The sequence below is a fragment of the Oryctolagus cuniculus genome, chromosome 2 (genome assembly GCF_051225735.1).
Source record: "Oryctolagus cuniculus isolate XC-2025 breed Fujian yellow rabbit chromosome 2, ASM5122573v1, whole genome shotgun sequence".
NCBI classification, from domain to species: Eukaryota; Metazoa; Chordata; class Mammalia; order Lagomorpha; family Leporidae; genus Oryctolagus; species Oryctolagus cuniculus.
In genome coordinates, this window is record NC_142868.1 from 46,939,754 (window position 1) to 47,223,363 (window position 283,610).

Below are 283,610 nucleotides of genomic sequence, written 5' to 3' on the forward strand. Positions count from 1 at the left end.
TGATACCATTTGCTTTGTTTATAGTTTGAGCTTCTTGAAATGACATTTGGCTTTGAACGTTCTTACACATACCTTTTTGTATGTATTTGCAGGGATTTCCATTGGGTATATTTCTGGGGTTAAGTTGCTGGATCACAACAGGGTATGTGTTAATAGATACTTACCAAGAGTTTTCTAAGATTTGTGGTATTAATTTATACCTCTACCAGAAGTGCATGAAAATTCTAGTTCTTCTCTGTCAATGCCTGCACTTGTTATGAAGTAACACCTTGACAGTAGGGACTCCATTTTGGAGCTCCTGAGACTCCATCTTGAGAAAACACCCCCACCCCACCCCCCACCACCACCGTGAGACTCTGGTCTGAAACTATGATCAAAAAGAACTCAGACAACGGCAGTCCCCTACCTCACATTTGGCAGAGCATAGAAACCCCCTGGCATGATCGCTCAAGCTTAAAAACAGATAAGCTGTACCTGGATTAATGTGACGATTGTAATTTGTCTATTGTCCAGATTGTAATGGCTAACAGTTTTGCATAGACCTTAGGTCAGCTTGACCTTTCAACCATGTGTTCCCCCTCCCCTCTTTGTGGTTTTTGCCTTTATAAACCCTGTTGCTTTGGGCTTTGGGGTCGAGAGTTCTTTGGGGCATGAGCCCACTCTCGGTTGCCAGCAATAAGGGACAATCACATTTTATCAACGTGTGGGGGCCCTCTGTTTGCACTCCCTCACGTACAACATTTTGGAGGCCCCAGCGAGATATGGAGACCACCTCCTGGAAGACCTCGCTCTGATCTTTCCAGCTTGGTGTTCTGGCCATAGGGGAGGTGCCCCCTGATGATGTTCCAGGGCCCCGCGTCCCGATTCACCGATCTGGGAGGCTCGGCTCGACCTCTTCACTGACCAGTTGGCCTTAGGTCCTCTGGTAAGTCGACTCCTGTTTTCTGGTGGCGCCTTCTGGGTACTGCATGTCTGATGAGACACCAGTACAGTCTCTGTTCTGTTTGAGTGCGATGGCATTAGGACGAGAGGCTTGGTCTGGTTAAAGAAAGACCTTTCCTGGATATGCTGGTTTCTGTTCCTGTTTTGTGGCCACTTTCCATAATCCCAGGAGGTAAGTTCTTTCCCTTATCCTGCCTGTCTCCTTTATTCCTTTGTCTCCAGAGTCTCTGCCCCTTCCATTGAAGGTGGGCTCTGCTCAGTCTAAGGGGACACCTTTTCAGTGGATGTTCAGAAATTTCTCTCTTTTGAATCTAGAAAGATCACTGCCTCAAAAATTGCCTGGTAACTTGCTAAAGTTTTGTGACTTGGTTTTTACAGATCTGGATGAAAAATAACAATGAGTAAGCAGCCTGAACGTGGATTTTGCAATCTCTGGGATTGTATTCTGGGACTTTTTCACTTTTATTGATTTTTATTTATATAATTATAATTCATAAACTTTATTTTATTACACATGTGCTGGGATTTTCATGACGCATTTTTGTTATGGATATCGAATTTCAGCAAATGCTTTTTCTGCTTAAATAAGGTGAACAAATGATTTTTTCCACTTTCTGCTACAGTATGAATTAAAGTGACTGATTTTGCAGTGTTGAAACAAACTTGTATTCTTGAGATAAACTATATTTGATCATACTGTATTACTTTTTATATTTTACTTTTTTATTTTTATTAATTTGCTTAGGACTTTTGCATCTATATTAATATTTTTATAATTTTTTTATAATAAGCTTGTCAATTTTTCTATCAGAAGCATGATGGCCCCATGAAACAAATTATGAAATGTTAATTCTTCCTCTATTCTTTGAAAAAAAAACTCAACATAATCTTGTGAATATTTATTTTTATTTATTGTAAATGTTTATTTTCATCTACTTGAAAGTGACAGTTATAAGAGGGAGAGAGAGATAGGGGTATCTTCCAGCCACTGGTTCACCCCCCCCCAATACGCCACCCCCTCCCCCACAATCAGAGCTGGGCCAGGCTGAAACTGGGAACCTGGAACTTCATTTGGGTTTCCCACATGAGTGCAGAGACCCAAGCACTTGAGCCAACGCAAGGTGCCTCCCAAGGTGCACAGAGCAGGAAGCTGGGTCAGAAGCAAAGGATCTAGGACTTGAACTAGCATCTAGAACAGCATCCAAGCATCTCCCCCGTCTATTCCTGCAACCCCCCCGCCCCCGGCCTGCCGCAACAGCAACCACAAACTTGCAGTAGACAAGAAAATGTGGCTCCTGATGCTCTAGTGTTTTCATCCACAAGCTGGAGACCTTCCCAGTCCAAAAGCCTTTACAACCTTCAGTCTCTGTCATTAGTTACATTTTTGCTGCAATGCTATGAACTTGATTCCTTGGAAATTTATTCTCCAAAGCAGATTTTCGGAGGCATTTTTGGGGGTTTTGGAGATGACTAGATAGGACATCTGAACCTTATCCAGCAGGGAAAACAAGTGTGCCTATTTGTGCTCCTCCTGGTGGAAAATGTTCTAAGATTCCTCTTTATTCCATTATACTGTCTGCTCCCTTACAGGGAATGTATTTGGACATATCCGGTTAGTAAAATAATGTTATCTGGCTTATACAGCCATCCCTGTATGTCACATATTTGTCTTTTTGGAACCAATGTGTGTCTGAGTCCAGGCTCTGTCCTCAGCTCACCAGGTGACCCTGGGCAAGTTATTTGAACCTGTTTCCCCATCCATTTAATGGGAAGGACCGTCTGGAAGATCAGATGTGGTGTAAGACTTCAGGCACACGGGGGACTGAAGAAATGACAGCTGCTGACATGTCGAGCGGCCCTCTGGCGTTCACACAAACCCTCACGGCCTGGCCAACCTGGCTTATTGTAATTTGGAACTCAGCTTGGGGACACCACCTCCTCTGCAGGAAGTGCTGCATGGGAGAGGCGCAGGAAAACGGTACAGGATCCTGCCTGCACCAGCCAGAGGACCTGGTGGAGGGGCTGGCAAATTGACAGTTCCCAGCAAAGGGTTTATGGCACGGGCAGAGGGTCAAGGGCAAGGACACACTGTGGCATGTGCAGCACCTGAGGATCATGACGCTGGAGACTGGGCAGCAATCAGGGAGTCACAGGCACCCAGCTGGGGGTGAGCAGGGGTCAGGCAGGCTGCAGTGCCTGGGGACGGTGGGCGGTCGTTCTGTAACATTCAGGGCTCCACCCTACAGGGGTGGGAGGTTGCTGTTATGAGACATGGGGTCTCAGGGGGAAGACAAACACTGTAGGACATGGGGTCGATGTGCACTGAGCTGCAAGGCAGCTGCTGGCCCTGTGGAGCTATTTTTTTTTTTGACAGGCAGAGTGGACAGTGAGAGAGAGAGACAGAGAGAAAGGTCTTCCTTTTACTGTTGGTTCACCCTCCAGTGGCCGCCGTGGCTGGCGCACCATGCTGATCTGAAGCCAGGAGCCAGGTGCTTCTCCTGGTCTCCCATGGGGTGCAGGGCCCAAGCACTTGGGCCATCCTCCACTGCACTCCCGGGCCACAGCAGAGAGCTAGACTGGAAGAGGGGCAACTGGGACAGAATCCGGCGCCCTGACCGGGACTAGAACCCAGTGTGCCGGCGCCACAAGGCGGAGGATTAGCCTAGTGAGCCGCAGCACCGGCGGAGCTATTGAGTTTAAGCAGAACACAGAAGTCCCTGCCTCGGGCTGGCCAGCGCATTTCCGGCATTGAAGGGATGCATGTGTATGTGAGCCAGTGGTGCTGAGGAAGCGTGGGCTGCCCATGGCTAGCGGCTCCTCTACCAGACAAACCACTGTGCCTGCCCAGAAGTCCCCTATACGGCGCTGGCCTGGGTGCTGCAGTGCCTTGGGGACCACAGCAAGGCTCAACAGCACAGGGCAGCTGTCCCCTCCAAAGAGGCACCTTCTTAGCACAATTATGCTGCCTACCCAAGAACACCAGCGGCAGCAGCACAGTTGAGTGAGCTTTATTGAGGAACGGCTTCCCATCTCCACTGACATGCTTCCAAACGAACCGATTTTGAGTTGATCTGTCAAAGAGAAACCACCACCCGGCAGCTGCATTCTGTCCCCAGCCAGGACACACTCACTGTCCTCAGAGAGACAAAGAAGTGACCCATTTATACCCAGAATTAATCGCACATGAATTCATCACATTGGATTGAGTTCAGTTAAAGAAACCTACTCTTGGCGGCAAGCCCATTCAGGACAACGCCGCTGCTTACAGGAGGTGCGTGATGGAAGGGCGGGTGCTGCTGGTGCTGGCACCAGCCCTACATCTTTGAGACCACCTGTGGGCTCCTAACGTCCGTGTCCAGCCACTCAGTGAGGATCTGGTTCACCTCGGAGGGCCTGGGAGGGAAATACAAGGCAATTCACACGCGTCGGGACCCCACTCAACACTGCGAAGCCAGACGTGCAGGAAGTGAAGGGAGGTGGAGCAGGGAGTCCCCCACCCCAGGGACCCCCATCTCCTTACTTTTCCATCTGGGTCCAGTGTCCACAATCTTTAATGTGCCCCCTTTTCAGGTGTGGGATCTGAAAGAAAATCCCACCCAGAAAGCTAATTGGCAGAATGCAAATAGTTCTGGTTTCAGATTAGTGCAATCAAGCAGGGGATGCCACCTGCAGGGGGGTGGGGGAGTGTCGCCTTCTCTGCACCCCATCCGCCACCCCTCCCCCCAGGAGCCCTGCACTACTTAGGGAGGGAGGGAGCCATCGAATGAGTGCCTCCGCTGGGACTGCTGCCTGCAGAGGTGGCAGTGACGAACCCCACAAAGCCCTTGCCAGGGCAGCTGTGTCTGGCGCTGCCGTCTCCCCTCTGGGAGCCCGTGCTCTCTCCCAGGGTGCACCAGGGACTCCCGGGCAGGGCCATCCCCTCACCCACTCCTCCATGTGCTTGGACATCTGAGGAACGAGCACGGGGTCCTTCTCCGCCGTGACCATCAGGGCCGGAATCAGGATCTGGGGAGGCAGAGCAGGCGACAAGTGTGGCCAGCACTCCTCAGTGCTCCTACTGCCAGCTCCCCACGAGAGGGCCTCCTCATTCCATGCTGTGCGGCTTCCCCCATTACAAACCCCCCCCCTCCCCTGCAAAGACCCCTGCTGTGCCACTGCGGGGTGGGCTGTTTCTGCCCAGCTTCGCCAAGCACGAAGGAGTGGTGACTGCAGATGCTTAAAATGACAGATTCAGCAACGCACTGAGTCAAGCGTATGGAGGAGTCTGCCCAACAACACGTGGCCGCGAGCTTGGGAACTGAGGTTTGTGGAAATGAAATGAAGTGCTGGCACCAGAGGGGAGGAAAAATGCCCTTGGGTGAAGGTCAAGGTTCCCTTTGAATGAAATGGACACCTGAAGAAAGCGCAGGCAAGATTCCGGAGAGCAAGGGCGCGGCCGCCGCTGCTGTCCCCGTGACAGTCAAGGCAGCCAAGATGACTTCGCTTTTGCCTGCTGACAAGCGAAGGGAATGCAACAAGGTAGAGACAGCCCCCAGGTCTTCTTCCTCGCACTCTACCATGACTATCCATTCTAGGCAGCTCCGACCCGGCCCTGGGGAAGGCGCTGGGCGGTCACTTTTTGCCCTCCCTGCCCTCCTCAAGCCCTGCTAAAATGAAGCCTGAGGCTGTCCTGGGGTTTTGGGATGCCACAATTTTCCACGCCCAAACGTAAATGGGCAGTGTGGGCACTGGAGGAGACTGGGGGGCTGCGGCAGGGTGTGGGGGGAGGAAGATTCACTGATGGTCGCAGAGGAAGCATGGCTGGCGTTCACCTTCCCGCTGCCTCTTCACCATTTCCCGCCACACTCTGAGCAATTTTGTCTACCAGCCTGCAGTCTGGTACTTTCTGTCGGTCACAGATTGGAGTGACGATGATGGCCGTTAACTGAACAACTCCTAAGTGCCAGGGCCTGCCCTTAGCAGTGTACGTGCGTTTTCCTTTTCCACCCTCCACCACCTCCGTATGCGTCAGACATGAGTCGTAGTGTCCACACTGAGGGAGAGGTAAAGGACAGCCAGAGAGGCTGGGTGCCTTTCCCAGCATCACACAGCGATCAGAGGTGGCTGCCTTGACTCTCGACCACTAGGTCGGAGGCTCTGTGGCCTTATGAATTACCTGCAGGAGGCCAGGGTCCTATCTGACTCACCGTGGTGGCCCCAAGGCACTGCAGGCTGCCTGGCGCTCACAGGGAAGCAATGAGACAGAGTTGCTACCCAAGCTCATGGAGGCCCGGCTACCTGCAGGATCCTGTTTGGGGCAAATACATTTCCCTGAGGTTTTAAACACTTGAAATGTGTGTATGCAGAGAGTAGAAGCTCATTTTCTGCTTGACAATGAAGACACAGCCTCGGAGTCTGACCTGTGTGTTCAGGGTGACACAGCAAAACCCCGTGGCTCCAAGAACACCGAGAGCTCCGGTATGGTCAGGGGCTCCATTATGCATGTCACCTCTGGCAGCTACCGTGGGCCACCTGCCGCCCTGACCTGGGCATTCTGACCAGTGCCGCAGGGGCTGCTGCACAGACTCCTGCTCCACCCCCAAGGAAAATCCCGAACGTTCCAGGGGAAGCAGCAGCGAGAGAGGTCCTAAGAGGATATCCTTGAGTGGAGTCACTTCCGAAACCCCAGAGGGAAAGGAGGAAGGCAGCAGTTGGGACCCAGGGCCCCGCCAGCTGGGAGGCTCCTGGGACTGGGGTGAGGGAGGCAGACAACACCACACACGGCACTCACCTTCCGCCCGGCGCCCTTGCAGCCCCACTGCCAGTTCCTCTCTATGTTTCGGTACCAGTTCAGGGGGCCCCTGGGGAGCAGATCAGAGGACACACAGGGAAGCTCTGAGTACATGACTGTGCGACAGGCCTCAAGAGGACCCTGCCCTGCACATAGCTGCCACGGGGGCCGAGTAAGGCCTTCGGCAGGGGCAGGCACTGAGCGCCCAGCACACCCACCAAGCCAACTCAGCAAGGCCTCCCGCAGAGACAGGGAACTTGGCTGAGGGCTGCCAGACTCCAAAGTGCTCTGGGGACACCCAGGAGCAGGTCCTGCCGCAGGATGTGACATGTCCTCCAGGGGATGGTGCACCACAGGCTGGTGAATTGTGGAGCAGGAGCTCCCCCTCCAGGCACCATCACTGCCCCCCAGGACTCCACTGAGGAAGGGGCACCAGGACACAGCGCAAAGTCCCCTCCTGACAGCACATCCACAGGCAGTAAAAAAAACATGATGCCTGCACTTTTCAAGTTTATATGGGTTTTGTGTTTTTCTGAACCCAGAGATGATTTTACAAAAACCTCTGTCCCGTGGGGTGTCCCCAGGCACCAGGGAGAGCAAGCTAAGCCATCCCAAACCGGAGCGGGCTGAGCACCGGCAGGTAGTGAGCCTCCTGTCATTGGGGGCGTTCAAACAGAGGCCAGCTGGGTACTCACGGAGACTGCGGAGGAGGGAAACTGGGAACCTGCCCCAGCCCTGGGAGCTGAAAAGGACCCCTCCACTGGTCATTTCCCCCCGCGCTGGAGGCACTGCTCTCTCCTTACCTGAAACCAGACTTCTTGAACTGCTGCACGTAGAACTGGATTTCCTCCTCGGTGACGATCCTGCTCAGGCTCGGATTTGCTGGGGTCTTCACAAAGAGTCCTCCTGCAAAAGCCGCTTGCTTCCTCTCCCACCCCCGGCCCGAGGTCTGCGTTCTAAGCTGGGTTTCCTCACTGAGGTCCCGCCCGGGTGCTGCTCACAGCTCACCAGGTCTCAGAGCCAAGACGCCCGCTCGCCTGCATCATGGCCTCCCTTCCTGGTCCACTCTGAGCTCACTTCTTCCTGCTCAGCTCCAGGCTCGTGACCTCACTGTCACTCTGCAGCCTGCATGCATCCTGCACTGTGGTGTCTCAGCTCCCCTGGCTGCTGTCCCCGCTGGGGGACAAACCCACGTGCCCCTCCTGCAAACGCGTGCTCCCAGTTCCAGGAAGACGCCACCTCCGCAGGCGTCAGTTGTGTGTAGACCCAGCCAGCCCTACACTAAACCTTGTCTAAACTGCTTAACTAATCACATCCCTTCTGAGATAATCTCCACTGAGATTTTTGGAATTTTCATCAGTGGTCGCAAAGGTCAGGAAGAAAATCCAGGCCAGGGAGCAGGTGCCCTGTTGCCTTTCTCAGGCCACAGACCCTGCCACTGTGCCCTTGTTGTGGATTCCTATCCTGTCTGCAGGTGCACACTGTGTGTCCATACTCCTGGGTCTGTGATGACAACACAGGGGACCCTGGGGGTATCAATACTGCCACCTAAACAGGGCTGGCTCACCATTTTCACACTCACAAAGCCACAAAGCCTTGGAAGTACAAGAGCCAGCACCCTAGACTCCTGTGTAATATATCCATCAGGTGTGCGATCAGGTGTCTCTGTGTGCTGAAGCCACCCAGAGCATGCCCGACAGGCCGGCTCTCCTGCTGCCTGGCCTCCGTGCCCCTCTGAGAGCACGCCACCTGCTTCCCTCACTTCATTTCTGCTGCTCCATTTCCCCTTGCGATCATGCACTCCCCAAGGACAGAAATTGCTTTCTGCACCTGCAGCCCTTTGGAACTCGGCCCCTGCCTCACACCAGGTGTGTGCTGGGAATGTTTGAGCAGTGAATGAATGAAAGAATGAATGACCAAGGGAATAAATGAATTGAGGGATGAAGAAGAGAGGAAAGGGAGGAGACATTCTTGGAGCAAATGGCTCTCTAAGTCAGAGGAGTTTAACCCCAGCACGGCTCTACTAGACAAGTTACTTAACCCTCCGGGGCCCATTCTCCTTATTGGTAAAACAGAGACAATACTGGTAAGTTTAGGAATGTTATGAGGATTACAAATCATATGACTGAAGGCTTGGTTGCACTGGGTTGATGTATACAGTAGGTACTCAAACAAGTGGGAGCGGTCATCATTATTAATGAAGACACAAATGAATCATAGCAAGGCCATGGGGACGAGAGTAAGGGATGGGGGGAAGAATACTGCATCTAGGTGCTGGAGGCATGAACTCCAATCAGATCTTAACTCTAACTCCTCACTGATACCCACCCAAGGGATGAGAACAGGAAGGTCATCACAGTAAGAAACTAGAAATCACTGGACCACAGCGCCTGGGTGGAGGAAGCGCCCGTGCACCCCTTCCTCCATCCAGGATCTGGCCCGTCCTGTCTCCTGGATCCCTGGTGAGTGTGCAGAGGTCAGTTTTCTATCCTGGGTTTGGGTTCTTACCCGTGGTGGGCAGGACTGTTCCAGATAAATGCTGAGACTCCTCCCAGCTCTATTTAAGATTTTGAATGCACAGCTCCCGAGAGCAAAGGAAGTTGAGGCCATGTGATCAGGCCCGGGGTCAGGGTGAGCACTATTTACTCTGTGGGGGTCTTTGCTGGGGAAGGCATAGCTCAGGGCGGGAAAGCTCGGGGCTTCTGCCCACAGCAGTCAGAGGGAAAACAGTCATTTCGTGTTCAGTTGGCTCCTTACGTGGCCCACCTGTCTCCCTTCTGCCCCAGGAATGTCTCTTACCCATCTCACGGACTTTATGCACGGTGAGAAAACCCTGTAGGAGAAAAGAACCAGGAAGGATGTCATGAGCAAAGTGAAAGCAATGCCCTGGGACAGGTGCCCTGAGAAACCTGTGCCACCTACACTCCAACAAACACAGGTGACTCCAGGAGTGGGGACCTCCTCGCAAGTCCCGGGGAAGACGGAGCTCCCAGCTGAGACTCTGGGCGGGGGCTGCTCCACAGGACTTGCAGATCTTGGTGATGTAGAGACTTGGGTTTATCCAATAAGACCCGAGACCTCAGGCCTATGGTGGGTGGGAAATGAGAGACGAGATGCTCCCTGGCCCTACACAAATTTGGGGGCGCAGATGTGCTAAATACATCTTCAGTTTAAAAATGAACTACAGAAAAACCCACCCACCATGACTGAGAGATTTCAAAGGAGTGCATTTTCAGCTAGGCACTAAAAGGAAACAACAGCAACAAAAAAGTTGCCCTAAAAATTCATAGCTCTAGGCCTGCCTTCACAAGTTCTTGGATTTGAACTTAAACTCTGTGCATGAGCGGGAAGGCCCTGAGATGTGATGCAAACAATGATAACAACAAGGTGAGCCTGCGCTGGTAATGCCACGAGGATGATACCTGGCAGGAGAAACACTAAACACACTCGAAGGGTCATTTCCTCAATCCAAAACGAAGCAGACGCTTCAGATTAAAGATGAGCTCACAACCCCAAATCACAAAGCTCATCCCTAGACAGGCACACAAGCTTCTATAAGAAGACAAAGCAAATGTAGCAAACTGGAACTCTCCAAAAACATTCATAAAAGAACTTGCAAAAAGAGAATGAAACATGAGTATGCTTAAGATTATTAAAGACATAAAAGAAGGCTCTGAAAATTAACACAACAGGATTCTATCAAAAGAAATCAGAATCTACCTGTTGAATACTTTATTTAGTGGAGAATGAAGCCCTGGACTGCAACACCAATTAAAAACCTGTTATCTTGGGGCTGGTGCTGTGGCGTAGTGGGGGTTGCAGTGCCAGCAACTCCCATGGGCGCCGTTTTGAGTCCCAGCTGCTCCACTTATGATCCAGCTCTCTGCTACGGCCTGGAAAAGCAGTAGAAGATGGCCCAAGTGCTTGGGCCCCTGCACCCATGTGGGAGACCTGGAGGAACTCCTGGCTCCTGGCTTCGGATTGGCGCAGCTCTGGACATTGCAGCCATCTGGAGTGAATTGGAGGATGAATCTGTCTTTCTCTCTCACTCTGCCCCTGCCTCTCTGTAACTCTTTCAAATAAATAAATAAAATCTTTAAAAAAATTATTATCTCAAAAGCAAACAAGAAGGGAAGGGAGGAGGGAGGGAGGGGAAAATCATTATATTCTTAGAACTGCATCTACAGACTATATTGTATCTGGTTTTTAAAAAACTGAAAAATTAAATAATAAAAAAAGAAATCAAGATAATTTGGAGAAAATCCAAATACAACTTTCATAAATAAAAAAATCTTTGCATTAAAATTAAGAAGATGTCAGATAAGTTAAACTGCAGATTAGATACCACAGTGTCTAAGACAATTAATACACAGGAGGATACACCTGAGGCAGATTTCTAAAAAAAAAAAAAAAAAAAGCAATGATAGCAACTTGTAAGAGAAAATAACTGTCAACCTGGAATTCTATAATCAGATAGGGCAGTGCTCAAGATAAACAGCAAAATAAAGATATTTTCACACCAAAAAATCCCGAGTTTACCACAAACTCATTGAGAGAACTATTACAGGGGGTATTTTAGGAAGAAAGAAACTGGAGTCAAGACAAATAAGTGAGACGTAAGATGTGATCAGCAAAGAAACTGGAAAACATGGGAAAGTTGTCCAAGCCGGCACTGACCGAGCATAAAACAAGAGCAACTATGACCAAGACAGGGGCAGGAGGGCCAGCTCAGAGTTAAAGCTTTCTAAACGCCCTTGATTGTTCAAAAAAGAGTTTGAGATATCCACTAAATTTGGACTTGAATAAGTCAATTATGCATCTAACATGGTAAAAACAGTATTTTTTTTTATTTTTTGACAGGCAGAGTGGACAGTGAGAGAGAGAGAAAGGTCTTCCTTTGCCGTTGGTTCACCCTCCAATGGCCGCCGCGGCCGGCGCACCGCGCTGATCCGAAGCCAGGAGCCAGGTGCTTATCCTGGTCTCCCATGGGGTGCAGGGCCCAAGTACTTGGGCCATCCTCCACTGCACAACCGGGCCACAGCAGAGAGCTGGCTTGGAAGAGGGGCAACCGGGACAGAATCCGGTGCCCGGATCGGGACTAGAACCTGGTGTGCCAGCGCCGCAGGCCGAGGATTAGCCTATTGAGCCACAGCGCCAGCCTATAAAAACAGTATTATTCTGATAGTCTTCGGTCTTGTATGACAGGGCGGATGTGCCTCTCCTCTACTAACCAGGGACCAGTGCAGCGGCGACTCAACCCCCTGACTGCACAAGTCACAGGGGAGATGGCCCAGTTGCTCATTCCCAGACCCTGGCACACGCGGAGTAACCCTCCTCCTGCAGAGCGGCCCCTCTGACCTCCCACCGCCCCAAGCCCCCACCCCTCACCTCGTCACTTGCTCTGAAGAAGCTTTTCAAAGTCCGACTCAGGTTCTGTTCCAGTTCAGCCTCAGCCACTCCCTGAAACAAGCGAGACAGCAGAGTGAGGAGCCCCTCAGGAGTCCTGGAAGCCCCCTGCTCCCCCAGCTGCTTGAAAGCAAGAAGTCTCTGCCCTCTGTCCTTTCCAGCTCAATGGTCATCAGAGTAGCATGCATTTGAACTTTCATATTGAAATACAATTTTAAAACAGATTAAGAAAAAACCACAGGATGCTAACAGTGGACGATGGATTTGTGAATGCTGCATTCTTCAGTGCATTTCAACACCTTGCAATGAGAATGTATTATCTGTAGTAATGCATTGAAAGGAATGGGGCAGCGGGTGGTACAGGAATAGGTCGGGGGCTGCAGGCCGTAAGAGGAGAAGAGCTCCAAGGGTAAAAGCTAAAAGCGGTTACCCAAAAGCTGTTCCATCTATGCATCTCAATTTTGCTGCAGTGACTTCAAAAACAACTCCTTTGACTTGGGCCATCAAACTGCCAACAGATTGTCTTCCAAGGACAGGGCGGCAAGATTTCCATGGGTAAAGAGCTGGGACACATATCCTGTGCTGACAAACTACCAGGTCCTTCTGCCTCAAAGGGGTGTTATTACATTTAGTTGCTTAATCTATTGTAAATTGTGCAGGCCCTCAACACCCTGGCGCCTGGCTGCTGGGCTGCAGGGAAGAGAATAGAGAGACGGGGAAGACATCTGGTTGCATGCCTGCTACTTCCTCTCCTGCCTCATTTTTTGCTGCTTTTCTTCTTCCTCATACTTTTGAATTTAACATTCACAGGATTTGTAGCTAACTGTGAAACAGCCGGCTCGGAATGCGGTAAGGGGGTGACTGTTACAAATGAGTTTACATGTCAGAAATGTTTTGACCTTCATCTTCTGTGAAGAGCTAACGTTCACTTATTCATCCAGCAAATACTCATGTACCTTATATGGTGTCCCAGTGTCTGCAGGGGAGAGGAGTATAACTCCTAAGCATTTAAAGACTTCTGGGGGACACAGGCGAGTACCAAGCACCTGGAGAATCAGCCAGCATAATGGACTGTAATGGAAGTAACAGCCTACTCTGGGGGAGCAGAGGCAGACACTGGAGTGGGAGCCAGACCGATGAGTGGCTTAGCCTGGGTAGATAGAGGGAATGGCCTTCCAGTGCATATCCCTGGGCCTGGCTCCCAGCGTCCTGACTCAGTAGGGGACCAAGAATGCGGATTTCAAAGCAGCTGTGGGAAGTTGGTGTGCTTAGCTGGCGCTGAGCCTCCCTTTCAGAGGCACCATAAGAGCGGCCTCAGGAAAAGGGCTCGTCCAGCCAGGCGGTGTCCAGGTGGGGCAGACACACAAGTTCTCAGCAGCGTAGAGAGCCCTGGGCGGCGAGGGCCACTCAGGGCTGTGCGGGGTGGATCACGGAGGGTGCTGTCTTGTTTCTTTATTGCAAGGATTCTCAAACTTCGTGGTCCCAGGCTCACTACAACACAGTGTGATGTCTCTGAGGTCTGAATCAAGAATTCCTAAGTTAATGTTCCCTGTCACACTGAGGAGTGTGACAAGATGTACAGGTGACCATGTGTGTCAGACCGTGGGAAACACGTCTCAGGAGTAAGGGCAAAGCTGCAGACACCAATCTAGAAGCCTCGGAAACCAAAGGAGGTGAGAACCAGAAGTCTCCTTACAGCTCTGAGTTTTTGTGATCTCAAGTTTACAGAGGGCTGGAAAGGACAGAGGAGCAGTGAGTACGAGGGAAACCCTGGATTCCCTGCTGAGGAATCCTAAGGCTGTGCCCACTTCAGGTCCTTCACGATGTTTCTAAGCTGGCACTTAGCAATTCACCCTGGAACAACTTTAGGGAACGGCTTAAGACAAAAGTCCAATTCCAAAGGCTTTGTTCTAAGAGCTCATTGCAGAACCCAGAGCTGTCTTGCCCTCAGCTGCCCCAGAGGACAGCTTTGGGTAACAGGAGAGCAGATTTGCTCATGGACTTTGCAGGTTACTGCTCAGCTCATCTTTTGGGGGTGGACTGGCTTGTTTGATGAACACGAGCCCCCAGTGGAAGGCAGAGACATAAGAGCCCCAAACAGTGTTGTCGCGCACTGGTCTCACCCACCAGTCTTCCTCTCCTCTCTCCTTCCCATGTATCCTCTCTCTTCCCATCCATCCAGCCTTTGGTGGGCATCTACCATTACCTTGCTATGGTGATGGTAATAAAAATAGGAATACGGTACGCTCTGTGTTGGTTCGTCAGCAGCTCACAGGTGGGTGAGGGGACCAGATCCAAAAGTAGACAGTCCTGATGCAGTCTGACCACTTATAGGACGGGGATCATGATAATGATGATGGTGACTATTTAATGTCCCTATGTCAGGCAGTGTATGAAACAGGCACTGCCTCATTGAATTCCTTCAAAACCCGAGAGAGCGGAGACTCCAGGGAAGCGAGGTGCCCAGGTGAAAAGGATGGGCACTGGGCTGTTTGTGGGCTCCTGGAGGCAGCCTTCACCTCTGTGCTTAGGGACACATGGTTGGGGGGGGATACCTACGGCTGGGCAGATAGCAAATCTGGCACTACAGGGCCTGTAGGCAATGCTCAGCTTCTGTGGATTAGAGCGGCAGCCTGGGAGGCCTGGCACAGAAGCCTGGAGCAAGTGCTGCTGTCCCCTCCCCCTGCTGGCCCTCACCTTGGTCCCTGTCCCCCGCACATCTGAGCACCTTCAGTGAGGCACAGATCGGGTTACCTTTCAGTCTGATTCCCCAGTGACCCTCTGACACCCTTTGGCTCTGTGAAGGCCAATGTGAGGGCAAAGCCCAGTCCAGGCCTCTTCAGCTTCCTCCAGACACTGAGCCGCCCCCTGGGCCGGCCAGGGGGCAGAAACTCCTCCTGTGCATGGACTGGTCTGGATAACAATGACCAGGGCCACACGCGGGCTGACTGGGGCCATGCAGCTCTCTTAAAGGCTTCCCACCATGCCTGTCCCTCACTTTCGCACTCACTGTGGGGCCGAAAGCCAGGCTGGTTCCCCAGGGACACTGAATCTGACAAACAGGAGGCGGAGTATTTACCAAGCCCACGTGGCTTCCCTCAGACAAGCACAGCCACAGATCCAGGCCTGCCAGGTGGGCGATCCAGGTCCCTTCCTTCCACGCTGCCGGCACGCGCACCCAGATCCCTGGTGGGGAGCCACGTACGGGGCCACACAAGCCGACCTCTGGCAACGTGCGGGGACCACACTCTGTGCTTGTGGGGCTGCCTGGCACCCGGGGCTTCAGCGCCCTCTCCTCCAGGATTCTGAGTTCTGCCCCCCCCACCCCAGCCCGGGCAGGTGCGCTGGTACTTGGAAACCCGTCATATTCTTGAAAGCACACCCGGAGGCCTGTGCAGGCCTTTTGGCCCTGGCTGCTATGATCACAAAGCTCACTTCTCAGTGATCAGAGGTACCAGGTCCCTGGTGAGAAGCCAAGAGCTTTCACCAAGAAGAGAGGTGGGTTTCACAAACTCCACAGCCAGAGAACCAAGAGGAAGCAGCTCCAGGTAAGCACTCAGGGCCCCACTCCCCAGTTCAGAGAAGCAGGAAAATCTGGCACATCGTCCCCCCTTTTCCTCCTCACCACCCAAAGCAGCACACAGAAACATACTGTCAGCAGGAAACCTGGTTCACCTGTGCCTGTTCATGAAATCATTCCAACCAGTGCCACAGAAAATGACAGTGGACAGAAATCAATAAGCAGGGAGGACACAGGAAGGAGAGAATGGCGATGCTGACATCACGGCTCTCAGGGCCCCACACTCACTGGCTCTTGGAAGTAGAGTTGGTAATCAAACACGGGGTTGGCTTTGATTCTCTCCATGGCAGGCACGTTGGGATCTGCAGGTATGAAGGGAGTGTTCAAACTGGCCACTGCCCTGTGGAAAGAAGAGGCACCAAGACAGAACAACTGAGGAAAGACAGTCTATAAAAACCAGAAAGGTCCTTGTCTATCAAAGCTGCGACAAGAAAATGCTTCCTGTTGCCGCGCCGTGGCTGAGAGACCAAGGCCTAGACGTGAAGTGATTGGTCACACACTTTTGGGCAGAACTGAAGGCCACGTTTGCTGACAGACATCCCTGCCCCTCGGCCCCACCCTTCAGAGTCAGCCACAATTTTCCTGCACCTGCCACTGGCCATTAAGGCCTTGTATCACCTATTACCGCTGCGTGGGCGGGTACTGCCTCCTCACACAGCAGCTCACTAGGCAATCCTTGGCAGCAGGTGAAGAGCGGAGGGGTTACCCTCCTGGATTACCTGCTTGCTTCGGAGAAGGTTCCTGGGGTTCAATATCTGAGGAGCGATTCCCAAAGGAACTCGAGGCCAGTCTTTCCCGAATTCTTGCTGCAGGTGGCCGACCTACCTCACTCTCTCTGGGTGGAAGAGGGCCATGCTCCACACCAGCATGCCGCCCCAGTCATGGCCGATGAACACGGCTTGCGGGATGCCCTGGGGAGGAAGGAAGGAGTGGAAGGTACATGGGTTTCGGGCACTGGGGGCTGAGAGCCCCCATTTGGATCATGCAGCCCTGGGCCCAGGGACTCCTCCATCACCCATGCAGTGCCTTCTCCAAACTCTCTTCAAGCCTCCCTTCCCACGTGTTCCCAGCCCCATATGCCCTTGACGTCAGTGACTGGGCCTTCTTAGTTTTCTTACACGACCGAGGCAGGTGGCCACGAGTCCCTTCCTCCTTCCCTCACCTCAACCTTTACTTCACCTCTTTCTCTCCCTTTTATCTTAAAGGAAATACGACTCCCCTCCCCCATGTCCCATGTTCATCTTTCATTGAGTGATTATGATTCTACCACCCACTCTTTTGGGAACTCCCCTCCCTTGCCTAACAGAAAGCTCAAAGTATCTTTCCTGCCCTTCACTAACAATGGCAATGAGAGCTCCCCTTTAAGTAGCACCTGCTGCAACCCCCAGGATGGTGCTAGGTCTCTACATGCATTACCCAGGTTCCTTTCAATAACACTCAATACCCATTTGGCCAATGAGAAGATGGGCCCGTGGTGGTCAGGTGATCTCCCAGAGGCCACAGCAAGGCTAAGAGATGGAGCCACAGTTCAGAGCCAGGTCTCCTGCTGCACCAGCGGGCTCTCTCCTCTCCCTCTGCAGCCCCTGTGAGCCACATGAGGGCCCTGAAGTCCCTCCAAGCCTTGCCACTACCTGGAAAAGCACTTCCCTGATTCAGCTCTGTGCGGCACTGTCCCCTTTGCACTGTCAAGCCTCTCGTGTGGCCAACCAGCATGGGGAGCCTTTCTTCTGCCAAAGGCCACTTGGCTATTTACGCCATCATTCGTGGGCCATACAAAACTACTGACTTAAAAATGAGCCTGCTGTCACTAGGCTAATCCTCCGCCTTGCGGCGCCGGCACACCGGGTTCTAGTCCCGGTTGGGGCGCCAGATTCTGTCCCAGTTGCCCCTCTTCCAGGCCAGCTCTCTGCTGTGGCCAGGGAGTGCAGTGGAGGATGGCCCAGGTGCTTGGGCCCTGCACCCCATGGGAGACCAGGATAAGTACCTGGCTCCTGGCTCCTGCCATCGGATCAGCGCGGTGCGCCGGCCACGGCGGCCATTGGAGGGTGAACCAACGGCAAAGGAAGACCTTTCTCTCTGTCTCTCTCTCTCACTGTCTACTCTGCCTGTCAAAAAAAAAAAAAAAAAAAAAAAAAAAAAAAAAAAAAAAGAGCCTGCTGTAGGTGTAGGTGTATGGAATTTGGAGTCCTGCCTGCAGTTGCCTTGGTGGGCCAGACCAAATGGCTTCCTGGGCCCTACCCGACGGTCCTCACCCCTGGCTGACTCTACACCAGCCGCCACCTAACAGCCCTTCTTCAGTCACTGCGTGTGGTGGGTGTCCTCCCCGCCACCCCTGAATGCACTGAAACCCCCCTGTTGGTCACCAGCAACAGCTGCGGGTGTGCTTTCCTCCTCCTCTGTTCTCTGTCCTGTAGCAACACGCGCTTCCTTTGAAAGGTCCTCCCCCCGGCTCCTGTGGCACCACACTGAATCTACTACCGCCCTTGCCTCTTTCATGGAGTGTTTTGGGGTTCCCTGCTGAGGAGCTCATGTCTGGGTCCTTCTTCCTAGGACGAGCTCAAGCCCTGCTCACTGGCCAGGCGGAGGTGGCACTGCTGTCCCGACAGCACACAGAGGAGTCTCAGGGCAAGTGCACTGCTCTGTGAGAGCGCACGCCAGATCCACGCTGCTGGTCTGCTTTCATTGGTTCTCGCTGGCTTTCTTTTTAAAGATAGATTTATTTATTGATTTTATTTTACTTAAAGGGCAGAATTACAGAGGGAGAGAGAGAGAAAGAATTTTCCAGTCTCTGGTTCACTCCCTGATTGACTGCAACAACCTGAGTGGGGCCAGGCTGAAGCCAGGAGCCTAGAACTCCATCCAGGTCTCCTACATGGGTGGCAGAGGCCCAAGTACTTGAACCACCTTCCTGCTGTTTTCCCAGGTGTATTAGAAGGGAGATGAATTGGAAGTGGAGCAGCCAGGACATGAACTGGTGCCCATATGGGATGCCTGCGTCACTGGCAGTGGCTTAACCCACCACCATGCCGGCCCCCTCATTAACTTTGACAATCCCAACCATGTCAAATGAAGGCATTAGATTTAAAATTTTTGTTTAAAAATACAGTTGAAAATCTGTTTGAGAGGTAGAGAGCAGGGATGAGACAGCAGGAGAGAGGACAGAGAGCTCTCATCTACTGGTTCACTTAAGAGGTTGTGAGCTATTAGCCCATTGGATATGCTCCAGTCCTCTCCCCCTGGTACCCAGGGCTCTCCTTGCAGAGGTATCTACTCTTGTTTGCTGGAAAGCAAAGGCTCACCTCCCCTTACCCTCCACACGCCCTCGCCTGCCCTCAGTGCCTTTGCTCTCATAGTTGACAACCTCAAAGGTTTACACCTCTATCTAATGACCCAGGCCAAGATGGACTTCTCCAAAGAAAACAGTTCTAAATAATTACTTACCAAGTTATCCAGGAAGGTCACCATATCCTGAGAAAGAAAACACACACATAAAATCAGATGCTATGTCCACCCACCTCCGACGCATCGAGATCCGTCAGTGCACTTGGCTTTGCCATGGGCTGAGTTGTTGCCCCCTGAGGCTCTAACCACCGCAGGGGGTGACTACACTTTTGCACGGACTCTTTAAAGAGGTAATTAAGGTAAAGTGAGGTTAGCAGGGTGGGCCCTAATCCAGTATGACCACATCCTCCTTAGAAGACTAGTAGACACACACAGGGGAAAAGCATGTGGGGACACGCGGTGTCCAAGGAGAGAGGTCCCAGGAGACACCAACTCTGCCCGCACCTTCATCTTGGGGTTGCAGCTTCCAGAACTAGGAGAAAGTAAATTTCCACTGTTGAAACCACTCAGATTGGTTCACTTTGTTATGGCAGCCCCCAACAAGCTAAGGCAGGCTTCCGTCATTTCGGCAACCTTCTTCCCTCTCCGGCAGCCTCTCAGTAACCAGGCAGATTCCTAACCCGTCAGTGTGAGTTAGCGGCCACACCCACCGTAGAACAGAATCCTAGGCTGTTCCCTGGAGGAGGAAGGAGAAGCCAACTGCCCTGGAGGGAGGGCTTGGGCTGCTCGCCTTGCTCCCTGGTTCCTGAGGTAGAAGGTGCTGGCCACACATGCCAGTAGTCATGGAGTCTGAGATGCTGGGAAGGAAGGGTCAGGCAGAGTTCGGGTCCAGGCGGCCAACGTACAAGAAGGAGGCAGAAGCATCCTGCTGGGCCAGGGCAGAGGGGAGGACAGGAGGACTTCCCTGCAGGGGGTCTCCCCACAGCCAGCTGTGTCTCCCTGCTTGAGTCCTCTCAGACTCCTCTCTCACCTGCTGACGGCCCCCTCCCCATGTGCCTGAGCTAAGGGAAGGGGCCTCTGCTTATTCCTGCAGAGCTGTACGTATGGAGTCCTTGAGAAGCAGCCTTGCATCTGCCTGAGCACTCCCCACCTGCTGGCAGCTCTCCCACAAAGCTGCAGGAAGGCAGTGATACCTTCAGGCTACAGATGAGCCAACCAGGGCGCGGGTGGAACCAGCGAGGCAGCCAGGACCACACCTCTTGCAGGGGGAGAGCCGGGACTCCATCCAGACCTAGCTGATGTCAATCATTCAAAGCCATGCTTTTTTTTTTTTTTTTTTTTTAACCATGTAGCTCAACAATCTAATTTTAAATAATTCTCAGCCCCTGGACCCTCCCCATCTTTGCACCAGTCGAGAACTAATCCTACTTGGCTTTTATTTCTCCAGATGAATTCCTTCCACGAGGGACTGCTGAGATTACTGGTGGTAAGAAGCTGAGGAGTTAACATGTGCATTTCCACGTCTGCCTCCTCCAGGGGTGCTTCCTACACGAAGGCAATTGCCCCGCTGTGGGCCAGACCTATTTTTGGTTCTTCTAAATTAAGCCAGAAGGTAGAAATTCCAGGACCTGAGAGACAGGAACAAGTCAAGGGTTTTCCCACAGTCTCTGAATTCTCTGCCCCCAAAGCATGAAACACTCACACGTTCCCCCGGACTGGTTTCAGTCCTCCGGCAGGGAAAATTAGCAATGGGGACACTGCGTCTGTGGGCAGGAGGAAGACACGGGACTTCGTCTCCAGTCACAGAACCACTTCCCCGGGAAAGGTGCTCTCATTCCTTTTGCTCTTCCACCCCCATTTCTGCCCCGAAGTCTCAAGGGCCACGGTAAGAGCCCCTCTCGGGTTTAGGCCACGGTAAGAGCCCCTCTCGGGTTTAGGCCACGGTAAGAGCCCCTCTCGGGTTTAGGCCACGGTAAGAGCCCCTCTCAGGTTTAGGATTAAGGAGTAAACCTCTCACTGTTCCTCAATTAAAAAGGAAAGCTTGAATAACAGGTTCTGTCTCTTAAAATATACACTATCTTTTTTTAAAAGATTGACCGACACTGATACTAGCATAATTATTATTAGTTACTTTCTTCTTTCCCTCAAAGAAAAGGGAACAATTACTGGATGGTGATCTTTTATTTTTTAAGATTTATTTTATTTATTTGAAAGGCAGAGTTACAGAGAGGTAGAGACAGAGAGAGAGGTCTTCCATCTGCTGGTTCACTCCCCAGATGGCCACAATGGCCAGAGCTGCGCCAATCCGAAGCCAGGAGCCAGGAACCTCCTCCAGGTCTCCCACGCAGGTGCAGGGGCCCAAGGACTTGGGCCATCTTCAATTGCTATCCCAGGCCATTGCAGAGAGCTGGATCGGAAGAGCAGCAGCCGGGACTAGAGCCGGTGCCCATATGGGATGCCAGCGCTTCAGGCCACGGCTTAAACCTGCTGCACCACAGTGCCAGCCCCTGGATGGTGATCTTTTTAATCCACCCAAAATTCACATTTTAAAGACTTACCCCTCAATAGGAATGTATCTGAAAAGAGCCTTTATGAAAATAATTAAGGTGGGACCGGCACTGTGGTATGGTGGGTTGAGCATCCGCCTGCAGTGCCAGCATCCCACACGGGTGCCGGTTTGAGTCCCGACTGCTCCACTTCCGATCCAGCTCCTGGCTGATGGCCTGAGAAAGCAGTGGAAGACGGTCCAAGTGCTTGGGCCCATGCACCCACGTGGGGGACCCAGAAGAAGCTCCTGGCTCCTGACTTCTGGTCGGCCTAGCTCCAGCTGTTGCAGCCTTTTGGGGAGTGAACCAGTGGATGGAAGACCTCTCTGTCTGTCCCTCTCTGCCTCTCAAGTACATAAATAAATCTTTAAAAAAAGAGAATAGAATAAAATAATTCAGGTTAAATGAGGTCATAGGGCCAAGGACCTGATCTAATAGGCTTAGTGTCTTCATAAAGGGACACCAGAGAGCTCACTCTCTCTGCCCAGTGAGGACACACGGCAAAGGAAATAAAAAGTCTCCCAACAAAGAAAAGCCCAGGACCAGGTGCCTTCACTGCTGACGTCTGTCACTTTTTTTGGCCTACTTTTTTCATAATATCCATTTTCTATATACTTTTTAAAGACCCCTTATAATCCCAAAGGTAACTGAAAGCAGTATGCTGGAGAGACCTCTGTACTCCCATGTCTACTGCAGCACTGTGCACAGTGGCCAAGACAGAACAAACCTAGGTGTCCACTGACAGATGAATGGTTAGAGAAAAGGTGCTATATATACATAATGGAATACTACTCAGCCACAAAAAGGAATAAAATTCTGTCATTTACAGCAACACAGATGGAACCAGAGGATGTTATATTAACTGAATTAATTTTTATGAAAACATTGTGCATTTTTTCAAAATTTTCAAAAAATTATGGATTTCAAAAATTTTTGCACCAAAGTAATTTATCTCTTAATTCTATTTTCACAACCTTTTTGAAGTACTCTAATGAGGAAGCTAAAAAGGTGACTTCAAGGAAATAGTGGGAAAGTTGTTCCAAAGCTGGGACAGGTGTGAGGGAGGGAGAACGGAGAGGCTGGCGTATGGGACCAGGGGTGCAGTGGGACAGGAGGAATAACTTCTCGTGTTCTACAGCACAGTAGGAGAACTGTGCTTGACAGTCAAGTGGATATTTCAAAAAGCTAAAAGAGAGGGCTTTGAATGTTTGCAACACAAAGAAATGACAAATGCCTGAGGCAATAGATATGAAAATTATATATATTTGTATTAAAATGTCAGTGTACCCCCAAATTGCTATGTTAATTCAATACACACACATGTTCAAAGTTCATGCGGGTTGAAGTACGCATCAATACTTATTGCCTCTTTTCAGCCACAATTTTCCATTGAATAGACAGACCATATTTTGGTTATTCATCCATCAACTAATGGGTTGCTTTCACTTTTTGACTATTTTGAATAGTACAGGTATGTTTGTATGTAGACATGCTTATCAATTCCCTTGGACAAACACCTAGCTGTAGATGTACTAGTGATGTTTAAAAGGTGGAGGATACAATCATACTTTCTCTTGTTTGATTTGGAAAACGGCTGCCTAAAAGGCAGCCATTCACTCAAGCAATCCAGCGCACCTGACTTGAGAACGGGTTTTAACAAAAACATGCAGGGGTCCAGGTTAACGTGCAAGGTCCCCACTGAGATCTCAGCAGGGTTTGGGGAGTGAATGAGCAGCAAATAGAAAAGGCAACACGTGGAAACTGAGCAGAGTAACAGCTCTCACCCGAGATCTGCTTCTGAGATGCCGGAGCCCGAGTGCAGGGCTAGGGGCTCGCACACAGGCAGAGCTTCCCCGGAGGCTGTCACTCTGACACAGAGACTTTCTGTAACTCTAGTGCCAGCCGTGGCATTGCCATTTTCCTGGCCCACCAGAGGCTCTCTCTGCCCCCGGGTCTCTCCAAATTTCACACCCGCTCTGGAGCTGAATGGAGCGGTGGGTCCCAGTCCCCGCCTTCCCGTGCAAGTCCAAATGAAGGTCCCTTCTCCTAGACGATGCTTATACCCATCTCAGAACAGGGACTCCTCTTAGGGTCCCCAGGCCACACACTAACCCTGGAGGTCTGGCTAGCAAATTATTTACTGAAATGAGGAGATTTTTAAAATTTCCTGGATAGACAGGTGACAGAGTGGGGTGCTGCAGGGTTCAAAAATGTGCCACGAGGTGTGGCTCCCAGAAGTTACTGGGAGCTACTGTGACCCTGATTCCTCTTCCATCAAACGTGGGACAGGACTTGACACACACCGGATGCTGCATACCTGCCGACTATCACTTACCAACATCATCTCAACCATACCCCAGTGCCGGGCAAGACTGCTTTCCCAGGGTTTCAGTGCACACCTGGGCTTTTGGCTTATATTAGAAATCTAAGACACTAAGGATGTTATACATATTACTCAAAGATCCTTCTTACCTTGCATAACACCTCCATGGAATATTCTTCTATTTCTAGAATTAAAAAACAAAAAAACACATTTGATTCCCATGATTTAAATCCATCAACAAACTAAAAGAGCCCCTTTGCCACATAAACTGTAAACCCTTAGAATGATGCAGTGGCACATGTCTATTTTTGCTTTTGTTACCTGTGTTTTTGTCATACCCATAAAATCACTGCCTGGATCAACATAAAGTGTTTTTAATGTCTTATTCCAGAAGTTTTATAGTTTCAGATCTTACGTGTTTAATCCATTTTGGATCGATTTTGTGCATGATGTAAGAGTCTAGTCTCACTCATGTCCGTGTTTTCTCACGATTTGTTGAAGACACTGTCCTTTCCCAATTGTGTATAAGATCGGTTTACCCTACACGCACAGATTGCTCTGAGCTCTCTGTTCTGTCCCAGGTCTATGTGTGTGGCTTAACGTTTGGATCATATTGTTTTAGTGACTGTAGATTTGCAATACAATTTGAATTCAGGAAGTACGATGCCAAAACCCTCCAGCTATGCACTTCTTTCTCAAGATGTGCTGGATGTGATGACAGTGGAACCGGCTTGGCAGAACAGTGAGCAGCCAGCTTGGCCCTGGAGGCCACCACTGCCAACCGCATCGCTGACAGAGGACCAGGGATTCTGCCCACACCTGGCTGCTTCACGTGCCTGCCTCGGTGCCCGGGGCTCTTCACTGGGGCTGGGGATCCCTCGGACACTGAGAGAACACAGGAGTCTACACACTGGGAAAATGCCCAGCAGCCCACATGTGATCTCAGGGGGCTCCCCAGCCATTGACAGCCCACATGTGGTCCCAGGAGGTTCCCGGGCATCTCACACCATCCTTGATGAGACCCCCACTGCATCCACGATGCTGGGTTAAGAATCTGGCCTACGAAAGGCCGTAGGATCCAGCAACTCTTCTGGGTGCAGGTGCCCAGAAGAACTGAAACCAGGGGCGCTGCAGCTCTGCTCACCACAGCCAAAAGGTAGAGGCAATAGAAGGGCTCATCGAAGGTGAACGGAGAAGCAGACTGTGGCTTACAAGGGCAGTGAAATAGTATTCAGCCTTGAAAAAGGAGATTATAGCAAATGCTGCAGTGTGGATGAACCCTGATGATACTACGCTAAGTGAAAGAAGCCAGTTACCGAAGAACAAACACTGTAAGATCCCACTCCCATGAGGCACCTAGGAAGCCAAAGTCATAGAGAAAGAAATGAGAACAGTGGTTGCATTGCAGGGGAGGGTGAGGGAGAACTGAGGAATTACTGTCCAATGACCGTAGGCTCTCAGTTTTGTAAGATGCAAACGCTCTGGAGAAAACAAAGTTCTGGAGATGGATGGTTCCGCGTCCTGCATCCACAGCAATCAGTGGAGGCTCCCTTGGGGTTCCCTTTGTTCATTCAGAGTGCAGGGAGCAGGGACCACTGTGGCCCCAAAGGTATCCACCCAGACACTGCAGGGGAGCAGGGGGTGCTGTGAGACCCCCTCGCAGGGCTGCCCACTCTGACCTAGGGCAGGGAAAGCACAGAGAGGCTGGGGAGCTCAGCCAGGACAAGGCAGGGCCACCCAGGACCCCTGCAGCATGGCCAACCCACCGGGAGGGGCAGACGACTCTCCATAGCCCTTCATGTCCACAGCCAGGACCCGGTAGCCCGCCTGGGCCAGAGCAGGGATCTGGAAAAGAGGCATTCAGGCGCACTGGGTGTGCTCTCATTGCTCCCTGGTCATCTTCCCCTGCCCCCTGCTCCTGTGGATGGCTCCATCCAAAGTGCCTGTGACACACCTGGTGTCCTCAGCCTGGGACTAGAGCGCCCCCACCTGGACACGCCTGAGGTTGGTGCACTGCATAAAAGCCCACCAAGCAGCACCTATCTAGCAAAATCCTTGCAGATTTCTATCCTCTACAAAGGTTTCCCAGCAGGTGGCGTAGAGCCTCTAGAAGCATCCCCCCTCCCCTACTCTGCAAAGGTCCCCTGGAGTCCAGCACAGCCCCGAGGTCTCAGCCAACTGCTGCCCGATGTCTCTGAGGCTTCGCAGTCACTCTGTGCAGATGACGGCCCCCGTGAGGCCCCAGCTTCCGCCCTCCAGGCTGGGCCACAGCACCCCTCCCCCCACCTCTGCTCGCCCTGACTGGGCCGCACCTCCCAGTTTCCCTTACCTGGTACCTCCAGGAGAACCAGCTCTCAGGAAACCCATGGCAGAGGCACACCGCAGGGCCTGAGCCCTGCTCCACAAAATGCAGGCGGAGCCCCGGCTGCAGGAGAGAGAGGGGAGCGGGCAGCATGAGGCCGACCAGAACCTGGCCCCACTGCTGCAGGCGGGCTGCTTGCGGGGGTTGCTGGATGTGCCCTGACCCAGCCTTCTCAGCTCAACACCCCAGGTAGAGGAAGATGGCAGAGAGCAGACACTGGCCAAGCGGGGCCAAGAAACCAGGCGGTTTTCCCTGTGACGTAAGCCCGGAGAGATCGGGAGGTTGGGAAAAAAACAAAAGCACCTTCGCCTTTCTCTGTAAAATGCCTGGTGCTGTCAGTGTCTGGGCTGTGGCGATGTCTGAACTGGGGGCTGATTTTTATGAGTGTAATATCCACAGCAACGAGCCCAATGTCATGACCATCGCAGTAAAGGCTGTTCACTGCCGAAAGATAACGATGCAGGCTTTGGTGGGCAGGTCACTGCCGGGGCTGCGTGGGTGCGGCTGAGACATGCAGAGCTGCTCAGTGGCTGTGTTCTCCTCTCTCCCTGGCGCAACGGTGGCAATTGCCAGATGCCACCTGCTGCACACAGGTGACTGAGTTCTGGCCAGTTGCTTATGAATGGGAGAAATGTGTGCTCCTCTATCCCCAGGGCAGCGGCATCCAGGTGTGAGGGCTCCATCCTCATACATGGATCAATGTTACAGGAGCGGGCTCGCGACTGCAGTGGAAGGTTTGTAATAAACGCAGGCTTGGCCCTCCCTCGCCCTCTCGCACTCTTTCCTTTGCTTGTCTTCCTGCCTCTGTCATGGGGTAACATAGCAAGAGGGCCCTCGCCAGACACCGGCAACTTGATGGTGCACTTGTTAGCTTCCAGAACCCTGAGGGATCTATTGCTGATTCATCACCCAGTTTGGGACATCCTGTTAAAGTCACATGAAACACACTCAACCCAGGTCTCCCGTGTGAGTGGCAGAAACCCAGCTACTGCCAGCTCTCAGGGTGCGCAATCAGGAAGCTGGCGTTGGCAGCCAAAGGTGAGCAAGGAGTCCCGGCACTGCAGTGTAGGACTCCGGAATCCTAACTGGTGGCTTGACCGCGAGGCCGAATACCTGCCACCCCCAAATCCAGGTATTGTGAAACGCGGCTGGCTGAATCTGCAGACACAGAGCCAGGCAAAACCGAGGGCCGTCTGGACTCACCTTTATAGGTACGTACCCATGGCTCACGTCACTCAGATTGCAGGGGGTTGGCAGAGGGGCTGTAGCATGGAGAAGCTGGAAGCACAAGACGTCCAGTGAGACAGCGCAGGCCCCTCCCCGAGTTCTCAGGGTGGGTGGACAAATCCCAGAAAAGCACTCAGAGGTCACTTTTGCCACCCCCCTCCTGAGTTCTGGGTGACCAAGCAACCCAACTCCCTCCCCACCTCCCTTCCAATCCAGCAGAGTTCCAGCCAGTGGAAGAAGACAGAACAGCATGGCCTCCCAGCCTGACCTGTGGACCACCCTCCCCTACACACACACACACACACACACACACACCCTTCTCGCTGTTCACTTTCCCCCATCTTCCAGCTGCGTGTCTGGTGTGACCTTGCAAATCACAAAAGGAAAACAGCGGTTTCTCTGCCAACTGCAGTCCCCAAGTGACTGCAGGAGCAAAGCCCTTGACTGCCACCAATGGAAGTTTACAGAAGCAGGAAAGAAACGTCACTTGTTCTAAACCCCTGAGACACAGGACTTTAATACAACTCAATGCAGCAGTTCCTCCAGTGGTCACCTAGGCTCATGCTGGATACCACCAGAGATGCGAACTTGCAACACAGCCATTCTGTCATTGGGCACCTCTGCTGAAAGGTTTCTCCCTCACGTTGGCCAAAAGCAAACTCTCTGTGCCTTTGTTTAAGTCAGCTCACACTGCCATGGCAAACCCCCAGCCAGCATGTTTCAATAGCAGATATCTGTTTCCTCCCAGGACTGGAGGCTGGAAGTCCAGGGTGAAAGGGCCAGCAGGGCTGGCTCCCCTTGGCTGGTTGGTGGCCGTCAGCTCCCTGTGCCTTCCCACGGCCTTACCTGTGTGCTCACCATCTCTGCCTGTAAGGGCACCGACCAGACTGGATTAGGGGCCCGCCTTCATGCCCTGCTTTGAGCTTCAGCAGCTCCCTGAAGGCCCCACATCCAAATCCAGGTGCATTCGAAGGTGCCAGGGCTTAAGGCTTCAACACAATCTTGCCCGTAACAGCCTGTGGCCTGCAGGTCTCCATCCTGGCCTCTGGAGTCCCACACACCTTCAGCTAACCCTGGCTTTGTACAAGGTTGAGGTAAACAGGAAAATTCCTGAAGGATGAGCCTTCAAAGGCGACTTCTGTAACCTACGGGATCAGTTCCCCCGAGGCAGCAGTGACACAGCACGAGACCCTGAGCTCCCCTGAGGGAATGCTCTATTGTGCCTGAACCCTGCTCCTGCACATGCTGGGATGCCTACTGCTCCACTTACCAACTTCAGCCCAGATGTGCAACCTAAGAAACAAGTGGCCGTCCTATGTGGCTCCGTTCTCTGGCCTCTAAAATGGAGAAGCAAACTATGAATCCACCTGCCTTTTCAACAGGGAAGAGACCACCTGGGGGTCCTCAAAAGGGGGAATAGAAGGTGAGTCCTCAACTTCTGTGGTGTCTGGAGAGGGACCAGGGTTGGAGACAGGGACTCAGAGTGGTGGTGGTGGTGTTGGGGCATCTTGGAGCCCTTCCCATGGTAATGACCTTGTGTGGTCAGAGGGAGTCAAGGCGCGGGAGCCAGGGCCAGGGTCCCTTGGGGCCCCTCGTCTGATGTGTCCCTGGCTCCCTGGGTAGACCCCAGGATGTGCCACTACTTCCTGGGTTGGGGAGGGAGGGGATTTCCTACCGCGATGATCCTCTTCTGTGTTTGTGCACCTTTTTTAAAAGTCCAATATGACCGAGTTCCATAGTCTCCCCATGAGAAAGAGGCATGCTCTTCCTTGTCTCAAAAAAGGGGGATTTTTCTGTGGCCATATAAAATGCTGCAGCTGCCATGGCAGTGCTCCCCAAAAAATTACACACGGAATAGCCACAGGATCCAGCAGCTCCACTTCTGGGCGTAAACTCAGACACCTGTCCCGCAAAACTCGGGAGGTAAGTCGGGCCCCTCCTGTCTCCTCAGATAGGAACGCAGCAAAGAGAACAAGCACGGACATGCTCCGATCCCCACCCTGGGGTGCCTTCCTCCCTGCTGCACGGGACATCTAGGCTTGGGCAAGATGCTCTAAGGTTGGGAGTTGTTAGGTGCACAAGTTGTTTAAGGAAAAAGGGCGAATCTCTCCTGTTGTGGGCTGACTTGGGGTGGGCCCTACTCCAATCTGACAGGTGTCCTCACATGAAGAGGAGATGAGCATCCAGATGGCCACAGAAGGAGGACGCGAGGACACAGGCAGAGTGTGGTCACCCACGAGCAGGGAGAGAGGCTTCAGGGGATGCCAAGCCTGCCGCCACCTTGACCCCAGACTTCCAGCCTCCCAGAGAAATGGAGAGACGAGACATGTCTGTCACTGCAGGCACCCAGTCTGCGGCACTTTGCTAAGGCGGCCTTAGCAGACTTTTGTGCAGCCCTGGGTGTCTGGGCAGCTCAGGCAAGAGTCTGGCTTCCTCCTGCTTTCCTGCCCCTCACGCTGACAGCAGCCAGGGCACGGCGTCACGGCAAAGCCTTCAGTAAGCTGTCCCTTGTGGACTCAGTGACATCAGCGATCTTAGCCCAAAAGCACAAAGGTGCCTCAGGTCTGCAGGAGCTGGCCAGGCCCCAGGGCCAGGGCTAGGCTGCCCTAGCTTCCTAGGTGGGACACGGGTTTTACTTAAACTTTCCTGAAACTGCCGAGAGGGCCTGAGCCAGGTGGAACTCAACAGTACACGTAAGAGTGCCAGTGGTAGGCCCAGGTGGCCCAGGTAGGATCTACGCTCCTCAGAGTAAAAATTCTCCATATTTAGCCAAAGGGTAAGTCTGGGGTGGCCTTGGCCACCCCGCTCTGGTCTTGGTCTCCCCAGTCCTTGCACCACGGCTAGTCTAGATTCTTGCTCTCCGAATACCGTCTCCAAGTTCAGTGACTGCAGAGAGAGAAGCAATGCACCCTTGAAGGTCTCTATGCTCACTGTCAGACACTAATGGACCCCCATCCGTAGGTGCCCAGGTATCATGCGTGGAGCAAGAACTCCACACCCACCTGCTTCTCCTCTCTCGCTGCATAAACACAGATGACTCTGCTCGGACGGAAAGTTACCTGCACCCCGGTTACTTTCTCCAGTTCTCCCAGGGCTGTGTCGGTGTCACGGGCAAGGATGGTAACCATTCCCAAGTCACGGGCCGGCTTCAGATTACTCCCGAAGTCATCTAAGAAAACAACCTGGACCCAAAACAACCTGAACATCACTCATCATTCACCCAGAGGAAGTCTCTCACATTATGGAAAACACCAGTAAGAAACACGTTAAAATGCAAACAGGGGTTATGTTATGATGAGCACATAAGGAATTTTCCTCTCTCACTACAACTATTTACTCTTGAAATTAAAAACATTTAATTACATAAACAAATATACCCACACATGCCCCTTGGTTTCAGTTAATTCTAAAACCGCAAGGTTTTAGATGGTGGATACGAACTTGTCAAGACCACATGAAAATTCATCTGGGAAAAATCAACCTGAATGAACAGACAAAAATATCTGGAAAAGAACCATCCCAGGGACTGATAATAAAACAAACAGGAAGCTACAGAAGGAGAAAAGAAACAGACACATCCGTGAGACGGAAGAGTGTAGAAACACACAAGTACAAATGAGAATTTAGTGCTAATAAAGGTATCATGTCCAGTGGGAGACGGAGGTCGCTGAATGGTGCTGGCATGCCTGGTTAGCAGGACAAAAGCAGGTCCTTACTTCCTATCTCACCCCAAAATAAATTCTGAATGGAACAAAGGCTGAAATTTAAAAATAAAGATTTTTTTTTAAGGCCTCAAACATCACAGAAAAAGCAAGGGTGCGTTTATTTATAACCTTGAACAGAGCGGCCTAGAATTCTAAGCAGCTCGTGCACCCCCAAAAGCCATAGTGGGGGGCTGGACGGATTCAGAGTGCACTCAAACTGACAGTGCTGCTCTGAAGCCAACCGCAGGTGCACAGAAGGGCAGAGGCCGAGTCACCGTGGGGAAGGGCGGTGGCCCTGGCAGAGCTTGGCCAGGATTCCCATGGCCAGAGCCCAGGCTTGCTTCTCATCAGCCTGGGAGTGGGGCAGGGCTAGCAGCAGAGGGTCAGAAACGGGTGGCAAAGGAATTTGGTCTCGGTCCAATTGCCTTCTGCAGATGACAGAGGGGTACCCAGTGAACACAGGCAGTTCTGGAGAGAATACAAAAGAGAGGCCTTGAGGGGTGAGGGTGCCTAGTGCCGACTACAGTGCAATGGGGGTCATTTTCATCCTTTGTTTGGGGGAATCCTGACGAACTTTGAGGCCTCAACAAAGTGTCCCAAGGTCTCTGCTTCTTCCTATGTAAACTGAGGCTAGTAGCCTAATTGCTTTTGATGCTGCTGCCTGTTTTAATGAAGTCCTGTAAGAGCCATACCAACAGGTCAGATGTGAGTCTGCAGTAGAAGGTCCTGGACTGGTCCTTTCAGGGGAGTCCCGCCTGGGAGAAGTGGACCTGGACTGTGCTGCCAGGCCCCAGATGCACCCCCGCTCACTCCTCTCTGCTCTCTGGCTGCAGGGCTCCGAGACTTCTCCCCTGGAAAGAAGCATCCACGTACCTCACTGGGGCTGACCTTCAGTGTGTCCAGCACAAACTTGTAGATCTGAGGCTCTGGCTTGAGCATTCCGATTTGACACGACTCTATCAGGAAGTCAAAGTGCGGGTTCAGCTCACACATCATCTGGGCCAGGCCGCCTCTCTCGGCACTGTCATCCAGCCAGTTGTTGGTGAGGATGCAGGTGATAAATCCTGAGCCAAAAGTTAAAGGTCAACAGCACAGCTGCAGAACCCTGCCCTCCCATGCTCCGGACACCCCCAGGGACCCCGATAACAGGGCTTGGCAGGCTCCTGCTCATTCACAGCCATTTCCTACCATGGCCTCTGGATGGATGAGCTGGAAAAGGACCATCTGTATCTATGAGCACCTCCTGACACTGAGCTGGGAGTGAACTGTGTACATGAAGGGCTTTCGGAAGCCCAGATGCAGAAACAACTATCCCTTAGTCTCTTATGATGGCAGAAGAATGGTTTGACTATTTACCAGCTCCTTGGATCCTCCCCAACTACAAGCCAGGCAGGGCTGACCGTACATCCTGTATTACAGATGAACAAGCCAAAGTGCAGACAAGTTACAAGCTGCCCGGGGCCACGCACAGAGGTCCAAAGTTCCTTCTGGTCCATGTGACTGCAAACTCTGCTCCGTCCTATTTCAAAACACCTGCCTTGGCGCTCTGCATTGCCATTACGAAACCAGAAATATAGACAGAGGTAGCATTATCCCTGGCTTTTTTAATGTAAGATTTATTTATTTGAAAGGCAGAGTGACACAGGTAGAAGGAGAGAGACCTTCCATTTGCTGGTTCACTCCCCACATGGCTACAACAGCCAAGTCTGGGACAGGCTAAATTCAGGAGCTAGGAACTCCATTCTTGTCTCCCACATGAGTGGTAGGGAACCAAGTATTTGGCCATCATCTGCTGCCTTTCCAAATACATTAGCAGAGAGCTGGATTAGAAACAGCATAGCCAGGACTGAACCAGGCACTCCAATATAAGATGCCATAGTCACAAGCCAAAAATGGCTCGACCCACAGTGCCACAATGCCAGCCCCTATCCCCGGCTTTATTTGCCTCATCAGTGAAGGCGAGAACCAGGTAATCCTGGAAATGTGACACGGAGGAGTTGCTAGTGACTCCTTTTCATGTAAGATGAGGGAGGAATTTACAGACTTGGGATGCGGTATGGTTTGAATGTGAATCCCCCAAAAGCATATGTTGTGAACCTAATTCCCAAGGCAACACTGTTGTGAGACAGGGCCTAATGGAAGATAATGAGGCTGTGTAAGCATCACCCTCATGATAGATTAACGCCAATTTATAAGGCTTGAGGCTGCAGATCTATCTCCTGTTCTCTCATGCATGCACCCTTTCTTGCCTTTTCACCTTCCATGGCATGACACAACACGAAGGCCCCTGGCAGATGCAGTTCTCTCACTCTTAAATTTCCCAGCCTCCAGAACGGTGAGAAATAAATCACTGCTCTTCATAAATTACCCAGCCTCGGGTATTCTGTAACAGTAGCACAAAATTAACTATGAAAACTGGTACTGAGAAGTGAGGCCTGAAAATGTGGAAGCAGGTTTGGAACTGAGTGATGAGTAGAGGGTGGAAGAATTTGGAGAAGCAGTGTAGAAAAAGCCTAGATTTTCATGAAATGAACATTAAGGGCAATTCCTGTGAGTGCTCAGAAGATAATAATAATCTTCTTGGGAAGTGATAGCATGCTGATAGAAATATGGACCATAAAGGTCATTCAAATGAGGTCTCAGATGGAAATGAAGGTACTGGAAACTGGAATAAAGACCATCCATGTTACATAGCTGCAAAGAACTTGGCAGAATTGTGTGCATGTCCTAGGACTTTGTGGAGGCAGAATTCAAGAGCACTGAGCTAGGAGATCTGGAAGGGATTAAACTAAGCAGCAAAGCTTCCGTGGTGCTACAGGGTGATAGGTTGAGAGGTGGGGCCTCATGAGAGATGGTTAGGCAGTGAGGGTTTGGCCTTCATGAATGGATTACTGCTGATTATAGAAGACCTTGAGCCTGTAAATTGGATATCTGGCTCTCTCTCTCTCTCTCTCTCTCTCTCACTCTCTCCCCTGGCTCATACCCTCCTTTGTCCTTCCACCTCCAACCACGGGATGACACAGAATAAAGGCCCTTGCCAGACGTGGGACTGTCAATCTTAGACTTCCCAGCCTGCAGCCCTGCAAGAAATTAACCTCTGTTTTTTATAAACCGTCCACGTTCAGCTATTCTGTTACTGAAGCCCAGAAAAGAACGAGACTGATGGCTTAACCACAACTGCACAATATGCCCACTAAGAAAAGCTGGGCACCGATACTATATCAATGACTGCGGATGAACGTGACCTCAGGCCTCGGACCAGTAGACACAATCTGAGCCCATGTCAGTCAACTCCTCGATGAGCCACTCTGAACCCAGAGGAGGAGAAAGTCCTAACTGCTTGGAAGGCCTTGCTTTCCAAGTGCTGGGACAAGAAGTCAGGGCATTCATGTCATTATTGCTACCACTGGAAAGAGAACATTTTGTTCACCAGGCAGTCCCTGGCATAAGTTCTTATTTGTTAGATAAAATCCTGTTGTTTGTCCATTCTAATAGTGCTATTTCTTGTCATTTGATAAATCCTGCCTTAGAGCCAGGCTTTAAGCTTGCTTTCCATCAAGACCCAGAAGATGTGTGATCTCAAATCATGCTTAGTTGTACCCTGAACTTAACCCTCTCGAGGGTTCTGGTGTGGTCAGGCCAGAGAGTGGCCAGTGCTGCACCCTTACCCCTCTTTCTGAGAGCGACAGCCGCCTGGAGCATGGGGTAGTTGATCTTCCTCGCTGAGATCGCCTGGCCAAAGATCTGATGTATAGAGAAATTCTCAGGCAGGCAGAGTCCAGAGGCCTTGGAACGTTGCCGGCAGTGTCCTTCCAGGAGCGGCTCCCACTGTAAAAGTGAGTTGATGGGGCGTTGCCAGTTGGAACAACGTTCAGAAAAGCTTTAGCAGTGTCTACTGAATCCCAACATATGCATTCCCATGACCACGCAGTCCCATCACTGGACACATATACGAATGCATGTTCCTCCAGAAACCATGGATAAAAAGTGTTCATAGCTGCACCAATCCTAAGAGTCTCAAAGCAAAAACTACTTAACCATCTGGATAGTACACTTATATACTACATACACTATAGTATATACAATGTATAGTATACACACTATAGTCTATAGAATATATAGTATACTATGTAATGTATGTACTATATATACTACAGTATATAGTATACCTATAGTACACACTATAAAAGCAGCATGATCTCTGAATGTCCTTAGACTGTCCGGGCTGCTGTGGCCAAAGAACAGAATCCTGGCAGCCAACAACAGCAGAAATGTACTTCTCATGGTTCTGAAGGGTGGCTCAAGGCGCCAGCAGCCTCACTGTGTGGTGAGGATGCGTTTTCTGTCTCCTAGCTGGGGTCCTCTCGCTGTCCTCGTGATGGACGTGGTGGATGAGGCGAGCTGGGCTCTGAAGCCTCTTTTACGAGGGTGTTAATCTCATTCGCACTCCAGGACTGTTACCTCAGGACCTAATTACTTCCTGAAGGTTCCGCCTCCCAGTACCATCACCGTGGGTTAGGGTTTCAATCTATCAATTTGGGAAGTGGGGGTGGGGGGAGGGGGACACACACACAAGCACATCAAGCCCCCCAAACTGGAAACTACCCAGTGTTTATTATTATAGGCTGAACCGTAGGCCTTCTACAGTCACATGTTAATGTCTTAACTCCCAGGACCTCACAATGTGACTTTATGTGGAGACATATTTTAAAGGGCCATTAGGGTAAAATGAGGCCATTAGGCACTGTCTTAGTCCAATAAGAAGAGTTAAGGACACAGAAAGGGAAGACCATGTGCGGGCACAGTAACAGTAGGCTGTCTCAAAAGAAGAAACAGTAGGCTGTTTCAAAAGAAACCGAACCCGGCGCCGTTAGACATAGCAATTAAGACGCCAACTGGGACACCCAAGTACATCCTTTAGGGTTCTCGAGTCTAACTTCCTGCTAAAGCACACCTTGGAAGGCAGCAGACAATGGCTTAAGCAATTGGGTCCCTTCACCCATGTGGGAAACTCAGATGAGTTCCTGACTCCTGGCTTCGGCCAGGCCCAGTCCTGGCTCTTACAGTATATGATGTATCTCTCTCTCTCTGCCTTTCAAATATATATAAATAAATAAATATTTTTTAAAAAAGTAAAGGAAAGGAATAAACCTGCTGACACTTTAATGTGGGACATCCAACTTCCTGAACTGTGAGAAATTTCTAGAGTGTAAGCCACTCATCTTAGGGAACGATTTTTGGTATGGACTAAGTACCTGTGTCACTCTGAAATTTCCATGTTGAAATCCTAACCCATAAGGTGATGGTATTTGTAGGTGGGCCTCCAGGGGCAGGCAGACCCCTTATGAATGGCATTAGGGGCCCTCGTAAAGAAGACATGAGACAGCTTGCTTTTATTCTCTCTCTCTGCTTTGCACCGTGTGAGGCTACTGCAAGAAGATGCCATCCGGAAATCAGGAAGATGGGCCTCACTGGACATTGAACCTACCTTGATCTTCAACTTGCCAGTCTCTACTGTGAAACAGAAATGTTTGTTGTTTAAATCACCCAGTCTACAATATATTTGTTATAGCAGTACAAGCTAAGACACAGGCCTAGCAAACTAATACACTAACCAATAGCATAATGGATTGTATACACACATCATCAGAGCATGACCATTTGTAATATCCCCAAATGGAACACTACCCAAACACCGATCAACTGCATAATGGATAACAGACTGGTATATAGACACACAATGGAATACCGTGCAGCAATGAGAATAAAACTACCTATAACTGCATGCAATAACATCTATGACTTCTTAAAGTACAGTGTGGAGTACCCAAAGCCAGGCACAGAATAATGCATCTGCACGACTCCACCTCCATAAAGCACAGAGCAGGCAGAGGGATCTCTACAGCTGGAAGTCCAGATGAAGTTACTTGTAGAGGGGACATAGGGCAGGTGCCTACAATGCTGGCAATGTTTCACTTCTCCACCTGGTGCTGGTGACACGAGGATGTCCAGTTTGTGAAAATCCATCAGGATGTACACCAGGTGTATTTTTCTGGCTGGCTAGTACACATCAGTGAAAAGTGAAAACATTCATTCCCAAGGGACTCTTCCTGCTAACAAAGCAATGGAAGGAGCCTTCATCACAGCAAATTTCAGTTTTTCAGACCTCTTCCTCTAGCCATGCAAGCTTCCTGGGAGCCACACACAGGCTAGCAGAAGCCAGAACAGCACTACTGGAAACCCACTCCATCACCCCTTGTTCCTTTAACACATACGGCGCTCTGAAGCTGTTTTACTAATCAAAGCTTTTGTAATGCTTCTTCCCCACAGCATCACCCCGGTTTTCATTCACTGGCTGCCATGATGCGTGTGTGTACACGTGTGTGTTAAAGCGACCGCAATGCTCACCACATTAATACCACATTTGCCTTCACAGAAGAGTTGGGCTTTTGTTTTTGATCATGGTGATTCCTAAGTTCTCAGCTAGAGTGGTAAGTGCCCGCAAATTAAAAAATTTGTTTTTAAATATAGGATGTTGTATGTGTGTGCTTGCAAGTAGATTCTTATCAATCGCCTTCTGAGAAACGTATTAGAACTCAAATAGTGTTAGATGCTGATTACTCTGTTAGAAAAAAATAACTGTGGCTGCGGTAACAGGAATAGGCTGAGCACCTGCTTTGTGCCAGGTACAGCACTAAACACCTTGCAGGCTTCACAACAGATGAAACACACAGTATTATCATGCCCATTTTACAAATGGCAAAGCTAAGGCTTTACGAAGTGAAGTAACTTGCTATGGTCACACTGGAAGTGGGAGCCAAGATTCCAGTCCTGATCTCTGGCTGCAGAGTTCACCCAGCTATAGCATCACTGAATTAAAGGTCCCTGTGTCCTTGCCCTAGAATAGCCACTCTGGCCATAGTAGCTCCTGGCATAGATCTTTAAGGACTGGACATTTCCCTCTGGGGGACCCAAACCACTGGTAACTTCAGCTTCATCCCCATCTGTCTCCAGGTCTCCCAGGTCAGTCTTGTGAGTGACGTGCCACCAAGGGCACGTGGGTGAAGAAGACACAGCCCTGCCCACAGTCAGCCCACAGTCACGCAGGAGATGGACAGGCAGGCAGAGCACGCCTCCCCAGGGGGCTGTGCGGAGTCCCTCACCTGGGAACGCGTGATCTCTCCTCTCAGGAGGCGGGTGCTGAACCCATCCGGGCCTCCTTCCTTGAAAGATTCATTCAGGAAGCCTCTAGAAAACACCAAGAAACAACGATGACGTCATCATGAACTCTCTGATGACTTCATGGGGGCTGCAGGTAGGCGACAGGTACTATTTATAGTCAGAGAGGCGTGCTGTGACAAAGGCATGCTGCCAGGGACTGCCAAACGCAGCTGTCAACTGTGACCATGGAGTCTGCCTGCAAGGAGCCACTCAGACTAGGACATGAGCCAAAAACGACATGGTTAGTGCTCCCAGAAGAGGTGGCTCATGGGAGGCCACCTAGCTGGCTCGCCATTGGAGGTGCTCCCTGCTCTGCCAGTTAAGGGACACGATCCAGACTGGACTGTCCGCATGACTGTTCTCCGCTCTCCTTTGCACAAGGCACTGTCCCAAAGGGCCTTTCATCAGTTCACATTCTTCTAAAAGAATGACAGTTTTCTCCCTGGTTTTCATTCTACACATATAGTTTCTATTTTACCATTTTCCAGTTTTTTAAAAAGCTTCCTGTGAGAAGGGATCAACAATGTCACTCCCCCAATTTCCTATGTAGAAGTTCTAACCCCCAGTATTTCAGGATGGGGACTATGTGTTTGCAGATAGGGGTTATTGAGTTAAGTGATGTCATTCGGGTGCGCTCAAATCCACCAGGATTAGTGTCCTTTAAAAAAAAGAGATTTAGGGGCCGGCGCCGCGGCTCACTAGGCTAATCCTCCGCCTAGTGGCGTCGGCACACCGGGTTCTAGTCCCGGTCGGGGAGCCGGATTCTGTCCTGGTCGCCCCTCTTCCAGACCAGCTCTCTGCTATGGCCTGGGAGTGCAGTGGAGGATGGCCCAAGTGCTTGGGCCCTGCACCCCATGGGAGACCAGGATAAGCACCTGCCTCCTGCTTTTGGATCAGCGTGGTGCGCTGGCCGCGGCGGCTATTGGAGGGTGAACCAACGGCAAAAGGAAGACCTTTCTCTCTGTCTGTCTCTCTCACTGTCCACTTTGCCTGTCAAAAAAAAAAAAAAAAAGAGAGAGAGAGAGAGATTTATTTATTGATCTGAAAGTAAGAGTTACAGAAAGAGAGAGAGAGAGAGATCTTCCACACTGGTTTACCCCCGAGGTGGCCACAATGGCCAACAGTGGGCCAGGCTGAAGCCAGAAACCAGGAGCCTCTTCCAGGTCTTGCACATGGGGAGCAGGGGCCCAAACACTTGGGCCATCTTCTGGTGATTTTTCCCAGGCTGTTAGCATAGAGTTGGATTGGAAGTAGAGCAGCCAGGATACGAACTGGTGCCCATATGGTGCCAGCATCACAGGTGGTAGCTTAATCTCCTATGCCAAAATGCCGGCCCTAACTAGTGTCCTCCTAAGAGGACCTTTGACACAGACCCACACAGAAAGAACTGTGTGAAGACACAGGGAAGAGCACTACACAAGTCAACTCAACAGCCTTTCATTGAGTACCTAAGGTATACAAGGCACTGTGTTCCATGTTGTGATACGGTAACGGGAAAATGTGATTCTACTCTTAAGGAGCTCCCAGGGGATGAGGGAGACAATATGCAAACAAATAGCTACAGTGCCTTGGCTGCCTGACATAGAAAAGCAAAAGGGAATTCACTCTTTCTGCCTGGAGAGTAAGGGCTGAGGGAAGAAGAGGAACTGAGGGAGGAAGGAGATGCCACTGCATCTGTAAAACAAGAGCAAGGGGTAAGGAAAGGAGGGGAGGAGAAGGAGAAGACATTGAGATAACCAAAACATCCTTGGCACTGGGAAACAGGAATTGCATGCCTCACAAAGGCAGTGAGTGTAAAGTGGCTATTACAGGACGAGAAATTGGAGCATCTGGGACAGGTGTTTGGCCTAGCAGTGAAGACGCTGCCTGGGTTTAAGTCTCGGCTCTGTTCCAGTTCCAGCCTCCTGCTAATGCACACCCTGAGAGGCAGCAGGTGCTGAACCTAGGAAGCTGCGTCTCTGCCACCCACTTGGATTGAGTGCCAGGCTCTCAGCTTCAGCAGGCCCCAGGCCTGGTCCCTGGAAGCACTGGGAGAATAAAGCAGTACAAGAAGCTTGTTCTCTGTCTCTCTTTGCCTCTCAAATAAGTAAATAGAATTTTTAAAAACTGGTGAATCTCTGGTGGGCATTTGGCACAGTAGTTGGTTCTCCTGCAGGCCGTGTCAAAGGGTCTGGGTCAAGTCCCGGCTATGCCACTTCCAATCCAGCTTCCTGCTAAGATGCACCCTGGGAGGCAGTAAATGATGGCTCAGGAACCTGGGCTGCTGACACCCACATGGTAGACCCAAGTTGGATTCCAGGCTCCTGGATTTGTCCTGGCCTCACCATGGCTACTATGCTGTGGCAGGCTTCTGGGGAGTGAACCAGGAGATAGAAAGAAGAGCTCTCCCTCTGTCGTGGTGCAGTGAGCTAAGCTAGTTATGCCATCATCAGTGTGCAGGTTCAAATCCTAGCTGCTCTGCTGCCCAGCCGGCTCTCTGCCAAGGTGCCCGGGAAGGCGCTGGAGGATTATCCAGGTAGTTAGGTCCCTTCTGCTCAGGTGGGAGGCCCCAAGGAAGCTCTGAGCTCCTGGCTTTGGCATGGACCAGCCCCAGTGGCTGCAGCTATTCAGGGTATTAAGCAGTGGATGGGAGATCTCTCTCCCCTGCCCCCCAACACTCTACCTTTCAAATAAATTAAAAATCCTTTTTTTTTTTAAAAAAAAGGAAGAACCCACCCTTCCTCTTTAAAATAAAATGAAAATAAGGAAAATTAATAAAATAAAAAGTGATGAATCAAAAGGCACAAGAAAATATCTAAGAACAAAGAGTAAAATGATAAAGCAATGAAAAGAAGATCTGTGAAGGGCAAATTCCTTCAATAAGCAAACAATAAGGATTCTAGAACAGACCAGAGATGCACTCGGTCACAGCGCCAAGGGCAGAAAACCTCTCTGGACTGAAGGAGTTCGTCCTTAGATTAAAAGCACTTGCCAAGGGATGGCCATTCGGTTCCGCTGTTAAGACACCACTTTGGACATCGGCATTCCATACAAGAGTGCCTGGGTTCCTATCCAGCTTCCTGCTAAATGCACATCGTAGGAAGCAGCAGGTGACGGCTCAAGAACTGGGGTCCTTGCCACCTCTATCGGAGACCTGGATGGAGTTCCAGGCTCTGCATGTTGGCCTGGTGCAGCACCAGCTGTTGTGGGCATTTGGGGAGTAGCCCAGCAGATGGAAGTTCGCTCTCTGTGTCTCTCTCTCTCTCCCTAATTTCCAAATAATAAATAATATTTCAAAAAAAAAAGCACTCGCCAAGTATTGGAGAAATGTCTCAATTCCTAGGATACAAAAGTAGAAAAGTCAACCTGGAAGAAAAGCAAATTATAAACCAAAGAAAAACCAAAATTCAGACTGATATTAAGCTTCTGTTCTGTATCTTCAAACATCAGAAGATTCGCCTTCACTGCTGAGATAAAAATGCAACGAGCAAAAGTCTTTCAACTTATTTTATGTGTGTGATGGCAGCAGAAAGATTCTAAGACACATAAAACTAACAGTTTACCATCACATGCCTCTCTAGGAAAAAAAAAAAAAAAAAAAAAAAAAGATGCCCAGTTGACTTAGACCAAAGGTTAAAAAAACCTTACCAACAGGAAAGTTGGTTTTAAGACAGCAAATTGCTGGAAAATGAGGTATCAAAAAATTCCATTCACCATAGCTTAGAAAAAACCCAAAACACCAGGAATAAATTTAATGAAAGATGTTTAAGTGCTCTACTATGAAAACTATAAAACTAAGAGAAATTAAAGATGTCAGCATATGGGAATTTATGTCAAGTTCAAGGATTGGAAGACAATAGTATTTGGGCAAAAGTTCTTAAATTAAATTAAATATTCAATTAATTAGATTAAATATTTAATTTGATCCCTTGGGGCCGACGCTGTGGTGCAGAGGGTCAAAGCCCTGACCTGAAGCGCCAGCATCCCATATGGGTACCAGTTCTAGTCCTGGCTGCTCCTTTTCTGATCCAGCTCTCTGCTATGACCTGGGATAGCAGTAGAAGATGGCCCAAGTCCTTGGGCCCCTGCACCTGCGTGGGGGACTCAGAGGAAGCTCCTGGTTCCTGGCTTCTGATCGTCGCAGCTCCGGCCGTTGTGGCCATCTGGGGAGTGAACCAACAGATGGAAGACCTCTCTCTCTGTCTCTGCCTCTCTCTCTAACTCTGTCTTTCAAATAAATAAAAAATAAATCTAAAAAAAAAAATCTTTAAAAAAAGATTTAATTTAATCCCAATCAAAATCACAGCAGGCTCTCTGTGTATGGAGGTAAATTGATACACTGTCTATACAATTTATTTGGAAACTCAAAGACACAGAATAGTCAAAACACTTGAAACAATTCGAAGCATTTACACTGACATACTTTAAGGTTTGTTTTATCTTTTTTTTTTTTTTTTTTTTTTTTTTTTTTTTTTTTTTGACAGGCAGAGTGGACAGTGAGAGAGAGAGAGAGACAGAGAGAAAGGTCTTCCTTTTGCGGTTGGTTCACCCTCCAATGGCCGCCGCGGCAGGTGCGCTGCAGCCAGCGCATCGCGCTGATCCGAAGCCAGGAGCCAGGTGCTTTTCCTGGTCTCCCATGGGGTGCAGGGCCCAAAGACTTGGGCCACCCTCCACTGCACTCCCAGGCCATAGCAGAGAGCTGGCCTGGAAGAGGGGCAACCGGGACAGAATCTGGAGCCCCGACTGGGACTAGAACCTAGTGTGCCGGCGCTGCAAGGCGGAGGATTAGCCTATTGAGTCACGGCGCCGAACCAAGGTTTATTTTAAAGCCATAATGCTCAGGAAAGAGTGGTACCATGGCAAAGACCTATGAATCAACATAACTGGGAATTCAGAAATAGACATGAATACAGTCACTCGATTTCCTAACAAAGGCACCGCCAAAATTGAAAGCACAGGAAATCACTCAGAATCTCAGCATGGCTGGGGAAGGTTCTTCCAGGTATTTCCCAGAGCTGCAACTGCACTGCATACGTCGTCTCTCGCTCTGATGGGTTTACCTCTTTCAAGCACGCATTTAACACGGTCATCTGCAGCATCACTCAGGGTCTCTGCGCGTCCCAGTAGTTGGTGGGCGCCCATCTCCCAGGGATCAGGCGTCGGAGGTCTCTGCAGCTGCTATGCTACCAAGCGAACTGGCCGCCGCCGTGAGTCGCCAGGATTCATTCCAGCAGAATTAAACTGGCCCCGGACAGCTCAGTAATTACTTTCCCTTTTGGAGCAGCTTTCAATACTGCTATTGAGAGAGCAATTTTGGAGTCTTCTGCAAGGTTTAATTACTTAGTATTTAGAAGACAACGGCTCCACTCACAGACCCAGGTATTTTAGGGCCAGCTAATTATTCTAACCTTTTGCAGAGTTCTCACCCTGCAGCGACCAGACACCAGGCGCGGAGTCCAGAGAGGGACCTGCCCCCGCGGCACCGAGCGGCCCGCGGCGCCGGGGGCCCTTACCTGGGCAGCGCCAGGGCCTCATCGGCCTTGCTGAAGGCGCTGAAGATCGAGGGCAGCGCCAGCACCCCGTCCAGGTCGAACACGGCCGCACGCAGCGCCATGGCGCTCTGCGCCGCAGCCTCGCGCAGAGACGCAAAGCGCAAGGCCCTGCCGGGAACTGGAGCTCCGCGCCGCGGGGCTTCTCGGCTGGAGGCCGGCTCAGGCCCCAGCTCTGATTCCCAGTCCGGGCCCTGCCCCGGGACCCCGCCTCCGCTCCGCCCCCGGCCTGGCGCCCGCCCGGGAGCATTTCCAGGTCTGCGTCCCTCGCCTCCCGCCTCTGGGCGGGCCCAAGGCCCCTGACCTGGAACTCCGCTCTAAAGGAAAATTCTTCGGTTGCGTCAATTTGCAGAGCAAAGGTCTCCTCACCCCTGAATCCCTGGCTTAACACCAATTGAAGAGACTTTACAGCCTCTTGAGTCGAGTCAGGAGGAAAGAGAGAGAGACAGAGGCAGAGACAGAGAACGCGCAAATGCTTTTTCATTCAGTATTCGGTCTTGTGGGCCTGCTCACTAAACAGCTTCGCTGGATTCCTACTTGTTTACTGATCCCTCACTGCGCTGCCTGCTCCCCCCAGCTCTTGGTTGCCAGGCAAAAGCATTTCTAGAATAAGTAGAAGGCTCCAGGCCTGGCGCCAGCGCCATGCTGCTTGGTCGCCAGTCTCTTGCGGAAATGAGGCCCAGAGGAAATGCATCTGGGCTGTTTCCCCTGTGTACATTTTGCTTGTAAGGATGCTGCGGAAAGCAGGCGAGGTTTGCATTCGATCGAGGATTTCCCTACTGTTGGCTCAGTTCTGTTTCAGGACTGGAAGCCCCAGATGTGCCTGCTGAGGCTGCTTGGCGCCCTCACGCCTTCTAGTGTCCCTCCGCGATGTAAAAACCGTGCCTGTTGGCCTGCTAGCCCCGGGGGCACCAGCCAAGTGCGCGGCTCAGGACACAGACAGGGAGATCTGGCCTTTGACTGTGTTATCTGAATCTATGCAGGATCTCCCCTGCCATTTAGCTGCAGAGGGTACCAGACGCCTTACTGAAGTCGAGGTTTACGGGGTCTCTGGATCCAGCAATCCTCACCAGATCAACAAGAGAGATGAGTTCACTCGGGGGTGATTGTCCTCAGAGGGCGAGCCAGCGCGTCCCTGTCCTAGCCTCTTCTAGGATCCTGGGTCAGATGGCCATCAGTGACTCCTGAGAGTCCTTCCTAAGGAGCAGGGAGTAGGCAGCAGTGCCAGATGTTGCAACAAGAGCTAGAAAAAAGACTTTATTTTGCAATTGGCTAACACTGAGTGACCCCTCAGGAAACACTGTCGGTGGAGATTTGGCAGGAAGAAGCCAGATCACCCTGGGTTTGAAGACTAAAAAAGAAGGGAAAGTATAGTGAAGTAGTTGCTCAAGAAGTTGAATTTCCTTTTTTTTTTTTTTTTAAAGCAAGTTGTGGCCTGACTTACACAGCATGAAACGTCTTAGATTTGACTTTCCTTGGAGCTCCGGACTTGCATCCCCAATTTCTTACCCAATGTCTGCTGAATGTCTAATGAGCATTTTGAATTTGTCATGGCCAGAATCGAATCCTGCCAGAACATTCCCCATCTTCCTAAGTGGCATCTCCACAGTTCAGTTGCTTAGTCCAAAGAACTTGGAACTGACTCCTGATCCCTGGTTCCCGGTAGCTAATCACTATGTCCTTGAACCTCGTGGCAGCCAGCTAACTGGAGGAAAGGTTGGTTGCAGCTTCCACTGGGAGTCTTTCTTAAAAGCCCAGCCTGGAGCTCACTCCTCCATTCTTCTCAAAGATTTTGTTGACTCCTAATCTCTCCTATTAAATCCCTTTCTTCTCTTTCTATTGAAAATAGCTATAATGATTTCTGGTGCCTACATGCAAATTCGGATACATACAGTATTGTTTGTGAATACATAAATATGTTTATAGAAGTAGCAAAGTGAAGACAAACCTACAGAACAGGATTTGATAAATCCCCCTTTTGAGAAGAAAACGGAAATTTAGAAATGGGGGCTCCCTTTTCAGGTAGGAATCGTCTTTTGTGAAGAGGAAGCTATGACGCTATCAAGACTCTTTAGTTCCTCCAGGAGCAGTTAACTGACGAATAGCTCTGTCCTGGATTATTCTGTAATTGTAAGTTATAAGACTTCCTGGCTGAATTGCTAAGACACAGATTGAAGGTCTCAATTGCATTTCACTGAGCTCAGCCTATCTCGTGGTCTTCCACTATGTGTAGTGCTCTCTGAGGTACACAGAGATAAGAACTCACTCAGTGGGCTACACACAGAATATCTTTTTAAAATGTAAATCTAATGCCCATGTCTGGTAATTTTAATATTTATGAAATATGTTTTAGTTGATAGCATGAAACATGGCTAAGTTGATATATGTTTTAGATGATATCTAAATATGACTGATATAGTAATGAAGGTACATAAGTTATATCTGTTGTTGTTCACCATATTTGTAAAGAACTTATAGTGTGAGCCGGCACTGTGGTATAGCTGGTAAAGCCACCTCCTGCAGCACCAGCATCCCATAAGGGCACCAATCTGAGTCCCAGTGGTCCACTTCCAATCCAGCCCCCTGCTAATACACCTGGGAAAGCAACAGAGGACGGCCCAAGTACTTGAGTCCCTGCACCCACATGGGAGACCCCAAAGAAACTCCTGGCTCCTGGCTTCTGATTGACCCAGCTCCAGCCATTGCTACCATTTGGGGAGTGAATTAGCTGATAGAAGACCTCTCTCTCCATAAATGGCTTTGAAATCAATAAACAAATCTTTATTTTTTTTGAGAACTTATAGTGGTCTCATTAAGTTTTGTTTTGGACTTCCTGCCACCCTACCTCTTTCCCTCCTCTTGCTATAGGCCTTGGTGTCCCAACTCTATTTTTAAAATGGTTCAATTTCTAGGGGTTGAGAGAGGAGTTGACACTGCTGTTCACTGCTGTAAGTGTTTGAGTCAAGTTCAAATTAAAGTTGTTTCCGGCAGTTTTCTACACTCATCCTCCATCTAAATCTTTGCCATTTTTTAGTACAACAAACAAGTTTCTTTAATTCATTCAGCAAGTGCATATACGGGCACTTCAAAATGGTCATGGGATTTATTTTAGTGCAAGAAATTTTTAAATCCATGCATGCAAGGGATCTTTAAAAAGTTCATGGAAAATTCATATTATGAAAAACTGCATAGATTTCTGGGACATTCTTTCAAAGGCATTCTTCTGCTGATATCATTGGTTCTTGGCTGTGTAGTTTCCAAACCTACCTCTCCCTGGGATTCTGTGAACAACTGATACACTGTAATAAGCCCCTTCCTGCCCAGATAGCCAAAAGGAATTCTGTAGTTGGAAATAAGAACCCTATCAGGCATTCCACTTCATGCGCTTTGGCAGAAAGACCTTGGCAGCCATTTTGACCATAGAATCTGAAAATGCCGTGAGCTCATTTTTCCCAGCCTGCTTCAAACCTCGAGTGAAAGCGTGTGAACTAGGCTCAGTTCACCATCTGCACCAGCCAGACTTGGAGTGGGAGCAGAGGAGAGACTTGGTCCGAGCTTCCAGGAGCAGAGGGCCATCCGTGGATCCATGGTCTCTGGCCGGCAGGCAGGGGTGGTGGCGCGGCTCTGAGACTCCCAGCCTTCAGCTGCAGCTGGGCTGGCCTCACAGGTCTCGTCCTGCAGGATCGCACAGGCAGTGGACTTTGCTTCTGCTTGTTTTCCAAGCCTGTGCCCAAAATAATAAAGCCCCCGTCATCCTCCCACAGTGTCCCTCTGGTGCTCTCTACTGAGCGTGTTTAACATTCTGCACACTCTGAAAGAGAAATGTTTACAGAAATATTTCAGGAAAAGGAAGGCAACAAATTGTTAACTGCCCGCATGGCTAAAATCCAAGTTCAAATTTTGATCTTGTTGCCCAATCATTGGATTGGTTTAATTCACAGCACTGACTGGGGAGAAATGAGACTCTAAGAAGTGGGCTAGTTCCCATGACAAATGTGCTGGCGCCTCCCTTGACAATGAAAGATTTTTCTCCTGTTTGATGAAAGCTCTCCTACCTAAGCTGCAAATTCTATAACAACATTAACTGAAAGAGGTACCATGCCCGCGGAAGCTTCCTTTGTGTGCCTCTCTACTACCCCTCCCTGCCTTCAGAAAAGAACTAAAGGCAGAAGAAGCACGCAGGTCTCAGCAAGCCAGTTAAGAAGGCAGAGAGCGTGGGAAGAGAGAAAGCATAGCCCGATCTGCAGGGTGTCGCCCTGTTAATCTGCTGAGTGTGCGTAGAAGGGGATTCTTTAGGTCCTAGAATTGTCTTTGTTCCTTCTCTGCTATTGTAATAGAATATCCCAGACTGAGAAATTGACTAAAAAAAAAAATTTATTTCTCATACTACTGGAGGGTGAGAAGTTCAAGATCAAGATGGCGACAACTGCTGAGGGCCTCTTTGCTGTGTTACATTGTGGCGGAAGGCATCATATAGCAAGAGGGGGAAAGCACACACACTCGTCTGTCTTCCTGTTCTCATAAAACCATGAACGCAGTCCTGGTGAGATGGGAAGGCAGGCAGTGGGCACAGGAGCTGGAGACCGGCAGCATCCAAGCCTTGTGCACTGCCCAGCTACCATCACCTCCATGCCAATTCAACATGACTAAAGACTGGGCACATCCACTCCACTCCTTGTGCAGCTACACCTCACTCTCCTTCGTTCACCAGAGACCTGGACAGCTCTCCGGAGCCCCACCCCTCCCTTGAACATCCCTTCAGGCCCTGCCCTGAGCACCACACAGAAGCTCAAAACCCCAGATTCCTGCTTTCTCAGCCTTCCTTGATCGGGCTCCTGGGTACATGGTCAATCAATTGCTTCTGTCCTGACCTTTGCATTGGGAGCTAGTGACACGCAGAAGCACCGACAGAGAATTAATTGTGGCAGCAGTGGCAGTGCAGCAGGAATGATTGGTTTCCAAGGACAGCAGTGACAGCAGCACTAGTGCCCGTGATAGGTTTTGCATCCAGTTCTGCAGCAATGGGGCCCGGGCTGCTGGCATGGGACCGATTTGGACAGCTAGATAGAGCAAGGCTCCCCATGTTCTCTCCTGTCCTCCCCGCAGGTCCCTGGCTTTCTACAGGCTGCTGTGAACTATCATTGCCTTTAGCCAAATTGCTTTCTGCTCACATTCGTCTGTAGGTTTTATGGCTTGCAAACTTGAATCCTGATGATATCATCTGTCTTACTCTTTCCCTCCCTCCCTCCCTCCCCCCTTCCTTCCTCCCTCCCCTCATCCCTCCCTCCCCTCATGCCTCCCTCCCCTCATCCCTCCCTTCCTCCCTCCCTCTCTCCCTTCCTTCCTTTTTCTTCCCATCTCTGGAAGAAGCATGCATGCATCCAACGTCACATACATATGCACACGTATAGGAGCACATATGTTAGAGGTATGTACATATGGTGAAGTATTAGCTATTATTGATAGTGGGAATGAGTGCTTTCTTTTTTGCTCTCAGAGATGATACTAGCAGTGACATACACATGAGTAAACCTAACGTGTGTGTGCGCATCACAGCTCCCTGTCCCAGCACTTTGCAATATTTATACCAATTCATTCACTCCTCACAATAAGTCTAGGAAACAAATAATTCACATCCTGCTGTTACAGTGAGGAAACTGAGGCACGAGAAGCTTCTAGAGACCTCTCCAAGACGACACAGCTGTTAAGAAACAGAGCCAGAAAGCAAACCCTGGCAGTTCATGTTTTGGACTGCTACTTTTAACAAAATAAGGGAGATAGGATGACAAGTAGCTTGATGGGGAGGCCAAGCGCAGCGGGTCTCAGGATGGCCCGGTGAGCTCATTTGGGGGCCGAGGGGAAAGTAGGACGGAGTGTGGGGCTGTCCACTAGGTGGCGCTGCTGTCAAGATCACAGGGGCTGAGAGTCATCCTGCATGGGAAGAGGAACAGGAGAAAAGGAGGCAAAGAATCAGTTTATAGGCTTGGAAGGGGACGACTTTGCTTCTCTGGAAGACAGAAGGCAAAGTCACCTGCAAGGGGGCTAAGAAGGGACAACCAAGCAACCAAACAAGGCAGCGGCTCAGGGGAGCCGGTGGTCTTGCAGCTGTGGTGCAGGGAGAAGGGGAGGAGAGAACGGTCAGCAGCCAGCCCGTGGCTCTGTCCTTGCTCCCAGTAACAGCTCTATCAACAGCCAGGTCCTGGATCCACGAGAGCCAACCCTGTGGGGGAGCGCAAGGGGTCCAGATAGTGACCCTGGAGCACAGGGTCCTTCAGAGCAGGGAGCGGGCATCACAGCCTGCATCACCAGACAGCAGGAAGGCAGATCTGCATCTGTCCCCACTGGACATAGGCTGGATAGTCACAGGCTCCTCCCCCCTCCCCGAGATAGAGAGAGAGAGCGAGCTTGTTAAGCTAGCTGCTAGCCTCCCTCCTGAGGTCGGGCTGGGGTTTTACCTGCAGAATCTTCCATGCCAGTCTCTCCGGGACACTCTCTTCCATAGCATCTGCATGACGCCTTCTCAGGAAAACTGACCTCCTTGCAGAACCTGTGCAGCCATCCACCGGAAGCCGATCTGACTCTCACAGTAAGGTCTCCCTCAGCTTAGCAGGGTGTCTCCTGACCCTTCAAGCTTCTGCGTCTATTTGCTCACACAATGAAGTGACCACACTCCATCCTGCACCTGCCAATTCATTTCTGGGGGCACTCTCATCGGCTGCCCGGAACCTCTAAGCCAGGCTTGTTCTCTGGGTCCTTGAATGGCCTGTCTTCTCCAGGGACCACAGGTAAGAAAGTGCCCCTAGGGCTCATGCTGGACATATTGTGCATGCGGGGAGGCTGTGGGTGTGGCCAAAAGGACGCCAGCAGCTTCCTGTGTCCTGAGCTCCTTATTACCGCATGCTTTAATAAGACTACCAGATACCAGTGGTATCTGACTTGGAAGGCAGCGGGGGCTTCATCGCTGGGTTTGCTGGGAGGATGGCTTTTGAGGAGCACACCCCCTCAGCTAGTGTGCGAGCAGGGCTCCTGACCTGTCACCCGGCACCCGGCCTTGAGAGGCAGGCTTCTGCGGCTGGGCAGGTCATTGAGCAGAGCAGATACAGGAGCTGGAAGTTTGCTCTCAGTCTCCTAAGCTCTTCCAAGGAGATTATTCGGACGAAGACACAGTGTCACGTCCTCTAGCAAGGGGCACTTTGCAGGATGCGGGACAGACAGTTGCGGAGGCACTGGGATTCCCGTGCTCGGGGGAGTTGTGGGCTCTGGAGGGCAGAGAGGGCCAGGGTGGTCCTTGTGCAGAGAGTATCGTGGCCTGGTGGGTGAGAACTTGTAAACGAGCTACAGTAGGAAGATGGACAGGGAAGAGAGGCCAAATTGTCCTGAGTTCAAAGGACCCAGGTGAATGAAGGGAGGCTGCAATGAGCATGCGGAAGAGGGGAGGGGTGGTCTAGACACTGGCACACATCAGCAGCGAAACAAGCCCCAGGGGCTCTTGGTGCCCAAGCACTTTGTACCATGCAATACTGCTGGCCTAGGCTTCTCCGTGCACCCATTTACGAAACCCACTTGACATCTGGCATTATCACCCACTGCCATGCCCTCCGCCACACCTGCCAATCCAGCCATGTCGAAGATCAGAGTCCAGAGCTCTTTGTCTTTTAAAACCTTTGTAATGGGACGTGGAAGGTTACTTCAGTTACTACCAATTGCCTGGAACAATTTTACCTTTGGCTTCCAGCGACAAATGAATGCAATTGCCATAGTGGCTAGCTACAAGGGATGCAGATTTGAGACATCTTGCAGGAATATGTGGATTGCAGCTCATGTGCGGATTTTCTCAGGGGTCTGGGACTTCTCTGCTAGATCTCTGGCATGCCTGATACACATGGGGAGAAATGTTTCTTTTATTTAATACATTCGGTTAGAGGCGAAGCAGATCACAGCCTGGGAATTTGCAGCTGGGATACTGGTTGGAAGAAGGAGCTAGGGGATCTGCACATGGAGGAATCTTCTAGAAACTTGGATTCAGCTGAGCCCAGCTTTGGGGTGTGCTGTCTGTCCCTGCTTATCACCCATCCCTCCACAAACCCCAGTTCTGGTGGCTGCCTAGCAGTGACAGTAGCAATACTAGGATTTGTAGGACACAGGCCAGTGAGGGCTGAGTGGCTCACACAAAGCCGCTCTCCTGGCTGGCGGCGTCCCCAGTCCTTTTCCACATTTTAGAAGCTGAAGCCGGAGAGTGAACCTCACTCAGCTTTACCACTTTAGAGTGAACCTCAGCTTTACCACTTAAGAGTGAACCTCAGCTTTACCACTTTAGAGTGAACCTCAGCTTTACCACTTTAAACTTCATGGCCTGGGGCAAATCAGCTTCCCTGATTGGTTCTTTAATTTACACAAAAAGGCATAATAATAGTTCTTCCCCACACCTTCCTAGGGATGAGGTGAGGCCCACAGGGCTGCAAGGCCCTGTACACCTGGAGAACACCCAAATGCAAGTTCTCAAGAGAACCTTACAGGTGTTAGCCTCAAAGGAGACCCTGGACTGCGCTCTCCCTGAGCTTAGCCAGCCCTGATTTCCAACATCTGACAACCAATGAGCAGTCAACCTCACACTCCCCTGAATGCATTTTCTGATGCAGCAAACTCCAGATGGTGCTGAAACGAGGCGATATTTAAGTCACTGACACGCACAGGTAAATTAGGCAGGCCACAGGTCCCCCAAGGGAGAGAGGATGAAAGAGAGAAAAGGTACCAGAAAGTCAGCTCTGTGGTTGTCTGATGGAGTGAGCGAAACAGAGCAGAGAAAAAACCTCACCTGCTTTGCAGTGTCTCCTGGGTTGTTAGTGTGGCAACCCCAGGGTCTCTAACTTCCATGTCTCAGAGGTCTAATAGGGTCCTCTGGCCCCCACCCCGGGAGGGCTGTGAGACAGCCCTTGGAAATGCTTTACTATCTCAACTAGCACCAGTTTATGGTGGGCACTGTGGAATGTAGAAAGATGTCAGAAGGAAGTAAGGATTGCCTCCAATCCCTGCACCCGGGGAAGGCACAGGTGACCTACAGGCACTTAGGGGAAAAAGACTGACAGAAGAGCAATGTGGCGATGACGCCTTTGTCTGGAAATGCTAGCCATGCTCTTTCCTGTGCCATGGGTCTGCCTGAGAGGAGCCCCACAGGCCAGGCCCTGCCCCCGTGAGGGACAGAGGTCCCAGACCTCACCAGCACCACAAAAGCTGCTGGGGCCCAGCCCAGGGTGAGCACCACCCCAACCTCATGCGTAGTTTGCAGGGGGCATGGTAGTTCTCATCCAAGGAGTCCCCCAAAAAGCCCGTGGGAGAGGCTGTCCCCCGGGGCGCCCCTTCCTGAGAGAGCTCTCCCCCACAGCTCAGAGCAGGCATCTTCCAGGAACCAGGGGGTCTGTTCTTCCTGCCTACATTTGTCCTGACCAGGAAGGAAGCAGAGACCTGTGAGAGAGTTAGGAAGAAGCGCATAAACTGGGGACAGGAGTGAGGTGCGTGTGACACGGGGGTGAGTGTGCGCAGCTGCTGGCCGGGGTGGTATCTCCAGAGGGAACAGCAGACAAAAGGAACTCTCTGTTTCTAATGGGTCTTTGAATTAAAATCTCCAGGACACCACTCTGGAAAAGCCGGCTGTTACTGTCTGTCCCAGAAATTGCAACACACGGAGGCTCATATCAGGCGGCTCCCACCCCACGCTCCCCCCAGTTGACACAAAGCATCACTGCTGGAGGCCATTGGGTCACACTGCCCTGCCAGCACCTGGCCTGGCCTCACTGTGGTCGGGAGCTTCCCTGAGAACAATCCTGTTTGCTCCCTGCACCTGTGCTGGGAGGTAGGCAGGGCAAGGAGTGTGCGAGACTTGTCTTAGATACAAGACAAAATCCCAGCAGGGCTGAGTGGCTTGGCTGGGGCTCCAGGTCAGTTTGCAATGTCCAGGCCAGTTCTCTTCTCAGGGTGGGGTGCTGGGGCAGGTCTGGGGAGAAACAGGGCTTCAGCGATGTCTGGAATCACAGACGGGGTGGACTGGGAGAATGAGAATGAACCAGCTCGGAGCAGCTTCCTGACTCCGTAACAGTCATTCTGATTCTCTCATGCACCTGCCAGTTTACTTCTAAAGCACTGCAAAATTGTGCTAAATATGCAAATAAAATTGTGCTAAATATGCAAATAACATAAAAGTTACCATTAGTGGTATTTAGTGCATTTGAAACATTGTCCAATCATCACAACTCTAGCTCCAGAACGTTCTCATCTTTCCAAAAGCAACTCCTAAGCCCATTATCTACACTGAGAGGCAGTGCTATGGGTACCCAAACAGACAACATCCCATCCTTACTGGAAAATAAGAAGGGTTGTTGAAGAGAAAGACAGCTCATTTGAATGTGTAAACTTTTTAAGGTCCTATCCAATATGTCATTTCAGTGGCATGGTTTAAATCGATACCATGAAAAATGATGTTAGCTTCAAACTACTGCTTTTCCCACTCCTTCCCTTATGGAACATGCGAGCCCTTCACTGCCACCCTTGACCTTGGTGTCACCAGGACCCTTTCTGCATCGGCTGTGGTGTGCTGGCCTGTGTCACCCACCCTACAGGCTGAAGAGAGTCGGTCTGGAGGCTAGGGGCAGCCACGTGGACTCCTTGGAGGCCTTGCCGGGCAAGCAGGCTGAGGGCTGACCCAGGGAAAGCCACACCTCCCTCTGAAGCCATGAGCTGCTCGCACCCAGCACTCCGGGCCTTGAGGAAGCTTGGTCTGTGCTGGCTGCTCCTGATCCCAGCAGGTGAGTGGGGGTGACACCGGGACTTCACTCCCCAACGGTGAGCTCACTCGCCCTGGGGAAGGTTCTCCTGCAGGAGAACCCACTGCAGCTGTCAAAGCTGCAGCGGACGTAAGAGGTCACCGGCGAGGCCGCTGGGGTGCAGGGAGAAGGTGGAGGGGCAGTCATGGCTGGGTGTCCCCGAGCTTCTGAGTTCCTCATCTGCAAGATGCAAACCAGACTGTGGGCCTCCCAGGGCTACTGGGAAGATTCAACAAAAGTTTGTGACCGGCACCTGGGCTACCGCGGGCACTCAGGACGCACACGGTGGGTCTTGTTGTAGTCCCACTTTCTATCCCAGAGGGTGTGGATGTGTTTTTCTGGATCTGAAAGCAGGAATTCTCAACTCGCTCGGTGGCTGAGCCCTGAAGTGATGAGCCCGTTTGCAAAGCGTGGTCAAAACTGACATGTGCAAGGCTGGTGCTGCGGCTCACTAGGCTAATCCTCCGCCTAGCGGCGCCGGCACACCGGGTTCTAGTCCCGGTTGGGGCGCCGGATTCTGTCCCGGTTGCCCCTCTTCCAGGCCAGCTCTCTGCTGTGGCCAGGGAGTGCAGTGGAGGATGGCCCAAGTGCTTGGGCCCTGCACCCCATAGGAGACCAGGAAAAGCACCTGGCTCCTGGCTTCGGATCAGCGCGGTGCGCCGGTCGCAGTGCACCAGCCACGGCGGCCATTGGAGGGTGAACCAACAGCAAAGGAAGACCTTTCTCTCTGTCTCTCTCTCTCTCTCACTGTCCACTCTGCCTGTAAAAAAAAAAAAAAAAAAAAAAAAAACAACTGACATGTGCAATCCCACCAGACAATTTTGCAGGGCTTCCCTAGCTGCTAAGAGCTTGTCCATGCTGGCGGTTCAGGAAAAATGCAGGGGCCAGCACTGCCCCTGCTTCCCCTCTGCCATCATTGTTCCCCTCTTTCTTGTCTAATATCTAATTTCTTGAGCTGACTTCTGTGTTGTGTGCCCTGAGCTCTGATAAAAATGATCATGTTGACCCCTTAACAGCGTTCTGAGATAGGAGCTGAAGTAGCATCCCCATTTGCCAGATCTGCAGACTGAGGCTCAATGGAGTTGAGTGGCTCTGATGGAATGGGAGGTGGAGAGGAAGCTGAGTACCCACCTCAGGACTCCTGGAGACGCCCTCTCTCTCTCTCTCTCCCTGTCCCACAGCACTGGCACAGCAAGGCTCCCACACCCATGCTGAGGACCGCCTCTTCAAACATCTCTTTGAGGGCTACAATCGCTGGGCGCGGCCTGTGCCCAACACGTCGGATGTGGTGATTGTGCGCTTCGGGCTGTCCATCGCTCAGCTCATTGACGTGGTGTGCCTGTCCTCACCTCCCTCGGGCTCAGCCCCTGGCAGGATCCCCCCCCCCACCCCCGTGCTGCCATCTCCAGCCCAGTCACAGCATGGTCCCCGGGGTGGCTTGGGGCGGCTGCCCCCAGCTCCCTCCACCATCTCAGCCCTGGAGCTGCCTCCTCGCCGCACAAGCCTGGGTTTCTAGACACGAGTTGAGAGGCCCCACCTGGCCCATGTGACCTGAAAGAGTCCTGGAAAGGCAGCAGTGGGGTGGGGGCTGGGCTCAGGGTGTCAGGGAAGAGGTTCTTCCAGTGCACGGGGACCTAGACCAGCTCCTTCTCCCTCCCCCCATCTTCTGCGCTGGTTCCGCCAGCCTCACTGCTCCTACCCTCTCTCCACTCCTGGCCAGGATGAGAAGAACCAAATGATGACCACTAACGTCTGGCTAAAGCAGGTGAGGGCCCCTCTCCTGGCTGAGGAGGGCGTGGGGCAGGAATCCACTGATCTCAAACCCCGGGGCTCTTACCAACACGGGCCAGGGCGCAGCAAGATTCTGGATCCGCAGGCTACCAAGGAGTAGCAGGAGCCGGCCAGTTGGAGACTGTTTTTGGCAGGTGCGGCGCTCATGGGCTGGCCCAAATCTGGGGTCTGAGATCATCCCTTATAAGGGGCAAAAAACCCTTTTCCTGATAGTAGGCATTTCACTGGCCCTGCCTCTGAGGAAGTGTCGCCCAAGTCCCACATGAGATGTTGGATGCTCGTTTTCCAGCTGATGAGAGCCAGAGGCAGAGTGCAGCCAGGCTGGATGAGGGGGAGCCCGGGAGTGCCCAGCTCGGAACCCCAGGAGCCTTCTGGGAGAACCATGAGTGTTCAGTGGCCATGCTGCCTAGGAAACTACCCCAAAGCTTGCCTGCTAAAACCAGCAGCCAGCCTGCCGAGTCCCATGGTCTTGATAACCGGGAGCTGGTGTGGTTTCTCCTGGTTTGTGTGGTGCCTACTGCATGCTTGGTGGTGCTTGGTCGGTGGCTGGTCTAGGAGAGCATTACTCACCCACCCATCTATCCTTGGCAGGGATGTTTGGAAGGTTCGGGAAGGTTCTGGAAGGCTGGACCCACCTGGGCCCCTCCCCCAGGCCCGCCCAGGGTTTCTCTGCTTGGTCTCTCCATAGTGGGGGGAGGGGGTAGACTCCTCACTTGGTGGCTCAGAGATCCTGGAGGGGAGGGTCCAGAGAGGCAGGGAGAGAAAGCCACTGGTCTGTTACAGCCCAGAAAGTGTCCGTGCTACCCCGTTCTGTGGGTCCCAGGGCCCAGCTGGCCTCGGGGAGGGGCCCTTGATTCCACTTCTTGCTGGGAAGAGAGCCAGAGAGTGTGGCTGGCTCGGAAGCGCCACTGGCGGGCTGGACTCAGGGACTCAGGGACAGAGGGAGACCGGCCTAGATAGATGAAGTGGCTGCTTGCTTGGGCTTCCTGCGCTGGGTGCGGAGGGGAGGAAAGAACGCGGGCCGTGATACCCGGCAAGCCTCTCACACTCTCCTCGTCTGTAAAGTGGGGGTAACGTAGCCGCATTTGCTTGGGAAAATTGATTAACATACCCCATTTTGAAATAATAATCCACCCCAAGTTGGCATACGCATCAATCAACCAAAATGTTGGTTGAACCTGAAAACTTGACTGATGGGCTGGAGAGAGAAGGATAAATTGATTTGGAGGAGAAAACCAGATTCACTGCGTTGGTGAACGCAGAGATGGGACCCCTGGGTGGCTTGCAGGCCGCGGGAAGTTACCCAGAACCACTGCGCTCCCCGGGGAGGCTGCTTCCCACCCGCCTGGCCTCGGCTCTCTCATGGGTCAACTGGGGAACTTGACACCTGCCCTGCAGCCCCTGCGCGCGCGGCTCCCCCACCGAGGGTCTGGGAGCTTGGCCCAGCTTGGGGCGTCCTCTGCCCCTGGGTTGACCCAGCGCCCTCCCGGTCCCAGGAGTGGAGCGACTACAAGCTGCGCTGGAACCCCGCCGACTTTGGCAACATCACCTCCCTCCGCGTCCCCTCGGAGATGATCTGGATCCCGGACCTTGTCCTCTACAACAAGTAGGAAGCCGCGGGGGGGGGGGGGCCGGGGAGGGGCGGGGCACAGGGCGCCTCCTGGTGTCTTCACCTGCTGCCTCTGTCCACTCGATTGCTAAGGCTTTCTCCCCCTCCCCCTTTCTCTTGGTTCCTCCTCCATTTCGATCCTTTCCTTCTCTCACTCATAACGCCAACTTCCTGAGCCCCAGCTGTGTATAGTGCCCACACTGTGCTGGCGGGACAAAGATTTGCCAACACCGAGTGCTCTTGGCAAACTGTGGTACAGCCTCTGCCTAAAGGCAGGAGTTTGGCAGATGGTGGTGGTGTTGCAACAGGTTAGTGGCATCCTTGGTGCGGGTGGAAGGGGACACACCCACCTGGTGTGTGTGTGTGTGTGTGTGTGTGTGTTTTAATGCTTGTTAATGTGTTTTCATCTACCACTTACAAGGCAAAACAATGGCGGACTCGGGGTAGGGGGTGGTGAGGCTTGTTACCGTGTCTTCTATCCTCTAGTTCATTCCCCAGATGCCTGCAACAGCCAGGGCTGGGCCAGGCAGCAGCCAGGAGCCCAGAACTCCATTTTCTGCTTGCCTCCTAGATTCATTAGCAGGAACCTGGGTCGGAAGCAGAGCAGCCAGGAGTTGAACTGGCACATCTCCTATGAGATACGGGCATTCCGAGTCCTGGCCTAAGCCTGCCGAGCACAATGCCTTTCCTGTTTTATTTTTTAATTGTCTCGTATTCAAGGCCAAAAAGACCCGTCATTGAGCATTAAGACTAGAAGCTCATAGGGGCCGGCGTTTTGGTGCAGGGAGTTAAGCTGCAACGCCAGCATCCAACATGAGTGCTGGTTCAAGTCCCGACTGCTCCACTACCAATCCAGGTCCCTGTTAATGGGTCTGAGAAGGCAGCAGAAGATGGCCCAACTGCTTGGTCCCCTGCCACCCACGTGGGAGACCAGGATGGAGTTCCTGGCTACTGGCCTGGCCCAGCTACGATCCTTGTTGCTGCTCTCTGGGGTGTGAACCAGCTGGTGGAGGTCTCTCTCTCTCTCTCTCTCTCTCTCTCTCTCTCCTTCTCTCCCTGCACCTCTGCCTTTCAAATAAACAAATAAGTGTTTTTAAAAAAAGTCCAGAAGTTCATAGGAGGCAGGGACGAATCTAAAGAGAGCCCTGGAGAACAAAAACAAACGAATAAGTATCTTTTTAATAGAAGAAATGAAAAACAATTTGCTTTCATTTGTGTGTTTGATATCAGGTAATGCTTCATTTAGAAGTCAAGACGCTAAGATGAAAAGATTTGGTGTTCTGTTCATCTAAAACTGTTTTCTAAAATGGGGCAGTAATGGGCACCACGTCCTTGGGCTGTGAGTAGATATGAAGAAGAGTGTGGTCAAATAATTTTGGGCCACATTATGTGTCTTAAAGCAGCCCCGCACCCCCTTGGTCCTGCAATGGCAGGGCAGGGTAATACCCTGGCTGTCGTCACATGTTCCCTGCAAACAAACCCATGTAGCCCAGCGTTTCCCAATGCCTTTGATCCTACTTCAGAAATGCTATTTTTAAACAATAAATAAAGAGCAAAAAGGAAAGCAACAATGATTTCTTACACACTGTCCAGCAGCCCTGGGCAGGCCCCAGACCTTTTCACCTAAGCCCCGCGCCGGTCTGGCTCTGCAGGCACGAGTGCCGCAGCAGGAGTCACCCACCCGCTCTGCTCTGTGCCGTAGCCGGCACCCAGGAGCCTTCCTGTCTGCTTGCTGTGTGATCCAGCAGAGGTCCGGAGCGAGGCCCTAATGTCAGGCTGGCCGTGGAGTTTGGGGCTCAGTAAGGCTCTGGCCGGTGTGGCTGATTGTCATCAGATTTACCCTCGGACAGGACAAAAGCCTAAACCAGACTCCTGCAAGCATTCAGCGGGTGCCCACGACCCAAGTTTACAGCTGCAGGCCATAAGGAAAAGGCCATTGCTTTCCCCAAGACGGGTGCATGTTGCCATCTAGTGGTGATTGAGTGTGATGACCAAAATGGCTTGTTTGATGCGTTTCCAGGTTTCTGTATTGCAACCCTAGCACTATTTCTTGGAGAAAAAAAAAATCCTTAATTCTTCTGATATTCTGGGCTTTAGGGATTGGAGGTGGAAGGGTGGTACATTGAAGACCAGGGCGCGGAGCCCACTGTGCCACCTCCTGGGGTGTCCGGGATTCAGCCCTGCCTTCCTTGGCAACACGGTTCTAGGGGTCCTTGTGGGTCTCTGGATGCCTCATTCCACAGTGTGCCCCCTCTCCTCCAGGCCCCACTCACTCCTCATGCCCACTGCACCAGCCCCAGTGCACCCTGTGGGATTTGTCCTTGTCCCCCAAGGGACCCTCTGCTGGTTTGCACTTCACCTGTGTCTCAGCCAGACCCCACCAGCCAAGCCTTGTTCAAATGGCAGCCTTCACAATGACCGTGCTCAGCCCAGCACGAGGGCATGGGAACACTCAGACTCTCCTCCTAACCTCTCTTGCATCTCATATTCCTCTTCCCGTGTGGCCTGGGTGGCAGCTCTAACAACTGACACATGTTAAATGCATGGATTAAAGGAAGTAGCTCCAACCACAGACATTAGGTCTCTTCTGAGCAAGGAACCAAAAGACCCACATGGAAAAAATGTGATCCCCACCTGAGGGGCCAGCTCACCTTGGCTAGGAAGAGGAATGTTCTCATCAGTGATCACTTTAAATGGCCACTGAAGAAACAGGCAGGCTGCACCTACCTGGCCCCGCGATTCCAAATATCATAAGTAACATAAATTCATCATAAGTAATATACATTATATACTGTTACAAATACATGTACCGTCTGTATGCCAACCAAAATCTATAAAATATCACAACATTAGTAGCGGCTTTAAAAAATTCTTGGTACTTTAATTCCACCTTCGGAATTAAAATGACAGGATTTGAAAAGATAACTGGGGTGGCTAGAAAATCCGTGTGCTGGGAAACACATTTGCATACAACCCACAAGTTGGCTGTGCCTGGCTGTGCCACTGGGGTTCCCCTGCCGCCAGTTCTCTGTACCAGCTCGGCGGGGGGCCAGCGGGTGTGCAAGGTCCCCCTCCCCAGCCCCTCTCCTCACTCCCCAGTGCAGATGGCGAGTTTGCAGTGACGCACATGACCAAGGCCCACCTCCTCTTCACGGGCACCGTGCACTGGGTGCCCCCGGCCATCTACAAGAGCTCCTGCAGCATCGACGTCACCTTCTTCCCCTTCGACCAGCAAAACTGCAAGATGAAGTTCGGCTCGTGGACCTACGACAAGGCCAAGATTGACCTGGAGCAGATGGAGCAGAAGGTGGACCTCAAGGACTACTGGGAGAGTGGCGAGTGGGCCATCGTGAACGCCACCAGCACATACCACAGCAAGAAGTACGACTGCTGCGCTGAGATCTACCCCGACGTCACCTTCTACTTCGTCATCCGCCGGCTGCCCCTCTTCTACACCATCAACCTCATCATCCCCTGCCTGCTCATCTCCTGCCTCACCGTGCTGGTCTTCTACCTGCCATCCGACTGCGGAGAGAAGATCACGCTCTGCATCTCCGTGCTGCTCTCGCTCACCGTCTTCCTGCTGCTCATCACCGAGATCATCCCGTCCACCTCGCTGGTCATCCCGCTCATCGGCGAGTACCTGCTCTTCACCATGATCTTCGTCACCCTCTCCATCATCATCACCGTCTTCGTCCTCAATGTGCACCACCGCTCCCCCAGCACCCACAGCATGCCCCGCTGGGTGCGGGGGATCCTTCTGGGCTGTGTGCCCCGCTGGCTGCTGATGAGCCGGCCCCTGCCACCTGCAGAGCCCCACAGACCTCTAGGCCTAAAGCTCAGCCCCTCTTATCACTGGCTGGAGACCAACGTGGACGCTGAGGAGAAGGAGGAGGAGGCAGAGGTGGAGGAGGGCCGGTGGGCGTGTGCTGGCCGTCCAGCCCCGACACCGGGAGCCCTATATGGCTGCGGGGGCTTGCACCCCAGCGCCTCGGGGCCCAAGGCCCAGCCTCTGCCCCAGGAGAGTGAGCTCCTGCTGTCCCCTCGCATGCAGAAGGCCCTGGAAGGCGTGCACTATATTGCTGATCACCTGCGCTCTGAGGATGCCGACTCTTCGGTGCGTTGGGACTGGGTCGGGGGCTCCTGCTGGGTGACTCTGCCAGCTTAGCAGAGCCCCATCTCAGCTTGGGGTGCTTGCTTGGGCCACCCTGGCCTCCTCCCTTGAGGACCTATCTCCCTTAGCCATGGCCCCTAGGAGTGTGGAATGGACGATGAGAGAGAAGGTCTAGGTGGCCATGCTTAGGACATTGATGGGCAGGTGGCAGAATCCCCTGAGGGTCAAGAAGGCCTCTCAGCCTAATGGGAGGACAGTGAGCCGGACAGGCAGTGAACCTGGCTGTGCCATTTCTGCCTGTTAGCTGATGGCGAGGGAGGGGACTGGAGGACGCCGAGAAGGTATTCCTTCCTCCCAGTGCGTCCATCAGTGTGCCCGTGTAGTCCTGCATGGCCTCTCCCATCTTTCCCTTGCTCCTGGGCACTGTGCACTATTCACCCACAAACTCCAAAGGCCCTTGGCTGTGCCAGGTGGGCTCCAGTCTCCAGCCTCTGCCGAATCCAGGGCTGAGCATCAGAATTCATTCTCTCAACCTCGCCCAGGAAGCAAGGCCAGGCGGTTACCACGTGCGGCCTTGTTAGATAAGAACGTTGGTCACTGTTGAACTTGGGAGCCGCTGGGAATCCAGATGCTGTGCCGCTTCTGGCGAGGCTCTGAGCATGAATTCCACAGGGTCCCCCACCCCTCTGCCCAGCCTGCCCTGACCTCGCCTACCTCTCCTGCAGGTGGAGGGGCGAGGCCTGGGGGAGAGGGGGCAGCGAGTCTTCACCATTTTATAACAGTTGGGTGTTGCATTGAAGTCACTGCAGCTCCCCACCCCCACCCCCACCCCAGAGCCCCTGCCCCTGGGTGGTTCTCCAGGGTCTGTGTGCCCCCAGCCTCCTTCAGTTGAGAGCTGATGGAAAGGGGTATATAGCACAGGGACCACAGGGGAGGGGTGCCCGGGCCTCGAGGTAACCCTGCTTCTCCTCTCTGCCCCATCCTTCTGCCTACACGGACCTTAGCGTCCCAAGGTCTCAGCGGAGCAGTGGCCGCTGTCCCCGTTGTCCATCTGTCTAGGGGCTGTGCATGGGCAGGACAGCTCCCCTTCCCAAGGCCTGGCCTCGGTCGCTATGCACCCCTTTCCACCCACAGGTGAAGGAAGACTGGAAGTATGTCGCCATGGTCATCGACAGGATATTCCTCTGGCTGTTTATTATCGTCTGCTTCCTGGGCACCGTTGGACTTTTTCTTCCCCCGTTCCTGGCTGGCATGATCTGACTCCACGTCCTTCGCGTTGGCTGCCAGGTGGCTCTGCCCAGCAGCTCCTGGCTGTCTTTCCCTCTCTTTGGGGTCAACACCATGTGGCTGCAGGTGCTTCTCTGTGGAGCCCTCACCTGGCCTCATCATGGAAGACTTCTTGGAATGCTCGACCTTGACATTTCCGTACTGACACGGAGAGCCTGCTGGGCACCAAGCTCTGTCTTTGGGTGCTGAGAGCCAGCACAGATGAAGGCACTGGCCCTGCAGGCAGTGATGATCTGGCAGTGCCAAGGTGTGCCAGAGTCAGAGACCCTGGAGGATCAATAAAGACGGAAGGCCCAGTGTACAGGTTGGGACCCAAGGGGGACGGAATTTCAGACCTCAGCAGAGGGGTGCGTGTGGCAGGGGGAGGGTGCCCTGGGGGTAGAAGGGCTACCAGCAAGGTTTTGGATTCAGGAATGAGAACCAGCAGGGCTGAGGTGGGGCTTTCCTGTGCAAAGCAGTGGGAGGAGGCTGGCAGGGCAGCTTGGGCTGTCTTTAAGCCAGCCTCAGAAAGAAGTGAGGGTCTGAGACTGTGGGGTTTGGAGCTGTGTTGGCCAAAGGCGGGGCGATGGGGCTCTTCAGAGAGGTGGGGGAGGAGGAAGCAGGCTACGCAGTGGGATCCAGGGCAGGTCCTCTAGGCGGAGGGGGCAGGTGGTGAGGCCAGTCCTCCCGCCTGGAAGCACTCGCAAGCTTCTAGGCTTCCCCTCAGCTTTCTGCCTCCCCCTTCCTTGCTGTAGAATGGCTCAGCACTGGGGAGCCTCAAGAGGTTTGGCAGAGCTGAGAGCCACCGCCTGCAGGGGCCCCACCTGTCCCTGAACACCAGTGGACCATCTCAGATTCGCAGCTTGTTTGGCCTGGCCTCACTCCCTCCTGGGGGGAGGGGCATCAGCCCGCCTCACCTGAGACTTCAGGATCTTTGGGGGCCCCTTCCATGCCGAACTCAAGTGCAGGGCCTTAGTTCCTGCCCGCAGCACCTGGCACAGCACCCGTGCATGGCGTCAGCCCTCCAGATACTTGTTCTGAGTGGCTGAGGGGAGCAAGCTGGATTGCTTGTTTGGCCCCCAGCACCCCTCTGCCCAGCCTGCCCTGACCTCGCCTACCTCTCCTGCAGGCGGAGGGGCGAGGCCTGGGGGAGAGGGGGCAGCGAGTCTTCACCATTTTGTAACAGTTGGGTGTTGCATTGAAGTCACTGTAGCTCCCCACCCCCACCCCCACCCCAGAGCCCCTGCCCCTGGGTGGTTCTCCAGGGTCTGTGTGCCCCCAGTCTCCTTCAGTTGAGAGCTGATAGAAAGGCGGTATCTAGCACAGGGACCACAGGGGAGGGGTGCCCGGGCCTCGAGGTAAATCCCAAAGCTGCAAATCCCAAAGCTGCAGGCCCTGCCCTCCCTCCCCTCCCCGGAGCCCTCAGCTCTCCCGTTCTCGCACCTGGGAATGAGACACTCCGGGGACCTCGGCTGTTGGACCCAGGGATCGGGCCTCTCTGGAGTCCTGCCCTGCCCCCAGCCGGGACCTCAGCACCTGACAGCTGTGGGCCCCAGGCTCCCCAGACAGTGCTCCGAGCAGGGCGAGCTTCTGGTTTCTGTACCCCCCTTCCAAATCCCCACCCCTCTCCCTGACAGACACCCCGGGAAAGCTGCCTGCCCACTCTGCCTCTGGATCCTCCCTGCTCCCTCCTCCAGGCCCTCTCTCTGGTCCAAGCCCCGAGATTTCAGATCTGCTCATAGTATTCACATCTCCTGTCCATCTGGCATGTGAATAAAGGTTTTGAAATCTGATTTTAAAAGCCAGATCCTCTGGTTTGTAACTGTGTGTCTCTGCAGAGCCAGCCACACCTGTTTCATGAGCACCAGCCAGCCCCCTGCGGAGGCCAGGGGGCTTTGGGACCAGCAGGGAGGTGTGACACGGCCACAGAGGGGACTGCTTGGGGTCAGGGGCCTCTCGATGCCCACCCAGAACAAAGGTGCCCAGGCACACCTGCCACACTGCCTGGCATCACCACGTGCCCTGCTTTGGTTGGGCCCCAGCATCGGTCAGCTCTTGGCCCTGCACCTCCTTGAACACGACAGATTTCTTCCAAGGCTGTGGCTCAAGGTCAACATCCTTCCCCAAGGGGTAGATCCAAGACACAAAACAAACCACAAAGCAAATGGTACAATTTTAATTCAGCCACAAGTCAGATAGAAAGAAGATAAAAGAGTGTTCTACACAAACACGTGAGGGGGGGGAGTAAGAAAAGGGGTGGGAGGACGGGAAAAGGAGAGGGGGAAGAGGAAGGGGCAGCAGGAAGAGAGCAGATTGCGGCCCCAAGTCCTATTTTGGTCTCCATCTCTCATTTCTTCCCTGACACTGGGTTTGCTGACAGCACGGCGTCCTGAGCCCAGATTCCCAATTAGCTTGCTCCTGGACTCTGTCTCAGGTCCTCCCCCAGGAGGGCACACGGCTGTCAGTTTGGGCCAAACTCACATTAAATAAATTCCAATATACACTGTACAAAAAAGCCAGGCCCATCCCCGATCTGGCTGTGACTCCACCTCCAAAATGAAGCCCCTCCCGACCCCTCTGAGCACCAGGGGGCCTCAGAGGGCTGGAGAGGAAGGAGAAAGAAGAGCTGGCTTCCAGTGGGCCTGCCGTGTCCATGCAGTACGCCATCTTGGCTGCAGGGGGCACCATGTGACCCCCTATGAGGCTCCAGCCCTTAAGCTAGGGTAAGGAGGGAGTGGCTGGGGACAGCCACGGCCCCTCTGAGACTTCTGTGTCACCCCTACCCTGTGTCCATTCCCAAAGTCCCCTCTGGCCAGCTGCAGCCCGAGCAGCGGTGTGTGGGGTGGGGAAGGGAGGTCGTGCAAATGGCAAGGGAAGGACTCCCCTTGGCCTTCCTCCGAGAAGACCCACGTGACCAAAGGCAAGGCAGGGAGGTACACGACAGGTGGGGGCAGAGGGCGTAGGCAGGTGGCCGCACTCTCAGTCACTTGCAGGCGGATGGGCTAGGTTGGCCAGAACCTTGGCCTGGTCCACGGCATCGAGCAGGTTCTTGGCGTCCACGGCCAAGGTGTGGGAAGCCGTGAGCATCTGGCGCTTGCACTCCTCACTCAGGGAGGTCACGGCGTTCTGCTGGGCCAGCCGCATCTTGTTGATGAGCTCCGCCAGGTCTTTGTTGAGCAGCTTCTGGGTCCCTTCGATCTGCAGGAAGAGCACACGGGACAGGCTGGGGACCCGTAGGGCTGCCCCATATGTCCCCAGAGGTGGTAGCCACACAGGCTTCTGCCTCCAGCCTTGGTCACAGCAGCCCGGAGGTCCCTGCTTGGATACGCTATGCAAAGCCATTTCCTGGGGCCTCAGAGAAGAGGCTGGGCAGGTGGGCCTTAGGAGCCTCCAGTGGGGAGGACAACCAGGGCCTGGTGGAGGTGAAGGGGACAGCCAACAGCTCTGTCTGGGACAGGACACTCACCTCTGTCCGCGAGGATGACGGCAAGGAGGGCAGGAGGTCGTCCACACTCCCGATGAGCTTCCGCAGGGTCAGCCCCACGTTCTGGGGGAGGAAGCGGCAGTGACGTCACTCCTCGCATTGTGGGAAAGCCACGTTTCCCTTGTGGAGAGCACTCCGGGACGGTGCTTGCCCTGTGTGGCTGCCTGGGGCTGAACTCCCTTCGGCCACCTTGGCTACTGGGCTCTATTGGGCCAGTGGCAAGGAGGTGCAGGCACCCCCTTGGGGTGGGATGAGCTGCCCCCGCCCCCACCCTGGCTCTCACCTTCACCACCACCACGTAGCCCTCGGGGGGCAGCTGGCACAGCTCGTTCTTGAGGTCCAGCACGGCCCGAACCAGCTCCATGACATTGAGGTACACCAAGTCATCAGTCCGGTCCAGGTTGGCCGTGGGCTGGATGGACTGAAGAGAAGCAGACAGCCATGCGGGGTGGGCGCACGAGTCAGAGCAATGCTACCATCCAAGGCAGCCACAGCCCGGTAGGAAAGGACTCTGCTCTGGAGTGAGTGCCCAGTCCTGGGACGAAACCTGTACCCACTCCAGGCTACTGCAGGGGCAGTGGGGGTGCTGGAAGCTATGGGTAGGGGGTTCCAGGGAGGAAGGGGCCCACACCTCCAGGACCCAGGGCTGGATTGGGGGTGGGCCAGAACACAGGAGACTGGTTCTTCCCGAATTGGCTGTGTGGCCTTAGGCAAGACACCCTCCCTCTCTGGGCCACATGCATAGTGTGAGGATGCTGGATGGGGCGTCTCTGAAGGTTTCCCAGTGCACAGGCTGTAGTCTCCTGGAAGCTTGACTCCAGTTTGTTGCCAGCTTTGGTAGAACCAACACCTACCTGCGCACCCAGCCGTGGGGGCTTCTGTGGGGGCGCTGTGAACTCCGCTGCAAGGGAAGGGGCAGTTCTCAGTCCCCCTGCCCTCCCCAGCCAGCCCCTCACTTCTGCTACCAGGAGACCCCAGGGAAATGACTCTCAAACTCCAGGAAGACACAGGGAAGACAACCTTGCAGCTTCCCTGGCTTGCCCACAGTCGGGAACAAGCACTTTCTATCACATGGACAGAGACGGTGTAATCATGGGATGAGTGTCAGCTCAGGCCCACGCTTCCTCCCCGGGTGGACGCCGGGTTCTGAGAAACAGTAATGCTCTGTGTGGGAGAAACCTCGCTCTCTGAAGGCTGCAGGCATCTGTGAGACCCCAGGGCCAGTGCGGGCACATCTCCTGGCCCAGAGTGGGGGTGTTCTGAGCACTCCTGAGGTTTCCCTTAGTGGGTGGGGCTCGAGGAAGTGAAAGAGCAGCAGAACCCTGATATTCGTTCCGTGTGATCCGCGTGGACACACGCGCCCTGAGGAGCTGCTAGAAGTGGGAGCCCGCAGGGGAAGGCCCACCCGCACTGCTGCCACCAGAGAGCTTGGCCTCCCGGCAGGCAGCTCCTATATACTCCCTGGGCCTTAGTTTCCACGTCATCTTATTTCTGTAAACAAGACAGCTAACTCAGAAGAGTCTCTGGGGCCAGCATGCCTGGGCTCACACCAGGGCTCTGCTGGTTATCAGGTGTGTGACCTTGGCCAAGCCACTCAACCATCCTGTGCCTCAGTTTCACCCTTTGGACAATGGAGACACAGGCTGAGTAGTGTTATCTGGAATGCTTGGGACCAGAAGTGTTCCAGATTTCAATTTTGGTGGGGAGTGGGTATTGGAATATTTGCATCTACATAATAAGATCTCTCCAGGAGAGGACCCAAGTCTAAACACAAAATTCACTTGTTTCCTATATATTTTATACACAGGGCTTGAATATAATTGCATACAACGTTAATAATTTTGTGCAGGAAACAAAGTTGCACGGTGTGGAATTTTCCATCTGTGCTGGCATGATGGTGCTCAAAAGGTTTCCGATTTTCGACTTCAGATTTTCAGATGAGGGATACTCGACCTGTAATAGCAAGTGGCACCTGTCTCCTGGAGTGGCTGTGAGATCAATTGGGTTAACGTTTAGGTGACTCAGGTCTGTATGTGGCTCTGCCCTCAGCAGAGGCTCCTGGGGAGACCCAGGGGATCAGTGGCCTCTCTTCCTTCCCTGGGCCTAGGGGAGATGAAGGTGAATGGGAGAGGTGGGTGGGGCTACTTCATTCTCTACAACAAGCCTCCAACAGAGCACATGGAAATGCCCAGGAAGGGAGAATGCTCAGCTCCTCCAATCAGATGCAGGAGGAGCTGAGCTGAGGGTGTGGGCAGCGGAGATAGGGATGAGAAAGGACACTGTGCGGGGAGAGAGCCACTGGGCTGGGAGGAGTGGTGAGGGGAGGGGCCCACACCAAGCTGACCCCCTCTGCACACTGCAAGGAAAACAAGGCTGACTTTTCTTAAGGCTGCAGGCACACTGTGTGGCTTCACACCAGCCAGGGAATAAGGACCATGGCCCCACCCAGTGTCAGGCACAAACTTCCCCCACAGGAAGGGCAGAAGCACTTACTGTAACCGGCCTCCTTCTCTGGGGTCTGGAAGGAAGGGAGAAGAGAGAAGATCACGCAGGTGGCTCTGGGAAGAACCCGCTTCCTCCCCTTACCTCCTCTCCACCCCTCCACTGGTTGTAGTCACTGGGAGAGGGGAGCTGGGTGCTCCTGAGAGGCCCAGGCAAGGCTAAGAGTGTGGATCTCAGGAGGGTTCAGGAAAAGAGCCATGTGGAGATCAGAGTAAAAGGACAGATCTGCTCCCAAGATGGGAAGCAGCCCAGGAAGAGACAGGCAGGCCCAGGGGGTTGAGGAGGGAACGAGGGGGCACTGGTGCTGCAGGGAATAGACCTTCCCTGGTGACTTACCAGTGGGGACTTATCGTTCATGTAGACCATGGGGTCCTGCAGAGGAGGAAACCAAAGCAAAGGGCTGAGGATTCTGGAACCGGAAGTACCCAGAATGCATGGAGAGCACTGGCTCTGGTGGGGGGGCGTGGTGCAGCACAGGGCATACATGGACACATGGTGTGTGTCCAATCCCTTAGAATGTAAAGGCAGGACGCAGCCTCTCATCTGTCTCCCTTAGCCCAAGGTGCCCTGGCCTCACCTTTATCCAAAAGGAATTCCCTGAACTGAGGGAGTGACACAGCTGTCATGGGAAGGCTCTAGTCACCGGTCTCTAGAAGTCCTTGCTTCTTAAATGGGTAAACTCTGTTGGCCAGTATTGTTGGGAGGCGTCTGTGTGCAGGAATTCTAGGTCCAGGCAGGGAATTCCCAGGTCTGGGGCTGAAGGTAACTGCCTCCTGCATGTGACCTCAAACCCTCCAGAGCAACTGGAGCCTACCTGGCCATCATAAACTCCCTAAAGAGCCCGGGGTCACCAGCCAGTACAAGGGAGGTCATGAGCGCCACTGTCTGACCAGGAACTTGGACGTGAGCTGATCACGCTCCTCTCCGCCCTAATTTCAGTCTTTGAGAACCTTCACCCCTTATTCCTCGGGGAGCCCGGGAATGAAGCAGTGGCCGCCCGGCTCCTTGCTCAGCGCCGTGCTGCAGTGACCACCCTGATGTCACCGATTGGCTTTCTGTGGGTCGGCCGAGTGGACCCAAATTTGGGGGTTCTATGGCAACACCTCCATTCAATGTGGGGGGTTGTTTGGCAACAGCGCTGGCTCACCAAGGACTTCTCCTCCTGCCTCAGCCACTGGTAGTCTTCCGCCATCTGCTTCTGCTGCTTGTCCAGGATCTGCCGCATCTTGACCTTCTCAGCCTCCCACAGCTGCTGGGCCTCTTCTCGGCTGCTGGGTCGGATGAAGTCCTCCTCCTGAGAGGCCAGCACAGAGAATGGAAGGGATCCCGTGAGCCCGGTCCTCAGGTTCAGAGAGAGATGAGCCTCCTTTGTGCCTCCTGGGAGCCACAGCCCTGGCCTCCCCACCTGCTTCTTGCAGGTGTGCGCTTCGATTCCCCAGCTTTCTGTGCAGTTTCATTGACCATCAGCCGCACACACATGCCCGTGTGGCAAGGGGGCGCCCAGCCCAAGAACACACTGTTCAACATGCACTGTGCTCTGTTACATCATCTGCCAGGGAGACGTCGTTTTCAAGTGACTGCCCCTAATATGAGCCTCTCAGTTGGCATTTGTGATGGCGGCTGTCACGTAACAGCTTTAGAAAGGCAAAGCCAGCCCTCTGGAAGCCCTCTGGCTCCTGTCTCCCCCTAAGCACCGTGGCAGTGGGTCTGGACACTTGAAGCTAGTCCCATGGTGTGAGGTCCCAGGAGACTGTCCCCGGCTGAGCAGAGCACGAGAGAGCACCATCGACCATGATCGTGCCCATCTGCTCAGGTGTGCTCTGTATTAGGACAGCAGCCAGGGTTACTTAACCAAAGGTGGAAGAGACACAGAGCTAAAAGGTAAGACGAGGAACACAATTTTAAAAAGACAGCTCTATCGAAACATGCTAAGTGTGTCCCCTCCCTCGCTTTATTCATCTAACCCCTGTTTTTACTCACCTGTGGGGCTCTGCAAATATTCAGTTTTATCTACAAGCTCTTAAGCAGAAGCACTGCATGTTTTTCTATTTTCCCTCAATCTTCCCTAGGGTTCATTTGTGTCAATTTCTGCCTAGTCCTTCCAAACTATTTTTTTTTTTCTGCTGTACAATGATCACCTTTGTTTCTGGGACTGAGAGAGGAAGAGTGTTATTAGCACCTTTTAAAAGTTAATTAATTAATTTGAAAGGCAGACTGACAGAGACAAGAAGAGCTTCCATCCACTGGTTTACTCCCCAAATGGTCACAGTAGTTAGGGCCGAGCTAAGCTGTATCCAGGAGCCAGGAACTCCATCTGGTCTCCCATGTGGATGGCAGGAACTCAAGTACTCATTCCCTCTGCTGCTTCCTAGGCACATGGCAGGGAGATGGATTGGGAGCAGAGCAGCCAGGACTCCAACCAACACTCTGATAGGGGATGCAGGCATCTGAAGCAGCAGCTGAATGTGCTGTAAACAGAATGCCCACCCCAACTGGCACCTCTTGATTGCATAAAGCCAAGGGTTTGCCTTGGCCAGGGGCAGGTTCTTTCTCTGATGTCCAAGAGAGCAGGGCTTTCAGTTCCTTTTCCCCCAAGTGGCCAGTTTACGTACAAGTTACTTGTGGAAGACGTTAGCAATGACCTCTTGTTACTTCCAGCAAGCCGCAATCTAGAAATTTCCCCACTGAGGCCTATGAAGCATACTTCAGGATTACAGCACAATTTAAAAATGTTTCTATTGGGATGCATTTCCTAGTGCTCACTGGACTTCAGTTACCCATCTCAATTTCTCATAGTACTTTCCCCATTAGTTAGGGCTCTCACTGAAGTAGTCTTTGCTCATTAACATACCCAACTACTATTTATTAAGCAACTATTGTGTAACAGGTGGGGGGCTGGGATGGACAAGACGCATAACATCCCTGTTCTCCTGGGGCTAAGCAAGAAATACTCAGACCAGGGCTTTTCCACTTCTGCACTACTGACACCTGGGGCCAAATAATCCCTTTTTGAACATTTTTTTCTTTTTCTTCTTCTTTTTTTTTTTTTTTTGACAGGCAGAGTGGACAGTGAGAGAGAGAGAGAGAGAGACAGAGGGAAAGGTCTTCCTTTACCGTTGGTTCACCCTCCAATGGCTGCTTTGGCTGGCACGCTGTGGCTGGTGCACTGTGCTGATCTGAAGCCAGGAGCCAGGAGCTTCTCCTGGTCTCCCATGTGGGTGCGGGGACCCAAGCACTTGGGCCATCCTCCACTGCACTCCCTGGCCACAGCAGAGAGCTGGCCTGGAAGAGGAGCGACTGGGACAGAATCCAGCGCCCCAACCGGGACTAGAACCCGGTGTGCTGGCGCCATAGGCAGAGGATTAGCCTAGTGAGCCACTGTGCCGGCCATGAACATTTTTACTTATCTGTTGTTTGAAAGGCAGAGATGGAGGTGGGGGAGGGGGAGAGAAAGAAACAGAGCAGAGATCTTCCATCCTCTGGTTCACTCCCCAGATGACTGCAATATTTGGGACTGAGCCAGGCCAAGCCAGGCTTCCAGAACTCAGGGTGGGTCTCCCCTGTGGGTGACAGGGACCCAAGTTCTTAAGCCACTACCTAATGCTGCCCAGGGTGTGTATCAGCAGGAAGTTAGAATGGGAAGCAGACCAAGAAGAAAATGAAGAACTTAAAAAAAAACCCAAGTCTCTTTAGGGTTGACTGCTGAACTACAGCTCAGGTGTTTTCAGGCACTGGACATTCACGCTGCTGACTACTTCTGCCCTTAGAAGGAATCAGGCCTTATGGTGTTTTAATATGACTCTCATAAGGGAGGGCATCTTCCACGACTTGGCTACGACCCTTCCTGCCAGCCTTATTCCTACCACCACAGTAGCCCTTCCTTCTTCCAGCCAATAGTTCCTCAGGTTTCTCAGCACTCAGTCTTGCTCTCCCTGCTGCCTCTGTCGCTTCTGTCCCCTGCACTCCAGTTTCTTCCTCCGAGCACTCCCCAGCCTCCAAGACCCTGCTGTAAAAAACACCTGGGAGGGGGCATTCCCTCTAAGCTTCTGCTTTGTGGCCCCCACAGCTTTCTGGCTTCACTTACACCTAAGTGTGTCCCTGGCCTGTTCCTTCTGGCCAACTGTAAACTCTATGCAGGCAGCACCGCCTTGTTCCCCTTCAGAACCTTGGACAGCGTCCTGCAGGTGCCCACGCAGCCGGTGGTTGACTGGATTTTAAATCTCAATTGTGAGGTCTTCAAGAGGGAGACTGCTGCCTCCGGTCTCTGGTGTGGCATCCCACAGAGGGCCAGATGAATCGGGCTCTGTGCCCAGTCAGTAGAAATACATCATTTTTGTGGAAAAACCATCTCTGAATGTTTGTTAAATGTTTTTAAATGCCTTGTGGGGAACTTATTTTACCATTTCTACCTAGAAGAGGCTTTATCCATGTTTCTGATCTATACTACAAAGTGGAGTTTGTATTTTTAACCTTTTTTGTTTATTTAAGGACATGCTCACTATGTTCTTTTAGGCTGATTCTCCTTATGGCAGGCAATTACTAATAAACCCCTGACACAAAACTCTCTCTCTCCCTCTCTCTCTCTCTCCTGCACAGTCTGTCTTTATGGAACTGAACAAAATCCTCCCAGGGAAGCAGGGATCAGTTAAAGGCAATGCTACCCCTTAAAGGTGCAAAATAGCTTCTTTGGTAAAGCACACATTTTTAAGTCAAACTCACCAAAACTTAGTTAATTCTGAATATAGAGCCAAGGGCAGGAGGGTGGAGGAACTGAACACTCTCTAAATTATAGTCTATACTTAACATGCTGATTTAGTATTGTTAAGCACATGCAAATATAGAAATTGGTTAAATTCATGTAAAAGAGAAAAATGAAGGTGGTCAGGGAAAAATTAATTTCACAACAGATTTTGGTACCTGTAATTCTAAGTTGCCACGCTCCTTTCAAAATTTTACTAAATTAAGAATAACAGCACAGAAGAGTGAGGGCATTTCAGAGAAAAATGTATATTATCTTCCAATTCTCTTCCTCCAATAACATTTAAGTACTTTTCTATATCATATTATTTGCCTACAGTTTCCAAATCTACTGTAATAAATGGATATCTTCCTCCCAAATATTTAGAGCCATGTATCCTGAGCCTGAAATGCATGCCTGTACACACAGTTCAAATGAAAATCCTAAGAGTTTTGGTCTGCTTCGTAGCTTAGGTTAGTGTATAGATCAAGTGTTCAGGCAACTGACCACAGGTGGGCTTTGTTATTAAAGGAAGTGATTGGGGCATATGCTTATCAGCACAGGTGGCTATGGAGACTTAAAACCTGACCATCAGAGACTACTCCATGAAGCACCTGGGGTCTCACTGTCAGCTGACAATGAAGAGGTGACTGGGGAAGTGGCTAGCCCCTCCTGCACCCCCCTCCCCGTCTCTAGCTAGATAATGAGCTGGAGTCCACCCCAGTCCCTCAGTTCCTTGCCATCCAGTGGAACCTTTTACAAAAGCAGCAGGAGGGGCAGCCACAGACTCCTTTGGCTGAAGCAATTAGCAATCAGGGCATTCAGGCAGGAAGGCAGAGTGGGGCTACAAAGGAACCCCCAGGTTCTTTTATTCCCCAGCACCACCTGGCATGGCTATGCTCTGCCCCTTGGAGCTTGCACACTTCTGTGGGCCACCCTGTCCCTGGGGTCCAGGAGGGACAAGAGCAGTTCCGGGTCCACCTGGTGTCCACAGAAGCAGAGCCTGTCCTGGCCCCCAGCCTCTGATGTGTTTGCGAAGGGAAGGGAGTCCCAGAGTCCCTCCATGGCCTGCCTGGTGCATGGAAGTGGGGAGAGCCCCTCACGAGCCTGAGGACCTGGCATTGTCCGTGCCCCAGGCCGCCTCCCTCTGGCAACCTCCTCGCTCCAGGCTGGGACCCAGCATGCAGAGGCCTCTTACCCGCATGCTGTGGCGCTTGAAGACATTGTGCCGGTGCAGAGGCGGGGTGTGCAGCGAGTTAACAGGAGATGGGTACTCCATAGGGCTGGTGAGCGTGGGAGAGCTGGCACACAGACCCTCGGGGACCTATTCAGGAGAAGCAAAGAAGCACAAGGCACAGGGACAAGGCAAGAAGGCGGACAATTAGCTGCTACAAACATGAGCACAAAGAAATGATACAGGACTTGCTCTCCGGGAGCTAGTACGAACGTGATATGGGCATTTCATTGGCCCTGGAGACACGGCAGAGCAGTGCGCCCTCTCATTCCCCCATGAAGTGCACGCAGGAAGGGCACACATGAAATTGACCTCCTGAGAGCAGGTCCCCTCCCTGAGGACCCTTCAGAACAGTCCTGTCACGGATCAGTGGAGATGGCTAGCCCACAGATGATCTCCCTCTTACTCGTCTATCTCCATCAGTAGACAGGCATAGATATTCACATGCACTTCAAAAGTTTTTGCTCCAAAATCAACTTATCTTTTCATTCCTTTTTCCATGAACTTTTTGAAGTTTGCACATGTAGACATATATGCTCATATCCTACACATGCACACAGTCATCCCCCAGTATCCATGGGGAATTACTTCCAGGGCCCACGGACAAGAAAAGTAATCCCTGATGCTCAAGTCTCTTACATGGCATGGCAGAGCAGTTGTACATAACCTCACTTACTCATAGACTTACTTACAATACCGAATATAATGTACTAATATAACAGTGTAAATAATTATAATAAATATATAATGTAATAATATAATGTAAATAATTATAATAATATAAATAATATAAGTGGTAATGTTTAAATAAATAGTAATATAAACAGTTAGGTTGTATTGCTCAGGGAATGAAAAGAAAAAACCATGTAGAAGTTCAGCACAGACAATTTTTCTCCACACTTTTGATCTTCAGTTGGTTGACTCAACAGATGCAGAACTTATGGATATGGAAAACTGAGTGTGTATATGTAATTTTTTTTTAAATTTTGACATGTCATTCGAGAGGCAGCAAGAGAGAGACACACACATTTCCCAGCCCCTGCATCTCTCCCTAAATGCCCACAACAGCCAGAGCTGGGCCAGCTGAAGCCTTAGCCTGGAACTCCATCTGCGTCTCCCCGGCGGGTGGCAGAGATCTAAGAACTGCAGTCATCATGTGCTGCCTCCCGGGATGCGTACTAGCTGGATGGAGCAGCAGCTATTCCAGCTAGGCACTCTGATATGGGATGCAGGTGTCCCAGTGACGATTTAATTGCTGTGTCCATGGACATCCCTATTTGGTTTTTTAATGAGAAATGTTACCTCTACTTTAAATACCAAAGAAGGGTAAGTCTCTTTTTAAAGAATGCTGCTGCCTCCTTCTGAATCGAGTCTTTTGCTTCACACAAAGGACTGGCATGTTAGTTCTTGGAAGGGCTTGTTTTGGCACTGGGACCCTTCCTTGATAAGAAGTATATGATCATAAGACACTAAGGAACACCAAATACACTGGTATTGCTTCTAATGATTGAGATGCCACATTTTTGAACAGCAACTCTGAGCTGGAAGATGCAGAGAAGAAAAGAGAGGACTGGGCTCTCTCTTCCTGGGATGCAAGAGAGACACAGGACAGCGACAGTTCTGAGGTGGGGACCTGCAGCCTGGGAAAGATTCATGGTTGGTGGTGACGGCTGTGGGAGAAAGCTCACACGGAACCTTGCTCTCTCTTCACGGCCACTCAGGGTCTGGCAGGGCCTCTGCAGGAGCCCCAGGGAGCACCTCCATTCTTGGGAAAGCATCGACTGTCCTCGGCTCCCCGGGGTTCCTTCTCAGCAGGCTGTGCTCAGGGTGGGAAGCCAGGGAAGCTGTGGACACAGCGAAGCAGCTGCAGGCAGGCACACAAAACAGAACACACACAGACGGACAGACTGGGGTTAACACAGGTCTTCTGAGCTGAGGATAACCTGGTACAAACATATGTCTGTTCTTTTGCTCTGAATTCAAATTCTGTACAAGGTGCCAAGGAGAAGACAACCTCCATCACTCAAGTGATCACCGCGCCTCAAAGGCATAAGAATGGAATTTTAGGAAGGACCCCGATGAGGGGTGGACCTGAACCTTCCCAGCCCCCTGGTTACATATTTACCTGGAACTGCAGCTTGGGAGCCAGGAGGTTGGTTTGTGGAGGGGGTCTATACTTGGGCCGGCTGGGCTGGAAGAAGAACAGAGTTGTGTCAGTCGCTTCTCTCTCTCTTTGAGTGAGGGACAACTGAAGCTTATTCAGAGAGATGAGGGGCAAAGTTATTAAAATAATTTGTATGCACTTATTGAATACCAATTACCTGCTGTGCTGGGAATATACAAAAAGGCCAGTTTCTCTGCCCTCCTGGGGGTTCTCACTAATTGGAGGGTCAGTGACCTGTCAGGGGCAGCCTCCCTATCCCTGTGGGCACCTGCCAAGTAATTACAGAGCCCTGGCCATTCAGAGGTGGAGGACACAGCTGGCTTTGCACTGAAGGCTCACAGGGGAGAGGAAAATTGACCTGGACCAAAGGGAAGGGACAGGGCATGCCAGGCCAGGAGGACAGCGAGAAAAGCTCTGGGACCAGACTGGGCACTACTATGGCCTGGACGCTTAGGTTCCCTCCAAATTCATGTGTTGGAGCCCCAACCCTTAATGTCGGGGTACTCAGAGGCAGGGCTGTGGGAGGTGATAGGCTTAGATGAGACTCATGAGGGCGGAGCCCCGGGATGGGATGGGTGCCCTTAAAGGAGGAAGAGGAGAGACAAGAGATTGCACTTTATGCACCAGGTGAGGATACAGTGAGGAAGGGGTCACCTGTAAGTGACAAAGGGGCCCTCACCAGCCTCCAGCTCCTTGAACATGGACATCCAGCCTCCAGCAGTGTGAGCTAATGCTGCCGTTGAAGTCACCCTGCCTGTAGTATTTTCTTAGAGCAGCTCCAGATGGCATGCAGGCCTAGTCCCTTGAAACCCACCCACCTGCTGGTGTGGCAGCAAGGCTCTGGTTCCCAAGCACAGGGCTATGGACCGAAACTGCACCTAAGGGCCCATCAGTCTGATGGACAGCTGGGGTGGGGACTGAGAGAGGACCACAGGGAAGCATCCTGCCTGTGTCGTGGAAACAGGTGAGACAGGGACTCAGCTGTGCTGTGGCTCAGGGACCAAGGAGGCCAGAGCTTGCCTTACCTTTGGTGGGGGTTCCTGGAAGCCTGTGGGCTCCAAGATTTTGGGAGGTCGGTAGCGAGCATTCCTCTCCTGCTCTAGAGCAATGTCCTTCTCCATCTGGTAAATGTCACTGTCACAGAGTTGGGTCAGATAAGAAGAGAGAACCAAGGTCAAGGCCAGCTGCTGCTCAGGGCTCCTCTCTGTACTTCCCCGGAGTGGGAGGGGCCTGGACGAGCACCACTGCCTCCCATTTCCATCTCCACCTCCCCCGCAGAGACGGGGAGAACTCTTGGCTGCAGGCTGGGACAGAACCCCGAGGCCTCCGCCACCCCAAGGCTAGGAGGATCCCAGGAATGGATCCAAGTAGGGAGAAGTGCTTGGAGAGCCAGGCTGAGCTTGCTGCAGCCCATGAGCCCCTGTGGGTTCTCTCCCGGGCCAGCTCTGTGCATGCTTCTCAACCTGGAAATCACAGCTCCTGGGGTACCCTGGAATTCCTGCAAGGGGCTCGTGGCTCCACTGTTCACATGGGTACCAAGCATCACACACTGCTGAGGTGCACTACTGTGCTTGCAAAGCACACGCAAGACACTGTGTAATCAAAGTTCCATCGTGTAGCTTACTACATTTTGTTGATGGGAGAATTCTAAAAGTGTGGCTGGCACTGAGTAGAGGCATTCTCAAAATATGTCTTTAAAAATCTTTCTACGCCCAAGATTGGGGACCCTGAATCAACTCCTTTCCTAAGTCCCAGGCAGGGACTGAGGGAGGTACCCTGGGGTTCTCTGGCCATCCTTGGGGTCCCTCTGGAGAAGATGGGTCCATCCGGGATGGGGGCTGGCTTAGTGCCGCTGCTGGGGGTCTCTCTTGGCCCAGAGATGGGCTCTGCCTCACTGCGATGATCCTTAAGGCCCCAGGATGGATTGAGACCCCATCCTCATGCTTCCAGAGCTTTTGCCCTCTCAAACGGCATCTTTCAAGCATTTTTCTCCTGCGACCCTCGGGCTTCTCACACCTCCCTTAGGCGAGCAACAGATGAATCCAGAATGGATCAGGGGTGTTTATGAGGGTAGACTGGAACAGAAAAGCTTTTAGGCCAGTGTTTTCAGCCTGTGTAGGGGCCTCTGTCCCATGGAAGAACATTTCTCCTGCCTTCCTAGCCTGGCCTGGGAAGTCCCAGCGTCCCTCCCGGGGTTCCCCCACCAGGGAGACTCCGTGGGCTATTGTCTTATGAGATCCCCAAAGCAGCAGTTAGCAAAAGCCAAATTGAGCCTATTACCTATTTCTATATGGCCTCAAACTAAGAAGGTTTTGCACATTTTTTAGTGATTAAAAAAAGAAGAAGAAAAAAGGATCTCATAACACAAGAAAATGACATGAGATTCAAATTTCAGGATCTACAAATGAATTTTTTGGGGGACACAACTATTTCTATTAATCCACATATTATCTATAGCTATTTTAAAGCTACACTGGTAGAACTGAATAAGGAATGAACAGCTCAAAATGCTTATTATCAGGCCCTGTGCAGGAAAAGCTTCCTGACCATCACCCCAAAGGAAGCCAGAAGGGGCGGGCGTTTGGCACAGAGGTTCAGACACCACATGGGGTTCCCACCTGCCATAAAGGAGTGTCTGGGTTCCAGTCCCAGCTCCACTTCTGATGCCAGCTTCCTGTTAATATACACTCTGAGAGGCAGCAACTGATAGTTCAAGTTCTTGGATTCCAGCTACCAGCTAGGAGACCAGACTGATTTCGCACTCCTGGCGGTGGCCTGGCCCAGCCCCAGCTGTTGCATGGACTTGAAGTGGAGAGGAGAGGAGGGCAGGAAGGTGATGCTGGGGCTTCTGCAAAGGGCATGGGCCCTTTGTTCAGAGTCTGCCTCAGTCCTTTGATTCCAAACAAAGGGATATTTTCTGAGCACACTCTACTGGCAAGACACTGACCTTGGAGTTGAGAGATACCTGGATGTGCAAGGCTTCCCCGGGCTCACCTTGTCTCCAAGCTCATACCCGACAGTGAACTTGGTCTCAATCTTCCATCCTCTGTCGGAACTACCAAGGGTCTCTATGCTAAGTGTCTGGCACCGTGCATCTGCTGCAAGGATTGGCTGACTCCTTTGGACGTAGGGTTCAGAGCTGGCCAGAAGAGGGGGCTCTGGGTGGGAATTCCCAGCCCTGTGGGTCACTGTCAACCTCTCACTGCTGTGTAAGAAAAGCCTGGCTCTCCGGGCAGCCAAGCAGGCCCTCCGCCCATCGCCCCTGCTCCCGGCTCACCTGAGGCTGCACACAAGCTCGGTGAAGCGAGGCCGGTCACTGGGGTCGTAGTCCCAGCAGCGGGTCATGAGGGTGTAAAGGATGGGTGGGCAGAGGTCAGGTTTGGGCAGCCGGTCCCCTTTCTCGAGCACCCCGATGACATCCTTGTTCTCCAGCCAGAAGAAGGGCTGCTTCCCAAAGCTCAAGATCTCCCACATGCACACGGCTGAGGGCAGAGGGGAGGGCTCAGGCCCCGTGCTAGGAAGAGGCCGGGCCACCCTCCCAGGCATGACTAGGGCAACCAGCACGAGGCTGGAGGAGCCCCCGGGCTGCCTTGCTGCTCTGTCTAATACCTCTAGGGACTTACCCACCAAGGATGTCTGCTCCAGGTACCTATGACCTGCCCTTGTGGTCCATGAACCAAGGCCCCCTTTCTAGATGCCCTCAGCATGGAGCTATGGGGTGCAGCGGATCAGGAGGTGGCCTTCTCCTAGGAAGAACTGAATCCCTTCCCAGAAAGTGGGAGTGGAAGCCGCGCACCAGCACTTGCTGGCCATGTGAGTGCAGGCCAGCCCCCGACTTGTCTGAGCCTCAGTTTCCCCATCTGGAAAATGGGAGTGATACTAATGCACTTTGCTGGAGTGGCCCTGGGAGAGCTGTGGGATGCCTCGCAGAGCCGCGTGCTCTGTGAGAAGCCGTCCACCTGCACTCAACTCTGTCCTCCCCACACCTGCTCCTCTTCACAGGACAAGCCTCCAAGGGCTGTCTTTGGGGTCCTGCTGAGGGGGCTTCACATTAGTCCATGGCACTAGCCCATGGAGTACACGCTTATCTCAAGAGCCTTTTCCAGGAACATGCTACCTGCCCAGGCCAACCCTTGGCCTCCCCACTCCAGGAACTTCTCAAGTGACCACAGCAAAACAGACCCTGGGAACTGGGGGCGGGGGTGCTCAGATCCCATCCTAGCTCCCTGAACCCTTCTAAGCCTCAGGTCACGGAAGTGAGAACCTGAGCCCTTTCCCCCATCCTCCCACACTGCCACTCACCGAACATCCAGACGTCGCTGGCTGTCGTGAAGCGGCGGAAATTGATGGACTCAGGGGACATCCATTTGATGGGCAGGCGCGTCACAGAGGCTTTGTGCAGGCAGAGAGGTTTGCAGGGGTGGTTTGGGGAAGAAAGATCCAGGATTATCCAGACATGCAGCCTACCCTCCAGAGAGACGACCCGTGGCCCGGGCGTCCTTTTTCTAGGCTCTGGCTTCAGTGGCCCCTCTAGGGGTGAAGCCGCAGCCAGGGCCCCCTCACCTTTGTAATACTCCTCATCCTCAATGTACCGAGAGAGGCCAAAGTCCCCCAGCTTCACACACTCAGGCGAGGCCACCAGGATGTTCCGGACAGCAATGTCCCTGGCAGGAGGATTGGAAGACCAGGGTGAGAGACAGCCATACCGAGGGAGGAGGAGACAGAGCGGAGAGTGCTGGCCAGGTGGCTTCTGTTGGCCACTGCCCCCGCAGAGTCGTCTTGCTGAAGCGCAGCTCCCCAGGGAGTCCCCAACACTCCCAAGGCCCTCTGTCAGCTCTGTCCAACTCACTGTCAGTCTTTGCCTCTGTGGTCCCTTCTCAGGATCCCATTCTGCATGCCCATAGGACCATTTAGGTATCGTGGCCTAGAGACCCTCTGAACCCCTGGTACAGGAGAGCAGACCAGGACATGGGTGGGGGCTGGGGGAAGGAACCTGCCCAGCAGGTGGGCTACTCCCCCCGCGCCCCCCCCCCCCCCCCCGCTTCAAGCAGGAGCACCTGCTTGAAGTTTATCTGCTCAGTTTTCTTTTTTTTTTTTTTTTTTTTTTTTTTTTTTTTTTTTTTTTTTTTTTTTTTTGACAGGCAGAGTGGACAGTGAGAGAGAGAGACAGAGAGAAAGGTCTTCCTTTGCCGCTGGTTCACCCTCCAATGGCCGCCGCTGCAGCCGGCGCACCGCGCTGATCCTGGCAGGAGCCAGGAGCCAGGTGCTTTTCCTGCTTGAAGTTTATCTGCTCAGTTTATCTCCAGTTCTTGGCATAATTCCAACCCCAAACTAGTTCTCCCGGCAGGCTCCTCTCCCCAGTATTTTGCTAATTGAAAAGATGCCTTAAAAGCATAGCAATTTGAAATAATTAAAGTAAGCAGATCAGTCTCCCAGCACATTAGCCCTTGACTATCTAAGTCGCGTTCTCGGTCTTCATGCTGGAAGCTTCTCAGGGAAAGGAAGCTGTGTCTGTTCTGATCAGGACTTTGTCCCAGCGTCTAGGACAGCACCCAGCCCTGTACAGGACTGCATGGCATCTGCTGAATGAGCGCATCAACGAATGCACGGATGAACTCAGGCTTTACCCTCTCACGTGGCTTTGCACAGGACTGGGCACAACGCCAAGAGATAATGTCAACCGTGGGGTAGGCATCCCCCGGGCCACGATCCCAACGTAGGAGCCTCCTTTCAGGGCAGGGCAACAGAGGGAGGTGGAGGAGGGGCCACCTGCATGGGCAAAGGCAGGCCTGGACCCCAGGACCCTCCTCCTTCCTGGGCCACGTGTCCCGCGTGGGGAAGCCAGAGAAGAGGGAGCTCTGAGCAAGGCAGAAGCTGTTTCAGGACCCCCACAGAGGAGGGGTGGGAGGTGCTGAGCTATAATCGGACCCCCGAGGCTCAGAGTTCCTCTAACTATGATCCTACAGGGTGCAGACGGCTGTTTAACATCCCAGATGTAGGCACAGGCTCGCAGGTGCTCAGGCGCTATAAGTGGCTGGGAAAGTCAAGGCCGCAGCGGGGATTCCAGCACCATCTGTGCACACCCTGCCTCGCCCCAGCCTCCGGAGCCAGCAGCAGGATGGGCCTGGCTCCCACGCTGCCCTGCTGCCTCCCTCCCTCGCCCCTACCTGTGCACGCAGTTGATGCTCTCCAGGTAGGCCATCGCCTTGCATATCTGCAGCGAGTACAGGACGAGGGTGAGCACCTTCAGGGAGTTCTTGTTTCGCTCCAGGTAGTGGCCCAGCTGCAGGAGGGGGACAGAGTCATCGGGGGCCCCAGCGAGCGCCCCACATGGCAGCAAGCCCAAAGGCAGTCAGACCTTCCAGGAATCTCCTCTCCAAACAGAAGGCTCTCCACGCCTCCTCCCCAGGCGCCCTGTTCAAGCCCGGCCCAGCGGGGTCGCAGGGCTCCAATCCTGCTCACCTCCCCGTAGGGGTACAGCTCCATGATGATCCAGGTGGGCTCCTCCTCGATGATGCCCATCAGCTTCACGATGTGCGGGTGGTCGAGGTTCTTCATGATCACTGTGGCGGGGGCCAACGGGACGGCTCGGAGCAGCTCACGGGCCCCGGGCCCCCTGCAGTGGGGTCCTGGCACCGCTCCCCCCATCCCGGGGGCCCTCCCCAGGGGGCGCCTACCTGCCTCGCTCATGAACTTCTCCTTGTTGTCCAGGGTGCAGTCTTTCTTGCAGGTCTTCACAGCCACGTTGATTTTCTCCCCTTTCTGCAACAAGAGTGAGTTCAGGGACTCTGGGTCCAGGCTAGCGTGCCTCACAGAGATGTGTCCCCTCTCCAGCCTCAGCACAGGACTCGCGGTGACTTCCCTGCTGGCCAAGGGCAGGCTGGGGACTCGGGCGGGGCACCGCATCCTCCCCTGCTCCCCTCCTCTGTCTCTCCTCCTCACTTTCTTCGCAGTCAGGCTGTGTTAGGATTGGAAGAAGTTGTCCACAAGAAAATCTCTCATGTTCTGGCTGTCCAGATGAGCGCCTGAGCCTGGCTGCCACAGGATCTACCCAAGGGCAGCAGGTGTGCGGCCGGCCACCCTCAAGGCCACCGCCAAGCATGAGGCCAGGCCCTTTCCTGCTCTTTCTTGGTGGGTTTTGCCCTCTTGCTGCCCTTTCCCATGAGTTCTGCTGTCCCCCAGACCTGCTGGAGACCCGACCACAAAGCCCATCACCTGTCAGCAGCCTGGCACCCCGAATCTTCACCTGCCCCTCAAGCCCACATCCTCCCACTGAGCCCCAGTGGCCCTCCCAGGTCCTGCCTCTGGTTCTAGCTCTGGGATTCATGTGGCTCCCCGCATCCTCAGAAGTGACTCTCGCTCCCGTCACTGCCTGGCTATGTTGCAAATCATGCCAGCCCACACAGATGAGGGCCCACCTGCAACTGGCCAAGACTCGAGCTCCTGTCTCACCCCGCAGCAGCACAGGGAGTGTCGGGGAGGAGCAGAACTCACGTGATTGGTGTAGACCCCTTCATAGACCTCTCCGAAGAAGCCTTCACCGAGAATACGGTTCAGAACCACGTCTTCGCGGCTGATGCCATACTGTGGGCCTGCATGGGCGGAGAGATCAGAGTCCCAGAGCACAGAGACCAGCCGGAACCCTCAGCTAAAGCCAGGCATCCCCACGGGCTGCGCTGGGAATGGGGCTCTAGAATGTTCCATCATCTCAGACCCACAGAGGAGCCAGGGCCCCGTTTCGTCTGCAGGCTGGTCCCAGCTCCACATCCTAAGAAGCCCCCACACCTTCACAGAAACCCCAGAGTTCAGTCAGTGCAGGGGGAAGAGGAGCCATCTCTGCTTTCCCACCAGCAGTGCCTCTGGTGCGTCCCCCATCTGAGCCCCGCGTTGGAGAGGACCAAGGGAGGAGAGAAGGGCCCAAGTCCCCTGTGGCGTCCCAGGAGTCCCCATCCTGTTGCCTCCCAGGGCCCTGCCCAGCACCGTGGCAGGACAAGGACCTACCTCCCGACCTTCGCAGAGTGTCATCCGGAATCTCAGCGTAGATGTCAGACTCTGGAAGAACGGGAAGAGGCCGGCCCCGTGGGCACGAAGCCCTCAGCGGGCACTGCCAGGAACCAGGGAGCGGCTCCCAGCTGCGGGCCCATGGAACCAAACGGGGCGGCAGTGGAAGCCAGGGCAGTCCCAGGGCCCTGTCCCAGGCTCCCACGCGGCTCCAGGGCCTGAGGTCTCTCAGCTCAAGTCCCTGCTCACGACTTCCCACTTGGGTCACTTAGGGCATGTCGGATGATCACCCTCAGCCTCTGTTTCCCTTTCTGGGACAGCAGATTGCTGGGGAATAAATGTCTCCTTCGAAGCCACTCATCCTGGCGTATTTTATTTGGGGCCGCCAGAGCTGAGATGAGCGTGATGCCTCGTACTAACTCCTCGAGACCCGTTAGCTACTGCAATTCATGATATTTTTAAGTGGTCACTAAAAAGTGAGAGGGCATGGGCATTTTTCTGTAACACGGAGGGAACCTTGGCAGTCACGAGAGCAGGCAGAAGCCCAGAAGCAAGAGGGAGGCTCGGAGCGGGCAGAGAGCACAGGAGGCAGCCTCACCTATGCTGCAGCTTTCGGAGAGGTGGGAGCGCCGGGCTTCCAGGTTTCTGTAGGAGGTGGAGGGAGGGAGCCAGGTGAGCTCAGAGCCTGGCAATGCTGCCTCACCCCTCCCCCCACCCCAGCAGCCTCAGTGCCCCTGCCCGCCCACCTATCTGGAGAAGCAGCTGCCCCAGCTGGGAGCGTGGCTATGGCCACTAAGGGGCTGCAGGGCAGGGGACACAGCCGCCCCGCTAGCATAATGCCAGTGTTATTTGCTTGGAGGGAAAACGGCCCTCGTGAAATGCTGGGACCACAGCGTTTTCCCTGGGGCCGGGAGCCAGAAACTCCGGAGGTGGGAGTCTCCTGCTCGTCTTTCCTTCCCTGGGCAGACACAGGCTGAACTAAGGGCTGGGCCTGCCCCTCTGTTGTACTCACAGCATGGGGATCTGCGGCAGGCTGTTCCGCTTCTCACCGTCTGTGGGGAGAGGAGGCAGGGGGAGCTGGAGCCGGGCACGCAGGGGCCTGCGTCAGCCGACCTCCCCACCATCGGCTCCCCTAGCATCTGTACAGCGAGGCAGGCCTTGGGCTCGAACTGCAATCTTCCTTGTAGCCATGACAGCCATGACAGCCCAAGGCCCTGACCTCTGCTTCCTGACTCTGGCCCCAAACCAGACACAGAGAGAGAGAGACACACATACACACAGACACACACACACAGACACACATACAGAGACACACACACAGAAACACACACAGAGACACACACACATACAGACACACAGAGACACACAAACACACATACAGAGACACATATACATACAGACACACAAACACAGAGACACATACACACAGAGACACAGACACAAACACATACACACACAAGCTCCAGCCGGGGTCCAGCTAGGGCTTTGATTTCCCAACACTGCAGATGCCTGTCCTCCAGAGGCCAGCCTGGGCCAGACCTGCAGCTCCTGAGCCAGAAGGCTCTATGAGGAGCATGGGCAGACTGGTAGGCCTGCCTGCACTCGTCAACCTTGGCATTCACTCACAGGCTGCTGGCTTCACTTCTCCCACGCTGCCCCTGGGATCCAGCCCCCTGGCCTCCGAGAGGAAACCCACCTTTCTTGGGATGGACAATGAGGGAGCCCTTGTGTTCCCCCTGCAGCCGGCAGTAGCCATCTATGAGGTCAGCCATGTTCTCAGCCTCTGCTGGAGATGAGGTTTTGATGGACAAGCACTGCAGAGAAGAGACCAGTCAAAGATAAGACTCCAGTGTCTGAGCCAGAGTTGCACAAGGACTGGAGAAGAGACTGCGGGACCCCTGTCCCCTGTCCCTGCCAGGATTCCATCCCTGTTTCTGCTGGAACTCTGCTCGCACTCCCTGTGGCCACCAGAGGGCGCTGTTAGGTCTCCCTAGTCTTGGTCTCTGCACAATGCCTTATATCTCACAGATGCTCAATATGTCAAAGCAGAAACAGAAAAAGGAAGGGGGGCAGTGGGGCAGAGGGTAACAAGGTGAAAGGTGGCCCACAGTCTGCGGTCTGACTGTTCTACCCACAAAATGCCCCCATTCTTGAGGTCTCAATTTCCAAGTCACTGTTCAGGTTGTCAAAGTAAGGCCTCTGGTTTGTACCTGAATTCTGCTCACCTGGACCTACCCTAAAAACTCTGCCCACTTTCCTGACATTAGAAACATGGGAATAACATTATTTCCTAGATTTCCCTAAAACCCATCACCATCCTGGGACCCTGTCAGAGCACTGGGTAAAGCAGCCGCAACAAGATCCCCAGGAACCCCTGGTCCCTGCCTGTCCCTGCCAGACTGGCCTGAGAGCTTCCCGACCTGTAGCTCCTCCCCCCGCAGGCTTCCAGTGCCCAGGTGCCCAGAGCCGCTCACCTGGGGGGCACCTTCAATGCCCAACTGCAGAACCGCCTGGCCCTCCTCCAGCGGGAGGCATCTGATGGACTTGATCTGCTTGAACTCAGCCAGGCAGGTGGGCTGTGGGCAAGAGAAGCGCCCTTCAGACCATTCCGCTGTGGGATCAGGCCATGCAGGCTGCTCAGTGTGGTGGGGGTGGGGAGGACGGAGTGTCTCGGGGGCACACAGAGAGAGTCAAAGACTTTCAGGGCTGGAAGGATCATCCGGGCCAGGCTGTGCACATTGCAACAGAGAAAACGAGGTCTGCAGAAAGCCAGGACTTGCCCAGGGCCATGTGCCAGAACTAGACCCGGGTCCCTGGCTCACAGGGGACTCACTGACTCATTTCGCCATTGAAATTGCAACTCTTCTGCCTGAGCCAGGAGCGACATAGAAGCGTGTGTGTCTCCCTGCACCTCCCCGGCCTCTGTGCAGAGGAAGTGAAGAACCATCTGCCGTGGCTCTCCCCATGGCCATCCATGCCCGGGCCCGGCCCTGTGAGGACTGCACTCCGGGTAGTAGGCAGCGGAGAGGGACTTCTCAGTCTGCTACCTTTGTGTCCTGACTTGTCAGCTGGCGGATGCCTTTAGGGCCGATGACCAGGTCCACAGTAATGTTCCACCCTTGCTGGAATGAAAGGAGAGAGGAGAGTGTAGTCCCAGCTCTGTCCACCCCGTATTTCAGAACTTTGCCGAAAAGCTCCCGGATCCAGCCACAGGGCCTTAGGTTGCTGTCTCCTGGGTCCTCCAGCCCCCGTGTACGTAGTTACCCCCACCCACCCAGGCAGCCTCCCACCGTGGGAGGCCAGCGTTTCAGCTCCTCCTGCCACCTGAGCACCCACAGGGCAAGCTGCCCCCCCGGGGGGGGGCAGGGGAGGGTGAAGGAGGCGGGCATTACAATGAGTTCACAGCGGTAGGTCTCCTGGTCGATGCTGGCGAAGCCGGCCAGGGTGTTGAAGAACTTCATGACACACTCCTCCTCCCTGAGCGAGGCGTACTGCTGGAACGTCTGCTGGATCATCTTCCGGAACTGCCGGGGCTGTGGGGCAGACGGGCAGTGCTGGCCTGGTCCGGCTCTCTTCCCCCGGGGTTGGCGCCCACTGCTGGAGGGCAGTCCCTGCCCTCTCCCCCCAACCCCGCTGTGTCCAGGGAGCTTCCGCATACTCCTGGAGCAGGACAGGGAGTGTCCCCGAAGCTCAGGCCCCGCAGTGAAACAGCCTCCAAAGCAAAGCTGGAGCCAGCCAGCCCCGTCCTGATTCCCAGAGGCACAGAGCAGCCATGGGGTACAGCTAGCTGTCCCATGCCCAGATGCCCGAGCACACAGACACCCTGGCTGCATTGGGCACCCCCAGCCTCGTCCCTTTAGCTCTGGTCCTGGGGGCCAGTGCAGAAGGCATCTTTCTGGGCCCCTCGCCTGTGGGGTCCTCACCTTTAAGTTCTCCTGCATCTGCTTGGGGAAAAACAGGTCCAGGCCCACTTCCTTTCTGAAAGAAGGAGAAAAAAGAGCAGCATTTGACCCCTCTCCATGCCACGCGAGGACTTCCAGCCAATCACGGACAGGTGAGAGGGCCGGGACCAGGGCCTGGGGTGAGAGGGGAAGGGGTGAGCAGGAGAAGTAGGCATAGGAGCAGAGATGGAGCAGGGGCAGGGCCCGCCCGGGACTTACTCCAGGAGCTCGAAGTTGGACTTCTTGTCCAGGGCATTGTGCGGCATGTCCTTGAAGAACCGCCTGGAGAGAGAGCAGTCACAGCAAGTGAGTTGACGGCTGCAGGAGGGGGCCTAGAGTCCACCTCCCCTGCCAGGGGCGGGGATGCTGAAGAGGGAGGAAGTGAGAACTGTCCAGTGTTCTCATTTGAAAAGCTGGAGGCAAAGGGCACACTCCAGCTGCTGCTCCGGAGATTCAGCTGTTGGACAGAGCAGTGCTTGAGCGAGGATATAAGAGGAGGGCTCTGGCTCTCAGAACCAATGGCCCAGGGGCCCAGGGCAGCCAGCGCTCACCTGCCAGCCTGGGAACACCCACCTCCACCTTCAGGTCCTGGGTTCCCTTCGTGATTGCTTTTTCACTTGTTTGCTGTCTCTGAAGTATTATAGTGAGTGTGCTTGTGTGTTCATTTAAATTATTAGTAAATGTAGGACATTTAAAAACTTTAGTGCTGGGGCCAGCACTGTGATGTAATGGGTAAAGCTGCCACCTGTGACAATGGCATCCCACATGGGCACCAGTTCAAGTCCTGGCCGCTCCACTTCTGATCCAGCTCCCTGCTAATCCAGCTGGAAAAGTAGCAGAAGATGACCCAAGTGCTTGGGCCCTTGCATCCACATAAGGAGACCTGGAAGAAGCTCCTGGCTCCTGGCTTTGGCTTGGTTCAGCCCTGGCCATTGTGGTCATCTGAGAAGTGAATCAGCAGATGGAAGATCTCTCTCTCCCTCTTTCCCTTTCTCTCTCTGCTCTTCAAATAAATAAATCTTAAAAAAAAAAAAAAAAACAAAAAAAACAAAAAAAACTTTGAGGCTGGCACTGTGGTGTAGCAGGTAAAGTCACTGCCTGCAGTACCAGCATTCTTCTATATGGGCACTGGTTCAAGTCCCGACTGCTCCCCTTCTGATCCAGCTGCCTGCTATAGCCTGGGAAAGCAGTAGAAAATGGCCCAAGTCCTTGGGCCCCTGTATCCACGTGGCAGACCCTGAGGAAGCTCCTGGTTCCTGGCTTCGGATCAATCCAATTCCAGCTGTTGTGGCCATTTGGGGAGTGAACTAGTGGATAGAAGACCTCTCTCTTTCTCTTTGCCTCTCTGTAACTCTGCCTTTCAAATAAATACATAAATCTTAAAAAAAAAAAAACAGTTTAATACTCACAGAATAGAAAAAGAAAATAAAAGTAATTCATAATCCTACCACCTCCTTTAAGTCCCAATTCTCTTAAAAATGTGTGTTTTGATGAAAACTTTTATGCACAGTCAGTGCCACATAACACTTCAGTCAATGATGGACCACAGACGTGAGGCTGGTCCCTTAAAGTGGTGTCACCTATGCCATCATCGCCATCTTAGTTTGTATAAGTACTCCCTGACTTTCCTACAGAGAACTCACCTAACTGTGCATCACGCAGGCATCGGCAGTAAGTGATGTATGGCCGTATCACTCACTTACAGCAATCGTGGTTCCAGCTGAGACCACACAGTTAGTGTCCACACATGTGCCAGCCCCACTCCCCTGCCTGTGTCCAGCAGTTTCATCGACTGTGGCAGACACTGTCCTACTCTTTTTTTTTTTCTGACAGGCAGAGCGGCAGTGAGAGAGACAGAGAGAAAGGTCTTCCTTTTCTGTTGGTTCACCCTCCAATGCCACGGCCGGCGCGCTGCAGCTGGTGCATTGCGCTGATCTGAAGCCAGGAGCCAGGTGCTTCCTCCTGGTCTCCCATGCGGGTGTAGGGCTCAAGCACTTGGGCCATCCTCCACTGCACTCCCGGGCCATAGCAGAGAGCTGACCTGGAAGAGGGGCAACCAGGACAGAATCCGGTGCCCTGACTGGGACTAGAACCCGGTGTGCCAGCGCTGCAAGGTGGAGGATAGCCTATTGAGCCATGGCGCCGGCCACTGTCCTACTCTTGATCTGATACTGATGTAAGTTTATGTTCCTTTAACCCAGGATTTTGTAGGCATCGGGGAACAGTTCTATGAACCAATACTATAAAGCAGAGAGGCATGTCACTGTGTTTAGAAAATAGGAGATTTAGGCCCTTACCTCATACCCTACAGGGAGCAAGGGAGTACTTTAAAACATTCATGGAAGGGGCTGACGTTGTGGCATAGAAGGCTAAGCCTCTGCCTGCAGCATCAGTATCCCATATGGGCATGGGTTTAATTCCTGGCTGCTCTACTTCCAATCCAGCTTTTGGCTAATGTGCCTGGGAAAGCAGCAAAAAATGGCCCAAGTGCTTGGGCCCCTGCACCCATGTAGTAGACCTGGAAGAAGTTACTGGCTCCTGGCTTTCGTCTGGCTCAGCCCCAGTCATCGTGGCCATTTGGGGAGTGAACCAGCAGATAGAAAATCAATCAATCAATCTCTCTCTCTCTCTCTCTGTCTTTCTCATTTTCTCTCTCCTTCTCTCTCTGCCTTTCAAATAATAATAATTTTCAAAAATGTTCACAAAAATGTGTATTATCTTTTAATTCTATTTTTTGTGAACTTTTTGAAGTACCCCTATTTAATAAATAAAACCATTTTAAAACTAGAAAAAAAATCTAGGGAAATATTTTCAAATCATGAGATGAAAAAGAACATCTACAGCATTAAATCATAGAAGAAATTACCAATAAAAATTAAAACATGAAATATTATATTATATTCCCTTAACAGTTTTTTTAAAATGGCATCTTTGAATATATCATCAAGCAAATAAGTAGCTGTCTCATGGCAAATATCATCTCACCAATAGAAAAGTAAATACATTGGAAAAAAACAGAAAAGATCTACATGGTTAAGGGGATTGATCTCTGGTTAACTGAATTCCAAGCAATTTGAGAAGTTCATTTTTTTAATCTTTCCAAATGTTCCCAATATTACACATTGAACAAGGATTACCTGTTTTACCTAAAAAAATTCCAAGGCAGTGATTTTTTTTTTTTTTTTTTTTTTGACAGGAGAGTGAGAGAGAGACAGAGAGAAAGGTCTTCCTTTGCCATTGGTTCACCCTCCAATGGCCACCGCGGCTGGCGCACTGCGGCTGGCGCACTGCGGCCGGCGCACCGCGCTGATCTGATGGCAGGAGCCAGGTGCTTCTCCTGGTCTCCCATGGGGTGCAGGGCCCAAGCACTTGGGCCATCCTCCACTGCACTCCCGGGCCACAGCAGAGAGCTGGCCTGGAAGAGGGGCAACCGGGACAGAATCCAGCGCCCCTACTGGGACTAGAACCCTGTGTGCCGGTGCCGCAAGGCAGAGGATTAGCCTAGTGAGCCGCGGTGCTGGCCAAGGCAGTGAATTTAATGCTATCTGCAGCCTCTAAAAAGAAAGGCACCCACCTCCACTTTCAAACGAAGGGTTCAGGGCAGGCAGTACTCAGGTTATCAGCCTAGGAAAACCCACTTCCACAGGCCGGAGCTCCCTCTGATTTCTTTTTCACGTTTGCTTTCTCTGAAATGTTGTAGTGTGAACGTTTTTGTGTTCATTTGAATAACGAGTAAATGTGGCACATATTCAAATTTTAGAACATACCGAATAGAAGAAGAAAATAATCTGTAATCCTACCATCACAGGTGACACGTCCTAGCATTTTATTAAATCACACGTGTGTTTTGATGAAGACTTTTATGTACAGTGAAGTGCCACGTAACACTTCAGTCCACCTTCCGGGCTCACCATGTGGCAAGGTGGCCTTCTCCATCGCTACACGCCTCCTTCATACAGGCTTCTGTTCTGCTCCTTCCCCGTGCTGGTCTCCTGCAGCTATGGAGACTAAGGCTAACCCCTTTCCTAGACTCCACAGAGCTGAAGGCAATTATTTGATCCTAACCTTCTCCTGTGGTCTCCCTTCCCTACCCCTGGGGCCTCCAATACATGCACACTAGGTCATCTGCAATCACTTTAACAGTTCCGCTTAGGTGAGAAAAGGTGATGTGAAGGCAGAGTGGGAACAGGATGCGGGTAGAGCAGGAAGACAAGCTGTCTTGCTACCTAGGCAGGCTGAGGGTATTTAAAATCACCTCGGTTAGAACAAAGGAACAACGGAAGATTAAGCAATCTTTTACATAAAGTTTTTCTTATAGAATCAAGAATGAGTATATTTCAATGATGATTAAGAAATAATAACTCTTTATGGTGGCTCAATCAGTATTATTGAATTCTATTTTATGATACTGAAATATTTTTCTATCCCATCTTCTTCCAATGAAAGGTACACAGATAGAAAAGTCTTAAAGCAAATTTAGTAAAATAGGGGTGGAAGGGAAGAAGAAATAAGATGAAGATTATGGCAAACCTGCATAGCACTGTAACTGTTTTCATTTAGTAGAGATTTTGGGTTTGCTTGTCCTGGCTGTCAGGGTGGTGGATACTTTATTCAGTGTGTAATTTAGCACACAAAACTATTTATCCCTAAAAAAAGATTTCATTACTTAAATTAAAGAGTTTGATGAGGATTATGGGGCTGGCATTGCAGAGTAGCAGGTAAAGCCACTGCCTACAATGCTGGCATCCCATATGGGTGCCAGTTCATGTCCTGGCTGCTCCACTTCAGATCCAGTTCCCTGCTAATGGCCTGGGAAAAGCAGCAGAAGATGGCCTACATGCTTGGACCCTGTCACCCGCATGGGACACCTGGATGAAACTCCTGGCTTCGACTTGGCTCAGCCCTGGCCATTGCAACCACCAGGGAGTGAACCAGCGGATGGAAGATCTCCCTCTCTTCCTCTGTCTCTCCCTCCCTCTGTAATGCTGACTCGCAGATAAATAAATAAATAAATAAATAAGTCTTTTTTTTTTTAAAGTTTGAAGAGGTACTGATGAAAAGAAAACTAATATCCTCAACATTCATTTTACCAAAAATAAAAAGTGAATCTCATGTGTTTCTTTCTTCTCTCCCATTGCAATGTGGGTAAATACCAATGTCATAACACTAAAGCACATTTCAGTAAAGGCCACTGTTTCAGGGCCTAACTCAATGGGGTCCAAGTATAGAGCCTCCCAACAGTCTAATTCGGTGGTTCTCATCTGGGGCGACTTTCTACGCCTCACTCTAGACTGGGGATATTTTGGTTGTCACTCCTGGTTGGGGGTGGTGGTGTCCCTGGTGTCTAGTGGTAGAGACCAGGGAAGCTGATGGTCATCCTGCCATCCCCAGGAAGGCCCCTCCCCAACAGAGAGCTGGCCGGCCCCAAACGCCACTGGTTCTGAGGTTAGGAAACCCTGGAAACTTGATCCAAAGAGAGAATTCAAGAGACTAAAACCAATGCCTCTTCTCTATCCCAACTTCTTTCTCCTGTGTGTCCAACACAGCAGGCAAGAAACGACAGCTGAGAATGGGTACGTGTGTTCACTGAGGGCCAAGCCACAGGCAGGGATGGCATTCAGTTAAAGGGCAGGAGAAGCCACCCAGGATTCCCCCGTGGAGGGATCAGCCTCTCCCTATTTGTACCTGAAAAGGGCTGGCAATTAAGATCCCTAAGTTCCACATGGCCAACCAGAGCAGTTTTAGACAGTTTTCCGAGTCAGCGTGACCTGTCACGTTCTACAGTCAGGGGAAACCTCGGAATACACCAGTGAATTCCCCTGGACAGGCAGCATGGCCACCTGCAATTCTTGCTAGGGTAGGAGAGCTACAACGTGTGCTCCCAGGCAACTGGACAAATTGGCTTGCTGCACAACATTAACTCTAACGGGATCAATGTAGGTCACTCCCCAAGTCCCCGATAGCGTTCCTCTCATGTACTGATGACCAATTACAGCCATCCTGATGACAAAGGCATCGGATCACTCCAATTTACCTCAATCTGAGTTTCTACTATTTGTATCAGCTGAGCATCATTGGGATGTCAGGAGTACCAGCCACTATCACTAATCGCAAACCCTGCTCTCGCCCAAAAGTGAACTTTGCAATCTCCTAGGCTGTGGCTGTGAGCACCCAGTTACCAGAAACCTGCCCTGAATGCGGCTGCACCTGCTAGGAGTGCCCCCCCTGGTGCCTGGCCAGCTCTCCCAGCCCATGCCAGCAATTTTGCATGGCTAGCACCAAGAGGGCAGCAGAGTCTTTAAGGCCCATGACTGATACCCAGGTAAGGACAGCAGAAAGGAAACATCTTTGCAAAATCCAGTTAGTTGTGTTTTTCTTATAAGCAGAAATTGCAATATTAACTCATGGCCAGCATTTATAAATTAACCATGATCTAAATTACTTTTGGAGCAAAGCAAGCTGGGTATTCGTCCACTAATCTTTACTTGCCAGTGACTACTTTGTTTGTATTCACTCTGATTTTTTTTTAGTTTGGGATACTCTGAGCCTCCACTGGGGAGTAGAAAATGGCCCTGGCTGTCTTAGGTCATGGGTGAAAAGTTATTTGGTTTCTCAAACAAAGCAGGTACTCATCTCTAGCATATAGACCATGAGTTTCAAATTTTAATTTACAGGGGCACAATTAGATAAAATGATAAACTTGGCACTTACAAAGCACCTCTGATAAATCAATAAAAAGTTAATTGGGGTCATTCTAACTATATGACATTCTGGAAAGAGTAAAAATATAGCAACAGTGGAGGTTGTCAGGGTTGGTGTGTGGGGAGATAACAGGTGGAGCACAGAGGATTTTAGGGCAGGAACTGCTCGGCATGATGCCATATGCCATGATGCCATGACAGCACATCATGGTGGATATGTTGTCATGTATCTGTCCACACTCAGGGAATGTGCAACACCAAGAGTGAACCCTGACATAGACTATGGACTCTGAGTGACAATGCTGTGTCAGCGAAGGTCCATTCATGGTAACAAATGGGCCATTCTGATGGGGATGCTGAAAGTGGAGGAAGCGGTGTATGTGCGTGGGAAGGGGTAATACAAGAAATCTCTGTACCTTCTGCTCAATTTTGCTGTCAGCCTGAAGCTACTTCAAAAAAAATACTGTATTAAAAATAAATAAAGGCAAAGAGAAAAAGCCATTAAAATGAATAATTACTGAACACTTCTGGTCTTATCATTGCTCTGAGTAGTTTAAATTCTTAGAACTTCCTCATAGCAACTCTACAAGGTTGCTACTGTTTTCATTCCCACTTCACAGACAGAAGGGCTGAGGTACACAGAGAGAAGGTGACTTGCCCAGAGTAGCACTGCACACAGAAGACCCGGGGCACACACGGGCAGCCCTGCCTCGGACCCACCGGGTTTTATTCTTATCCCCGGTTGGTTCTTGACAGGAATTGACTCCACTGAGGATTTATCTTACCAATATCATATTTCATGCACATCCCATACTCCCTTTTTAAGTTAGAGAAGAGTACATTGTGGTTTCCCTGAAGATAACACATCTGTAGGTAGGTGAGAGCAAGCCACCACGTTCACAGGACAAGAACCCATCGGCTAGGCTTTTTAGAACCTTTGCAGACAACAGCCACAGCCCTGGAAAATTCTGCCTGATGGTTGATTTTCAGAAATGTACCTGAATCCCTTCATAAGGAATAGTCACAACTTGTCTTTAAAACTGTCCACTATAGCGTGTAGCTTTGTATTCAACTTTTAAAATTATTAGGGCTGAAAATCTTCAGTCAGGTTTACTCAATAGGTGTTTTCCCAGCTTCTCTCCCTAATAAGGCATTCTGTGCACTCCAGTGGCCAAAGGGTGGGAGTAGGAACATTTGTCTGACTCTCCCTCACTCGGGAGACATGAAACAATGCATCCTCCCGGTGAAGCGAGGTGGGCGTGGCAATAATGACACAGTAGCCATCACTGGAGTGCACACTCCCGACAAGACTGCACAACAGCACGTCGACGTCCACGGGTCCTCCAGTCCATTAAACCACCACCAATAACGACTGGGGAATGAGTCAAAGAGACGAGAAGATGAGACACAATGCGAGGGCATCCTCTCGATGCTGCTGTTTTGCTACTCAAGGATGATTGCTTGGGAGGAGGTCATTATTGGAGTCTCAAAGTGAAACAAGAGTCCCGGTTTAAGATCCATGAGTAAAACAGGTAAAACTGTCAGAGGTGGAGACTGTGTAGGCCACGGTGCAGGTCATAGGAGCCAAAGTCTTGGAACACATACAAAGCTGCATGTCATCAAATGAACGCCACAGACTGCCCCGGGGCCACCAGCACCAGGCTCCCCAGATTACCACAAACAGCACTGAGGTGGGCTGTCTTCTAACCAGCCTCAGGGGAAGGCCTGGCTGATCCCTTGCACATTGGGGTGGTCACCAAGTGGTAAGGCAATGAGGAACCTTCAGGATTGTCCTTGATCTACTTTGTCACAAAGGCCAACCGTCTCAGATGCTAGAATCAAAGTGAGATCCTTCCCTTTCCAACACACAGCCCCCAGCAGGGGAACCATCAGCACTCTGAGACCCAGAACGGGGCCTAAACTTCCTAGTGAGCCCCAACACTGCAGAAGCAACAGCAGGTCTGTTACCTAAATGTAAGGTCACGAATAGGATCAGAACTCTCCCTGGAACTGCATACCCAGCAAAGCAGCACATGCAGTGGTGCTGAAAACCCTTCCAGCAACTCTTTTGAGACCAACTGCATCCAAATAACTGGGGGCCTGGGGTGGGTCAAACACATACTTAAGGGCTGGGGTACCGATGCAATGAGTACTATAGTACTGGAGCTGACATGCAGCAGTGGGCCACATAGATGGAAATTCAAGCATTTGAATATCCTCCAGAATCCTGCCTGGTGATCAAGAAATGCTTGCTACCTGGTTTGAATTGCAGCTGAGATGGCAAGGGCAGGTGCAGGCCCAGGAGGCTGGGGAGACCAGAGAGGGATCCAGCTCTTCCTTCCCCCGAGCCCTGCAGGCCAGGTGGAGAGCACCTCAGAGCCTCGCCTGCGTAAGCCTCCTCTTCTCCCCTTTCTGGCTCTCACGAACCCACTCTTGCCTCCCGCTCTGCACATGAAGGAAGTCCAGGCAGCCCAGAGCCCAGCCCAGCACCCCCCCCCCCAGCCCAGGGAGGCCTTGAGGTCACAAACCTGAGCTCCAGGCAGCCCAGCTGCAGGGCCATGCCCTCGCTGACCTTGCTGGCATAGCGTTGCATGTAGTCATTCCGGAGCTGGCAGGGAGAAAGGCCAAGGGTCAGACTCACACTTCATCCCCCAAGTCCCAGAGCAGAGGCCTCAGAAGATAAACACAGTCCCGCCTCCTGCTGCCTCCTGCCACGGAGCAGGGATGGGGAACAGACAGGGGCGCTCTCTCTGCGGTGCCTCTGCCTCCCTCTAGAGTCTCATCCCTCCCTGGGCTGCAGGCTTCCGAGGAGTTTCCTTACACACTCTCTCCAGATTCCCCGCCTCTGCCCCTCATTTTGGGGAGAAGGAAATAGATTTGGAGAGGAATCTACTTTATCCAATGTCCCATAGATGAGCAGGCACAAACATCATCCATGGCCCGAGAAAAGTTCAACTTGGTCTCTAGCACACCAGGAGGGAGTTGTGGAAGGGAAGGAGCGAAGATCAGATACAAATCGCACAGCAATGCACATGGATTCCATGCTTGCTCTGTGCCAGGTGCTATGCTAGGCACTTAATGTGCATTATATCGAGTGGTGTTTCAGAGAAGCTGCAAATAGCTTGTGAGAGCCGGTTATGAAATTTTCCGAAGCTTTGCAGCGTGGTGGACATTATACTGGTAGCTGGGAAGAGACTGTGCTTGGAGTATTTACACCATGGAAGTTGCCAAGTGCTGCAAATCAGAGATTTTCTTCTCCTGAGAGCCAATTTGCCAGGCCACTACCCATGATCTCATTTGGTCCTCCTAACAACCCTATAGTGTGGATATTATTGGTATTATTATCATCTGCACTTTAGAGAAGACACGGCTTCATGCAGGTAAACAAAGTCCCCAGGAATAGGTGAGCAAGCAGCAGAGCTGGGCTAAAAGCCAGGTAAATGCGGCTACAGAGCACGTGTGTTAAATACTACAGGCTTTCCTCTGGACCGGCTCTTCCTGCTTCATGAGCCAGGCCTCCTGGGCCGCCGGCAAAGTCCAACAGGACCTGGGAGCTCCGGGGCAGGCAAGCTAGCACTTAAACAGCAGAAAGAGAGGACTATGGACCCAGGGATAATTTTAAGAGCAGTTTCTTGGACTGGGCCCTCCCGGTCTTTGTCTTTCTGTGTGCCTAGGAGAGATGGAGAGCACTTGGCATTGAAGGTGCCCCGGGACCCCAGGGATAGGAAGATTTTGCACTTTTTACCTGTTGGTAAAAATACAGCAGCGTGGTCCTGTCTTCTTTCAGGCTCTCCATGAAGTCCTCTGGCAGGTAGCGGATTTGAAGGTCATACCTGCAACAGGTCAGTCAGACTCTCGGGGTCTAAAGGAGGGAGCAGGACCCCAAGGACAGAAGCATCCCCCACCCCCCAGCATGCAAAGGGCTGCCCTGGAGGCTCCTGGCCACCCATTCAGGTCTTGAGTCTTCCTTCCCATCTCTGTGGCTGGGCAGAGAGCAGGTGTCTGGGGTGCTGGAGCAAGCCCTAACTCTCCATCTCTTCTTCCTCACACAGCTCTTTTCCTGGGGTTCAGAGACCAGCCCTTGACCTGGGCTCTCCCTGCCACCTGCATTTTGTCTGTAGACAGTCCTGGGGATCTGCCCAGGGATGTGGATATGCCCGCCAGCCTGCGAAGCCTTGGGAAATGTATGCATTGGATGTCTCAGGACAAAGCCTAGAAGGCCACTCAAGTTTTCCAGAAGAATCTGAGGTTGGGGAGTGCTCTGAGGGAGGACCTCCCAGCACCTCTGTACCCCATAGGCATCTTCCCTTATTCCTACCTCCACTCGGCTTCCACGTGTAGACACTCATACTTGTCCTGCACCTCACCCACCGTCATCTGTGGGTGCAGCCAGTGGACCTCGTCTGATTTCATGTGCTTCAGTCTCAGCCCATAGCACTCAGCCAGCTGGATGTTGGGCCCGATCCGCCCGCTCAGCAGGATGGAGGTGATGATCTCCTATGAAGACAAAAGGGGCGTGGCTCCGGGAGGTCCTCTCCTGGGCTCCCACAATCCTCATGCACTTCCCAGAAGTGTGATTCCCTAGGGCAAGATTGTATCTTAATGTTTTACTTGTCTCTGATTCTCTAGCACTTAGTGAAGACTTGCTGCCCCCCGTGTTCTACCCAGTGACTGAACAATCTGGCAAAATGAGACAGAGATACAGGAGCTGAGAGGAGAGAGCAGGAGTGAAGGAGAAAATGCAGAGGAAAGAGCACAGACTCTGTGCCTCTGCATTGCATTCCAATCAAGTCAATTTTTACAAAAAATGTATTTATTTTATTTGAAAGGCAGAGTTATACACACACACACACACACACACACACACACAAAGTAAGAGAGAGAGAGAGAGATCCTCCAGCCACCAGTCTACTCCTCAAATGGCCACTATGCCTGGAGCTGGGCCCATCCAAAGCCAGGAGCCAGGAGCTTCTTCTGGGTCTCCTACATGGGTGCAGGGACTCCCTGCACCTGCACCCATCTCCTGCTGCTTTCCCAGGCACATGAGCAGGGACCTGGATAAGAAGTGGAGTAGCACCCATATGGGATGCCAGCACCACAGATGGCAGCTTTACTACTGTGCTACAGTGCAGGCCCTGAAGGCAATTAATAATTTGTAAAAAGTACCTTCTGTTTTCCAACTTAGCCCCCAGTACTGAGCATCTGGGCCAAACACTGCTAAGCACTTTACATACATTTTTCACCAAATGGCCCTCCCACTTGGCTGATAGAAAACTGATATAGTTCATTTAGCCCATGGAATTAAGCTGAAATTCTGAACCCTGGGTCACTGGACCCTGAGAGTTTCCATTAGGGCAAGTTGCTTCATGGGATGGTGTGGTTGAGATAGATGGACAAGGCTCATGTCAAGGGATTGAGTGCCATGGTCCCCACACAGGAAGCATGAGCACAGGAAATGCAGTGCTGGCAAGAAACCAGGTGCCCTCTTGCCCTTCCTCTTGTTATCCAAAGGTTAAGGAGGCCACGTGCCCAATAGCCAAATGCCATAGTGTCCTGGCCTAGAGCCAGAGCTGGAATAACATGAGAACCAATTGGGCAGAGCCTGGAAGCCCATCTATAGCTCTGCCTGGTCATGAAATCACTTGGTACCATTTTAACTCAGGTTTCTCAGGTACTCCCACATGTAATTAATTGTTGCACCGAGTCCACTCCTTAAAGTAGCCTGGGGCCAGCACATGGTTCACTAGGCTAGTCCTCTGCCTGTGGCGCTGGCACCCCGTGTTCTAGTCCCAGTTGGGGCGCCAGTTCTGTCCCGCTTGCTCCTCTTCCAGTCTAGCTCTCTGCTGTGGCCAGGGAAGGCAGTGGAGGATGGCCCAAGTGCTTGGGCCCTGAACCCACATGGGAGACCAGGAGGAAGCACTTGGCTCCTGGCTTCAGATCGGCGCAGCGCGCTGGCTGTAGCAGCCATTTGGGGGGTGAACCAACGGAAGGAAAACCTTTCTCTCTGTCTCTCTCTCACTGTCTATAACTCTCTCTCTGTCTCCCTCTCTCACTGTCTAACTCTGCCTGGCAAAAAAAAAAAAGTAGCCTTGGATGCAAACTCTAAAACTTGTAGGCACTGACCTCTCTCTGTTGCCTTTGTACTGTGTGTGACAACAAGCCTACACCTGTGTAGAGACTGAATGATGCACAGAAGGTCTTTATCTGACCAGGAAGGGGGGCACTGGTTATTTAGACTTTATGATTTTATTTTTTTCCTCCCAGAAACCTTTTATTTAAGAAATATAAACTTCATGCACTCCATAAATACAACCTTATGAACTTAGTGATTCTTCCCACTATACCTGCCCTCCTATCCATACTCCCACCCCTCTCCTATTCCCATTCTTATTTTTTACCAAGATCTATTTTCAATGAACTTTATACACATATGATTAACTCTACACTAAATAAAGAGTTCAACAAATTGTATATAAAAAAAACTGTTCCTCAACAGTCAAGACAAGGGCTGTTCAAAGTCATTGCATCTTGAAGTGTTCACTTCACTTCTATAGATTACCTTTTAGGTGCTCCATTAGTTATCACAGATTAGGGAGAACATATGGTAGCTGTACTTTTGGGACTGGCTTATTTCACTAAGTATGATTTTTTCCAGCTTCATCCATTTTGTTGCAAATGACTGGATTTCATTTTATTTCTACTGCTGTGTAGTATTCCATGGTGTACATATCCCAATAGTTTTCTTATCCAATCTTTAGTTGATAGGCATTTGGGTTGATTCAATATCTTAGCTATTATGAATTGAGTTGCAGTATACATGGGGGGTACAAATAATTCTTTCATGTGCTGATTTTAATTCCCTTGGGTAAATTCCCAGGAGTGGGATGGCTGGGTCATGCGTAGGTCTATATTCAGATTTCTGAGGTATCTCCATACTGTCTACCACAGTGGCTGTACCAGTTTAGATCCCCACCAAGAGTGGATTAGGGTATCTTTTCCACGCATTCTTGCCAGCATTTGTTGTCTGTTGATTTCTGTATGAAAGCCATTCTAACTGCGGTTAAGTGAAACCTCATTATGGTTTTGATTTGCATTTTCCTGACAGCTAGTGATCATGAGCATTTTGTCATGTGTCTATTGGCCATTTGGATTTCCTCTTTTGAAAAATTTCTGTTTAAGTCCTTTGCCCATTTATTAACTGGGTTGTTTGTTTTGTTGTTGTTGAGCTTTTTATATATTCTGGTTATTAATTCTTTATCATTTGCATAATTTGCAAATAATTTCTCCCATTCTGTCGGTTGCTTCTTCACTTTGCCAAGTGTTTCTTTGGCAGTGCAGAAGCTTCTCAATTTGATGTAATCACATCTTCCTGTTGAATTGATCCCTTAATCATTGCATAGGGCCCTTCTTTGTCTCTTTTAACAGTTTTTGTGTGAAAGTCTATTTTGTCTGATATTAGAATGGTTACACCAGCTCTTTTTTGGTTTCCTTTAGCATGGAATATCTTTTTCCATCCTATCACTTTCAGTCTGTGTGTATCTTTGTTGATAAGATGTGTTTCTTGTAGGCATCAAATAGATGGGTTTTGTTTTTTAATTCATTCAGTCAGTCTGTATCTTTTAACTGGAGAGTTGAGGTCATTTACATTCAAGGTTACTATAAATAAGTAACGACTTGGCCCTGTCATTTTTCCAGAGAGAAACGTGCCCCACCCTTTTCCCTCTAGGTTGGCAGGTACACTGCCCCCGCCACAGGGCTCCAAGCCAAGCCCATGCCAGGCTCTTCCCACAGCTTTATCGCCAGTGGCTTGGGCTGTTGCAGTCTGGTCTCACCTCACTCCAAAGCCAGTGCTGAGGCTCTTGGCTCTGGAGTCCTGAGTTGTGTGCATCCACAACCTCCATGGGGGTCCACAGTGTCCCTCTAATTTCTGTGGAGTTTCCTCCACCATTTTCTCCTTAATTCTTCCCTGAGATTGCACTCTCTCCACTTTTTTAAAAACTCTCTTCCCCTAGATTAGAGCAGTAAGTTCCCTCCCTATTCTGCCATCTTGAAAACTCTCCTAGACTTTATGATTTTCTAAACTTGCCTCCCAAGTTTTTTTTTAAGATTTTATTTATTTACTTGAGAGGCAGAGTAATAGAGAGAGGCAGAGACAGAGAGATAGGTCCTCCATCTGTGGTTCACTTCCCAAAAGGCTGCAAAGGCCAGAGCTAAGCTGATCCAAAGCCAAGAACCAGGAGCTTCTTCCAGGTCTTCCACACAGGTGCAGGGTCCCAAGCACTTGGGCCACCTTCTACGGCTTTACCAGGCCATAGCCGAGAGCCGGATTTGAAAAGGAGCAGCTGAGACACAAACTGCCATCCAAATGGGATGCTGGCACCGCGGGCAGAGGCTTAGCTCACTATGCCACAGTGCTGTCCCCTAACCTGAAGTTTTTAATTTAGTCAGTCAAATGCAAAAACTCTTTAATTGGAGCAAAAAGAAAGAGGAATACCATTTTTCTAGAAGAAAATTATTTCTTTCAATCTCCTCTACAAAAACATCAAATTCATATTTAAATGGTACTGTTTGAAGGAGCACCCAATTATCTGTCTGCCACAGTATCCCTGTGTCTGGTCCAGCTGCCTCCTGCTGGTCCTCTTGGGTTCCATGAGGTTTTAAACCTGCAAAACCTTGGTCTGAAAAGTCCCTTTCCCATTAGGAAACAGAAACATCGATCACTCATTGGTGAGGTAGGTGGGGACACTGAGGCACAGGATGTACGTGTTAGCAGTGGTAGCAAATCCTGCCCAGACCTGAGGCCGCAGCACGGGCAGGACGGCTGCAATCAATGACAGCTCCACAGGGAGAGGGAGCGGGGCACGGGCAGAGGGCAGAGTTGAAGGCAGTGAAGCAGACAACTTTGTCACTGTCGCTACCCACTTCTCCACAGATCTTCTCTGGGGCTCTATCCTCCAGGCCATCTGGACATACTGCTCAGAGCTGCCCCATACTTCTGAGCCCCACCTGGAGTCCCCACCTCTGTGTTTCTAAACTCAGAGCCTTCCTCTGCCTAGTTGAAATCCACTCAGTTAATGTCCTGTCTCCTTGGGTGAGGACCCCTGTGCTATTTATTACTGAAAACTGAAAGCATTCACGAAGTAAAGAGTATAATACATCTCCTAGTGCACACCCAGCTTCCACAGTGACCCACGGGCTGCCATTCTTGCTCCATCTATACCACCACCTACTCCCCAGCTGTGATTCAACTAACAGTATTTCTTTACAGTTCTTCTGCTACTGTAAAATCTGATTACATTAAACTGCACAATTTTGGCCGTGCAATTTTGATACTTGAATACACCGGTGTAACCCACATACCAGTTAAGATAAAGTGCTTTCCAGACCCCTCAAGAGTTCCCTTGTATTCCTGCTTGTCTCCATGGCCCACTCCTACTCCCACCTCCAGACAATGCCACACAACTCCACCTCCCCACTTTAATTAGTTTGCAGGTTCTTTAACTACATATAAATGTAGTTCTTCAGAATATGAGATTTAAAACACAGATTTATTTATTTAAAAGGCAAAGTGACACGGAGAGAGGAAGAGGGAGAAGGAGACAGAAAGACAGAAAGAGAGAGGAAGAGAATGAATGAATATGAATGAGACTCTTCCATTTACTGTTCACTCCCCAAATGCCTACAATAGTCAAGGATGAATCAGGACTAAACCAGAAGTTAGAGCCTCCATCTGGGTCCCCAAATGGGTCACAAGAACCCAAGTACTTGGGTCATCATCTCTTGCCTCCCAGGTGCATTAGCAGGAAGCTGGATCAGAAGTGGAAGCAGGGCTTGATCCCAGGCACTCTGACATGGCATGTAGCTATCCCAGGCAGTGGCTCAACCTGCTAGGTGCCACAGTGACCACCCCATACATCATTTTTGTGTGTGTCTGTATGTGTTTCTCCAGCATGTCTGAATTCATCCATGTTGTAGCATATAAAGGCACTGAAAAAATGTTATGGAAAAATAGAATTATAAGTTTTATTTTGATTCTTTTTAAAAAATAATTCATGTGTAGTTTTTTCATAATATGCAATTTCCATGAATTTTTTGAAGATCCCATAAGCTTTGATTTAGAAAGTTTTTGCACCAAAATAAACTTTTAATTTCATTTTCTAGGAATTTTTAAAGTTCTATTCATTTATTTGAAAGGCAAAATGAGAGGGAGAGAGAGAGAGAGAGAGAGATCATCCATCTGCTGATTCACTCCTAAAGGCCTGCAGCAGCCAGGGCTGGGCCAGCCCAAAGCCAAGAGCCAAGAATTCCATCCAAGTCTCCCATGTGGCAAGGGTCCGAGTACTAGAGAATCACCTGCTCCCTCCCAGGTGCATTAGCAAGGAGCTGGATTGAAAGTGGAGGCAAGACTTGATCCTAGGCACTCAGATATGAGATGCAGGTCTTCCAAGCAGAGGCTTAACCCACTGAATCACCACCACTCCCACCCCTTTTTCCCATGAATTTTTGGAAATATCCTCATATATCAGTGATTGGATCCTTTATATTGGTGGGTAATATTCTACTCTATAAATGAATCACAGTATGTTTATTCAGGCCCCTGATGTTGGACAATGTGATAACCCTAACTCTTAGCTATCGTGAATTAAATTTCTATGATGTACAAGTATGTACAACGTACAAGTATTTTGTGCATATATGTTATCATTTCCATTTGATAAGGAATGAGGGGTGGTATTATTGGGTCAAAGGTAGATGATATTTGACTTTATAAGAAACTGCCAAAGTTATTCCATTTTATATTTCCACTGTCATTTGAGACTTCTGTTATACTACATCTTCATTAATGTTTGCTGTTGTCAGTCTATTCAATATTAGCATGGTAGTGGGTGTGTACAGTAAGTAGTATCTCATTGTGCTTTTAATTTGCATCTCCCTATGACTAACGGTATTGAGCACATTTTCATCTGCCTCTGGGCCATTTATACACCTTTCTTTGTAAGATGTTTGCTCAGATCTTGTGCCCATTTTCTTTCAGTTGTATTCTTATTATTGAGTTGCAGGAGATCCTCAGAGGTTCCAGATAAAAGTGCTTTGTACAATATGCTTTCTGACTATCTTCTCCAGGTCGATAGTGTGCTCACTATTCATCTCCTTCCCAGAATCTTGACAGAGTATAATTCATCAAACTTTTCTTTCTTAGCCGGTGTTTTCTGCATCCTGAGAGATCTTTACCTGCTCTCAGGTTTGGGAAGAAAAGCTACGGCTTCTTTTATAGGCTCCATAGTTATAACTCCTACATTTAAATCTGGGATCCATCATGAACTGATTCTTGTGTGTGTGTGAAGTAGGGGTTAAAAATTCATATTTTCCATATAGACTTACAGTTGTTCAGCATTGGCTATTGACTTGCCTTTCCCAAATGAGTTGTTCTTCCGCCTGTCAACAATCCACTGGCCATCTAAATTGAGGCCCATTTCTGAACTCTCACTTCTGTTCTGTTGCTCTTTGTGCATACTGTGCTAGTACCACCCTATCTGCACTGCTATAGCTTCAGAGCTCTTGAGGTCAAATAGGGTAAGCTTTCTGCCATTGCCCCTGCAAGGTTGTTACACTATTTTAAGTCTTTGCATGCCCATATAAATCTCAGAATCAGCTTTGTATGCCCATATAAATTTCAGAATCTATTGTAAAAGTCTGCTGCAATACAACTGGGATTGTGTTAAATTTGTAGCTTGATGGGAAAGCAGCATAGAGACCACCAATCCTTGAACGTGGCATATGTATTTATTTAGATATTATTACAGTTTTTTTCAGTAATGTTTTGTAGTTTTCAGTGTATTTGGTTCAGTACAAAGTAGTTCATTTACTTTTGAAGCTTCTATAAGCTAAGGAATTTTAACTGATTTCATTTGTGGGGTCACCTCTAATTTCCTGGCTCTGTCAGCCCCAGGTTTTGTCCTCTGTAACCTCAAACAGGCAAGGCTGCAGCTTTCTGTCCCAGAGCCCCTCTCATATTGGAAAACAAGCTCAGGCCAAAAGTTCCAAACTTGCAACTCTCATCAGTCACTTGGGCGTGGCCTGTCACGCGAGTGCTCCTTCCACTTTCAGTTTGCCATCAGCCTCTTCAGTGCCTGCACAGAGCTTAGTTTTGTTCAGGTTTTGTCACTGTTATCTGTAGGAAGATGGGTCGAGCCGAGCTATTCTGCTGTGTTTGGAATCCCTGTGCTATGATGTGAACAGATCTGTGCTCTTTGCAAATGAGGGAAGGCTGGGGAGCAGAGAACTCCTTTCAAGTCACAGCCACCCAGAGACATTTCTGAGACTCCTGACAAGAGTCTGTGGTCTGAACCCAATCATTAGACTCAGGGTGAGGGCTTGTCTTGGAGATCTTGAGAATCAAAGGCCTGTACTTTCCCAGACTGGAGGAGACTAAGGAGATATGACAACTACTAAGCAGTGTGTGCTCCTGGATGGAACAGGAAAAACAGATGTCGCTGAGACAGTTTGTGAAATCTGGAAGGTGTCTATGGCTTAGATGGTAGCGTCAGAGCAGTGCTGAAGGCCTGACTTGGGTGGTCCTGGTGTGTTCTGTAGAAGAGTGTCCTTATTTGGGAGAAGTAAACATGGGAACATTTCAGTGATGGAACAATATTGCTGGAATTTGTGCTGAAAGAGCTCAGAAAAAGAACCATGACCATGGTGTGTGTGTGTGTGTCTGCGTGTGTTTGTGCTGAAGAGACAGAGCTAGCAAATGTGGCAAATAATAAACTTGGACAATCTGAACAACAGGGGAGTCTGGGTAAATGCGATTTGTGAGAGTGCTTAGCACTGACCTGTTCAACTCCTTGATTCTTTTGAAATAATTTCAAAATAGAGAAAGCAGACTGTTGAGGGGATTCCCAGCCCCCTGAGAAGTAAAGATGCCACATCCAGTGGACAAGTAAGGCTTGTGGGAGGCCAAACAGGGCTGCGGTTTCCCTTCCTTCCGTAGTCTCTGAGAGGAGCCAGGCTCAGTCTAGCGCTTGGTCCCACGGTTGGTGAAACTCTCCAGGGGATGACTTGGGCACAAGTTTTTGCCAGTGTCCTAAGGAGCAACTAATTCTGTCATACAGGTGGTGGGATAAGCTGAACTCTGGCTTCTTGGAGTGGAAATTCATTAATAGACTCATCAGCCAGCAGATCTTCAAAGGAAGGCAGATGTGAGTTTCAGGTAAGGAAGAATTTGGGAGTTTTCTGAGCATGAAATGCATTCTTTGGGAGGCTGGACAGCTTCTTAGCAGGTGCATTCTGTCCTGAGAGGCAAACCTGCAGCTCCCGGGGAGAGGGAGCTTTGTCAGGCAGTTCAGCAACCCACCCCAGGATCACCGGAGCTTGGTAATGAGGTTGGATCCTGAAGAATGTGGCGGCCCTTTGTCCTTTTCTCTTTGGAGGGCGCCTCCAAACCTCTGGAATTTCCCACGTGATAGGTCTGCCTTTGTTCTTCACAGTGGCCCCTACAGACTTTCAGCTGCAAAGGCCAACTGCGTGACTGATTAGGGAGTTGACATTGGAGCCCCACGACAATCAGCCAGACCTCCAAGGAGTGGTGGGGAGCTGAAGATTAAGCTTGATTATGTGGCCCGTGATTTGATGAATCCATTGATCATAAATCCATTGATCATGCCTGAGCAGCAAACCCGAAACTCAGGGACACTCCCAAAGGACATGGAAACTTCTTGTATGGAATCCTGTGAGCTGTTTCTTCATTGTCTGATGCCCATTTGTGTCTTTATTTTTTTAAGATTCATTTATTTATTTATTTGAAAGGTAGAATTACAGAGAGACAGAAGCAGAGAAGAGAGAGAGAGAGAGCCCATTTGGGATGCTGACACTGCAGGTGGAGGCTTTACCCCCTACACCACATTGCCAGCTCCCATTGTGTCTTTTTTTTTTTTTTTAAGAGAAAAGGAAGATTTATTTTAAATCAGAGACCTCCAGCCAGAGTAGTGTGGAGAGGGGCTCCAAGGGAGGTTGGTGGTAGTGAGGTTTGTAAGCTCAATTTTGGAGAAGAAAAAACTTGGCAATCTGGTTGATGTTTAGTTACAAGACAAGGACAAAACTCATCAAAAGACCTGACTTGCAATCTTTTAACCCTGTCTGGCTTGCTCACGATAAAACAAAAGAGCCATCCAAAGGGTGGGATACCTAATTTTTTTAGGCCAGTAAAGTTCAGAAGGGTGGAGTCACCACTCCCTTGCTATTCTCCTGATAAGACTGGAGATTCTTAAAGGAGTAGGGCAAGCACTTTTGCTCTTGCTAAAGATCCACGCGAGGTTTCAGGTGCATGGCCATCTAGAATTTCACTGTCTCCAGTCTGGAGAAGAGGAATCTAACAAGCAGATTAAATTCCCAGGGTCTAAAACAAAGGACAGAGTCATTACTAGGGGACCTAAGAAAGGTGCTGTCTAAACCATGAGGGAGTGTTCCCATTGAGAGGCAAACAGAAACTGACAGGAGAGGCTTGATAATAATCAGGTGGACCTTAAGGCCTGGCCAGACCTATCTATCTGTTCACATGGGGTTCTGGAAGAGACATCATAAGGGAGGTGTGACCTCCTTAGGGAAGGCATCCTGTTGACTTCCATAACCTGGCTGACCAGGGAGGAGAACTGGCCTGCACAGATGGTAGGTGGCATCCCTGAAAGCAAATGTACAGTGCTGCCTGCAATGCTGCTTGGCCGTCCCCTCAACAGTGCTTACTCTGGCAGCTGGGCTGAGTGAAGGGCTTTTCTCAGCTTAGAGCCAACAGCGCCTGTGGCTCTGACCCAGGAGTCCTTCAACCCCCAGGGCAGCTCCATTTCCAGTGACCCAGCTCTTGGTTGGCAGAGCCGCCAGGACTGTCCAAAAGCTGACTCCTGGGTCCATCTGAAGGCCTGGCTTTCTGCATCATAAACCAATGCCATTTGCGGTGGACTGGCCTGTTGGGTCTCCCTGATGGCAGATCACTGTGTAAAGCAGCAACTAATTGGCCTGCCTACCTATCTGTACATTGCTCCTGCTGCCTACCTTGCTCCTCTTCCCCCTGGTTTCTGGTAAAGCAGACCAGGGAGGCAGTCTTTAATGTCATCTAAGAGGGTGCTCAGTCCCATCCCTAATCTTTGGTGGCCTAAGTGGAAATCTAGCTGTTCTGGTTCTGATGTGTGGTTTTGTTTTTGTTTTTGTTTTTGTTTTTTTCCCTGTGAGGCAGACAGTGCCCATGAGGAAAGCTATATCCTCACTTTAACATCAAACATGTAGTTCAAGTATAGCATTCGCCTGGCTTCTGTGAGTGGTTCTAGCAAATTATCAAACTTGAGTGAGTAGTGGGAACCCTGAAATTTGTAGCCAGTTGGTCAAAAGTGTAGATGACTTGGGATCCCTGAAGCTTATGGCTGAGGCCTGAGAAGAGGGGTGTCCTATATACTTGCCCTCAACCTGTGAGGTCTGAGCTAACACCAGAATTGTCCTGTGTCAGAACTGCATTGCAATATGTGCCCTACAGGTCTAGTCAGGAGAAACACTGTTGTCCACAATGACATACAAGGAACTCTAACTTTGCAGTCACATAAACCCAGGTGTGACCCCAATTCTGACAGGTCCTTCTAGTAGGGTAACAAGCTCCCCAAGCTATTGTCTCCTCCCTGCAGTTCTCCAGCCTACTCCTACCAAGCTGCAGAATGGCTTGTTCATTCAAACCATCAGCAACTATCTGTTACACACTCATTCTGCAACAGGAGCCCTGTGCACAAGAGCTCTCTCCTGTGGAAGTGCTTACGATGATGATTCGGTGGGAGGAAGAGAGTAGCTAAAACCCAGCAGGGCCCAGAGACAGGTAACAGAAGGGAAAGCTGGGTAGCAGGCATTTGGTACCGTGGTTAAGATGCCACTTGGAACGTCAACATCCCATATCAGGGTGCCTGGGTTCAAGTCCCAGTTCTGCTTCCAGTTCCAGCTTCCTGCTAAGACACACCCTGGGAGGCAGCTGTGATGTCTCCAGGGGTTGGCTCCCTGAATCCTTTTGGGAGACCCAGATTGAGGTCCCAATTCTTGGCATCTGCCTGACTCAACCCTAAGCCTTGAGTGCATTTGAGCAGTGAATCAACCAATGAAGATTGATCTGTGGTTGTATGTGTGTGCACGCATGCATGTGTGTTTCTGTTTCTGTCTCTCAAATAAATAGATAAGATTTTAAAGAGAGAGAAAGAGAGAGAGAGAGAGAGAGAGAGAGGAGGGTAAGCCCGGAGGTTTGGATCAGCCTTGCCTTCTCCCTCTTCACCGTCTCTAATATGCACACAGCTTCTTACGCAAATGGTGGGAGCAGCAAATCAGCACTCTACCCACGGCTCATCAACTGTCACTAATGAGTCAATATTTCTTTCTCTATTAATGAATCACTTTTTACAAGTGACAGAATAAGATGCTTATCTCCTCACTAAACTACCACATGTGCCGTGATAACAAAGAAAGCTTTCTCAGTTTTATCAGTCGCTGTTTAGAGAAGCCCCCCTCCAAGTCTGTTTTATTTTTCCTACAGGAAGACCCTTACTCCCTGCCATATACAGGCTTCCAGGTATGGCAAATTAGACACTTAGACTTCCCATGGATCTCAACCTGCAGGTTATTGAAGGCCTCCTGGTGCTTTCTTGCAAACATTTCAAAGGCTTTTCTTCCAATTTGGCTAATGTTGCTTTATTTACTTTATCACATATGTGATGACCCCAAACTGCCTTTGCCTTTCACTATTCTCTAGCCTTTATTTGTAGGTCAGAAGCAAAACAGGAAAAGGACTGGATGGTTTGTCCCCATGACCAGAACAATTTACAGTCAAGTGTTGCATAATGGTATTTTGGTTAACTACGGGCCACATACATCTGTACAACTGTGGTCCCATAAAATTCTATGGCCTAGGAACTTTGTAAGCCATCTTAGAGGCCGGGAGTTTAGAAGCAATGCAGCAGGGGTGTGTGATTTGTCTACCAGTCAAGATGGCCCCATTCTACTGTGGAGAACCTCACTTGCATTCCTGGCTCCAGCTCCTGACTCCAGTTTCCTTCTAATGAAGAGCGTGGATGGCAGCAGTCATGACCCATGTAGTTATAGCCCTGCCACCCGTGGACCCAGGTGGAGTTCTGAGCTCCTGGTTTAAGGCCTGACTCAGACCTGGTCCTTGTAGGCATTTGGAAAGTGAATCAGTGGACGGGAGAAATGTCTCTATCTCTGCTTTTCAGGATGAATGAATGAATGAATGACAGGAACAACATGACAGCCAAGCACCCCACTGTCCTCCATTAGGCCTACCCTGGCCCAAACAGTGGCCTTTGTGCAAGGTCACACCACATTTAGCGACTTGTAAACAGAAGCTTTTCAAGGCCCGGCCCTGTCATGCCAGTCTGCAACAGCTCTCATCGGCTATGCCAGGGCTCCACGTCACACAGTCTGAGGCCTTTGCTGTGTCTGCCTCATCACCCAGCTTTACCAGCTGGTCAATCCTGCTTTCTTCCCTCCTCAAAAGCATATTTTAAGAGTCCTTGCCAACATACTCCCTCCATGAAAACCTGCAACTCAGGGCTGGTGCTGTGGCACAGTGGGTTAAAGCCCTGGCCTGCAGTGCCGGCACCCGTAGGGACGCCAGTTCTAGTCCTGGCTGCTCCTCTTCCAATCCAGCTCTCAGCTATGGCCCAGGAAAGCAGTGGAAGATGGCACAAGTCCTTGGGCCCCTGTACCCACATGGGAGACCTGGAAGAAGCTCCTGGCTCCTGGCTTCGGATCAGCACAGCTCTGGCCGTTGCGGCCATCTGGGGAGTGAACCAGCAGATGAAAGACCTCTCTCTCTCTGTCTCTACCTCTCTCTGTAACTCTGTCTTTTAAATAAACAGAATAAATCTAAAAAAAAAAAAAAAAAAAAACAAACCTCCAACCCAGAAACCCAACCTGATACGCTGGCCAATAAATTGCTTTCCACACTTGATTCAATTCACTCTCCATATTCTTTACTCCTGAAAACCAAGCATTCCTCTTTTAAATATAATGCAATTGAAGATTTTAATAAGTACAATACACATAAGCCTTGATTCAAAATGTCTTGCTTAATTATTAGTTAAAAAGATGTCAGACAGATGAGGCCAAATTCAAAGCAGGTAACTTCGGCTGGAAACCCTCATTGGTTCCTTATGTTCCACTTGCAAGACTGAGACCCAAACTCTTTTAGCTCATGGTGGGAAGGGTCCTTGGGACTTAGCTCCGTGCATCCTCTCCAGTCGCATTGCCCGGTCCTCTCTGCCCGCACTGTGCTCCATGTCCCAGCCTCTAGTCAGGCTCGTGCTGTCCCCGCTGTCCCATCACAGTGTGCTCTCGCATCCTCTGTGCTGAGCAGCTGCTACGCTTCCCTCTCCCTCCTGTCCTCTCTTGCCTTGGGCTCCCAGTTATTCTTATGACCCAGGCAGAACTAGGAGGGCTTCCAGGAAACCCTCCCTGAGTCCCTGTGACAGAGTTTCTGCTTCCTCCTCTGGGTTCCAGAGAACTTTACACATGCGTCTAGTAAGATAATGTTACAGGCTGAATTGCATCCCTGCAAAAAGATAGGCTGCAGTCTCAGCACCCGTGGCTTAGAATGTGCTCTGATTTGATAAAAAGGGGGCTCTGCAGACGAATCAAGTTAAAATGAAGCCGTTAGCATTGGCTCTAATCCTTAATGATTGGTATCTTTATAAATATGGGGACTTTGGGCATAGAAGGAGACATGCACAGAGGGAGAACATCACGTGAAGATGCAAGATTTGAGCACTGCATCTACGAGATTGCTGGCAAATCACTGGATGCTAGAGAGCAGGGAAGGGCTCCCTGTACGTGCTTCTAAGAGTGTGACAATGCACTTCTGTTGTTTTAAGCCACCCTACTTGTGATACTTTCTTACCACAGACCGTGGAACATATTATAGACTTTTATCAAGTAGAACCAAAACAATCACCCATGTCTGACCTTGGAGTAGACAGACATGAATCACTGTTTTAGTCCCAATCAGTAAAGGGTCATGAGAGTTTTAGGAAATGATGCCACCTACCTTGACAGCTATTCCTCAATCAGGTACCCCCATAAAGAGATTATAGTAAAGATTGAAACTGGTTTCTAGTGATTTTTCAAATGATAGACTAACATTTTTTTGAAATGAGACGCTGTCCTGAGATTGTTTTCAAGATAGAAGTAACTGCCTGGATTTCTGTGGACCATAAACATGTAAAGAGCTTAGTACAACAGTGAGCACAAAGCAGGTGTTCAACAAATGGTGGTTACCGTGATGAGCAGACAAAAGGGGGAGGGGGAAACAGGGCTCCAGGGTTAGGTCAGCCTGAGGAGGTGGATTAACTCGCTCAAGAAGTCTCTAATTAAGACAAAAAACGATGGGCAGTAAAAGGGACTCCAAGTGCCCCTGGGCCAGAGGCTCCTCAGACTCTTCCTGACCAGGCGGGAACTGGCACCTTGGGAGACCCATTCCCTGGGAGTAGCTGGTTAGGCCGTGCCCATGGGAAAGAAGGGAGCCACGGTTGCTACAACTCCACCAGCTGCTTAGCACTAGAGAAGGAGCAGTTGAAGAAGCAGTCTCTGCAGAACGGATGTGCGACTCTTTGTGAGCTGAAGCCGGTCCTGGCAGCAAGCGGATGAAATAGAATAAATGATCCTGGTAGGAGGATCCGGCCAGGACTTCAGCTGATCCATCCACACTGGCTGGAAAAAATAATGCAGAGAAAAAAAACAGACTTCCTTCTGCGTGGAGCAAGAGAGGGTTTCATGTTCCCAGGGCCAAATCCCTTCTTCTTCTGCTGTATGCACAGACAGGAGGTAGAGCTCTGGGGAAGTGAGAAGGAGCCCTAAGAGGTAACAAGAGGCCTTCTCTTTAATTGACTTGAATAGAACACAAGAATTGTCCCTGAAAAATAAAAATGCTCTGTTAAAAATAAGACTGCTCTGTCAAACATTCTGATATACCGAGAAACCACAAGGAAGGGCTCTCGAGGCAAGCTGAGATTTAGAGGAATAAAGAACAATTAACAGCCTCAGAAAAGTACCAGTTGGATTTTATCAGAAAAGTCCCTCTAGTAAAATATCTTCAAAAATAACACCTTTACAATTCTTTCCTGCAATATGCAGTGTTTGCCTAGAATAGGAGGGGTGAGTGATGGAGGTCACTCCAATGGGACAGGTAAAGTTTTATTTCACGTGGGCCATAGGATCAGGACATTCCTTTTACCATAATGATTCACAATTCACATCAGTCTCAAGGACCCCATAGGAGGAAGGAAGGTTCTTTCTTGCGCTCAACACCCATGGCCACAGCCAACTGAATGCCTGTCCCGAGCCCCCATCATGGTGAAAATGATGGCAACATGGAGTTCTAGGTAGTCTCTGTTGACTTTAGTACTGGATAATCCACCCATTCATCCATGCATCCATCATTAAATGATTTGTCATTCATTAGTTCAGCAAATTGAGTAAACAAAATCCTTCTCTCTGGAGCGGGAGGTGGTAAGCAGTAAACACACAAATAATATATTGGGTTTTGAGAATTGCAAAGAAGACACAGGAAGCAAGGTAAATGACCAAGGGCTACTGTTTTACATGCGTGACTAGCACAGCTCTCTCTGATATGCAGGCTTTATCACAGACCCCTGGAGGAAGTCAGACAGACTGGATGGCTTCAGGGAGAAGAGCCTTTCACACAACGGGCTAGAAAGCACAAAAGCTCCAAGGTGGGTGTCAGTGGGGCTCTAGGGTGTTTGGTGCCTTTGAAGAACCATGAAGAGGACAGAGGGGCTGGGGTGGAGAGAGCACGGAAGGTCAGGGGTCAGCAATTTTCTGTAAAGGGCCAGGTAGTAAATATTTTAGGCTGTGTGGGACATAGGATGCCTGGTACAACTACTCTACTCTGCCATGTACTTCAAGGGCAGTCATACATAATACATAAGCAAATGAGTATGGCTGTGTTCTAATAAAAGTATTTACAGAACTGAGTGGAGGGCCATATCTGGTCTAGTGGCAATTTCTTGCTGATCCCTGATGCAGGCCAAGGTGCGGACGCTGGGGTTTATTTTGGGTGAGATAGTCAGTGGAGGGTTTACAGCAAGACTGTATAATCTAAGCTATGCCTTAAATACATCCCTTCTGCTGACTTCTGTTTTAAAAAGTCACAATGGGGGCCAGCGCTATGGTATAGCAGGTAAAGTGGCCACCTGCAGTGCCAGCATCCCGTATGGGTGCCGGTTCAAGTCCCAGCTATTCCACTTCTGATCCAGCTCTCTGCTGTGGCCTGGGAAAGCAATAGAAGATGGCCCAAGTCCTTGGGCCCCTGCACCCATATGGGAGACCTGGAAGAAGCTTCTGGCTCCTGGCTTTGGATCGGCAAAGCTCTGGCCATTGTGGCCAATTGGGGAGTGAACCAGCGGATGGAAGACCCCTCTCTCTCTCTCTCTCTCTCTCTCCCCCTGCCTCTCCTCTATGTAACTCTGACTTTAAAATAAATAAATAAATCTTTTTTTAAAAAAAAAGTCACAATGGCTTCCACCTGTGGAATGGATCAAATGGGGATAAAGACAGAGTTAGGAGGCAAACACATTATTGCAGGTAGGAGATGCTGATGACTTGAACCAAGGAGGCAATGGAGACAGTGAGAAGAAAATCATAATCTGACTATTTTTTTATGGCAGAGCTGACATATTTCTCAACAGACTGAATAGAATGTAAGAGAAAGAAAGAACCCAAGGAAAACTCCAGGATACAACATTTTTAAGGATCGGCCTGAGATACAATTAATTGAAAGAACAGAGCTGCAGTTGATGAAGATGGGGGAAGACCAAAGAAGAATCAAATTGTTAGGAGAGGGTTATTAGTTTCATCTTTACATAGAGATTAGAAAGCCAGCTGGGGAGCGGGAAGGTGAATCGAAGAACTGGCATCCTGGAAGAAGACTGGAGCCAGCATGATCAACTTGGGTACTGCAGGTTCAAGTTAGAATTTCAAGCTCACTGGCTGGACGAGATCACTAGAGGAATGGCCAAGGCCCAGCCTATAGTATTACATGACCTGACAGTGTCACAGGAAATCTCACGCAAAAGCACTCAGCCCACAGGCTGTCCAGTAACTAAGAACCCCAGCCAATGGGAAGAAATGGAACCCTTACGTCAGCCTGGTTCAGTGGTCACTTCCAGATACCCAGCTGTGCACTGACCACAGTGGGTGTGCATATGTGTGCAAAATGCTCACCTTTCCTTCCACACCTCTGTGGTCTTAACTGATGGCTATCATGGGTTGAATAGTTGTGCCAAAAAGATATGCCTATGTCCTAACCCCAGAATCTGTTTATGTGGCCTCTTGGGAAAAAAAAGGCTCTTGTAGATATACTTAAGGATCTCAAAATGAGAAAAATGAGACCATTATGGACCATATGGGTAGCTCCTAAATCTAATGCCAAGTGTCCTTATCAAAGACACATAGAGGAGGGACACACAGAGAAGAGAGGGCCACAGGAAGACGGAGTGGTGCGGCCACAAGCCATCCAAGGCTCGGAGCCACCAGAAGCTGGAAGACCAAAGAAGGCTCTGCCCGTGAGGCTTCACAGGGAGCGAGGCCCTGCTGACCCCTGGGTTTGAGACTTCTGCGTGCAGAACTGTGATGGATTCTGTTGTGGTAAGCCACTAGATTTGTACTAATTTTCTATGGCATCAATAGGAAAGAAAACCAATGGCGTTGCAAGTTCTGAGCTCTCAACACAAGGGCTCATTCTTAAAAAGTGACCAGGTAACAAAATAATAAAAGTAAGCATAACTTATCACTGTGAAAGCATTCATCTCAGTGATAAAAGCCACTAACAAGGACATTCAGCAATGTACCCATCAGATTAAAAATAGCTCTGAAGGCACAGACACCTGACTACTGATGTGTCAGTGTCAGGCCTCTAAGGGTACAGAGAAAGAAACAAAGGCCCGGAACTCTATAGGTTTGCCTGGTTCTCGCCGCTGGCGGTATCTGTGTGTGGGTGGGCTAACCTGGCAAGCACACACAGGAAACGGGGAGGGGGCGCAGAAAGGAGGGGCCCTTGTGACTGCGCCTCCGTGGTGCTGGTTTGTGGCTTCCTGGCTGAGCCCTTTCCTGTCCTGTTTTCACAGATGGGGGGCTAGCCTTGTGTGCGTCCATGGAGTCTCTTTAGAGTAACCTTTCTTTCAGAAACGACAACTTCCCGGGCCAGGCAACCTTCCCCTCGGTCACTCTTGCACCCCAGCCTTGGGGCTTTGCTTTGGTAGCACCTGGAGGGGGGCCGCAGGGGCTCCTCTACAAACCAAGAACCTGAGCCAAGGACCACAGGCAGCTGCTGGGCCACCTTGGCCAGCTCTGGTTATCCAATCCAATCCCCACAGACGGCCTGAGCTACACAGCAGACATTTACTCGCATCGTTCTGGGGCTGGGAAGGAGGATCAAGGGGCCACTTCCTGGTGAGGGTCCACTCCCCCGCTCGCAGCCAGCTGCCCCGTCTTGCTGCGACCTCGCTGGGAGAGAGCGAGCTCTGCTCTCCCTTCCTTCTCTTGCAAAGGCACCAATCCCATGTCAGGGGCTCCTCCCTCATGGCTTCAGGTAAACCTAAACACCTCCTATCTCAGTCTCTTCCTGCAGCCGTAAGAAAATTCTTTCAACTGGGTCATTTCTACACTTGACCAAAAGGCTGAGCAATGACTCAACGGGATGATTTCTAAGCAATGGAAGTTCATTGCTCACGGCTCTGGCGCAGAAAAGCCCATGACGAAGGCGCTGGCAGACGCCGAGGCGGTGAGGGCTCACAGCCTGCTCAGAGACGGCTCCGTCTACTTTCCTACCATGGCAGAAGGGAAAGGGGCAGGGGCGTACCCTTCAACCTGTCATCTGGACGCTAATCTCACCCATGTGAGCCGAGGCATTGTGACTTGTACTACCCCAAAGAGCCCACTTTCTAATCCCAGCACACAGGGTACTGGGTGCCATGTGAGCTTTGGGGGAAGGTCAACATTTGGACCACAGTGCCTCCAAACACCACCGTATTAGAGGATAAGGCTTCAGCACATGAATTTAGGGGAGGACTGAACATAACACTCAGTTTATTACACCATGCAGCTGCTGAGGGAATAGATTTCAACTGGAAGCTAACTGGGATGGATATTGGATGGGTACAGGGGAGTACCAGACTTGGCCAAGTGGTCACAATACCTGAAATGTGCCCCTCTGGGAATTCTGGAAGGTTCCTAATTCACTGGGGAGGCTGGAGAGTGTAGGCATGTGTGGAGTAGTCTACACTGGGAACTGGATTCCGCTCTCCTCATATGCCAGGCAAGCAGCACCCAAGAGCAAACCCCGCCCCCCAGCCCTGGCAACCTAGAGACCCTAGTGTAGGGTGGAAGGGATGCGACTGGACAGGACACGAGGGGCACAGGACGGCTTTGGCTCTGTCCCTCCCAGGGGTGTACATGTGGATTCTGAATGGGGTGGTGCTTCAGAACAAAACAAGGACGAGCTGTGAACACAGCTTTCCAGCACGGGAGAAGCCAGTTCACGGAGAGGGCTTTGGATACAGGTGTTTCATCAGCATTTCTAGAACCACATCTCAGGCACCTGCCTGCTGTTCAGTTCAAGGCCAATGTTCAGATGGTCCAATAATGGAGAGAGACGGGCACACGAAGAGTGGGGGTCAGCTGGAGCCAGCCCAAGGGAGAAACCAGCACGAGCCAGCCAGGCTGCATGCAGACACAGGGACAGCACAGCTATCTTAGAAACAGGTGGCTGGGGCTGGCATTGCGGCATAGCAGGTAAAGTCGCCACCTGCAATGCCGGCATCTCATATGGGTGCTGGTTTGTTTTCCAGTTGTTCCGCTTCTGATGCAGCTCCCTGCTAATGGCCTGAGAAAAGCAGCACAAGATGGCCCAAATGTTTGGGCTCCTGCCACCCACATGAGAGACCTGGATAAAGCTCCTGGCTCCTGGTTTTGGCTTGGCTCAGCCCTGGCTCTTGTGACCATCTGGGGAGGGAACCAGTGCATGGGAGATCTCCCTCTCTCTCTCTTTCTCTCTCTGTAACTTTGACTTTCAAATAAATAAATATGTTTTTTAAAAATAAGTAGGTGGCTGTGTAATGTCTCCTCAGAATGTTGATGCTTTCAGATCAGTGGGGGGATTGTTAATAGTTACTCCTGGACAATGTGGTAAAATGGGACTGAGACAAACTTGGACATAAGTTCACCCTGCCTAGAAAAGAGTAGGAGGATAGAAAGGAGAGGGAGGAGACAGAGGGGAAGGGGAAGGGGAAGGGGGAGGGAGGGAGGGAGAGAGAGACAGAGAGAGAGAGAGAGAGAGAGAGGCAGGCAGCAGGAATCAAGGAGAGACGCCCTGTGTGGGCACAACTGGGTGGTACTCTGCCAGTTGTTTTCAAAGTATCATCTTAGCTCCTTTCCCAGACAAGCAAATTAGCACGTTAGAGAAAAATATAATGATATAAGCCTCCACTTGTTACAAAAGATTCAGAGCTCCCAAATAAACACAATTTTCTATGAATCTCAAACCAAAAGGAAATGGAAAAATCAAGAATAGCAAAATACATTTCTCATTCAGCACATTGCTTGATTCTTTTCAACACCCGCCTGGTTTCTGCTAGGACCTAGGCATAAGGGCCCCCAGCTTATTTAATTAGCTTTTGTCAGCCTAAGGAAAATGTCATGAGGCTATTATACGTGCAAACAAAGAAGCTGCGAATAAAGACAAAAGCATGCAATCACCCAGTACACATGGAGTAACTGTGTTTTGGAAACATGCTACCCCATGGACTGTGCCAGGCGATGCCCCATTGCTTCTGTTTGATCAGACACAGCTACATGGGGAATGTCAGAATTTCAGGAGTCTTCTCAAGGAAGTACATGTACTTGGCAAGTCTGAAAGGGTTGGCAGCATTTTGGGTACTGGGAGGATGGGGAAAGATACAGAGCTGGAAGTAGACACATCTACCAGAGGACAAAGCCACAGGAGAAGAAGAGAGTCAAGAATGGTTGGGGAGCAGAGGAAGAAAAGGGCTGTCCCAGGAGAACCCCAGCAAGGAAGCTGGACCTGAACCTCACACTGGGTGCTGTGTCTCAAGCAGCACAGCTGGTTCTTGACATTTGGACTAACCCCATTCGTTGCTCATATTATATGATCCACAGTGTGGGGAGCAGCCCGGACTGGACTGAGTTACTGGAATTAAGACTTATTCTATGCATCTGCTCTCCCACAATATGGCGCTGGGAGAGAAGTAAACAGCTTCCGCACAGCTGCCTCCAGTTCAGCTAATAAACTGTAGGACTTGCTCCTGATTGGAGGAGAGCAGCGTACTCGGCGTGTGGGCAGCCGAGTTGGGATTGGCGGAGGAGGACTATAAAGGAGGAGAGAGACGGCATGCACCGGGGAACATCTAAGGAGAACATCTGAAGGAACACCTGTGCAGCCCCCGAGAGAGCCGGCCGGCGGTGTGCCGCTCCCCTGCGAAAGTGGGGAATGTGGCCAGGGGGAACTGCCCTTCCACGGAGGTGGAAGGGATAGTAGCCAACCCGGGAAGAACCAGCAGCAAACCCGGGGAGGGCCGAGCAGATGAAAGAACAGCGCAGGGTCCTGTGTCGTTCCTCCACGAAGAGGGGGAGCGACATAATGGTGCTGTGACTCGGATAGGAAACCTAGAACGGATAGCAAACCCAGGGAGGGCCGAGCAGACGAAAGAACAGCGCAGGGTCCTGTGTCGTTCCTCCACGAAGAGGGGGAGCGACACACAGGATATTTCTTCCTGTCAGAGTACTCATCTAAGATTGTAAGGGCTCATTCTTCAGTGTGAGTCAATGCCAGTCTCACCTTGGCCAGGAAGCCCTGTGCAAGCAGGGAGTGCACCTGTTTTACATGTGCTAACACCCCCCAGGACATAATCACTATGGTCCCAGGCACATGGAGGCACCCAACTAATATTTGGGGGATGGATGATGAGATTATTCAAGACCATACCCATGATTTCATCCCCATCTATGGCTTGAGCCAACATGTAGAGGCTGACCATTCACAAATGTCCAGGTCCAGCTTGTTCTCTCCTGCAGAACCACATATTCAACAGTCTACTCAATATTTCTACAAGAAAAGGCTCGAGTATCTAAACTGTACCTGACAGACCCAAAGCTGAATTTGTGAGCTCCCCATGCCCCATGCAGTTTCTCCTCTGGTGCTTTTTTGTCTTAGGGAGTGGGAAACAGGCCTGTCCTTCTTGAAACATCCCCTTCCTCATTTCCATATCTGTTCATCACCAAATCCCTTCATTTTCACCCCCAAATTATTCGGAGTATGGTCACTTCTCCAAATAGACCACAGGCTATGTGGATTTGAAAACAGAATCCTCCCCATACCAGAAATTTGCTTAACTCCTCTGCACTTAGTTTTCTTATAATACAAAGTTAGGAAATAATAATATGCATTTCATAGGGTTCTTCTGAAAAGCCAATAAAATAATGCATACTATGTTCTTTCAATAGTTCCAGCTGCTATCACCACCATCATCATCATAATCCCAATCATCACCATTACCATCACCACCACCTCCACCACCACTATCTCCATCACCTTCACCATGATCAGCACAAGCACCAGTATCACCATCACCACCATCACCATCATCATCCCCATGGTTACAGTCCTAATCTAAGCAACTATCATCTCTCATTTGGATCACTGCAACAGTCACCCAACATCTCCCCACACCCATCCTCATCTTCGCCTAGTAGATTTTTCATTATGCAACCCAAGTAATGCTTGAAAAGCACAATCTCGTGTATTTAAATAATGTCAGTGGTTTCCCAGAAGAGATGGGATAAAAACCAAGATGTTCACAGGTTTAAATAGCCAATCCTGGACAACTATTAGCCTCACCCCTGCCTACCTTGTTCTTTCTTCTGATAACACTGTTCATCTTACGTTCTCCTCATTCCGTCCTTTCATTGTCAAAATCTCTCTAAAAGGTTGTTTGCACTGCTGTGCAACTCACTGCACAATAGCTCCTGTCCCTATCTTTCCATTGAAACTGCCCAGCCAAAGGTTCTGTAGGGTACCTGTTGCTGAAAGCAGTGAACCTCTTTCTGGCCTTGATCCTTCTGAGCATCTGACACTGCTAACCAGTGGTGAACTCTGACACTGGTTAACTCCCTCTGACTTTGGCTCCCTGAGTCTATTCTCCTGTTCTCTTTATCTATCTTTGACTCCTTTTTCCATCATTTGCCACTCATTCTCTATCAGTTCTTTAGAAGTTAACTCCCCTGGGTTTCCTCACTGAAACGTTTTCTCCTGGTCTACTCGTTCTCTGTGGATGATCTTACCGATACGCATCATATCCACTGCATGACGATGCCCATATTCTTGTCTCTGGGTCCTTCCTCCCTCCTGAGCTCCCCCACGCCCCCGTGAGGGTGTTTTAGAAACACAACTGTAAAGCTGGCGTCTCAGCAGGCCCCTCCTTCTCTGTTCACTTCTCAGTGAATGGTGCAGCATCCATTCAGCTGCCACAGCAAGAGCTTGAGTCATCCTTGCCTCCTCCTTTTCTCTGCCTCCCTACACCTGGTTAATCATGAAATGCTGTCGACTCTGCCTCATAAATGCACTCAGATCTGCTCCCAATGCCACCCCCTTAGTTCAAGTTCTCATCATTTCCCTCCTGCAAGCTATCCACAGCTTCCTTACCCATCTCCCATCCACCAGTCTTTCCTTTCTCCATTCCTTTTACTAGTGGGCCAACTTTCAAAAGAGGAGTTTCCTTCAGTGCATCAGAAATGGCTGACTTAAAAAATAGCACCTTAGTAGTTCTTTCTTAGTTTATTACCAGGTATAGAAGCCTACTCTAAGGTTCTGAGAACTCTTGTTGCAAAAGAATCTGTTCTGAATTATTTAGCCATGGCTGGTGTTTGGTGCTGCAGTTAAGCTGCTGCTTGGGATACCTATCTCCCAAATCAGAGTGCCTCGGTTCAAGTCCTGGCTCCGATTCCAGCTTCCTGCTGAAGTGCATCCTGGGAGGCAGCAGGTGATAGCTCAAGTAGTCGAGTCCTTGCTACCCATGTGGGAGACCAGAACTGAGTTCCCAGCTCCTGGCTTCCACCTGACCCAGAGTTGGCGGTGGTGGGCATTTTGCAAGTGAAGGAGGGAATGGGAGATCTCTCCATTTCTCTCTGACTCTGTCTCTGTTTGCCTCTCTCTTCCTTTCAAATAAATGATAAAATAAATACCTTTTTTTTACAAAAAGAATTGTTCAATCAAGCTTTTCTCAAACATTGTTGATCATAAAATCATGTCTTACATCCTGCCAAACACTGTGCTCTCTATGTGAAAACAAGACACAAGGAGAAATACCAAAAGAAGAGAATGGCGACTTTATTCCCTGGGGAAGTAGAAACACTTAAAGATTCCTGAGCAGAGTAATGACCTAATGCCCACATAACCAACAGCTTCAGTACTGAGACCTTACTATGCTCTAGGTGTTTCTTGTCTATCATCTCTAATCCTTACAACAAGGCTACCAAGTGGGCATGATCCCAGGTGAGGAGACTGAAGCCCAAATCAGTTTAGCAATAGGTCCAAGGTCATAGAACCAGCAAGTGTGGGGCAACGGTTTGCTGCAAGTACAGGTGGCATGAAAGCCACAGCTCTTTGCAAAAAAAGCAGGTGACATTATGCCTTCAGGAGACACTGGAAGCAGGAAATAGCAGATGATTGGAACACAGGTTCCTGGAAGGCAGTCCCTTCTTTCCTTTGCTCTCTGCCTCTGTCACCACACTCCTCTAGATACGCTTCAAGTCCTAGTAGTCATTCTTAAACTTGGCTCTCATTGTCCTTTCTGTAAGCCTGCTGTACTCTTCCCTCTCAAACATCTAGCAGGTCACCAGCCATCTCCACGATGCTCTCTCCCCTGCTTAAAAACTTTGTGTCATTTCCCACTGCCTGCCCAATTACAAATTTCTCAGCCTGCTATTTTAGGCCCTCTGTTATCTACTGTCAACTTTTCCTTTTGATCTTGGCTTTAGCTACCTTTCTAAGTATAACCTGTGCTTCTCTCAAACCGCACCACTCACCGTTTGGCACCTCCCTGCCCTTGTTCATGCTGTTCTCTCCTCTTCAACAGCTGTTTCCGCTCCCCAGTGTTGCTACTTTAAATCCTGCGGAGGCCTCCTTTCACTGCTCATTCCATAAAACACGTCCTAATCTGTGCTAGCCAACGTTCTGGTTTTTAGCACAAAAGGGTGATGGGGCACCGCCCAAACTTGGAAATCAGGTTAATTTCTGAAATTTTACCTAGTATAATTCACAGTGAATGGCCTTAATTGTTAGCAAACATGACCTACCCGAAGGAAGATGCAAGAAGCGCATAGTTAAGGAGACATGAACACACCCTCCCGGAAGAAGGTACTCTCAGGACACAATTGTGCCTGTGTATCGGAAACCATGAGACGAACAAAGAGGGCCCTAATCAAATCAATTACAGGAAGCAGGGAGTCAGCCAAGCCATAATCCATGATGATAACTGGCCAAGACAGTGAGCTAATCAATTACATTCTGCTCTGGTTTGTAGAAGCACAGATGTGCTGGAGCAGACAGAATGTAGCCATAGCACTGACCAAAGGAGACACTGAATTTGCCGACACTGACTTTCAGGACACAGAAAGGGTTGACAATGACATGGAGACAGCCAGCTTAGCCAGCTGACTCAGATCTGCTTAGTTCTCCCAAAAGTCCTGTTTCCTCTCTGCAAATTACAAATTCTCTAAGCAGTCTTCTGAGAAGCAGTCTGGCTTTCCCTTACATCATCATTAAGGAATATTCTGGGCAGAAGAAAGGTAAATCCTCATTGCATCTACCTCAATGGGCTGTTGGGAGGATTTCATGAGATAATGTGTGTAGAGAGAGGGACTCAAGATCCACATAGTGTTGGTGATGGAGCTCTGCTTTGGAGAATGATTGTATTTACATGTGGCTCAGGTGAACCAACTTTCTGATGTCTAGGTGCCCTGATGAAGGCTGAGTACCCGGAACTGCAAAGCAGAGCCTGTGATCCTGGCTAGGAGTGGGCCAGGCAGTGCGGCCTCAGGAAGGACCTGGCCAGCCACCTGGTCCAGCCATCTCTAGTTCATTATCACCCTCTAAATCCTCACCAGCTCCCACTGCTAAATGCCCAGCAAACGTCTTACATCATTTTTATTCTACTTGTAGTACAATCACCTGTGTGTCTCTGTAATTCCAATTTCAAGTGTTGACACTTTGAGAACAGGGGCTTTAAGTCCCCTGTGTAGAGCCTCAAATGTAATAAATACTTGATGGACTGGATCAAAGGCCATGCAAATGATCTGGGGTTCAAACAAAGGCTTTAACATCTGTTTCCCAGGGCACTCCCAGAAGTGGAGTGCAGACCCTGGAGAGGAGGTTCCCCACGCCACCTCACCCATGACCAGCGATGGAATGGGATGGCCCACTAGGCCGAATGAGGGCTGCTCAGCTGCCCGGGAAGGAGAGGCAGGTATAAACAGAGGTGGTCTCCACACTTACCCGGATCTCGGTCTGTACAGTGCATTTGACCAGTTTGAAGTTCTTCCCAGGATTGAAGCTGTTGCTATAGAAGCACACTTTGAGGATACGCACGTCTTCCTTTTCCACGTCGACTGGGACCACCACCATGGGTTCTGGCGGCCCTTCAGGCCGGCGTAACGTGCCCACCTTTACTCGACTCAGGGGCTCAGACACCCCAGACATCCTTTCAGACGGCAGCTAGGACCGGAACATCGCAGACCTGTGGAGACAGCGGAGGGACAGCTCAGAAATGAGTCCCTAGAGGCCCAATGCCCCCTCCTCTAGGGACAGCACCCACCAAGCTCCAAGACCAATGTGGGTGACATACTCTCCCAATCCCCAAAACGACCCTTAAAGCCATCCAGCTGTCCTGACTGGGGAGGTTGCAGTGCAAGGAAGCAGTTTGCATAAGCACCCAGGTGGAGCATCCAGACTGGGAGCTCCCGGCGTGCATGCTCACTCTTCTGGAAGCCTCCTCTCCATCCCATTTCTCCCCCCACATTGGCTCCCAGGCAAGGGCCCACACTTAGCAAGCGCAGCTGTGAGAGGAGGCGGCACAGCATGGTTCCCAGGCACAGCTGAGCAGAAAATGTGAAGAGTGAGACAGTAGAAAATAGCAGGAGAGAAACAGGGACATGGGGGAGAGCTGAGAAGAAACAGAACTGGAGAATGGGTGGCCCTGATGGGACGGGGTCAGAAAAGGCAGGAAAGGGCCCAGGGTGGGGGGGTTGGGGGGGTGGCTATCAGCTGACAGCTTTGTCTGCTTCCGCCCTCCGCTGCCGGTGGGAACTATCAGGGTTGAAAGGCCAAGTCCACAGGGACTCATCCCATAGACCATCACTCATGACCTGTGGAAGAGTTCAAGAGGACCAGCACTGGGCCCCAAGCAGCCCAGTGTGGAGGGTGACTCTGCAGGGTGGGAGGAGGTGGCCCGAGCCCTCTGATGCGTCCTGGTAGACTTTGAAGAAGTCCAGGAATCTGCAGTTTACTCTGGATCTCAGCAAAGTAGATCCTGGTCTCTGGACCCAACATAAAAGGGTTCACTTTCTGCAGACCTAAAGCAGGGAGCATCCAGGAGAAGCAATGGAAGTTCTAGCTCTAGACTGGTGTCAATCTTGGCTCCACAACAGGATCACCCAGGGGGCTTTTAAGAAATAATCCAAGACCTGTCCCTAAAGCTTGCCATTGGATTGGTCCACGGTGAGCCCTGGACATTAGTATATTGAGTTTTCCAGGATTTTCCCAACATTCATTCAGGGATAGGAACCACTGCTCTCAAATGAAACTGGCTCTTATCCTAAAACCTTAACAACAAAAGCATCCTCTTCTAACAAGAGACTGTGACTTTAGGGGGCATTCCTAGACCAGGCATTGCAGGTGGAGGAATGCTGGAGGTGGCCTTACTAAAATACACATATGGAGTCAAACATTTTCAAAGTAGAATCATAGCCTATGCTTATTTATTCACACTGGGATGAGCACTAGGAAAGAAAGATTTAGATAGCCACTATCTTCAAGGATCCAGTCCTTTGAAAAAATATAAATGTATGTTAAGAATATGAAAAATTATAAGGATGAGGGAAGGAACAGAGCATATCCCTTAATTCAGGGACAGACAGATGGTGGGAAGTCCTGGGTTCAGAGTCCACAAGGGAAGCCAAAACTGGGACAAGACTGATAGAGACAATAACATTCAATCTACTTTAGGGACAAATATATGCATATAGTCTAGACGTATCAATTTCACCTATCAATCAATCCATCCATCCTAGAAGTTTCCATACCATTTTTTAACAAACATCTACTCAACGTGTAGTGTGTGCCAATATTCCCACTACTGTGTTTTGCAGTTGAGATATATCTTAGTTCCCCTAGACCTTTCATCAGGAATCCAAGCCTTTTGAGAAGTAACCTCAGGAGACACCAGTAGGGGAGTGGGAAATGTGTGACAGAAAAGGGAAGACAGTCAAAGAAGAGGTGTTCATTGAGTGACTGCTTGGGTAACTGCAGTTTTTATGCTGGTGGGAGCTCGGGGAGCCAGGACACAGTATAGCCCACTGGTAGAGGGAGGATCCGGGACATTTACACACCACTTCTTGCAGTCATTCCTTCCAGCCCTTGCAGCCTGTTCTGCACAGAAGAAAAGAGAAAGTCCTTAGTGCAAAGGAGGCAGAGCTGGCAGCTGTGTGTTGGAGTAGAACATTGAAATGGCAAGGTCCAAGAGCATGCCAGAGGGGACAATGACAGTTCTGCTATAGGATGTGCAGATGACAGAGAATGTCTTGTTCCAGAGAGCTCCCACTCTAGACAGGAAGACAAAAAGGCAAGTACTCGATACAGCCATATAAGTGCCACACATGCAGCTGGCCCCAGCTTCAGGATCTGTTGCGTCTACTGAGCCAGTGGTCTTGGGGCCACCGTGCACCTCATTTGTATGAGCTAGTCTGCAGGCAGGAACTTCATGAGGAAGATTTGTAGAAGAGGTTTCTGGGGGAGGAAGGAAGTAGAGTGGTGTCAGCGGCGGTCCCCAGAGACAAGGTCTCACCTCAATGGACTGAATATTTGCTTCCCCCTAGATGCATCTGCTGAAATCCAAAGCCCCAGGGTGATGGTGTTAGGAGGCAGGCACTCTGGGAGATGGCTACGTCCTAGGGTGGGCTCTTCATCAGTGAGATCAATGCTCTGTTGTAAGGGACCCAAGAGAGCGCTGTCACCCTCTTTCTGGCACACTAGAATAGTGAGAAGTCAGCAGTCTGCAAACCAGTAGAGGGCCCTCACCAGGACCCCGCAGTGCTGGCTCCCTGGCCTTAGACTTCCAGCCTGCAGACTGTGCAAACTGCATTTTTGTTGTTTATAAGCCATCCAATCTATGGCACTTTGACAAGACAGAAATTCTGGAGGAAGTCCCTAATAATGCAAGCCAAGGGGCCCACCTGACAAAGGCCATTTGGAAACTGGGACATGCTGCTGAGCCACGCTGGTGGCAATGTGGACTTGAAGCTGGAAAGAAGAACATTATGCCCACATCCTGAAACTTTTTCAGAAGCACATGGGAGCTCCAAAAATCTCAGGTTTTGGAGCATTTAAGATAAGAATTTTTGGGTGAGGATGTCATAAACCCCATGTGATACCAAGTATGTGAAGCCAGCATTGAGTACCCCAGTCCTCAAAGAATCCTGAACTCATCCTACTGCTAACAACGGTGTCTTGAAAGATCCTGGAAGGACTTGAAACTGAGGCAGAAGTGTCTTGGTCAAAAGACCCAGAGCCAGAAAGGCAGTGTCCACATCTCTACTAATATGGGGCACCCTCCTCAAGGGCACTCAAAACTCCCATCTGTAGACACAGATCTGCAATGAACTTCCAGAACTCTCTGAAGCAAGGCTGCTGAGAGGGGTAAGGGAGGGCTCAGCCACTTGTCTCCACGGCTTGGGAGAACCCAGCTCTCAACCCCATGCACAATCTCCTCTCACACTCACTGTGCTTGTGCTCTGGTCTCAGCTCATTTTCTGACTAGCTCTAAAAGCGTGTGCAAGCAATTTTTTTTTTTACAGGCAGAGTGGACAGTGAGAGAGAGAGACAGAGAGAAAGGTCTTCCTTCCGTTGGTTCACCCCCCAAATGACTGCTACCGGCGCGCTGCGCCAATCCAAAGTCAGGAACCAGGTGCTTCCTCCTGGTCTCCCATGCAGGTGCAGGGCCCAAGCACTTGGGCCATCCTCCACTGCACTCCCAGGCCACAGCAGAGAGCTGGCCTGGAAGAGGAGCAACTGGGACAGAATCTGGCGCCCCGACCGGGACTAGAACCTAGGGTGCTGGCGCCACAGGTGGAGGATTAGCTTAGTGAGCCATGGCACCGGCCTGTGCAAGCAATTTAACTTCGCCAACTTCATTTTCCTCACCTATAAGTTAGGGATAACCCCACCCACCCTGTTTTCCTTATGGAATAGTTCTAACAATGAAGTGAGCAAACATAAATAGAAAAGTCATTATAAGCAATACGGCAGAACATAAATGAAAGTCTCCACTACTGTGGTTATGATCTGCTGATTTTCCCAAGTCTTGTCTGACTACCTGAATTCCCCATATCTTGCTCCTCTGGACAGTGGTTGTCTAGAGGAGGGAAAAAAGGTCTGATTAGCAGCATTTGCCAATTTCCATGGTGTAAATATATCCACCAGGTTTATTTCAAGCTACCAATACTCATCACTGTGCACTGAGTTAGGTTTGATGAAAACAACCCTCTGGCTCCAAGTCCTGTTTCTGACAAAAGAACTTGCCTCTTTGCCCAAATTTTGCCCGATTATTTTAATTTCTCATCAGTAGCCTCTCTCTCTGGCTTTTGATGATCTCAGAACCCTCTGATCCTCAATATATGAACTGCAAGGCCTGTCCCTTTCTCCATACCTCCTTCCTGGCTCTTGGACCCCTGGCAGCAGGTCCACCCACATCCTGATGTGCCCTGGGCCATCTGCTTGGTGTCACATCCTGAGGCTCCAGCAACAACCCTGGCTCCGAGCCACCTTAACTTCAGCTTACGTCCCTGCCCACAGATCTGCCGAAGTCAGAGTCAAAAACATAACAAACACAAGGAAACAGTACCAAATTAAAACAGGAAAAGTTTTGATTGGCTACAAGAACTTCTTGGCCAAAACCTGCAAAAGGTACTAAACGAGGCTATTCAATCTTGGAGTCCCTGAGAATCTTCAGGAAGAAAATTAATTATGTCCTTCCTGAATGGCAAGACATTCACCTACCTAAAGGAGAGGTCCCTGAGGTAGGATTTCAGTCCCTTCCAGATGCCCTATGTTGTCATGGTACCTGATGCTTGTTCCTGTGTGGGGAAGATGCTAGGTTTCCAGGGACAACCATCGCAGGCAGGAAAACATAATTCTTGCCCTTGAGGGCACCGTAGGGTCATGGTACACTTGCTGAACATGTGTTGTATACTAAGGAGTTTATATGAGCAATCTCTGATTCTCCAGAAACATTTTTATTTATCTGAGATGCAGAGGTACAGAGAGAGGGAGAGATAGAGAGAGAGGCCTTTATCTGCTGGTTCACTCCCCAGATGGCTATGACGGTTGGAGCTGAGCCAATTCGAGGCTAGGAGCCAGGAGCTTCTTCCAGGTCCCCCACGTGGGTGCAGGGGCCCAGACACTTGGGCCATCCTTCACTGCTTTCCCAGGCCATTAGTAGGGAGCTAGATTGGAAGTGGAGCAGCCAGGACTGAAACTGAAATCCATATGGGATGCTGGCGCCACAGGTGGAGGCTGACCCTACCAGGCCACAGTGCCAGCCCCTCTCCAGACACATTTTGTGGGCTATTTAATACTAGCCTCATGGCCCAAGAGAGGACACCGAGGCCCATAGAGGTTACCGTGTCCAGATCACACAAGTGGTAGGCAGCAGAGACCTAGTGCTACTTATGGCCTAATCCAGAATCTGCTGTGAGTAGAGCCCCGCAGTGTAGTATAGCAACCCTGAGCACGCACCCTGCTTGCTGTTGCCCCTGATCTGAAGGGGCTCACTAGGGGGACTATTATTCAGAAAGGAGGTGTGGCATCAGGGAGAAGCCACACACATTGCACTCATTCAAACAGGATTAAAGCGCATTCCTGGTGCTAGGACACCACTGGGACATAACCCACAGCAGCCTCTGGGGTTAGGCGACATGGTGGCCCCAGGTCTCTGCTGCTTATCTGGACAAGGCGACCTCTGCAGGCCTCGTTTCCTCTCTTGGGGCATGGGGCTAATATTACCTATCTTGCAGAGTTCTATGGAAACTCAGAGGTTACTTGTGGATACTACCCAGTACACTCCTAGTTTAAATGCCTGTGATTTGGCAGAAGAATTGAAGACCTATTACCAAACCCACTTCTAAAACACACTACACTGGCCTCATCCGTGCCAGTGGACCAGGACCAGGTGGTCATGGCAGCCCCTCTATCACTCATGCTGGGAGGCTGCCTCTACGCCAAGACCCGCCTCTCTCCACCCACCTGCCCACCTGTACTCCGCTCACCCACATGCCCATTGTCTGGCCTGAGCATGCAGAGGAGTGGGTTCCATGGAAGGCAGCCTCACTGGAGATGGCCAAAGCACCAGCCCTCTGGGATCTGCACAAGTCAGAATGTCACAAGATGCACACTTTATTTCCACTCTGCCTCTGAGTCACTTCCCCCGGCTGTTTCCACATCAACAAAATGGGGAATACATGCCTTTCCGATCATACAGGACTGCTGGGCACAGCCACTTAACTAACGGGCAGTGACCTTGCCATCTCTGGGAGCCGTCCCCATGTTTCTGGCAAGGCAGGGCTCTGCTGGCTCCAGAGAGCACCCCCTCCCTGGCTCAAGCCCTTTCAGCTTCCAGCACCTGCAGGGCCAGCCTCCTGCCTGCCCCAGGGCTGCCCAGTCCACACTTCCTTTGATCCCTTCCCTCCTCTCCAAGCTTCCCTCCCCATTACCTAGTGAGGAAGGAACAAGAAACATTGTGATTGTCACCAGCTGTCATTCACTATAATTCAAAAAGCACTGGTGAAGATTCTACCACGCTTTCGGCTCCCCGCCCCCACCCCCATTATCCACTCACAGTGCTCTCTGGCCAGCACCTGCCAACCTACTGACTTAGGGACCTACTGACTTAGGGTGGGCCCTCAGGGGGGCATGTGAGGGACAACAGGGACACTGTTAGCTGTCCTTCCTTGTTAAGGAATCCTGTTTCTACAGTAGTTTGAAAACTCTGTTCTCTGTGGCTAGATAGATTTTTCTTACTTCCCTGTTTGCTTCCCTGAGCCTTCAAAAATTCATACTCACCTAGATTTGCCAGCTTTTGAATGACTTGGCTGGCTTGTTTCCCCCTGTCCTTCCTTTCTTTCCCCCCTCTCTCACTTCCTCTCTCTCCCTTTTCCTTCATTCTCCTCTTTCTCTCTCTGCCTTCCTATGTCTCAGGAGCCAGGCCAAACTTTGGAAATACAAAAAGTAGAGTCCAGTAGAGACTTGCAATCCAGTGAAGAGGATAAAGATCATACACACACACACACACACACACATTCACACTCACACACGCATGCACACACACATGCACACACACATGAATACCCAAACAGGCATGCACACACACACATGCACACACACTATTCGCAGCATGCTATGGGATCTGACAGAGCTCCAGGCACAGTGACAGAGGATCACAAGAGAGGATTTGCCTACTGGACCTTGAGATCTCAGGAAAAGGTGACCCTGTGAGCTTAGGCAACTGCATGGTGTGATGTAATGGTTGGTTACGACAGTGGCTTGGATCATTGGACAGAGACTAGAAGGTAGCAACATGCTAAGGAATGTGTACTTCATCCTACGGAAAAGCAGGTTTGCATTTAAAAATGTGAACGTAGCAATCGGATGGAGCAGAAGGAGCAGATAGGACAAGGAGCTGCGGCAGGCTCAGCCACGGCAGTGGGAGGAAGGACCCTGGATCTGCAGCATTCGCCAGCTTCTCTGCTATAAACACTTCCAAGATCTCTGAGAGTGGAGGTGGAGAGAGACGGGCGCCCTCAGCACCACTGCCGACCCAGGCCAGGAGGGCCTGTTTCAGGGCCACTGCCCTCAAGCCTGCCTCTGACCATTGAGGTCTCCCGGGTCCCTGCAGTACCACTGCCACCACCAACTCAAGACAGCCACAGCCAAGGCACACGAAAGCACAGAACCGCACAATGGGCTCCTTCCTCTAAGGTGCTCTGCTCTTCCCATCTCCTGAAAGGTGCAGGTCGCAGAGTGGCGCTGTTGTCACCCTTAACCTCCGGCCAAATTTCCCTCCAGTTTCACCACTTTGCACCACGTTCTCAGCTCTTTCCTTCTTGTCCAACCTCCAGGTCCAGGAAGTCGCATTTCCCTCCCTGAGTGCATTACAAAAGCGGTTGTTGAGCAAGGCAATGCAGTGACCTGACAACCTGTTGGTGCTCCAGTTGACAGAGTCCTTCCCCATTGTCTTGAGAGGTTATGAGGAGGCCAGATGATGAGCTGGGGAATTCAGACCTGGTCCAATGGCTTCTTCCCAAGACAGGTGGGCAAGGGTGCACACTAACCTGGAGGAGCAGCTGTTGCTTACATTGTGCCTTGCTCATATCTCTTAATTTGGTATGAAGGAGTCTGTGCCTATCGAATGAGAAGCACCAAAATGAGCACAGGACTGGAAGAGCTGATAACTTGTATGGTAGATCATAAAGGACTCCTGAGGGGGTGGTGTTGCGGCACAGAGGGTTAATGGGGGGGACCAGGATGGAGTCCCATGCTCTTGGCTTCGGCCTGGCCCAGTCCTGGCTGTTGTAGCCATTTGGGGAGTGAATCAGCAGATGGAAGATCTCTCTGTGTGCCCTCCTTCTTCCTTTCCCTCTCCCTACATGGTTCTGCTTTTCAAATAAATAAATAAATAAATCTTTAAAAATGTATATAAAGAAAGGTTCCCTGAAATCTTCCTGGGCTAACAGGCAGCACACACCAAAATTAACAAAATGCAGTTTGTAAAGTGAGAGAGATAGGATGTTCTTATGCAGATCTTTTAGAAAAAAAATAGGATAAAAACTTGATGATGCATTTGTTATGGGCTATGGTGCTCTGGGGGCACACCACACTCCAGGGGCAGGAGGCACCCAGACCCAAGGCGGCCACGCACGGGGCTCCCCTGCAGAGGCTCCGGCTAGTGACCCCCACAGGATACCCAGGGAAGGACACCTCCCTCCATGGAGTCCTTGAACATGGTGTCAGGTGTGGCCCAAAGGAAGCCGGAGGGACACCAGGGCAGCACCGGCCCAAGGCTTCCATCTCCCCTACAGCCCCAGCTCCTGCCTGCCTCCTTGGAAGCAGCTCTCCTGACGCCCTGCCCCTACGTCCTCTGGAGCCCAGCCAGGCTAAACATGGTGCCTGGGCAGATCAGGTTGGAAGAGGGGTAGAAGGGGCTGCACTGGTCCTCCCCTTGGTGTGCAGCTCCAGGAAGACCTGGGTGGGTGGCTACTGTTCTACTCTGTTGCAGGGCACGCAGGGGCTCAGCAACCAGCCCTCAAGGTTCCTGTGCATTGGTTTGGGCCCCTGCACAAGCCTGGAGCAGGCCCACATCAGCCCGGCTTATGCACCAGCACAGGGAGCGGGCTGTAGGGTGCTGAGGATGGTGTTGGGGTCATGTGATCCAGCAGCGTCAGCCCCCCAGAGTTCAGGGACGGAGCCTGGCCCCAGGGAACCATGAGTTCAGGCTTCTGCTTGAAGCGCTGAGCGACAGCCAGCTGTCTGGTGCAGGCATTAGTGCCTGTCCCCTCCAGGTCCATCTGGCAGGCACCAGCGCTCTCACAGCCACGGCCACGGCCACAGCCACCTAGGGAACAGCAAGGGGGTCTGGGGGCGTGGTTTAGAAGCTAGAGGGTGGCACAGGCGGCCCTGCCATGCGATGTCTGGCGGGATCACATCTGAGCTCTGTGTAGAATGCTCCTGTCGCCACTGGTCAGGGGCCAGTACTGTGGAGCCATGGGTGTGGAGCTGGTATCTCATACAAATGCTGGTGTAAGCGCGGGCTGCTATGCTTCTGACCCGGCTCCCAGCTGCGGGCAGTGAAGGGGCTGTTCTGGGTGGCCCCTCAGCTTGAAGACACACCTCACAAGTGACTGCCCTTCCCAGAGCCTCCACGCCCATCTTCTAAAACGTCTTCTAGTCTAGGTTGAGGAAAACACAGCTTAGCAGCAGCAGGGCTTGGAACACAGGATTTATGCTAACTCCCTGGCAGCTGCTATGACATAGCCACCAAAAAGAAGTTCATGTAGTGCTAGGGCAACCAGAAAACCCTTAGACAAAGGACAGTGATTTCTATAGGCTCTGTGCACACCGACCACAACTCAGCACTGCCTAAGGGCCCCAGGTCTCAGAGCCCTGAAAGCCTGGGTCCTCCAAAACAGAGGAGAGAAACGAGTTCCAGGGAAGGAAGATGGATTGCTGGTTTCAGATGATTGTAGGGGGCCATGGAAAGGACAGAGGCACCTCCTTCATCCAAGTCAATGCTTCAAGTAAAAAAAGCGACAGAGCAGAGGAGGCGGGTGGATCCTTACCTGTGCAGACGGCACACTGAGCAGCCCCGGATAGGGTTTAAAGCCTCACTAACTTGCTGGTTCCTCCAAAGACAGGTGTCACTCTCACTTTGAGGCTGAGGAAGTGACTGAGTGACTGTCTTCTTACGTGGCAGAGACCAGGCCAGGCCTCAGTTTTCTCATCTTATCCCAGCAAATGCAGTTGCAGCCCGAGGCCAGCAGGGAGCCTGCCAGAGAGCAGTTCAGACACGCGCTGCCTTCCAGATGTGGCCCTCAGGATTCTGCCCAGAGACTCCTCACACAAGCCCATTCATTGCTACCTACGCAGCACCGGAAGGCTGTCTCAGCATGCACAATATGGCTATCCAGGGTTTCATTAAGAAACAATCAAACATTGGTAATTAAAAGAAAACCCAACTACTTGTTTTTTAAACCAGGAAATGCACACCCAGGTGTGACAGCACAGGTGTTGTCCCCTCATCCATTACCACCTTAAAATCAACAAAAACACCCCCTTGAACAAGCTTCTCCACCTGCCAACTTCCAATCTGCCAGTCTTTGCAAATCCCACTTACGCCAAAACTTGCTTTACGTAAACAGACACCCAAACCATGAAATGCAAGGACGCCCCCATCTGTAGCCTGCAGCCATCAGCCTTCACTGTGAATTGTATAAAACAGCTCAGGTGCCCCATCAAGCAAACAGGATGCCACCTGTGTGTGACAAGACTTGGAAAAAGGAAAATAGGTGGTAATAGTAATTAAAAGTGGCAATGAAACAACTTTAAGGAACCACTACAAACTCATCCAACGAGCCAAGATCCCAAAAGAAAACTAATAAAGCCTCATGTGTATGGGCTTGAAACAAGACGGTACCCCTGCCACTTAATTCAGACTGCTTTCCGAAGGCAAGCTAGTTCAGCAGGAAGCCACTCATACGTGCTGGCCTGGTTGCCCATGGTGGGGAAACGTACATATTAAGGGGAGGGATGTGGCTCATTCACACAGGAATGTTCATAGCTGTGCTATTTATAAGAATGACATTCTGAGAGCCAGAACAAAACGCTCAGGGAAGTGCTCGGGGGAACGCTAGGCGACGTCCCTAATGATAAGCGATGATAAAAATATGAGTAGTAGTACATGAGAAGATGTATATAAAATGTGTTAAGTGACACAGACTGGGATTTACATACTGATTGAAACTACATGAAAACACAGCTACATTTAGAAATACAGTTAACAGATCTTAAGTTCTCTTACCGTTATCTTGGTTAAATATACACGAGAGTATGTAAAGTCCATTGCACAAGGGTAAAAGTTGATCCTCTTCTGCGGATCTGCCTCTGGCTGCCCTCACACAATCTCATCTTCTATACTTCCCATGTGGCCCAAAGAACTCAAGGAGGGAGCAAATAGGCCCTTAAAATTTTTGTTTCTAGGGGCTGGTGCTGTGGCACAGTGGGTTAAAGCCCCATCCTGCAGTGCCAGCATTCCATGTGGGCGACGGTTTGAGTCCCAGCTACTCCACTTTCGATCCAGCTCTCTGCTATGGCCTGAGAAAGCGGAAGATGGCCCAAGTCCTTGGGCCCCAGCACCCACGCACGAGACCTGGAAGAAACTCCTGGCTTTGGATCAGCTAAGCTCTGGCCATTGCAGTCATTTGGGGAGTGAATCAGTGGAATGGAAGACCTCTCTCTCTTTCTCTCTCTCTCTGGCTCCACCTCTCTCTTTCTAACTCTTTCAAATAAATAAAAATTTTTAAAAAATTTAATTTCTGAATCCCATCCCAAATCAAGATGGGGTAAACAGGGCAGAGAGGCAGCTCCCTGAGATCCCACCAGGGAGGCATGGGACAGAAGTGACCTGCAATGCCCAGCTGTCCGTCAGGAGCCCTCAGTGTCTCGAGGGTCTCTGCCCCACCACGACCCCGGTCTCCTCTCTGTCCCTGAGACCCAGAGCACACATCTTGGGCAACCGTCATGCTCCCCAAAGGGCTCACTGCTGAGACAGAGCAGCGGCTAACACCGAGCACTTCTCTAGCCCAGGGCTGGGCCAGCACTTCCCGGGCACACAGGGTAGCTACTGGGGTCCCTTCAGTATTTTTAAATAATATTCTAGGTGACTGTGGGTTTTGTACATTTTAAATTGAAATTGTGAACCTTTAAGGTGTGTAGTGTGATGTTTGATGTACAAACATAGTAAACTGATCTTTACAGTCAAGCTAAGCAACTTCCATCTTTCCACACAATTTCCACTTTCGCGTGTATGTGGTGAGGACATTTAAGAGCTCCTCCCAGCGCATCTCATGTCTACAGCAGAGCGGGATTCACGTAGTCCTCACGTACACAGCTGATCTCTGGAGACTATCCCTTCTACATCCTGAATACGTTCTGTGGAGCAAAGGTGCAGCATGAGGACTATATGCGCAGATCTCACGTGTACAGGTTGGTCCTCTGGCCCACGTCTTCCACTTCCCACCCCTTGCACCACCCCCCAACATCCCAGGTGATTCGAACATCTGCCCAGGGAGGGTGAGGACCCACTGGTTTGGCCTTAGTGCACTGGTGGGAACTAAGTGCCTAAACTGAGCAGTGTCTCAGCTGCAACCAGGCCTCCCAATTTCCAGACTTCAGGCCTTCCAGGACCAGGGTTCTGTTCAATAAACACTTGGTGTAGTGAGATCCCAGTGAGTTAAACTTCAATGCAGGACCTGGGGGCCAGCACTATGGCACAAAGGGTTAAGCCCCTGCCTGGGATGCCTGAGCATGGGTTTGAGTGCCAGCTACTCCGCTGCAGATCCAGCTCCCTGCTAATGCGCCTGGAAAGACAGCAGAAAATGGCCCAAGTATTTGGGTCCCTGCCACCCTCGTAGGAGACTGGGATCCAATTCCAGGCTCCTGACTTCAACCAAGATCATTGTCCTGTCTCTACCTCTCTATCATTCTGCCCTTCAAGCAAATTAAAAAAAAAAAAAAATCTTAAAAAAGCATACAGGTCCTTGCAGGGATTCTGGGAGCCTTATTTCAGGGCACAGTGGAGGCTTCTATTTCAGTTTCTTGTTGCTACCAAAGTCCTCTGTTGGGAAATGGGCAGAAAGAGAAGAAAGAGTTGGTTCCAGTTATTCAGAGCTCAGAGAAACAGGGGGAACTTCGGTCTTTTACAACTCCAGCCAACACAGGGCCAAAGATGGGAAACCTTGAGCGCCAGGGCCAGAAATCCCCCTGCTACCGCCTTCCCCAGCCTCCCTCCCGCCATCACTGAGTCTGGAGCAGCAGCTGTCTTCCCTGGGTAGAAAAAGAAAATAAAACACAAAGGGAAAACCCAACTGAAAATTTCCTGAGCATACAGGGTGGCAAATTCTTCTTGGAAACGGGCAATGGGGAGAAAGGCCTCAGGGACCCACAGTCAGGGCTGAGCAGGGAGAGCCCTGGCCACTGACTGCTGGAGCTGGGGTGGTTGTGAACAAGACCCTGCGAATGGCAGTTTAGGTGACAGCTCAGCAAGGAGGCATCTAAAAAAGCCGCGGTGCTTTCCCCAGGGCACAGTTCTCACCAGGTGCACAGCCTCACTCAGAAGTGGATTCTTGCCTGCCCCACACGTGATTAATGAGGAGAAATCTGGGGCACAGTCAATTAAAGTAAAACAAAACCTCCAATCATTATGTGCATATTCATTGCACAAAGCGCTTCCATGGTTACAACTGAGTTGTACACGTGTACAATTGAGAAAACCGTTCTAGTAGAGAGGAAACGGCGTTGTCCCGTTTAATGTTTAATTTAAAGTGATAAATACTTCTAAAGAATCACTTCAGCTTCCTCTTCACACACATTCGACCCAAGCCTGCAAAGAAGAAGGATCCCGGACTACTTCCGGCCCCTAGGCACTTACTTTCTCTTCACGGCCGTGCTGGGTGCAGACTAGAATCCTAGGATTGTCTCCGTAAAAACCATGACGGTCGCTCCCCCGACACTGGATCAGAGCCTGTGTTTGGCATAACGGCCCCCGGCCCTTTCTTCCTTTAGCTCTTCTTTCACGGAGGTTGAGGTTTCTGAGGCACTCAGGAAGTTGAAGAAAGAACCGAAACCCACTGCTCCGCAGCTTTACCGCAGGCAGGAGCAGGGAGAGAAGCTAAGGGCACTGCCCGACCCCTTCCCAGCAGGACGCCGGCCGGCTGCGGGAGTGGGGGCAGGGGAAAGCAGAAGTGGGCAGCAGGTTGTGAGGGTCATGTCCACATCCAGGATTTCAGGAACTCCAAAAGGAACCTGGTAGCTTTGGGATCTGCAAGGAGGGAAGGCCTACACTTCCGGGAATGGAGAGGCCTACTTCCGGGGAAGAAAGTCCTTGTCAAGGTCCCTGCGGGTGCCTAAAGGTCAACCTTTAACCCCCATGCCCTGAATCTATAAAAGGAGCTCTCCCAATCTCTAATGTGCGACTTCCCCGGCCCCCCGCTCTGTTGGGGCCGTGGAACCTTGCCCGGGAGCGGAACCCCAATAAAAGCCTGTGAATTAATTGATTTGTCTGCCTGGGAGATCTGTTACGCGCCAGACACCTTACAGAACCAAGTTCTACTTCTCCCTTGTTGACTGAGAATTTTCTGGCCACCTCATTGACGCAGGCACACACACACACACACACACACAGTCACCAAAGCTTAAGAGAGCACATTCTTTGGAATGGTATCCAACTCAAAGCCCAGAAGGATCTCAGGTGATTGGAGCAGGAAACCACACCTGTCTGGGCCTCCAGTTTTCCAGAAGTGAAGGCATTAAGTGAGAGGAACACTTTTCCAACAGTCAGAAGCATGAGTATGTCCAACTATTTAAATTCACAGCTCAGTTACAGAAGGGGCTTAATTTTTTTTCCTACTTGGCATCCTTTTATTTATTTTTTATTTTTTAAAGATTTTATTTATTTATTTGAGAGGTAGAGTTACAGACTGTGAGAGAGAGAGACAAAGGTCTTCCTGCCATTGGTTCACTCCCCAGATGGCTGCAACGGCTGGAGCTGTGCTGATCCGAAGCCAGGAGGAAGGAGCTTCCTCCAGGTCTCCCAAGAGGTGCAGGGGCCCAAGGACTTGGGCCATCCTCCACTGCTCTCCCAGGCCACAGAAGAGAGCTGGATTGGAAGAGGGGCAGCTGGGACTAGAACCAGCACCCTTATGGGATGTCGGCACTGCAGGTGGAGGATTGATTTATTGCGCCTTGGAGCTGGCCCCGAAGGGGCTTAATTTTTCCCAATCTGGCTGAGGGAAACACGATGGGTCTAGGGAGAGGAAGCTTAGAGGTCTTTCCATATACCACATACACATTTTAGACCTGACCTCAAGAAGCCTATAGGAAACAGTTTGGATGAGATCTGTAGACATTGCTGGTGGTAACTGGATGCCTCCCAAGGCCACTCCCAGGAGGGGCAATGACACTGGGGGTGGGGTGGGGGTGGAGGCAGCGGGCTCAGCAAGCACATGGGCCCTGTGCAGATTTACTGGGCCTGAATCTGCCCTGCAGCCGCCTGCTCTCTCAGGATTTGGGAGCTGAATGGGCTTTCAAGGTCGCACACTCCTGGGCCTTCGCCATGGCCTTGCAGCCCACACATGTGACTCCTGCCCTCTGCTCGGGCCTCTCAGAACTGTGGTCCCTGCTCATCCTTGAGCCGAGGTGGTGGCAACCACAGCCCCCTTTGTCCCCACAGCACTGTCTGAGCAGACTAACCACCCACTCGTGGGTTCTATTCTCGGCTGTCAACATCACCATCATTTGTCAAGTGCCTAATGGCATGGCTGTGTGCCAGGGGAGGGAAGGAGGAATCTAGAACACAGGCTGCCCTGCTCACTGCCGCAGCCCACGGCCCTTCTGGGAACAGACAGGTTGTACCAGCAAGATACTGAGCCAGACATGAATGGACACGGTGCATTTCTTATGTACAGCTGGGTTCACCGGTGCATAACTGGGGGAGGCCTGCAGAGCCCCCGGGGGGCAGAAAGTCTGGGTTCTGGTTCTTAACCCTCCACCACCCAGTAGATGAAGATACCATTTTTTACTCCAGCCCCCCAGTGCAGTGCATGGGTAATCATTCGCCCACAGGGACTCACCCGCATGATCAGAACATTATAGGATTTAGCATTGGAAGGGGACTCAGACATCGTCCAGTCTGATGGTTTCCAGAACCTGGATGGTCCTCAAGAGGAAATCATTAGAAACACAGATGGTCTACTCGGGACTTACCTGTCAAAATGGGGAGGGGGAGGTTAGGCAAAGTGATTTTTATGTCATGGAAATGACTGGCTGGCGGTTGGCCATGCTGACACCAGAGAGAGAACATCAGCTGTCAGCTCAGACCCTTGATTCAGAGCAACGCTGGATCCAGGCTGAGGTGTCCCCCTAGTCTGAGTCCTGGCTCTAAGACTGTGGGAACTCAAGGTTCCCTATGGGTCCTGGACATCTTCCTGGTCAGGGACTGCACTGTTGCCCCAGAGAAATCACGGCTAGAGGCATTTCTGAGTCCATGCTGTCCTAGTGTCAAGGACTCACAGATAAAGATTACTGGCCTGCTCCCTCCAGCCCCTTCCAAATTCATGGAATGGCAGACAGGGATCCAATTCCAGATCCTGCTCTGCAAATGACCCTGGCACTTTAGTCAAGCTGATCTTTGGGTTCAGGTCCCCTCTGTTCAAACACAGAGTAAGGATGGACTCTCGGTCACTTCTGGTCCCATCTGCTATTGGATTGACAGCACCTCGAGGCCAGAAGGAAGCAGAGACATCACTTAGCCCAGGGCTTCTCTCGGGGAGCCTGGAGAGACTGATGCCCTCAGTCCTAGGGGCATGTGGATAAGGTCTTGTAATAACCATGTTTCTAGTTTATGGGTTGATGCTTGGACATCTGGAGCTTTGATGACCCTGCAGGGAACGCTCCTCCAAGAGTTAGCCAATTCTTAACAGCCCAGCTTCCATATGCAAATCAGCCAATCCAGAGCCCATATCCCAGCCCCTCGTTTATCAGTTCCCGCACTCTGGACCGCTCTGCACCTACCCTAACCAACCCAGGGCCAGGTAATTCTAACCAGCTTATCCTGCCTGTTCCTCCCATGGAAAACACAATACAGACTCCAACTCACTTCTTCTCTCACTTCTCTGCCTCCTCAGCCACCCTGCTGCTTTCCCCTTGTGGCCCTCACTGCATGTGGGGTCTCAGGTAAGTTTCAGTGTCTTCCTTTGTGGCAGTCCCCCTGCATCTGTGAGTTTCCCATACTTGATTAGAACAAAGCCCAGCTGCCCTCAGACTGAACACTCTGAACCTTCACACTCTGAACCTCTGGGCTCAGATGAACTCCCCTCTGGGCTTCCAAATCCCCTCCAGCCTACCCCCGTGTGCCATGCAAACATTTTCACTATCTACATGTACCGTTCACGACAGAGACTGAGAACCCCCAATTTGGCAACCTCAAGTCTAACAAGTGCCTGCTCTCTGCAGCCCCTGCTGCTGCCCCTCAGCCCTCACTGCCCAAATGTCCCAAGCCTCTCCACTTCTGAGGAGCAGAGGAGCACTGCTTGTACTAACCTGCCTCTCAGCGCTGGTGGCCCCTGAGTGGATTTCTGCCCACTGGGGCACACAGAATTGGCTCAATCCCTCTTCCCCGCGAACTCTCTTCAGCTTTGGAAGAGCAGCATGTCCGGGTTCTCTGGAGGCCTTTCTTCTCCCACCTAAGCACCCCCATTTCTTTCATCGCGCTCAGGCACTGGGATGCATGTTTCCTACTCTGCTGTGATGCTGCGGGATTCCATCCTGGGGTCTATTTATCAGGGTATCTCTTGCTTTACGCCTGCACATGGAGGACAGAAAGATGGCCAACCTCTATATGACCACTTCCAGTTTCTCATGGGCGCTTTCATGTGAAATCTCTATAATTTTTAAATGTTGGTACAAACTTAGAAAACATGGCAAGCCAAGGAGGAGCTGTCAGTCCTCTCCCAGGCCCTTGCCCACAGCCAAGGACCTCAGTTGTTTGGCTTCTCCTTGGTTGGAGAGGACAGAGTTTTCCCACCACCCCCGAGGGCCCCTTCCCAGCGTAGAGCTGAGGAAGGACTGGGCCATGGGGGACTCTTTAGACAGCAGCCTAATGGAAAAGCTCGTGAGAGTTCCAGGGCAGCAGGTACCTGATGTGTGCCTTGAGCGCGGCCTCCTACCGCCTTCCCCTCTGCTCGCACTAAGAGAGCCCAGCACGCTGTTAGCATGGGCTCTCCACTGGGGCGAGGGACTCTGAGGCTCAGGCCGGGGTTTTTTTCTCCTTACCCAGGGCAGTGGGGACTCACTTGAGTGATGCTGCTCAAGCCTGGCTGGTGGAGGCCAAGCCAACAGGAAAGCAGGTTCCTAGGCTAATGGGGGCAGCCTTGGCTTGGATTTGATGGACAGTTGCTGTGTGACAATGGATGCCTGACCTCTATGCCACCGCTTCTTCTAGCCTTTTATGAGGAGCTGGAAATGCAGCCTTTTAACATGAACTCTTTTTTAAAAAAAGATTTATTTATTTATTTGAAGGGCAGATTTATGCAAAGGAAGAGAGAGAGAGAGAGAGTCTTTCATCTGCTGGTTCACTCCCAAAATGGCCGCAATGGCCAGAGCCATGCCAATCTGAAGGCAGGAGCCAGGAGCTTCTTCCAAGTCTCCCATGGGGGTGAGGGGCCCAAGGACCTGGGCCATCTTCTACTGCTTTCCCAGGCCATAGCAGAGAGCTGGATCAGAGTGGAGCAGCCAGGTCTTGAACCAGCGCCCATATGGGATGCCAGCACTGCAAGTGGCATCTTTACCCACTACACCACAGTGCTGGCCCTGTGAACTCTTTAACTAGTAGATGTTGGCACAAGCTTATAAAAGCCGGTATTAACAAATATAATGCGTGTTTGGATCAAGCCCAGGCCACTAGTTCACACCCTCTGTTCCCAGCTCAGCCAGGGTTATCCCCCTACTCAGGAAAGGGCCATCACCTGGCACAGCCCAGACGTCTTCAGCTTCTCTCTAAGGGCTTTCTCAGCTGCCTCCCTCCAACCACCACACCCCATGCTGGTTACTTTTTTGTGTCAACCTGACTGGTCCACAAGGTGCCCTGATACTCAACATGCTGCTGGGTGGACCTTTGAGGGTGTTTTTGGATGAGCTTAGCCTTCCAATGGTAGACTAAGTGGAGCAGATTCTCCTCCCTAATGTGCATGGGCCGCATCCCATCACTGATGACCTGAATAACAAAGACAGACCTTCCCCAGTGTCAGAGACTTCCTCCTGCCTGAGGATCTACCTAGTCAGGACACCGGTTTCCTCTTCTCTTTGGAAGCAAACTGGAATACCGGCTCTTCCTGGGTTTCCAGCCTGCCAGCTTCAGCTCCCTGGGGTCTCCACCTTACAGACTGCAGGTCTCAGACTTGCTGGCCTCCAAAACTGCATGAGCCAATGCCTTGGACTAATTTCTTTATAAACACACATTCACTTCTGATAGGTTCTGTTTCTCAGGGGGACCTGACTGATACACTCCCCTTCACCAAAAGGTAGCTGGCACTTGTAAGAAAAGCCTGATCATTTATCAAGTGAAATGCTTTTTCTGGCCCTGTACCTGGCCCTGGTACCTTATTTCTAGTGTTGAGTATACTAGAAACAACTATTTTTTATTGCAAGCTTCTCATGGCAGGCCTGGTGTTTAGCAATGTATATATATACTTCCTATATAATGCACACAACACCCTGTCCCCCTAGTAGACCTTATGAGCAGGCTCTGCACCTGCTCCTGGACCAGGGCTTGGTACAGGGGAGGTGATCAATAAATTAAGACAGGCTTGAGTAGCCAGGCCTGTCTCCAGTGCCTGACCTTGACATTCACACCTACAGCTCTCTCAGCCAACTGGAATGGCCAGAGTTTAGCTCCTTTACAACTCAGCAAGCCCTTGTCTGCCCTTCCCCCTCTGTTGTCCTCCCCAACAAGCCAACCGATCTGCTCGTGAGCTATCCACCGAGGTTTCTAAAGACTAATTTGGGAGTCTAACCACAGTTTCATCTGTAAAAAGAAGACAAAACCAAGAGAGGAAACCCACGGCAAGAGCCCCAGATCCCCCTCTTTTCTCAGAGTTGCTTTCAGGTAGCACAAGGGCCCAGCAGGTCTGACACCCAGGTGGACCACAGAGAGAAAAGGCTGACAGCCTTGACCCTGTGCAGGAGGAAGATTTCTGAGGCAGTGCTCACTTTCCAGGAACCACCATCCCCATGCAGTTTGCATTGCTCTTGAGTTCCTGCTGGGTCCAGCTGCACAGCAAGCTGGCAGATAAAGGACAAAAAGAAGAATACATCACGTACAGGCAAGGGGTAGGGGAGGGAGGGAGCTTCAGACAAAACAATGCAAAGTGAGAGGCTTAAGAGGCTTGCATGATCCATGATGCACCGTCAGACCCACCTGTAGCAGAAGGCACAGAGAGGAATGACTAAGAGCTTGCCCTGAATGTGGTCACACATACAAGCCTCCTTGTTTGCTCCTTGGTGACCCTGCCCTCCCCTCCTCAGGATTGAGGATATATCCCCAATTGCCCTGCTTTTTCTTGGAAGCCATTTCAGTCCATAAATACACTGGGTACTGAACATCTGCTTTATCCAAGAATGACAATAGTCCGATTTCTCTTTCTGTCCTCTGCAGCATCAAGATCCCACTCTAAAGATTCCAATACAACACAGCTATTCTGTTAACCACATAGTAAGGCACGAGGAAAACTGAATGTCAGAGTGCTGTGATGCCTACCTTAACTCCCAGAAGTTCTGAGACCCTGAGCATAGCACTTCCCCAGAGGGACCTCAGTTGCTTCATCTAAATAGGGGGGGATTGGATCAGTTCTTACATTTTTTTATTTAAGTCCTTAATACAGGTTGAACATCCCTAATCCCCAAATCCACAATCTGAAGTACTCCAAAATCTGAAAATGTTTGAGCACACACAAGTGGAAAATTCCATATTTGATCTCATGCAATACATTAAAAACGTTGTATAGAATTACCTATATTTATAAGGCATGTATGAAACACACATGAATTTTGTGTTCAGATTTGAGTCCTATCCCTGACACCTCATTATGTATTCACAAATATTCCAAAATCCCCCAAAAAACTGAACTTCAACATTTCTGGTCCTATGCACTATGGCTAAGGGTTACCTAACCTGTGTATGAACTCCTGTGTTACCTGACCTTGAGTGTTACCTGACCTTGAGTTTTTGGCAGGTCGGAACCGCTGATGCCTCCAAGCCTAGCCCGAGGCCTGGCCATAACAGACCTTCCCTCCATGTTCTTATGAGGGGGTTCTGTGATTATAAGATGCTAGAAGGAGGGCTAAAAGCAAGGGGTGGAGAGGAAGGGGGTCTCAGGGCAAGGCTTTAGGAGGGAGGTGGTGTTTGCAAAGCACTGGAAAGGTGGGGCAGAAAGAGAAGATGATATTCCTTGCTTCTTTTATCCCAATATCACAGCTCTGTTTATTCTGAGAAGCAACCAGCTGCAGCTCCAAAATAGACATGCTGAAAAACGCCTCTAATGACAGAGAAAGCCTCTGTGGGAACAAGGTTGGAACAGCCCTTTCCAAGCGACAGGAACACAGAAGCGCCGAGGGAAGGCGGACACTCCTGGGGTTCTTTCTACTTCTGCCTGCCTCTCCTACTCCTTCCCAGCCCGAGAAAGCCTTGGTTCTTCTTCCTAGGGGCCCCAGGCCATGGAAGCCCACATAATAGAGCAGAGGGAGGCCCTGCAGTCACTCCCAGGCCCCAGGGAGAGTGGTCAGTTCTCCCCTGACAGGGGTTCCACGCCAGGTGGGACAAACGGTGTTCTTGTCCATGGGCCCGAATATCTTTCCAAGCTGCTTTGCTGAGAGCAGGAGAGATAATGAGACAAACGATGGAACTGGAGCGTTTGTTAAGCATCTGGGTTATTTGTGTGTATGCCCCTGCTGCCAAAGGAAAATTGTACTGGACAGAGCTAAAGAGGCAAGGAGGACTGTTTTCAACTCTATTGCCATGAGCAAAAAAGAATGATTTCAACTCCTGCTCAAGAGTGGGGCAGCCCGGGGGTCTACAGCAATAGGCAGGGTGAGGGCATCAGTGCAGGGACAGTTGCTAAGAAGAGAAGGGCTAGAGAGCAGTGGAGGCCACAGGGTGGGAGCGGGGTTGCTTCCCATGTTGGGCTTAGTAGGCCAAGGCCATGGCTTGCCCAAGAGAACCCTTGGAGGAACCTGGCTCAAGTCTGGTCAAGAAAGGAGTCCTTGTCAGAAGGGAAGCAGTGTTTGTACAAACAGCTATCCCCTCCCTCATCCACTTTAGCAGCCTGGAGCAAGGGAAGTGTGGAACTGGACCCCTAGAAAGGTCCATACTATGAACAAAGCAGGCTCAGCCTGGGCCTGACACCACACTTCCTATTCTGTGGGGTCTGCTTTGTCCTGCAGCTCTTGATGAGGGGTCACAGAGGTCTTGTCTCCCAGTAACCCCTACTGCAATTGCAGGGGACCAAAACAAGGTGACAGAAAGAGAAACAGAGAGCATCCTCTTGGGGACCCACAGCCTGCCTCTCTGTTAAAACGGACACTTGGCTGAGAACAGACAGCTGGGAAAGCCCAGACACCTGTTCAGTTCCTCATCAGCCCCGGCAGGACCAAGTGGATCCAGGTGTCTTCCAGGGCACATGTTCTAGACTTTTCTGTTTGCCCAGAATCCCAGGCCCCAGCTGCTTCCCTACAGCCACTAAAGGCTCTTCAAGGCAGGGCAGAGCTACTGTGAAAGCCAGGGGGCCACGTGGCCATGGCCTTGTAAGACAAAGCACCCTGGACACTAGTTCCAAACGAGTCCATTTATGCCGCCATTGTTTGTGTGTGTTTAAAAGTATTAATCGGTCAAAGTAAACATGTAAAACACATCACAGAGTTTGCTGCCCAATTTTGGCGTTTCTCGCTCTTCATCCTCATTTTCAATCCTAGGAGATTCCCAAAATGGAAAAGGCCCATACATTGCCACAGCTGCACGCGACAGGCAAATGCCTGTCTCCTCAAGATACTGTTTCTTAGGCTGCTGCTCCCGGATCCTCTCTGCCCATGTCCCTGCCTCCACCAGCTCCCAGCAGCTCCCTCTCCGCCCCACACAAACACTCCAGCCTGTACTTGGTCTGAAGGGAGCCTCAAAGCCCGCCCCTTCTCCACCTCTATTCTGCATGCCCAGAAGCTTCACGCGGGACTTCCTGCCTACCTCAGGGATGGATACAGGCTCAGTCTCAAGAAATATGTATAATGCAAAGACAGACTTGCCCAGGAAATACCTGCCAGGGAGTGGGAGGTAGGTAGTGAAGGGGAAGAGGCGGCTCGTGGTCTCTGCTGTGCCCAGAGGCTGCTCTGGTCCTGACCTGGAACTCTGGGCTGGAGTTTCTGGCAGAGCCTGATCCGGCCAGTACAAAAAGACTTCCTAAACTTAATCATGCAAAGGCTGGCCTACCCCCACAAGGACCTGGGGCACCAAGAAGCCGGAGGTTGCCTGGGGAGACTGGGCTGTTTCTGTAGCAGACCACAAGGGTTAGCACGAAACCCACCCCACGTTGTTGAAGAGTGGAGATTAGTCCATAGCCTGGCTCTAAAAGTAGACAGCCTGGCCCCGGGGTATAGAGAGAAGGTGAGAGGTGCTGGGGTGTGGCTGTTGGGTCTGTCCTCAGGGAGGTTGAACTAATTCTAGGGTCAGGGATGGGAAGGAATGGAGCTCCTGGAGACCCCCCACGCTATGACTTGTGTCACTCCAAGAACCAAGAGCATAATTTTCTTTTTGTGGTATCAGATTTCCTGTCACCACCTGGGGGTCACTGTCCTATTTGACAAAGAAGCTTGGTTCAAAGATGGTGTGGAAGAGGAAAGGAGGGAAAGAGGTGAGTGAGCCAGGGCTGAGTGCACAGGAAACACTTGTGAAACTGAGGTATCACTAACGGTGTTGCCGGGAATCCTGTCTGCCCCGCCAGCCTGGAGCCCCGCGTTATCTTATCTCCTCTCAGAATCCCGGAGGGTCAGTTTTGCAGCAGGAAGGTAAATGGCCAACAAGTAGCTTCGCCTTGCCACAAGTACCCTTTGCCTTCTAGCACAGAGCACCAGCCATTCGTAAAAACAACTTTAATACATTTCTACTGGGTATTTTTAATATGCCAGTTACAAATATTACCTATTTAACTTTCAAAGCAAACCAAAGAAGTTACCAATATTATTCTCCTGCCATGTTATCTATGGGGAAATTGAGGCATAGCGTGGCTGAAGTAACTCTCTTGAAGTCCCAGAGCTGGAAGATGGCAGATGTGGCTCTTACTTCCTTAGCCGGTACACCACATTATCCCTCAAGGAAACATATAGGACTTTGCCATTTATCGATGCTTCCAAAACTCATTGAAAAATGGAACTAAAAGAGAAGTTTGCATGCTGAAGTTTGATGCAATGGTTAAGCCATTGCTAGAACGCCTGAATCCCATATCAGAGTGCCTGCGTTTGAATCCTGAACCCATTTCCAGTTCCAGCATAACACTAATGTGCGCCTGGGAGGCAGCTGGTGATGGGGTCTTTGCTCCCAAGTGAGAGACCTGACTGAGTTCCAGACTCCTGGCTTTGGCTTGGCCCAGCCCTGGCTGCTGCAGGCATTTGAGCGGTGAGCTAAGGGATGGGAGATTGTTCTCTCTGCCTCTCTCTCTTTGCCTTTCAAATAAAATGACAATAAATACATTAAAATGTCTTGAAGAGAAATTTATTTTGGTGCAAAAATAAACTGAAGCCAGGGACCAGCATTGTGGTGCAGCTGGCTTTTGCTGCTGCGTGCAATGCCAGGATCCATTACTGAAGCGCCACATCAAGTCCCAGTTGCTCTGCTTCCAATCCAGCTCCCCGCTAATGCACTGGGGAAGGTGGCAGAAGATGGCCGAACAGTGGGACCCCTACCACCCATGTAGAAGAGTCAGATGGAGTTCTGAGCTCCTGGCTTTGGCCTGGCCCAACCCCAGCCATTGTGGCCATTTGGTCAGTGAACTGGTAGATGAAAGATCTGTCTGTCTTTCCATCTCTCTGTCACTCTACTTTTCAACTACATGAATGGATCTTTAAAAAAAATGAAACCCTGGATGCAATTATTGTGAAGGAAAGCAGCAAGGGCTTGAGCAGGTTGCTGTTCTTGCTGAATTGCTTCTTTGCCCAGTGTTGTGCCTGATGGGTCTCCTTGTCTTGTCTACCTTCTCTCAGCTATTGAGGGCTGTTGTGCAGGGCCTGTGTTTACCATCAATTCCATGAGCACCACGGACTGTGGGTGGACACAAGAGAGGTGACAAGAGTGACCCAGGAAGTCGCAGCCAAGCTGGTGAGACACAGTGACACCTACATCACAGCATGGTCACAGCAACAGACAGAATGGAGTTGTACAAGGGAGAGAGGCTAATCTGACCTCTCTGGGAAGGCAGGGTCTGAGCTGGACCTTCAAGGGCAGATAGCTTTGTGAGCGAGAGGAGGTGGGCGGAAGGCTGTCCACAAAGCTCAGGATGAAGATGGGCAAGCAGCAGGAAAGGCTGAGGCTGGCAAGGAGTCCACCAACAACACCAAGGTTCAGAGAGGTGACTCTGCCCCCGACTGTGCACAGGCTGGGTGGCAGGACAAGACCGCAGGCAGCGATTTGGTGCCCGGTGCACTGGTTCTCACAAGAATAACTGGAGTATTATCCAAGCATGGGGCGATAATAAGGAAAAGGGAGGGATAATGAAGGAGGGTGCTCTGAGGCAGAATCCACCAGAACTGTCAGTATCACCCACAACCTCCTCCAGTCAGTGCGAGGAAACGTGGTGAAGTGATTCCTTAGTCAGGATAAGTTTGGGATGCAAAGGACCGTTGCAGGTGAGTAGAGAAAGTGGGATACTCAATACCACTTGCAGAACAATCACGTGAGAATTCGTGGCAAACTCCCATCTGGTCCCTGTAACACGGAGTGCAATGTCTCCCCATCCCCACATCTCTGCCTGGTACAAGCCGCTTTTTGCAAAGTACACCTCAAGTTCTAAATCTGCTGTGAAGCTTGTCTTCACGTCTCCCAGTCAGATGAGCTCTTGCTCTCTTCAGGACTCGTCTGCCTTAGTGTGAATATGTTACATTCACTCCTCAAGGCTACAACTTCCTCAACAGCCGGCATTTGTGCCTCACACACTTTATCCCCATTGCACTCAGCATGGGACCTGGAACATACACAAGGAGGCCATCATTCATGCAGGAGTTTGGAACTGAAGAGGCCTGGCCAAGCTCCCCCCGAGTTATATGCTCTGTAGCTGAAGGGCCCCTCACTGGATGCCCATGGGATGCACCTGCCAGCTCAGGGGGAAGAGGAGGCAGCTTAGACGGATGGACCTGAGGGCAAGCCACAGCGTTCTCACTCATCAGCGGCGTCATACACACATTGCCAACTATTCTGAGCTGTGGTTTCCTCCTCTGTAAAATGGGATGATAATGTCGCAGCTTCAGAGTTGTCATGAGGATTCAATGCCAGGCTGTGTATACGTAAGATGTATGGAGAGCACCAGGCGCTGGAACTCCACCTGCAGGCAGGCATTCTGCCAGCAGCAGCTCTGCGCGCACCTGTGTGTCAGGAGCAGGGGACCAGGCTCCGGGTCTAATCGTAGCCCTGCAGTGGCCTGGGTATATCCTCACTTCCTCATCTGCCATGCAAAGGGGTGTAATCGTGACCCGCAGGACTTGGGTGGGCGAAGCGAGCAGTAAGACTTCACACACACACACATATCCCAGAAATGCTTCGTGACTGCACCGACCCAGCATGGAGCACCCATTTCCGGAGCTCCTGCCACGAGTCATCACAGCCTTCCCTAGACACAGCACGGGTGCGACCATGGCTCTCTGCCTTGCTCAGGGGGAGGGTCTGTGATGAGAAAGGTGAAGACTGTCGTGGAAGCACTGTGGAGGTGGAAGGGGGTGAGGCTAGACCCAAAATCTAGCTGTGGAGGCTGAGCGAGGGAAGAGCCATCAGGGATCCTACCAGCCACCTTCAGGCAAGTGCAGGTGTTCCCTCCTGGCCATCTTCTGCTTGGATTCTTCCACTGATGATGAACTCACTACCTCAACATTTCTGTAGCTGTTCCTTTACTCAAAGCTCTAATGATAAAAAAAAATTTTCTTCCTATAACTTCCTGAGAGAAAGACAGCCAAGCACATCGCACCTCCACTTACAGGCCTTCCGGTGTTAGAAAACAGCTCATCTGCTGCACTGACCTGCCTGAGTCTGCTCCCTCTGACCCGCCTCAGTTCCCTCCAACAGTCCTCACAGGACAGCCACAGCTGCACCTCCGGGACCCTTCCCAAAAGCCCTTCTACCTGGTTCAGGAGGGACCCTTGGAAGTGAGCCCACAGAGCAGGAGTTGGCCTTTATTCTAGTCCCCACCACAGTGCAGGGACGTGGCCAGGAGGCTACCCTGAACTTCAGCCCCTCTCACCAGGAGGGGAGCGGGAGACGATGCGCTCCTAGGAAGAACTGCCTGGGCATCCAATTCCACAAGAATTCCCAGTGGGCTCTGGCTGGGTGGGGACCTCAGATACTCTTTATCACAAGGAACTGAGACAACGCACTACAGCAGTGCCACCCCAGCCCTTACCAAGCTTCATTTCTACCCCGTGGCTCCAGGTTTCTCATGGGAGTGGCTGTGTGCCTGCTGCTGACTCTCATCCTGGCCTGCTACCTTCCCTGTGGACCCATGAGGCTGGGATTGCCCTTTGCTCTCCAGTGGTGGGCTTCAGCAAAGTCAAAGGGTCCCAGGGAAGCATTGGTAGGGGGACGCCAAATAGTGCAGGGGGGATGGAGTGGCAGCAGAATATTGGGGGTGAGCAGTGCCAGTGTGGGAGAGAGCAGAAAGAAGGACGCTGACCCAAGTCCCTCTTCTCTTCGCCTGCCACAGGTGATCACTTTACCTGACAATAAATCCCTATCAGGATGAAGATGCCTTTCACAGCCCATGCAGTGAGGATGCCAGACTGCAAGTTTGGGTCTCCCTAGCCAAAGTGACAAGACATGCCATGCTCATAGGGAGCTGCCAGTGAATCAGCCCAGGAAGCAGAGGGGAGAACCCAGGTGGGCCCAGGAAGCAGGGCGGGGAGGGGAGGAGGGTCCCTGATATGTAGTCTCCTGGCTCAGTTTCAGAGTCTAATTTGTACCTCTGGGGCCACCTCTAGGGTGAGAGGTTGGGTCAGCAAAACGATGGGAGGCTCGGGACCAGACTCAGATTTGGACAGGGCCTGTTGGGGATTAGGTGGTGGTTTGTTTCCATAAAAAGGAAGTTCTTGGCCGGCACCGCGGCTCACTAGGCTAATCCGCCTTGCGGCACCGGCACACCGGGTTCTAGTCTCGGTCGGGGCGCCGGATTCTGTCCCGGTCGCCCCTCTTCCAGGCCAGCTCTCTGCTGTGGCCAGGGAGTGCAGTGGAGGATGGCCCAAGTGCTTGGGCCCTGCACCCCATAGGAGACCAGGAGAAGCACCTGGCTCCTGCCATCGGATCAGCGCAGTGTGCCGGCTGCAGCACGCTGGCTGCGGCGGCCATTGGAGGGTGAACCAATGGCAAAGGAAGACCTTTCTCTCTGTCTCTCTCTCTCACTGTCCACTCTGCCTGTCAAAAAAAAAAAAAAAAAAAAAAAAGGAAGTTCTGAGTGAGACCCTGGCTGCCCTTTCTGCCCCACGACCCCGCCAGGTTAGTAAACATCCAACAGGAGCAAGCTCAGCCTTCTGAACACTTACATTGCATTTCCTTGGCACACAGTGCAGGGCTGGCTGTGAAGATGAACCCAGAGATGAGAAAGGGGTGTTTGGAACATCGGGTCATATCAGCGAAGCGGAGCATTGAGCAGGGGACTGAGAGGCACCAAGCCATTCGCTCCAGGTAGTGAGGTGGCAGGATGCTCTGTTACTGGGGTGGGGAGTCCAGGAAATGCAGAGTGACTGGGGGCTCACCATCTTGGATGCCAGAAATAGAAGGGTGCTACCCTCTCCCTAAATGCAACCTCTTAATGTTATAGAGAAGGCACCTGGGGTCCATGAGGACTTATTTAGATACTGATTGAGTGCACTTCTCTCTGCTCATCACCTGGAGGGAGAAGAAATACTCAACGCTAGACTCAGGGCAAGAGAAATACCATTTATGACTCCCCCTCCATGCCCCACCCTACTAGTCAAAATGTACCAGGTACAATATTCAGTAGAAAAGTCTCTCAGATTCTTTTTTAAGTTCACAGCATGATGGTATCTTTGGCAGCTCTCGGCATTCTAGGGTATCATGCCAGGGGACATCCTGCCCCTCTCCCACCCTCACACCTTAGCATTTGATCACCTGCTACCTGTTTAGGGAGCAAGTTACACACCGGGCTCTACAGTCTCTGAGGTAGGAGGACTGGGAGGACGGAAGACCCTGGGGACACAATGGCCGCAGCGGCCATTGGAGGGTGAACCAATGGTAAAGGAAGACCCTTCTCTCTCTCTCTCTCTCTCATTGTCCACTCTGCCTGTCAAAAAAAAAAAAAAAGTCTTAGTCCCCCATAGGTGGGAAAAAGGAAATTTCTAGGTACGTGTGTCAGACACAGAGTGACTGCACAACCACACTGAGTGGCACTGAGGCTGGAGAAGCCATGGGGATAGCAGAGGATGGAGCCCAGGAGTTAGCGCTGGGCAGAGGGGTTCATGCTCACGTTCCTGCTCATGCTCATGTTCATGTTCATATTCATGTTCATGTTCATGTTCATGTTCATGCAGGGTGGTGTTATCAGGCCTCAGATCCTTGTGAGGCAGGAGTCAAAAACAGAGAAGAAAAAGCTGTCCTAAGTAGAAGACAAGCATTGGAAACACTGCTCACCAGCCCCCCAAAATGATGCTACTTCCCTTGGCTGGGGCCCAGGGAAGGAAGGAAGGAGAGAAAGAAGGAAGAAAATTAAAAGCCAAAGCCTGTGCCATCCTATGTGCAGTGGGAATTCTAATCTAAGTAATAAAAGTTAAAAACAAATCCAGAATTGGTGACAAATGATTCAGGCAGAGGAAAACCAACCCTCTGTAGTTCCACAATAAAAAAAAAAAAATGGAAAGTCCCCCGCCCCACTTCCCAATTATAATCCACACAAGTAACCAACCAACCTTGGGGAAAGGGCAACAGATCCAAATTACAGATTAGATGATTAAGAAGCAGTGTAGGCCGGTGCAGTGGCTCACTAGGCTAATCCTCCGCCTACAGCACCGGCTCTCCGGGTTCTAGTCCCGGTTGGGGTACCAGATTCTGTCCTGGTTGCTCCTCTTCCAGTCCAGCTCTCTGCTGTGGCGTGGGAGTGCAGTGGAGGATGGCCCAAGTTCTTGGGCCCTGCACCAGCATGGGAGACCAGGAGGAGGCACCTGGCTCCTGGCTTCGGATTGGTGCAGCGTGCCGGTCGTAGCGGCCATTTGTGGGGTGAACCAATGGAAAGGAAGACCTTTCTCTCTGTCTCTCTGTCTCTCTGTCTAACTCTGCCTATCAAAAAAAAAAAAAAAAGCAGTGTAATTGGGTGCTATAGATGATATAAATATTCAAATAGCGAAAATGTTCAAAGTCCAAGATAACAATCCTAACGGCTAAAGCAGGGGAGGGGTGTTGTGGAAAAGGAGGGCGCACAAACATGCTGGCCGAGGCAAGGTAGAAGACGGAGGAGAAATGTAACGTCCTTCCACCTGGGGGAAGAGGATAATGATAAAGAATAATCTTAGAAGCCGGCGCCGTGGCTCAATAGGCTAATCCTCCACCTTGCGGCGCCGGCACACCGGGTTCTAGTCCCGGTTGGGGCGCCGGATTCTGTCCCGGTTGCCCCTCTTCCAGGCCAGCTCTCTGCTATGGCCAGGGAGTGCAGTGGAGGATGGCCCAGGTGCTTGGGCCCTGCACCCCATGGGAGACCAGGAAAAGCACCTGGCTCCTGGCTCCTGCCGTCGGATCAGCGCGGTGCGCCAGCTGCAGCGGCGGCCATTGGAGGGTGAGCCAACGGCAAAGGAAGACCTTTCTCTCTCTGTCTCTCTCTCTCACTGTCCACTCTGCCTGTCAAAAAAAAAAAAAAAAGAATAATCTTAGATGTTCAATTCAGTTATGTGTTAAAAGTTAAAAAAAAAAAACATTAAAGTAACAGAAACGTAATGCAAGTGTAACTTCCAGACGAGTAGGGGTCAGAGCAGAAAGCAGCAGAAACACAGTCAATCCAGTGAAAGTCAAGGTCGAAGGCAAAGCTAAGCAACACAGGATAAATGCAGAGCAAGTGGTCTGAGTCTGTTCTGTGCTGCCAGAACAGAATATCCAGGATGGAACAGAAATGGGAGGCTGGGATGGGCAACATCAAGGTATTGTCATCTGGTGTGTGCCTCTTCCTGTGTCCTAACATGGGAGAAGGCAGAAAGGCAAACCAACTGCAGCTAACTGATGTGGGAAATCGCTTCTATAAGAGCTTTCATCCTATTAATAAGGGAACCTCTCAAAGATCCTCCCTTTAATACTATCACAATGACAACAACTGAATTTTGGAGACGACTTGTTCAAGCCATAGCAAAAGTCTTAATAAATTTTTAAGAAAGCTTAAATTTCTGGGGCCGGCATTGTGGTCTAGCGGGTAAAGCCGCCACTTGCGCCACCAGCATCCCATATGGGCACTGGTTCGTGTCTCAGCTGCTCCACTTCCAATCCAGCTCCCTGCTAATGGCCTGGGAAAAGCAGTGCAAGATGACCCAAGTGTTTAGGCCCCTGACACCATGTGGGATACCCAGATGAAGGTCCTGGCCACTAGCTTCGGCCTGGCCCCACTCTGGCTATTGTGGCCATCTGGGGAGTGAATCAGAAGATGGAAAATCTCTGTCTCTCCATCTCTTCTCTGTAGCTCTGAATTTCAAAATAAATAAATGAACCTTTTTTTTAAAAAAAAAGAAAGTTTAAATTGCACCTAAAAGACAAAGACTTTCAAACTTAATGTTTTTAAATCCAGCTACATGAAGTTTATAAAAAACAAACCTAAAATATTAAGACAGGTTGAATTAAGGGGATAGAAAATATAAAGCAGGTAATTACTAAATGAAAAAAGCTGATAGAGATTTCAAGAAAAACATTAAAAACATGATTATAGCGATTATATTAAAAAGGAAAAATTCACTAAGAAGTTGTGGTCATAAACCTGTATGCACTAAAAGACAGAGACTTGAATATGTAAAGCAAAAATTGACAGAAATACAAGACAAATTGCTCCTTCTTGGCAGCGTCATTTGCCCTAAGTTCTACAGAACTGTGCAGCATTTGGTGTGACTGAACCTAGAGTACTGAGTTTTGCTCATCAGCCCTGTGCTGCCCTGGTGGAATTCAGATAGTTACAAGCAGTCTATGGAACAGCAAAGAGAGAGGACAATGAGAGCTAATGACAAAATACGTCTAGGACATTCTGCTAAGCACTAAGGACATCATCTCTTAAAGCCTCAAAGAAATCCACAGAGGTTGGCTTAGTTATCTTAATTTACAATGAGTATAGCAGTCCCGGCTCATGCCCAGGGGATCCATTCCAAAACCCACGGTGGATGCCAGAAGCCATGAGTAGTAGAGAACACACTCTATAGTCAAGCACACAATACTCGATCTGATAACTGAGACAGCTACTAAGCGACGAACAGGTGGGCAGAGTGTGCAGTGTGGGTGTGCCGCACAAGCGGATGAGTCACAGCCCCGCACGGGGTGTTGTGATATTTCATCACTGCACAGGGTGAGTGTTTGGCCTGACCCATGTCCTGCATCAGAGTAAACAGGTTCGATTCCCATCTCTGGCTCCTGTTTCTAGCTCCCCACTAATGGAGATCTTGGGAGGCAGCAGTGATGGCTCAAGTAATTGGGTTCTTGCCAATTATGTTGCAGACCTGGATTCAGTTTCCGCCTTTGGCCTCCTGGCTGTTGTGGGTATTTAGGGAGTAAACCAGCAGACGGGAACGTTCTCTCTCTCTCTCTCTCTCTCTCTCTCTCTCTCTCCCCCTGCCTCCCTCTCAAAGAAAGCAAAAAAAAATTTTTCATTACGTTCCTAGAATTGTATCTACAAAGCACACTGAATCTGTTAAAAATTAACTAAGAATTTTAAAAAAGAATGGTGCCCAATTTAAAACATATGAATTTCTGAATTTCCCACTTAATATTTTCAGCCCATGACTGACTGTGGGCAGCATGGAAAGCAAAAGCAAAGACAAGGGGGGCTGTTGTGATTCCAACGTACAGAGAAGGAACTGAGCTTCAAGCATGTTAAGTAGCTTTTCTGGGTCACATGACCGGTGAGTGAGTGAGTCTGAATGCAGAGCCTCTAGGGTAGATCCCATGAGGCCAGGCACCATTTTCACCTTCCATATCCCTCGCACAGGTTAGGCACCCGACAAACACCTGATGAAAGAATGAGTGAATGAACAGGCCATTTTTTATTATGTCTGAGCACTCGGTCATCTCACTAATCCTTGCTGTCCCTGTGTTCCACCCAAGTCTCCCCTCCTTCCAACAGAGGTTTCTTCTCTCTCCAGCCTGTTCCCTGGCCATTTTCTCTCCCTCACCCAGAGCTGTTAAGGAGCTGGCAAGTGCAGAGCCAGGATCTGAATTCTAGCAATCTCTACTCCCTAAGGCAATGCTATACGCTTTCATTTGTTAGGTAGATTATGAGACCTTTAACAGAGTGCTCAGTAAATGTTCCCAATTACTGCTATAAGAAATAAGGTGCGGGAAAGTGGCTTCTAAGAAGAGGTAGCATGTGAAATGCACCTGAAAGAACAGATGTCGGGGGCCAGCGTGTGGCTCAGCGGGTTAAGCGTGGCATCCTGTATAAGTACTGATTTGGGTACCAGCTCAACTCTCTGTTCCTGTGCTTGGGAAAGCCGCAGAAGATGGCCCAAGTGCTTGGTCTCCCTGCCCAGGTGGGAGACTCAGATGGAGTTCCAGGCTTCTGGCTTCAGCCTGGCTCAGCCCTGGCTGTTGAGACCATGTGGGGAATGAATCAGCAGATAGAAGCTCGCTCGCTCTCTCGCTCTCTCTCTCTCTCTCTCTCTGTAACTATATCTTTCATACAAAATAAATAAATCTTAAATAATAAATAGTAGATGTCAGCAAGTATATAGTTAAGCAAACCCAGGCTGGAAGAGGAGAGAGAAGGAAGCCAGGCTCTCACACGTGTCAGTGGTGTCTCACAAACACAGCTGACCACCTTATAGGTGGTAGGGAAAAGATGCCCTCAGTGGCTATTAAGGGAGAGGGCAGGCAATGGCCCAAAACACCAGAAACTTGGGAAGTGAGTTTTCCCATCTCCTCTTCTGTCAGTTGCTGGCATCACCTCCCTACCATACTTGGCCATGAGCAGACAGCCAGAAGGGATGGGAGGACCACAGGCTATTTAAACACCAACTGAAATGACCCTGGAACTATTCAGATGGTGAGAAAATTTGGGGGGACAAAAGTGTCAAAGAAATTGTAGACTGTTGCTATTTCTTCTATTTTTTTTTTAATTTTGAAATAACTATAGATTCACAGGAAGTTGCACAAATAGCACACAGAGTTCTCTGCACCCTTGACTCATCTTCCCTGAGTGTGGCATTTGGTAAGTGTAATATCAAAATCAGGAAACCGACATCGTCACCATGCTGTAATGAGTCTAGAGAGCTTCTTCCATTTTCACCATTCAACATGGATTCCTCTGTGTGTGTGTGTGTGTGTGTGTGTGTTTAGTTCTGTACAACTTTTTTTTAAGATTTTATTTATTTATTGAGAGGTAGAGTTACAGACACTGAGAGGGAGAAACAGAGAAATGTCCTCCATCCACTGGTTCACTCCCCAGACGGCCGCAATGACCAGAGCTGGGCCAATCTGAAACCAGGAGCCTGAAGTTTCTTCCAGGTCTCCCACGTGGGTGCAGGGGCCCAAGCACATGGGCCATCCTCTATTGCTTTCCCAGGCCATAGCAGAGAGCTGGATCAGAAGAGGAGCAGCCAGGTAGCTGGGACCAGAATCAGCATCCATATGGGATGCCGGCACCGCAGGTGGAGGATTAACCTACTGCCCCACAGCACCAGCCCTGTAGTTCTGCACAACTTTATCCCTTGTATATATGCTTCTGTAAGCACCCACACAGACCTATTTTATCACTGTGAAAGGATTCCCTTGGCCAGAAGCCAGGAACTCCACCCAGGTCTCCCACCTGGGTGGCATGGGCACAAGAACTTGGGCCATCTTCCGCTGATTTCCCAGGTGCCTTGGCAGGAAGCTGGATTGGAAGTGGAGCTGCTGGGACTCGAACTAGTGTACTGATACTGGATGCTGGATGTCACAGGCCACTGCGCCACAACGCTGGCCACTGGTCATCCAAGTTTTAAGTGGAACATCAACTTTTCTAAAAAGCCTTCATGTTTACAGCCTTCTCCCTGGCCAGCTCCTTGCAGCTCCTCCTCATCCCATACATGTCCTTTGTTCTGTGCCTGGGGCTCCGGCCCAGCACCCAGCATGGTCAGTGCACGCTTGTCCTATTAGTAGATGGACAGACAGCAACACTGAACTCATAGTTATTTTCTAGCACAGGCCATCCCCAGCTGGGAGCACAGCACACTGTTTGGCATAACATCATAAAGGGGCTGGTGGTCAGGCAGAGGGCTGCGTTTTCTCACTTGAGCGATGCTGGGAGGCTCTCTGATGGCTCGGAGGTTTGCTGTTACAGACGGTACTGTAATGAACTTCTTACCATATGTGCAGTGACGCATATCTGATTATCTCATTAGAAGAGAATCCTAGAAGTAGAATTACTAAGTCAGAAGACATCAACTCTTTTATATTTCTTAGTACACCCTGCCAAGTTGCTTTCTGAAAACATACTTGTATTAGTTTCCTACTGTTGCTGTAACAAATTATCACAGATTTGGTGGCTTAAACAACACAAACGTACAGTTCTGTGGATTATAAATCCTGAAGCTAAGGAGCTGGCAAGGCTGCATTCCTTCCAGAGGCTCTAGGGGAGAATCCTGGTGTTTTTTCCAGGGAAGAGAAACTGCTTCCATTCCTCGCTCATGGTCCCTTCCTCCATTTTTACAGCCAGCAGGCAGAATCTTCCAATTTCTCTCTCTCTCTCCCTCCCTCCTTCCCTCTCTCTCTCTCTCTCTCATTTCAGCTCTGTCACACTGTCTTCCCTTACTCTGAACTCCCCTGTATGCAACAGCCACGTCCAGGTCAGGCTGAAGCCAAGTCAGGAGCCAGGAGCTAGGAACTTAGTCTGGGTCTCCTATGTGGGTGGTAGGGCTCCCCCTCCTCTTATTCCTCTTAGTCCCTCTCTTAATTTTTACAATGATCCACCTTCAGTTTACTTTATACTCTTAAGATTAACCCTACACTAACTGAAGAGTTCAACAAATAGGAAGAAGAAAAAGATAGCGTTTGCCTCACTCTTACAAGGACCTTTGTGATAGCGTTCAAACAGAAAATCCAAGATAATCTTCCTGGCTCAAGAACTTAATTTCATCTCATCTGTAGATTCTCTTACCATGTAGGCCAATATAGTTGCAAATTTTGGAATTAAGATGTGACTATCTTTGAGAAGCCATTATTATATAGTCATAAGCAGAGTATTAAAACATTAATACTTATTAACAACAGCATAATGCAGTCTAGAGAGCTAAAAGGCGGAATAAAAAATAGCCATTTTCTCCAAGAACACCATTCACTTAATACTAAGGGGCAAGGTGGTTTCTCAATTTCAGATGTAAGCCATATAATACAAATGTCATCCTTGAAGGGCAGGGACAATTCTATGGGAACACCACCACTAATACTGACATTAAGTTCAGGTTCAGGAAGGATGAAACAAAAAGCAAACACGTAAACAGTCCTGAAAAACCCTACAAGCAGGGCGACTTGACCAGGCAGGTGAGGTCAGTTATATCTTTGATAAAATGAGTGTTGTCAAACAATGTGGTAATATCTAAATGATTGACTGATGTATACTTCAAGACCTTGCTACTTGCGTGTTTCATAAAGTTTTATTCAGTTCTTAGGAATAACATAATCACACAATTCTAACTTCCAAGCACTTTGGATATCACCATTCTCCACAATGAATAGTCCTCCCAACATCACACACACACCTGCTAGCCGCCTATCATAAACTGCCCCCCAACCCATTATTGTAGGGACCTCAGCTGTCTTGTCCATCTGCAATGCCTGCTCCCCTTTCTTCAGAGTTTCACTTGCTTTATTTGTAGGAACTATACCTTCTCTCAGGCTAAACTTCTAGTTCTAGTGAATGCTGCCCGTTGTGGCTGACCATCTCTTCTTCCTCCATCATGGTCTAGACACATTAACCATGCTTAAGCAAACACAGTACCCCATCCCCTGGCCATGGGGATTGGTCCAGAAATGGACCCATGATCTTAACTAAGCCAATCAGTGTTCTTCCCAGACATTTGTAAAACTTTAGCTTAGGAAAAAGAGTTTTTTTCTCTCCTGAAGTCACTTTTCTCCTGCCCTTACAAAATCATCCATGGTCAGGTCTAAGTGACCAAGTTTAATGAGTTGCCACTTCCTGGATGGTCACCCTCAAGAATCTGAGCAATGGGAAATCACAGCTCACAGGCAGCCTCCTCTTAGAGCATCCTACTACTAGCTAAAGTGCCTTACTGTTCAAGCACTGGTCTTGCTTTGCCATTACTCGGTATATATGGGGATGTGTCATGGTGACCAAAGCATTGTGTTTGTGCACGTGTGTGTGTGTGTGTGTGTGTGTGTTTGTGAGAGAGAGAGAGAGAGAGAGAGAGAGAGAGAGAGAGAATGTATACGTGCAGATGAGTTGGGGCTCTGCTTACTCATACTCATCAGTCAACATGAGAGGATACAGTTAATCCAGGTTGAACCCTTCCTTTTCTATGAGAATAAAGGAAAAAGAGAAAAAGTCCACAGCAGATTGGCAAGCAATGGGCACAGTATCTCAGATGTCCTGGAAGAAGGCATTATTTTCTTGGAGAGGGTGTGTCACCCCCAGAGCTTAGGGTGGCTCACTGGCTTGATGTGATGGCACTCCATCCACCCTACTCTCCTGTCTTGGGAGTCTGATATAATGCAGTATCCAACACACTCAGCCCTATGGATGTGTAGCATAAACACATTTGTACTACAGACTTTCTGGGGCTCGTTTTTAGTAGATGCTAAATGAATATTTTTGGGATACTTTGGCAGTTGAGTCTCCTCTAGTCCTGACATTACACTGGCAGTCCTGTCATGCAGCTCCCCATGTCTCTGTGCTTGAGGTAACTGAGGGGAAGCAGAGCCCACACTTCTTATTCATTGCTTTTTGTTCTTCTTATAGAAAATATCCTCTTGAGTTTAGAATAATGTGCATCCAAAGCAATGAAAGCACCCATCTTGGCTAACTCTTAGAGCAAAAACAAGGTTTACAAGTGTAGACCAGCCCACATGACTCCCCTCCCCCTCCCGAAACACCAAGTGTATCATGCTCCTGCTCCGACAGGCATTTAGAAGAGAAGTGGTTGGGAGGCTCTTCCTGCCTTTTGTGTTTGTTTTTCACAGGAATACAATTTGACCTGTACTTGGCCTTCCATGCATCATGCGGATGAGGGAGTCTACACAATCTATAGATGCGTAGGTGGGTGAAGAAAGCTCTTTGGCAACTTGTTAAAATACCTGCACAGCTTTTTAAAAAAAATAAGGGGGTGGGGTAGCAGGACACCACTCCTATTGATTAGTGAGTACTTGGAAAACTGGAAGAGTTGGGGAGGGCTGTGCTTGGAACAGCAGAGGGAATTTGCTCAGCTGGGGCCCCTGAGTCACCCATGACAGGTACCACAGAGCCACTGCTCTCAGCTCCCTGCCCAGAGGAAGTGGGACCAAATAGCAGACTGAGTCACATTTATTGAAGAGACCATGGGAACAAAAGCTATAGACTGAGCCTGTGCGGGGGATGGCACGCGGAATGCTTTTACCACCCCATTAGCAGCATTTCTGGTTCCCTTGAGTGGATGACGTGGGCTCTACTTTCACATCACTCTTCAGCGGGTGGTTTTAACCCTGTAGAATCAGGTGTGTTCTCAGACACAGGCTTACTGCTGACATTTCCCCTTAGAACATGTTGTCTGTGTTTTGTTCAAAAGATCAGGCTTCTGAAATTATTCCGGAGATTGTGAAATGCTGGTCACCTAAAGTTTTAAATGACAAAGGCTGGTTGGCAGCGTGAGCTCACCAGTATTGTAACAAAATCTTCTTAGAGATTCAGTTCAAGCCTCAGAGGGAGTCCCCTGGGATGAGTAGAAGGACAGAAATCAACAGATTTGGGGTCCAGACACCGTCTGCCTCTACACTGCAGCAGAACCTTAGTCAAGTCACTTTCCTGTTGTCTTATTTTTATTTAAACAGTAAGAGAAATGTATTTATAATGCCAAATTAATCGCTGCTAACATCTTGGGGATTTTTCTTTAAGTGACAGAGATGGTGAGGGAGAGGAAAAAGTTGGGGGGGGGGAGAAAGAGAGAGAGAGAGAGACAGAGAGAGAGAAATCTTCTATCTGCAGCTTAACTGTCCAAATGGCAGCACCCCTACAGAAGCTTGGAGCCTAGAACTCCATTCAGTTCTCCCATGAGATCAAAAGTGGAGCAGCTGGGGCTCGACCTGGCACTACAATATGGGATGGTGGTCGCAAGGGGTGGCTTAACCCTCTGTGCCACGATGCTGGCTTGGGGATCCTTTTCTCACCTGTGAATAAGGGGGTTGGACTAGGTGATTGCCAAGGTTTCTTCCAGCTTCATATCCCTTGATGCTGTTGTGACTTATAGAACATAGATCAATTTGTCTCCCCACTGCTATGCATCTAATTCCTGTATTTTAAAAAAGTTACTTAAGACTGTGGACAGCTGATGCTTGTGTCATAGCCGATCTCTTACAACTTTATCATGAAGCTGGAGCTACCAACATTTTCACAGCAAGCGCTATTCATCTTTTCCCTGAAGTCATGGGATTGGAGGCTGGTTAGCTGCAAAGTCCCCCAGTGAAGTTGCACCCTTTATTCCAAAAGGCTTTGAAATAGATCTTCCAGTATGAGCGGGAATTGAAGATGATTTGTTGGAGGAAGAACCTGAAATTCTGAAGAGAATGTAAATGTCTCTGGAATGTGTGTTCATCTATGGTCAGACGGCCAACCTTCAAGATTGTGATCACAACCACATTTGTTTGTCACACTTTGATCTGACTTACTACAAATTACTGATGTCGAGCAACTTAATAGTCCTTGCTTTGGGATTTCCCATTTGCAAATTCAGCTATCTCTCAGGCCACCACCAAACACCCATCTGCCATAGCAGCACCCATGACATACTCTGCCAACACCTACAGCGGCAATGACTGCTTGCCTTACTCTTCTATCACGCCCTGGGCATGTTCTGACTCATCAGTTTTCCTTATTGAAAGGGTAGAGTTATGTACCAGAATAAGAAGCCCCTAGAGTGTTCCTGGCTAAGGTTTGGACTAGGTGATAACCTGCCTCTTAGCCACAGGGCACTGGGGAGCAAGGAGTGGACATATTGCTGCAACCTGCTCTGACAGCTTCAAGACAAAGACTCCTTGTGAACGAGGACTTGGTTCTGCCCACTGAGGACTTTGAAGGACAAGTGACAATCATTCCTCAGTTTGTTACGGTTTGATGATGTCAGGGGCTTTAGACATTTTAGAATCTCTCCATTTTTACAGATGCAAAGATGGGACTGGGTTTGTTTAAGAAAATTCTTCTCTCCAAAATTAGTAAAACCTCTTGACATGCATAGAGAATATAGATGCATATTATCTACTTTGAGCCTCCCAGGAGCTCTGTGCATTCCACAAGGCAGGTGCCCTTAACTCCATCTTACAAATACACAAAAGAAATGTCAGGGCTGTGGAGGGCAGGGCCCCAGATCAGAGGCAGAGCTAGAGCTGAGCCTTCCTGCCACTATCTCGAACTCCCTCCCGCGAACCCCGTCAGGAACTTGGCTTTGACTTTAGGGAGGTGTGAAATGAAGGCTCTAGAGGCAATAACTGTCATCATAGCCCTGCGGGACAAATATTCCAATCCCCTTGGAATACTAAGACATACATTAAATAAACTTGACCTGAATCACATAATAATCAGGGCAAAACAAAAAGATCTGGGATGGGAACATACACCTTCAGACTCGGTCTCCCTGGCCATCTCTGCCTCACCCAGCAATCCCCAGGGAAGTCACAGGGGTCCAGTTTCTGATCGGGGCAGCAGTAGAGAACAGGAAGTGGGTCTTGGCTCACTTTGGTATCTGGCCCAGAGGTCTCAGCTGGGATTCACATGAATGTAAGGGACAGGTGTGTGTGTGTGTGTGTGTGTGTGTGTGTGGCAGGGGGCATTGGGGTCATATCTGACCAGGGGAGCTGGGGGCCATCTGGCGGCACAGAGGAGCATCTGAAAGGCAGAGACACTGGGCACTGGGTAGACAGGAGAGCTGCCAGGTGGGGGCCAGGGCCATGCCCGAGCCCAAAAGATCAACCTTCCAGCTGAAGAAACAGCAGGGAACAATGCTGGCGGGGTGGGGGCGGGGAGGACACAGGCTTGGTGCAGGGCAGGACTGCGTGGGCGCAGAGAGGATTCTGCAAGCTGCCCTGCCTGCATCACAGGCATCCTGAGAACAAGTGCAAGCAGAGATATCCGGCCCTTCGAGAACCACCTACCCAGCCACCTCCACAAAGATATTACCCAATGCCAAGTAAAAGCCAAACAGCAACCAATTTGGGCCCCCGGATGATGAGCCACCGTACTGCTGGCCACCTCTGACAGTTACCTTCCTCTAGATGCACAGAGAAACAGGGCTCTGTTTGTATTGTCTGTGGCGCTCCGTGCACAGTGCTGGGAGGTGTGATCACACTTCCCTTTCTGGTTGCTAAGCATATGGTTACTAGGCGACAGCCTGAGATGATGCACAAAGCAGGGCTTCTGGGAGGTGTGCGTGCTGGAGTGTGTGCATGCGGGAAAGAGATGGAAGGTGGCGTGGGGAGGAAAGTGTGTCCTGTCAATTTGGCTTTCCCTGGGGGGCTTGGCAAGTGGCTGGCAGAGGGAGCACGGAGGAGACTCCAATGCTACTGAACCATTGGGGAGGAACAAATGAAGACGTGTTTGAGTATTCACGACATAGGAAAAGGGCCGGATTCCACTTCAAACTGCTCCCCAAGAATATCAGCATGCGGTAAACAAGTTTTGGGTATCCAACGTCACTGATTTTCAGCTTCTGGGAAATTGTCATTTTCCCCCTATATGTTATCTATCTATCTATCTATCTATCTAAGATTTATTTATTTGTAAGGCAAAGGAACGGAAAGAGAATTCTATCCTGGTCTCCCACATGGTTGGCAGGGGCCCAAGAACTTTGGTCACCTTCCACTGCTTTCCCAGGCGCACTAGCAGGAAGTTGGATAGGAAGTGAAACAGCTGGGACTCGAACTGGCATCCCGATATGTGATGCCAGTAGTGCAAGCTGTGGCTTAGCTTGCTGTGCCGTAATGCCTGCCATCCCTGCTCCCCCCGTACACACACACCTCACCATATGCTATTGGATTTTCATTTTATCTGGAGATCATTTTATCTTCCTTTATTTTATCTTCCATTTGATTTTCCTCTTATGGAAAGGAAAAGCACTTATGGATTATGAAACTTGAGGCCTTTCTACGTCCACACTGCTAAGATGGGATGCTCCTGGAGCAAACAGAATACTTTTGGAAAAAAGAAGGTTCACCTCTGCGATCACCTGAACAGCCTGGAAAACCACTGGGCATCAGGAGAGCTTGGAAGAGCAGCCTTGAAAGAGAAGTAGGAAGGCAGGGCAAGAGGCAGAAGGTGGGCGAGATGACAAGGAAGGCCAGGGGAAGTCATGTGAACTAGAGGAAGGGACAGCACAATGCTATGGCTCAGCTATGTCACCAGTATGCATATGCTGAAGGCCCCGGTACCTCAAAATGTGACTGTACCTGGAGATAGGGCCTTTAGAGAACAGACTACGGAAAACTGAAGTCATCATGCTGGGCCCTCATCCAACATGACTGGTGTCCTTGCAAGAAGAGATTGAGGAAGCTGGCTCTGTGGCACAGAAGGTTAAGCTGCTGCCTGCAAGGCTGGTATTGCACACGAGCACTGGTTCTAGTCCTGGCTGCTCCACTTCTGATCCAGCTCCCTACTAATGCACCTGGAAGGAGTGGAAGATGGCCCACGTACTCAGACCTCTGCCACCCATGTGAAAGATCCAGACTGAGTTCCTGGCTCCAGGATTCAGCGTGGCCCAGCCCTGACCATTCCAGCCATTAGAGGAATGAACCAGTAAACCAGTGGGTGGAAGATTCTCTCGCTCGCTCGCTCGCTCTCATTCTCTCTCCCTCTCATTCTGTCAATCTGCCTTTGAAATACATAAAATACATCATAAAAAAACAAAAGAAGGGATTAGAATGCAGATAGGCATGGAAGTGAAGACACAAGGAAAGATGGCCACCTACCAACTAAGGAGTGAGGTGTCAGGAGAAATCAACTCTGCCCACTTAGGTCTGTCCACCTTGATCTTGGACTTCTAGCCTCCAGAACTGGAATAAAACTGGTACTGAAGCTTCCCCAGTCTGGGGTGCCCTTTTGTGGCAGCCTGAGCCAGAGGCAAACTACAGAAGCATCCTAGGGGCTTAAAAACCAGGCTGAGGCATTCAAACTTGAAGCTGCTCCTAGAGTTTTACTTACTAGTTTCATCAGCATAATGTTTCAAAAACAAAAAATCCAGTTGGAGAGAGGAAATACAATCCCACAGTGACAGAGGCTGGGAGCCACCCACCAAGAGGTCCTGTCCCCTGCAGACTGTTTTGTCTACTGCTGGCCACAACTATTCAAGAAGGCAAGTAAGTCATTTATCCTCCAACGAGGAGACAGAAAAGCAGGACATCTGAAAATCCACTCCTGCAAAGAAGAGAGGAAGGAACACTTTATGTTAAGCCAGTGTCGGAGAACAATGGGGTACGGGAAAAGCACTCACTAGGATGGGATGCTGCAAGGGGCAGTTTTTGCACCAGGGAGTGAGAGGCAGAGGGAATTCTGCTCTGTGAAAGGAACAACCTTCTGGCAATAAAAGTGATCCAACAATCGGGTGGGTTGTTGCAATAAAACATTTCCAGCAGGTGCTCAAAGAAAGATCTTTCTCCCCAAAAAGGCTTTGGGACAAGATGACTTTCAGCCATCTACCTTACTTCCAATCAAAAAATTATTTGCTTAATTGGCTTATATCCGTCCTTTGTGACACTGATGAAGGGAGAATGTTAGATTCCCCCAAGGCGGCACAGAGAGCAGAAATCAAACCCCTCCACGGAAATCAAGCCAAACAAAGATCTGCCTAAGCTTCTTCTTGAGCTCTTGCCTATCTGCTTCTGGGAGAGTGGAGCTGCAACTCGCACCTGGTGTCGGGCAGTCAGACCTGTGGCTGAATCAGAGTCGCCTTTGTTTCAGAATCACAGTGAACTGCCCTTAATTACATGTTGCAGGGATTTTTAAGAGATATGTGAATAATTTATCATGTGCCAGACACCATCTAAGTTGTTAGACAGGGTAGAGCATGGATTTAAAAACAGGTAAGACTGGCTGAGAGCTCACTCAAGAGACGGAAGGAGGGGGATGTCAGCTGTCACTCAAGGCAGGGGTTTGAGTGAGCGGCAAACACAGGCCACTAAGTCTGAGTCCAGGGGAGAGGAAATCCAGGAAGGCCTCAGGAAGTCAAGGTGGCCAGAAGCTGAAGAGGAGGTCACAGGGCAAATGAGGTAGCAAGAGGGGACTGGAACATTCTGGAAGAAGAAACGGCCTTCTGGAAAAGGAAAATGTGACTGCCACTATGGGGATCCAGATGCTTGCATACCTTCCCTACCATGTCTTGGACCAGCTCCGTCACTCTGTAACCAGTGGCGTCAGCATCTTCCCTTGGTTCCTCACCACGGCCCCGGGGTCCTCACTGAGGCCTCCAGCCAAGAGCTCTGGTCTCCTTTACAGCAGCTGCCGTATCTGCTGCACTCACAAAAGGGTCTTTATAAAGGTTCATGGAAAATGCATATTATGGAAAAACAATGCACGGATTTCAAAAAAAATTTTGCACCAAAGTAAACTTATTTTTTCATCTTATTTTCTACAAACTTCTTTGAAATACCCCCTCACGTATGTCTTTACTTGACTGATCTTCCCATGAACATGTCAAAGGTGACATAGGTTGTGCTTATTCCCAATGCTAGGGTCACATGTGTGATAGAATTAGTTTGCTTTTCTCCTTCTTGTCCAACCAGAAAGTCCATGTGGCGGGTCCATACAAATAGGATACAAAGGTCCATTGTCAGAATGCCAGGTCTGAAGTCTCGAGGAAAGCAAACAGCTTTCTTTCACAAATGGCGAAACTCATCCACATCCCACCCCTGGCTTAGTTTGCCTTTGTAGGGGAACTGGGTGTTTGTTCCAACAGAGCCCCCACTATAAGCCACTACACCCTCCCTCAGTGCAGCCACCCCACTCCCCAGTGACAGGCAGCTCCTGGTCACCTGCCCCTGGTTGTACCCAGATGCCACCATGAGCAGTTGTGCCCGAAGGATGTGGCATCTTTGTTGAAAGACATGCAGCAGAGAGATGGTAACAGAAGTCCTCGTAGAGAGAAGCTGTTTTTGTTTAGAATCATGCCCCACTAAGTCACTGCAGTTAGAGATGAGGCTCGAGGAGCCGGGTCTCGGTATAACTCAGCCATTGCTCTAAGAAAGACAGGCTAAAGGAGAGGGAGGAGGAGGCCAGAGAAGGGACAAACGCAACGGGCTCTGACCCTCTCCCTAACACTCTTCTTCCTCTGACTCTTCAGTGCAGCCACAAAACCATCAGTGTTCCCTGTCGCCTGGGACTTCCTGGGGTCACTGGAGAAGGGGCTGAGTCCAGTGTCTTGGAGCCATGTGGCCAAAAAGCAGCAACAGGACAGAGGTGGCAGGAAGCACAAGGAAGCGAGTCTGGAACTGACAGAGATCATGGTGAGGCCTCGCGCTGCCCTGGGCTGTAGGGCTGGGGTTTATGCCAAGTTCAATCAGATAGACAAGAGGTGGGCCCAGGGAGTCTTCTAGCTGCATATACTTTTATCTTCTAGTAATGAATGCCATTGAAACACATAATAGTTAAGTGCATTGAATATGACTACATGCAATGTCCCAATGCTAAGTGCTTCGTGTACAAACACGCCTTATCTCTTCTTCACCTTTGCAATAGCTTTGTTAGAAAAACATAATCATCACCAACACTTGGCACAGAGGAGAGCTGGGCACGGACCAGAGGGGTCACGAAGGAGCTTGAAGTCACCTGGCTGGCAGCGGGAGGGCCACACCTAGAGCCAGAGAGCCAGCTCCTAACTCTTGTCACCTGCTCTGCTGATTCTCAAGAATTGCCTGTGTGCAAACCGGACACTCCTCTGCCCCCACTGGGAAACCTATCGCTCCCTACTTAGTAGCAACAACATCAGGTCCAATGTTCTGTTGGGAAGGGGAGGTCTGGGGGAAAAAATAGAGGGGAGGGAGAGGTCCCCAAAATAAGTGAACTGGTATGCACAGCATCTTCTGGAAAGGTGCAAGGAGAGGCTGGCGGGTGCGTGTAAGAGTCCTTTCTCAAACCTTGGGGCATTTCCTTGTCATGCACTCAGAGCAAAAAGAAATCAATTTTTAGAAAGAGAAAGGCCATGGTTGACCAGTAAGGGGTAGGTTGAAGGGGAGCTAGCCTGAGTGCCTAGCGCTCAGACCTGGTCAACCACATTCTGTGAGCTGAGGGTCCCCGCCCAGGGCGACTTTGTTGGCACGCAGGTGTAAGTAAGCAGCAAAGGGCAGTCATTCCCAGAGCTGTATACGGATCCCTTCAGGGCTTCTGGGACTCAGGCGGGGTCCACAGCCTGGGGGACACCAAGGCCTAGGCAAGGCCAGAGGAGTGGGGTCAAAGGTGAGAACTGAGAACAGTGTCTGGGAGAGGAGCTGTGCTTGGAAGTCTGGTGAGTGCGGCAGGGGAGAGAGGAGACTTGGCTGTCGGTAGATGGAAAGATCCAGAAGAAGTAAAAGAATGAGCAAAAAAAAGAAAGAATGATCAGTCATGAAATGAAATTTGCAAGGTTGACTTGGACACCCAAGGCCGCACATTTTTGGCCTGAAGTGAACATTCTTCTCACAGCTCTGGGGGGAGGTTCCCAGAGAAATGCAGATTAGGAACGAATTTATGTTCAAGGCTGACGAGGCACCCTCTCACGGGGGGCTTCACTCAGCACACACTGCCTCTTCCCCATCACCTTGGCCCTTGTGGATCTGTCTCCAGACCCAGGGCCAGGGAGCACCGAGGGAAACAGACCTTGTTTGGGTTTGTTTTGCAGAGCCTCGCTGTGGTCCAACAGGCACGGCTGGACGCTGCCTTCCTATAACCCACTGCAGAGCAGCCCAGACCCCGTGATCTGTCCTCAGAGAACTACGGTCTCCTTGGTAAAGGCACAAATGTGATAAACGACACAGAGAGAGGGTGGAGAGCCGAACCCAGGCCAAGGGTACTGGGAAAGGTGGGGCGGAGGCAGCATTTGGTGAGGGTCAGAAGGGGACTTAGAGATGGGATTCAGGAAGCCCAGGAGGGGCAGATGTGACTGCAAGACTACCCACCGTGGACAGAGGTGTAAGGCTCAGGGAATCCCCCCAGCCACCAAGCGCCATAGGCAGATGAAAGGAGTGTCCGAGTTAGAGCCTACAGAGACACGGTAGTTGTTTCAACCAGGGTGGGCTTCAAAGCAGAAATCAAAAGAGGAAGAAACGGCTGCTTGGGTACAACTGCAGACAGGCCCAGGAGCCTTTAAAAAGTTCCCGCCTGGGGCTGGCGTTGTGGTGCAGTGGGTTAAGCTGCCACCTGCAATGCCTGCATCTCTTATGGGCACTGGTTCACTTCTCATGCAGCTCCCTACTAATGCACCAGGGAAGGCAGCGGAAAATTGGCCAAGTACTTAGGTCCCTGCACTCACATGGGAGATCCAGATGAAGTTCCAAGCTCCTGGCTTTGGCCTGGCCCAGTACTAGCCAATGAGGCATTTAGGGAATGAACCAGCAGATGGAAGATCTCTGTCTCTCCCCCTCTCTCTGTTTAACTCTGCCTTTCGAATAAATAAATAAATTTAAATAAAATAAAAGGCTCTCGCCCCTGGGGACTCGGATACCTCCCTGCCCCACAAGCTGTGGCCAGCCATAAACTGTGAATTTGGAGCCTAGGAATGTGGGTTTTCAAAAGCCCTCTAGGTGACGTAAAGGCAGCAACATCCAAGCCCCAGCCATGCTAGCCCAGCAGATCTCAGTCACGTTCAGCGGTCAGTGAAGCTGGCCTCCTTGCTGACAGCTCTCCTTGGCCATTACACTTCCCCTGTGACATCCTCCCCCCAAGCAACCACATCCCCAGGGGTCAGGGGACCCATGGCAGGACCAGGGAATGCTCTGCGCACTCTTCTCTTTCCACAGCTGATGAGGTTTTGCAATGTCCTTTTCATCTCTCTGGAGACCAGCTCAAAATGAGTGCTTTCCCCAGAAACCTTCCCACACCTAAACAAGCGCTTCTTCAATAGTAACTCCATATGCTGACATTTGCTGGATTCAGATTGGGAGACAGGGGCACGAGGCAAGGCCCCTGCCTTTGCACCGTTCCATTTAGCAAGGCATGTACTTGCGAAACGTAATTTTATCTGGAGAAAACATGTGCCAGGCTTAGATGAATGGTACAGCCAAGCACGCCAGGAGGAGCGGTGCTCTGGGAAGATGGATTGCGAGCCTCTGTCCCTGCCCAATTCCTTCCCTTCCACCACAGAGTCTTCCAGGCCTGGACACGCTACCTGTTCCACAGTTCCCAAGGAGCAACCATTCCGACAGTAGAGGCAAAAACACACAGGGCCACTCCGTGGCTTTCGAGGTAGGCGTCTTCTTCGTGGATTTCCCACTGCTGTAGAACAAGCACATCTCACGCTCACACCTGCCCACAAAGGCAGGTTGGTTCCAGCTCACCTCTCTCTGCTCCCTCCACCTCTCCCCCCCACCTCCCTCCCACCCCCGCCCACTACCGACAGGCACCTTCAGAGTAAGGCAGCAGGAAGTGAGATCTTCCTCGGGGCTGGGCCTTGCCACCAGCCTCTTTGGCCAGGTGCAGGTGGCTACGACACCTAAGCTGGCAGAAGGCACCCCAGACTGTGTCCCTGAAGAGTGTGTACCTGCCACTGGCTATACACTGGCACTGTCAACCCTTGGCCACACCCCAGAAATACCTATCTGCAAACCTCCCAGCCAAAGCTGCTCTGTCCTTGGCACAAGAGCTCCTCTGGCCTGGGGCCAGAATCCTGTTCTCCACAACAGACTCTACCCTGCTGAAGGAGTCCCTGAGTTAAACACGCTGTAGGTACTGTGCCCTCACACACATATCCTATAGCTTCCCATTGCCAGAGAACAATGCCCAGTGCCAAGCTCTGGGATAAGGGTCCTCTCTACATCCTGCCAGCGGTGTTCCCACCATGATCCCTCCAGAGCCGGCTACAGCCAACCCCCTCGAGCTGTCCCTGGCTTCCCAAACAGGCCACGGTCTTCGATGCCTTCTTATCTTTACATATACTGGAAAGAGCCCGCCTTTGTCTGCCAGTGCACTCCTATCTATGCTTCAACTCCCTTCTCGGCATCACCTCAACCATGAAGCCTTGTTGGCCTCCTCTTGACAAAGCTGGCACTTCTGCCCCTCGAGCCTCTATGGTAGTTGCTTCTCCCTCTCAGGCAGCCCGCCTGGTTTCACAGTGCCTACTTGCATTGCAATTTCATCTTGAAGATTGTCTGTTGTTCACCTCTGTATCCCCATCAGGCCTGGCCCACAATCGGTGCAAGATACAGCTGTCTCTTTGAATCCATGGGGCCTTGGCTCCAGGACACCCACAGACACCAAAATCCATGGATGCTCAAGTCTCTTATATGAAATGGTATAGCATTTGTATATGATCAGCCATCACCGACACTGGAGACACAGGGTACTTGTCCAGGGATGGACTAAAATTCTATGGAAAGGGGTTGGCTCTGTGGCTTTGTGGGTAAAGCTGCCACCTGCAATGCTGGCATCCCATATGGCCGCTGGTTTGAGTCCCAGCTACTCCACTTCTGATCCAGCTCTCTGCTATGGCCTGGGAAAGCAGTAGAAGATGGTTCAAGTCCTTGGGCCTCTGCACCCATGTGGGAGACCCAGAAGAAGCTCCTGGCTCCTGGCTTCAGATCGGCACAGCTCCAGCTGTTGCAGCCATTAGGGGAGTAAACCAGCGTATGGAAGACCAGTCTCTCTATCTCGCTCTGCATCTGCCTCTCTGTAACTCTGCCTTTCAAATAAATAAATAAATAAATCTAAAAAAAATTCTATGGAGAAGGGGCTGGCATTGTGGGGAAGCAGAAATCCCATATGGGCACCAGCTGCTCCACTTCCAATCCAGCTCCTTGCTTATAGCCTGGGAAAGCAACAGAAAATGGCCCAAATACTTGGACCTCTGCTACCTATATGGGAGACCCAGAGGAAGCTCCTGGCTCCTGGCTTTGGCCTGGCCCAGTGATGGCTGTTGCAGCCATCTATGGAGTGAACCAGCAGATGGAAGATCTGTGTGTGTGTGTGTGTGTGTGTGTCTCCCTCTCTCTCTGTAATTCCACCTTTCAAATAAATGAGTAAATATATACATCTTTTTAAAAAAATTTTTATGGGAGGGATCTAGATGCTTCTCTGATATGCGCTGATATGAACCCATAATTCCTAACTCACCAACCACTATCAGTAGAGGAAGGAGTCTAGGCCACAGCCATGTCCACACTGCCCTTCCCTGTCCTTGCTCCCTGGCCCCAGCCGACCTCCACGGAACCTGTCCTCCACATTCCCGACATGAAAATCTTTCCACGGAGCAAGATCATTTGTCTCTTCTTCCCTCTCCAGGGTCTCAGCCTTTTAAAGTCCCTTCTCAGGCTTGGCCTGTGCCTTTCACTTCTTCATAAGTCCGACCACAGCTTCCTTTCTTATCTTCTTGCTTAATGTTCTGTTTCCTTTGCTCACTTGACACCCAAACTCCAGAGTTCCACTTGCCAATTTACATGTTGTCTTAAAATTTTTTTGAAAGATTGATTTATTTGAAATGTAGAGTTAGAGAGAGAGAGAGAGAGAGAGAGAGAGAGAGAGAGAAAGAGATTGTCCATCTGCTGATTTACTCTCCAGATGGCCATAATGGCCAGGCCAGGGCCAGACAGAAGCCAGGTGCATTAGCAGGCAGCTGGAATGGAAATGGAGCCGCTGGGACTCCAATGGGCACCCATAAGGGATGTCAGTGTTGAAGTAGGTAGCTTACCCCACAGCACCACTACTCAGTCTCTGCACACATTTTCTTAAGGGCAGACTGGAGGGGAAGAATGGGGAGAGGAGTCTCTATGGAAGCTAGAAGGAGGTCCTAGTGAGTGTGGTCCCGAAGTGGATCAGAGACAGTGCCACCCCCAGGCAAGAGGAGCGGCCTTGAGAGCCAGGGCAGCCCCAAAGTCCTCATGCTCATGGGACGGGTGGTGGTGGACTGGACCTGAACAAAGCAAATCCCAGGAAAATCCGAGCACGAATCCCTGAGGACTGAGAACCTGAACCACATTCCACTGTCCTCTCAACCATCTCTGGGCGTCTCAGCCCCTTCAGGTTCTGCTCCTAAAGGAAGATGACAAAGATATTCTGGACCGCAGGAAATACCTGGCCTAGTTTCCAGCCTGTAATCACAAACTTGTTTTTCAAACAATTTTATATATAAGCCTGTGAAATGCAAATTAAAGACCAAAGCTGGTTTTTACCTAGGAATTAGAAAATCCTGAATGAACAGGGAAACAGGGTTGTGATTAAGTCATCACAAAGTTGTTAACTGTTTTACTTGGTGCATTCTTTCTTTTGTTCATTCATTCATCTCATCCATACATTATCCATCCATCCATCCATCCATCCATCCATCCATTCATCTATTGATTTTTAAATATCACAAACACTTGAATAGAAGGTGAAGCTTTCTCCCTTCCCAAATTATTTGTCACAGAAGAGGAAGTTTATATCCAAGTCCTTAGAAAATCTTTCATATTATGAGTTTCTCCTTCGAGTCCCTCGTTCTGAACAAATATATACTGTTTTGGACAAAATATTAGCCTGAAACCACTTCATTCAGTTCTAGTTTTTGATACAAAAGTCACTGGATAGAATTGTTCTTTTTTCTTTTTTTAAAAAAGCAAGCATGATACTATAATACAGACTCAGTACCTTTTTTGAGGGCATAGCATCATCCAGGTTGCAAATGTTGAATGTTGGGAAAAAAAGCCTTTAAAGATAAAATTTTTAAAGCCATGTACTAAGTGGTTACATTGTGGACATCAAAAACAAATACCTTCTAAAAGATCTGACTAGGCATTTCTCCAAAGAAGATACACAAATGGCCAATAAGTACATGAAAATATGCTCAATACCATTAGTCATCAGGGAAATGCAAGTGAAAACCACAATAAGATACCACTGCATCCCCACAGGATGGTTCACATAAGAATTACAGACAAGAACAAGTGTTGACAAGAACGTGGAAAGTTGGAACGGCTGAATGTAAGCTGATGCAATGCTGTAACAGTTTAGCAGCTCCTCAAGATGTTAAATGTAGAGCTGCCACATGACCCAGGCTTGCACTCTGAAGTTGATAACCAAGAGAAGTGGGAACATATGTCCATGCAGACACGGAGACACGAATGTTCATAGCAGCATGAGTCCTAGTGGTCAAAACATGGAAACAGCACAAATGTTCATCAAAGGATGAATGGGCAACAAAAGGAGGTGAATATATACAATGAAATAGTAGACATCAATTAAAAAAAAAAAAAGGAATGAAGGATTGATGGTTGCTCCTGTATAGACGAAGTTCCAAAACGTCTTGCTAAGTGAAGGGAGCCAGTCACAGAAGACGGCAACACCGTGTGATTCTAAGGACACAGGAGGTCCAGAAGAGGCAAACTGGGGCAGAGGAAGAATGGGGCGTGGCTGCTAGTGCGAGAGTTTTCTGTCTGCAGGAATGAAAACATTCTGCAGTCAGTGGTGATGGCTGCACAACTCTGAATATACTAAAGCTTGTACATTTTAAAAGGGTGAATTGGATTCTATATGAATTCTATAAAAAAAAAAGCTATAATTAAAAAGAAACATCTTTTGGATTAATACGGAGCGGCAGAGTTGAAGGGATCCGCAGAGCACGGGGAGCAGCTGCAGAAAGGATCCTAGAGCGAGGACACCCAGGTCAGAGGCGGGGTGAGCTGTTGCAACGTTCACAGCAGGGAGAGTTGTGAAATAACCGCATTTTTAAGCTCCTGCAGTATCTGATAAGCTATGTTATTTAAAATGAATCACTAAAATAACACATTAAGTATTATCCTAAAAAGTTTATCTGTGCAAACTAGCTTTTAAACAGCCCTCTTTATTAGGAGAACAGAGAAGCCTTATGGTCAGGCACACAGGGTACGGATCAGATGCCAGCTGTGTATTTGGGCACCAGGTTGTGTCCTTGGGACATAACTGTAACTCTCAGTACCGATATGGTTCTGTCCTCATGGGGCTTGCAGCCTGGTTTGTCTAAATTGAAGAGGGACTCAAATTTGAGGTCCTTTTTACGAAAGGTTCATAACACTGGTGATAACATCTCCTATGAGTCGTGCTTAACCCTTTGGGATCACAGGCTCCTTGGAGCTGGATGAAAGCTCTGGGCTTTATTCTCATAAACGCACGGATTTGCTTAGCGGTGGAATTTCTGCATCTGCTTTCAGAGAGTCCACATGCACAACCTCTCCCCGCACAGTAGCTACACCAGGCTGGATTTCCTGCTTTGAGACTGTTCTTCTCAGGATCTCTTTGCACCTGGGCCCATCCCCCTGTTCCCATCACACATACGCAACAGGGGCCCCATGAACTCGAGAACTGGAATGGATTCCAGGTGACCTGGACCCCAGAAGATCCAGGGGCTGCAGGGGCCCCTGTGGAGGAGAGCTGAGGGTCTGGAGGGACCTCCCCTCCTCCCTTCAATCCTAGAGGGGCCTAACTTTACCGGGGATATAGGAAGCGACTTCAAAATGTTTGCAGAAAAATAGATTTAAAAGCTAAGCTTATTTTGGTGCTAAAATTTTTCAAAATCCACACATACGAGATTCAGTCTTCAAAAAGTTCATAGAAAATGTGTATTATGAAAAAATTATTCATGGAGCTCTAATTTTTTTTTGCCAAAAATCTTGCATATTTTAATTCCATTTCTCCACAGACGTTTTGAGATATGCTCATATATTGGTCTTTTGCCTAAAATCCATGTTGAAGAAAGTTTTCCATTTGTTAAAAAGTCCCCAAGCCCCTTTATGATACATACAAATGAAGAAGCCAAGGCCGGAACCAGCTGGCCCCAGTGACCCACCCGAGAGCACAGAGTGGGACCGTGAGGAAGCAGTGGCCAGCCCTGGGCTCACTGTCCTGGGGTCCCAGAGCAGCAGTGCTCAGCACCCTGCAGGCACCCCCCAGAGGTGGATACCCCCCAGAGGCTGGGGGCTGGGTGTTTAGCAAATAGGAACAGGAAGTATATTTCTCTAGAACCAGGTCAAGAATGGAGTGGGCCCAGAGGTCACTCTGGGGATAGAGGGGGGCCCTGCCGAGCAGACAAAGGAGCTGCTTTGCACCAAGCAGTTGCACATCATGGGGCTGTAGGGGCTGAAGAGTCCAGCGACCACGGCAGGCAACAGGTGTGTGCACACCACTAGGCCAAAGTCCAGGTGCCTTAAAACTGGCCATCTCTGCCTTGTCAATCTGTCCCCGGATTCCTGATGCAATGTCACCCTCTACCAAGGCCGCCTAACTCTCCTGTCCTTCGGCCTGGCCTCCAGAGCAGGGGGGTGAGGGAAAGGGAAAGGCAAGGCTTAGCGAGATTCGGGAGTGGCTTAATGAAGGGATTCCCGAGCGCCTGCTCTCCAGCTCTGATGTCCTCTCGCTGGGCTACAGGAAATCTCTGCCTTCAGGGGCCAAGGAGGGCATTGTGGGCCCAAGGCAAGCGTTGAAGAGGCTTGGGAGGTAGACCCTGCTCTGTCGCAACCGGTGTGTGACGCCAGGTTTAGGGAATGAGGAAGCCGACGTCTGTGTCGGGTGCAGGTGAGCCAGGCGTGAGTGTGCTGGGGAGGAAGGCTCATATTTCTCTGGCCCCAGGGGAAACCGACTCTCCAGTCCTTGTCATCTGAGGGCACTGGGCACCAGGCGGGAGGACAAAGTGAACAGCACTGCCTGCCTGGAGGAACTCAGCATCAGGCTGAGGCGATCAGTTCTGGGAGCTTAGAGGATGCGCAGGAACCTAGAGGCCGCAGAGGGGGCTCAGGCTCCCCAGGGAGCTGAGCCTGGGCGGAGTCAGCAGGCCTGGGAAAGGTGGATGGGACAGGACCCTGGTTGTGAGGGACAGATGTCAGTGGGGTTGAGGAAGGAATGGAGGGGTAAATTCAAGGGGTCTGGATCCGCCTAGAGGCACTGGGGAGCTGCTGAGGGAGGCAGAGCTAGGAGGAAGAGAAACCTCTGGGCAACATTAGGTGATACAGCTTAGGCTGGGGCAGGGGCTGCCGAAAAGGAAGGAGAGGCATGAAGAAAGAATCTACAGGGTTTACTGACGGGCAGGAGAGGAGCAGAGCAGGGCAGGAGAGGAGCAGAGCAGGGCAGGAGAGGAGCAGAGCAGGGCGGCAGAGCGAAGGCTCAGGTTTCAGCCCAGAGTGTGTGGGAGATGACTGCACGGGAGAGGCAGCGATGCCGGGGAGGAGACTGTCTGGAGAGTTGCTGAGCCGAGGCGTTTAGGAAGATGAGCCGCTCCAGTGTAGATGGCCTGCAGACTCCTGGACGCGGGGGGCGGAAGCCAGGAGGGCAGCTGGGGCCGGCGGCAGGTGAGGAGGGTGAGAGGCTGCACATCTAAGTGCACATTCCTGACCTCACGGTCAGAGCGCCTTGCAGAAACTGGCGCCGAGCACAGGGGAGGCCCCGGGGGAGGGACTGATATGTGAATCCAGAACATGAAGAAAGGAAGGATGGAGCACAGTGGCAAGTCACTCACCCAACCTAAACCACGTGAGGCTCCCGTCAGCCCGCAGCCATTCATCCGGGGTCAGCGTATACTCAAAGAGGGTGGCAGCCTCCCTTTGACCTGTGGGAACTCCCCAAGACCCCCACCACCCTGAGTCACTCCCAGGGTCTGCACTCTGAGAGCAGGCTCCCACCCGTGCAAGTCCAAGCTCTCTCCCCTATAAGGCACTCTTGAGGGCCCCTAAGCTCCCGGAAGCACCTTCAACAGTTCCTCACCGCCCGCCCAGTAAAGGCCTGGCTTTCAGGAAGATGCAGGCTCTTCCACTCAGTGTTCAGCCCTTATCTTACCTCCACCTGTATCTTTTGCTACCCCTGGCCCCACCCCGAATGAGTCACTGAAACCATGCCTTTCCACCTCTCTGCTTCTATTAACTCTCTTCTTTCATCACAACTACATCCTGTGTTCCCAGGCCCTATCCCACCTGACCTGTCAGAGCTTCCCCAAGGTCACCTCCTCCAGAAAGCCCTCCCAGAGTCCTCAGCCAGGAGTCTCTGTCCTCTAATCTCTTAGCATTTCATGACTCTTTTATGTCTAGGTCTTGTTTTAGTTATTTATCTGCATATATTACCTTTCCTACCAGAATGTAAATTTGACAGAAAGAGATACAGTCCCACAGATCTGGGGACAATGACTATCCCCTGAGAAGGAAGCTGGTGGAGACAGAGAGAAACATTCGGCTACATTCATGATCAAATCCACATATTTATGATGTCAAAGAGATGTGCTGACATCACATTGCTAGCCAAGTGGAAGAGTCTATAGCACAGCCCAGGGCCCCGAGCCTGGATCCTCCTCCCACATGGGCTGCCCACACTGAGCTGGGGGCGTGGGAGCTGGAGCTTGTGGTGAGCCACTTACAGCTGCCTCTGTGGCCACTGCCGTGCGTCAGGGCCGAGCACCTGGGTCGACAGCAGAGGGGACGTACCGCGGATGCTGCTAAGAGTGGCTGTGACGATGCAAGGGGACTCCCATCTCTGGCGCCTTGCCCGCAGCAGGAACTGGAGGTGGTATGGCCAAGCTGAGGTGAGGCCACAGCAGAACAAAGAGAAGCAGCCGGAGTTGAGGAGGAAGTAGTGGGATGGGGCTAGGTATGCTCATTTAGAAACCAGGAACCTGGGCTGCTCCAGGTGACCCAGGACTATAGCCACATGGTCTAGCAGGAGGGAAAGGACCCTTTGGAGGGTCAAAGCCAAAGTCAGGGCAGAATTCCTGGGAGGCCAGGTGAGCCCCAGGGCAACCACCACGGTGCAGGGGAGTCTCAGAGAAGCACATGGAAGGCTCCCGGGGGGAGGGGGGGGCTTGAAAGGGGCAGACTGTCTTCCTGGTACCCTCAAGATTGCCCGGAGAACTGACCCACTTTAAAAGGAGACCAGCCCATGAGTCAGGACACCGAGTTCTAAATCCTGGGGGAGGTGGGTTGGCTGGAGCGCCCTGTCTTTTGTGAGTGACACTGCCAGATTCCGTGTGGGTGGATTTCAGCACATGAAATGGAAGAGAGAAGCCGAGAGGGGAGCAATGACGGCAGAGGGCGGCCAAGAGAGAAAGCGAAGGCTCCCCCTTCCACGTCCATGGCGACTGGCTGACTGGCCGTGTTGATCTTAGTCCTAATCGCACTGACCGGCTGCCTTATCAGAGCTGCACTCACTGGGGAAAAGGGAGCACATGAGAGAGACCCGGGAAACCAGAGCAGGGTCCGTTCCTGCAACCCACTGTAGCAAAACAAAAACCTGCACGCCTATCCACCGGCCCCTCGCGGCGAGGGAAAAAGGACATCGGCGTGTGCAGCCTGGAGTCTGCTGTCTTCATCAAGCTGTCATCGTGAGTAATAATTACACCTTGGGGAACAGCGCGGTGACTCAAAAGTTGCCCCCGCCCCCACTGCCACCCCCTCACATTGCTCAGAGCCCTGCACACAGCTTGAAGGGGGGCCATTTCCTGTGGGAGCGCCCCCGGGGGTCGTTCAGCCCCCAGGGCCTTAGGGGCAGCTGCAGACTGGAGAAGAAGTCAGGAGGCCCAGCCCGCTGTTCCCGAGCTCCACGGATTGGGAGAGAGGCGGGCAGAGTGAGCACTGTTCACCTGACGGCATCTGGGAAGCAGGTACCTGCGAGCAGCCGTCTTCGGGCTTTTGGAAGAATGCTTGAGTCCTAAGAACAAGAACATCGCGCTGCAGACACGGCCAGAGCTCACATCACGGGATGCCTCCATGTGCCCGTTAGCAGGCCGTTTTATGTACAGCTGAGGCTACTGTTAAGTAAGCTAGTGCATAATGCCACCTGGGTGCTCCAACATTAAAATAATCCATACGCATTGGTAAACGTCCATGTTCCCAGCCCCCTAAAAGCTGGCTTCCTCCACTCCTAGCCTTCCATGATCCAACACCCAGGGGTGACCCCGGGCACAGCAGGGGCCTCTCCATCCCACTCAGGGCAATGGCCACTGTCAGCCATGTCTGATCTGTGCCCAGGCATTTGTGCCTGCTGACCTGTTGATTATGACTCTGGTCTATAAGATCTCACTCCTTCTGCACCAAATGACCTGCTACCCTCCCCATTTTACAGATGAAAAAGCTAATGCCCAACGATCTGTCTATGGCCATGCAGGGCATCCCAGGGCTGGGGTTGGAACCCAGGCAGACTCCCGGCCTGGAATCTTGACCACCCAACTGTGTGGGTGAGAAAAGCACACTGGTGTTGCAGGGACTGCTGCCAATGTCCATCTCCCATCCTCTGCCCTGCCAAGGCCCACATGCTGTGAGACAGTACTGATCGCCAGGCCAGCAAGACTGCTCTTGTTTTTGTTTTTAAAGAGGTATTTATTTATTTTTCTAAAGTCAGATTTACAGAGAGGGAGAGGAGAGACAGACAGATGTGCTAGTTCACTCCCCAGATGGCTGCAAGAGCCAGCACTGGCCCAGGCAGAAGCCAGGAGCCAGGAGCCAGGAGCTTCCTTCGGGGCTCCCATGTGGGTGGCAGGGGCCCAACCACTTGAGCCATCTTCTGCTGCTTTCCCGGGCATATCAGTAGGGAACTGCATTGGAAGTGGAGCAGCCAGGACTCGAACGGGCATCCACATGGGATGCCAGCATTCGGGGGGAGGCGTTACCCGCTACGCCGCAAGTACTGGCCCCAAGACTGCTCTTTCCCATGCGTCAGGGCCCAAGCACACCCCACCTGTGCACCTCTCCACCAGTCACCCCTGTGCGGCCACCTCAGGTTCCCTCTCACCTGGGCAGCAGGGCCACATGTTCCCAAGACACAAGACTTCTGGACAAGGGACTAACTGGGAGCTGAGAGACCTCTGCCATGGGGAGAGACCCCAGGGGACCTGCTGTCTTTGCAGTATTCAGGGCACACGGAACTAAGGTGTCACCATGAAAAGTCAAGTGCTACCAGGCAGACTCCTCCAGGGGGCCTGTGAACTGAGCCGCAGATGGCAGGTGCAGTGGGAAGGGCTGGGCTGAACAGGTGAGAGGGTGTACCTCTGAGAGATGCCCAGCGCCAGGAAGGCCACACACGTGAGCTTACGCCCTGAGTGCTGCAGAGTGTCAAGTGTGTTGGGTCCGTCCTGGCTAGGCTGAGAGGAGGAACCACGCCTTCTGAGAACCCTGGTGTGTTCCCAAACTGCGCCCACATCAGCACGCACTGCCTGTGGAAAGCTATCTCCCTTGAGACCCTGCAGAAGTGCTCCAGCCACACAGGGACTGCTAGGGTGAGCCGAGGGACATGTGTGTCTTTTTCTGCAGACCTTATCATAACCTTGACCATTCAGCTATGCATGCACAGCTCATTTGAATGTTTTGTCCATGGGGCACCCCTCTGGAGGATTCCTGGCAAAGGCTGCTTTTAGGGACTGGGAACAAAAAGCTTACCCCTGGGGTAAGGGGGTTGGGGAAGACTCAGCCCCTGGCAAGGAGGACCATTTATAACCTACCGGTTCCCACAGAGAGACACACTTTCCATTTCCTGTTTCTCTTAAGAAATTCTTAACTTCCTCCAGGTTCCTCTTGAGGAGGCCCCTAATTTGTTCTTACAAATGCTTCTATTAAAGTCAGCCGACAATTCCGGAGGCTTCTTACTTCATCTTACCCCTGAGCACTATTTCTCTAATAAGGAACTCATTACAAAACTGGCAGGAATGACCACCCGATTTTATGGGGCATTGGTGTGGGAAAGGCACAGTGCGGGGTGTTTGATGTGGGTTCTCCTGTAAGTCACTCACTGTTTCCCTTCGGGTAATCCAAAGGGGAACCATTCCCTGGGAGTGCGGCATTGGCTGTCTCCTCCCTTGGAAGTGGGTCAGAGGGGAGGAAAATTGCAAGACCAAAATAACTGGGCTCTCTCTCTATACATATATTATATATAAAACATTTATATTATACATATTATATATGTTATACATTATATATATATATATAATAGCATGGTCAAGCAGTGAAGAAACCTAAAAATGGAATCAGAAGGACTCACACAAGAGAAATATGTCTGGAGTTAGTTCTCAGGGTGCCCAGGCAGTTCCTAGCCTGGACTTCCTAGCATAGCCCCAGCTGCAGCTTTCTCCGAGAGCAGCATTGCCAGATAAACCCAGCACACCGAGTCAACCCTGAACTTCAGATAAATGCTGACTACTGTCTGAGGATAAGTACGTCCCAAGTATTGCATGGGATATACTTGCACTGGAAAAAACACTCAGGGCTTCTGTGAAATTCAAAGGGGACTGCTAAATCTGGCAACCCCAACCTGCAGTGGGAAGCCTGCTGGGAAGCCATGCCTGGCTCCAGGTCCCAAGCCTTGCTCCAACAGGAGTTGCCATGGCAGCCAAGCATGGCTTCCCAGGCCCTCTGGAGCTGTGTGCAGTTACCTCGCCCCTGCACTGTGGGGGCTCAGAACACGCTGAGCTACTTTCAATATCCTGGATGTGTCATGCTGCATCTGGTCTCCCACCGCGTCTATCCCGGGGTCCCCGGCCCCGGGTCTTTGCACTCGCAGGGGTCTGTGCCATTCCCTCCTCTCCTGCTCATTCCCCTGGTTCCTGCAGTTCTTAGACTCACTCCTGCCAGGGAGCCTTTCTGGCCACCGGACCAGCTCCTCCCACCCCATTCCTGCACTGTGTGGGTTGCAACCTGACCCTTCCCCTGGCAGCCCCCACCGCTTACAGGGCTGCCCTGGTGAGCAGGACCCACACTCATCTCCCCACACCTACCCCTAGCTCCTGGCTGCAGGTGGGAACCCAGTAGGGGCTGCTAGAATGAACGAAGACTATCTAGCCAAAGCTGGTCTCCTGAATGTGACTACTTACTTCCGCCCTTCTGTCTTGAGTCACTTTCGCATGGCCCTGCCTTCCTTCCCTCTAACCCCCAGAGTAGCTGAGGAAAGCAGGGGCTTGGATCAGCAACAGCCTAAAGGTTAGCAGAGAGAAGCCCCGACGTGGAGAGCCCCATGGCACCAGCGACCCTGCTCACGGCCCTGTGCGCTGCCCCCAGCGCCCACCTGCAGCTAAGGATCTGCATTGGGTTCTTCCCCCACCCCCACCCCGGCTTCTGAGTGCTGCTGCCGGCCAGTAGCACCCCCGGGACCCACCTTCTGCTCCTGTTCCACCCCCTCCAGCCCCTGGAATTGGCCCCGTGGACTTAGCTCCCATGGCGGGTGGGGGGCGCGGGGGCCTGGGTTGGGGGGGCCCATGTCGCAAGGCTGGGAGTTAGGGCAGGTGGCAGGGCCCTTCGGGTCTCAGAACACCGCCCATAAGCTCCAATGCCCCCTCCCTGCCCCCAGCAAAGCTTCGCCCACGAACCGCCTGCAGCGGGAGGAGGTGGCCGAGAACTTAACCCTTGCGCGGCATTCAGAAGGCAGCTTCTCCAAGAACGCGTGTGGCGAATGCGGAAACTTTAGTCCGCACGGCACACACGCACATGCAGCCCTGCGCCTCTGGCCCTCTTCGCAGGGTCCAGCAGAGACTGGGTTCCTGAGATGCCCTGGCAGGGGGAGTTGGGGGTGGGAGAAAGTGACCCCAGGAAGGGGCGCTGACCCGCGAGGGAGCAGCGGCAGGGCCGCTAGGGCGGAGCTCCGGGCAGCAGCCCGGAGCTGGATTCTCAGAGCCGACCCTTAGGGCGCGCCGGGCCCCCCACCCCCGCCTCCGCTGTCTGACTAGGTAAAGACGACACAGACAGGCAAACAGGCTTCAGTCGCAAATGAACTCCAAAAATAGCACCCCTCTCCTGCCGGCCACTGAAGGCTAGCGGGCGTCGGACGCGCACTTCCTGGGTGCGTGACTGCCTTTCCAGGAACTCGCAGTCCGGTCCAGGTGCCCAAAGCCCGGAGTTGTCACCGCCCCACTCCACGCCACCCCCCACCCCAGTCCCTGTCCACCCCGTCAAGCCTCCAACAACTTCTGGCCCCCGGCGCTCAGCCCCGAATTGCAACAGTGGACTCACAGGAAGGGAGACGCGGGCTTCAGCGACGGCTCCAGGTGCGTCGGGGGCTGCGGCAGGTCCAGGTGCGTCGGGGGCAGCGGCAGGTAGGGTGCGCGGCGGCCCGCGGCCGTGGCTGAGTGAGAGGGCTGACAGGTTGGTGTTTTCCCACTCCTGCTCCCGGCTGTTAACCACACCCCTCCTGCTCTCCTCCCCACTTCCTTAAAGGGTGGGGTATGTTGTCTGTGTGCCTGCGCCAGCCTCTTACCATAAACTCTGAAATAGACGCTGCCACCAATTCCCAGAGCTGCCCGGCCCACCTCTAACACCCCCCACCAGTGCCCAGCGGGATCCGGGGATGTTCCCCGCCCGTTGTGAGAGGCCCCACCCTGCACTCCCTCCCACTCCACCTGCAGCCTTTTGGAGGCCTCGCTTTAGATTGGGAGACACTACTTGTCCCATGCTGTCAGCACCTGTGCCCAGGTCGCTCCACATCCTAAAGCAACCCCAGCTCCCTTTCTAGGCATGGGAGGTGGGATGAATGGGGGGCGGGGGGTGGGGCCAGAGGGTTGGACAAGGAACAGTCCCGGAGCAGTGATGGGGCACATGAGAGGCCAGCCCTGCTGGGGGCATGTACACATCAACTCACTTTGCTGCCCAGAGAGAGGCTGGCCGCTTCTCTCAGGCTGTAGGGCAGTGAGATTGGAGGCGGGGCCTCGTGGTACCTGGCAGCACTTCTGCCCTATCACAGAAAGATCCCAGACTCTCCTCTGCAGGAGGAGGCGACCTGGACTCCGTGGAAAGTCAGAGAGCTGGGATGGACTCAGTGCTGCCCAGCCTCCCGGTTCCTCTGCAGAGCCCCTGCCCCAGACTTCTCTATTCTGCATCAGTGGAGGATTGGAATCTGACTTGGGAACCAGTGCAGCAACACAGTTCTAGAGGATGTTATTGGCAATGCAGGCTCTGGGAATGGCGCCCCCTGGAGTTGTGCAGCATTATGTTACTCAGCCACACGTGACAGCCAGGCATGAGGGACTGTTTTGATAATACTGCCTCACCTCCCCCCATCCCAAACGCAGATCAGCTGTCCCAGGAGGACAGCAGGGAAGACCAGCACTTGGCCTAAGTGCCAAGGAAGCACACACTTTACATGACTGTATTGAATTCCAGAGACTTGGATTATTTAAGAAAGCCTGAAGTCAATGTTTCTCAATGTATAATCAGTGGACTCCTTGTAGCTGTTACCTGGGTGTCTCTCTGGGTCTACTGAAAATCAGGACCTCTGAAGCCGAGGCCCACCTGCCCCACCCTGGCCACTCACGGTTTATCCGCTCTGACAGCTGGAGCCCCTCCTGGTTCATCCCGCCCACTGATTGCTGTTTGGGATCTTGGAGATAATGTTGGTGGCTTCACAGCGGCCGGAAGATGACCAAGTGGGGCACCCTGGCTATGACTTGGAGACACAAGGCAAGTGGCAGGGGTAAACTGATGTTGACAAGGAAGGTTCATGAGGACATGGGGTGGGTAAGTCACAAAAAGGGAATTGTGAGGTGGCTGCATGTGTTGGGTGGCTCATCCCTACTCCTGCACATGGGAATGATGGAGGGAAGTTGGAGGGGTATGAGGTTAGATACCTAAGTGAGCTGTGGAGGGTCTGGACCAGGGCGGTGGCACTGGGAACTCAGCAAAACCAACAGATTGGTTTAAGACAGGTGAGTTTGTGTATGCTGCCCCCATGTGGTCACATTTATGAACTACAACTTCATCTCTGCAAGGCCGGGTTTCTGAGCTCCAGCTGTTGGAGGTTGTTGAATTCAACGTTTCTTTTGAAGCCTGAGGACCTAGCTCCTAGAATCACAGCACCACAGGGGTTGTGTCGCTCTTGCTATGTTTTTTTTTAATAAAATGGGCCTTAAGAAACTCTCTGAGGTGGCCAGCTCCACCTCCAGGTTTCCTTACATTGTGTCCATGAGCAGCAAAGGAGACCAGGTCATACAATGCAGCCTGTTAGCTGCCTTTTCAAACACCAATCCGAAATGCCCTCAGGGACCCTGGAGTTCTATGGAGACGCCCTGAGAGATGCTGCCCATGACTGCTCGTGGGTTGTGGCAAGGACCAGCCCCAGGAAAAGCACTTCCTGTTTGTCCACTCTCACTGTGTCGCAGGCTGGCAGCAGGCTGCGCTGGGAGGCTTGGGTCACCAGGAGGAGGAACCGGAAGGAAAGAAGACTTTGAGCACATGTCCTCTCTGCCTGCTTAACCTTCCCACTCGGCTGTCCGACCCAGCCCAGACCCGGGGCCAGGACCCTGCACCACCACGCGGCTCCCCAGCCGCCCTCCATGGTCTTCCATGAGTGGCAACAACAGAGCTCAGGCACCAGGAGTCACCTTCTGCCCTCCTGCTGCCTCAGCCTCACCCCAGAGCCACGCCACCTCCACGTGCTGGGAACCCTCCCAAGCGCCAGCCTAGTCATCACTTTCTTTCCAGACCACTGCCCTCATCCTGCTCACCTGTGCAAAGGGCCTCCTTAACCTGTCCCCTCCTGCACCCTCGAAGGAGTGGGGATTGAAGCTCGTCAAAGTGGCCTGAACCACTTTGGGGCTACACTTCGAGGGTGGCATCTGAAACCACGGGAATGGGTGAGATTGTCCAGGGCAAGAGAAAGAGGTAGCAGAGGCCTTGAGGCCGGGCTCCTGCCGAGAGCGAAGCGAGGCACAAGGAAAAGTCGAAAAGGTGGAGGCTGATGAAGACTGGAAGTGGAGGCATGGCGGCAGCATGTGGGCCACTCTCCTGGAAAAGTTGGCTGTCAAGGGGAAGTGAGAGAGCGTGGCCAGCGGGAGGGGGCTGCGGTGGAAAGGGGGCTGTCGGGTCATTGGCCAGCAGGGCAGGATTCAGTGTGCAAGGGAAGGGTCCAGGTTGGAAGGGAGAGGTCGTGATCTGGGGCAAGGGCATCCATGTCTTTGTCCATGACACACTGCTTGGGTTTTGGTCACTCACAGCCAACAAGAGAATAGGTGCAGGACAGTAAGATTTGAGAGTGATATACAGACCACATCCACAGAACTTGTCTTGCTGTGGTTATTGTGATGAATCTCTTAGTGTGCTTGATTTATAAGTATTTAGGAGAAAGCATAGCATCTGTAGGATGTGGCGACATCCGTGTCTTCATGCACCCACTGTGGGTCTTGGGAAGTATCTCATCTACAAGAGTAGAATCAGCACTCTTCACTCTATCTCTTTCCCAGGGCATTGGGAAGCCCGAATTCGGTGTGAAAATGCTGTGCTTATTATTAGAGTAGTGATAGGAGTTAGGCAGGGTAGCCCTGCTGAGGAGAGATTGTATACCTACTTGCCAGGTACATACCAGTCCTCAAGTGGCCGCTCTGTGCTAAGGGCTTTCGTCTATCCAGTTAAGCTTCACAACAATCACCAAGGTAGACAGTAGCATTCCTACTTTGTGCAAAGGAAAAGGGAGTTTAAGGAAGGTAAATAACTTATCCATGGCCACTGAGGCAGTAAAAAGCAGGGCTGGAGCCGGTGCTGTGGCGTAGCAGGTAAAGCGGCCACCTGCAGTGCCGGCATCCCTTATAGGCACCAGTTCAAGTCCTGTCTGCTCCACTTAGGATACAGCTCTCTGCTGCGGCCTGGGAAAGCAGTGGAAGATGGCCCAAGTCCTTGGTCCCCTGTGCCCATGTGGGAGACCCAGAAGAAGTTCAGGGCTCCTGGATTCAGATCAACCCAGCTCTGGCTGTTGCGGCCATTTGGGGTATGAACCACAGAATGGAAGACCTCTCTCCCTCTCTCTCTCTCCCTCTCTCTCTCTCCCTCTCTCTCCCTCTCCCTCTCCCTCTCCCTCTCTGCCTCTGTCTTTCATATACATAAATCCTTACAAAAAAAAAAGCAATGTTGACTCAAAGCCTAACAGGGGCATTTGGTGCGGTAGCGAAGATGTTGCTAGGGACGCTCACAACTCGTATTGCTGTGCTTGTGTTTGAGTCCAGCTCTACTCCCAGGTTCAGCTCCCTGCAGTGTGTGCGCCCTGAGAGACAGCAGGTGCTGACTTCAGTACCTGGCTGGGTGCCTCACCCATGTGGGAGAACCAGATTGAGTTGCTGGCTTTGGCCCAGCCCAGGACCAGCTGCTGGGGGCACGTGGGGAGTGAACCAGTAGATGGGAGGTACCTCTGTGTGTGCACACATGTATGTGTATGTGTGTGCGCATGTGTATGTATGTGTCTGCCTTTCAAATATATAACAGTAAACGAAACTCAGAAATAACATTGTTGGCAGGTCTGTGCCACATTGTAACAAGGATGTCTCCATCGTGGATGATGGAATTAAATCACATAAATATTTCAGAATAAATTTCATTTTTTAAAAAAATTTATTTATGGGGACGGCACTGTGGTGCAGCAGGTTAACGCCCTGGCCTAAAGTGCCAGCATCCCATATGGGCGCCTGTTTGAGATCTGGCTGCTCCTCTTCTGATCCAGCTCTCTGCTATGGCCTGGGATAGCAGTAGAAGATGGCCCAAGTCCTTGGGCCCTGCACCCACATGGGAGACTTGGAAGAAGCTCCTGGCTTCTGGCTTCGATTGGCACAGCTCCAGCCAATGCAGCCATCTAGGGAATGAACCAGTGGATGGAAGGCCTCTCTCTGTCTCTACCTCTCTCTATAACTCTTTCAAATAAATAAAATAAATCTTTTTTAAGAAATGTATTTATTTATTTGAAAGTCAGAGTTTTACACACACACACACACAAACACACACACACACACACACACACAGAGATTTTCCATCCGCTGGTTCACTCTCCAATTGGCTGCAATGGCCAGAGCTGCATCAATCTGAAGCCAGGAGCCAGGAGCTTCTTCCGGGTCTCCCATGGGGAAGGTCCATGCAGGGGCCCAAGGACTTGGGCCATCTTCTACTGCTTTCCCAGGCCATAGCAGAGAGCTGGATTGTAAGTGGAGCAGCCGAGTCTCAAACCAGCAGCCATATGGGATGCCGGCACTGCAGGCGGTGGCTTTACCCGCTACACCACAGCACCGGCCCCAGAATAAATTTAATTTTAAGAGAAAAGTATGGTTCTAAGTTTGAACAAAAAAATAGATAAAAGAAAACCTGTGGGCACCAGGACTGAATTCCTCAGGCCCCCGCCATCTCTCAATGGCTCTAAGTTAACCACTAAGCTCACTACGTGGGCCACGGTGGGGCTCAAAATAGAGAGCTTGAAACCATGCCCTGAGCTTGAAAAGGAAGGACCCTTTATCCCACCCATGAAAGTGCTACTGGTTGTCCCCAGTGTCCAATTTCCTTTTCTTCCCATAATAACAGAACCCCTGTTATCACAGGTGGCTAGCACTGTGGGGTACCAGCATTCCATTCCATTCTTTTTTTTTTTTTTACAGATAGAGTTAGACAGTGTGAGAGAAAGACAGAGAGAAAGGTCTTTCCTCCCTTGGTTCACCCCACAAATGGCCGCTATGGCTGGCACACAGTGCCAATCTGAAGCCAGGAGCCAGGAACTTCTTCCAGGTCTCTCACATGGGTGCAGGGGCTCAAACACTTGGGCCATCCTCCACTGCCCTCCTGGGCCACAGCAGAGAGCTGGCCTGGAAGAAGAGCAACCGGGACTAGAACCCAGCACCCATATGGGATGCCAGTGCCACAGGTGGAGGATTAACCAAGTGAACCATGGCACCGGCCCCAAGCATCCCATTCTTGAGTATCAGTTCCACTTTTGGCTGCTCCAGTTCTGATCCAACTCCTTGCTAATGTGCCTGGGAGAGCAGCAGCGGATGGCCCAACTGCTCTGTCCATGTGGGAGATCAGGATAGAGCTCAAGGCTCCAGGCTGTTGTAGCTAGTTAGGGAGTAGCTGAAATTCTCTCTCTCTCCTCTCTCCTTCTCTCCCTCCTCCTCTTCTCTTGTCTTTCAAACAAATGCAGTAAATCTTAATTAATAACTTAATTCATCGCAGGCTGCCCCAGATAAAGGCTACATTCCTGCAGAGGCCCCTGCAGGGATGGCTGTGTGAGTTGAGAGCCCTGAGTCAGGCCCTCCAAGGGAGCGGCCCCGCCCCCAGCAGTGTCTTCTTGTCCACCTGAGGTTGGAGCCTGGTGCAGCCACCTTGGTCTGCGAGGCTGAGAACAGCCAAGCAACCTGAGAGTTGAAGTCTGAGTCCTAAAAGCTACCGAGCCTCCATGCTCTCCCTGGACACAGTTGGACACCAGGTAACCTTTCCCGCGAGAGACAGTTCAGGTGTCCCGGTACTACCTCTGAAGCCCCACGTGCTTCTGTGATTTGGGGACATGACAACACATACACATTTGGTCACTGCCCCAGGCTGCTGACACACAGCTCCTAAAACCCCTGGAATCTCTGGGGTGTTGCATGCTAAGAAAATAACTTGTAGCTGGGGATCCCTCGATGGCCTAGCAAACCAAGGCAGGATTAGAGGAGTGGAATTGTTAGTCCCATTCCCCAGCCATGGGGAAGGGAGGATCACCAATGGCCAAGGTGATTGCCTGATCTAATCAATCATGCCAAGAAAAGGAGGCCTCCCCTGAACCCCAAAAGGACAGGGTTGGGAAGGCTTCCAGTGAGCTGAACGCATGCATGGAGGGTCTTGGAGGTGGGGTGACGGCACAGAGTGTGGAAGCTCTGCACCTTCTCCCACCCCCACTCTGAGCATCTGTGCCCTTTGTAATAGCCTTTATAATAACTGGGCAAACGGCCGGTGCCGCGGCTCACTAGGCTAATCCTCCGCCTTGCGGCGCCGGCACACGGGGTTCTAGTCCCGGTCGGGGCGCCGGATTCTGCCCCAGTTGCCCCTCTTCCAGGCCAGCTCTCTGCTGTGGCCAGGGAGTGCAGTGGAGGATGGCCCAAGTCCTTGGGCCCTGCACCCCATGGTGAGGTACCCCAGGTACCCCAGGATAAGTATCTGGCTCCTGCCATCGGATCAGCGCAGTGCGCCGGCCGCAGCGTGCTGGCCGTGGCGGCCATTGGAGGATGAACCAATGGCAAAGGAAGACCTTTCTCTCTGTCTCTCTCTCTCACTGTCCACTCTGCCTGTCAAAAAAAAAAAAAAAATTACTGGGCAAATGTGTAAAGTGTTTCCCTGGGTCCTGTGAGCTGCTCTAGCAAATTAGTCAAATCCAAGGAAAGCGAGAAGGCATTTGGCACAGCAGCTGGGGATGCCCACATTCCGTATCGGGGTGCCTGGGTTCAGGTCCTGGCTCTACTTCCTGTTCAAGCTTCCTGCTAATGTGCACCCTGGGAGGCAGGAGATGACGGGCAAGTACTTGAGTTCCTGTCACCCACATGGACTGATTCCTGGCTTCTGGCTTTGGCCTGGTCTGGCCCAGCTGTTGTGGGCATTTAGAGAGTAAACCTGTGGATCCCCCCTCCCCCCCGCCTTTCAAATAAATTATAATTATAATATAAATAAATCAATTTTAACAGCTGAGGAGCAGGTGGTGGGAGCCCTGATTTGTACCAGGTGGGTCAGAAACACAAAGCACAACATGGGATTTGCCATCAGCATCCAAAGTGGGCGGTGCTGGGCACTGAGCCCTCGGCCTGTGGGACCTGACGCTATGCCAGCTCCTGGCAGATGGTGTCAGAACCAAACTGAATTACAGGACAGCTCGTTGGTCATGTCATAAGGGACTGTTGTGTGCTATGTGCAAATAAAAAAAAGAAAACTTATTTTTCTGTGAGTATCCTAATACTTTGTCATTTAATCAATTTTCTCTTAGATATGAATTAAAACAGAACCTCAATGTTATCTATAAAATGGGAATAATTTACCTTACAGGTTGTTGGAGGGACTATAAATGATGCAGACACATTTCCAAGTTCACATCCTGTCAACTTTTAAAAGTGGATTTCTGGAAAAAAAAAAACACACATGGTTGCCTGAAAATATTCTACTTCTCCCTATCCCTTGTCCCCAAGGTACAAAAACATTGTGGAGGGGAGAAATGAAATAAAAATAGCAAACTTGATAATGATGCAAGCTGAATGATGGCTGTGTGGTCAGTAATTATACTCTTCTCTCCAAAACACTGTGTCTGAAATATTCATAATGAAAAACTTAAAATAAGTGAACAAAATAAGATTTTTTCTGCTCCTGGGTATCATCAACCCTGAATCTCCGTGAGAAACATAAAGATGTATTTAAGCCCTTGAGAAACTGACTTGGGCTCCCAAGAGGGAGGGCAGGATGGAAAAGGCAGAAAAATGATGTTTTCACTTTCTCTACTGAAGACCCGCAGGCAGCAGGTGCTCCGTGGGTTTCTCAGCTACTGGGCCCTGCTCCAGGGTATCTGTAGCTCCCCAGGACTGTGAGTGGCAGGCTGCTCCCTGAGCGAGCAGTATCCTGGGGGAGGAGCCTGCCCTGCACTCCTGCCCACGCTGGCTCAACTCCAGTACTTCTGTGAGTTGGGTCTTTTTGGACCCACACTGGCTGGCTGAGCGCTGAAGCCGTGGAGTGACTGCACGAGCCCGCTCTTGTCATGGCCAGCTTGACTGTTCTAGGAGCTATCTGGTCCCAGCCCACAGGGTGCTGGCAGCATCAGGAAGGAAGTGGACACTGACAGCCACAGGCAGCTGCAGAGTTGGTAGCAAGAAGAACCTTTAGAAAGGAAAGGAAAGCAACCAAGAGAGCTCCAAATGCAGGCAGCAGCATCGTGGCCATGGACAGGACAGTCCACCCCAGGCATCGTATTGACTGCTGAAGGGATCACTTTATTATCCAGCATTCAGATGCAGACTTACAGAACTGGGACACTAGAGAAGTTCAGGGAGGTGCTTGGCGTGCAGGGTTATGAGCTCCATCTTGTGGCCATTTCAGATATTGCTTCCAAGGTTAAATTTTGAACCAGCAATCAGCTGCAGAATCCACAACTCGTTGGGTGAGCAGATCTGGAACAACGACCCTCCAACTTTGGTGTGCTTCTGCGCTGTCTGATGAAGGTGTGGAAATGCAGCTTCCTGGGCCTGTCCCCTGGGACAGGTGAGGAGACTGAAGTGGGCCCAGAAATCTGTACTTTTTACAAGTTCTCCAGGAGGTTGCAGGAGGGTCATGGGCCAGTATAAGAAACACGGACAGCAATAAGAATTAGTGGTACTCACTCCCCCCCACCCCCACCAGTGCATGTGGGAAGGACTGAGGAAAAGTTTGGAAGGAAATTGTCAAGAACTACGCAGGTCTGAGATTTTGCCCTACCTACGAAATGTAATAGAACACCCCACACCCGGAGGAGTGGGTTCTAGAACTCCCACACCTGGATGTGCTTGCCCGACGCACAGCAAGCCAGTTCCTCACAGCAGGTTACCCGAACAAAGCAGGAGTCTGTTTTGCAATGTGCAGAGCAAGGAATCAGCCAGCTATCACCCAATTCCTGGACTTCCCCATGGACCAAGTACGATGGATTTTATAAAGTTGGGATTGAGCAGTGCATGATTAGCCTATGTGCAAACACCTGGATACCACCGTGCTCATGGCCTCCCTTGATCAGTTGGAGAGAGGAAACAGTGTGTCCATTCTGTCGTGGCAAAGTGGGCATTGGTCTGTCTGGGATCTACTGTTTGAACAATGTCTGTGACATCCTGGGAAGCTCTCAGCACACAGTTTAGCCTGGAGATGTTAACTATAGAGCTGACAATTTAATTCTGAGGCTTTGTGATTCAGAGATTTGCTGGGTCTGCCTTATTGTTAAGCCACGCCCTTAATGTCCTGAACTAATCTTTGGTAAGGAGTTGACTTGCAATCATCAAAGGGAAGACAGGAAGTACAAGCTGAGGGAGAGATGCTGGGGACTGACGACGTCTACAGAAAGGGTATTCGGGCTAGTGGTTCAGTCTCACTGGTTAGTCTGCCACAGGTTCATGAGCACCTCTTAGAAGACATGAGCCTTGGGGAAGGCGTTTGGGGCAGTGGTTAATGCCTGCCCACTGTATCGGAATGCCTGGGTATGAGTCCCAGCCGTGCTTGGGATTCCAGCCTGCTGCTAACACATACCCTGGGAGGCAGCAAGTAATGGCTCTGTCACTCAGCTGGGAGATGGGGATTGAACTCCTGGCTCCCGCCTCAGGCTGCTGCTGCTGCTGCTTTTTTTTTTTTTTTTTTTTGACAGGCAGAGTGGACAGTGAGCCGTGGCGCCGGCCTTGGGCTGCTTCTGCTCTGGCTGTTGAGGGCATGTGGGGAACGAAACAGTGGATGGAACATCTCTGTGCCTGTCTCTCTGGATTTCAAGTAAATCAGTTCAAATTAAAAAGAGAAGACATGTGACTTCCAGGTCAGAGACCAAGGACCGCTCAGTGCCAGCAGTAATCACAGCACCACCACTGGGCCAGTTTCAAAGCTCCAGGTCTCCCAGGCCTGTAAGATGAGGGCCACAGTAGGTTGCACTAAGTCTAGGAAATGCAGTCTTTCATAATGAGGAATTAGCCAGCCAGACCTTTGCCTGCAGGACACACTATTTCTGCCAAGGCTGTTTGCCATGGGCACACCTTTGAAAAGACAGTTGGAAAAAATGCATTTAGTGCCTTTGTTCTCAAGACATGCAGGGACACGAGACACTCGGAGAACTGTCTTCAGCAGAAACCAGGAACGGAGGTGTGTCATGTGAAACCAGTCTGCATCTGAAGGCTGTAAAGTGATCGCAGAGGCCCATGCCCGCTCCTCCAGGCAAGAATTCAGCTCCCTTGCAGACGTGCTTAATCTCTGTTCCTCAGCACTTGCCTACGGTCATGCGCACTTTCCATATAGTGGACGTTTTATTCAGGAGGAAACAGATCTTGAAAGATTGTGACTTGTCCATTTACCCAGAGGAACTGCAATGGGGTCTTCTCAGAGGTCTTCCCATTACCCCCTCTCCTCACGCGTCTCCTCCCATAGCAGGGGCTAGGATTAAAAAGGGTTCAGATGGGGCCGGCGCCCCATCCTCTGCCTGCGGCACTGGCATCCCATATGGGCGCCAGTTCTAGTCCCAGCTGCTCCTCTTCCAGTCCAGCTCTCTGCTATGGCCTGGGGAGGCAGCAGAAGATGGCCCAAGTCCTTAGGCCCCTGCACCCATGTGGGAGACCCTGAAGAAGCTCCTGGCTTTGGATCGGCACAGCTTTGGGCCGTTGTGGCCCATTTGGGGCGTGAACCAGCGGAGGGAAGACCTTTCTCTCTGTCTCTCCCTCTCACTGTCTGTAACTCTACCTCTCAAATAAATAAATAAAATCTTAAAAAAAAAAAAAAGGCTAAGATAAGCAAAGGACTAGCTCGAGAGTGGGGACAAGTCTTTGAAAAGCCCTGCTGACCACTCCCTCCAAACCACGAAGCTGAGATCTCTGGTTTCTCCCGCCTCGCGGGCCTGAGACTGCCAGTTCTTGGTTCAGGAAGGGGTTCTAGGGTTTGTTTCCCTCCACAAGCCGGAAGCAGGTTTCCAGTGTCATGGTAACTCTTCTACACAGATGAGGATATTTCCGTGCTAACGGCTGGGACTAGAGCAGGCGGGAACTGACGGCTCAGCTTCCGGCCCGCTCTTCCGGGATTTCCCCGCAGAAACCGGAAGTGGGGGCGTAGCCTCCTGAGAGCGCCCCGCAGATTGGCCAGTGTCACTGCCTCTCAGCACTCCGAGGAGAAGGGGCTGGGCACCGCCCACGTCCTCGGCCAAGCGCCGCCAGGCGTGTGGGAGGGGCCGGGCCGAAAGTTGCGAGCGCTGAAGGCGGCGGCTCGTGCCATGGAGCCTGGCCCTGCCGTGTCCCCTGGGCCTTCCCGCTCCTTCAAGGAGGAGCTGCTCTGCGCCGTCTGCTACGACCCCTTCCGCGACGCCGTGACTCTGCACTGCGGCCACAACTTCTGCCGCGGGTGCGTGAGCCGCTGCTGGGAGGTGCAGGTGACGCCCACTTGCCCGGTGTGCAAGGATCGCGCGTCCCCCGCCGACCTGCGCACCAACCACACCCTCAACAACCTGGTGGAGAAGCTGCTGCGCGAGGAGGCCGAGGGCGCGCGCTGGACTGGCCATCGCTCGCCGCGCCTCTGCCGCCTGCACCGCGGCCAGTTCAGCCTCTTCTGCCTGGAGGATAAGGAGCTTCTGTGCTGCTCGTGCCAGGCCGACCCCCGGCACCAGGGCCACCGCATGCAGCCGGTGAAGGACACTGCCCAGGACTTCCGGGTAAGAGTGGCCGGGCGCGCACGTGGTGGCCGATCCACGGCTGGACCCGGCACCCCTGACTCCTCTGCTCCCGCCCCTGCAGCCGGCCTGGGCCGCGCGTGCCCAGTGCTGCCTCGCTTCCTGCTCCGGCTTGTAGCTGCCTCCTCTGGACCCCTGACCTGTTCGACGTGGGTACCTGCGGGGGTTCCCTTCTACAGGACTGCCCCAGGGACAGGATGAGAGGAGGGGGGGTGTAAACAGGAAATGAGAGCTGGGGTTCCAGGATGCTCCCCAGACAGCCCCGCCCCTTGTGACAGGGCCCTGGGGCCCGGGGCCCAGCACCCTGCACGCCAGTGGGGTGTGCCCAGGAACGGTTGGCACGCCCGATTTAGACGGGGAGGAAGAGCGCAAGACCTGGCTTTGGGAAGGGAGCCTTCAGGTTCCCCCATCAGTCACCTTGTTCCTGAGCACGGTTCCTGTCGCCCTAGGCAGCTCCTTTATTGTGGGTCACTTTTAGGACCCCAGTGCTGGGTTTCAGTGACGACAAATAAGCCTGGGAGAGCGGTTTACAGGGCAAAATTAAAGGGGCAAATTCTTTGGTATAGGAGGGAAAAATGATCAGAAATGAAGGGTTAGCCTAGCTCAGAAGTTTTCAAAACCTTTGGTGTTTGCTAATAGGAAGAAAACATTTTTCATAGTGCCCCAGACATCCATACGTAAGTGTCAATTTAACAGTTTTCTGAAGATGTCCACTGTATTCTAGGATTTTTTGTAGCACTTTTCTTTTTTAAGAATTTATTTCTTTGAAAGGCAGAGCTAGAGAAAGAGGGAGAGAGACAGAGAGAGAGATCCTCCCTCTGCTGGTTCACTCCCCAAATGGCCACAATGGCTAGAGCTGGGCTGGTTGGAAGCCAGAGCCAGGAGTTTCCCCCAGGGCTGCCACGTGGGTGCCAGGGCATAAACACTTGGGCCCTCTTCCACTGCTTTCCCAGGCACATTAGCAAGGAGCTGGATCAGAAGTAGAGCAGCTGGGGCTTGAACCTGGGCCCATATGGGATGCTGCACACCATAATGCCAGCCCCTGTTGCTCTACTTTTAAAAATCTTGGAGTGGAGCAATTTCTTTCCTCTTAACCCGTGACTCAGATGCACAGTTTGGAGGACACTGGTTTGCTGGTGGGAATCTGAGTGTTCTGACAAGGAGACACTGCAGGAATCCACAAAGCCTGGTCTCAGGACCTGCCTCAACAACGCGCATGCCCCCTGTTACTGTCACCTTTGTTGAGCCGTGGTCCACTACTGTGCTTTTCCCATGTGTCCTTGGTAGGAGGGCTACGTCCTGATTCCAGACAGTGACAGTGCTGGGCAGCCTGAGGGTGGGGTCCGGGTAGGGGAAGATCAGGGAGCAAGTCGTGCTCACCTGGCAGAGGTCCAGATCATGGCGGGGGGGGGGAGCAGGGGTCAAAGCTGAGAACACCCAGGCAGAGCCCCCAGGTCTGAGCCAGGTGCCAAGGAGCATGTGGTCCAAAGACGGGTTTTGATGTTTCAGCAGATGCTTGAAATGCCAGTTTTCAGGGATGCTGTGGGAGTTGAGAGAGACTGGTGCTACCCTCAGGGAGCTTCCAGCAGTGACCCGAGGGGTGAGGAGGTATTGGTGAAGGGGTCAAGTTAGTGGGCGCCCAGGGTGATGTCCGAGGGGCGGGGCGCAGTCTAGTCCCAAAGGATCTGAGGAGACTGAGACTGAGCGTGGGCAGCCCGAAGCAAGGAGCAACTCCCTCCTTTACCAGACAGTCTGTGCTGGGGCCCTGTGTGTGCAAGGACTGACTCCGGGCACTGAGGCTGCGAGGCTGTAGGAGAAGGCCCAGCCTCGTGGGGTTCGTGTTTTAGTGGGGAAGCCAGCCGGTCAGCTGGCGAGTTGTAGTTTTGTGTGACTGGAGCTAGGTGGTGGTTGTGGGGAGACCCCCTGGATGCCAGGGGGCTAGGTCGGCAGCTGGGGCCTGCCGTGCTGTGGAGAGCCCCGGAAGTCTCCTTAGGGGGTTTGGTGATGGGATGTGTGCTTAGGCAAAGGTCCCTGTGAGGAGCTCAGCAGTACTAACCACGCCGGCCCAACGCTTTTTGAACACTTACTCTGTGCGCGATCCTCTTAAGTGCTGATGGCCGTAGACAGAACGGTTTAGGGTTTATTATCTCACCATTCTGGAGCTCAGAGGCCCTCAACTGTGTTGACAGGCTGCACTTCTGCTGCAGGCTCGGGGAGAATTTACGTCCTTGCCTTCTCCAGCTTCCAGAGACCACTTCTGTCTTTGAAGTGCATCATCCCAGCTTTTGCTGTCACACGGCCTTCCTTGGCCAACCCTCCTCCTTCCCCCCGTGAGGACCCTTGTGATCTCATTAGGCCAACTCGGCTAATCAGGGACTCTTGACTTAAACACCTGCAAAGTCGCTTTTTGCCGTATAAGGTCACATTCACGGCTTCCAGCCATTAGAACATAGACGTCTTTGGAGGAGCCATTATTCAGGCCCTGTTGTCCTCATTTTACAGGGATACTGAATCTCAGGTTGAGTAACATGTCCAAAGTCCCTGGCGCCCTGGTCAGCCTCTTGAACCTCTACTCAGGTCATGGACATTGGCAGAGGCTCCTCTCCCTGCTGGCCTCCATTCCTGGGGCTGTGTGGGCTTGCAGGGCCGACAGGAGGTTTTGATTGAGTGGAAGGCACGGTGCGGCCAGTAGCAGAGAGGGTGACTCTGGGCTTGAGTGCAGAGCCACACCGACACTTGTGAAGTTGCAGACTGACAGGCTGTGAGCACAGTACAAGACGTGTCTGGATTTGTCTGGGGGGTGTGGGAGGAGTCTCCAAGAACGTGATTTCTCAGCGACCCATGGGGGCAGCCCTCAGCAATGGTGGCACGCAGAGCCGAGGCGTGAGGAAGTCTGAGATGCATCCTACAGAGCACGGAAGGGCGTGTTTGGGAGCCAGGATTCTTGTCCTAACTGCGTGGGCGTAATGAACAGACCGATGAGATTTGGAACAGGCCATAAATGTTTAAACCAGAGCCCCAAAACCAAATGATACTGACAATCAAATGCAAATAAAACTCAAATCAATACGATTCCAGTTTTTTAAAAAGACTTTTCTTGTTTATTTGAAAGAGAGCAAAAGAGAGAGATTGTCCATCTGCTGGCTCACTCCCCAATTGGCCATAATAGCCAGGTCTGGACCAGGCCACAGCCAGGAGCCAGAAACTCTATCTAGGGCTCCCACTTGGCTGGCAGGAACCCAAGCGCTTGGGTCATCTTCCCCTTGCCTTCCCAGGCTTATTAGCAGGGAGCTGAATTGGGAACAGAGTAGCAGGGATTTGAACCGGCACTCTGATATGGGATGCCAGCATGGCCAGTGGCAGTTTAACCTGATGTACCTTACCACTGGCCCCAGTGGTTCTAGTTAAAATGTTAATTGCAAAGTTTTTTTGTTGGAACTGAATCTCTCCTCCTGAGAAAGCTGCTTTAGACTCTCCCTTTATACTACAGGCAATGACTTGATTTGCCAGCCAGAATTTCCCTGTTGGAAGAGCTCTGGAACGTTCATGTGATGTGATTAGCTTTCACTTGACTCTAGCCCATTTGCCTGCTGAGTGTATTTCTGCTCTGTCTTTATTAGGCCAAGACATTGAAAGTAGTATAGCCTGGCATCAAGTATGTTGTTAACAGAATGCAAGTGTTGTACTGAAGTTATAGGTACTAAAAACATTTGTCAACACTCTGTAGGATGACCCAGAATAGGTTTATCTCGGTGTTTTGTTAGGTTATCATTAGTTGAAAACTCTAAAACCCTTCTTGGAGAACTTGTAAGTCCCACAAAATACACAAACATGGAACCAACAGGGGATGGTGTAGGGATGCTTATATTTTACTAAGGAGAAAAAGGAAACTTGGAGAAGACTGGCCCCAGATGCATGCTGGTTTTAAGTCCTGGCTGTACCACTTCTGATCCAGCTCCCTGCTAATGCTCCTGGGAAAGCAGCAGAAGATGACCCAAGTACCTGGGCCCCAGCTACCCACATGGGAGACCTAGATGGAGTGCCAGGTTCCCAGCTTTAGCCTGGCCCAGCCCCAGGCATTTCAGCCATTTGAAGAGTGAATAAGAGAATGGAAGATCTCTTTCTCTCTCCTTCTCTCTCTCTCTCTCTCTCTCTCTCTCTCTCTCTCTCTAACTCTGCCCTTCAAATCAATCTTTGAGAAAAAGAAGATGATAGACCTGGGGTACAACAGATAGGAATCCAGCCTCAAACTCAGGCTTCTTCAGGGAGTCCAAGGTGATCAGAAGCAATGATGAACATTGAAAAAAATCTTTAAAAAATGACTAAGCCACAAACAGCAGAACCTGCTGATAAAGTATTTCACGTGACCCAAGCAATACTGTTAGACCATCAGGAGAAAGCGGGGTGTGAAGAGGCATGTTTAGGTCGGGCCTCATGGGGAGTGTCTGGACCAGCCCTACCATGATGCCTGAGGACTGCTGACTGCAGATCAGTTCAGCTTGGAAAGTTGCAAAGGGAGTCTGTGAGGACAGCCTTTCCACAGTTGCCTGCACAGCTCGGGGATTCAGGGCCCAACCTGGACCAGCCTTAGGCTCGAGCAGGATGCTGTGCCCTACCCTGGCCAGCTTGAGAGTGAATAGGCCTGTCTACCTCAGTCACGTCTCCCCATCTGTACCAGGCATGCTCAGAGGAGGCAGGCTGGAGAATATCTGAGAATATCTTTAACGTCTGATTCAAGGTCAGGTCCATACTCCCAGGTCTGGTAGATACAGTTGGGCCGTTCTTGTTGAAGTGGAATCCCAGTTGTAAGTGTTGTGTGTTGTCCTCCCTGGCTGTCCTCCAGGCTAACTTGCCTCCCCCCTTCTTCCCCAACGACAGGCCAAGTGCAGGAACATGGAGCATGCACTTCGGGAGAAAGCCAAGGCCTTCTGGGCCATGCGGCGCTCCTATGAGGCCATGGCCAAGCACAATCAGGTGAGTGATCCTGGGCTGAGCAGGGGGACGGGGGACGCCCAGGGCAGTTGTGAGAGTAGCAAAGGACGGTCAGCGCTGGGTGTGACACTTGACACGTTGGCCTTCTGTAGCCCTGCTTGTCTCACATGGCCATGTGTGGGACAAGACTGGGGCTACTCTGCCTCTCTGAAGACCTGGGCAGGACCACAGGGACAGCTTAACAGGCCACCTGCACCTCGCTCACTGTGATTTAAGAGTGACTTAAGCACATGTGACATATCGCCATCTACTGTGTTCAACCAGCAGTGGCCTGGGCTCTTAGTGATTCCATGTCTCCTTTCACTTCCATGTTCACTCCCCTGGCAGCCCTGTCTCCAAAATAAGAGGGATCTTCAAAAAGTTTGTAGCAGATGGAATTCAAAAATGTTTCTTTTAGAGCAAAAAGTTTCGGTATCTGTACATGAGGGCTCTTCAAAAAGTTCATGGAAAATGTGTATTATGAAAAACTATGTTCCCTGCGAGTGTTGTGGATCAGACAAACTGAAAGTGCTGAGATTGGAAGACAAATATTTAAAAAAATGGTTTATTTATTTATTTGAAAGGCAAAGTTACAAAGAGGCAGAGGTAGAGAGAGAGACAGAAAGAGAGAGAGGTCTTCCATCTGCCGGTTCACTCCCCAAATGGCCGCAACGGCTGGAGCTGGGCTGATCTGAAGCCAGGAGCCAGGAGCCTCTTTCAGGTCTCCCACTCAGGAGCAGGGGCACAAGGACCTGGGCCATCTTCCACTGCTTTCCCAGGCCACAGCAGGGAGCTGGATCTGAAGTGGAGCAGCCGGGACACAAACCCGAGCCCATGTGGGATGCCAGTGCTACAGGCTGGGTCTTTACCTGCTACACCACAGTGCTGGCCCCAATGCAAATAATTTTTTTTTTTTTGGACAGGCAGAGTTAGACAGTGAGAGAGGAGAAAGAGAGAAAGGTCTTCCTTCCATTGGTTCACCCCAAATGGCTGCTACGGCCAGCGCTGCGCTGATCCAAAGCCAGGAGCCAGGTGCTTCCTCCTGGTCTCCCATGTGGGTGCAAGGCCCAATCACTTGGGCCATCCTCCACAAGGCAAATAATTTTTAAACATTGTCATTTGCAACAGTTCATTTCTGTGATTTATGATTTGCCTGGCTGCTGTGCAACTTAAACAAGATACGGGATATTGTATGTTGACAGCCATTGCTGTCTGTAAGCAGTGATTCATTCTTTAAACATTTCCCCCCAAAATTTCATTCTTCTGTTTGGCTTTCTCAGCTGAAATGTTAACTTACAGCTTTGTGCGCATGAAGTCTTACTTCGTGCTTTATTCCTGAGGGTTCTACCTGTGCTTCCTCCTTTGAACATAGAGTTTGTGAAAAACCTGGAAGTCTCAGTGCTGGGCAATGGCCGAGGGCCCCTCTGCGTTGCACCTTCTCTGACTCCCTCCTGCTCCCGCTGTAGGTGGAGGCGGCCTGGCTGGAGGGCCGCATCCGGCAGGAGTTTGACAAGCTCCGCGAGTTCTTGCGGGTGGAGGAGCAGGCGCTCCTGGACGCCATGGCCGAGGAGACCCGGCAGAAGCAACTTCTGGCCGACGAGAAGATGAAGCAGCTCGCGGAAGAGACCGAGGCGCTGGCCCATGAGATCGAGCGGCTGCAGGTGGAGATGAAGGAAGACGACGTTTCTTTCCTTATGGTGAGGAGCTCAGCATCTGGATGCACTGACTGACGGGGCCAGATGTGCAGGGAGCAGCCATTAGCCACACCCACCAGCCCTGGCCAGCCCAGTCTTCCCACAGGTTCCTGGCCACTGGCCTGGAGCTCACAGAGGATGGGCTCTGAGGGTGTCAAGAGGCTAAAAAGACGAAGTCGAGAGCAGAGTTGCTCGAGGGCCTCTTATTTCTCTCTTGTCTTTGCTGTCCCACTCTCACCGTCTCCCTTGCACTCACTCTTGCTGTCATTTTTTTTTTTTTGGTTTCTTCTCTTCTCTCCCTTAATTAAATGACATCTTTCAAAATTTTTCAATTTTTTATTTAAATGTAACATCATGGTGTTCTGTCTTCTTAAGCAAAGGATGATTTGATTCTCGAGATCTCATCGTTTTTCCTTTCTCTCGTTGATTGCGTTTTCCCCCCATGAGTCATGGGTCCTGGAGAGCTGTTTCTGTCACTTGAAGGCTGGCTTGTAAATCAGTCAGGAGAGTGAGGCGTGTCCTCTGCCTGGAGAGCAGCCGAACCCTTTGGACCCAGGAGTCTCTGTCCAGCGGAGCGGGAAGGGATGGTGACCTGTGTCATTCAGGCAGGGTGTCACATCCTGGTCAGGGCCTTTGTGGGCTCTCCACTTCATAAAAAGGCTTGAACCCTGAGGACGAAATCATTCCGTGAGGGGCTCTAAAAGCTGGATTCCTTGTCTGTTCTGTTTAGCACGTTGAGAGTGTCATCTTGCCCAGGGCCCAGGGTTCTTTCAAGAATGGTTTTGATTTGTGGTTTCTTTTTTTAAGTAAGGACTTTATTGAGATAGTACTCACATGCTGTACAATGAGTGCAGTGCGTTGAAACTACACAATTCAGTGATTTAAGGTGTATACGGAGTTGTGCAACCATCACAAATGTCGTTACTTTTCACCACTGTAATCACATAGCCTGAGGCGGCCTCGCTTTGTAAAGGGAAAGGGATTGTTTAGCTCACATTATGGAGCTTCAGGTCCATTCTCAGGTGGCCCTGTCGGGCTGGGCGGCTGGTGAGGGCAGCAATGGCAGCGGTGGAGCACACGTGGACAAAGGATCATGTGATGAGCCAGGAAGCAGAGAGCCTGGGCTGCACTCAGGCACCAGGAGCAGCCCTCTGTAAGCATTGCCTCTCAGGGGCACCCCTTCCCCACCCTAGGACCTCCCACTGGACCCTCCTCCCCGACAATATGATTGCCTCGTTTCCTTGCTCTTAAGGCCATGAACTGCGACTTTGGGATATAAACATCTGCCCAAGTGTAGCAGCCAAATCATTTTCAAACCATAGCAAGAACTATCAATTTCAGACTCTTTCATCACCCCAGAAAGGAACTGTGCCCTGTGCCCTTGGCTCTCACTCCCCAATCCCTCCTCCCCCCAGCCCCTGGCAACCACTAATCTATTCTCTATGTAGATTTACCTAGTCTAGATATTTCATATAAATGGAGTCATAGTGGTGGACTTTTGTGACTGGCTTCCTAATGCTTTGAAGTTTCATACATGCATCTTAATACTTTATTATTTCTTATGGCTGATTAATCTGTCATTATACAGTTATATTACAATCTGTTTATCCATTTGTCCATTCTGTGATCATTTGGATTGCTTCTTTTTTTTTGACTATTATGAATAATATGGCTATAAACATTTGTGTGCCAGTTTTTTTGTGGACATCTTTTCCTTTTGCTTGGGTACACCCCCAGGAGCTTACTTGCTGGATCCTGTGGTAACTCCAGATTTGAAGAACTGCCAGGCTGGTTTCCAAAGCAACTGAAACACGTTATATTCCATCAGCAGTGTGTGAGGATTACAGCTTCTCCACCTCCTCGTCAACACTTGCCTTTTCAAAATTTAGTTGTAGCCATTCCAGCACATGTGGAGTGGAGTCTCATTGTGGTTTTGATTTGCTTTCTCCGGGTGGCTCATGATGTTGAACATCTATTCATGTGCGTGTTGGTCACTAGTGGATCTTCTTTGGAGAAATGTCCATTTGGAACCTTGGCCTATTTTTTGATTGGGTTGTCTTTTGTTGAATTATGAGAGTTCTTTATATATTCTAGATACAATTCCTATATTAGTTCTAGCTCTAGAGTTAAATCTTTGATCCATTTTGAGTTAATTGTGTATGATATAATATAAGGTCTAGCTTCATTTTATGTACGTGTGTAGCTGTTTGTCTCAGCGTGATTTGTTAGAAAGACTGTTTTGTGTCTCATGAATGGGTCTTGACACTCTTGCCAGTGAACGTGACGGTGTATTTCTGCACTTTCACTTTGGTTGCATTCATCCAAATGTCTGTTCTTACATTAGTACTATACTATCTTGATTGCTGTTGCTTTGTAGTAAGTTTGGAAATTGAGGAGTGTGAGTCCTCCAACTTTGGTCTTCTTTTTCAGGATTAATTTGAACTATTCTGGGTCCCTTGAATTTCCTTATGAATTTGAGGGTCAGTTTTTCAGTTTTTTTCAAAGACGCTAGCTGGGATAGAGACTGTACTGACTGTGTAGATCCACTTGGGGGATATTGACATCCTAACAGTAAGTCTTCTGATCCATGAACATAGGATGCAGGACTTCTCTTGAAGTTCAAAAACTTACACATTTTCTCTGTGTCTATATCTCCATTTCTATTTTTTTTTTTTTTCAATTTCAGAAACACAAGAGCCGAAAACGGCGGTAAGTTGCCAAGGCTGGTGGAAGGGGTTGGGGAAAAGCAGACAGAAGTACCAGGGTAGTGGCTTGGGTAGGCAGGTAGCACAGCCGGCTGGGCATAATGGCAGAGACTGGCAGGTGGAGAGAGCTCTGTTTGAGGGATTCCAGTTCCAGCTGGCGTGGGCACAGAATGAGGAGTGTGGAGGGTCGCAATCCATGGGGCAGCGAGGAAGAATGCCACCCTGCACGTGGCTGGTATTTCTCAGGGGATCATCTGGCATTTACGCTTGGTTCTTGGCCAGCTCCCTCCTCCTGAAAGCCTTTGGACACGCTGGTTTTTGTTGCAGTGGTTGGGTTCACTGGGGTGAATAAGGAAGAACTAACTATGTCCCTGTCAAAGCTGTCCAAAGATGGAAGAGAGTACTTTGTGGGGTAATGAGTTCCCTGTCACAGGAGGTGTTCAAGCAAAGGCCACGTGAGACCTTGGGACTTTGTACTAGTACAGCCTTAAGTTTCTTCCAGTTTAGACATCCCATAAACAGATGTATGTGATTTCAGTCTACACATATGGCAAAGGTCTCAGAGGACTTCCTGTTTATATTTCTCCCAGCTGAGGCAGGAGAGCCCTTATATTGACTCTTTCGAAGGGATATAACAGCCCTATGGGCTCCTGGGCTGTCTCCTGCCAGAGCCCACTGCAGGTTTGTCTTGGGGAAGGTGGCCAGGAAATTTAGGCAAGAAGGAAAGGACCCCATCCCGTCACTTGTTTCCAGTTAACGCAGTAGGACCCCGAATGCATGGCCCCAGCCCCGCTCACCGTGCCCAGTCCTGCCTCCCCAGGCTCTTCTGCACCATGGAGCCGGAGCCCGTCCAGGCTGGCATGCTCATTGATGTCTGCAAGTACCTGGACTCCCTGCAGTACCGCGTCTGGAAGAAGATGATCACGTCTGTGGAAGCTGGTGGGTCCAGGCACAAGGCTGGCACTTCACGCCACCCAGAGCTGGCTGAGCACACCTCACCTCCCAGCTAGGCTTCCTCCGGCAGGCCTCTTCCAGGCAGGCCCTGGGCCCTGCTCCCGCCCCTCCTGGCAGAGTGCATCCCTACCCTCTGCCTCCTCTTCAGAACAAAGAGCATTCCCCTCTGTATTCAGAACCAGGTTCTGTATACAGGCAACAACCTCTTCGGTCCAGGTGACCACAGCCCACGTGAGCCACTGTGTCGTGGTTTCACTGGGAGACATGTCAGTGGCCCGGGGGATTTTTCATGCTTAACTAAGACGTCCCAGGGGCGAGTACCTGCCTGTGTCAGTGTCCTGTGGCTTAAAACAACAGAGATGTGTTCTGCTACAGTCCTAGAGGCTAGAAATCTAACTCTGGGTGGGCAGCAGGATTGCGCACCCCTGACACCTGTAGCGGAGAGTCCTCCCTTGCCTCTTGCAACTGCTGCAGTTTGCTAGCCGTCCTTAGCTGTCCTGGTTTGCAGCTCTGGAGCTCGGCTTCTGTGGTCTGGTGGCATTCTCCCCTTCTGTCCCTTCTCATTTTATGACCATACTGTCGTACTGGATTAAGGGCACCGCTACAGTCTGACTTCATCCTAACTTCTTATCTGCAGTTGACCCCATTCCCATATGAGGTCCTATCCCTAGGCTCTGGGAGTTAGGATTTCCGAGTATCTTCTGGGGGGACACAATTCGTCTTACAGTCCTGTGTGGACTAGGGCCCAGATGGGACACAGGAGATGGGATGGGCCCATGGGAGCCATTGGAGGGCGGGACAGAAGGGCGGGACGTCACGTGTGCTAACTGTCCCCCTGCTTGTCCCCTTGCCTGCAGTGCCCTTCAGCTTAGATCCCAACACTGCAGCCGGCTGGCTTTCTGTGTCCGATGACCTCACCAGCGTCACCAACCATGGCTACCGCGTGCAGGTGGAGAACCCGGAGCGCTTCTCCTCGGCGCCCTGCCTGCTGGGCTCCCGGGTCTTTTCGCAGGGCTCCCATGCCTGGGAAGTGGCCCTGGGCGGGCTGCAGAGCTGGCGGGTGGGCGTGGTGCGGGTGCGGCAGGACTCGGGTGCCGATGGCCACTCACACAGCTGCTACCACGACACGCGCTCGGGCTTCTGGTACGTGTGCCGCACGCAAGGGGTGGAGGGGGACCATTGCGTGACCTCGGACCCGGCCACGTCGCCGCTGGTGCTGGCCATCCCGCGCCGCCTGCGCGTGGAGCTGGAGTGCGAGGAAGGGGAGCTGTCCTTCTACGACGCCGAGCGCCACTGCCACCTGTACACCTTCCACGCCCGCTTCGGGGAGGTGCGGCCCTACTTCTACCTAGGGGGCGCACGAGGGGACGGACCCCCGGAGGCCCTGCGCATCTGCCCCCTGCGCGTGTCCATCAAGGAAGAGCTGGACGGCTGAGCAGGCCGGGGTCTTGCACTGGGGGTCCTGTTTCCTTCCTACCGCTCCTCCGCAGTCCACCCTGCGCCAGTGTCTCCCGACGGTCTCGCAGGACGCTCTCCCCACGACTCCAGGCCCCAAGCCGCTTGCTTCACGTTTCTCTCCTCTTGCCCCCCTTAAAAGCCACCTGGGAACCCCTTGAACCCAGGCTCTGTGGAGCCCTGGTACCTTCAGGATGTGAATTTTTAAAACCTCATTCCAGGATTTCTGGGGATAATGTTAGCTTTTAGGACAGACCTCTTTTAATCTGGGAGACAGCTGCCCACTGAAAAAGAGTTGGTTGCTCAGTTCTCCAGTGGGGAAGGCTGGCAGGGAAGTGCCAGCCAAAGGCAGGAGGCAGGAGAAGTGAGAGAAAAGCATGGGCTGGTGCCCTGGCTGTGTCTATCTGGGGGAAGGGGTGGGTAAGGCTGCCTAGGCAGGGCAGGCAGGTGCAGGAGTGACTGGCGTGAATGGCTCTAGCAGCCCTGGGTCTTAGGGGCTGCCCTTGTGATCTGATCCTGGCCCTGGAGTGTGAGAGCCGAGTAGGCTGTGGGGCTGTAGCTCTGGGTGGCGTGGTTTGCACAGGGAAGGCACTCTCCAGCGAGCCGCTGGCTCTCTAGGAACTGGTTGCATAGCAAGGGCATCTTTCCATGGCCAGTGAGGCCTGGGATGCCGGACAAGAAAAGAGCATTCGTGCAGGGCAGCTGTTGTGTCTTTGGGATAGGACCCAAGACTCAGCTAATCCACCCCTTATGTCAGTATCTTTTTTTTTTCTTCTTAAAAGATTTATTTATTTATTTGAAAGTCATAGTTACAGAGAGAGAGAAGGAGAGGCAGAGAGAGAGAGAGAGGTCCTCCATCTGCTGGTTCACTCTCCAATTGGCCACAACGGCTGGAGCTGTGCCGATCCAAAGCCAGGAGCCAGGAGCTTCCTCCAGGTCTCCCACATGGGTGCAGGGGCCCAAGGACTTGGGCCTTCTCATTCTGCTCTCCCAGGCCATAGTAGAGAGCTGGATCAGAAGTGGAGCAGCTGGGTCTGGAACCAGCGCCCATATGGGATGCCGGCACTGCAGGCGGAGGCTTTACCCACTACACAGTGCTGGCCCCCTTATGTTCGTATCTTAAAAGGGCTCCATGTAGCCTCCCCGGGGGTCCCACAGGGTGGGAGACAACGATGTCCATCCCCTCCAGTGTATTTGTGCTTCTTGGACAACTTCCTCTGAATAGAGGTTCCAGAGAACTGCAGAAAAAAAGTTCTGGAAACCATGGTTCCAGCCTGTTCCCTCTCTGGCCTCAGTTTCCTCGTGTGTCCATGTAGGGCTGGGGCATGATGGCCCTCTGTGGTCGCTGCACAGGAAATCCTCCGGAGTCATTCTCCCTAAGGCATGTGGAAAGAAGGGAAAGGCGAAGAAAGGGGTGCGGCCTGGGGGTGGCCCTGTGGCTGCCACCCTGGACCCCAGGGGAGGGAAGGGAGGCAGGTGCCGCGCTCTTGCCTTTGCTGACTCAGGTTGCTCGTCCTTGCCGTCCCGACTCCTGGGTTTTCATCCCAACTTCTCCCCACCGCCACGCCCACAGACCTGTGCCCCCTCACATGTGCCTGCAGATCGTTTCTAATGCCAAATCTCCGTGGCCCTGGATCACCATACCCCGGGAGGCAGCCTTGTAAAAGGACGTAGTTCCCTGTAGAAGTAGGGTTAACTGGGTGTGTTTCTGACCAAGGACTTGACATTCTACCTGTACCCTACCCCTTAGTACACACAAACAGGCTATTGAAAGAAAAATTAGGACTTGCACCTATACATGTTTGTGTACACTGGTTCCATAAACAGTAGGGCCACGGGGAGGGACCAGGTAGAAAGTGCCACTGTGTGAAGTGGGCCAGGTTAGGGGTGGTGAGGATGTTGGCAAACTGGCACATGTGCCTGGCTGCAAGACACTTAGGCTGAAGAAAGTTCAAGCACATCTGAAAGTGTATACCCTCGACTATCAAGTATTCATGTAGCCCATAAATATAATTTCTATGTAATGAATGTGACCTGAGATTATTTTGTTAGTTATAATAATAAACTTTTTAAAATGGTTTTTTCATCTTGGTTGTTGAAAGTTTTTTTTTTTTTACACAGAATAATTTGGAAGCCGGCGCCGTGGCTCAATAGGCTAATCCTCCACCTTGCGGCGCCGGCACACCGGGTTCTAGTCCCGGTTGGGGCGCCGGATTCTGTCCCGGTTGCCCCTCTTCCAGGCCAGCTCTCTGCTATGGCCAGGGAGTGCAGTGGAGGATGGCCCAGGTGCTTGGGCCCTGCACCCCATGGGAGACCAGGAAAAGCACCTGGCTCCTGGCTCCTGCCAGGATCAGCGCGGTGCGCCGGCTGCAGCGGCGGCCATTGGAGGGTGAACCAACGGCAAAGGAAGACCTTTCTCTCTCTGTCTCTCTCTCTCACTGTCCACTCTGCCTGTCAAAAAAAAAAAAAAAAAAAAAAAAAAATAATTTGGAGAGCATAGACTTTTTTTAAAAGAGTGTTTGAGCTAAAACCCACTTTTTATTTGACATTTTCCTTTAGAAATTAAAGCTCATGTTCATCTATGTAGTAGCATGTATTTGGCCTTATTCCCTTTTATTGTCAGATACTTCATTGTAGGAATGATGTACTATAATTTATTTATACATTCATCAGTTAATGGGTATTTGGGTTATTTCCACTTTGGGGCTATTATGATTAATCCTACCATGACCATTCTCTTGGGTATATTCTGGAATGGATTTGCTAGACCCAGTAGTAGCTACTGAACCTTTTGAGGAACTGACAAGCTCTTTTGCAGTGTGGCTGAATAATTTTATATTATCCCCAGAAACATAAGAGAGTTCTGATTGTTCCACATCCTTGCCAACTCATGCTATTATCCGTCTTGTAACTTAGCTATCCCAGTGGAGGTGAAGTGATGTCTTATTGTTTTCATTTGCATTCCTTTGATGGCTAATGACATTGAGCATCTTTTCACATGCTTTTTGGCCATTTGTAGATCTGCTTTGGAGAAATGTCTTCAGATCAGTTGCCCACTTTCAACTGAGTTATTTGTATTTTTATTATTGAGTTGTAAGAGTTCTTTAGAAATTACAGAAACAAGTCTCTTTATCAGGTATGCGACTTATAAAACTTCTCCCTTGGCTAGCGCCACGGCTCACTAGGCTAATCCTCCGCCTTGCGGCGCCAGCACACGGGGTTCTAGTCCCGGTTGGGGCGCCGGATTCTGTCCCGGTTGCCCCTCTTCCAGGCCAGCTCTCTGCTGTGGCCAGGGAGTGCAGTGGAGGATGGCCCAAGTGCTTGGGCCCTGCACCCGCATGGGAGACCAGGAGGAGCACCTGGCTCCTGGCTTCTGATCAGCGCGATGCATCAGCTGCAGTGCACCAGCCGCAGCAGCCATTGGAGGGTGAACCAACGGCAAAAGGAAGACCTTTCTCTCTCTCTCTCACTATCCACTCTGCCTTTCAAAAAAACTAACAAACAAACAAAAAAAACACCTCCCCTTCTGTGGGTTGTTGTTTAACTTTCTTGATTATGTCCTTTGAAATGCAAAAGTTTTACATTTTTTCTTCACTTTTACATTTTTACATATTTGAAAGGCAGAGATAGAGGGATAGACACACACACACACACACACACACACACACACCACAGAATCTTCCTTTTGCTGATTCACTCCCTAAATACCCCCGATAGTCAGGGCTGGGCCAGGTCATAGCAGGAGCCAGGAGCTCCATCTGGGTCTCCCATGTGCGTGACAAGCATTCAACTATTTGAGGCATTATCTGTTGCTTCCCAGGGTGCACCTTAGCGGAAAGCTGGAGCGGAAGCGGAGGAGCCAGGACTTAAATCAGGTACTCTGATCAGGAACGTGGGCAACCCAAGCCGTGACTCAACTGCTGCGCCACAGTCCTGTCCCTAGAAGTTTTTAATTTTGGTGATGTCCAGTTCATTTATCTTTTCCCCTAGAAATCTTACTTTTGTCACAGCCCTGAAGCCCATATAGTCTAAGTTCTGGACCTCGGCTCAGGGATGGCACAGTTGTCCTACCGCTAGCTCTAATCCCAGAGTTGGTTAAGTGCTCCCTCAACCCTGTCCTGGCTCACCTGCAGCACACTCCCTCATGGCCACATCCAGCCTGAAGGTGCAGATCCCTGGGACGGCCCCTGTGCTGCAGCCTCTCCACAGGGCAGCCAGATGCACTCCTTCAGCCTGCCCCGCGTGGCCCCCAGCCTGACCTGCCCACCTGCTTCTCCAGGGCAGCTCTGAAGCTCGCTGTGGCCAGCTCTGCCTTTGTACCCCGGGATTCCCGACTGCTGCTGCACAAGTGGCCCCACCCAAGCCCTGCAGACATGTTGCCTGGCCTCGCACAGGACTGTTTTCATTGGCATGTCCTGAACGTGCCAGGTTACACTGGTTCTGCCAGTAAAGTCTCCTTAATACTTATCTACATGAGATTATTTAGCTGTCGGTAAAAATGGAGATAACCCACCTCAGGTAGGTATCAGGCCACATGCTGAGCCCTGAGGCTGGTGACAACCAAGTGAGAATCCGAGGTTCCCTCACTGATGTCCTGGTTCCCTGTCATTTCCACGTTAGCACCAGTTGTTTGTTATCAGGATCAAGTGCCCAATGGCTGTCTCCTGCCTTGCTCTCAACAGATTTGGCTCTTGATCAAAGATCACAATAGTGGAGCCCTTTTGTGACTCTCATGGTTAGTGACTGGCAGTGGCAGGACATTTAAGAGACCTCCCCAGCTGCCACTGTTGTCTTACACAGATCTTGCTCAGGCTCCCTGGGTGGCCACTGCCCGCTGTCCATCCCGCAGGAAGAGCATCTGGCTGTCTTCTCTGTGTGGAGATCTGTGAGTGCAAAACCTCATCATCTTCACCTCGCAGTCCCAGATCCAGGGATGCCGCTGGGCCAGAACAGGAGGGCGCTTCAGAACATTTGTGGCAGAAAAATAGATGATTCGCTTATTCTGGTGCAAAATAACTTTGAAATACATAATTGAAATGCAATAATTTTGAAAACCTTGTATCGTTTTCATCACACTCATTTTCCATGTACTACCTGAAGACCCCTAGTATGCGTGGATTTCAGATTTTTTTGAGCTAACATAAACTTACCTTTGAATTTCCTTTGTCCGTGAACTTTCTGAAGCACCCTCATAAATGACTGCTGAGTGCAGGTACAGTTGGAGGCAAGCACTGTAGGTCAGGAAAGCTGGCCTCGAAAGCTCCACAACAGAGCTGTCAGCATTGTGGGAAGAGAAAGAGGCACAAAGCCGGATTCCTGGATCTGGGTACCAACCCTGGCTGCGTCTGTGCCGCTGCTCAGGCACACTGAGGGTTACGGTACGTGCCTCAGGCTGCTGTGGGGATTCAGCGGGCGATTTTCAGTAAAAATACCAAATGTATCCCAAACCAAGTATAAGTTTAATACATGTTGGCTAATTCTTCCAAAATTCAGAGACTGGCCGGCGCCGCGGCTCAATAGGCTAATCCTCCACCTGTGGCACCGGCACACGGGGTTCTAGTCCCGGTCGGGGCACCAGATTCTGTCCTGGTTGCTCCTCTTCCAGTCGAGCTCTCTGCTGTGGCCCGGGAGTGCAGTGTAGGATGGCCCAGGTCCTTGGGCCCTGTACCCGCGTGGGAGACCAGGAGAAGCACCTGGCTCCTGGCTTTGGATCAGCGCAGTGAGCCAGCTGCAGCAGCCATTGGGGGGTGAACCAACGAAAAACGAAGACCTTTCTTTCTGTCTCTCTCTCTCACTGTCCACTCTGCCTGTCCAAAAAAAAAAAAAAAAATTCAGAGACTGCTGAAATGATGATTCCTGATGACAACTCCCAAAGAAAATTGAGAAGTTGAGATATGCAAGTTATCTATGTTGAGAGTGCTTAGATTTTCAACATAAAGCTTACATTTATGAAAATGTCAGTGACACGGGAACCCAGTTATGTTCTAATAACAGAGAAAAATAGGATTCCAAGTTCTGCACAGACATGTAGCACACTCACAGAAAGGCAGGCAGGAACTTGTCTGTAGTCTGTGTATGCTGTTTGATTAGACAGTTTACTTGGCTGTAAATTCCAAAGGTACACCATGTACTAGAACATTCTCCTCTGTCTAAACACTCAGTGCCCCTCCTTGTAGGCCTTTCATATTATCTGTTTTCTTTTAAATCCTTCCAGAGGTATTTTATGCACAGCATCCAATCTTTACAAGTAGGTTCTGGTCCACCCAGTACACTGGAATTTCACAGCAGATACTCCGGCTCAGTATCCACGAGCAGCCCGAACAAGAGGGGGAAGCTGAAAGGTTGTTACTAAGATAATTTGCTGTCCTCAAGGAGGGGCTTGGTCCTGGGTCATGCAGTCCCTTCCGCTGGTGACCTTCACTCTCTGCTCTTTTTTAAATACTTCACCCTCAGGGTTTAGAACAAAAGGAAAACCTTCAGCCTGAGACTTCCCCACGTATTTTAAGAATCTATATCCTTAAACAGATATCAGGTGGTTAAGAGGCTGGGCTGTGGGATTGTACAACCTGGGTTTAAGCAGACCCAGTCCCTGTGCAACTGCGGGAGAGTTCCTTAACCTCTGTGTGCCTTAGTGTCATCATGTGAAAAAATGGGAGATAATAAGAGTTATTACCATATAGGGTAGAGAAAGTATAACATACTTGGAAAAGAGTCTGGCACCTACTTAGCAGGGGAGAGTTGAATACCGTACCCAACTCGACTCTGCTACTTAAAAAGCTGCAAGGCTTCGAGACGGCTGATCTACTTTCCTTCCCTACACAGGAAAACTTGGGCACTTGCATACATTTTTCCCAGCTCATTTCCAGTCCCATCATCCTGTGAGTCACGATTTGTGAAAGCCGCAATCTTTCATGCAGTGGGAACTGCTGACTCAGGGTGTTGCCAACCAACATTCAGGAACCCTGAAGCTTTGCCGCAGGTTTTGGCCTTGGAGAAAACGGAACACTAAAGAGTCGGACTGTTGCAGGCACAGGAAAGGTTACTCTAAAGAGGAGCAGATTTCAGAAAATCGCTCATTAAATTAGTAGTCCATCATGCACAGTAACATTGTATTTTCATGTTCCACAGAGGGCTCATCTATTTGTGAGGTTAATGATGCCAGGGGCAGGTGTTTGGACGAGCAGTTAAAATGCCACTTAGGATGCCTGCATCACATATCAGAGTACCTGGGTTCAAGTCCCACCTCCAGCTCCTGATTCCGGTTTCTGCTTCTGTGCACCCTGGGAGACAGCAGGTGATGGTTCAGGACCTTGGGCCCCTGCTGCCCACATAGGAGACCTGGACTGAGTTCCTGGCTCCAGCTTCAGCCCCTTACAGGCATTTAGGGCACTTACTCTCTCACTCTGTCCCTTTCTCTGCTCTCAAATAAATAAATAAAATTAACATAATGAAAAGATGTCAACAACTATCGCCTCATGTCCACTGTGGAGATGGTCTTAGCAGCAACAAAGCTGTGTGAGTTGAATGAATGGGCAATGTGGGGACTGTAGCACCTCCCTTCAAGGTTTCCAAAGCAAAATGCAGCTTCTTACCCTCGCCTCACCCCCACCCCGTGGGGAGACCAGGCAAGATGGATTCACTCACTGCTCAAGTCTGGTGGCCCAGGGCAGAGGGCCCCTGCTCTGGGGCGCTGCTTGTCCTGGTTTGTGTCACTTGGGTGGGTTTCTTCTGCCAGGAAACATCCTGAGGAAGACGGGAGAGCCTGGTTTCTATGGATACGAGGCTAGCCAGGATCTGCGTAAGGTAGTACAGAGACCAGTCTGGGAGCACGGTGGACTGAAAGCTAATGGCACATGGAAACGAACTGGAGGGCCTGGCTGGCCGGGCTCCATTTCAGCCCTCTCCTGGGGGCCAGAATCTGCATCCTCTCAGTTCTCTGGACACCCGAGAATGGGCAAAGTGGCCTTTGAAAGCCCCTCCCCCACCCCCCGCAGGCCACAGCGCATAGTTGGGGCTCAACAAACATTGGTGCTCTTTCGCCTCCTCCCCCGTGACTCAGTTATTGGTTACCAGGGTCCTTCTGTAACCTCCGCTGTATATTCGTGTCCACCGGCTCCTGACTGCCCTGGGAAACAGGGTCAGGAGGTCTGGGTTCAAGGTGCCAGGACAAGCCAGCCACCGAACCAGGGCTCCAACCCAGTCTCCGGGAGCTGGCATTCCCAAATTGCAAAACATAGCAAACATGGGGGGTGGGATGGGGGGAGTGTGGGGGGGGTGTTGCGGTAGATGTGGTAGACAGCTTGGTGTATGAGAGCCAGAGCTCAGCTGGAGGGACTGGGGAGAAAGAAAGAAAAAAGAAATGCCGGCGCCGCGGCTCACTAGGCTAATCCTCCGCCTTGCGGCGCCGGCACCCCCGGTTCTAGTCCCGGTCGAGGCGCCGGATTCTGTCCCGGTTGCCCCTCTTCCAGGCCAGCTCTCTGCTGTGGCCAGGGAGTGCAGTGGAGGATGGCTCAAGTGCTTGGGCCATGCACCCCATGGGAGACCAGGATAAGTACCTGGGTCCTGCCTTCGGATCAGCGTGGTGCGCCAGCCGCAGTGCGCAGGCCGCGGCGGCCATTGGAGGGTGAACCAACGGCAAAGGAAGACCTTTCTCTCTGTCTCTCTCTCTCTCTCACTGTCCACTCTGCCTGTCAAAAAAAAAAAAAAAAAAAAAAAAAAAAAAAAAAAAAAGGAACGAAAAAAAGAGAGAGAGAGAAAAGAAAGAAGAGGCATTGGGAATCCGGAAGGCAGCAGGCGTGCCAGGCAGTGGCATGGACAGCCCGCACCAGCTCAGAACTGCCAGGTATCACCGTTGCCTGCTTCCAGCTTTTTATATTAACAATGATCAGTTAGAAAATATAATGGAAATAGTATTTCATTCACAATAGAAACTAAAATATATAACTACTTTGAGTTAAATTTTAAAACAGTAAAGTTTTATTCACATTTTAAAAGTTGATTAGACTGGCCGGCGCCGTGGCTCACTAGGCTAATCCTCTGCCTTGCGGCGCTGGCACACCGGGTTCTAGTCCCGGTCGGGGTGCCGAATTCTGTCCCGGTTGCCCCTCTTCCAGGCCAGCTCTCTGCTGTGGCCAGGGAGTGCAGTGGAGGATGGCCCAAGTACTTGGGCCCTGCACCCCATGGGAGGCCAGGAGAAATACCTGGCTCCTGCCAACGGATCAGCGTCCACTCTGCCTGTCAAAAAAAATTTTTTTTTTGATTAGACTAAGCAAATACTAAATACTTATAGATTGGGCCTTGAAATTAGGCAAAAATGATTTTAAAACTTGAAATAATAAGGATAACCAAAATGTTTTTGGAAGAGAAATCTTTACACTGATTGTTTTCACTAAAATTTTAATTTATAAGGAAATACTTTTTTTTTTTGACAGGCAGAGTGGACAGTGAAAGAGAGAGACAGAGAGAGGAAATACTTTCTTGAGACAAGAAATTAAAGATCCATCCTTAGTCATTACAGAATTATCTAAGAGAACTGTTGAAAATAAATATCCAAGGGTAAGAGAAGAATTAAATACATGATTCCACATGCTGAAATAGCACGAAACCACTTTAATTCCAGAATATTTAAAGACACAAGGAGCTGCTTACTTGATTAAAGCCAAACCTGAAACTATATTCAGTGCTACTCCAGGTTTGTGAAGCTGTCATGCCCTTGAAGGGAATACCCAGAATTGTGCCCATGGGAACCTTTGGATGATGCGGTTGTACACACAGGGTATCTTTCTCCCCTCTCCCCCTGCACTTCTGCCTCCTTTTTTCCTGAGCCGAGAAAGCATTACGCTTCAAATCGGGGAAGAGATGACCTGAAGACGAGTCGGTTATAATTGTCCCAGACTATTACTTTGAAAACAGAGAGCAGGAGAGCTTGGCCGGCAGCCTCGGCAGGCTGGCCAGAGGGGTGTAACCGCGGGCTGGGTCCCGGGAGAAGGCGCGGGAGACAGGGCACCCAAGGAAGCAGCCCGGGAACCCAGGGTTTTCTCTTCAGGAGGTCGCCTGCTCCGTGAGGCCCCGAAATTGAGGGACGGGGAAAATCAGCTAGAGGCGGAGGGGCCCTTTGGTTGTCGCTGTCTGCGACGGGTACCGCCCAGAGGGTCCGGACGTGGGCGGCAAGGTGGAAACCGCTGCTTCTGAGCTCACCGCGGCATCCGGGTCTTTAGAAACTCCAGGAGCAGGGCCGTTACCATTGGCTCCTGTTACAGGCATGACGTCACCATTACCCAATCTGAAGTCAGTTGCTCCTCCCGGGCTTAGCGGTTAATTAGGAGCTAATTAACTCTTCCTAAGCCTTAGAGGCAGGCACAAACAATGCCCTTCCCCTTTGCTGGTAACCTGGGCAGAGGAGAAAGCAGGTGGAAATGGAAGTAAGTGGGCAGAGCAGATAATGCCAGGTTTTGTAGATAAAGGTATTTTTAAGGTACGAAAGCAACAAATGCTCATTTAGGAATTTGTAAAAGAATCACCTAGAATCCCACCTTGCAGAGTACTGCTAAACATTTTGAAGCAGTTTCTTCCTATATTTTTAAACTCAAAAGTGCGACATTCGACAGAAATTAGGTCACTATTTCTTTTGTAACCTTTTAAATACATTTACTAAAAGAATTTTCCTTATGTATTATTTAACACCAAATGAATAGCATTTACAGGCTGTAAAACTTTGCAGCTAAATAGACCTTCCATACATGTACTGTCTCCCGTAAGTCTGTCTTCGATTTCACTGCTGCAAGCAACTATTCTGAGTATAACATCGGAATTTTTTTTTTTTTCATTTTATTTGTAAGGCAGGAAGAGGGGGAGGGGGAGAAAGAGAGAGATCTTCCATCTTCTGGTTCACTCCCCAGATGCGAGCAACAGCCAGGACTGGGCCAAGCCCAGTGGGCGGGACAGTGGGACCCAAGTATTTGAGCCATCATCTGCTCCCTCCCAGGCATCTCAATAGCAGGAAGTAACATCAGAAGCAGAGCTGACACTGTTATGGGATGTGGTAATCCCAAGGGACTTAACTGCTAAGCCAAAAGCCTGCCCCCATAGTTTGTTTTTAAAGTGCCCAGGTCACTCTTATTAACAATGCCCCAGTGAACACAATTGTAGCTACCTTGTTCTGAAAGACTCCTTTAACCCTTAGGATAAATTTCTAGAAAGAAAAGGCTGATGCCAAAGATAAAGGTACCTATTGCCAGGCTGCCCTTCAGAAATGTCATGAGCTGTCTATGAGACTATCTGCTTCTTCAGGCCCTAAACAAGCATGGGTGTTTCCCATATCTGATATTTTAGTTCAAAATGATAACTCCTGAATCTTTTGTGTATTTCTTTCATTTCCCTCACTACTAGTGATGTTGACCATAGTTTCATTTATTAAATAGCCTATTAGGACCGGCATTGTGGCATTAACAGGGAAGGCGCCACCTGCAACACCAACAGTGGCATCCCATATGGGCGCCAGTTCGAGTCCCCGCTGCTCCACTTACAATCCAGCTTCCTTCTAATGTGCCTGGGAAAGCGGTGGAGGATGACACAAGTGCTTGGGCCACTGCACCCACGTGGGAGACCCAGGTGAAGCTTCTGGCTCCTGGCTTTGGCCTGGCCCAGCCCCGGCCTTTGTGGTCATCTGGGGAGTGAACCAGTGGAAGGAAGACCTCTCTCTTCTGTGTCTCTCCCTCTCTCTCTGTAGTTCTTTCAAATAAGTAAATAAATAACTCTTTGAAAAAAAAAATCTGCTTGATACTTGCATTTCTTTTCTATGTTATCTGTGTTCTTTGTCCATTTTTATATCATTTTTCTAATTTACTTGCAATATCTTTAATTTCAATCTGACTGTACTTTTTGAATGTTTTCAAATAGATAGACATTTTTTCCTTTTATTTTCTTTTCCACTTTAATTTATTTGAAAGGCCAGGTGACAGAAAGAGAGGAAGACAGACACACACACACACAGAGATTGCTTCTACCTGTTGGTTCACTCCCCACATGGCTGTAACAGACAGGTCTGGGCCAGATCAAAGCCAGGAGTCAGAAACTCCATTAGGGTCTTCCATGTGGGTGTTGGGGGCCCAAATATTTGGGCTATTGTGTGCTGCTTCCCCAGGTACATTAGCAGGGAGCTGGATCAGAAGCAGCATCCCATATGGGTGCCGGGTCGAGTCCCGGCTGCTCCACTAATGATCCAGCTCTGTGCTATGGCCTGGGAAAGCAGTGGAAGACGGTCCAAGTCCTTGGGCCCCTGCATCCGTGTGGGAAGACCTGGAGGAACCTCCTGGCTTTAGATCAGTGCCAATTGGAACCAGCAGATGGAAGACCACTCTCTCTCTCTTTGCCTCTCCTTCTCTTTCTATATAACTCTGACTTTCAAATAAATAAATCTTAAAAAATTATCCAATCTATTAAAAAAATAAAGCAGAAGCAGAGCAGGAGTCAAGCCAGCACTCCCATATGGGATGCTGACATCACAAGTGGCAGGTGAACCTGCTGTGCCCTGTCAATGCCTCCCAGGTTTTTCTCACATGCTGTCTCTGAGCGTTTTTTGGTAGTGTTTCATTATATTTGTGGTGCATCTGGACAGCATTCCACGTTCTTTGTGTGCTGGGAGATTAAGTGGTATGTTTCTGGAAGGTGTAAAGAACCAGAGCCATTATTGGAGTTAATTCTTCTTTGACCAATTTTAAAAGATCTTACATAATGATTAATCAATTGCATTCAATATGTTCTTTACTAAAATTCTACTTTTAATTATTTTAGTTGAAATAATTAAAGTTTTAATTAAAACTTTACTAAAATTTCCTTATTAAAAATTTTAAGATTAGTAATATCCACTTGGGCATAAATGTAAAATTCAAAAGGGAAGGCAGTGAGAAGTGAGTTTGTCTCTCCTAGCTGCTCCCAACCACCTATTTCTTCTTCCCATAAGTGACTGTTACTGCTGGTTTATCATGAACCTTTCCAGAAATATTCTAAAAACAAGCACATTCTGTTTTTATTCACAAAATCATCAAGACTGTAAATATTTTATCTTTCTTTTTAAAAATGTAATACCTGTTTATCCTGAAGATCATACATTTTAAATGTATTCTTCAGGAAATGTCATCTCATTTAAGTTTTGTTTTTTCATTTTTTATTTGACAGACAGAGAAAGGGGGAGAGAGAGAGAGAGCAAGAGAGAGAGCGAGTAAGCCTCTATCCACTGACACTCCCTAATTGCCTGCAAGACCCAGGACTGGGCCAGGCTGAAGCCAGGGGCCTGGAACTCCACTGGGGTGCACTGCATAGGTGGTCGGAACCCAGTACTTGAGCCATCATTTGCTGCCTTCTAGGGTGCAGGTCAGCAGGAAGCTGGAAGTGAAAAGAGAGGCAAGACTCAAACGTGGGACCTCTGATGTGTGATGCAGGAATTTCAAATGGCATCTTAGTCAAAGCACCAACACCCACCCGCATGGGGTGTGTGTTCAGGATACACATAGAGTCACCTCATTCTTATTTAGATTTTTCAGATGTTTTAAATAAAAAAGTTTAAAACTTAGTGGTTTGCTGTCTCTCTGTTGTGTTTTAAGCTTGCTTCGTTTTGTTCCCAGTCTTGTTCTATAGAGCATTTCCTTTGCATTTTTTCCCCTAGAAATTGGGAAGGTACTTTTATTCTTTGTGATTTTAGAAGCTGCTATCTTAAGTTTTATTAGAAAACTTAACCAATACCTCCCGACTTATTTTATGAATATGGCATTACAGACCAATACCTGGAAGGGATGTTATAAGCAAAATAGTTAGAGAACAAATTCATTGACAACTGAAGAGCTTAAGCAGAAGTGGTGAACCATGAACTAAATCTTGATTATGGATGTATGTGTGTGTGTGTGTGTGTGTGTGTGTAAATTCTCAACCAGATTGAATTTATTTCAGGAACTTATTCCAGATACTGCTTTTAAAGTTGAAAATCAATGATGTCATCCCAGTAACAAGAGAAAAATATAATCACCTCAGTATATGCAGAAAAATCATCCAACAAAATTCATCAACAATTCATTAAAAAATTCTTTGAAAGCTAGCTGTAAGGGAACATTTTCTTGACCTGCTAAATGATAGGTATAAAGCACTTAGATAAACCAATATACAGGATGAAGTGTTGAAAGCTCTTCCTCTGAAGTCAAGGAAGATTTTAGTTTGAAATCATATTGTCTTGATGTCCACACTCACTCCTTCTAGAATCCCCAGCCAATAGAATAAGACACACTAAGAAAATAAAAGGCACAAGCAGTGAAAAGAAAAAAGTAAAACTGTCACTATTTGCAGGTGATGCGATTGTTTAGGTAGGGAAATCAAACAATACATGTAAATTATTGGTAGTAAATGAATTAGCAAAAAACTAGAATATGAAATTCAACAAAAGATATTTTCAATGAAATGTTACTCATTAACAGTAAAATATTAAATATTTGAGAATATATGTAACAATTTACAAGACTCTATACAGAGCATTATAAAATTTTTTTTTAAAGGCAAAGAAGGAGCCAATGCTGTGGTGTAGCAGGTAAAGCCACCGCCTGCAGTGCTGGCATATCATATGGACACCAGTTCTAGTCCCGGCTGCTCCTCTTCCGATTCAGCTCTCTGCTGTGGCCTAGGAAAGCAGTGGAGAATGGCCCAAGTGTTTGAACCGCTGCACCCATGTGGGAGACCTGGAAGAAGTTCCTGGCTCCTGGCTTTGGATCAACAAAGCTCCAGCCCTTGTGGCCACTTGAGGAATGAACCAGCAGATGAAAGACCTCTCTCTGTCTCTCTCTCTATCTGTAATTCTGCCTTTCAAATAAATAAATACATCTTTAGAAAAAAAAGTTAAAGATGCCCTAAATGAATGAGAGCTATGCCATGTCTGTATTCAATATTCCTAGAAGCCAATTCTCCCCACACTGGTCCATAGATGCAACCCAATCCTGGTCAAAATTCACATGGTTTACAAACCGAAGACTAACAACAGATAATACTGGGCTGACTGTAGATCCACCTGTGAAGGGCAAAATACAATTGTAGAAAATAAAAGATACATATTTTCTTGACTTTAGGGAAACAAAGTACACCCAAGAAACCAGCTATAATGAAAAGACTGATAGAATTGACTCCATCAGCATTAAGAAGCTCTGTTCATCAAAAGCAGATATTAAGAAAGTAACGATACACATTCAGCATGGAAGAAGGTATTAGCAGTACTCACAATCTGACAAAGAGCTTGTGTTCACAATATATGAAGACAAACTCTTGGTGTAGTTCCTTCTGATAAAGTTCTCTGGCTAGATTCCAAGCAAAAATGAAGAGAAGCATTAGTTTGTTATGTATCTTATCTCCCACTGGAGAGAATTAGGAGCCTAGGAAGGCAGGACTGGGCGGGAGCCAGAGCCGGCATCAGTCACAGCTGGGAGTTTTGCTTCTGCCCACATGTGTTGCTGTACGCACTGCGTGGGGCTGCTGTGTCAGGGACACGCTGGAGCCTGTGTGGCTGCTTATGTCAGGTTTCTCTGTGGCTGTCCACTGCTCATCCGTTGTGTGGAGGGTCCTGGGAGCTAGAATTATGAGTGGCTTTAATATTCTCATTATTTAAAATAATTTATAATTCCATTTTTTAAAAAATTGCTAAAATGCACATATGTTAATTCTAAAATCAGAACATGATAAAAATGTGCCAAGCAGCTGAGTGATTGTACAATAGTATAAAATGAGGATGATAGTAACACCCCCACCCTTATTCAGAAATCTCTTTCGTGTTCACACTTCAACATCTGAACTTCAGTGTTGTGCTTTATGTAACTGACAAAATCCACTCTGCCTATGGGCTGCCCCTTAAAAATGTTAGCTTTCATTCACTTCTCTCTCTAGCTGTTTTTTTTTTTTAAGATTTATTTTATTTATTTGTGTGTGTGTGTGAGAGAGAGAGAGGTCTTCCATCACCTGGTCTACTCCACAAATGGTTGCAGTGGCTGGAGCTTTGCCAACTGGGAGCCAGGAGCCAGGAACCAGGAGCTTCTTCTGGGTATTCCACATTAGTGCAGGGGCCCAAGGACTTGGGCCATCTTCTAACTGCTTTCCCAGCCCATAGCAGAGAGCTGGATCGGAAGAGGAGCAGCTGGAACTCGAACCAGCGCCCACATAGGATGCGGGCACTGCAGGCCGGGGCATCAACCCACTGAGCCACAGCACCCGCCCCCATCTAGCTGTTCTTAACCCTGATCACTATCCTGTGCTTTGAGAAGCACAGGGACGAGATGACTGTCCCTGAGTCAGGGAAAGTTTCCCAGAGGTGGTAGCTGTGCACTGGGTTGGAGTTAGTGCGACAGAAAAGTGACAGAGATGGCCGCAGGCGTGGGACACAGCGGATTGAAAGGCGGGTGGCAGCAAATGATATGCCATCCTCAGGGAGCCAATAGTATTTCAGCACAGCCGGAAAATGAGCTCCACATACAGAGCCAGCTCCATAATAAACCCATCTCCATGGGTCTGTATCCATATCTGTGTCTGTGGCTGCACCCACACTCATATCCACGTCTATATCCTGCTGACTCTGTTTCTCCGGCGACCACTGACTAAGGCAGTGGGGACACTTGAGGGGGACAGGAGCGGGGGCAATAAGGGGCAGTGGTACCCATGGAGGGCCTCGGAGCTGTGCTGAGAGGGGCAGACATTTTCCTGTAATTACTTTCAGCCACCGAAGGCTGTTTTAAAGGACAGTCAATGCATGAGCAGGAGGAGACTCCTCCTCTCTCCTAGCCCCAAACTGAGTGAAGTCACACTGTGTATGAGCGCAGGCTGAGGGTCCTGGCCTGACTTCCACAGCCCTGATTCTCATTGCCAAAACCTCTGCAGCTGGGACCAGCACTATGGCTCAGCGGGTTAATGTTCCAGCCTGCAGAACCAGCATCCCATACTGGCGCCAGTTCAAGTCCCAGCTGCCCACTTCTGATCCAGCTCTCTGCTATGACCTGGGAAAGCAGTAGAAGATGGGCCAAGTGCTTGGGCCCCTGCACCCACATGAGAGATCCGGAAGAAGCTTCTGGCTCCTGGTTCCGGATGGGTGAAGCTCCGGCCGCTGTGGCCAACTGGGGAGTGAAGCAGCAGATGGAAGACCTCTCTCTCTGCCTCTCCTTTCTCTGCGTAACTTTGACTTTCAAATAAATAAATAAATCTTTAAAAACAAAAAAAACCCTCTGCAGCAGCACATGGTCCCTGCAGCACCTGCCCAGCAGCAGCCCGGGGTGTCAAGGGCATCGCTGGGGTCCTCTGGGCCTTTGCTGGCTGGGATGATGTCATATTCAATGTGACCCATGTGTGTCCCTGCCCCAGGGACCACACTCCCAGTGTTTGCTCCAGCGAGCCTCTCCCCAGGCAGAGCGGCCGTGCTCACAGGCTGGGGAAGGAGGCGGCGGGCGAGCTGAGGTCTGCAGCTCTGACTCCTGCTCCTTCCCAGATCAGCTCTGGCAGGATATGGCGAAGTGAAGCTAAGGCCTTCATTTCACTGGCACTTCCGGCTGGAGATGCTACACTGGGCCTTTGCTCTTTTATTTATTTATTTTTTTAAGATTTATTTATTTGTTTGAAAGGCAGAGTTACAGACAGAGAGAGGGAGAGATGGAGAGAGAGGTCTTCCCTGCGCTGGTTCACTCCCCAAATGGCCGCAACGGCCAGAGCTGGGCTGATCCAAAGCCAGGAGCCAGGAGCTTCTTCCGGGTCTCCCACGTGGGGTTCAGGGGCCTGAGCACTTGGGCCATCTTCTACTGCTTTCCCAGGCCATAGTAGAGAGCTGGATCAGAAGTGGAACAGCCAGAACAGGAGCTGGCGCCCATATGGGATGCCGGCGCTGCAAACGGCAACTTTACCCACTACGCCACAGCGCCATCCCCTCTTCTCCTTCTGAGACATCAAACAAATGATAGCAAACTTGTAAGCCTGCCACAAAAAGTAAATGAACTGTGCCAGAGAAGAAATCTGCCCCTCTCTTTTCTTGACTCTGGTACACTCTAAGGTGAATATTTGCAGTACCTCCCGGGCCCAGAGCTCCGACACAGGCCCTGTTCCCTTTCAGCACCATGGGTCTCCCACCCCGAGTCCTTCATAGCCTTCCTGTGAGGGGCGACTTGAAATTACGGTGGCGTGGGTTCTACCGGCAAACTGGGAGTAGTTGTTCAAAAGCTGAAACACGGAAGCCGTAAAGTAGGAAGCTCGCTTCCGTCGCCTTGGAATGAACCCATCTACTACTGCCTTTCTCCCTTGCAGTTCTTCTGCTCCCTCGTCCTGGACTGTTCCTTACATTCGGGGCTCGGAAGCCTCTGAGTTCATCCCGCATATCTGCACGTGGCTGCCCAGGGCCCAGAGACAGGGCACTCCCTTGCTTTTGCCTTCTTCTTGTTCTGAACTCCATGATGGCGACAGTGATAGAACTTGAGAGGGGCACAGAGATGGCCCACTCTTCCCCCACCCCCCATCTCACCGGCTGGCAGCTTGAACCCTCACTTCTCTCCACCTCAAAAAACACCTACGATGCCTCTGCATCAACTTCTACAATTTAATTATTTTTTTTAAAAAGCTTTACTTATTTATTTGAAAGGCAGAGTTACAGAGAAATCTTTTATCTACTAGTTCACTCCCCAAATGGCCACAATGGCCAGGCCGAAGCCAGGAGCCAGGAACTTCATCCGGGTCTCCCATGTGGATAGCAGGGGCCCAAACACTTGGGCCATCTTCTGCTCCTTTTGCAGGCACATTGGGAGGGAGCTGGATTGGAAGTAGAGAAGCCAGGACCATATGGAATGCTAACAACACAGGCAGAGGCTTTACCCATTATGCCACAGCGCTGGCCTCTGTATTCAAATTCTTGAATCCAGGTTGGGATAGCCAAAGCCAGCTTATTTCCTGTATATTCATTTGTCTGTTCATGGTTTTTTTCATGACTTTTCCAAACCCCTGGCTTTTGAGCCCCCACCAGGCACTGAGACACACTGAAGGGTAACAGCCTTGTAAGGCATGGTTCTCACCCTCAACACTCTTAGTCTAATAGGAGAGATAGATAAGCAAGATATATTGTGAATGTGTGGTGCCTTCTAGCATTCCTCTAGAGACCCCAGAGGGGAAGTGGGGTGAGGTGGAGAAGGCAGAGGCTTCCCAGCAAGAGGAAGGAAGCCCACCTGAATCACACACTCTTTAAAGGCAGGAATGCAACCATGGATTTTATTACACCACATCAACCCACTCCTGGATCCAGCACAATGCAGAGTCTTGGAGCCACCTCCCCGACACTGCAGTGTGACCTTGGCCAAGGTCACTAACTTCCTTGAGATTTAGGAAATAACCAAGTCATTCCTATAAAAAAAAATGTTGCATTTGGGCAAGAAGAGGGCACAAGAGCACCAGCGGAGAGACTCTGAAAGAATTCACTGGCTTGAGTTTGTTTTTCAGAGGATCTTCCTGGAAAGCCTGTCTTATAACATGGTGGGGCTGGGGATAAGGGCGCAGACCAGCACATACAAGAAAAGCTGCAAGAAATCTGGTTTTAGATGCTTGAACATGCGATATATGAAGAAATACATTGCTTGAGCAGGAAGGGCTCTCCCACTCCCCTTTATCCACACCCTGGACACTCCCCTAACCCTGGCTAGGAAAGCCCTGGAAAACTGTTTCTCAAGGAGGGAGGTTGATTAGGGAAAAGTACCTTCCCACAGTTTCCGTTGCTTGTCACAAATAAGTAAATCTTTCCTTTGAGCAAGTGTCACATAAGCCTGGTTATTTGATGACACCAAGTGAACAGACCCCTTGTGTCTACTAACATTCCTACCAGATAGGTTTATCATGAAAATGGAGTTGACCCATGTCAAGAACTTAGCAGAGTACCTGACACATGTAGCCATGAGTATGTAGCAGCTATTGTTGGTAGCAGTTCAGGCTGAGACTCCAAGACAATAGGGTCAACCCCTCCCACATTCTACAGTGAGGAGTGGAGCACCGAAGCAGGGTGTTAAGAGGGAGCTGGAAGCCTGTTCTGCAAACCTCGGCTGACCTCCCTCCTTTAGCAAATAAGAAGTTGGGAAACCAAAGGGCAGAGTTACAGTTGGAGGGAGGATCTCTTGGATGAACATTGTTGGCATGCTGTGGGTCCCACCTTCCTTCCCCAACCCCCATCCCCATCTCCTTCTCCCTCTGAGCAGCTACAACCGTGGAGAATGTCTCTCTCTAGCTGGAGACTAATGAACTCCTTGAAGTCCTTCCTTTGTGACTTCCAGAGCTGAGAGGTCACAGGTCACCTGTGTCTGATGGATGCTTGAGGACTCAAACTGGGAGGGTGTACCCTTGGCTGGGGCTGCTCCAATGGCAGGGTAAGGGACAGCCTGGGTGTCAGAACAAATGGTGTGTGAGAATCCCCCAGGACCTGGTGTTCCACAGGCTCCTTGGAGTTTTGTTAGATTCTTTCCAGTGGAACTTCCCCAAGGGGAGAGAGGCATCAACACGGAGAAGCTGGTGGGTCCCTACCATGCCTGGAGCCAATGGCAGGACTGCAATCAGCTTGAAGACATCACTCCTCCACCACCGCTTGGCAAGGGAGCTGCAAGTGAGACAGGCGTAGAAAGAGGTCTGGGTTGGGGAGACACTTGGAAGAGCCCAAGGGGAAAAAGTGAGCTCTGAATGCCTGCGAGGCACGGAGCGCACCAAGTCATCATCCTGAGCACAGCGTCTGCTGATGGTTTTCCTTACCCACCCGCTCTCCCTGTACCCCAGGTGGGGCAGAGGGGCAGAAACCAACACCCAAGGCAGAGAGGGGGCTGCTTCCAGCCTCCAGCACCCCTGGGCTGGAGAAGGGGAAAGTGGTAACTTATGCAGAGTGGGAAATTTGGGTGGGATATGCTGATTATTCATCCCTGGTTGTTTGGGGAACTGAGAAGAGGCTCTTCTGTTATTTGATCATGGACTTGACCAGGATGTTCATCCAGGGGCAGTGGTGATCTTACTATCAGTTCCCTGTGTCCAGCCTGAGGTGTTTCTCAGGCTGATCCCTTGGCCTGATGTGCTGCCCCTCCTGTCACCCACAAGCCTGCTCCCTCCTCCAATGGCAAGTTCTCAGTCTGCTTTGGAGAGGATTCTTTTCACCTTCATTGAGCTGTAATTGACAAATAAATAAAATTGCAGATACTTAAAGTATACAATGCCATGATTTGATAAATACAGAGTTAAATGATTAGCACAATCAAGGTAATTAGCGTATTATCACCTCTCATAGTTACTTCTGTGTGAGCGCGCATGTGTGTGTGTGAGTGTGTGTGTGTGAATGGTTAAGATTTACTTTCTTTCTTTCTTTTTTTTTTTTTTTTGACAGGCAGAGTGGACAGTGTGTGAGAGAGAGAGAGACAGAGAGAAAGGTCTTCCTTTTCCGTTGATTCACCCCCAAAATGGTTGCTGTGGCCGGCGCACCACGCTGATCTGAAGCCAGGAGCCAGGTGCTTCTCCTGGTCTCCCATGCGGGTGCAGGGCCCAAGCACTTGGGCCATCCTCCACTGTACTCCCGGGCCATAGCAGAGAGCTGGACTGGAAGAGGAGAAACTGGGACAGAATCCGGTGCCCCGACCGGGACTAGAACACGGAGTGCCGGCGCCGCAGGTGGAGGATTAGCCTAGTGAGCCACGGCGCCGGCCAAGATTTACTTTCTCACACATTCAAATCCACAACACAACATTTCACATATTATTAACTGCAGTCACAGTGCTGGACATTACATCCTAGACCTGGTTCATCGTATAGCTGACAGTTTGTGTCCTTTGGCCAACAACTCCTCATTTCACCCCCCTGCTGCTCTTGGAAACCACCATTGGAGAGTTTTGACCAACCCTTCCTCTAGCTCTTTGCTTCGTGGAGAAGGGGTGCACCTGCTTGATTCCAGAGGCTGATATCCACTGTAGCAGCAAAAGGAGATCCCCAGCCCCTTGCAGGTTCTAGAATTGAGTCTCCAAAATGAACAGACAGTAGACAAAGCTACAGAAGACAATAGCATAAAAATAATATCATCACGAGTGCTCCACCACACGAACAGAGGAGAACTCCTTGAAACTCAGCTTCCCTCTCCTTTTCCTAAGGGAGGGGGGAGGAGGCACATATCAAGCAAGGGCTGTCCTGTGCAGGTGAGGTCTCCAGGTGACAGCCACCAGTGCAATCTCCATCTGATCTCTGCTTAGTGTGAGAAGTCTTTGCGAGACAGAGGCCTCTGCCTGCCTCTGCCAGTCGCTCATGTAGACAGCTGTGAATTTCTTCTACAAAAGGACAGCTTTTCAGGGCCATTCCTGTGTCTGTGGAGGTCTGTAGTTTCTCTGAATAGCTAACTTGGAATATGCCAAAGAAATATATTGGAGGGGGGATATTTCCTCTCCCATACCACCAATGCTCCAGTCTTGGGAGAACACTCTTTCAGCATATACTTCATCTAATATGGGCTGTTGTTTCTACCAATTCAGTTTTATAGAGATGTACTTTCCCAATAAAAAACAGTCATTTCAATTTTGGTGGGTTTTGAAAAGCACATAAACCTGTGTAATCACTTCTATGATCAAGATGTGGCATATTTTTATTACCCTAAACACACTTCTGTACCCTCTACCTCCAGGCAATCCTCAGCCCCTGCCTAGTACCAGAAACCCCTGGTCAGCTTTCCATCACTACAGATGGGATTCAGCTCTCCTAGAGCTTCATATAAATGCAATTCTATACGACAACTCAATTTTAATCAAGCACGGTGTGTCTAGACAAGAAGACACTTTCAAGAAAATCAATTTAAAATGTGAACGATTGCCCATCTAACAGGCAAACTGGTATCATTCTCTCTAGAAAGCAAACATATTGAAATACAACAATATTCGTCAGCTTTTCATTACTTTAACTGAGATAGCCGAGGAGAAGTACTCCAGAAGGAAAAACATTCCCTGTAGTTCACAGCTTGGAGGTTCGCATTGCGAGATCAGACAGCCCCATCGCTTCAGGCACCTGGTGAGCTGGAGGGCAGTGCAGGGGAGTCACACAGTGAGCTAGGAGGCAGGAGGCACAGGGAGTAGACTCTTCCTCCACTCTTTATGTGGTCTCTCCTTATGATGCCACTGGGACTCCATCATGGAGCCTCACCCAAGGAGTCCAATTCCATCAGGTTCCACTTTCCAACAATTTGATCAAACCTCTACCCTAATCCATCAACCATTGATCCAGTAACTATTTTTTTAAAGATTTGTTTATTTATTTGAAAGTCAGAGTTACACAGAGAGAGGAGAAGCAGAGAGAGAGAGAGAGAGATCTTCCATCTGCTGATTCACTCCACAAATGGCCACAAGGGCCAGAGCTGTGCCAGGTCTGAAGCCAAGAGCCAGAAGCATCTTCCTGGTCTCCCATGTGGATACAGGGGCCACATTCCACTGCTTTCCCAGGCCACAGCAGAGAGCTGGATCAGAAGTGGAGCAGCGGGGTCTCGAACCGGCACCCATAGGGGATGCCAGCACTACAGGCGGCAGCTTTACCCACTATGCTACAGCACCGGCCCCAATCCATTAACTATTAATGTAATTTCTTGAGGTTTAAACTTCTGCATGAATTTAGGGAGCCAAATTCTGTTCAATCCATAATATTCTTCCCCTGCCCCACAAAACTCAGGTCCTTCTCACATATAGCATACAATCATTCCATCCTCCAAAACTTCCAAAGTCTTAACCCAGTCCAACATTAATCCAACAGTCTAAAGTCCAAAGTCCATGTGATATTCAAGACAAAATCAAAGACAAGTTAACTATTTCCAAGATGCAATGGCAGGACAGGCACAGCGTGTACCTTCCCAGGGAAAGAAGAGACACAGAAATAGAAAGGACCCAAATCCAGCAATCCTGAAATTTCGTGTCCACCATCCTGGGTACACTGTGGCAGTCCTGCCCCTATGGCTTTGCTGGTCACAATTCATGCTTCGGCTCTCACAGGTTAGCATCTCTTCTCTGCAGCTCACTAGGTATTTCCCCAGTGGGGACTCGCGACACAGCTCCAATCCACATTTCTGCTTGGTATTGCTCTAGTGGAGGTTCCTGTGGTGATGTCACCCCTGTGACTGACTTCTCTCTGGGCCCAGTTTGTCTGAAACTCCCTTGGAAATCTAAATGCAGGTCCCATGCCTCCATGGTGCCGTTGGTCTTTGCTCACGTGGTTACCCCCTGAGGCTGCACACTGATGTCATTGGCTTTCCTTGGCTTGCCTGGCACACTGTTTGCAGTTCTTCTTGGTGGGTGCCTTAGGCTGCCGTGACCTCTGGGGTCTCCACTGCAGCTTCACTATGTATTGCTCCTTGTAGGGGCTCCAGTCCTGCAGCACAACTCTGCCTGGCCTCCCAGGCGTTCTTTTGAAAGTTCAGTGGAAGCTGCCATGATCTCATAGCTCTTGCATTCTGCGTATCTGCAAAATTAGCATCATATAGACACCAGTACGAAGTTCTGCTGCCAATAGGAGCTGTGCTTGGACCTGAGTCCGTCAGGGCTGCCTTTCTGATGAGAACTTCGCTGGCAAGTCAGAACACAGAACTGACCCTGGGATTTCAGGAAAGAATTCTGCTCTTCAGGGTTCTGGGTCCATAATGAGAAGGGCAGCCTCGCCGGTGCCGCGGCTCACTAGGCTAATCCTCCGCCTAGCGGCGCCGGCACACCGGGTTCTAGTCCCGGTCGGGGCGCCGGATATTGTCCCGGTTGCCCCTCTTCCAGGCCAGCCCTCTGCTGTGGCCAGGGAGTGCAGTGGAGGATGGCCCAGGTGCTTGGGCCCTGCACCCCATGGGAGACCAGGAAAAGTACCTGGCTCCTGGCTCCTGCCATCGGATCAGCGCGGTGCGCCGGCCGCAGCGCGCTGGCCGCGGTGGCCATTGGAGGGTGAACCAACGGCAAAGGAAGACCTTTCTCTCTGTCTCTCTCTCTCACTGTCCACTCTGCCTGTCAAAAAAAAAAAAAAAAGAAGGGCAGCCTCAACAGTCTTTGAAATGAGAGTGAGTGAGTGATGCCGTAGTTAAGAAAACAACTTGGGATGCCCACATCCTATACCAGAGTTCTTGCCTTTGAGTTCTGGTTCTACTAAAGCACACCCAGAGAGGAAGCTGATGGTGGCTCAAGCACTCATGTTCCTACCACCCATATGGGATAACTGGACCTAGCTTCAGACTGGCCTAGCCCTGGCTATTGCAGGCATTTGGGGAGTGAACAAGCAGATGGAAGGTGTCAGACTCTCTCTCTCTCATTATCTCTTTCTTTCAATGGATGAAAATGAATATATATGCATATGAGTTTTATATATATGTATGTATGATATATATGTGTGTATATATACATATATATGTATATATGATATATCATCATATATACATATATATGTATATATATAGATGAGTTCTCTGAAATGCTTTCAGGGTCTTTCTCCCATTGTTTTGCCCATTAACACATGGCTGCCTTTGTCTTGCATCAATCTCTTTAATAAGAAGATTTTTTTTTAACCTCATTTTCTTGTCCTAAACAAGCTTGGGGCTGGTGCCATGGCATAGCAGGTAGAGCCGCCACCTACAGTGCTGGCATCCCATCAGGGCCAGACAAATTATCTTACCTGGACATTTTTGATATTGGGTTGGGGAGAAAGCTGGTTTGTCTCTGTCACCCTGGGAATGTGGGATGCTCAGTGTTTTGAAAGCACAGAGGGTGTTTCATGGAGCCTGGAAGGAATAGCCTTTTAGACAAATGTAGATGGAGAATCGGGGAAGAGAGAAATTGGGGGGCAGGGAGAGAGAGCGAGCGAGCGAGTGAATCTTCTCAAATCCTGTTGGCCCAGCTGTTTTGTGCGTGTGGGCCTCTATTTGATAACCCTTTAAACCTGAATGCATTTCCTGTTTTTATTTATGGTTATTTGGGGGTGGTTTCCTGTTCATTTGCAGCCAAATGAGTCCTGAATAAGATGCAGTGGTGGTACCAGGAAATAAAGCCGCATATAATCATGCGGCTGACCCAGTTCGGAGGGTGAGGGCAGTCAGACTCCTTCATCCTGGAATGGGAAACAGTGGCTGACTTGCAGGCCAAAACAGCTGGTGCAACCAGTGTTGGCTGGATTTAGGATCTTGGACATTTTTTCTACTAAGGCTGAGACTTTAGGGGCTTGAAAGCCCATGTTGAAGGATGTCAAGCTGTGCTGGCAGCTCCCTGGGGCTTCAGCAAGGTGCACAGGAGAGACATTAAGTCTGAGATCGTCTGGCTTAAAACGGATAGGGAAAAACAGGTCAGTTATGCAATCCTGCTCCTGAAATCCGTTCTGCTCATAGCATAGGATCTGAGACCACTTAGAGTCCATTCTCGAAGTTAATCACAGGACTGACAGAGCTGCGGCAGCTACACTGTGCGGTAACCTATATCAAGAACTAAATTTGGTGCACCAATTATGAAACAGTGAGGTGGTGACAATTGGAACAAGGACACCTGGGGAGGACCAGGGGGGTTGGGGACTCCAGTCTCTCCCAGCTTCCTCTGAGTCCATCTGCTATGCCCTCTTCCTGGACAAGGGTGAGGATGCCTCCCACCATGAAGCACCCTTAGGGCTGAGCTTAGGATGCTCCATGGAGCAAACAAGGTGAAGATAGACTTTCTCTGCTGCCCTCTATACCCTAAGGGAAAATCAATTATGCGGAGAACATGGGCACGGCCCTCAGGCTTCCTTCTAAACCCTGAAGCCCCAAGGGCATGGCTCAACTCCAACTGTTCAGCTTAGCAAACTGTCTAGAAATGACTTTCAGAAGATGGAGTCTCCCTAAATTAAATGGACAGGCTGCCAATTAAGATTTTACAGGTGTTATGCTGCCAAGAAAACCTTCAGCCTAGCGAACAGGATCTTCTGATCCACACAGATCAACACTGCAGAGCATCAGTCGCACAGCAAGCCACAGGCTCAAGCCCCAAGGCTGCTGGCTCCCTTTAGAAGAGGTCTCATGTGCACAGCCAGTTCCTCCCCAGTCTCCTTGTAGGGGTGTCCCTGGAGGAACCTGGACAAGGGCAATGTCCCTGTGGGTAGCACCTGGAGTGGCTGTACTGGCTAACCAAAGGACTCCCGCAGCAGGTGCCAGCTCCATGTGAGCTTTGTCAGGTGTCCAGTGGGAGGCAGTTTGCACTTCTGATCAGCTGCTTTTTTTTTTTTTTTTTTTTGACAGGCAGAGTGGACAGTGAGAGAGAGAGACAGAGAGAAAGGTCTTCCTTTTGCCGTTGGGTCACCCTCCAATGGCCGCCGCTGCCGGCGTCCTGCGGCCAGTGCACCGTGCTGATCCGATGGCAGGACCCAGGTACTTATCCTGGTCTCCCATGGGGTGCATGGCCCAAGCACTTGGGCCATCCTCCACTGCACTCCCTGGCCACAGCAGAGAGCTGGCCTGGAAGAGGGGCAACCGGGACAGAATCCGGCGCCCCGACCGGGACTAGAACCCTGAGTGCCAGCGCCGCAAGGCGGAGGATTAGCCCAGTGAGCCGCGGCGCCAGCCCCCAGCTGCTTTCTTAAGGGTCCTTCTTTCTTCATTTTGAAGTGGGAGAGCTTTATGGACCCTAAAGCAGAGGGTTGCTCCCAAGAACAAGTCAGGAAGGCCATCATGAGTCCCCAGGGTCCCCCTTTCTCCCAGCGTTGTGTCTCCGGTGGGCAATAGCCAAAGGGTGTTACTGTTTTCTCCATAGACTGGGCCAGTCTGACACTGCCTGGCGAAGCCCGCACCTCATCTCCGTGTATGATAGGAAGAGATGAAGGTGCTCACCTGAGGGGGTACATTTGTCTGTGTGACCCCACTCCCATGCAACAGGCATGGACTCCCGGCCAAAGCAGAGCTGATTGATCTTGTTTTCCTGAGAGTTTTGACTTGAACCTGGGAGAGAACAAATGAATTTCTCTGTGTGTCCCAAGTACAAAGATACCAGTGCCACCAGAGGCAGTGAGATCCTTCGTGGCTGTGAAGCCACCGTGTGTGTGTGTGTGTGTGTGTGTGTGGAGCAGCAGAGGAGGTCTGCAGAGAGAGGAAACTAGTGCAGACAGGAGGGGGCAGAGAGAGCAGAGAGCGAAGAAGGGAAGGGGGAGAGGGGAAGGGAGGGTGTTAACATTGCCTTCGCGCTCTTCGCACTTGTTTCTGGGGGGAACATTTTGCTTTAGGTTTCATGAAATATTCCTGACCCTCCCTTCATCCCCATCACACACACACACTCTCTCTCTCTCTCACACACACACACACCTGCACTCCTCACTCTTTTTCTTTTTTCTCTTTTTTTGATAATTTAAAAACTTGAAATGATTATAGGTTCAGAAGAATTTTCAGATAGTGCAGCGAGATCCCATGGCCCTTCCTTCAGTTTGCCCCATGAATACAATTTATATAACTCTAGAACAGTATCAAAACCAGGAAATTGACGTTGGTGCAATGTGTGTGTATAGTTCCATACCACTGTATCCCAGGTGTAGATTTGGGTCATCACCACCATAGTCAGGATACGGAACTGCTCAGAGAATTTCTACAGAGAATTTCTTTCTAGTAGTCCTTTAGAATCATCCTCGCCATCACCACCACTACTGCTCTCTTCCGGGAGCTCGAAATCTGTATCCCATCTCTGTAATCTGGTCTTTTTGTGATTACTGTGTAAATGGAATCAGACACCCTATGATTTTGGATACTGGCATTTTGTTTTTCTTTACTAAGTATAATTCCTTTGAGAACCACTCAAGTTGTTGAGTACATCAACAGTCAATTTCCTTTTATTGCTGAAAAGTATTCCATGATGTGGATGTACCCCAGCTTGTTTATCCACTCACCCACTGAAGGACATTTTGGTTGTCCTTGTGTGGGGCTGTCATAAGTAAACCTGCTACAAACATTTGAGTATAGGTTTTGTATGAATTTCAGCTTTCATTTCTCTGGGAATGTCCAGGAATGCAATTGCTTCATCATCTGTGTGTGTAATGTTATGAAGAAGTTGCAAACTATTTTCTAGAGTATGTGTACCATTTTGCATCCCCACCAGCAATGTATGAGAAATCTCGTTTCCCTATGTTCTAACCAGCATTTGGTATTGTTACTGTTTTTTACTTTAGTTATTTTAATTGATGTACAGCAATATCTCTTTGTGGTCTTAAATTGCATTTCCCTGGTGGCTATGTTGTATATCTTCTTCTTCTTTTTTTTTTTTTTTTTTTGACAGGCAGAGTGGACAGTGAGAGAGAGAGACAGAGAGAAAGGTCTTCCTTTTGCCGTTGGGTCACCCTCCAATGGCCGCCGCTGCCGGCGTGCTGCGGCCGGCGCACCGTGCTGATCCGATGGCAGGAGCCAGGTACTTCTCCTGGTCTCCCATGGGGTGCATGGCCCAAGCACTTGGGCCATTCTCCACTGCACTCCCGGGCCATAGCAGAGAGCTGGCCTGGAAGAGGGGCAACCGGGACAGAATCCGGCGCCCCGACCGGGACTAGAACCTGGTGTGCCGGCGCCGCTAGGCGGAGGATTAGCCTATTGAGCCATGGCGCCAGCCTGTATATCTTCTCAACTATCTATTTGCTGTCTGTGTGTTCTCATGGATGAATTATTTCTTCGTATCTTTTGCCAGTTTTCTAACTGGATCACGAATGTGTAGACTTTTCAGTCTTATTTTTTAAAAATTTTATTTTATTGATTACTTCAAAAGGCAATCAGAGAGAGAGAGAGAGAGAGAGAGAGAATCTTTGGTCTGCTGGTTCACTCAGCAAATGCCCACAACAACTGTGGCTGGGCCAGGCCACATCAGGAGCTGGGAACTCAGTTCAGGTCCCCAGTGTAGGAGGCAGGGACCCAACCGCCTGAACCACCACTGCTGCTTCCCAAGTCGTGCGTTAGCAAGGACGTGAACCCAGACACTCCGAGAAGAGATCTGGGGATCCGCGGTGGTATCTTAACAGCAGCTCCACTTACTCATCCCTTCAAATTTTCACAAAACTTTGGCTTAAATTATCTTGGTTTTTTGTTTGCTGTTTTTTTTTTTTTTTAAAAAAAAACAAGTTTTAACTTGTTTTAAACATTTAAGACTTTTCTTACTTGGGAACCTAAGACTTTTGGGTGGTCTGCTTTTGTATCTAATGTCAGTTACAACGGTAGTTGACATTTCTTGAACCTATAATGTACACCAGGCACTCTTCTAAGTGATTTGCAGATGTCAACTCACATGATATGTGTTGCCCTTATAAACATTATATGTTGATATTAGAAACATTGATCACCATTGTAATGTACTTTATAAGCCTAATCATTAGTGTGAACACACTTCGGGTAATGTGGCTTGGTTTAAAGTTGCATTGAATTTGTGTTTTAATTGATTGAAAAAAAATCTAAGCAACTAGTGGCACAAGAATGTATGAGACAGAATAACCTGTCTCTGTGTAATAAAGTTGTTCAATGCGTGGGAGATTTGGATGGAATTCTGGGCTATCACCTGCTGTGGTGGGCATTTGTGAAGTGAACCAGAATCTGGATGATCTGTCTCTCTGTCAGTCTCTGTCTCTACTTCTCTCTCTCTCTGCCTTCCAAGCACATAAAAAGGTAAGAAAATAAATGACATCATGCATACATGTCATTATTCATTTTTAATATATATCTGACAATATTGAGTTCAATAAATTCTATAGAAGAAAATCCCTCAAATCTTAGTCTTGTAAAATAAGGACACAAAGATGAACTCCTATTTGTATTTTATAGCTTTTGTAAACCACATTAGTGAAAGAGAATCATATACTTGTGTTGATCAAATAAGATACTCTGAATTCCAGTGTGAGGCCAGGACCACACTTCCTGAGGACTGGGAATTGATTAGAGGTTCCGCAAGGCTTCCCAGGAAGACGGCCCAGTAGGTACTACAGTAGAACTACCTCTGTCAAGGGCAGGAGCCCCTTTAGGGACTGGATGCTATATTTGGTACCCTGAGGGTTGTGAGTTATAATATGAGCCAGGCCATCGCCAGTCACTGCCCTTGGATTCCTGGGCAGAACTCAATGAATTGGCCTCCACGGTGCCACCAGGCAGCATGTGGGGACTAAGGGTCTGAGTGAGCCAAGCTGCTTCAGTTCTGTGCATTGTGGGCCCCTTGCCCCTTTGGTTGATGCCCTGCTGCCTCTCTGAACTGGACTGATCACAATCAGCTGGCCCTGTCCAAAGCTGACACAGCAGGTCCCAGGACAGCGCTTGGCTGCCCATCTTCCCCAGCAAAGTTCCCAGGAGCTTTGAACATGAAGGTACGAAGAATACAATTCCCATCCAGTCCTCTGTCTGCTTCCCACCCCCTCTGAACCTCCTCATCTGGGCCTTTATGGTTTCTTTTTAGGGTTTGGTCCCTCCTTACCATTTGTCCTGTGGACTTGATGCTTGGCACATTTTCCTGCAGTAACTGAGCGTCTGTCTCCACTCATCACTACTGTGTATTGCTTTATACACCCTGGGATGCTCCTATCCAGCAGGTCTTTGTGGCTGTACCTTTCTCTGGCTTGCCTCACTCCCTTTCTTTTCAATATTATTTCCTGCTACCCTACCCCTAAGCTCACATCTAGGCCTCACCATTTAACAGGTTGGTTGCTTGCAGCCTACTTTCCCCATCGAAATCTGTTTCCTTGGTAGATGGATTAGGTACTCCCTTCCTCAAAAGACAGTTGAGGGTTTTACTCTGTAGGTGAGTATCTATCTATCTATCTATCTATCTATCTATCTATCTATCACCTTTATATCTCTCATCTGTCTATATCATCTGCCTCACCCCATCTCTCTGACAGCATTGTAATCAACTGGCATCCAGATCACGCTAGAAATGGAGCCGCCTTCCGCAGTTCCCTTTACCCCCTTGGAGTCTGCTCTCAGGCATTGATGTCCACTCCCCCCTACTCCCACCCTGACCCCAGCCCCACCTCCTGTCACTGTCAGGGGGACTCAGACAGATGCTTCCCTCTCCTAGTAGCAGAGGATCTCTGACTGGCTGCCATCACCATGGCAACTCACTGTCTCCTCTCCCCTCCCTCACTTTCCAGAGCCAGCAGATCTGTGGATTTCCAGACTTCTTAGGGATGTACAGGGAGGGAGCCTGGGGGAGGGGAGACAGCTACCTTGGCACATTTTGGGCTTGTTTGGATTCCAGATTCCAGGCTGTATGTAGTGTGGCCTCTGCTTTCTCCACAGGATGAGGAAATCACTGCTGAGATCCGTAGGGACTCCTGATTCTCTCTGAAATGAACCATCTCGGAGTCCAAAGCTTCTGGGTTGGTGGCATGTGGCATGCATGATAAGCGTGTTGTTTAAGACACCCAGTGAATGTCAAGCAGAACGGTGCTCCTCCTGCTGCCTTACAGCCCTGCTGAAGTTACTGCGTGGATAGGGGAGCATGGATGTGCTTTGAGAATCCCAAAATAGGCAGGGGTCATTCATTTTTCTGGCCAACCCCAGACATAGTTATCCAGGAGTGGACAAAGTAACAGGTGCCCTCCCTTCGTGATCTGAGGTGGGAGCTGGGACATGTGTTCACATGGAACTCCCTGGAGGAAACACAGGTGCCAGGAAGAGAGCTGCCAACCAGTGGGTCTCAGCTCTGGGGTTTATGTTGGGGGTTAGTGCCAGGGCCGCCTCACACTATACTTACTTTCTAGCAGGATCTGTCGAGTGAACCCGCACGTCTCTGGCGTGCATTCCCTGTGATTTTTCAAGTTCAGATTATGGCTATTGTAGTTAAAAACAATTTCAAAGAATGGGTTGTATTCAAAGTAATTTTGTCATGACCTTGATTGTGATTGAACAAACCCTCCTTATCCAGGAAGAGGGGTGGAATTGTGGCCTGTGGAACAGCGAGGATGAACCTGGAAGACATTCTGCTGAGTGAAATAAGCCAGGCACAAAAGGGCACGGCTGTGAGATCCCACCTATATGAGGTGCCTGGAGCAAGCAGATTCATAGAGACTGGCAGTAGTGCAGAAGTGAGGAGAAAGGGAGTTACTGTTTAGTGGTTCCAGATGAGAGCGGGGTTAAGATGAAAAAGTTCTGGAGATAGATGGCAATGATTATTGCACAAGAGCACTGAGAATCTTCTTCCTGTCACTGAGCTTCACACTTAGAAAAGGTTAAAATGGGGAAGCTTTATGTTATGCACATGTAGCTGTAATAAAATTTCCCTCCTTTCCAAGAGAAAGGAAGGAGACATGCTGGGTGCTGGAGTGTGGGGATGGTGAACACAGCGAGGGGGGCGTTAAGAGAGAGAGGGGTACCGTTCCCACAGACTGCTTTATCTCTCACCTACTCCCTCTTCTCAGGGAACCAGAGAAGATGCCAGTGACGTCCTGTCACCTCCCCTAAGGATTCCATCAGTTTAGAAGTCACAAGGGTCATGGGCAACCTCTCTCTCCACCTCGGACTCCAGCTGCAAGAACCCGGCTGACCAAGCAGGCTGTGAGGACCCATCAGTGCTGGGCAAATGCCACTGTGGAGAAGGGGCAGACACCTCTGCTAGCGGAGCCGTGGCGGGGGGGGGCTTGTTCTCCTGACTTTCTGTAGGGATCCCACTCCAGCTCTAGGGCTTGGGGTTTCTACAGCCCCTCCCTGCCATCCAAATCACCGCGGAAACCCACCAGCCCTCAGACGGAGTGGGAAACAGGCACCAAGCCCTCCGGCAAGCTATTTTTAGGGTTCATCTGTTCTCTCTTATTGCTCCTCTAGATTCCACATTCTCCCACCCCCAGATCTGAAAGAGCTAAAGATTCTCTAAATCATTCATCATTCCCCCAGCTAGCAAGCTGTGCTGTCTCCCCCACCCTCCCCGAATACTGCCTCTTCTTCCTCCTCGCCACCCTCACCCTCTGCTTCTCCGGCTCCACAGGCAGAAGAGAAAGCAGGCTCTTTGTCTGACATCATCTTCCCCTCCCTGGCCTGCTAAGAGTTACTCAGGCAATCCCTGCTCCACCAGAGGAGACTGTCCAATTGCCAAGCAACCCACTGTCAGCCAATCATAGAGCTTGGAGGTGATGTCATGGTAAGAGCCAGGCAGTGGTGCTGATGTTGAGAGAAGCCTAGGGTACCACTAATTGAAGGAGTGAGGAACAGAGCAGCACGCTTCGAACTGGACTGCAGGTAAGTCGAAATGAAATGCAAATGATTTGAGGATTGTCAGGCGAAAGAAAAAAGCCATACAAGGGAGAAGCGAGGGGTCTGGTGTCTATTGTGTTGCCTTCGGTTTCACTCAATCAATTAAACTTTTGTCAAACCCTGGGGGAAACAGGGTGAGGCAAAAAGAATGGCGCTGGGTGGAGGGGCGAGGGTGGGCTACAGGCTTTCCTCACATTTCAGAGCTGGGGAGAGCGAGGATGGGCAGGAAGTGGCAGAGGTTCACAGTGAGTTATTTCTGCATAACAATGTCTTGTGGCTGAAGGAGAAAGGTTGCTCCCTTGGAGCCCACCCTCACCTGGAGACCCCTGCATTTGACATTGTCTTCCTCGGATACAGCATTTCTTGTCTCTCTCCCCATTTTTTCTTTCCCCTCTACCTTTGCATGGGTTACTTTTGTCCCTTGGTTCTAAAGATACAATGAGATCATCACCTCTTCCTCGCCCCGCCCCACCCTGAGGTCAACCTGATCCTACCTGGCCAGGGCTGGCTGACTCTAAAGCTGAAAACTGCAGCCCAGAACTGCCATGCCCTGGTCCTTGGCCACGGCCATGGGCAGGTCCCCTCCTCACTCAGCCCACCGCCCTCCCCAGGAGTTTTGGCTTTGTCCTTTGCTCATCCCGGGACCCAGGAATTTAGTGTCCAGCAGCCAGCTCTGTCCCCACGTGGCGGAGCTGCCTTTGTTTTATTTCTCCCAGGAAGATACACTCAGGTGTGGAGGAGGCTCGATGTCCTGAGCCAGGGCAGGTGTCCAGGATGCCTTAGAGGGTTAGGTCAGAAATATTCAGGCAGCCTCTGTGTGAGTACCCCGGGCTGGGATACCTCCCACCTCTAGACCAAGCAAATGGTAGGTGGGCATGGCAGGGGCACCTGCCGGAGACCAGAGGGGTGAGGGGAGGCAGAGAGGGGCTATGGGGGAATCTGTCTCAGCAGAGGCGGAGGCCCCCTTTCGGGGAGGAACCTCTCCCACAGCGGGCGGGTGCCAGGGGAATGAGATCATCTCCCAGATGAGGAAATAATCACAGTGTTGGAGGGATGAGGAGGCAGAGGGGGAGTCTAATCAGCAGCTCCAGGGAGGGGAGAAGGAGGCTCCGGCCACCGAGCCCTCTCCCCCAGCTCATCCCAACCCCTGCCTGGCTGCTAGGAACTGTGACTTCCCCGCTCCTTGGAGCTGCTGAGCACCTGTTAGCTGGTCCCAGCCCTCGTGGGATCCTTGGCTCCAGCAAGGCATGCCCGGAACAGCTTTGGAGCAAGGACGGTGAACTGCTGGACGGGTCCACCATAGAGCATCCAAGCAGAAGTTGGAGGAGCACCCAGTGTGGGGCTCCAGGGGAGAGATTTCTGCATCGTGTTGAGGATCAGTCTGGATTAGTGCTTTTCAAACTGCAGGCTGAGACCCATTAGTAGATTGTGGAATCTGTTCTGTGGAGTCTGTTTTGATTTGTTTTGTTTTGTTTTTAAATAAAATGAAATGACAAAATTAAAAAAGAACATATTCCACATAATGAACTAATATTTTTAGTTATATATTTTCAGTTACGTGTATATTTTGGTACATACGATAACTTATCAGTAACTCTGTGTGTGTATAAGCATGTGTGTGTGTGTGTGTGTGTGAATATCATGAGGTATACACACCAGATCACAACATAAAATGCAGTTTTATTGTGGGACCCCAGTCAAAAAAAGTTTAAGGAACATTGGGTTAAATTACTTTTGTTTTTTATTTGACAGGTAGAGTTACAGACAGTGAGAAAGAGACAGAGAGAAAGGTCTTCCTTCCATTGGTTCACTCCCCAAATAGTTGCTACGGCCGGCGCTCTGTGCCGATACGAAGCCAGGAGCCGGGTGCTTCCTCCTGGTCTCCCATGCAGGTGCAGGGACCCAAGCACTTGGGCCATCCTCCACTGCACTCCCTGGCCACAGCAGAGAGCTGGACTGGAAGAGGAGCAACCAGGACTAGAACCCGGTGCCTATAGGGGATGCTGGCACCACAGGTGGAGGATTAACCTAGTGGGCCATGGCGCCGGCCCCGGGTTAAATTACTTTTAATCACTTCTTCTAACCCTAAGACTATAAACCTATGGAAATACACTAGAATGAACTAAAATTTTTTGAAATTGTGATAGAATGCGCATATCATACAATTTAGCATTTTATTAATTTTCAAGCTCACAGTGCATACTGTAAATGCATACTGTAGTGCACCCAGTGTTCAGAACTCTTTGTTTTGCCAAATTGAGACTCTACACCCATTAGACACTAACTGCCCATCATCCTCTGCCTCAGACCCTGGCAACCTCCTTTCCACTTTTTCTCTGTGTGAGTCTGACTGCTCTAGGTACCTCATATTCAGTGGGATTATGCAGTATTTGTCCAGTTGTGACTGGCTCATTTCACTCAGCATAATGACCACTAGATTCATCCATGTTATAGACTGTATGTCTCCACCAGCAGGTGTTAAATAAGTGCCCAAAACATACAACTAAACCCCAGCACTGTTTTCCATAGGACACCATGTTTCTTTGGGGACATACTGTTCTAAAGGAACCATCACAGATAGACATCTGATTTACTCTTTTCCATTCTGAGCAGGTTGTTGGACAAACATCCAATAGCCTTCCTTTGTCCACAGTTTCAGTTATCCATGGTCAACAGTGCTCCAAAAATATTGCTTCAGAAATAAAGAAATTCACACATTTTAAATAAATTGTGTTATAGTATATTATTATAATTGTTCTATTTTATTATTGTTTATTGTTGTTGTTAATCTCTTACTGTGCCTAATATGTAAATCCAATTTTATTATAGATACATATGCATAGGAAAAAAACAGTAGTTTCTGTGGGAGAGGTTCCAGGACTTCCCTCAGATAACAAAATCCATGGACACTTAAGTCCTTTATATAAAATGGCTTAGAATTTACATGTAACCTACACAATACTTTCATTATACTTTAAGTCATTTCTGAATTACTTGTAATACTTAACACACCGTAAATACTCTATTAATAGTTGTTCCACTGTTTTGTTTAGGGAATAGTGGCAAGAAAAAAGTCTGTGTATATGAAAAACAGAAATAACTGGTTTTTCAAATGTTTTTGATTGACAATTGGTTGAATCTGTGAATGAGGAACCCCAGATATGGTGGATTGTCCGTGTGTGTTTGAGATTTTCAATAATAAATAGCACAGGGGAGTGGGTGTTCAACTGATCTAGCCTGGCGGTTAAGACATCCACATCCCACATCAGAACACAAGGATTTGATTCTTGACTTCAGCTCCCGACTCCAGCTTTCTGCCTTCCCTGGGAGGCAGCAATGATGGTTCACATAGCTGGGTTTCCTGCCACTCACGTGTGAGACCTGGATTGAGTTCCAGATTTTGCCTGAGGCCCAACCCTGGCAGTTGCATGCATTTGGGAAGTGAGCCAGTGGATAGGACTCTACTGTGTGTGTATGTTGGGTGTGTGTGTGTGGGTGTGTGTGGTTGGGGGGTGTGGGTGTGTGTGAGAAAGGTGCTGGCGCACACAACTCTGTCTCTCAATAAAAATTATAAAAAAATCAATTGAGCTTGTTTTTGTTTAAAATAATAAATAAATGAACAAACAAATATATAAATAGCACAGAGGTCCTAGCCCTGAGGAAATTAGACTTTAGCCAGGTAGGGAAATGCTCTCAGTTTTAAATGCAGAGGTGCGGGTTCCAGGTAGGTAGGTGCAGGTACGGAAGGACTTACAGGGCACAGTACAATGTGCAGTTTCAGGCAACCATGGAATGTTTTGGAACATATATGACACAGATAAGAGGGGGACTGTGATGAACATACTAGTGGTGGCAGAATAGTGGAATGTTTGTGTTCTTACTAGGTTGGGTGCTCCATTTCTAAATTCTATTTTGGATCAATAACAGAAATGCAAGGGGCGGGTGTTGTGGCACGGTGGGTTAGGTTAGGGAAGCTGGCATTCCATGTTGGAGTGTCTGCTTAGAGTTGAGGATACTTCACTTCTGATCCAGCTTTCTGCTAATGCAGCTTTTTTAAAAAAATTTCTTTTACTTATTTGAGAGGTAGAATTACAGACAGTGAGAGGGAGAGACAGAGAGAAAGGTCTTCCATCCACTGGTTCACTCCCCAAATGGCCACGATGGCTGGAGCTGAGCCAATCTGAAGCCAGGAGCCAGGAGCTTCTTCCGGGTCTTCCACTCGAGTGTAGGTGCCCATGCATCTGGGCCATTTTCCACTGCTTTCCCAGGCCATAGCAGAGAGCTGGATTGGAAGAGGAGCACCTGGGACTAGAACCAGCAACCATATAGGATGCCAGCACCGCAGGCGGAGAATTAACTACTGCGCCAAAGCTCTGGCCCCTGCTAATGCATGTTGAGAGGCAACAGATGGCCAGCGCCGCGGCTCAACAGGCTAATCCTCCGCCTTGCGGCGCCGGCACACAGGGTTCTAGTACCGGTCAGGGCACCGGATTCTGTCCTAGTTGACCCTCTTCCAGGCCAGCTCTCTGTTATAGCCTGGGAGTGCAGTGGAGGATGGCCCAAGTACTTGGGCCCTGCAGCCCATGGGAGACCAGGAGAAGCACCTGGGTCCTGCCATTGGAATAGCGTGGTGCGCCGGCCACCGGCCACGGCAGCCATTGGAGGGTGAACCAACGACAAAAGGAAGACCTTTCTCTCTGTCTCTCTCTCTCTCTCACTATCCACTCTGCCTGTCAAAAAAAAAAAAAAAAAAAAAAAAAAAAAGAGAGGCAACAGATGATGGCTCAAGGATTTGGGTCCCTGCCACCCATGGGGATGACCTAGATGCAGGTTAGGGCTCCTGTCTCCTACCTGGCTGTTTCAGGCAATGGGGGATGAACCAGCTGATGGAAGATCTCACTCTCTCTCTCTTCTTGTTGCTCTGCTTTTCAAGTATATGAAAAATAAAATAAATAAATTAAAAGAAAAACAAAATCCAAAGGCCAAGTAGGATGGACTATTTTAAACACTTTTGCCTTATAGGAGGGAAGTAGAATAACTGATAGAATTTAAAATAGACCAACAAAAATTAACAAACTGAAATCTAGAGAATGAGGTGGTTAAACAGGACAGAGGTACATGGGACTAGGAAAATAAAGCAGGGAAGAGGTAGGTAAAGAGACACGGAGATGGTCTTATAAAGTCTTATAAGAAGAGGGGAACAATTCAGATCTCTTGTGTTCTTGATTTTAAATTACAGGATAGTTGGTTATGTACATCACAGCCAAAGAAAGGCTTACATTTCTAGAACTCTTAAGGTCATCTTTCTCTACCTCCTTTGGTGTCTTTATCTCCTACCTACCTTGAGATTCTCATTTGGAGACAGAATTCACAGATAGTTTGAAGTCATGAGTGGGGAGAAACAGGACTTTTTTTGTGGGGGAAGCATAGAAATTTGGGAGAATTATACAACATGCAAAATGTAATTTTTGTAGTGCCCTTTAGAGAACCAAACTCTGTTTTTAAGCTTGAGAAATTAACATGCATCATGTATAATTTGGTTTGCTTATTAAATTAGCACTAGCTATATTTAGAGATGTGACAATCTGGGAAAGGTTGCTTTTTCTGTTTTCCTTTGGGGAGTGATAGGGACCAAAAAACCCTCCCTGACCATTTTCTTGAAAGCTTTTTCCATTTTTTTAAAAAAATATTTCTAGTCCCTCTAGGAAGACAGGAAAACACAGGACATATGTACATCCCCTATCCCACACACACAGGTGTCTCTTCTGACACATACAAGTACACAGCTGTTCTTTCCAAAGCTCACTGGTCTTTTCCATCAAGCGGAACTGAGCAGTGTGGGTCTTTTCTCATGGAATCTCGCTCTCAGAGACATGCTAGGAGGAGGAAGAACAGAGCAGATCAGAAAGGGCAGGAGTCTGGGGATGCTTGGCTTGATATAGGATGCAGGCAAATCAAGTTCCAAGAACTAATTGCAGAATGACTCCAGAGAAAGGAGCTGAGTGCAGGCTCTGGGATGAAAGACCCAGTGTGACGGGGAATGGGCAGGGTTTCAGTGGACCATTCGGGAGTGTATGCCCAGAAAGGCAGAACAGACAGGGAGCGAAGTTCAAGCTGAGAATGTAGAAACAGGTGGACTGGGAGGAGCACATTTTTGGCAGCTGGTGTCTGCTCACAGCACAAACACAATTGGAGCACTGGTTGTGAGACAAGGCTGCCTGTCATCTGCATCTGCCACCAGACCAGATACAAAAGGACTCAAGAAACATACTATCAGCTTCCTGGAAAAAATTACTCCAGGAAGTGCTCCAGCTAGTCAAAATAGTTATTAAATGAAAGAACTCAAATGCAAAATGGGCTTGGTATTGGTAAAGGGCATGAGGTGAGAACACACTAACCTCTAGAGTTGCTTAATTATAATCAACAATTTGTAAAGTTGAATGCAAGTTAAATATTTTGAGGTTAGGGAATGTGTTTATTAAGTTCACCGCTGTATTCCTAGTACCTTGAAGAGTGCATTAGTATGCACTCAATAGATGAAATTTGTCCGTAAGAAAGAAATCAACAATGATAATCTAAAAACTGAAAATTCAGATCTTTCTGACAAAACCAAGTTTGTAGAGATCAGAGGTAAAATTTTGCTGAATCTCTCACAGAGAAATTCGTTAGATACTGTTTTGTCCTTAAATTTTAATGATTAAAATGTGAAACTTTTAAAGCATTAGAGAAGAATGAAAGAACAGAGAAAATGAGAGCCATCTTGTGAGAGAGGGATTCTTCTCAGTGTAGCTCCGTGTGGTTCCGAAGCCTGGCTTTGCTCGGGTTCCTACAGCACATGCGAGGCACTAGACTTTTGGGGTGCTCCGTCTCATAATCTGAGAAGAGGTAGAAAATATAAGTATTGGGATCTCCATGGCTCCTTCCAACTCCGGGATAGAACACCCAGAGATCTTCCATCCTTGGGACCTCAGAATGGGCAGAGAGCTTGACACTGGAAACACCTGTGAATTCTATTGTGGATATGAAAAGGTGCTGTCTTATTGCACTTAATAGGCCAGGTTTGTGCCTTTTAGCAGGGCTTTTCTGAGGCAATGCATGACTCAGAGGAGAGCTTGAAGGTGGCAATTTCAAACACTGAAGTGACCCAGGGTAGGGAAGCAGATTTGGAGCAGGCAAGCAGCTGCTCACCCTTCAAACACAAACCACCAGCAATCATCCAATTTGCTGACATGTACAGGTGGCCTTGGAGATGAAGTTGCACAGAACTTTGTCCAAGACATCATGGCCTTTGTCATGAAAGACTGGTTCAAATCCCATCTTTATCGTTGTCTACTTACAGGACATGGGGCAAATCAAATCACTCACTTAGATTGATCATCTGTAAAATGGGTACAGTAGTATCTGCTTTGTAGGATTTGGGGAGAATGAGATGAAAAAATATATATGCCCTGAATTACAACTACATAATTGTAATAGGGATATGGGGAAAAGCCCTCCCCCCAAACCTGGAAGAAAACATGGATAGCACAAAGTCACAAGACTCTAAAGCTTTATTTTCTCATTTATTTTCTGGGTCACACCAATTTTCTGAAATATGGTGTCAATATGTTTGAAATGAATGTATCTATGTAAAATGCATATATGCACGTACATGCTTTGGCTGGGGCCTGTATAAAATGTTCCTACTGTTGTTATTAGGAGTAAGACTCCAAAGACTTGCTCCATATGTGGGTGCCTCCAACTGCTTTTGAACTAGGACCTCATGCAGTGCCTGGGTCACAGGTCTTGCTCCATCAGCAAGTCTGAAGGGAAGCCCTCACCCATGAACTTGACTTCGACATGCTGATTTTTCTGTAGATGCTGAATCAGAACTGAAACTAGCCCAGAAATTCTCATCGCCGTGGATTCTCAGGGCTGTCACTTTCACAGCCTTAACTGCCCTTTCCTCACTTGCCTCTCCACACAGTGGTCCAGTGATGAGGGACTCCACAGACTTGGCCTTCAGGGTCTGCTTTTGTCAGGACACACGTGTTTCCTGGGGGCATAACTGGAGTTGCATTCCTGAGCCCGTCAGGTCCTCCGGGGCAGTTGCATCTGATCTGAATCCCCACCATTTCTTCTTTTTGAAGCTCTTGGAAGCAAACCTAAGGGTGGTTAGACAATCCAACCCCCAAAGCCAGGGCATCCCACAGTGTTCTGTCTTGCCTGGTTTCCTTCTGTGAGACTCTCTAGTTTCTTCTTCCTCTCTGCTTTAACACCTCCTCCTTTTCCCTTGAAGACATGGTTCATGCTGCTGAGGAAAACCACACCAAAGGCTGAACCACATCTGCAGAACTTCCAAAGGCTCCACAGCTTGAGGTTTCCAACCAGGGACCTGTTTCATTTTCCACCAACAAAAACCCCTGTGGTTATTCTAGGACCTCCTACAGGGCTTGGCACCGATTAAATATTTAATAAATGTTGTGGATAGGATGAAAACCACATTCATGAAAAAGTAATTTATCTCCTTTTGATTTTTAAACTCAAAGAAAGCACAGCTGCCAATCAGGGCCCCTGACCTGCCTGAAATAACCAGGGCTACTGTTCTAAGACAACACGATTCCAACCAAAGGCAAAGAAACACGCCATCTGGGCAGCTTATGTGCTTCTTCCGAGTAAATATGGAACTTCAAAGGAACTTCAGAAGACGGCTAGCAGTGCACCTGTGTAAAGAGCCATCTTTCAGCGCTGCTCGGGGCTCAGAATCCCTTGCTCTTGTGTTCGCGAAGTGCTCACTCTACTTCTCTGCCAGCATACCTATATTTGTCTTCTAAAACCCTTGCTGGGGACGGCTCTGTTCAAGCCACTTGGACGTGCATTAGCTGCTTGTCCCACAAAGAGTCCACAAGAGACTTGACAGATCCTGAAAGCCTTATCTGGGCATTTGTGACAGTGACAAACAATACGCTTCCTTCCTTTGCTGTAAGGGCAGTCAGAGGCACTTTGGAAGGCCAGGTGTGCACCCCGTAAGAGGCCATCTGGCATCCGAGAGCTGGGGACTCTTCTAGGGGTGATCAGCTGCTCCCTGGTCGTTAACTTATCGCAGAGACCTTGAGAGTATGGATCCCTTAACAATTCCCTTCCGCATGCCCATCTTTGCACTGGAAGCTGTGCTGGTGATCCCCATGTGGGCTGCTCCCTGTCGACTAGGCCGGTGTCCAGAGGGAGAAAGAGGAACAGTGTACACGGAAGAGACACCAACCCTAGAATCCAGTGCCATCTGCCGGCAACTTGCTGTGTGAACTCAGGCTGTGGACTATTGTATGAACTTGTCCTGGGCTGTGCAAAGCCCTGAGCCCACCTGACCCCTGCCACTAAGAGCCTGTAGCATCCCCAGTTTAGCGGTCGACTCCAGCAGTGAGATTGTATTTGGTTGAGAGCCACTTGCTTGCCACTTCCTCTTCTCCCCCTCTCTGACATGCTGACATTCTAGGGGAACTTCTTCACTTGGGGCGTATTTTTCTCCCTGTCACTCCCACTGTGAGATCCTTCCTCAGGCAACAGCCTTGATTCTACGTCTTCATTGTCAGTCATACTTACCCTCTGATAGAAAACGACCTCATTCTGTGCCTGCTCTCTGAGGGTTGCCTCTTTGCTTGGTGGGGTTGGCACTCACTAATTTACTGCTCAATTATGCTAATGGTTCAACCCACCAACAAAAATATGTGATTACCTGTTCTTCCATACACAGAGTCTTGGATGCTGGAGCTGAGGGAAATGCTTGAATCAGTTTGTAAATGAGAATGGGTGGGATGCAAAAATCCGAGGGCATGTAACTTTGAACCTAGACACAGATTCCAGCCTTTTGCTTCTAATCTCTTCTCTAGGTGAATCTTCTCATACTAGTCATATAGAAACAAGATCAGGGGCAGGTGTTTGGCTCAGTGTTTAAGATACCTACCTGCATCCTCTTTTGGAGTACCTGGGTTCAATATTTGCCTCAGGCTCCTGGATCCAGCTTATCACTGATGTGGATTCTGGGAGGCAGCAGCTGATGGCTCAAGTAGTTGAGTCTCTGTTACCCCCATGGGAGACCAGGATTGTATTCCTGGTTCCTGGTTTTGGCTCAGTCCAGTCATGGCAGTTATGGGCATTTGGGGTGTAAGCCAGCAAAAGAGAGCTCTTCCTCTCTCTCTTGCTCTCTCTCTCAAAATAAGTAGAGACATATTTAGGATGGAATGTCCAAGCTCTATTCCTTATTGCCAGTGTGACTCAGCGTAATTGACCTAAGCCTGCTGAGCTCCAATTTTCTCACCATGGAAGAACCTCATAGAATGAGAGGATAGTCTCTACGATTTTCCTGGGGCAAAGTAGCTGTTCAAGAAGCAGCAGCTGTTATTGCTATCGTCCGCAGCATCACCATTCCCCATGCCCTCATGCAAGTCACCCGCTGCCTCCCGCATAGAGGACACAAACTCTTTCCTTGTCCTGCGGGTCTCTGTGGTCTCTGTGTTCCTGTTCTAGCTTTCAGTCCCAGTGCACCCTGCATACAGCCCAGTGGGGCCCCTCCGTTCCTGGACAAAGTCAGTCCCTATTCCTGGCACACAGGCTCCAAAGCAAGGTTCTAAATATTGCAGAGCCTAAATTACAACACAATCCTTCATGCTCTGAGATCTGGCTGCACTCTTCCCATTGCCTTGTCAGCTTGTGAAGATCACCTGGGTGTGGAGTGCTCTGTGAGCATAGGGTCGTTTCATTGTTGGGAGCTGAGGCGGGAGACACATTCCCAGCTTATACTCAGTCCCCTTCCTTCCTTGGGTATTCTTCTCTATCTCTCCTCCCCTGATTCTCATCTATTTTGATTCCATTTATCATTCATGATGCAAGTTAAAATCCAAAGCTTTTGTCTCTTTCAGCAAGGGCTTACTCATCTGCCAGTCAACTGGTCAACCAGCCTGGAGCTGGTACAGGTTGGAGAGTCTTGACCCGAGATGTCACATCCAGGCACCACGCCTGACTGCCTGTTCAAGACCTCGCTGGCATTGTCAGGGCCAGCCTGATTCTGAGCAGAGAAGGCCTATTGTGCTGCAATGGGAGGGGCATGGTGGGGACCTCTGGCTCCTAACACAACAATGAGGACAAGAACAAAACACTTGAAGGCCAGCTAGACCTCATTTCCAATCTGTGCTCTCTTTCTCTCTTGCTTTCCAGCGGCATCACCTTGAGCAACTCACATAAACACCCTGAGCCTCCGTTTCCTCACTTGCACAGAGACAGCAGCTCTAACTTACAGGCCTATGGTGAGAAGGCAGAAGGCAGGAATCTAACTGCTGCTTGGGGCTTCCTTTTTGCTGGATGCCGTGCGTAGGCTTTGCGTATTTAACGTGTGTAGCTCCACAGAATTAAGAGAAGCGAAGTTTGGACATACGAAGTGACTGGTGACAGTCTGTCTGGGTTTTACACCACACCGGTCTATACTAAAGCTCATGTTGAGCCAGTAATTCCCATCAGCTCCCCCTGCCTGTCCCTAGGTAGCAAGGACCCCGGTCCCCAGAGTGTCCCGATTAGGGAAGAAAGGAGTCTCCAAGTTGGTCTCTGGTTCCTTTCCCTCATGAGGGCACAAGTAGCCATGCTGTTGGCTCAGGCCATCCTCCACTGGCATGGGGACAACTGAGGGTGGCCCAGGACCAAGGGGTCACAATGATAGGCACTTATCTCCAGCCATTCCTCACCGTCTGGGTAGCTGCTGTCACGGAGCCCATCACCTCTAATCCCACAGATCCTCCACTACCACTTCCCACCCTTTCTCTCCCATTTCATCTCAGTCTCTCCTCTTTTCCCACTTTCTGGCCCAGTATCAGCCAGCTGTAGACAGATCTGTGTGGACACTGAGCTTTCTCACTTCCAACCCTTGCCGGTGGTGTTTCTGGGGCCAAGTGTACTCTCTGCCTAATTCTGCCTCACCCTTAACACTCAGTCCAGGGGCTGTGAACACCCAGGGCCCCTCCCAGTCTCCCCAACCTCATGCTGAGAATGCACTCTGTCTCTGTGCTCCCACAATAACCCCGCATGCCGATTCCTACCTCTGTGTGAACCACAATAGGACAGCATCATTCCTTCATGTTCTCATGTATGGTGTTTTTTTTTTTTTTTTTTTTTTTTTTTTACAGGCAGAGTGGACAGTGAGAGAGAGAGAGACAGAGAGAAAGGTCTTCCTTTGCCACTGGTTCACCCTCCAATAGCCGCCGCAGCCAGCGTGCTGCGGCCGGCACACTGCGCTGATCCAATGGCAGGAGCCAGGTGCTTCTCCTGGTCTCCCATGGGGTGCAGGGCCCAAGTACTTGGGCCACCCTCCACTGCCTTCCTGGGCCACAAGCAGAGAGCTGGCCTGGAAGAGGGGCAACCGGGACAGAATCCGGCGCCCCGACTGGGACTAGAACCCTGTGTGTCGGCGCCGCAAGGTGGAGGATTAGCCTAGTGAGCCGCGGTGCTGGCCTCCGTGTTGTTTTTTATTTCTTATTTTATTTTTTAAACAGATGTGTCTATTTGGAAGACAAATGCCCAGCCAGCTCTGGGCCAGGACAAAGCCAGGAGGCAGGAATTCCTTCTGGGTCTCCCACAGGGGTGGCAGGAACCCAAGTACTTGGGCCATCATCCTCAGTCTCCTAGCTGTATTAGCAGGAAACTGAACAGGAAGTGCAGAGCAGCAGGGACTCCAGTCAGCACTGTGCTATGGAGTGCGGATGTCCCAACAAGCAGCCCCACAATACCCCTCTCCCCCAGTTTGTTTTATATGAGGCCAAGCAGAGCTTCAGTCAGAGGTTCTTAGAGGGTGGTAAGGTGGTATCTGAAGTGCTTTATCCTCCTCTGTGCTATTTCCCATATCAAAATTGGCCAGAAAGAGCTCTAGGGGATGTGTAGGGAGATGTTCAGGAAGCATCGTTATCTTGCAAGCCCCTTGCAGGTGCTTCTGCCTGAGGACTTGCCTCATACCCAACCCTAACCCTCACCTTGGACCAGGCTGCTGAGCTGCACAGGGAGTCAGATGAACACCCCTTGGCCTGTGCATTTCTGGGGACCCCACCTTTGGCTCCCCTCAGAGGCCTCAGATGGGGAAGCAGTTATGAAATGATCGTGGGTGCAGAGCCTCTGAGCTTGACTGGGGTGGTGTAGAAGGAGGCGGGTGTTGGGAAGGTGAGAATTGGCAGGGAGAAGCGAGAGCCAGTGAGAGACCTCCGTGATGACCTTCTTGGTGGCATAAAGACCTTTGGTAGAAGAAGACCCTGTCACTATTCTCTTTTCCTCAGGTTTGTGACCAAGTCCTAAGCTAGTACCAAGCCTACCTTGTGATCCAGTTGGATTCGGCCACCAGGTCCCGGAAAACATGACTCTCGCTGGTAGGTCCAGATGCTGTTGTGTGATGGGGCCCTCAGCACCAGCTGTTTCTCTGCACACATGTGAACATGCATCCTGCAGACACAAGGGGCTGCCTGGAAACACAGCGAGGGTCAGGGGAGGTCATCCCTGGGTGGCGGTGGGGTCGCGGTTCAGTTTCCCTTCCTTTGGTTCACCTGTGTGTGTTTTAAGGTTTTTATTATGCCCATGTAGTATTTGTGCAGTTATGTTTTCGAGTTTGTAAAAGGAGATGAGAGGAGAGTGCCTGGCACTGGGGGTGCTGGATATCAACATGGGTGAATGGGCCCCAGGGTAGTGGGGAGGGACTTGCAGGAGGCCAGCTAGGACCTGGACAGCTCTTGCCTATGGCCTCCCAAACCCAGAAAGACTCCGGGACAAGGCTGTGCTCCAGCCATCAGGGATCCCTGTCTCTGCACTCTGCTGTGTTAGGAAGGTCAGGAAGACCCACAGCCTGACTGGCCACCTCCCCGCAGCCAGAGCAGAGGGACGGGGTGAGGGCGCCCCCTCCTGTCTGGAATCCTCCTTGGTGGCAGCACCGCCATATTTAAGTTGTATGTAGAACTGTGTGGGGCAGGTGTGGGGAGAAAGAGGCAGGTGCAGGGGCCCTGAGTGGGGAGGGCACTGACTGGGGATCTTTGCTGAGGGTGTCTTGCATTCTATGGTAGGAGGGGAGAAGATGTCCTGGGGAGAAGGATGGGGTCATCTGGGTGCTCAGGAAGACTGCTGTTTCAAAAGGGTGGAAGTGGATTGGAATCACATATAGAAATCCTAATCTGGGCGGCTTCAGGACAAAGGCCCTGGACCCCAGCCTTGGAATGGGTCTGGGTGATTTGGGTGCCCATGTGGAGCCCAGGACACCCAGCTGCTGAGGTTCCTCATCCTCACCTGCCGGCATATCCCTGCAGCCTACAAAGAGAAGATGAAGGAGCTCCCGCTGGTGTCCTTGTTCTGCTCCTGCTTCCTGGCTGACCCCCTGAATAAGTCATCCTACAACTATGAAGGTCAGTGAGGGCCCAGTTGGGAAAGGAAGGGGTGTGGGATCCCATGCTTGTGGATACAGCAACCCCACCCCCATTCATGAATCTGCCCTATCACTATCTCTGAGGGTCTGAGCAATAGGGGTGTTGCCTGGGACCCTAGACAGTAGCCCTGGATCTCAGTGTCACCAGTGTTCATTCGGTGAACAAGTAGATGCTGTGGAGGCTTCAAAGGGGAACCAGACAGGGAGTCTGCCTACGGGGACCCCTGGATGAGATGGCATAACAGGACTCAGTGTGCACCACCAGCTTCCACTGGCCATAGGGCTCTCCAGGGCAGCTGGAGACTCTCTGGGAAAGGCCAGAGGTGGGCAAAGGGCTTCCACCTGTAGCCACACAAGGAAGCTGTGCGACAGCTGTGCTATGTGGGGGCCATGGCAACTACAGTCCCAAGACACTGGCAGGGAGCCATGGATAGCCACATACTCATATGGGGCAATCAGGGACCAGCCAAGTCACCCTCTAATTTTCTGGCTCAAAGGAAGGGATGGGTTTGGTCTGGCAATGAGAGATGGGAGTGCTCCAATGACCTGAGACTGTTTTTTCTGTTTAGGCTGGTGTGGGAGACAGTGTAGGAGAAAAGGTCAAAGCCAGCGGAAAGACAGTGCTGACTGGAGAGAAAGAAGAGAAGAGGGTAGGAGGGAGACAGGGGAGAGGTGTGCAGAGGCTAAGCCATCAGATGGGCAGTGGGGCGAGGAAGGGATGGGGGTGGGAGGTGGGCAAAGTGCACCTCTGTCGGTCACTGGTGAGGACAAAGTGAGGAGGAGGCTGGTGGTGGGGTCAAAACCAAACGCTGCTGGCATGGCTGCGGCCATCGTAAGAACTCGTGTGTGCAGGAGCCCCTGCCCTCAGAGCCTTCCTGTGGCCAAAGACTCCATCAGCCCTATCCAAGCCCACTGACCCGAGGTATCAGCGTTCAGGGCAGAGCCAGAGCCCCAGTCATGGTCATTATTCTGCCTTGGGACCCCAGGCCTCCCCGATCCGTGTGCATGTTCCTGGGGACCCTGCCTGCTCTTCAGGGGGTGAGCAGCCCCTTCCTGTTCCCTGCAGCAGACACAGTGGACCTGAACTGGTGTGTCATTTCCGACATGGAAGTCATTGAGCTCAACAAGTGCACCTCCGGCCAGTCTTTTGAAGTCATTCTGAAGCCGCCTTCCTTCGACGGGGTACCCGAGTTCAACGCCTCCCTGCCCCGGAGACGAGACCCGTCCCTGGAGGAGATCCAGAAGAAACTAGAAGCAGCTGAGGAGCGGAGGAAGGTGAGTGTGGCCCTGTCTTCTACCCTCCATCTCGTTGCGTGTGGGAGGGAGCGGGAGACAGTGATGCCCTGAGTTGCAGTCAGGTCATGGGCAAGTCACGCGTCTTTAGACAGCTCATCACATGTGCGGGGTGAAGAAGGAGGCACTGTTGAGGGTAATAAAGAAGTAAGAGCCCTGGGACTCTAGGAGCGGCATCAAGTGTAGTCAGAGGCATAGGATGGGCACTTCGTGCCTCCAAGAGGTGGCCTTCCATCACCGCACAGTGAGATGTTGATGAACGCCAAGGGTTTTTCCTCACTGAGGGAGCGGGTACATTGCTAGCCAGTGGTATGCCTTCTGCTGTCCTTTAGATTCTTGTGGCCCAAGTCTGATGCCGTCTTTGTGTAAGTTTTCCTTTATCTTTCAAGCAGGAAATGAGCTCCTCTCTTGAATTCCTCTTGACCTCTTCAGGCACATGTGAAAGCTAGGCTGGGTTTTACCCACTTATATAAGGCAGTACTTCAAAAGGTTTGTGAAAAAAAAAAAAAAGAATTGAAAATAAATTACTTTTTGTGCAAAGGAATGGAAATCCATGCAGTTTCTTAGAATGCACATCTTCCACCAACCTTTGGAAACACCTGCATGTGCATGGATCTCAAAATATTTTTGCACCAAAATAAAAAAATGAATTATATTTTAATACCATTCTCCATAATTTCTTTGAAGTACTCTTGCATATGCCTTATTTCTGCTAGGCTTTTTTCTCCCCCAGGTTGCTAGAACAGTACCTGGCACATATTAAAAGATGATTGAGTATCTGTGAATGAATCAATGAATGAATGATTGTAATGATTAAAGGGTCCTAAGGATATTTAGAAAAAGGCTGAAAACAAAACAAAACAAAGAACGTGGAAGGCTTTGAAGGTGGTGGGAGAATTCAACAAGTGTCCTTGCTTCCCGGGATAGGGATGTTGCTCAGGGAGGCGCCTATCCTGGATGTGGGGCTTCTAAGCCCTGCCGGTGAAATGCACCCCAGCACACTCACGTTGCAGTCTCTCTCTTTGTGCTTTTCCAGTACCAGGAAGCTGAGCTCCTGAAACACCTAGCAGAGAAACGAGAACACGAGCGGGAGGTGATCCAAAAAGCCATTGAAGAGAACAACAACTTCATCAAGATGGCTAAAGAAAAACTGGCCCAGAAGATGGAGTCCAACAAGGAGAACCGGGAGGCTCACCTAGCTGCCATGTTGGAACGGCTGCAAGAGAAGGTGAGTGGCCCTGGGTCAGAGAGGAGGTGCCTGGGCCGCTCTCTTCCCTCCGTGGCAAGCACACCCGGACCTGCGCGTCATTTCAGGAAGCAGGCAGCCTTGGGAGGAATGCAGTTATTGCTATTAGGCAGGATCCTCAGAGAGTTCCAAGGGAACCACTGGGAAGTCCTAGGCAACAAACATGAACCTGGCTTTGAGTTCCCTTGGGGGTTATTCTGCACAGTGACACAATTGCAATGTCCCACTGCCTTAGGGAGATGTAGCCTCTGCTTTCTAAAGAGCGTCTGTCTAATGCAAGGGGCTAGAACGCACAGGCGGTTGTACCTTCCTGGCTTCATCCATGAATGCACTGATTTGCTTTAATCGGAGATGCTGACCTGAGCTCCTGGCTCTGAGCCAAGGAAGGGCTGACGAGCTGAGTTGCCCATTGAGCAGGAAACGTGACTCTGGGCAAACCTCTTGACATAGACCGAGTGACTCACAAGCCTTTCCAATAGCCTGCCTTTTGTCAATAAACCAAATGGTGTCACCTAAATATGAGAAACATGAGAGCCTGGGGTTGGTCCCCCGTGTCAGCAGAATCATAGCCCGTGCTGCTGAGAACACGCTGGCCTCGTTTCCTGAGTCTCAAGGCTGGCCCAGTTCCTCCTGCAGCTCCTGGGAGAGCTCCAGCTCTGTGTTTTATTTCCAGGAGCCGCCTGCTGCGCGGTGACTCCCGGGACCCGATCGGTGGCCTCGTCCCATGGTGAGCAGCGTGGTCCCCACTCCTTCCCGACCATCTACCTAGAGTCTCAGGCCCTTGGCAACAGCTACTAGAAAGACCAGTTTTCATTCCCAGGGATCTGACTGTTGTGCCGGCTCTGGAGCTGGCCAGTGTGTGCAGGTCCTGCTCTCTGATGCCCCATCCCAGAAGGGGCAGCAAGGCCTTGTGGGAAGAAAGCGATCCGAGTCTGGCTTCAGGCTTCCCCAGCCACTGAGGGATGACTGGAGGCAAATACTTGAGGAAAAACCGCGTGGGGTTGGGGATAAGATGGGATGTGGGCTCTCAGACCCAACCTGAAACGAACCATTGAGGCTAGACCTGTGCCGTGGCGTTTGAAAGCTGCTTGCAGAAACCACTTTTGTTTCATCGTACCACGATCCGCAGCAGGCCATGCAAAAGCAGGACAGGCATTTTCCTTAGTTTGCGAGTGAAGAAACCGTGTCAGAGGTCTCGTGACCAGCTCAGGGTCACAGAGCTAAGAATCAGTGGGGCTGGGGCAGAGCCAGGCTGCACCTTCACAGCCTGCCTCAGCAAGATCAGCCTCTAGTCATCCTGCCAGCCTACTGTCAGTGAGAGCAACCCGGGTGGTCAAGGCCAAGGGCTCCGTGTGGTGAGCTCACCTGGGAACGGAGATGGTCGGAGTCGGAGAGACTGTGGAGGTGAGGTGGGCTCAGTGAAGCAGGATGTCAGAGCAGACTTTCCTCTGGACAGGATTTCTACTCCCCTTTACCCACCGTGCAGGTAGAAGGCTGGGGAGAGCCGGGTGTGTGATTCCCGTCCTGTGAACCTGCATGTGCCAGTGGGCTCCTGTCTGTGTGTTCACTGACCATCTGCACCAGGCTCACTGTGTGCAGTGTCAAGACACAGGGTGTTCAGACCCCACCCCGGACACCCGGGTTTTCTGGGGATGCTGCCCAAGCACACCCAGCTTCGTGGGTGATGCCGATACACAGCAAAACTTGAGAACCACTGCCCTGGAGGTACTACTCCTCAGTCCCAGGCCATGGAAAGTTCTAGGGCTTCTCCAGGTACAGAGGCCTTGCCTCAGTGGGTGTCCTCCAGGCTGATTCTGACTTGTGAAACGTGACTATGCCAGGCGCCGGTAGGGACAGCATCTACTGAGCGCCTGACATATACAAGGGGCTCTGATAGAAAGCAGGACACACGAGGAAGAGATGTCTCTGCCTGCAAGGGAGTCGCCCTCTGGTGGAGGAGGCAGGCGTGCGCAGGGAGTAGGAACAGCGGGCAGATTGGTGAGGCAGCCTGGCAGGTGAACCCTGCAGCCACAGAGCTGGAAGCCAAAAGAGCTCCCATCCATGCCCCTTTCTTTAAACATCACAAAGCTGAGGTCTGCTGGAAGTGGCTGGACCAAACTCACCTGCTGGTGGGTCTTGGCAGGCCAATTCCGACTTTTGACTTGATTATGCCATGAAATGAAAGATGGTTCTTTTAAAATAGGAGTCAGAAAGTTTACTTTTTGGAGTTGGGCAATAGTTACAAACATTCTCCCATCAACTCATATTTTAAGAGGCCTTGCCTTTCACTAAGGGGATTGAGGCAGCTCGCACTGAGGAGACGGATGAGAAGTACCAGCAGTAGGCAGTAGGGTACGCTTGTGCTGAGCCTTGTCTGCTCCACCTGTTCCTCTAATGCAGCTGCCCACAGTGGCTTCTTCTATTAAGTCAAGCCAAAAAATTCATCCAAGCTAAAGAACGGCCAGGTGATGGAAGGGAGGCTGAAGGACCCTGGGGTCCCTGTGGAGTGGGCCTCCTTTAGGAGACTGGGACCCACCCATCCATGAGCTTCCTGGGACCACAGCTCAAGGGCTCCCTCCCTTGCCTCCTGCCAGCCTCACCTGCCACCTTCTGCCCCTCCCAGGATGCCTCTGCAGACCCAGCTCTTCGCTTCCTGCAGTGGTCATTCTTTGTTTTCCATTCTCTTGCCCCTCAACCTCCCTTTTCCCCTGGGCAGCCTTGTGTGACCCGCCCCTCTCCCTCCTCTCCTCCCTAGGACAAGCATGCCGAGGAGGTGCGGAAAAACAAGGAGCTGAAGGAAGAGGCCTCCAGGTAAAGCCCAGAGGCCAAAGAAGTTTCCAGGACAGCCGGACAGCTGCAGCGGCTCCACAGCCCCGAGGCAGCCTCGCCCACCGGCTGCTCTCCCAGCACTGGGGTTAGGGGGGAGGGGGGTGGCCAAGGGGCATTTCCTCTGCTTTTGGTGTTTGTACATGTAAAGAATTGACCAGTGAAGCCATCCTATTTGTTTCTGGGGGACAACGATGAGGTGGGAGAGGGGAGAGAAGGAGAGAGTTTGGGAGAAGGAGGTAGAGAAGAACTCATGGATGTTGCCACACTGCCCACTGCAGGCTCCGGCCAAATCCTCCATTTTCTTATCTCTGCCTGGACATTGAGCGCCCAGGCACCGCGCTGAGGGGAGATGAGAACCAAGGCAGAAGAAGCTCCCGGTGAAGGCCAGGGCTCTGGGTGGGTGAGGCGGTGGCTGCAGGGCGTGCAGAACGGGTGTGAGATCCGGAAGGGTGACTTCTGCCCTGCAGCAGGTGGGATGACATGTGAGTGTGTGTATGTGTTAACCATCCTTTTTGATCATGACCAATGAAACACTGACTCCGAGTCTCCTGTCTTTATTCCCTGGCTGTCCTTTGGGTGATGTGTAGCATGTGTTTGGAAGTTGGCTCCTGCTCACCTTACCGGATGGCAGGTGCCCCTTTTCTGTCTTAATCTTGTCATTCAGGCATCTGAGGTGCTGGACAAGGTGGGTTAAATCATGTCAACTATTGGCACAGCTGAGGCTTTTCTTATTCTTTCAAACCTCTTTTGTGAGATGTCCCATACTGAATCAAGTGCACTGAATTGATGGGAAAAAAACTCATTCTTCCTTTTGTGTAGAGTGTCCTACTATGGTCCCCACCATGTACTGGAAGAAAGAGGTTATTTTAGTCTGTTTGGGTTGCTATAACAAAAGACCTTCAGCTGAGTAATTTTTTTTAATTTATTCAACAGATAGAGTTATAGACAGTGAGAGAGCAAGACAGAGAGAAAGGTCTTCCTTCCGTTGGTTCACTCTCCAAATGACTGCTATGGCCAGCACTGCACAGATCCGAAGCCAGGAGCCAGATGCTTCTTTCTGGTCTCCCACGCAGGTGTAAGGCCCAAGGACTTGTGCTGTCCTCCAGTGTCCTCCCTCGCCACAGCAGAGAGCTGGACTGGAAGAGGAGCAACCAGGACTAGAACTCAGCACCTATATGGGATGCCGGCGGTGCTGCAGGTGGAGGATTAACCTAGTGCGCCGCAGTGCTGGCCCCAGCTGAGTAATTTGTAAACCACAGATTTATTTCTCATGGTTCTGGAGGCTGGAACATCCAAGGTCAAGGTGCCAGTAAATTCAGCATCCTGTGAAGACCTGCTGCGTGCTTCAGAGATGCTGCCTTGCCCTCACATGGCGAGGAGAGGGGCAAAAGGACTCCTTCTCGCCTCTATTTTTTTTTAAGACTTATTTATTCACGAGGTAGAAATGTCACCAGAGAAAAGGCCATGGGTTCTTGTCTTCACTAAAGAAAAGACTCAGGTGTGAGACAGAGAGCAAGGTAATAAGGTTTTAGTGGGTACAGGGCATCCGTCAGAATAGAAGGGATAGAGAGAGAGTGCTGGTCACTGGGACTGGGGGAAGGTTACATGGTTGAATGGCGAGAATACACCTGGGCAGGCCAGGCAGGCAGGTCAGCAGAGAGCAGGGGGCTGAGCGCCCAGTCTTTGATTAGACACCCAGCTTTTTAGGGGGTCTCTTTACCCCCTCCCCCTTCTCCTTTAGGATAAAGGGTTTTTTGGAGAATAAGTTAGCAAATTCCTCCCCAGGTTTGCTGGAGCTGGGCAGAGCAGAGGGGCTACCCCTAAGGGCTGTGAAGGTTTTTTTTGACAGGCAGAGTGGACAGTGAGAGAGAGACAGAGAGAAAGGTCTTCCTTTGCCATTGGTTCACCCTCCAATGGCCACTGTGGCCGGCGCGCTGTGGCCGGCACACCGTGCCTATCCGAAGGCAGGAGCCAGGTGCTTCTCCTGGTCTCCCATGTGGGTGCAGGGCCCAAGGACTTGGGCCATCCTCCACTGCACTCCCTGGCCACAGCAGAGAGCTGGCCTGGAAGAGGGGCAACCGGGACAGAATCCGGCGCCCTGAGCGGGACTAGAACCGGTGTGCTGGTGCCGCAAGGTGGAGGATTAGCTTACTGAGCCGCGGCGCCAGCTGTGAAGGTTTTATTGCCCCATGTTATCAGGTCTTCCATCCACTGCTTCACACCCCAGAGGGCTGCAATGGCTGGAGCGGGAGCTGCGCTTATCCAAAGCCAGGAGCCAGGAGCTTCTTCTGGGTCTCCTACATGGGTGCAGGAGCCCAAGCACTTGGGCCATCTTCCACGACTTTCCCAGGCCACAGCAGAAAGCTAGATCGGAAGTGGAGCAGCCATATGGGATACCAGCACTCAGGTGGTAGCCTTACCCACTACTCCACAGTGCTGGCCCCTCCATCCTCTTTTATAAGAGCACCAATCCCATTGGTGTGGGTGGAAGCTTCATGACCAAAGGCCCTACCTCGTCACACTATGAGGATACTTTAACATGGAGTTAAAGTGTCTATTGATGCCAAAAAGTTTTCAGACCCTGTTAGCCGTCACAAAGCACACCAAACACCAGAATAAGGGAAAGGGTTTATTGGGGAAACCCAGCAGGCTGGAGGAAAGGAGTGAGGAAGGAAAAGAGAGAGAAGGAGAGTATAAGGGAGAAACAGAGAGGAGAGGAGATAGCAAGGAGAGAAGAGAGACGAGAGGAGAAAGGAGAGCAAATGAGAGGAGGCAAGAGAACAGGAGAGAAGAACCAAGAGAGCACGTGTTCAGGAACAGGTCCTTTTAAAACTTTGCCGGAGGGCGGGCAGGGAAGCAGGAGCAGCGAATCCCATTAGGATGGGGGTGGAGCTTGACACTGGTGGTTGGGCCATGTGGCCACCTGGCTTCCAGCAGAGGCGGCGGGAGCCAGGGCCTAGGATGTAAATCAGGGTGTAGACTGCGCCATAGATAAAACTGCGCCAGTTTCCTAACAGGCCCACAGTTTTTTTTTTTCCATAATATACATTTCCATAACCTTTTTAAGTAACCCCATATTGCACTGAGGATTAGGTTTCAAGATATGAATGGGGCGGGTGTGGTAGTGGCCCTGGACACCAGCATTCAGACCCTAGCACAAGTCTTTTCTCCTTTGAGGCGTTTGGAATTCTAGGTGGGTCACAAAAATGCAAGCAAGGAAATGAAGTGTTTGTTGGTGGAAGACAGAGGGGCATTCGAGCCCAGGCGTCATGTTCTCCAGGAACGGAACCATGGCGGGCCAAGAAACCCTCCTGCTGCCCTAGGGTCAGGAGAGGGGGAGCCCGCCCAGAGCATCTCCACACTCTGTCCCGCATATTCTGCTTCTTTGTACTCCTCTGGGGTCGCCATTTTCTTTCTCACCAGCAGTGCTGAAATTCAGCTTGATTTTAGGATTAGGCGACGGGCAGTGGTGGTGGTGGCGGCTGACACTTGGGCAGCCCCAGCAATTTTCTGTGCTCTGCATGTTGTATGTTAGCTCACAGAGCCCTCACACCAACCACAGGAGGTAGATATTCTTACTCTTATCACCCACTTTGCAGACCCATAGAAACGTCAGTTAATTGCCCAAGATCACAAGTATATAGTAGGTAGAAGAACAAGGACATGAATTCGGTGGTTTGTCCCCAGAAGGCTTCTTCTTAGCAACTGCATTGTGCTGCATCTTGAACTTCCAAACTCAGCTGTAAAACCCGAGAGCTTTTTGTTGAACTGTCAGTTGTGACGCATTGGATGTGAGCGGATGAGATCCATGTGGGGACCCATCCAGCCAACCTCCCTTCCTTCTTCTTTCTTTTTTGTTAAAAAATATATATAAGGGCCAGTGGTTTGGTATTTTAGGTTAAGCCTCTGCCTGTAGCCCTGGCATCCCATATGGGCACCAGTTCAATTCCTGGCTGCTCCACTTTTTCTTTTTTTTTTTTTTTTAAGATTTATTTTATTTATTTGCAAGACAGAGCTACAGAGAGAGGTAGATTCAGAGAGAGAGAGAGAGGTCTTCCATCTGCTGGTTCACTCCCCAGATGACTGCAACAGCCAGAGCTGATCTGATCCAAAGCCAGGATCCAGGAACTTCTTCCAGGTTTCCCACATGGGGGGCCATCTTCCACTGCTTTCCTAGGCCATAGCAAAGAGCTGGATTGGAATTGGAGCAGCCGGGTTTTGAACCGGTGTCCACATGGGATGCCGGCGCTGCAGGCCGCAGCTTTAACCCGCTGCACCACAGTGCTGGCCCCTGCTCCACTGCTGATCCAATTCCCTACAAATGTGCCTGGGAAAGCAGTAGAAGATGGCCCAAGTGCTTGGGCCCCTGCACCCATGTGGGAGACCCGGAAGAAGCTTAATGGCTCCTGGCTTCAGATCGGCACAGCTCCAGCCATTGTGGCCATTTGGGAGTGAACCAGCAGATGGAAGACCTTTCTCTCTGTTTCTCTCTCTCTCTCTGTCTTTAACTTAAAATAAATAAGTAAATCCTTTTTTTTAAAAAAAGTATAGAATAGAAATAAAACATCAAAATAAAACATCTCCCAGAATTTCATTGAAAGTATTCACATTCTAGGTTATAGCAGAAAATGTACAAGATACTAGGTGTGAAGTTACTATCAGAGTGAGTATGGCCACAGAGCTAGGGCATCTAGGCTGCAGCACAAGTGGCTTCAGGCAGTGGGAGACTGGCTGAGCCATCAAGAGCCAGCTTCTGAGAAGAGAGACAAAAGCACGACCTGGAGGGATTACTTTCCTGAGTTTGTCCCAGTGGCGTCTCCATCCTCCCACCGGAATGCCTGAGGCTGGGGGATGCTCCAGTACCATCCAGTTTGATGGGGGATGCAGGCTGCAGGCGTCCCACGTGGTGTCTTCAGAACTGCCAAATGCCCACCACCCGTTCATCTTTTAAGCTCGGCTCAGATACTAAGTTTCCTGCTTCTGCCGGTGTTTTATATTTTTATAGGTTTGATCACTGTGTGGTTATTTATTCACCTACCCCTCTCACCTATTAGACTTGACAGCCCTGGAAAACAGAAGCCAGTGTAAAAATGAAGCAGAGACCATCACTCTGTTCCTTGGAACTCCTGTGTGGGATGTGGAGATCCCAAGCAGTGTCTTAACAGTGCACTAAGTGTTCACTCCAAGCATTATCTTTTCAGGGTGTTGTCCTTAAATCTACATTTTAGCAGTCATTTCCCATTTCTTTTTATAAAGATTTAATACGATTTAATGTTCTTTTAAACGATTTTTGACTGTCAGCAGGATTTATATGCATTGTGCCAGCATGGGCAGACTGTTGCTTACAGGTATGCTCTGCCCTGATGGACCAACGTTCTTTCTGTTTGGCTGCTGAGCCTGTCATTCCAGCTGTGTGGCTCCTCCCCTGGGGTTCTCTGTGTCTCCTCCATATCCAGTAAAAATAAAAGGTTCAAGTTTGAAATCACAGGGGACCTAGAACCTCACTTTAGTGAGGCATACATTATGATTGGCTATGAAATATAGCAGTTACTTATTTTAAATGCCAGATAAAATTTCTTGAAGTCTATATACATTGTAGGCTAATGAAATCTAGTCCCAGGTTTTTGGGGGCCAGTCACGGCTGCAGTTTGATGAATTCTGTACAATAAAGAACGAAGCCATAGGAGGCATTGCTGAGGCTAACGGAGGGCTAGGCTCACCATCAGCTGGAATTGGGGGGGAAGCCTTCGTGGCGTGTGCTGCTCCTGAGCTGAGTCAATGAGGATGAGCGGGTTTTGAGCAGACAGAGAGGAAGAGGCAGAGCTGCAGACGTGGAAGGGAACCGAGAGGGACACCAGGCCAGCAGGAGAAGCCACAGAAGTGGATGAATCCCTCACCAGAGAGGAGCATATGAAAAGAGGGTGCTTGCATTCTCCTGATCCTGGGGCCCACAAAGGATGGGGTCAAAGAGAGGTGTGGTTTAAGTCCTGACATCCTAACCCTGTGGCTTGCAAGTTTAGTTAACATGGGAGTGACCACAGTGATCCTCTGAGTGAGTGGAGGTCAAGGTTGCCAGAAAGGAACCAAGAACGTCTCCTATTTCCTTCAACTTCAAATGTAAGAGCAGCCTCCGCACGATTATCTATGGGCGGAACTTAATTCAGTTTTTCATGCGAACACAGAGCTCCTCCCCAGTTTGAACATATACGACTTCCAGGAGTGCGATTCTTCAGCTCTGCTAGTCTCTCCTCTTTGTTGCTGATTTTGGTTCACTGCTCTGTGCCCTCTCCTGGCCTGAATTCTAGTCCTCTCTCTTCACTCTCAGCCTTTGATTTAGCTTTCTTCTACTAGATGCATCGCCCCAAGCAAAAGGCTGCTATGGAAACAACCTAACAAAGCTTAACAGTAACCCTTGAAAGAATCGCACTGCATTTAAAGAAACTGCAGTAATACCAGACAAAGTCTGTGATGGTTGGTTTAGGGGATACTCAGGTAGCTGGGAAGGCATTATCTATTTATCTTCAAAGCTTCAGTAGGTACAAAGCCCATCCTACTTCCACTGAAAGGGCAATAGTGTATATAACGGGGAGGAAAATCCATGGAAACAAATCAGCGATGACAGATTACATTTTAGACAGCCACTGAGTTTGGCACAACAGTTAAGACGCCACTTGGGATGTCCACATTCCATATAGGAGTGACTAGGTTCAAGTTCTGGGTTTGCTTCCAATTTCCTGATAATGTGCACCAGGGAAGGCAGCAGGCAATAGCTCAAGTAGTTGGGTCCCTGCCACCCATGTGGGAGACTAAGATGGAGTTCTAAGCTCCCCGCTTTGGTCTGGCCCACACTCAGCTGCTGTGGCATTTGAGAAGTGAACCAGGAGATGGAAGATATTGTTCCATCTCTTTCCTTTTCAAATATGATGGAAATTTTTTTTTAAAAATCAAGAGCAAAACAGTCACTAAAAATACGTTCCATATGTTTGAGAAGGCAAGGGGAAACCTAAAAGAACTGGAAGATCTAAAACTGACCTAAATGGAACTGTTAGAATATAAACACAGTATTTGTGGAAAGATGTCATGGATGGGATTTATAGCAGTTAGTCACCACAAAAGAAAACTTGAAGACAAAGCAACAGCAATAATCTGAATAGAGCTTGGGGGAAAAGACTAAAGGAAGGAAGATGATATCCGTGACCTGTGGAACAAGACAGATGTTTTACCATGCATGGAGTCTGAGTCCCAGAAGGAGAGGTAACTAGGGAGGAGATGAAACAGAGACATACTTGAAGAAGTAATGGCTTGAATACTCAAAATTGGCTAAAAAGCATAAAAATCAGATTTTATAATCACAAAACTATGAGGATAAACAGAGAAACCACACTAAAGAACATCTAAAATTGCTGAAAAATAATGATCAAAAGAAAATCTTCAAAGTAATTAGAGAAAAAGTGGTAGCACATTTCTTTTGAGAAAGTATTTGTTTTCGGCTATTTTTTTTAAAAAATACTTCCAAAATGTTGATGTTCTAAGCCCCAGTACCCCAGGTTGGGACTGTATTTGTAGACAGAAGTGATTAAATTAAAATGAAGTAATTATGATGATACCTTGTCCAATATTATGGATGTTCTTATGGGATGAGGAGTTTACGACACCCCCCCCCCCTACACACACACAGAGAAAGAGAGAGAGCGAGGGAGAGAGCATGTGAAGACAACAACCACGCACAAAGCAAGGGGAGAAACCTTGGAACAAACATCCTGCCATGCCTTGATCTTGAACTTGTAGCCTACATAACTGCGAGAAATTAAATTTCTGTGGAGCTATGGATAGAAACCCTAGCAAATGAACAGAATCATGCAGAAAAATATTTAAGGCACTCAAAGAAAAAAATCTGGTTATTAAATATTCTATCTCCTCCAAAGTAGCTTTCAAGAATGAGGGTAAAGATAAGACTGATTTGCAGATCATCAATATCTAAGAGATTTCATCTCCACAGACTTGAACTAAAAGAAATGATAAGGGGTTGGCGCCGTGGCACACTAGGTTAATCCTCCATCTGCAGTGCTGGCATCCCATATGGGCGCCGGTTCTAGTCCCAGTTATTCCTCTTCCAGTCCAGCTCTCTGCTGTGGTCCGGGAAGACAATGGAGGATGACCCAAATGCTTGGGCCCCTGCACCTGTATGGGAGACCAGGAAGAGACACCTGGCTCCTGGTTTCGGATCGGCACAGCTCCGGCCATTGTGGCCATTTGGGGAGTGAACCAATGAAAGGAAGACCTTTCTCTCTGTTTCTCTCTCTCACTGTCTATAACTCTACCTGTCAAATAAAATAAAAATCTTAAAAAAAAGAAATGATAAGGCTGGGGCTGGTGCTGTGGTGTAGTGGGTAAAGCAGTACCTGCAATGCAGGCATCCCATATGGGCACTGGTTCAAGTCCCAGCTGCTCCACTTCCTGTCCAGTTCTCTGCTATGGCCTGGGAAAGCAGTAGAAGATGGCCCAAGTCCTTGGGCTCCTGCACCGCTGTGGAAGACCTGGAAGAAACTCCTGGCACCTGGCTTTGGATCGGTGCAGCTCCGGCCGTTGTGGTCAACTGGGGAGTGAATCATCGGATGGAAGATTGATCTCTCTCTCTCTCTCTCTCTCTCTCTCTCTCTCTCTGCCTCTCTGCCTCTCCTTCTTTCTCTATGTAACTCTGACTTTCAAATAAATAAATCTAAAAAAAAGAAACAATAAGGACAATTCTTTGAGCAGGAAGATAATGCCACATATATATACATGCGTGTGTGTGTGTGTATGTGTGCACATGTGCGTTTATTTAGTGGAAGTTCGAGATGGTAGGTAAGGGAAAGAAGAAAGCCTAAAGATGTGTATCAGAAATCAAAGGAATGGAAGGAAAAATTAAGTTGAATTTTTAAAAGTTGAAGGCTGTGGAACATTTCCGCCCTAGGGAAAGAGAAAATTGTTTCCAAGTTTATTTGTAACGAGATCGTCATATTTTCTTGATCTATTTTCGTGGCTTCTCTACAGGTTAATGGTAATGGATATTAAATGTCTTTTTGATTGAGTGTCAAAAATGTTATGTGTGTGGTGTTTATTTGAATTGAAATTTATTCTTTAGAAATAGGAAAGGAAAATGTTATAATCTGAAAGTTACATTTCAATCCAGGGACAGGAGAGGAAAACAAACATCAAGTGTTTTCATGTGCCTTAAATGGCTACACTTAGACTATATTATTACCTCATCTAGTTTGTTTATTGTTTGTGGATTTTCATTTTTTTTAAACTTTTATGTAATGAATATAAATTTCCAAAGTACAGAATATGGATTACAATGGCTTCCCCCCAATAACGTCCCTCCCACCCGCAACCCTCCCCTTTCCCACTCCCTCTCCCCTTCCATTCACATCAAGATTCATTTTCGTTCCTCTTTATATACAGAAGATCAGTTTAGCATACATTAAGTAAAGATTTCAACAGTTTGCTCGGATTTTCATTTTTTAAAATTTATTTGAAAGGCAGAGAGAGAGAGAGAGAGAGAAAGAGATTTTCCTTCTTCTGATTCATACCTCAAATGTCTGCAACAGCTGGGGCTGGGTGGGATTCAGGCTGGGAGCCAGGAGCCAGGAAATCAATCCAAGTCTCCCAGGTGGCAGCATAGAAACAACTAGTTGAGGTATGCATGCTGCCTCCCAGGGTGTGCATTAGCAGGAAGCTGGAATCCAAGGCAGTGCTGGGACTCAAAACCAAGGCATTCCAACAGTAACATGTGCATCCAAAGCAGTGTCTTAACTGCTGCAAACACCCTCCCCTTGCTAGCTTAACCATCACAGTAGCCCTATGAGGGAGACATTGTGGTACCCAGTTTGCAGCAGTAAGCAATGATGTCAGAGACATAGTTATTGTGACTAGCTTCTTTCCAAGTAGAAGAACCAGGATTTGAATCCTAATCAGCTAGACGTCAGAATCCATATTCTTTCGCAAAACACCAAGAGCTTTCTGGCCATTCCTTCCCAGGGTGAGAGCTTGGGGACGTTGTGCAGCCCCCGTGAGGTAAACTATGCCTTGAACTCCTCAAGAAGATGTTTTGAGATGAGGCACACGCATCACGGGGGCTGTTTCCCATGGGAGAAAATGCAGCATGCACACGTCTTGTCTTCTTGTCATTGTACTTGGGCCTCTTGAGTCTGTGCAGGGGACAGTCATCTGAGATGCCCTCAGTGAGACAGGAGGAGCAATGGAGCTGTTCTGAGCCCCTCTACGTCACTAAAGGTTCACATCTAAGCCATATGCCTCGACGAACGGTCAGGAGGACAAAGTCCCTTACCTCCCTAGGCAGATTTAAAACCATGGCAATGTCTAGGAGCTCCAAGCCCTAAATTCTGCAGGTGTTGTGACTTGTAACTGGAGGTAGCCCACTTTCTGATTGTAGACACTCATTTATGATAAGCATCTTTCCCTTCAGACAAATCTGATATATGAAAACCTGCGTTTGCAGGAGAAATTGCAGCGTATATCTTTTGCCAAAGAATTCCTTTGACTAGCAGATCCTATTGCCCTAAAATGTAATAAGATGAAGAAAACCCATACTTCATTTAGAAGCTGCAGGCCTCCCCTACTAACAGCCATTCTCGACGTTACATTTTGTTGACAAGGGAACACTGCTGACTTCAGTGAGAACGTGCTAACATTTGGAATGAGTGCCTGTTCCAGCACTGGACTATCAGTGTGCGGCCTCACAAGCACCCAGGGCACAGCGCGGTGATTCTCACCATACAGAGGAGCAAACCAGGGCTCAGGCAGCCCAAGGCAGCGAGCGCGGTGAGGGAACTGCCAGCCGTGTGGAGCTGCAACCGGGCACCAGCCATCGGCCTCCGCACACTTCCTGTGGACCCGTGTAATTCTCGGGCCAGCCCTCGAGGCGAATGCCAGCCAGAGCGGATGTGGAAACTGAGGCGGAGAGCGCCTCCTAGTCACCCTTGCTGGGCCGCAGGCTCAGGGAGTGGTGGACGCGGGTTCCATATCCAGGCTGTCGGGTCGGAGCCCGCGCTCTAACGACTCGACTCTGTGCTTTCTGGATGGGTGTGTTCACAGGAACGCCGTGCAGCAGCTCACTGTAACAGAGGCCAGAACTCTGTGGGTGTGCAGCGCCGGGTGGAAATCCACACAGCCAGCAATAGGGGTTTTAATAGCAAACAAGGGGAAAAAATAAATTGGGATGAACTTTCCATAAGCCAGGAAGTAGGACAGAAGCAGCTCACGGAAAGCACAACTGGTTTCTTTCTCTTCCTAAGAGGAAGATTATTCCAGACTTGGTCTGAGGAGCTTAATAATATCATTGAAAATCTGTATTTTCAAAACTCTTTTCATTCCATCTTCCTTACGTTAGATTCGACCCAGGTTGATTTCATCCGAGTGACAAAGTGGCTCCCGCGGCGGCCCCAAGATTTAAATCCTCATGCGATTGCATTTGCCAGCAGGAAGCAGTCGCCCCTGCAGACCTCCGCCTACCTGGAAGAGGACACAAACCTAAAGATGTCCCTCAGAGTCCCTGGTCACGATAGGGTCACACGCCATGTTCTGGGTGCAAGGGAGGCTGGTAGATTGAGCTTTCAAATTTAGCCTATGTGTTGGGGGTGAGTCGGTTTCAGCAAGGAAGGCGTGTAGATTGGCTACCGGACAGGAAGTCAACAGTCTCTCCCCATCAAAGACAGCTTCCGGCTCTTAGAGCAAGGACTAGACTTCTACCAAATCCACCTCTGCTAATCATCCATTCTGAAGCAGTTAGTATTTCAGACTTTGATAACTAAATGTGGAGCTTGGTATTTCCATCATTTTCCAATTAAAACTACAGTAACACAACATCCCAACAAGTTCTTGGCAAATGTATTGATGTAAAAATTCGTTTAATCACAGAATTTAGGGCTGGCAGACCATGAAGTCTCTACCTTCCTCACTGCCAGACGAGGACATTGAGACCTAGAGGGGAGAAGTGACTCTTCTGAGTTCACACAGCAAAAAGGAAACCTTTCAGTGCAAATCTCTTTAATACAACAGTTACTTCACATTGCAAAGCTGATTCTTCAAAGACTGAAGTTGCCATTTTAAAGTGTGAGGAGATACATTAGGGGTAGCAGAGAAGCAAGGCAGAAGCAGCCTGGTCCCTGGTTACCATGGAGCCCTCCCTTGGGCTCAGACATCCTCATCCATTAGACAGAGCCCATCAGGCATAGACCCAGCATCTTACTCTTCCCCTGCTTCCCCCATCCCATAATTGTTGCTATGCAACATTTCAGATGTCTGCCTGGTGACATATGGGTAAAAAGTTATGGATGCTTAGCAAAGCCTGAATCCTGTGTTACAAAACTGCTGCCACAATATGCCAAGAGCTTTTCAAAGAGGGGAATGTGGGTGCAGACGAAGAGGGAAATATCTCAGGATATAGGGTGAGCAGATAATGTTTGGAGTGCCTAGCACGTTGTGGTCACTGTGCCAGGTGTTGGGAGACAATGGTGAATAATGGAGGAGACTGGAGGGGAAGATGGACACAAAAGTCTGTAAGTTCTAAAGGGAACGACATGGTACTAGGAAGACATGTAGGGAGTCTCCCAAAGGATCACAGAGAGTGTGTGTTATGGAAAAGCTGTGCATGGATTTCAAGATTTTCTTTTGCACTAAAATAACTGATCTTTTAATTTTGCTTTCCTACAGACTTTTAGAAGTATGCTTGTATACCCACCTAGGAGGCCAACCCAGTCTGGGAGGGTAGGACAGGCTTCTTCCCAAAATGCTAGCGTTGGCAGTGGTAGACTGATTCGTTGCACTAATCTAATACCAATGCCCAGGCCTTGTCACACTGTGTTGGTCACAATGCCATCGGAGGTGTGGGGCTTAACAGGCAAGAGCTGGTGCAATTCTGTGACAGGGAAAGGGGCTTCCTGGTGTCTACCTGAGACTTTGTCAAAAAGGCATACTCTGGAGGCAGCTGTGTGGATCTATGCATCCTGCCCCGTGCATGCCTCCCAGTCCATAAAGAAAACAGGCTTTCCTGAGCATGCTTTTGTCTTCGCCTACATTTCTTTAAGGCTTTGGTTACTAAAAAGACTATCTTTTGGATTTGTGACATAACAGAGCTGGGTAAGCATTTACAAGAAACTGTCAAAGAGGTTTTTAGAGGACTGGAGAGAGGAAGGAGATGGTAGATAAAAACAGTTGGTGGGCTAGGACTGGGCATTTTGTCCAGCAGATTAAGCTGCCAATTGCGATGTCCTCCTTCCATAGCAAAGGGCTTGGTTTGAGTCCTGGCTACTTTGCTTCCAATCCAGTTCCCTGCTAATGTGCCTGGGGAGACAGCAGAAGACGACCCAAGTACTTGGGTTCCTGACACCCTGGTGGGAGACCAGAATGTCGTCACTGGCTCCTGGTTTTGGTCTGTCCCAGTGTTGGCTGTTGCACCCTAGATGGAAAGGTCAGCAGACAAGTGATCGCAGCCTCAGGGACAGCAGGGAACGGGCTTCTTGGAATTTCTTTCTCTGGTAGGGGGAGTAGTATAGTCAGAAAACAGATGGATGAGGCCGGTGCCGCGGCTCACTAGGCTAATCCTCCGCTTAGTGGTGCCGGCACACCGGGTTCTAGTCCCGGTCGGGGCGCCGGATTCTGTCCCGGTTGCCCCTCTTCCAGGCCAGCTCTCTGCTGTGGCAGATGTGCAGTGGAGGATGGCCCAGGTGCTTGGGCCCTGCACCCCATGGGAGACCAGGATAAGTACCTGGCTCCTGCCATCGGCTCAGCGCGGTGCGCTGGAGGGTGAACCAACGGCAAAGGAAGACCTTTCTCTCTGTCTCTCTCTCTCACTGTCCACTCTGACTGTCAAAAAAAAATAATAATAAAAAGAAAACAGATGGATGAATTGGAAGCCGGGATCCCAACCGCACTCTATCTGGCTATGAGGTGTTCTGCCTCACACAGTGCACAGCTGTTCCAGGATAAAGCCATGACCAGCCACCTGGGGACTTCGTGGTACGGTCACAAGACTTCACGCGGGAAACTTCAATGAAGCACGTGGACGAGACTGCACAGCGGTGGGTTTGGACTCTCAGGGCTCCCTCTGGGCTCTTCCTTTCTCAGCTGTCTCAAGCTGCTGTGTCGTGGGAAGGTGACTTCCCAGCTTAGGATCCTGGACAAGGACTCTGCAAACAACCAGAATGACACTGAAAGAGTCCAAGGAGAATCCACGGATTCCATGGCCACGTAGAATTTTTTTTTTTTTTTTTTTTTGACAGGCAGAGTGGACAGTGAGAGAGAGAGACAGAGAGAAAGGTCTTCCTTTGCCGTTGGTTCACCCTCCAATGGCTGCCGCGGCCGGCGCGCTGCGGCCGGCGCACCGCGCTGATCCGATGGCAGGAGCCAGGAGCCAGGTGCTTTTCCTGGTCTCCCATGGGGTGCAGGGCCCAAGCACCTGGGCCATCCTCCACTGCACTCCCTGGCCACAGCAGAGGGCTGGCCTGGAAGAGGGGCAACCGGGACAGAATCCGGCGCCCCGACCGGGACTAGAACCCGGTGTGCCGGCGCCGCTAGGCGGAGGATTAGCCTAGTGAGCCGCGGCGCCGGCAACGTAGAATTGTCCTTGTCTCGAGGATGAGTGACGGGGCAAGGATGTGTGGCAGGAGGAGAGAAGAAAGTGCAGAACAGAGCTTTCAAGTCGCACGGGGGCACTTGACATTACTTTGAGAAGCAACTATCATAGAAAAGACAAATAACTTTTAAATAGCTATGACTGTATCAATAAAACTCAAAAGGCTACAGATCAAATCCAAGATAGCAGATGATAAGAAAATAGTTTAATGCAAAATGAATTGAGAATAGGAAGAAAGACATACAAAGGTTTATATAATATTGTGACATATTTGAGGAAAACAAAAATTCTTAGGAGAATTAAGACATGCATTAAAGTTAAATACAAGTCTACTTCAAAAAATAATGAGAAATGAAATTAAAAGATAGTTTTAATTTGTTGCAAAA

General features: G+C 50.4%; 5 protein-coding genes across 16 annotated transcripts; 3 read left to right on the top strand and 2 right to left on the bottom strand.

The window, feature by feature from the left end:
- Positions 1–3,934: 3,934 nt before the first annotated feature.
- EPHX2 (epoxide hydrolase 2) lies at positions 3,935–44,050 on the bottom strand. 2 transcript variants are annotated; one of them, XM_008249288.5, is made up of 19 exons: positions 43,856–44,050; positions 38,306–38,390; positions 34,811–34,970; positions 32,016–32,206; positions 30,498–30,620; positions 27,415–27,489; positions 26,179–26,274; positions 25,616–25,694; positions 23,999–24,033; positions 19,140–19,166; positions 16,524–16,609; positions 15,927–16,038; positions 12,101–12,172; positions 9,512–9,545; positions 7,516–7,618; positions 6,713–6,782; positions 4,867–4,947; positions 4,463–4,521; positions 3,935–4,335 (listed from the first exon to the last, which is right to left on the bottom strand). In XM_008249288.5, exons 1-19 carry the CDS (start codon positions 43,954–43,956, stop codon positions 4,257–4,259), a joined length of 1,668 nt encoding a protein of 555 aa, XP_008247510.1. In that variant the 5' UTR covers positions 43,957–44,050; the 3' UTR covers positions 3,935–4,256. The 2 variants fall into 2 exon arrangements, with proteins under 2 accessions (XP_008247510.1, XP_069925755.1); XM_070069654.2 differs by having other exon boundaries at positions 43,403–44,050.
- Positions 44,051–50,543: 6,493 nt separating this feature from the next.
- Positions 50,544–65,217, top strand: CHRNA2 (cholinergic receptor nicotinic alpha 2 subunit). The gene is made up of 7 exons (XM_017337945.4): positions 50,544–50,676; positions 54,453–54,690; positions 55,890–56,041; positions 56,429–56,473; positions 57,996–58,105; positions 61,208–62,225; positions 63,357–65,217. Exons 2-7 carry the CDS (start codon positions 54,618–54,620, stop codon positions 63,480–63,482), a joined length of 1,524 nt encoding a protein of 507 aa, XP_017193434.3. The 5' UTR covers positions 50,544–50,676; positions 54,453–54,617; the 3' UTR covers positions 63,483–65,217.
- A 431-nt stretch (positions 65,218–65,648) lies between these two features.
- PTK2B (protein tyrosine kinase 2 beta) lies at positions 65,649–190,845 on the bottom strand. 4 transcript variants are annotated; one of them, XM_051831880.3, is made up of 31 exons: positions 190,654–190,845; positions 127,869–128,109; positions 100,572–100,750; positions 99,999–100,086; positions 98,782–98,861; positions 89,772–89,834; positions 89,535–89,589; positions 89,004–89,144; positions 88,659–88,733; positions 88,086–88,187; positions 87,308–87,425; positions 86,624–86,663; positions 86,210–86,256; positions 85,612–85,662; positions 85,105–85,202; positions 84,288–84,372; positions 84,073–84,173; positions 83,778–83,893; positions 82,174–82,274; positions 81,913–82,002; positions 80,888–81,092; positions 78,636–78,744; positions 77,572–77,637; positions 75,411–75,536; positions 70,622–70,768; positions 69,811–69,846; positions 69,466–69,490; positions 67,827–67,873; positions 67,256–67,393; positions 66,955–67,035; positions 65,649–66,686 (listed from the first exon to the last, which is right to left on the bottom strand). In XM_051831880.3, the coding sequence occupies exons 2-31, from the start codon at positions 128,070–128,072 to the stop codon at positions 66,468–66,470; spliced, it is 3,033 nt and encodes a 1,010-aa protein (XP_051687840.2). In that variant the 5' UTR covers positions 128,073–128,109; positions 190,654–190,845; the 3' UTR covers positions 65,649–66,467. The 4 variants fall into 4 exon arrangements, with proteins under 4 accessions (XP_051687840.2, XP_051687847.2, XP_051687857.2 ...); XM_051831887.3 differs by lacking the exon at positions 190,654–190,845 and adding an exon at positions 141,844–142,260; XM_051831897.3 differs by lacking the exon at positions 75,411–75,536 and having other exon boundaries at positions 190,654–190,824.
- Positions 190,846–202,262: 11,417 nt separating this feature from the next.
- On the top strand, positions 202,263–216,687 carry TRIM35 (tripartite motif containing 35). Of its 4 annotated transcripts, none has more exons than XM_089327217.1 (6): positions 202,265–202,804; positions 207,701–207,796; positions 209,260–209,490; positions 212,174–212,196; positions 212,999–213,131; positions 214,004–216,687. In XM_089327217.1, exons 1-5 carry the CDS (start codon positions 202,370–202,372, stop codon positions 213,111–213,113), a joined length of 900 nt encoding a protein of 299 aa, XP_089183343.1. In that variant the 5' UTR covers positions 202,265–202,369; the 3' UTR covers positions 213,114–213,131; positions 214,004–216,687. The 4 variants fall into 4 exon arrangements, 3 of the variants coding, with proteins under 3 accessions (XP_089183344.1, XP_089183343.1, XP_008247537.3); XM_008249315.5 differs by having other exon boundaries at positions 202,267–202,804; positions 213,013–213,131; XR_001792351.4 differs by lacking the exon at positions 212,174–212,196 and having other exon boundaries at positions 202,266–202,804; positions 213,013–213,131.
- Positions 216,688–248,643: 31,956 nt separating this feature from the next.
- Positions 248,644–269,127, top strand: STMN4 (stathmin 4). Of its 5 annotated transcripts, none has more exons than XM_008249327.5 (8): positions 248,644–248,790; positions 262,092–262,181; positions 263,106–263,201; positions 263,791–263,871; positions 264,288–264,496; positions 265,551–265,742; positions 266,434–266,487; positions 268,516–269,127. In XM_008249327.5, exons 2-7 carry the CDS (start codon positions 262,169–262,171, stop codon positions 266,452–266,454), a joined length of 612 nt encoding a protein of 203 aa, XP_008247549.1. In that variant the 5' UTR covers positions 248,644–248,790; positions 262,092–262,168; the 3' UTR covers positions 266,455–266,487; positions 268,516–269,127. The 5 variants fall into 5 exon arrangements, with proteins under 5 accessions (XP_008247549.1, XP_002709500.1, XP_008247558.1 ...); XM_051831942.3 differs by lacking the exon at positions 266,434–266,487 and adding an exon at positions 259,996–260,084 and having other exon boundaries at positions 248,751–248,790; XM_002709454.6 differs by lacking the exon at positions 266,434–266,487 and having other exon boundaries at positions 248,646–248,790.
- The last annotated feature ends 14,483 nt before the right edge of the window (positions 269,128–283,610 follow it).

Bases quoted from the DNA above. Each gene is read 5' to 3' on its own strand.
- EPHX2 (XM_008249288.5), bottom strand. From the start codon at position 43,956: ATGGCGCTGCGTGCGGCCGTGTTCGACCTGGACGGGGTGCTGGCGCTG. The intron at 26,275-27,414 runs GTGAGTCCAGAC...TCTCTCCTGCAG, and splicing joins ATGGGTACGTACCTATAAAG to CCGGGGCTCCGCCTGCATTT. The intron at 19,167-23,998 runs GTAAGAAGGATC...TTTCTTTCTCAG, and splicing joins CCATGGAGGTGTTATGCAAG to GATATGGTGACCTTCCTGGA.
- CHRNA2 (XM_017337945.4), top strand. From the start codon at position 54,618: ATGAGCTGCTCGCACCCAGCACTCCGGGCCTTGAGGAAGCTTGGTCTG. The intron at 56,042-56,428 runs GTGTGCCTGTCC...ACTCCTGGCCAG, and splicing joins TCGCTCAGCTCATTGACGTG to GATGAGAAGAACCAAATGAT. The intron at 58,106-61,207 runs GTAGGAAGCCGC...CTCACTCCCCAG, and splicing joins GACCTTGTCCTCTACAACAA to TGCAGATGGCGAGTTTGCAG.
- PTK2B (XM_051831880.3), bottom strand. From the start codon at position 128,072: ATGTCTGGGGTGTCTGAGCCCCTGAGTCGAGTAAAGGTGGGCACGTTA. The intron at 84,174-84,287 runs GTAGGCGCCCCC...CCCCCGCCACAG, and splicing joins GAAGTTCATGAGCGAGGCAG to TGATCATGAAGAACCTCGAC. The intron at 81,093-81,912 runs GTGAGTGGCAGT...CTCTGCCCTCAG, and splicing joins CAGCGACGTCTGGATGTTCG to CCGTGTGCATGTGGGAGATC.
- TRIM35 (XM_008249315.5), top strand. From the start codon at position 202,370: ATGGAGCCTGGCCCTGCCGTGTCCCCTGGGCCTTCCCGCTCCTTCAAG. The intron at 209,491-212,173 runs GTGAGGAGCTCA...TTTCAATTTCAG, and splicing joins ACGACGTTTCTTTCCTTATG to AAACACAAGAGCCGAAAACG. The intron at 212,197-213,012 runs GTAAGTTGCCAA...CTGCCTCCCCAG, and splicing joins CACAAGAGCCGAAAACGGCG to GCTCTTCTGCACCATGGAGC.
- STMN4 (XM_002709454.6), top strand. The intron at 263,872-264,287 runs GTAGGAGGGAGA...TGTTCCCTGCAG, and splicing joins GAGAGAAAGAAGAGAAGAGG to CAGACACAGTGGACCTGAAC. The intron at 264,497-265,550 runs GTGAGTGTGGCC...GTGCTTTTCCAG, and splicing joins CAGCTGAGGAGCGGAGGAAG to TACCAGGAAGCTGAGCTCCT.